Source organism: Tenrec ecaudatus, chromosome 2, assembly GCF_050624435.1.
Source record: "Tenrec ecaudatus isolate mTenEca1 chromosome 2, mTenEca1.hap1, whole genome shotgun sequence".
Taxonomy (NCBI): domain Eukaryota; kingdom Metazoa; phylum Chordata; class Mammalia; order Afrosoricida; family Tenrecidae; genus Tenrec; species Tenrec ecaudatus.
In genome coordinates this window covers 116,343,819-116,632,176 of record NC_134531.1, presented here as the reverse complement: position 1 = coordinate 116,632,176, position 288,358 = coordinate 116,343,819, and the positions used below count along the sequence as shown (strand labels likewise).

Sequence of the window (288,358 nt, the reverse complement as noted above, 5' to 3'; positions counted from 1 at the left end):
TGTTGTGTGTCTCCCAGGGATTATTGTGATTGGTTCCCCATTTCTCCCCCACCTTCCTCTTCCCCTCCTGGTATCACTACTCTCATGATTGGTCCTGAGGGAATTATTTGTCCTGGATTCCCTGTGTTTCCAGCTATTATCTGTATCAGTGTACAACCTCTTGTCTAGCCAGATTTGTAAGATAAAATTTAGAGATCATGACAGTGGGGTGGGGGAGTGCGGGGTAGGAAGCTTTAGAGGACTAAAGGAAAATTGAATATTTCATCGGTGCCATACTGCACCATGACTGGTTTGTCATCTCCTCATGACCCTTCTGTAAGCGGATGTCCAGTTGCCTACAGATGGGCTTTGTGTCTCCACCCCACACTGCCCCTCATTCACAATGATATGAATTTTTGTTTTTCGATGCTGATACCTGATCCCTTTGGCACCTCATGATCACACAGGCTGGTGTGCCTCTTCCATGTGGCCTTTGTTGCTTCTCAGCTAGATGGCTGCTTGTTTCTCTTCAAGCTTTGAAGACCCAAGACACTATATCTTTTGCTAGCCGGGCACCATCAACTTTCTTTACCACATTTGCTTATGCACCTGGTTTGCCTTCAACAATTGTGATGGGAAGGTGAGCATCATGCAATACCAGTTTAATAGAACAAAATGTTCTTTCATTGAGGGCATACTTGAGTGGAGGCCCAATGTCCATCTGCTACTTTAATACTAGACCTATAAATATATTCACATAGATCTATCATCATCATATATAAATATATTTACATATGTGCACGCGTGTATGTAGACCTCTATAAATGTCCTTTGCCTCCTAGTACTTTCCTCTATTTCCTTTTACTTTCCTCTTGTCCACTATCTTGTTCAGTCTTCATTTGCGTTTCAGTGATTCCTCTCAGTTCCATTGCCCTTGATCAAGCCCTACCAGGCCTCTGACACCTTCCTCACCACTGATTTTAAATCAGTTGTTGTTCCCTTGTCCCTGGGTTTATTAACACCCACTCCCTTTCCCCCGCCTCCCCTCTCTCACATTCCCCCAAAATCATCAGTTTTCTCATTTGGATGGTTTATCCCACCTACAATTTCTAGATAGACATGCACAAAAACAAGTCAGAGCAAAACAAAATGACCAAAAAATAAGAAAAGTCTGTAAATAGTTCAAGGTTTGTTTGTTGATCTTTAGGAGTGTTTCCAGGTCGAGTCTGATGGGATGCCACACCCTGGCCCCAAAGTCTATTTTTGGTATTCCCTGGGGACTTCATTGCTTTGTTCCCCTTCTGTTCTGTTGCACGCTCTTAATGTTTTGTCTCATTGTGATGGAGTCTGATCGGGCACAATTCCTGCATTGTGTCTCCAGTGTTGTCCCCTGTAATGCTATGGGTCAGTGAGGGACATTGTGTCTCATAGTGGGGTCAACCCTATAGACCTCTCTGTGCTTTGGCTGCACTGAGCAGGAATATCATTCTCAGGGCTTGGTGGGCCATGATGTTTGCCATTCTCTTTCTCTCCATTCATTTGCTCCTGTGTGCTCTGATCAGACATGTTCCTCTCCCTGAGGTGTAGTGTAGCTTCAGTGCTGTCCTCTGAAAAAATGAGGTCATTTTACAGCTGATTTGTCTCCTCTTGTTAATTAAATGGCACCCTGTTGTTACCCAGTTTCTCAGATTAAACAAAATATTCAGACATTATACTTGTTTTCTCTATTCCTCTTATAGGAAGTTCATTAATAAGGTCTAACATTTCCATCTTCACAAGAAGTTTCAAATCATTTCCTTCTCACTTCCTTCACTGCTGCTACATGTACCAAGCCACCATCCACTTTCACAGAGTTCTATAGTAATGTTCCAAACAGCACTGCTAGCTCTGGATCCTCTTGGCATTTGCTACATATTAGCTAGAGTGATCTTAGAAAAATGTGGATCAGGTCATGCCACTCCTCTGCTTAAAACTCTTCAACGACTTTTCCAACACTCGTAATGTCAAATACCAAATCTTTACTCTTGCATGAGAAGCTGCCCATTTCTCTAACTTTTCTTATTTCTGTTTCAGTCACACAGACCCAAATCCTTACAGCTGGACCAATGGGTAAACATCATGACAAATGGAAAGGAGGTAGAAGTTGTTAAGGATTTTGTCTTGCTTGGATCCAACCTTTGGAAGCAAAGGTTAGGAGGTCAAATGGTATGTTACATTGGGTAAATTTGCTATACAAGAACTCTTTAAATATTAAAAAGCAAGGATGTTACTCTGAGGACTAAGGTGTGCCTAACCCAAACCAGGATATTTTTATTCAGAAGAATTGACAAATTTGAATTATGGTGCTGGTGAATAATATTGAAAGTAACATGGACTGCTAAAAAAACCCTAACACGTCTGTTTTGAAGGAAGTACAGTTCACTAGAACAAGGAAGTACAGTCCACTGGACTTCATCTCATGTACTTTGCTCATGTTTTCAGGAGAGACCAGTCCCTGGAAAAGGACATCGTGTTTAGTAAAGTAGTGGGGCACTGGAAAAGAGAATTCTAGCAAGAGAGATTGACATATTGGCTCCAGCAATGAGCTCAAACATAACAACAGTTGTGAGGATGGCACAGGACTGGTTTAAATTCTGTTCTGTTGTAAGAGGGTCATTGGGAGTCAGAAGTGATGTCGCAGCATCTCACAACAACAGCATCATAGAGTGAATGAACTATTTAGTGTTGTCCGTCAATACCACAGCCCGCATTCTCTCGGGTCTTTCTGTAGGCTTTCATGACGATGTGTCTAAAACACTTGAAAGAGATTTACCAGATTTCATGTTATTAAATACTAGCAACAAAACCAGGAGATCTCTCAGAATATACACTTTTATGATACTGAGAAATATCCTATGAGAAAATCTAGAAGACTACTGCATATGTGGGGGGCAAATGAGTATTTGGTTGTTGTTGTGTGCTGCCAAGTCAATTCACAGCAAATCTGTAGGACAGAGTAGAGCAGCCTCATGGGGATTCCCAAACAATAACCTGTGTGGAAGCAGATCATCAGATGGTTTCTCCCAGGGAGCAGCTGGAGGTTCCAACTGACAAACTTTCGGTTAACAGCCAAGTGCTTCATCATTGAGCCACAAGCACTCCTTAAAAAACCACCAACAACAAATCAAATCCAAAAACTTCTAGTTTTTCCAAGACTTTAAATCTTTCTGGGAGCAAACAGGTTCATCTTCCTTCCACTAAGCTGCTGGTGAACTACTGTTGTAGTTATATAATCTGTGGTCAATTTGAGAAATACGAGTGAAGGGATGGGGTTTAGCCTGTCAATCAGGTCACAACTTGATGGCCTCATTTGGAGGCACTAAAGAGATAAATAGCTCATTGGAGGGGAGACACATGCTGACTCCTTGGGAGACATCCCAACTGAGAAGACACATGGAGCTATGGTAGAGCCTGGGAGTTAAAGGAGCCACGTGGAGACCCCAGCCAGCATTGAGTTGTTTCCACTACCACTGGATCCACAAGACTTTCACCCACAGACCTATGATCTTCCTGCATTTGGCGTCATTGCATGTGTTTTGTGAGTCTGAGAGGACTTCATAGATTGGTATCAGACATATAGGCTAATATCGGACTTATGGACTTGATCTGGACTGAGCTGGGATTTTTTTCCCCAATATTTAGCTATTCTTGTGTATATATATATATATATATATATATATATATATACACACACACAAGAATAGCTAAATATATATATATCCCTGGATTTGTATGTCTAGTTTACCTAGACTAACACAACTACCAACCTTCACCTTAACAGCCAAGTGCTTACCCCGAATGTGTCTAGGTCTCCTAGGGAAAGTTTACTCAAGCTATGGATTTATGGTAATTCTGTGACATTGATATACTACAGAATGTCAGGATGGATGACATAGAAATGTGAAGATCGGGTTAAGTGTGGTTCGCTCTCTGATCACATCACATGCAGAAAAAGTCGATGTTGCATACCAAATATGCTATTGTGATATAATTGAGATTTTAAATTGTGAGCAGCACAATATTTCATAACTTTGTCTTTAGTCAACTGGTCCACTTTTTGTTTCTTTGAGATTAGTAAATTCCATTTTAGTAATTGTGTGGTTAATTAGCAAAGCATTCTTCTCACATAATGGAAAGATATTCTCAGTGCCATGTGAAATCATAATCGTGCCTGTGAAGTGTGCACAGCACTGCAGTCTATTCATTCGTTTACCCATGCAGCTTCCCTCAGAGTACAGTGTTCCACAGCAAATCTGCAAGGAAGCCTAGTCGGTGGCCACCACACAGAGTATTCGGGATTCTATTGCGGTGCTCACTTTCTGGGTAAAAGTCGCTCTGGTTAATGTATTTCTCCTATATAGAGTACAGCACTTTCTGATCTATTAAAGCGAGCGCCCCTCTGAAAACTCAATGTGAAGCTTTCTCCCAGTTTCCTTGTTCTCAATCTTTACACACATTAGAACCACACGTGAACACTTCTGACTCATGAGTGTGCAGCAAAACGCAGGCATTTACCATCTGAACAAGCCTCCAAATGATACTAATTGATAAGGAGAAATAGAGCTGACCCCTGAACAAGGGGACATTCAGGTCACCAACCTGCAGAGGCGAAACCCCAAGTATCATTGACAGTTGACCTTTGAACTGTGTGAGCCTACTTCAAACAAAAGAACTTCGCTGCCATCAAGTTCATAGCATTTCAGAGCCTCTCTACAGGACAGAGAGAACTGCCCCTGTGAGTCCCGAGACTCACTCTCTACAGGCAGAGGAGCCCCTGGCTTTCCCTGTGGGGCAGCGGACGATTTCAAACGGCAGCCCCTGCAGGTAGCAGTTCCACGCGTGTCCTCTCTGCCTCCAGAACCTCCTCTGGGACCATTACAGAGGGGTTGATTTGACCTCTTTTCCCCGATGCTACTGCAATGTGTGCAAGTGTCGTGAGTATCTATTTTCATAATCTCTCCTGGGATTCTCTTAACTTTGGGTTGTAAAAGGGCGACCGACACTGAAAAGGACAGTGGCTATTGGCGGATCTTGGAGAACAGAACTAGCTGTGAAAGTGTGAAATTCCACAAAGAGCCTCTCATATTCAGCTCCGGCTACAATGAGCCTCGATTTAAGACAGTCCTGGAAACAGCTATTCAGAAGGGGTTTTATGAATAAGCTTCATCAAGAGAAGGAGAGAGGTCTTGTTGCCTGAACGTTGTTCTTCCATCTACCTAAAGTTCTGTGTTATCCATGCCTCATCTCCGTCAATATGACAAATGATTTCCTGTGCAACTTCACTTAGTGAACATGGGATGGATCTTTCCGAAATGCTCTGAGAGCCTCAGAGAGAATCACTGTACCAGCCTGAGGCTGACGGCAAGATGGAATAGTAACAACTGCTCACTTGGAGCACTCTCGCCATATGGTAAAAGGTGCATGAAGTGCGCCTTCTCCAGACTGGAGACCCAGCGAGCACCTCCCCATGGAGACAGCAGCGTGCTCACCTTCCTTCCTCTGCTCCGTGTAAGCATGTCAGGATTCTGCCAGTAGGCCCACTGAGACAACCTAAAAAGAACCGTAAGAAAATGTTTGTATGGCTGTGATAATGGTTACATTGGAAGCAAACTATAGAACTTCACGGAGAGGAGGGGAGGTCTAGGGATAAAGCAACCTGAGTTCTAATTCCTTGATTCAGACTCATCACGCCTCCTCACTTGTTGCAAACTTCCATACTTGCGAAGACAATAGTTCGACTGCAGCAAAGACAGAAATGGTGGTCCACAGAAGCTTTACATTTGGATTTCCCCTCCTCTTTCTTTTACTTGTCTTTCCTCTTTCTTAATTTTGTCTCCCTCTCCCTCGCTCGAATTTGAAGTCCCTACATTGTGCAAAAGGCTAATATATTTAGCTGTTAGTCAAATAGTTGGCACGTTGAGCCCACACAGCAGTGCTTAGAAGAGAGACATGGTCATCAATGTCCAAAATTTGGCCATTAAAAATCTTAGGGAGCACAGTTCTCGTCTGTCACATATAGGTTTACCATGAGTCAGAGTTGACTTAATGGCAAGTGGTCTCTAAAATTTAAACCAAAATCTAAATATTAGGAGAGTTCACATGTTTTTGAGATTCTCTTACGAAGTGGGGATGCCTGGATTGTTCTCTCAATGGCAACTGGGTCATTTTAAACTATGCACAAGTTCCCCAGTTCTGTCTAGTTAAACACACCATGCTGGCTCCCAGCATCAACCCTGAGGATCAGATTCACATACTTCTACACTGGACTGTTGCTCTTTGGCTACAGAAATGACTATTCTTTCCCTGTCTCTATAGGTATGGGAAAAAGATGAAAAGTTACATTGTAAGGACTGCCTTTAAACAAAATAAGAGTGATGAGAGAAGAGATCTTTGAGTTTGTTACTGTTGGACTAGGAATCATGCAAGATTTTCTCTTCCCCCAAACTCAAATACATCTGTAAGATTTATCTCAAAAGAAAAATAAAGTATAAGTATGTCAAGTTAGCTATTTTTTCATTTAGATATCTGAAGGGTCCTTTTAGTCAATTAAAGAAATTTCTTTGCTCAATGTAAGAATTTGATGTAATGGTTTCTGCCAATTGCCATGTAACTGGCTGTTCCTTGTTCATAGGGACCGCTCCACTTTTGGTTAAGCAAACATTCTTAGCACTCTGCTTTTGTTCCCTCAGAAATTCACAGAATAGTTCTACCCTGTCTTAAAGTGTCACCATGACAGAGTCAACTTAGGTTTAGCTTTGTTTACTTTAGTTTATTTAGGCAATCAGTTAGGTGTGTTTGGCATTCTTTCATTGAGTCTGCAAACACATGTGGGCTGAGTTCTTTAATATTTGGTTGAAACAAAATCTAAATTTCTGTGTTATATAAACTCAGTCATTCAATTAACAATACATACTTAATACCTATTATATCTCAGCACTCTGAATTAACAATTACCTAGGCAGGGGAGGTTAGGGGAAAATAGAGAACTTACAGCAATGAGTATAAGAAAGGAAATGTTTTCACATTGATTGCGATGATTATTTGACAATTTTTCTTAATATGACTGAACTATTAAATTTAATGATGAATTATATGCCAATAAAACTATTTTTCAAAAAGAATAAAATAGAACCAATGGTATTAAAGTAAGAAGTCTAAGCTACACTCATGACACTAGCAAAAAGGCTCTAAGAACTGAGAAATACCAATAGAAATGTTTAATAAACCTGATGCAGGACTGGAAACACTCACACATTTATGCTCAGAAATTTGGAAGACAGATACCTGGTCAAACAATTGGAAGAGATCCACATTTGTGCCTATTCCAAACAAAGGTGACTCGACAAAGTGCAGAAATTACCAAACAATATCATAATTAACACATATAAGCAAATTTTGGGTGAATATAATTTAACAATGGTTTTCACTTCTAATGAGCATTCTGGCTATGCTTCTTCTGCTTTAGCTACTTTTCTGCCTCAATCTGTGAGCTACACTACCTGTGGGCCAAGCCAACTTATGGGTTGTGTTGCTGGAGCTTGAGGCTGCTTGGAGACCTGCTTTGCAGTGCTGCTTGTGCGTACATCGCTTGCGTTTGAGGCTGATCGTTCTTCTCGCCTTGCAAAGCTTTAGTTTGATATCCCATCTGGGCCTGCATTACTAAGTTCCTGAGTTACTGACTCTTGCTGACTCGCCCTGCTATTTGCTGCATGTGGGCAGACTCTACCTGTCTTGCCTGAGGAAGTACTCTCTTGTCTGCTTCCTTAGGACCTGGCAGTCCATGTGAGTAGGACTGCCAGTACATTAACTGTTCCACGGAAGTGAGTTGAATTAGCCCTCTGTGCTGCTGTGTGGACTGATTAGCTATCATATTCCTTCTTGATATATATATATATATAAATATATATATATATCATAACTATCCTAGTTTTGTTTTTCTAGAAAACCCTGTTTAACACATCTTCCAAGACAAATTTATTTGTTCTCTGGCAACCCATGGTATTCTCAGTATTATTTCCCAAGATCATCAGTTCTTCAATGGTATTCCTTATTCATTGTCAAAATTTAACAAGCATATGAGGCAGTAGAAAATACCATGACTTTAGTCAGACATACCTAGGTCTTCAAAGTGGCATCCTTCCTATTCAATATTTTAAAGAGTTTTTGTGCAGCAGATTTTCCCAATTCAATACATTATTTGATTTCTTGACTTCTGCTTCCATGAGCTTTGATTGTGGATGAAAAAGTTAAATTCTTGATAATTTCAATCTTTTCTCCATTTATCACGATGTTGCTTATTGGTCTGGTTGTAATGATTTTGGTTTTGATAGAGTAGCAATGCACTTTGATATTATACTTAATTTTCTAAGATCTCTTTTTAGATAAATTGCAAATGTAAGAAAAATGTAGTTTTATAATAGTAGCACATCAATTTAGCAAATTTCTTTGAAATAGTATGCAACGATGATAACTGAAGATCTTCCAGTGTAACAATTTCATTTCCTTTCCAATGACCATTTCCTCACAATTCCCTTTCAAATAGTATTCTATTTTCATAGAGCGTCTTTGGTTCAGGGGAATTTAGTTATATTAATATCCTCAGGACCTGTTCACAAATTCATAATTGAACAAAGCTAATCCTGATTGTTGCTTTTCACTGTACATGGGGCGCTTGTAATCACAAGCATAGGCAAACTTCTGAGATGTGGTATTGTGAATGTTTTCTTTTGTTACTGATGATATACTATTAATTAGGTACACAGAAGAGAATGCACTGTCCTTGTTTTGTACGAAAGAGTTCCATACGGATGTGATTCCTGGTGTGCTATGACTATCTGATAACACAACAAGAACTTATTTTAGAAAAATGATCAATTACTGGAGGTAGCAGAGTAGAAAATATGTGAATAACCTGTCTTTGATAAAAGCTTCCAGTTGCTCTACTTCTGAAATTCTGACAGTGGGCACCATCTACCACCTTTACAATCTCTCTATTATTTAATCCAATTGTACTGAGGGGTTATATTTCTTTATACCAAGGTCAGTCTAACTGATATTCCAAGATATTTTGTAATGGTGGTATTTGTTTGATGACTGAAAATCTTCTCTCTCATCAGAGCAGTCTGGTGTCAGTAACTCCTTTTCTCCCATAATTCATTTAAAACAAAAGATAAAAAATTATAGAGAACATAAGCTTAGAAGTGAATTTAGAAGTTTACATTTAACGACCTCCATTCCTAAGCAAGAGGTGGTAAGCTATAAAACCAGAGCCAAAATCAATACCATCAAGTCAGTTCTGGACATAGGACGTAGGACAGTGTGGAACAGCCCATATGCACTTCTGAGACTGTAATTGATTATGGGAGTAGACAGCCTCCTCTTTCGCCTGGAGCTGGTAGATTTGAATTGCTCAGCTTATGGTTAGCAGCCCAACTTGCAACCATGACACCACCAGGGCTTCTCTTGGTGAGCTATAGAACATAACTGAATTACAACTAGCAGTCTAGCTTCTTTAATTTTGCACATTAAGAAGAGCTAAGTGGCTGTTGAAGCGCTCATCATTGTAGAACACTTAATTTCACATTCCAAATATCTTCTTCATAATCTTTGTTTCACTCATGGTTTTGCATATTGAAATACCATGTGATCAACTCTGGTTTCAATAAGGGAAAATACGACCTTTTACTCAACCCAGTTTTGCTCATGCTTATGTACCTGCACATGATTAGTCTCCAGGACAATAAGAATGCATATATGTAAATATCCTTGAGCCCATCTCACACAATACCTTTTGAGTTTTTGAAAAGTGATAGCTTAATCAAACTGAATGGAAGTCAGACATTGACACATCAGATCAAGAAGATTGCTGAACTTAATTTCAATTAGTCTATACTAGGAAGGAACTCTGGTGACGTAGTGGTTACAAACTGGACTGCTAACTGCAAGGTCGGCAGTTTGAAACCATCAGCCTCTCTTCAGGAGAAAGACAGAGCTTTCCACAGTCTCAGACACTCACAGGGGCAGTTCTACCCTGTCCTATAGGGCCACTATGAGTTGGCATCTACTGGATGGCTGGCCGTTTGGTTTAGTTTTATACAGGATGGCTGGCAGTTTGGTTTAGTTTTACACAGGATGGCTGGCCGTTTGGTTTAGTTTTACACAGGATGGCTGGCCGTTTGGTTTAGTTTTATACAGGATGGCTGGCCGTTTGGTTTAGTTTTACACAGGACAGCTGGCCGTTTGGTTTAGTTTTATACAGGATGGCTGGCCGTTTGGTTTAGTTTTACACAGGATGGCTGGCCGTTTGGTTTAGTTTTATATAGGATGGCTGGCCGTTTGGCTTAATTTTATACAGGATGGCTGGCCGTTTGGCTTAGTTTTATACAGGATGGCTGGCCGTTTGGCTTAGTTTTATACAGGTAGTAGAGTCACAAAATGAAACAATTATTCAAATCCATTAAGACAAGAAAATGGCCATGACTTTCATGTTCTGAATGTTACAGACCTGAGCTTTTGTTTCTTTGTGCCTCCAGTATGATATGTTTATATGGTCCTGGATCTATTGATGTGCATGAGTCTGCCTGATGATTTCTTGTTGAGGGCCTCCTAAAATAGATAGAACAAAAATAGTTCATTACACAAAACCAGGGTGGACACAGTGTATCACAAAGAAGACTGGGTTCAATAATATGATACATGAGCTCCAGGCACAACCCGTGGGTCTGAATGATTCTGTTTCAGTCTGATGTTCCACTGGTTCAAATTTCAGGGAGGTCTCAGGAGTCCTTATAAAACAGCTGCTATGCTCAGTAGCAAAGAGATCTCGTTTTTGACCTATGATCTTTCTCTCTGATCTGCTGAGTTAAAGCTCCATCTGAAAACACACATAACATTCCATCTATTACCTCATTTGCTGAGGGCTCAGGGGGTGAGAAGACAGCGGAGAGAAAAAAAGGTTATGGGGCAATGCTGTGTAAGTTAATTGAATTGTACACACATTTAACATTAAATTCCCATAGTAACTTAATTTAAGCTTTCATTTGTTCAAATGGATAAGTGTTCATTAAGTTAAAAGAGGTGCTTTGAATTTCACTGGAGGTTCCGTTTCCTTGTCACGAGTTGTGTGTTTTGGATCCTGTCTTACCAACCGCGGGGACAGCTTGATGACCAAAGCCAATGTGCAAGTGGACAGAAAGGGGGTGTGGGCGCCAGTCGTGGAAGTTCTGTCCTGTTGAGGTGTCACTGCTTTGGGAGTGTTGATAGTCTAGAATAGCAGTTTTTCTCCCTCCAAATAATCATTCCATCATTTGGTATTTGACCAAAACAGACCTTAATAATTTGAACTTATTTTGGTTATAAGGTAAAAAGGGCTTATTGACTTTTATTGTTGGTAGTTTGCCCCCTTTCTAAGTCATTTGGCAAAGCCATTTGTAGGAATCAGGAGACAAGAGGGTATCAGATAATTGGTATTTCTTTCTATCCTCTAATATGAAAGCTTCTATTACTTTGTTTCTATATGAAAGGCGATGAGTGAATTGTTTTTAAGAATAAAATACTAAATTTTAATTCTTGCTTGCTTTTCTAATAGGACACTCAATTTCTGTTGTATTCAGTTATGCTATCAAATGTTCAGTGAGAGATAAAACACAAATTTGAGATTTCTTGTTTATGTTTAACTTAGACTTTTCTTTTGCATGTTCTGATATTGAGGGGTATTGTGGTATTGTTATGGGTGTGTGTTCAGTTTTTGTCATGTCCAAATAACGTTCTATTCTAGTAAACTTCTTTCTAAAGAAGAGTGATGGAAAATGACTATGAATGGGGAAGAAAGAATAAAATATTTAGCTATAATATTCCTTAATGAGGTCTGTGTATGTGTTCGGGGGGAGCGAGGGAAATGAGGCAGGCAATAGATGAGGACAAAATTCTGCTAAGCACAAAATATAAGAACTCCTATGCCTCGTAACACACCAGGCAACATTACACAGGCTCAGAGGCCAGGATTTCAATTATCCTCTGCTCCTTCAAAGATCACAACCTAAGAAATCCTATGGGTCAGTTCTTCTCTGGCGTAGAGTGTTCTGAGTTGGAATATATTAACAACACTGAGCATCTTAATTGGCCACACCTCCTACTGAGTATGGTTCTCACTGTACACAATGTTACTATACTTTGGGGTCATTCATTCAGGACCCAGATGACATCGGATACATGTGTATCCATCTCTCCTTCCCTTCTCTCACTCATTTTATCTTCATCTTCCACCTCTCATTTCTTTCTTCTCCCATTTTATCCAAAGTCTAGGTGTTGTTGGTTTTGCCAGGTTTTCTCATTAGAGTTTATTTCATTAATCATGGTTAAGCCCAGAAAATAGGTGTGAGCTCTCTTGCATATGTACTCCCAATTTCTCTTTGTCTCCTTTACACACACACACACACACACACACACACACACACACACACACTTCTTTTATTTGATGTTCAAAGAGCAGAGTTGCTACATCACACATTAGATCTATAGAGCAGATATTTGCTAAAGTAATAGCAAATTCATATTCACCAATGCACATTGAATTAGAAAGCATGTTGTAGTTTAATGATACCACTGTGAAAAATACACAAACAACAAAGAATGGCGATGAAACAAACAGGGCTTAGATTTTCTTGGGTGGTTTTTTTTGGGAGGGGGCTGTTAGTGAGAATATGATTTGTTGGAATGCCCAGAGCAACTGGGTCTATTTAATGAGGATTTGGCTTGGGAAAACAGTTAACATTTAGCTCACTACATTTAGTTTAATAAAATGGAATATTTTTTCTAAAATAAAAATATCAACTCAATATTGAATGCGCTCATGGCAATGCTAGTTGGCACTGTTGTTATTTTAGCAACTATGAAGAAAATATATGGCATGAGTAAGAACCAGTGGTGCTGAAGGAAGACATCCAAATGGCACTGAAAGCATGAACCCAAACCCAGGTTCTAGCCATCCATGGGATACCACCTGGAATGTTGAACAAGTTGGTGAAATACTGGAAGCACTCATTTGATGAAAACAGGAAATTTGGAAGAGAGCTACTTGGCCAACTGACTGGAAGAGATCCATATTTTCACCAATTCCAAAGAAAGGTGACCCACCAGAATGCTTCAGTTATAGAATTCACTCCCTCACTCACTCACTCATTCCTTGCCATCAATGCTGACTCATCATGACTGAATAGGATAGAGTAATTTAAACTTCTCATTTAAGTTTCTGAGACTGTAACTCCTTACTGGAGTAGAAAGCCCTGTTTTTTTTCCCCGAGGAACAGCTGGTGGTTTTGAACTGCTGACCTTGAGGATTGTAGCCCAACTCATAACCACTATGTGACCAGGCTTCTAATGATAGAGCAATATCCCTGATATTACATGCAAGTAAAATTTAACTGAAGATCATCCAAAGATGGTTGCTGCAATACCTGGACAGGGAGCCACCAGAAGTTTAAGGCATGTCATTGATATTTCAAGTGACAGCAAGGTCATCGAAAGTAAACAGGTGTCAGTGAAGCTTCCACAATAAGAAGAGACAACGAAGAAGGAATTGTTTCCCACTTTGGAAGAAGTAACTGCTGAAAACCTTAAACATATGAAAAACAAGAAAGAAAGAATGAAACCTCTGGCTTTGGAAAACCTTAAGTGAGATACAGTGTTGTTCTGTGCCTCACAAGTATTTAAGAAATACTTTATTTTCAATATAACCCTAGAGCCCTGATGGTGGAGTCATTAGAAGTTGGGCTGCCAACTGCAAGGTTAGCAATTCAAAACCACCAGCCCCTCAAAAGATAAAGACAGGAATTTCTGCTCCAGGAAAGAGTTACAGTATAAGAAACGTAGGGGTAGTTCTACCCTATCCTATAAAGTTGCTGTAAGTCTGCATCAGCCAGTGGCAGTGAGTTTGGCTATTTTGCTTATTGTTTTCCATTTTAATGGGGTGTGATTTATATTTTAGTTGCTCTTTTGGCATTTATGAATTATACTCACCTTCCAGGCTTCAAACACATTGTTCATTCCAATCAATTCTCAGGAGTTCTCAGGATCCCCAAGTCTAACCCCCTTTTAATGGTTGTGGAATGTGGTGACAACTATAGACTAACTTATTCTACATTATTGTACTGTTTTTCCTCACCTATTATTAGCCTAGCACCTTAGCTGTCTCTAGCTAATCTACTAAGCTCATCTTCATTCAGTAAATTTATTGCTATTCTAACAAAATTTCTGATGTACCTCTAACTGGAAAAACTGTCATATCTAGCTTACCAATGCTGCTTCTTCATTCATTTGTAAGATTCTTGAGAGCATACTTTATCTCGTATAGCTGTTAATTCCCTTTTATAGATCTTTTCATCTCTTTGCTCCAGAGTACAAAGTATCTGCTACAAATATAAAATAGATGCTGCATGTAGTTATTTATCTTCATAGCTGTTTTTCACTAGAGCTGTTCTATAGTTTTACATATTTGCTGCTGGTAAAATGTGTAGGAACAAGCTTTGCTATTTCAGAGGTTTCGTTTGTGTTGGAGATGTGGATGAGAGTGAATTATTTGCAAAGCACTTGGTAGACATAATAGCAGATAATAAGAGCCATGTTTTACAAGAAAAAAATCTCTACTACAAAATGCCTGACATAATATGGCCCGACTTAACTCCAATTTTCAGAGAAGTACAAGTAATTCCAATGTCAAATATAATTTTCATATTAATTAGTGACCCTATTTCAAACCAGATGAGTCAAACATGCTTTCTCTTGTAGTGTATTAGAGATCACCAGTGTTTAACTACAGTTTAAAAACAGTAGGGATCCCTTCTTGGCTAGTGGGCTAGACAGTGGGCTGCTAACCAGAGGTCAACAGTTTGAAAACACCAACTGCCCCGTGGGAGAAAGGATTTGAAGATTTGATCCTCCCTAAATTATTTAATCTATAAACCTACAGAAGAAATTTTACTCTGTTATGAGGTTATTATTATATTATGAGTTAGAACTGACTCAATCGCAGTGAGTTTGGATTTTTGTTTGGGGTGTGTGTTAGGTTGGATTCTCTAAAGAAAAACCAATGGTGTTTGTATTGTACATAGAAACAGATTTATATCAAGAAATGGCTTATACAGTCGTAGAAATAGGGAAGTCAAATAGGGTTCAAGTCAGGCTTCTCCTGTCACAAGGAATCTGCTAAACAGGAATCGGCAGGAGATCGAGGCACCAGACCAAGATAATGCAGCAAAGACAGTAGGGGTCATAGACTAGTGGATGCAAAGGTGTTAAATTGATTGAATAAATCCACTGAAAGAATCAGTAGTCTCCTGATGGCAAAATCAAGAAACCAGATGCAAGGTCCAGTTCTTGCAGAGGGCCAAAGAAGGTTTGACTCTCCTTGGTCTTTCCTTCTTATACATAAGACTCATGACATTAAGGAGGTGTCATCAGGCTGCAACTTGATTGCCTCCACCCCCTAGCCAGCAGGGCCAAGTTGGCATACTTCCTAACCATCACAGAGGGTAAGTCAAGAAATTCTGATAATAGAGATCCAATTCATGGATGCATGGGTTTATTCTAAGCAAACAGTGCGTCAATGTCTCTATCAGTGGACGACTAAAGACAAGTTCTCTCAGTAAAACACTTCCATTTTTATTAGTGTGCCTTCAAGAATGGGCTGTTTGAAAACAGTGACTTTATAGGGAGATCTGCTGAGCCATTTAAACTCCAGACAGGCCAATTCAGAATGTTTTTATTTTTGGGGGGGTAGTTGTTCAAAGAGGTCATATTAATGCATTTTCTTAATGAACACAAGAACATTAGAGGGGTTTATTGTGAAAAAGTTTTAAGAAAATGTCGAACTTTGTTGGTGAGAAAAAGACCAGAAAAGTTATATATAGATTTTTTTCCTATAACAACAGTGCAGCTATTTGTTCTTCATGGATAACAAGAGCTGGCCTATGACAGCATCAATGGGAACCTTCCTCCATTCACCTCAAAGCCCTGATAGTGGCGCCCCAAATGTATTTTTTGCTCCCCTAACTCAAAGAACATTAAAGGAACTCAATTTGTGTTCTTAAAGGACGTTCAATCTGCTGCTTTGATGTGGTGTGAATCAAAAAGCATACAATTATTCCAGGAAGGTTAATTGTAATGTAAAGGTTTAGTGTGACAGAACCTTCAGAAATGTGTGAACCCAGATGGAGGATATGTCAAGAAACATAGCTTCACTTTTTTTTCTTCCACATTTTTATTTTAAACATTTTATTAGGAACTTTTAAATATATAAATACAATCCATAGTTCCATTCAATCAAGCATAGTTGTACAATTGCTACCACCATAATTTTCAATACATTTTCTTTCTTGAACTCCTTGATATCAGCTCCCCTGTATCCTCTCCCTCCCCACCCTACAACCCCTCTGAACCTGCAATATATTATTATTATTGTTTTTTACCATCCAATGTATCCATTTACCTAAAATTCTGTTGTTCATTCCCCTCAAGTGGGGTTATAGAGTTATCCTAATATTAATTCTCACCTCCCTCTCCCCCCTTCCCAAACCCTCATGGAACATTACTCCCTTACTATTTCTAAGGGGTTGATATATCTTGGATTTTGTGTATCTAAAAACCTTAATTGTACCAAGGGACATACACAGATCTAGCAAGATTAGTGGGGTAAAACTAAGGCCATAATAGTGGGAGGAGAAAAATTTTAAAAACCAGAGGATAGTTCTGAGTTTCAGCAGTGCTCTACTGCACCCTGGACATATTGTCCATTCCATGTGGCCCTTCTGTGATGGACTGTCTGATTAGTTTTACAAGTGGGCTCTGAGTCTCCACTTTGCCTATGCTCCTTCACATCAATTTGATTGCTTGTTGAATGAACATGAATTTAATGATACCAATTCCCATCAACATCTAATGATCACAATAGCTGTCGTGCTTCTACCCTGTGGACTTTGTTGCTTCTGTGCTAGATGGCTGCCTGTTTAACTAAAGGGCTTTAAGACTCCAGATACAATGTATTTTAAAAGCCAAGCACCATCACTTTCTTCACCACATTTGCTTAAGCACCCATTTTGTCTTCAGCAATCTTGTTGGGAAGATGAGTATCATACATTGTCACATTATTAGAACAAACTGTTCTTGTACTGAATTAGGATTTAAATAGAGGTCCAAAGTCCATCTGCTTCCTTATTGTATTTACATGTATCTATACATACATAGATAAATATAAAAATATATAAATATAAATAGTTCCGGGTGTAAGTACTGACCTTTGTGAATACCCACCAATGAGTTTGGATGAGGTGCTAAACACTGACTCCCGAGTCAGAAGTCTACATTCAGGATTCCTCCAGGACTTCATGGCTTTGTTCCCATTGCTGATCTGTTGTACTCCCCTCTTGGTTTGTCCCTATGTGGGAGGGCAGACCAGCCACACTCCTGGCACTGTATCCTCGGTGCCGTCCTCTATAGTGTCTTGATCTGGGGAAGAGATATCATGTCTCAGATGGAGGCCAGCTCTGCCATCCTCTCTGTGAACTAGCTGTTCAGAACAGAAGCATCACCCTCAGGGCTTGGTACTTCAGAATATGGTCACTCTCTTTCCCTCCTAGTTTGTTCCCATGTAAACGGGACAGACTGGCAGCTCTCCCCAGACTGTATCTTGATTACTGTTCTCTGTTTCATTGTCATCTAGGATGGGGATGTCACAACTGAAGTTTGTGCCAAGCTTGCAGTCCTGTTAGTGGGCTGTTCGATGCAAGTAGGTCACCCTTAAGGATTGATGCACTAGAATGAAGTCTGCTCTCTCTCTCCCTTTCCTGTGATATAAACAATATCCTCCCCAATGTGTGGATTAATGCCCTGCTCCCCCAATGCCAACTTTTTTCTTCCCTCCTCCCTCTGTGAGCCTTAAAGGCATGAGGGAGGAGGAGATGTCTTTCAGCCCTGGTGCTATCTGCACCTTTTGTTTTTTCTTCTTCTTTTTACTTTTGATGTCATATGAATCCTTGGGTTCGGTCTGTCCCCTGCCAGAATACCTGTTCCTTATCCCAGAGACTACGCAATATGCTCATTTTTCTCTGCTCGTTGTGCTGTTTGAACTTACCTCAGTGGACTCATGTTGTACTTGTCCTTTTGTGCTTGGCTAACTTCCCTCAGCATAATTTCCTCCAGCTCTTTCTAAAGATGATATGTATCATGTTTTCATCGCTGCTTTTTAAGGATGTATAATACTGCACTCTGTGTATATACCAGAGTTTTTTTTAAATACATTTGTCTAATGGTAGAAATTTAGGTTGTTTTCAATCCTTTGCAATTGCCAGTATGAACAGAGGAGTGCAGATGTCTGGTGGTGGTATATTTTTACCCCTTTGGGGTATATGCCTAGTAAGGGGATTGCTGGATCATAAGGTAACTAGATTTCCATTTGTTTTAGGTATCGCCAAATCACTTTTCACAATGGCAGTACGTAGCCACAAGACCACCAGCTGTGGGTAAGTGGCCCCATCTCAATGCACCCTTTCCAACATTTGTTGCTTTCTGCTTTTTTGAATTGAGTTATCTTTGTGGGTGTTAGGTGGTATATCACAGGTATTTTAATTTGGATTTCCTGGATGACTAATGATTGAGAACATTTTATCATGTTTATTGGCCACTCGATTTCCTCATTTGTGAATCTCCACTCAGGTCTTTTCCCCACCTCCTCAGTGGACAATTCATTTTTGTTTTCTTCACCCTATTATAACCTTGCAGAATTTTGTGTTTTTTTAGTAATAATCCCTTTGTCTGATATGTCATTGCTAAATATCTTTTCCCAGTCTGTGGCCTCTATTATTACTGTCTTGATGAAGTATTTCAATGAAAACAGGTGTGTTATCTTTAGTATGTCCCACTTGTCTATTTTAGCTTCCTCTGTGTGTGTATCCTTCCCTATTTCTAGTAGCCTATGAATTCCCTGCACCAAGGTCCTTAGGTTTGTCCCAATATTCTCAATGATTGTCCTAAGAGTTTAGGATTTTATCTTTTTTTTTTTTTAGGATTTTATCTTAAGGACTGTGATTCATCTTGAATTTGTTCTTATATATGGAGTGAGGTGGGGGACTTGCTTCCTTTATCTGCAGGTAGCTATCCAGGTCTTGAAGCACTATTTGCTAAAGAGGGTATCCACTTCCCATTTGATGCTTTTGGGGACTGTATTGATGATCAGTTTCCTATATGCTGGTAATTTTATTTCTGGGTTTTCTGTTCCTTTCCATTAGTCTGAGTACCTGTCATACCAGTACCATGCTGTTTTGAAGACGGTGGCTCTATAAGAGGTTTTAAAGTCAGGGAATGCAAACCCTCTGAATTTGTTCTTTGTGAGGAGTTCTTTGCTAATGCTGGCTTCTTCCCTTTCCATATAAGGTTGGTAGTCGGTGTTCCATTTCTTTTTAAGAAGCTGCTGATGGGGTGTGAGGGACGATGCTGGGAGAGTGGAGGGTGAGTGGGCTGGAAAGGGGGAACGGATTACAAGGATCCACATGTGACCTCCTCCCTGGGAGATGGACGGCAGAGAAGGGGGGAAAGGGAGACTCCGGATAGGGCAAGATATGACAAAATAACAATCTATAAATCATCAAGGGCTCATGAGGGAGGGGGAGCGGGGAAGGAGGGGAAAAAAAGAGGACCTGATGCAAAGGGCTTAAGTGGAGAGCAAATGCTTTGAAAATGATTAGGGCAAAGAATGTACGGATGTGCTTTATACAATTGATGTATGTATAGGTATGGATTGTGATAAGAGTTGTATGAGCCCCTAATAAAATGTAAAAAAACAAAGCTGCTGATATGTGCATTGGGATGGCATTGAACTTATATAATGCCTTGGGTAGGATTGACATCTTTATAATACTGATTCTTCCAATGCAGAAGCATGGGATAGTCTTTTATTTGTGAAGGTCACTTTTGGTTTCCTGTAATTATGTTATCTAGTTTTCCTTATATAGATTTTTTATGTTTTTGGCTAGGTATATCACTATATAATTCAATCTTTGCTTGGCTATTGTAAAGGGTACTACCTCTTTGATCTCCATTTCTGTGACCTTATCCGGTGTATATAGCAATCAAATTGACTTCTGTTTGATGATCTTGTATTCTGCCACTCCACCAAATTCCTCTACTGATTCCAGCACTCCCAGTGTGGCGATTTTGGGGTTTTCAATATATAGAATCATGCCAACTGCATATAACAATAATTTCACTTCTTTGCCCCAGCCAAATGCCTTTGATATCCTTCTACTTCCTTATGTTTTTAGCCAGGACCTCCAGAATGATATTGAATAGAAGTGAGGACAGCGGTTATCCTTGTCTGGTGCCATTTTTTCAGTGGGACTATTTTAGTCTTTTCTCCATTGACTGTAACTTTGGCTGTTGGTTTTTCATAGATAGCTTTTATTATATTGAGGTAATTTCCTTCTGATCCTATCTTCTTCAGTGTTTTAATTAGGAATGTGTGTTAAATTTTGTCAAATACATTTTCTGCATCTATTGATATTATTATGTGGTTCTGTCCTTTTTCATGTCAATGTGATGAATAATATTAATGTACTTTTTTATGTTGAACCATCCCTGTATCCCTGAAATGAATCCCACTTGGTCTGATGAAATATCCATTTTATATATGTTTTTATTCTAGTGGCCAAAATTTTGTTAAGGATTTTTGCATCAATGTTCATTAGAGATATCAGTCTGTAGTTTTCTATTCTTGTGGAATCCTTGCCCACTTTTAGTGTCATAATTATAATAGCTTCACTGAAAGATTTTGGGAGTTTGCTATCCTTTTCTACACTCTGGAAGAGTTTGTGAAGAATCGGTGTCTGCTCTTCCCTGAATGCTTAGTAAGAATTCTCCTGTGAAGCTGTCTGGGCTGGAGGTGCTTTTAGTTGGTGTTTCCTTGAAGCTTTATCTATTTCTTTTTTTGTATGGCTCTGGTGAAGTTTTTGATATCTATGTGGGATAATCTGGGTAGGGATTGATTTTACAAGCGTTTGTCCATGTCTTCCAAGTTGTTGTATTCGTTGAAGTATAAACTTTTATAGTACTGTGTAATTAATCTTTTCATTTCATTGGAGCCCATTGTAGTTTCACCTTGTTTCATCCCTAATCTTAGCTATTGATGTCTGCGCCTTCCTTTCTTTGGTTAAGCCAAACAGTCTGTTGAGTCTGCAAATCCTTTTATGGAACCAGTTTTTGTTACTGCATTGACTTTTTTCTTTTTCTTTCTTTTTTTTTTTTTAACAATTAATTGGGGCTGATACAATTCTTTTCACAGTTCATACATATACATACATCAATTGTATAAAGCACATCTGTACAGTCTTTGCCCTAATCATTTTTTTCTCTTTTCTTCTTTTACATTTTATTAGGGACTCCAACAACTCTTACCACAATCCATACATATACATACATCAATTGTATAAAGCACATCCATACATTCCCTGCCCCAATCATTCTCAAGGCATTTGCTCTCCACTTAAGCCCCTTGCATCAGGTCCTCTTTTTCCCCCCCCCCTCCCTTCCCCTTCCCCCCTCCCTCATATGCCCTTGGTAATTTATACCTCGTTATTTTGTCATATCTTGCCCTATTCGGGGTCTCCCTTCCCCCCTTCTCTGCTGTCCCTCTCCCAGGGAAGAGGTCACATGTGGCTCCTTGTAATCAGTTCCCCCTTTCCAACCCACTCACCCTCCACTCTCCCAGCATCGTCCCTCACGCCCTTGGTCCTGAAGGTATCATCCACCCTGGATTCCCTGTACCTCCAACCCTCATATGTACCAGTGTACAGCCTCTGTCCTATCCAGCCCTGCAAGGTAGAATTCGGATCATGGTAGTTGGGGGGAGGAAGCATCCAGGATCTGGGGGAAAGCTGTGTTCTTCATCGATACTACCTCACACCCTAATTAACCCATCTCCTCTCCTAGGCCCCTCTATGAGGGGATCTCCATTGGCCGACACTTGGGCCTTGGGTCTCCACTCTGCACTTCCCCCTTCATTTAATATAATATATATATACACATACATATATACATATACACATATATACACATACATACACACACTTATATCTTTTTTTTTTTTTGCATGATGCCTTATATCTGGTCCCTTGGGCACCTCGTGATCGCACTGGCCGGTGTGCTTCTTCCATGTGGGCTTATTTGTTTCTGAGCGAGATGGCCGCTTGTTCACCTTCAAGCCTTTAAGACCCCAGACACTATCTCTTTTGATAGCCGGGCACCATCAGCTTTCTTCACCACATATGCTTGTGCACCCATTTGTCTTCAGCGATCCTATCATGGAGGTGTGCAGTCACTGATATGATTTTTTGTTCTTTGATGCCTGGTAACTGATCCCTTTGGGACCACTCGATCACACAGGCTGGTGTGTTCTTCCATGTGGACTTTGTTGCTTCTGAGCTAGATGGCCGCTTGTTTATCTTCAAGCCTTTAAGACCCCAGTCACTATCTCTTTTGATAGCCGGGCACCATCAGCTTTCTTCACCACATTTACTTGTTCACCCACTTTGGCTCCAGCCGTTGTGTCGGGAGAGTGAGCATCATAGAGTTCCAATTTAATAAAAGAAGGTATTCATGCATAGAGGGAGTGTTTGAGTAGAGGCCCAAGGTCCTTCCGCCACCTTAATACTTGACCTATAAATATCGACACAAAGATCTATTTCCCCAACCTCCTATATATATTTGCATGTACATGTCTTTGTCTAGACCTCCATGAATGCCCTTTGACTCCTAGCTCTTTCCTCCATCTCCCTTGACCTTCCTCCTGCCCTACTACCATGCTTCATCGCCACCTGGGCTAGAGTATACCTCTTCTCTAAGCAACCTTACCCTCGATCATTTCCCATCAGGCCTGCCACTCCCCCTTCTCTACCCTTTGGGGGTCCCATGTTTTTCCCTTGTCCCTGGGTTTGTTAACACCACTTCCTTACCCCCCCCTACCCCCCACCCCAAGTCCGCCCGGAACTGTCGGTCCCGTTGTTTTTCATCCAGATAGTTCATCCAGCCTGTCCTATTCAGACAGACCTGTGGAGTCACTAACATGCACGAAAACTAGACAGAGGAACACAAAGCAACAGTATACAACCAGACAACAAAACAACCAAAACAAACCACTGAAAAAGAACAGAACAAAACAGTTCACAAGAGAAAAGCTTGTAGTTAGTTCAGGGATCTTTGCTGGCCCTTAGGAGCGTTTTCCAGTCCAGTCTGTTGGGGCACCACGCCCTGGCCCCAAAGTCCACTTTCAGCATTCCCTGGGGACCTTGCCACTCCATTCCCTTGCTGTTCCGCTGCACTCCCCCAGTGATTTGCCTCGGTGTGGTGGGATCAGGTCAGGTGCAATTCCCACACTGTGTCTCCGGTGCTGTCCCCTGTATCGCCCTTAGTCACTGAGGGGCATCATGTCTCATAGTAGGGCCAGCCATGTTGTTCTCTCTGTGGACTGGCTGCTCTACTCAGGAACATCATCATCACGGCCTGGTGGGCCAGGCTGTGCTCCACTCTCTCCTCCTGCCCCTTCATCTGCTCCCGTGTGCTCTGATCAAATATGTCCATCTCCCATAGCTGCAGGGTCAATGTCGTCCTTTGGAACAAGTTCTTTTCGGGGGAGGGGCAGGAATCCACTTAATTTATGGTGCTGGGGCCAGCCTCCCAGACCTCTCCACCGGTTCCGTCCTCCACGCCGGGATATTGCATTCACACCTTGCGACACTGGGTTGAAGTCTGGTCCCACTTTCCCTGTGAAGATATAAACCATACCCTCCCCTTGGGTGGATTAATGCCCCATTTCTGTCATGCTGATTGTACTTACCTCAGGGGACTCATGTTGTACCTGTCCCTTTGGGTCTGGCTTACCTCGCTTAACATAATTCCTTCCAGCTCTTCCCATGAAATAACGTGTTTCATGTGCTCATCGGTGCTTTTTAGTGCTGCATAATACTCCATTGTGTGTATGTGCCAAAGTTTGCTAATCCACTCGTCTATCGATGGAAACTTAGGCTGTTTCCAAGTCTTTGCTATTGTGAATTGTGCCGCAATAAACATTGGAGCGCATATGACTGGTCGTGTTTTATTTGCTGCTTCAACCGGGTATATGCCCAGTAGAGGGATGGCTGGGTCGTAAGGTAGATCAATTTCCATTTTCTTTAGGTATCGCCAGATTGCTTTCCACAGTGTCTGTACAAATCTGCACGACCACCAGCAGTGGAGGAGGGTTCCTATTTCACCACAGCCCCTCCAACACTTGTTGCTCTCTGATTTACTGATCTGAGCTAGCCTGAGGGGTGTTAGGTGGTATCTCATGGTTGTTTTGATTTGCATTTCTCTTATGGCAAGGGACTTCGAGCACTTTCTCATATATTTATTGGCCATATTGATCTCCTCTCTAGTGAAAGTTCTTCTCATTTCTTTTGCCCACTTCCTTAGGGGGTTAACTGTTTTCCTCTTTTTGCAGGTCATGATGGTGTTGTAGATTTTAGTAATGAGCCCTTTGTCTGACGTGTCATTACTAAAAATCTTCTCCCAGTCTGTGGGTTGCCTTGTCACCCTCTTGGCAAAGTCTTTCGAGGTGCACAGGTGTTTTATTCTTATTAGATCCCATTTGTCGATTTCCAGATCACCTGTGTGTGTCCCCTTCCCTGTTGCAGTGAGCCTATGTGCTCCCTGGGCCAGTGCTCTGAGATTAGTCCCGATTCCCTCCTTAATGGTCCTGATGGTTTGGGGTTTGACTTCTAGATCTGTGATCCACCTTGAGTGTATTCTTGTGCATGGGGTGAGGTAGACGTCTTGTTTCAACTTTCTACATGTGGATATCCATTGTTTCCAGCACCACTTATTAAAGAGGGCATCTGCTTCCCACTTGACGTTTTTGGGACCCTTGTCGAAGATCAGTTGTCTATATGCTGATGATTTTACTCCTGGGCTTTCTATTCTTTTCCACTGGTCTGAGTGTCTATCATTGTGCCAGTACCATGCTGTTTTGACCACTGTAGCTGTGTAGTAGGCATTAAAATCAGGTAGGGCGAGTCCTCCAATTGTGTCCTTCTTCTTGAGGAGTTCTCTGCTAATTCTGGGTTTCTTCCCTCTCCATATGAAGTTGATGGTCAGTTTTTCCAATTCTTTGAAGAAGGTTGATGGTAATTGGATTGGTATAGCATTGAACTTGTAGAGTGCTTTAGGAAGAACTGTCATCTTTACTATGTTCAGCCTACCTAACCATGAGCAGGGGAGCTTCATCCATTTGTGAAGGTCACTTTTGGTTTCCTGTAATAGGGTTTTATAATTATGCTTATATAGGTCTTTAGTATTTTTTGTTAAGTATATTCCTAGGTATTTCAGTTTGTTCTTGGCTACTGTGAAGGGTACTTCCCTCTTAATCGCCTCTTCCATGGCCCTGTCCGATGTGTATAGAAACCCTACCGACTTCTGTTTATTGATCTTGTATCCTGCTACTCTTCCGTATTCCTCTATTGCTGTAAGTATTCCAACTGTGGAGTTTTGGGGGTCTTCAATGTATAGGATCATGTCATCTGCAAATAACGATAGTTTCACCTCCTCCTCTCCCAACTGGATCCCTTTGATGTCCTTCCGCTGTCTTATGTTGTTAGCCAGAACCTCCAAAACGATATTGAATAGAAGAGGGGACAGGGGGCATCCTTGTCTTGTACCCTTTTTCAGTGGTATTGTTCTTGTCTTTTCTCCATTGACTATGATGTTGGCTGTTGGTCTTTCATAGATAGCTTGTATGAGCTTGAGGAACTTACCTTCCAATCCTATCTTCATGAGTGTTTTGATTAGGAATGGATGCTGGATGTTGTCAAATGCTTTTTCCGCATCTATGGATATTATCATATGGTTTTTATCCTTTTTCTTCTCGATGTGGTGTATGATATTGATGGATTTTCGGATGTTAAACCATCCCTGCATCGCTGGGATGAATCCTACTTGGTCGTGGTGAATGATATGTTTGATGTTCCTTTGTATTCTATTGGCCAATATTTTGTTAAGGATTTTTGCATCTATGTTCATTAGAGATATTGGTCTATAATTCTCTACACCTGTGGGGTCTTTTCCCTGTTTGGGTATCAAAGTAATGCTGGCTTCGTAAAATGAGTTTGGGAGCTTGCCGTTCTTTTCTATGTTATGGAATACTTTGTGGAGGATCGGTGTCAGCTCTTCCCTGAATGTTTGGTAAAATTCTGCTGTGTAGCCATCTGGCCCTGGGGCCTTTTTCCTTGGTAGGTTTTTGATGACACTCTCTATTTCTTCCTTCGCTATGGGTTTGTTGAGGTTCTTGATCTCTGTCTCAGATAATCTAGGGATAGATTGTTTTTCTAAATATTTATCCATGTCTTCCAGGTTTCTGAATTCATTAGAATACAAACCTTCATAGTACTTTGTGATTATCCTTTTTATCTCATTGGGGTCTGTTGTTATTGCCCCCGATTCATCCCTCATCCTGGCTATTGATGATTGTTCCTTTCTATCTTTGGTAAGCTTTGCCAGGGGAGTGTCAATTTTATTAATTCGTTCATAAAACCAGCTTCTAGTTGCGTTAATCCTTTGCATTGTTCTTTTGTCTTCCCACTGGTTTAACTCTGCCCTGATTTTTATTATTTCTTTTCTCTTGCTATTGGAGGGGTAGTTCTATTGACTCTGTTCTAGTTGTTGGAGGTTTTGTGTTAACATATCTGTCATACGCCTTTCTTCTTTTTTCATGTATGCATTCAGTGATATCAAGCTACCTCTGATAACTCCCTTTGCAGTGTCCCATAAGTTTTGATATGTTGTATGCTCATTCTCATTAGTTTCTAGAAATTTCCTGATATCCTCTTTGATCTGGACCTTAACCCATTCATGTCGCAGGAAATCGTTGTTTATTCTCCAATTGGTGGCCCTTGCTTTTCTGGGTGCCCTCCTATTAATCTCCAGCTTTATGGCATGGTGGTCTGAGAAAGACGTCTGGATAATATCTATGTGTTTGAATTTACTCAGGCTGGCCTTGTGCCCCAGCATGTGATCTATTCTTGAGAAAGATCCGTGTGGATTGGAGAAGAATGTGAAACCTTTTGCTTTTGGATGAAAGGCTCTATAGATGTCTATCAGGCCCTGTTGCCTAATTACATTGTTTAGCTCTCTGGCCTCTTTGCTGAGCTTCTTTCCCTGTGACCTGTCTTTCTCTGATAGTGGAGTGTTGAAGTCCCCCACTATTATTGTTGTTTCCGTGATTTCTTCTGTCATTTTTTTAATAGTTTGTTTGACGAAATTTGCCGCACCATTATTAGGTGCGTAAATATTCAGTATGCTTATTGCTTCCTGGTTTACTGAGCCTTTGAGCATTATGTAATGTCCCTCTTTGTCTCTTTTTATGTTTTGGATCTTGAGATCCATTTTGTTGGAGATTAAGATAGCCACTCCTGCCTTCTTGGAGTTACCATTTGCTTGGTAAACTTTCTGCCAGCCCTTTATTCTCAGCATATGCTTGTCTGCTTGCTTAAGGTGTGTCTCTTGCAGGCAGCAGATTGATGGGTTATGTTTTCTAATCCAATCCTCCAGCCTCTTTCTTTTAACATATGAATTGAGCCCATTTGTATTCAAAGTGATTATTACAATCTCTGGCTTCATGGTTGCCATATTCTGTTTTGTGTTTTGGGTCTTTGCCTATCTTCCTTCATATCAGTGTACTGCGTTTGAGTGGAGGGTTTCTATCCTGTCCTCTTTTCCATCTGAGACCGTGTTGTCCTGGTACGTGTTGCTGGCATGTTGGCTTCTAGATGGAGATGGGCTATATGGTGGTCTCCTGGTGGTTCTAGTTGGAGCTTGATCTTCTGGCCATAGTGAGTCAGCCAGTATGTTCTGCAAGGTCGGGTGACTTGCAGTATATTTTTTGAGTTCTTCCTTGTCCTGGAAGACCCTTATCTTACCCTCTATCTTAATGGATAACTTGGCAGGGTATAGGATTCTGGGGGAGGCATTTTCATCTTTCAGTTTTTGGAAGATGTTGCTCCATTCTCTCCTCCTCTTCATGGTTTCTGCTGATAAGTCTGCGCATAACCTTACCTGCGCTCCTTTGTATGTGACTGTCTTCCTTTCTCTTGATGCTCGTAGAATTTTCTCTTTTTCCTCTAAGTTGGATAATTTTACAATTATATGCCTTGGCGTGTTCTTCTTGGTGTTTAGCTTAGCCGGCGTCCTCTCTGCTTCCTGTATGAGAGTCGGATTCTCCTTTGTTAGGTTGGGGAAATTTTCTTCCAGGAATTCCTTTGCTATCTTGGCGGTCGATTTGTGTGTTATGTTGTGTTCCGGTAGACCGATTATTCGAATATTATTCCTCTTCATAGCATCTGTCATTGATCTCAGGCTGTCTTCTGTTTCTTTAATTTTCCTATCTGATTGTTTTTCTTGCTTGCTTCGTTTGGTTTGAGCGTCCTCCAGTTCACTGATACGGTTCTCAGCCTCCTCAAGCCTAGATATAGCTTCTGTGACCTTTTGTGTGGCCTCTGCTACCTCCTCTGTTAGTTTCTGCAGTTCCTTTTGGTGGATAGTATTCATCCCCTCTATTGTGGACTTCATCCCCTCTATTGTGCATTTCATCCCTTCTATCGTTGCATCCTTATTTTGGTTTGCTTCTCTTAGCTCCTGTATTACTGCAAGCAGAGTTCTGAAGATTTCCTTTTGTGGCTGATCTATATCTGTTTCTTCTATGAGTGACGTTAGGTCTGTTAAAGTGCCTCGTTTTTCTGATTTTTTTGTTGGGAGTGATGTGGTCTGTTGATTTTTCCTTGATCCTTTAATAGGCCCCATGCTTCTGGGAGACAGGAGTAACCTTATTGTGTGGAGGCTCAGGCCACTGTGCCGTCTCCTGGGGTGGCTGGGGCGGGCTGCGGCAGGCTTAGGGCTGGCACTGGGGACCCAACAGGGCCCCAGGTGGTGAGAGCTGGCTGGAGCTCACTGACGGCTCCTCAGGGACTGCAAAGCCGAGACCCAGGCTCCACTGCAGGTGGAGTGTTTGATCTGCCCGGGCTGTGAGCGGGCGCGGGGAGGCCCCTTGGATAGCTGCGCAGGCAGCTGCGGGACACTGCAGGGAACAATGGTGTTCGCTCTCCGCCCTTTTGGCGCGAAACCGCAGGGGGTAATGGCGCCGGCAAAGGAGGCTTGGCGCGAAACCGCAGGGGGCAATGGCGCCCTTCCTCTGCTCAGGCTCAGAGTCGCGGCCGCCGGGGTCCCCGCAGCACCCTGGGGAGGGCACCTACTCTTGTGCCTTGCGCAGGGGGGGGCCCTTGGTGGGCAGACTAAGCAGCCCGGGGCGCGGCGCTCCGCGGAAGCTCAGGGTCCGGGACAGGCGCGGGTTGGGCTATGGCTCCTGTTGGCGGGCTGCATTGACTTTTTTCACATGGCATTCTTGTTTTCCCACTCCTTTATCTCTGCCTTGATTTTTATTCTTTATTTCCTTTTGCGATTTGAGGGATTATTTTGTTGACTCTGTTCTAATTGTTGGAAGTTTTGTGATAGTGTATCTACCGTGTCTCTCTTCCTTCTTCATATGTACATTTATTGTAAATCTTCTGATAACTGCCTTTGCTGTATCTGTAGGTTTGGGTACATTGCATTTTCATTCTCATTAGTTTCTAAAAACTTCCAAATTTCATCACTAATTTGGGCCGGTATTCAGTCATTTTGAAGAAGAAAGTTGTTCATCTTCCAAGTGTTTGCCCTTGTTTGTTTGTTTGTTTATTTTTTTATTGATCTTCCTTTTAGTGATTTTTTTTCTGGTGTAATGGTAGGAGAAGGAACTCTGAGTGACCTCTATATGTTTGAATTTACCCAGGCTTGACTTGTGTCCCAGATTGTGGTCTATTTTAGAATATGTGCCATGTGCCCTTGAAAAGAATGTGTTTTTTTGTATTTGGTTGGAGAGTTCTAAATGTGTCTACCAGGTTGACTTGCCTATTGTCGGGTTTAGTTCTGCAGCCTCCATGTTCAGCTTCTTTCCCATTGATCTAACTTTCTTGGACAGTGGCATACCTGAAGTTAACTACTATGATTTTTGAACCTGTGATCCCTCTTTCCGCTTTTGAATAATTTGATAGATGAATTTTGCAGATCTTTCATTAGGCACGTATATATTTATTATGGTCACTGACTCGATCTACTGATCTCTAGAGCAATATATAGTGCCCATCCCTATTTCTTATGAACTTCATTCACCTTGAGACCTATTTTGTTGGAAATCAGGATTGCAACTCCTGCTTTTTAAAAAAATTGCCATTTGCTTGGTATACTTCTCGCCAGCCTTTGATTATCAACCTATTTTTTGTGGACTTAAGATGTATTTCTTTAAGACAAGAGATTGATGAGTTATGTTTTCTAATCCAGTGTGCTAGCCTTTGCCTTTTAATGGGTACATTCATTTTTATAATATCCATCTGTGAACTCCTTGTTATCCTCTTGTAGCTTTTGTGTTAGATACTTGCCTACCTACCTTCTTATTAGTGTGTTGTGTATACGTTTGTGTGGATTAATTTTGTCTTCTTTTCACTGTTGGGCAACTATTATCTTGGGGGTTCTTTTCAGTGTGTAGGCTTCTGGATGGAGTGGTACTATGTGGTGCTCACCTATTTGTGCTTGGTGATTGTTGGTCTTCTGTCCAAAGTGAGTTGGCAAGAATTTGTTGTAGTGCTGGTTTCTTTTAACATATATTTTGAATTTTTCCTTGTCTGGGATAATCTTGCCTCTCTGTCTATTTTGATGGATAGTTTGGCCGATATCTGGGTTTGCATTATTCTCTTTCAACTTTTGGGAAGTGGTACTCTGCTTTCTCTTCTTTTGCATGGTATCTGCTGATAAATCTGAGCATATTCTTATCTGAGCACTCTTGTAGGTAATTGTCTCTCTTTCACTAATGCTCTTAAGATATTTTGTTTTCCCTCAAAATCTGACTACTCTATGCCTTTGTGAATTCTTCTTGGGATTCAGTCTAATTGGTGTCCTCTCTGCTTCCCAAAAGATTGTTTCATTCTCATTCATTGTGTTGTTTTCTTCCCTCCCTAAGAATTCCCTGGCTATTTTTGCTGTTTAATTCTTTGTTCTTTCTTACTCTGGTATCCCAATTATTCAAATGCTTTTCACCTTCATAACATTGCTCAATTTTCTCAAATTTTCTTCAGCTTCTTTGATTGTCTTGTGTGACTGCCTTTCCCATTTGTTGAAGTCTGCATGGCTGTTTTTCTAGATCACTGATACCGTTTTCCATTTCTTGCAGTTTGTTGGTGAGGTCTGTAATCTTGTTCTGTGATTCTGTTGCCTCTTCCCATAACTCTTGTGCTTCCCTTTTGTATGTGAACACTAACTTCTCTATTATTTCATCCTTTTCTGAATTGATTCCCTTATATCCTGTATGACTCTAAGCAGTATCCTGAAGATTTCTTTCTGTGGCGCATCGATGTCTGCTTAATATTAAGATTGTTAGATTCAGGATTTCCTCCGACATTGCATTTTTCTCTCATTCTTTGTTGTAGTTTGTTGATGTGGGATGGTATATGCATGTGATTTTGGAGGAGCTCAGCATCCTTTTCCCAGGTGTCATGGAGCACTGAGCTTTCTCTCTGGGATGCTAGTGAGATTGCATCTAAGGGCTACCTGCATCTGACTATGCAGGGTGATCAGTCCACATCTTTATCTCACTAGGGTTTACTCTCTCTTTAGACAGCCAGATTACCTATTGGGAGAGCAGGTCAGGTGGCCCTGTCAGAAACCGTGGGCAGGGAAGTTGCAGGGAGTGAGGGTAGTTCTGTGCAGGGCAGTTGCATAGGAATTCACAGCAGCATGGGGGCCAGTGGTGGCAGGGAACCAAAGGAGGTGGGCTGGGGTTGTCAGAGGTAGGCAAGCGGCATAATCAGGAATTGGCAGGACGGCAGGGTAGCCACGGATCTAGTCTAGGCCAGTAGGAGAGTCTCAGGTCCAGACTGACTGGTGTGGAGGCTACAGTTCATGTCCGGGTCAGTAAGGGACTTAGAGGGTTTGTGTTGGCCAGTGTGGGGACCATGGGTCTGGGCTAAGTTGGTAGGGATACCACAAAGCTGGGGCTAACCAGCGGGAAGGGAGGGTTCTGCAGGCCTGGACAGAGTCGGTAGGGGGGCCATGTGGCCAGGGCTGGCTGGCAGGGGCACTGCAGGGCTGAGCTGCACCTGTGAGAGAGCCCTGGGTTCTGGCTGGGGTGGCAGGGAAGAAAAATGGCTGTGGCAGGCCTGTGGGACAGCTCCCTGGCTGGGGTTGGTTGGCAGCTAGAATCTCGAGCTGACAGCAGGCAAGACCTAGCCATGGTGGCAAGAGGTGCAGGTGAACAGAGATTGAGCTCCGGATGCGACGGTAAGCACCAAGGGTAGGTGGACAGTGTGTTCCTTCCTTGGCGGGAAAAAATGGTGGCAGAGGCAAGAGCCCCAGGTGGGTGGCAGGTGGTAGTAAGAACCGTAATTGAACAGTGAAACGGTGTCTGGCTTCAGCAGTGCAAGCCACAGGAAGAGTGGACAGGCTCTGGCCATGGCTGCAGGAGCCACAGGTGGATGTCAATCAGGTTCCAGCCATGGTGGTATAAACTGTGGGTGGACAGCAGTAGGGAGGGTCCGGCTGCAATGGCTAGAGCTGGAGGTGGGCAATGGGTGGTGGGTGGGCTTTTGTTGCAACAGCAAGAGCCACAATCAAATGGTGAAGTGTTGTCCAGCCGTGGAGGGGAAAACCATGGGCAGGTGGTGGGTGGGGGCTGACCACAGCAGAAACTGCAGCCCGGGTGATGCAGGCTCTGGTAGTTCTGGCATCAGGCCACAGATTGCCAGCACTCTGCCATAATTACTGGTGGTGGCAGGGGAAGAATGACCCCCGATCAGCGAAGGGCCTCCGGATGCCTTTAGGCTAGATTATATGACCTGCCTTTCCTGCTCAGCATCCTTGTCTCCAAGTTCAACAATCACCTCAGAGCTCCTAACATGGCCCGTTTACCTGAGCACCATCTTGCCGGAAGGTCCTACATGTTTATTTTAAATTTACTGCTTAATAAAGTTTTCTGTGATTATGTAGTTATACACTTTTACTGACCGAGTACTTGCCTGGTACAACGACAGTGATAAAATATTCTATTGTGGCTATTTGAATAATCTTGAGATTAAAACCTTTTTTGAAAGTCAGAATTTCTTTAAATATATTGATAGACTTTGCCAAAATACAGTTTAACCGAGTTTATCTCTTCCCACAGGGTATGCCACCAAGCAGAGTTCTGTAGTTGGTGAAGATTAAAATTCTCATTAGGCAATACACTTTTATATTCAGAATTACACCACCAATATGAAAATAATTTACATGGAAAATGACGTACCGTTCAAGGGAAGGTTTTGAAAATGGGGATTTCCTTGTTCTTGAACTGTTCTGGGCACCAGGAAGTCATGTGTTTAAACGAGGAGCGGAGCAAAAGGAGAGGCGCTCACAGGGGCAGGCCATTGTCCAGGCATCCTTCCAGATTTCCCAATTTTCAGGGGTCATATCTTCCCATGGTCTTCTAGATCTGATTTGTTTTCCTGGAAGGCTATTTCCTTATCATCATAAACATAAATTTAATTCCATCATTACTTCTTGCTTTCCTTTTGTTCATTGTCTTCTTTCTCAATCTTTCTTCTTCCAAGCTTTCTTCCTTCTTTTAAATTAAGCCAAAGTGTGAGAGATTAAGGTCCTTTCAGGTCTTCTCAAGACGTACACACACCCCTGTACAGCTCTATTTGGCCCTCGAGAGCCTTAAGGATATGCCAGAGATTTTCATAAGCCCCTTAGATCTTTCTTTCAGATATTTGTATTTTCACTTGTCTCAACTTCTATCCTAACCTTAAGACTACCACCTTATGAGGAAATTGTATTTTATGGCCTGTGGGTTTTTTTTCCTCCAAATGCGTTGAGGGCAGGGATTTTTTATTGATAGTGTAAGCTTTGTTAAGTTCCCAAGTTTATCTAGACTGAGAGCAACTTTATACGCAACAGAATGAAACACTGTCTGTTCTTGTGCCAACATTTGAGCCCATGGCTGTGGTCACTGCCTCCGTCCATCTCCCTCCTTCACTGTCTTTCTACTTTACCAAGTATATTGTCCTCTTCCAGGGACTTGTCTCTCCGACAACATGGGCAAAATATGTGAGATGACTTCTCACCATCCTAACTTCTAAGGAGAATTCTAATTGTACTTCTTCCAACACAGATTTGCTTTTCCAATAATCTTCGCCAGCATCACAATTCAAACATGTTATGTCTTCTTGAGTCTTCCTTATTCAATGTCAAGCTTTACATGCCTATGAGCTGACTGAAAAATATCATGACTTGGGTCAGGCTACTTACTGCTCGAAGAGACATCCTTGCTCTTCAACCCTTTAAAGAGATCTTGTTCAGCAGCTTTATTCCAATACAGTATGCCTTTTGATCTCTTTACTGCTGTTTCCATGAGCATTGATGGTGGCTCCAAGCAAGATGAAATCCTTGACGACTTCAACTTTTTATGCATTTATTATGATTTTACCTACTGGGCCAGTTCAAAAATTTGGGTTTTCTTTATAGCAAGTCATAATCCACACCGAGGGCTGTAATCCCGCATCATCAATAGCCAGTGCTTCAAGTCCTGCCTTCTCTCAGCAAGCATCATCAGCCTATTGAAGTTTGTTAATAAACTTTCCTTCAGTTGTGACGTCACATGTTTCTTCATTTAATCTATCTCCTTTGAATATTTGTTCAACATACTGATTTAATAAGTATGGTAAGAGGAACAACCGTGACGCACACCTTTCCTGAGTTTAAACCGTGCAGTTTTCCCTTGTTCTGTTCAAATGACTATGTTTGATGCATTCACAGGTTCTTCATGAGCACAATGAAATGCTAAGGAATTCCCATGCTTCTCAATGTGATCCAAAGTTGGTTGTGATCCACACAGTCGAATGCTTTGCATAGTCAAACATAAAACATCTTCTTGTCTTCTCTGCTTTCAGTCAAGATTCGTCTGATGCTAACAGTCATGCAAACCTCTGGTGCCACATTCTCTTCTGCATCTGTCCTGCATCTCTGGAAGCTCCTGGTTGATGTGCTGCTGTGCTCGTTGTTGAATGATCTTCAACATTTTACTTCATAAGAAATATATTAATGATATTGTTCAATAAAATTCACATTTCATGATAGCAATGTCCTGCAATTGGATTTTCCCCCCGAAATTTACCAACCCATTAAATGAGAACCATGATCCGGTGATGGACTTCTTGAGGAGCTTCACACCCATTTTTCTCCTGTTAGAGTGGCAAAGCTGGTGACCTTTAAAGCTATGAGGAAATAGGGAGAAGGGGAGACTTGTAGGCTATGTTCTTAATGAACATTTCCCAAACCTGTATGTTCTTAATGAGGTCCTGCAGTTTTTCTTGAATAAATACTTTTCTGATTCTCAGCTTGTTGCTTGCCTATGGCTCATTTCCAGAGCTCAAAAAAAAAAGTTGATTGACAGATTTAACAATGTAGCTTTTACTTTTATGGAGGAGGAAATTTATGGAGGTCCTTATGCTACCATTCCGGAAGTCCAGCTGCTGCATACTTACTTATCTTAACTCTAGGTCACACACCCAGATGTTCTCCAAAGGAAATGTCTTTATTTTTATACATGAGTGAAGTCAAATAGCACACACTGGTAAACCACACTCTACCAACAGGTCACGGACTTGTGTCTCTTACTAAGGATTAGAAATAATATAAGCTGGGTGGCTGTTAGCTTCACATTTTTTGACTTATAGAAAATGGTTTAAAATCTTTGCGTTTCTTCAAGGTATCATCCTCTTTTATTACATGGAGGAGCTTTAAAAATACATGGAACTCCATGTCAGAACTTTCACAAGTATTTATTACTTATATAAGGAAAGGTCTAACTAGCTGGATTTTTTTTTTTTCCCGCAAGGCTTGCTTCTGGATAACTTCTTCCCCTCAGGCTATACCTCCTATCTCTTAGCTTGGCCTTGAGGTGCACCTATGGATGAAATTTGTCTATCTTCATTAACAAGGCCATTACATGATATAGATCTGGATTAGGTTAAAAAATAGAAATAAGACCATCTGATTTTAAAGGGTCTTGAGTATGAGTTTTGGTAGCTCCTTGACTTTTCAGCCAAAGCACTTCCTGTCAAAATAATTCCCTGTTGAACTACAACCGAGGGCCATTCCTTTTGCAAAGAAAAACAGAGTTGGCAGGATAGCTCAGCTTTATTGTGCTTTCAAACCAGACCTCATTTAAATAATCTCAAACCAGAGAGAGATGTTTTTCAATAATTGACTCAATCACCCATTCTAAGGGATGATAGGTCTCACCTGTGATAGTTCAGCCCTGATGCCTTGTGACAAACAGTTCATCTTTATTCTAAGCAAACTAGCATTTGATCATCTTCTCTTCTGCCTTTCCCAAGGTAAACAGCCTTGTGGTTTAATCTTTCTTTATTAATTGGGTTGCTTCGTCCTGTGGTCAGGGCTATTGCTCTTCATCAAACTTCTCTAGTGAGACATGGTAAAACAGAAATTGCTTCCATTTCTCTTTCACATCAGAGATTTATTATTTTCTCCCTAAAATGCATACCTTTAATGCTAAAGTAATATGTCTTTGAGTCTCAGGAATAACCCCCAAGAAATTATACTGCAAGAAATTCCAAATGTGCTGGCTGGGTGATTTCAGATGAGATACATGCTTCCTGAAATAACCCCCCAAAATCAACCCCTGCTATCAAATCCACTCTAATTGACAGTGACCCTATAGGACAAAATAGAATGGCTCCTTAGTGTTTTCAAGATTGTAAACCTTTCAGAAGCAGAGGGCCTCATATTTATCCTGTGGAGTGGCTGGTATATTTGAACCACTGGCTTTGCAGTTAATAGCTCACCACTAACTTACAGTCTCTTCTTTTCTTCTAGTCTCTTCTGACAAAGATCAGTTAGATGTTAAGGCCTCTGGATTTTAAATTAGGCAGGAAAAGATAAAAATAAAATGAGTAAAGCAGAGAGCTTTAGGAATAACATTTTCAATTTAATAATAAACAGGATCATTTTAGGTAAGATAAAATTTTTGCTTTCTAAATGAAAGTACTTATTTTTTCTGTGAGACTAGCCAGAAAAGGTTCCTTAGTTTTAGAATTGTAAATTGAATATCTGTAGTGTACATAACCTTGAATAAAACCGTCAAATAATTGTCCCATTCTCTTATATTAGCAACTTTCTAAAAGGTTAAAATCTATTTTATTTATTGACGTATACTTGGACTTATTTCCTATGTGCGTAAGCACAGAACTATACTATTATACAGTTGAAAAATAGGAAAGGCAGTTATCAAGAATACAAGAATGACCAAACAGCTAAAGATCTATATATCCCAAATTAATGAGCTTCCTATAAAAAACTGAAAGAGTGAACACTGTCAAACAATTGGACAGGAAATAAGATAACCGTCTCTGAGTAGATAGGATACTAAGTTCTTCTCCCATGTGGTATTTGAAAAGGTGTATTTTTTCTCCTGTCATCTTTAAATGTGAGTACATTTATCCTTCTCTTTTATTTCTTCACATTTTCTACCCATGTATTTTTTTATAAAGGCACTGATGCCAAGACCAAAAGCATTAATCTATTGGTAGCTCAATGGAGGACCATTCATTAAAGCCTTTATGTTAGATCCATTGTTCAACACCCACAATCTCTGATGGGCTCTTTATTTCCCTGGTATTTCCAAGAACTGGGGTCTAAATTTTTTAAACCAGCTTTTGGTTATAATTTTGTGCTATCACAACAGGGAAAAACAATTCTAGATGAGAACATAATATCCTCCACTGTGAGTGCCTCATTTACTTCTTTAGTACAACTATTGATCAGAAGCCTGCTGGCAAATCTCTTATAACCTACCGAGGCAGTTACATTGTATGAAGACCTTAAGACCATGCTCTGATATCTGAAGTTGGAACGATTCCTGTGTGCTCCCACAAGATAGGTTTGCTCCTCTGTGACAGTAACTTGCTCTGTCACTCTGCTTACTGGCTGTGCTAGAAGCTTGGGGTCTAGGCAGTCAACTATTGGCATATGTAGTCCTACATTACAGAAAAAGATTGGAAACATTGTCGAGTCATGAAGCTCAGACCCCAAGAGGATTTGGATTCCTTAGTATATTCTATTCTCTGGCACAAAGATGGAAAGGCAGGTTTGGGGAACTTCTGACTCCCAGTAGTTCAAAGACATCCCGCCCTTTCATGGGAGAAAGATATGGCTTTCTGCTCTTTTAAAGATTTATAATCTCAAAAATTGAAGGGCAGGGTTCTATCCTATAGGATCTCTTACAGTATGAATATTGTAATATAAATTTTGTTATAATTTGGAGAATGCCAGAATGATGTTTTATTGACTATGAAAAAGCATTTGACTGTGTGAATCATAGTAAACAATGGATAACATTAAAAATAGGATGACATGATTGCTGAAGACAAATGGGGTGCATAAGTAAATGTTGTGAAGAAAGCTGATGGTGCCCTGTTATCAAAAGCTATAGCATCTCGGGTCTTAAAGGCTTGAAGATAAACAAGCGGCCATCTAGCTGAGAAACAACAAAGCCCACATGGAAGAAGGATACCAGCCTGTGAGATCATGAGGTGTCGAAGGGATCAGGTATCAGACATCAAAGAACAAAAAATCATATTATTGTGAATGAGTGGGAGTGTGGAGTGGAGACAACTGGGTATCCCCTTACAGACAACTGTCTATAGACAACTGGACATCCCCTTACAGAGGGTCACAGGGAGGAGATGAGCCAGTCAGGGTGCAGTATAGCACGGATGAAACATACAACTTTCCTCTAGTTCTTTAATGCCTCTTCCCCTACCCACTATCCATGACCCCAATTCTACCTTACAAATCCAACTAGAGCAGAGAATGTACACAGCTACAGATAAGAGCTGGAGACATAGGGAATCCAGGACAGATAAACCCCTCAGGACCAATATTGAGAGTAGAGATACCAGGAGGGGAAGGGGAAGGTGGGGAAAGAAAGAGGGAACCTATCTCAATGATCTTCATGTAATCCCTTCCCAGGGCTCAGACAATAGAAAAGTGGGTGAAGGGAGAAATCGGTCAGTGTAAGCCATGAAAAAATAACAATAACTTATCAATTATCAAGGGTTCATGAGGGAGGGTAGGGAGGTGGGGAGGGTAGAAAATGAGCTGATACCAAGGGCTCAAGTAGAAAGAAAATGTTTTAGAAATGATGATGGCAACAACTGCACAAATGTGCTTGACATAATGGATGGATGGATGGATGGATTGTAATAAGAGTTGTATGAACTGCTGTAAAATGATTAAAAAGAAGAAGAAGAATAGGAATTCTAGAACACTTTAATATGCTCATTTCAAACCTGTGCATGGATCAAGAGGTAGTTGTTTAAATAGAACAAAAGAAGACTGAACTTAAAATCAGAAAAGGCATGACTCAGAGTTGTGTCCTTTAACCATACTTATTCAGTCTGTGTGCTGATCAAATAATCCAAGACACTGGGATCTATGAGGAAGAACACAGTATTGGGATTGTAAGGAGGCTGACTACAACCTTCGAAATGCAGATGACACAAACTTGCTTGCTGAAGGATTGATGCACTTGCTGGTGAAGCTCAGTAAGTACAGCCTTCACTCTGTGTTAGCATAACTCAATGAAAAGAAAAAATATTCTCACGACTGGAAAATAGCTAACATCCTAATAAAAGGAGCAAAGATTGACGTCGTCAAGGATCTTACTTGGGTCCTCAAATAGTCCTCATGGGAACAGCAGCCAGGAAATCAAATGACTCATTACATTGGGTAAACCTGCTGCACTACACCTCTTGTTGAAGAGTTGAAGAGCAAGCATGTTCAGTGCATATAACACAAGGTATGGTATTTTTCAATCATCTTATATGCATGTGAAAGTTGGGCAATGAACCAGGAAACAAGAAAAGATTTGATACATGTGAACTATGGTATCGGTGAAGACTCTTGATAGTACCGTGGCCTGCCAGAAGAACAATAAACTCCACCTGAACGAGGCACAGCCTGAATGCTCCTTGGAAGCGAGGATGGCTGGACATGGTCTCCTATATTTTGGCAATAGTATCAGGAGGAACCAGCCATAGAAAAGGACGCCATGTTTGATAAAGTGGAATGACAGTGTGAAAGAAGAAGGCCTTCAGAGAGGTGGATGACCCAGTAGCTGCAACAATGAGCTGAAACCTAACAGGAATTGTGAGGCTGGTGCGGGACTGGGCGGTGTCTTGGTCTTGCTGAGTTGGAGCTGATTCAGAAGAACCTACAAACAAAACCGAGTAGGGATAGACTTAATGGCAGTGGGATTAGGGCTTCATCGACTATAACCAGATCAGCAAGGGATTACCCTTTTCATGGTAGTTTGACACCAAATCAGTTTTGGATGATTCAAAATAAGATATTTAAGAACACCTTTGTAAACTCTAAACCTTACCTCTGGTTGTGCTCTGTATTAAGAGAGGCCTCTTTGTGCCACCGTCGTTGATGACGCAGAGGGCAGCTTCTCTCCACTGCTCAGTGAAGTAGGACACGCAGCCTGCAGAATCTTTCAAGAACGACTCCTTTTGTGAGAGAGCATTAGTCTACCTTCTGGAATAAGGCAGGATTTCACCATTACTGACATTATCCCCAAAATTGTATCGCAAAAAATATGGCAATTTTGGAGATATGGCTTCCTTAATATACTGAGTGTATTTGTCTAGCTAGGACAGTTTATATGCAGTTCCGAGGATTACTAATGGTATGAATGATTCAAACCTAGGAAGAACGCATGTATAGGACTTTAATACATGGGAGTGTTTATTTAGCTCACAAAAGCCAGAGGTAGCTAAGTATATGGCGTTTTAAAAATTATTTACTTTTTTATACTTAGCCACATTTCAATTTATGAGTTTACTTGCAGCAGAAATTCAATTTTACCATGGTGGTAAAGTGAGTTTCTATGAAGTAGTAGACATCCTACCCTTTATTTTACATAGCTACTACTTCTTTTGTTTTGTTTTAAACGTTTTATTAGGGGCTCATACAACTCTTATCACAGTCCATACATATACATACATCAATTGTATAAAGCACATCTGTACATTCTTTGCCCTAATCATTTTCTTTTCTTTCTTTCTTTTCCCTTTTCTTTTTTTACATTTTATTAGGGACTCATACAACTCTTATCACAATCCATACATATACATACATCAATTGTATAAAGCACATCCATACATTCCCTGGCCCAATCATTCTCAAAGCATTTGCTCTCCACTTAAGCCCTTTGCATCAGGTCCTCTTTTTTTTCCCCCTCCCTCCCCGCTCCCCCCTCCCTCATGTGCCCTTTGTAATTTATACATCGTTATTTTGTCATATCTTGCTCTATCCGGAGTCTCCCTTCCCCCCCTTCTCTGTCGTCCCTGTCCCAGGGAGGAGGTCACATGTGGATCCCTGTAATCAGTTCCCCCTTTCCAACCCACTCACCCTATGCTCTCCCAGCATCGCCCCTCACACCCTTGGTCCTGAAGGTATCATCCACCCTGAATTCCCTGTGCCTCCAGCCCTCATATGTACCAGTGTACAACCGCTGCCCTATCCAGCCCTGCAAGGTAGAATTCGGATCATGGTAGTTGGGGGGAGGAAGCATCCAGGATCTGGGGGAAAGCTGTGCTCTTCGTCGGTACTACCTTGCACCCTGACTGACCCATCTCCTCTCCTAAGCCCCTCTATGAGGGGATCTCCAGTGGCCGACACTTGGGCCTTGGGTCTCCACTCTGCACTTCCCCCTTCATTCAATGTGGTATATATATAAATATACATACACACACACATATATATACATATATATACACATACACACATGCATATTCTTTTTTTTTTTGCATGATGCCTTATACCTGGTCCCTCTGGCACCTCGTGATCGCACTGGCTGGTGTGCTTCTTCCATGTGGGCTTTTTTGCTTCTGAGCTAGATGGCCGCTTGTTTATCTTCAAGCCTTTAAGACCCCAGACACTATCTCTTTTGATAGCCGGGCACCATCAGCTTTCTTCACCACATTTGCTTATGCACCCATTTGTCTTCAGCGATCCTATCATGGAGGTGTGCAGCCAATGATATGATGATTTTTTGTTCTCTGATGCCTGATAACTGATCCCTTTGGGATCACTCACTCACTCAGGCTGGTGTGTTCTTCCATGTGGGCTTTGTTGCTTCTGAGCTAGATGCATAGCTACTACTTCTTGATCATAGATATTTAATTACTTAGAGCAGGCTGTAGGCAGTCCTGAGTGCTAGATCTTCTGAAATGAGTCTTAAAGCTATGTGTAGGGGCAGTGATGATTTATAAATCTTCTTGTCTTCCATGCAGAAATTCGGGGATCAGTATTTGGCCAATGAATCATGCACAGCAACCACATATCCGTCAGTGGAAGCTTGTGTGCTGCTTGATGTTGGTCAGATGTTAGTGAAACTTCTAGATGGACTATGAAGAAAAACCTGGCTATTTATTTTTTAAAAACAGCCAGTGAAAACCCTAGGTAATACAGTAGAACTATTTTCATCCATCATAAATCTTTGGTGGTTTCCAATTAGTTAGGTCTCACATTTTCCTGGTAGCTCATCTTACACAGTATTTAAGATTATTAAAAGTTAAATGATTAATTTTGAATAAAATACAAGAGGGTTTCAAAATGTTCCTTGAAAATTTAAATTAAAAGATAATAGATCAGCTGATAGACCTGGAACTATTTATGGGCTTTAAATGGTTCTCTTATTATTATTTAAATTTTTTACTGAAACTTTTTTAACTGAAAAAAATATGCTTATCTCTATAAAATAATCAGTATAAACAATCCCAAGGAGAAAGCAATGGGACCAAGGGCTCTGGGGGCGCATAGGAGAGGAGGAGACGGAAATGGAGCAAGAGGCCAACCAACTCAGGGACAAAGGAATACCAAAGGATCTAAAATCAACAGTAAGGAGGACGTGGAAGGCCTGGTGGGGTTTGATCAATTTTAATGTAACCGAGAGGAATTATTAAGAGCAGAATGAAGGGTTGACATGATAGTGGGGCAAGAGGAAAGTAAAAGGAAATAGAGGCAAGAACTAGGAGACAAAAGCTATAGATAGAGGTATAAATATAAGCAATTACATATGTGAATATATTAATATGTAAAGATGGGAGTATTGGTCTATGTACATATGTTAAACTACTAAGGTACCAGATGGTTTGGCCTGTCCTTAAGCCTTCCCTCAAGAACACTTTGTTATAATAACCTGGAACTCTGTGCACTTACCTTTCTGACCCGATTGCTGGAGACAAAATGGGTGCATATGCAAATGTTTTGAAGAAAGCTGATGGTGCCCAGCTATTAAAAGATACAGAAAAGGGGGTGAAGGGAGACGTCGGACAGGGCAAACTATGACAAAATAATAATTTATAAATTATCAAGGGTTCATGAGGGAGGGGGGAGTGGGGAAGGAGGGGGAAAAAAAGAGGACCTGATGCCAAGGGCTTAAGTGGAGAGCAAATGCTTTGAAAATGATGAGGGCAATGAATGTACCTATGTACTTTACACAATTGATGTATGTATGGGTTGTGATAAGAGTCCCTAATAAAATGTTTTTTAAAAAAGGTATAGCTCCTGGGGTCTTATAGACTAGAAGTTAAACAAATGGGCATCTAGCAGAGAAGAAACAAAGCATACATGGAAGGACACCAGCCTGTGTGATCATGAGGTATCGATGGAATCAGGTATCAGAAGATGAAAAACAAACAAACCAATTATATTGATGTGAAGGAGAGGGATTGGAGTGGAAACCCAAAGCCTGTCTGTAGACAATTGGACATCCCTTGACAGAAGGGTCACATGGAAGAGACAATTCAGTCTTGGTGCAGTTTAGCACAGACGAAACACACAATATTCCTTGGGTTCTTTAATGCTTCCTCTCTCCCACTCTCATGACCCAAGTTCTACCTCACAAATCTTGCTAGACGAGAGTGTGTACATTGGTACACATAAGAGCTTTCGACACACAGAAGCTAGGACAGATAAACTCCTCAGAAACAGCCATGGGAATAACGACTTCATAAGTGTAGGGGGTGGGGGAGGGAGAATGGGGAACTGACAGCAGTGATGGGTGTATAACCCCCCCACCCCGCCAAGGGGGACGAACCCGAGAAATGTGGGGGAAAGGATACAGTGGCTGGTATGAAGAGTGCACAAGGGGGGGAGGGGGGTAAAGGGAGGGTAAAAAGAGGAGCTGATAGTAAGGGCTCAAGTAGAAAGATAATGTTTTGATAATGATGGTAGCAACATATGTACAAGCTTGCTTGATATAACTGATTTATGGATTGTTATAATGTCTGTAAGAGCCCCTATAAAATGATATAATTTTTAAAAGAAGACAGTGAAAGTAAAAATTAGATTTTTCCTATAATTCCTGACTTATACAATAGTTTAATAAATTCATATATAGCATATAAAAATAAAATAAGATAATAGAGTTTTAAAAATAGACTTTTGGAAGTCTCCTCTTATAATAAATATTAAGTGTCTAGTCAGAGGTGGATGTGTCATCTGTGAATAAACTAGATTATTTTTTAGTTTTTCATTGTTAACATCTGTGGTAGTTAATGATTTTACATCAACTACACTCTCTTGGCTAGGGAAGGAGTCAAGTCAGTCCATCAAGTTGTGGTTTGATGATCCCTCCGGGGGTGTGGCCTTTTGTATAAGAGTGAGGGGCTCTGGGAACTGCCTCTTTCTCTGTCACTTAAACTTCCCAGCTGCTGGAAATCTGCCTACATCTGTGGCCCCAATGTTCCCACTGACTTTGAATCCTGACCCACTGGGCCAGGGATCTTTTGATTTCCTGATTCACTACTCTGCAGGCTGCATGAGTCTGAGGAGGGACTTATGGACTAGCATCGGACTTTTGGACTTACATTGGATGGGCTGGGATGCCTCTTTGTTATATAATTACTTCTTAATATAAAGCTCTTTCTTATGCATAGATGAGTGTCACTGGATTTGTTTCTCCAAATAGCAGCCTAACATAACATCTGAAAAATTGATACAAATATTACTAGCTTTTATTTCACCAAATTATTCTGAATTCTGAATCCAGCACTTTGAGTGCCTTAAAGAGGATGCAGGAATGCCACTTTATTTCCTTACTCCAACTTTGATAATTTTTCCTTGGTTCCTGATAACATTTTTGCCTGGAGTCCAGAGAAGAAACACCGTATGTGTTCTGCTCAGATATAGTTGTCACTGGCCATTGTATCGATATCTGAGCCAACCCAATACAATTGCTGTTGAAGAGAATGCATGAATGAGCTATGTGTAAGATTGCCAGCTACATTTTACAAAGTGTTCTTAAGTGGGAAAATCTAAGGATAATATCACAACATTATTTCAGCCTCTAAGTTATAAACTAAAGAGGCTATACCATGTTTAATTTGGATAATGCTGGGGCAATAGTATATGGTACATACTCTGCTCTGTGAACACAATGAATTTCCTCATTCTTTGTTTTCAAAAAATCGAGATCCATTACCCAATATAGAGGCGTCCCTATTGTGCATTTGTTACACATTGGACTGCTTAACACAATGTGGTAGTTATATAATCATGTGTCAATTTGAGGATTAAGAGTGTAGGGTTGGGGTCTAGCCTGTCAATCAGATCAGAACCAATGAGGCCTCTGTGTGGGCATAGCCTTCTCCTGAGAATTCTGGGAAATCCAGCACTTCCTCCTTGGAGACCGGAGACACTTCTCTCTCTCTCTCACACCGTGGGAGACACAGCAGCCGACAAGACACATAGACCCACCCTGATGCAGAGACCCACACCAGCACTGAGATGTTTCCAATGCCGCTGGATCCAAAGACTTTCCACTCCCTGGACTGTGATCGTCTACATTCGGCATCATTGCATGCGTTTCATGAGTCTGAAGAGGATTATATAGATTGGTATCGGACATATGGGCTAATATCAGAATATGGACTTGATCTAAACTGAGCTGGGATGTTTTCTCAATGTTCAATTGCTCTTGTATATAAATGCCTTTCCTCTAGTCTACCCAGACTCACACACACACACAGTCAGCAATTTGAAACTATCAGCTCCCCTGTGAGAGAAAGATGAGGTTTTCTACTCTAGTAAAGAGTTATTGTCTCTGAAATCCACAGGAGAAAGTCTGTTCTCTTCTGTGGGGCCACTAAGAGTTCCAACTGATAAAGATGGCAGGGAGTTTGGTTTTTGTTTGGAATCATGTTGACCCACCGGTGCTATTTTTCTCTCTGTAGAGGCAAGTGAAATTCCATTCTACATACCTCTAATTTATCCTTTTCTTCTTCTCAGCCATTCAGTCATTAACAAAGGAGTCCATTAATACTTTTGATTTGGGAATCATGGCAGTTAGATTTTATCGGTTAGATTTTATATCGGTAGATTGTACAATGAAAATGTAGGGGTGGAGTCCAAGCCAGTAATCAGGTCACAGCCTAATGGTGCTTTGTGGGTGTGGCCTTTTTGCAAGACAGACCCTGAGAACGTTCTTCTCTTCTGGCGTTCACCCTCCGTGCCTGTCAAAAACTCACTGTCCTGGAGTCAATGCTGGTTCACAACAACCCCCTGTGGGTTTCTGAGATCGTAACTTTTCATGGAAGTAAGCTCCCAGGGAATGCTTGTGGTTTCTGTGCAACCACCGCACCGCCAGGACTGACTCCTCTGCTGCTTTGATTACAGTCAGGAAGCTGGACTGATTCGAAATAAACGAGAGAAGCTTTGGTGAACTGAACAATGCAGTACATTCAGCTGTCTTACTAAATTGTGTTAGGATTTAATGAGCACAAACTGTATTTGTTTTTAAAAATGGTTATTCCTTATTAGAAACGTAATCGTGATCTTTTTAAAAACTTGTAAATAAAGCATGCATGTTAAGTCTTAATTAGGCATGCATAGATTATTTCTAGCAAGGGAATGTTCCTGATTCAGTGAAAACGCAGCTCTGATGATGCACGGGCTATGGGCTTAGCAGCTAACTGAAGGTCAGGGGACTAAACTCACCCATCGATTCACGGGAGAAAGATGTGCTAGCTCACTTCATCAAGCTACACAGCCTTGGACACCCGCGGGGACACTTCTATCCTATTCCATAGGGTCACTGTGAGTTGAATTGACTTAACAGCTGTGGATTTGGTTTTAATTATATAGAACTATCTATTAATTGCAAATTTAAAAAGGTTATCAGGAGAGACCAGTCTCTGGAAAAGGGCATCCTGCTTGGTAAAGTAGAAGGGCAGTGAAACAGAGGAAGGCCCTCGACAAGATGCATGGACACAGTGGCTGCACACACGGGCTCAACCATAGCTGTCGTTGGGAAGATGGCCCAGGCCCAGGCGGTGCGTCATTCTGCTGTGTACAGAGTCACTGTGAGCCAGAACTGACTCCGAGGCACCTAACAACAGCAGCAATATGATATACTTCAACAATAACTGCTGTCATTCTGGCTATCAAAAAGAAATGATTTTTAATAGTTGATAACTGCTTTAACTACAAAAGGAAACCCACTATTGAAACCCACTACCATCGATGTTGACTCATGGAGACCCTATTGGACAAAGAAGAACTGCTCCCCCTGCTTTGGGGTTTTTGAGACTTTAAGTCTTTACAGGAGGAGCCTCATATTTCTCCCACAGAGAACCTTGTGACTTCAAACTGCTGACCTTTCACTTACTAGCTCACTGCATAGTCCACTATGCCACAGGGCTCATCTTTATAGGGACAGACAGCCTCAGTATCCCATGAAGTGGCTGGTATTCAAACCTCTGACTTTTCACTTAGCTTTTCAGCACTTACCTGATACATGGTTATTATTACAAGTAAAATAACATAAAAGTGCTTAGGGGATTAAATAACTTTACCACATTTGACGATCTAGAGGTAACCAATTTTAATAACTTGTTATATAACTTATAACCATTATTCTTATTCACTCAATTTTAAATCCATATATGATTATTTATAAAACTGAGCTCCCAATATGTATTTTTATCACTTGTATTTTTCATTTATGCAATATAATAGAGAGCATTCCAGACAGAAGGTTTCTACAGTTGTATTACATTCTATTGAAGGAATATGTTATAATTTATCCTACCATTTTCTTACCATTATATATGAACATGTTTACCACTGTGAACACTAATTGAATAAATCTATCCTTATATAGGCATCAGTCAAATAATGCTGCAAGATCATAGGAGCCTTTATTAAATAAAAATATCAAAATATGCAGCCGCTATTTCTTAACAAATCTTTTGTTTAGGTGTATAAACTTTCAATGATGATGTATTTTTCTAACACTTCCCCAAGACTTTGTACTCTCTGATTACACCAGGTCAAATTGGTAGTTTGGTATCCTCAAGGGACTCAGTCATGTTCTTCCGAAATGTTTCTTGAGTTTAGGGCATAAAACTTTATCTGAAGGGGAAAAATTAAGGGTGCAGGGTAAATGGGATAATGCTTAACAATGGGAATCTCCTAGGACAGGCCTTGCTATCCTTTAAGATGAGCAAGTGCTTGGTTGTGATAAAAAAAAAAAATCACTGCCATTGAGTCAATGCCAACTCATAGCAACCTTTACTAGAATCGAGTAGAACTGTTCCTGTGGATTTTAAAGACTATAATGATGGAGCAGAAAACTGCCTCTTTCTTCTGCAGAACATTCTTCTCTTATGTCTTCCTCCTGGAGGACTGAAGCAGAGTCATGCATTGGAATTATGTTGCTAACAATTAATATTGAAAGGATCCCGGACTCCCCAAAGAGCAAACCGATCTGGCTTGGAGGAAGATCTGCCAGAATGTTCCTTAGAAGCGAGCATGCTGAGACTTTGTCTCATGCACTTGGGACAGTTATTGTTAGGAGTGACCAGTCCCTGGAAAAGGGGAAGGCTCTTCAATGAGACAGACTGGCCCAAGTGGTTGCAGCGATGGGCTCAAATACAGCAGCGGCTGTCAGGATGACACAGCACCAAGCAGCGCTGTGTTCTATCGTACACAGGCTCGCTGTGCTTTGAAAGCAACTCGGTAACACCTAACAACACCTTAGGACTAATTGATATGCATGCAATATTTATTGAACAAACTAAAGCTTTGTTGAAGTGCTCTATGGTGTTGATCCGTCTTTCAATTGCAATATTCTTACAGTTAACCTGTAAACATTCACTTCTGTTCCTTTACTATTTATGGGGCCCATCATAATGGAGTGGAGTAAGATCTGACAGTTGCTCAATTAATTTCCTGGGACTTAACTCTGTCTCGCTAATTTCCGTCGCTGAATTAGTTTGTTCGCCTTGGAGATTGTTTCACTTATTTTTTTAAATTTCTCCCTTACAAATTGTTGTGGGATTCGAAATCAGGCGCTTCGGATTGGCTCTATTATGAGAACCAGCTCTTCCTCAGTCATATTTTGGGTGCCTTCCTACCTGACAGGCCCACCTCTGGAAGTATGTCAGATAATATGCTGACATGAGGATTTTAGTGACTGACAATGTTTTGATGCTATCCGTAGGGTTTTCCCTGGCTAATTCCACTGCGGTGGAGAACCTATTCCTTCTTCGCAGTCTACTCTTAGTCTGAAAGCTCCATTGACAGTGTGTTTTATAAACTAGTGACACAGTCTTCAGCTTCCCAGCGACACACCAGTCACCGCACCACAACACACTGATGTGTATTAGTCTTTGAATATAAGGATACATAATAAAGTGGTACATTTCCCTTTTAGGTCTATTTCCAAAAACATAATTTATGTCAGTACAATTTAGATTATATTTAGAAAAGGGTAGAAATATTATTTATAAACCTTATGGGGAAGTTCTGCTCTGTCCTACAGGTCTCTCTGAGTTGGAATCAACTTGACGACAGTGGTTTGGCTCTTTAGGGTGAGGGAGGTAGGAATTATTTGGTACAGGGCTTCTTGGGGGGTGACAAAAATGTTCTGCAATTAGTAGTGATAGTTTCACAACTCACTGGAAAGAGTAAAAATTTTTAAAAATGAGTCAAATACTTTAAAAGAGTAAGTTGTATAGTGTGTGAAATATATCTCAATGAAACTATTCAAAGTTGAGGTAGAACATTTAAAACCCAAAAAACTTATTTCCAAGATTTTCCAAATTATTGATGCCCAATTGTGAAAACGTGTTTTTATTATTTATGTATAAGAATCATATGTTCTTTCTTATACTTTTAAGGGTCATAAAATAAACACAACCACAAAATAAAATACAAAAAGAAGAAATAAGTATTCCTTATATATGTTGATAGTTACTTAACTTCTGAATAACAACTTTTGCACAAAATTATAGCCAATACGCAGCATGTGTGTAAGCAGAATGGAAATCAGTGTCCTCAAGATGCTTGTCTTTCTTTACCAGAGTGTATTTCCAGAGAGTGTCCAAAGGACTATCCATTGTGTGACGGTCAATAAGTTCACATATGGTTTTGCAAAGAAAGGAAACTACCAAAAGTTGAGGAAGTCATTAATAACGCTTCTTTCCAAACCGACTGCAAAATTGTTTCAGAGTGAGAAAGGCATGGCCACATTATCCCTTAGAATGTCAGAATCCAATGGACCACCAACACTCAATCATAGCTCATTTGTTACTGACCTTCTTCTGACACTTGGGCATTATTTTTAAGGACAAGACAAAAGATCCCCTTTCCTTCCAATCTGACCAGAAAAGCAGAGCATGGAATCAGTACTGTCTTATGACAAAGGGGAACATATGTCAGGGAAACTGGTTTGTTGAACTGATAAACTCTGACTTTCAAACTTGTGATACTGTCTGCTGGGTGTGATTCTCGAGTAGTCTGGAAACTTGGGAGTAAAGCGCTCACTTAGAAGTCAGTAGGTTGTTTCTTACAACTGTTTTCTCAGCAAGGTTTCTCTTAAATGAGTAAAATTCTCCTTCTAACCCCTGGTGGTGGTAATGCATGTCATTTTTGTTGCATCATTTGGACTCTTTTCGGGATAGAGGTAGTATTTCTAGAAGATGTGGGATGCTGATATTACTATAGCAGCAGGACCATAATGTATAGAATGCTGGTCTGAATCTTATGGACCCAATTGTGAAAGATTCTTTATGGGAGAAGCAGAATAGTAAGCAAAATGTCCTTGCCCTTCTGAATCTATAAAAATAGAAGGTAACAGATCCTAATGAAACGACTATAACAATATAGAATGAGAGTCTCTAGTAAGGTCAAAGGACATATTGCATTAGGTAAATCTGCTGCACAAAACCTCTTTAGAATATTGAAGAACAGGGATGTGACTTTGCGTCCTAAGGTACACCTGACCTAATTCATGGTATTCTCCATTGAATTATATGCATGCGAATGTTGGACATTAGAATAATAGATGCACTCGAATTGTAGTGCTGGAAAGAGTATTACTGAAAGGACCACGGGCTGTTACAAGGACAAACCGATCTGCATTAGAAGACTAAGACCAGAGCGCTCTATAGAGGTGAGATGTACACATATACTCACGTAGCCTAAAGAGTTGAACGCAGCAGCACTTCACCTTATGTACTAGGACATATTGTCAGGAGAGACCAGGCCCTGGAGAAACACATGTATGTTTGGTAAAGTGGAAGAGAGAAAGGCCCTCAGTGAGACAGACTGACACAGTGGCTGCATCCAGGGGCTCAGGCATAGGAATGATTGTGAGGATGGCACAGGGCCACGCAGTGTTCGTTCTGTTATGCGTAGGGCAGCTATGGGTCAGAGTCATCCCACTAGCATCTAACCACAGCAACAATATATTAAGTTACTCTCTGATTGGAGGATGTAGATTTTCAAAACATGTATTATTTTTAATAGTTATTTCTAATATAATATATGCATTAAAATAGATGCCTTTAAAAAAAGTGTATAACAGTGCATAAAGTAAAAAAGCCTATTCTTGAGCATCCTAATCTCATGCCTGAGAGAAAAATCAGTGTTAACAATTAATTCTCTTTCCTTACATTTTTATAACTAATTAAAAATATATGAACGGTCATATATATCAATTCAGACTTTTGTGTGACCATTTTTAATTGTGGAAATTCTATAATCACAAAATATTTGTCAGTTCAGCTTTTGTTCACATGATGCTGATTATATTCACTGTTGTGTGCAATTGTCTCCACAATCTGATTCCAAAATTTTCCTATATTCTTAATAAAATTTCAGGGATGCTTATACAATGACTCTCTTTTCCCCTGCCTCCTATCCCTCAGTAACTACTAATAAATTTTGGGCTTATACATGTGCATAACCTAGATATTTAATACATGTGGGATCCTATAATATTCGTCTTTCTGTGAATGATTAATTTCACTTAGAATAAAACTTTTAAGGTTTATCTTGTTTATAGTATGTATCAAAGCTTCATTTCTGCTCTCATCTGTTGATAGGCATTTGGGTTGCTTCCACCTGTTGACTATTCTGAATATGTTGTTGCATTCAATTCTATTGAGTATATGTATGCATGCAACTATTGAGGACTGTGATAATTTAATGTTTTATTGTCGGTGGGATGTGTAACTATTTTCTATGGCACTGTTCCCATTTTACAAATGCACTAACTATATCCTTGCCAATTTCAATTGTTTTCCTTTTTTCCATTACAGCTATATGGGGGTGGTGGGTTAGTGAAGTGATATATTACAGTACTACTGAGTTTTTCATTCCTCTCACTATGGCTGCTAGAAGAGGAAACAACTCTATTTTGGAAGAAATAAAGCCAGAATGTTTCTTAGAAGTGAGGAGGGCAAGACTCTGCCTCAAGAAGTGTATACACGTCATCTGGAGAGACCAGTCCCTGGCAAAGAACATCGTGCTTGCCTAAAGTTACAGGTAGTGTAAAAGATGTTTAATGAAGTGATTGACACATGACTAGACCACCGGGTTCAAATACAGCAGCAATTGTGAGACTAGTGCAGGATGGGACAGTGGTCTTTTCCTGTTGTACATACGCAGGGTAGCTGACTGGGCACTGACTCAGAGGCATCTGACAGTATAGGCTCACGCTATTGGATATCTCTTCACGTTCAAGTTGGATATTTATATTTTTAAATAAAGGTTTATTCAAGTCCTTTGCCATTGTTTGATTGGGTTGTTTAGTTTTTTTTGTGAGATGTTTTGGGAATTATTTATATGTTCTTGATATTAAACCTTTTATAGATGCATGACCCCCCCCCCCCTTCCCCTATTTTCTTCCAATCCGTTGGTTGTCTCTTCATTTTTAAAAATAAAGCTCTGAACTGGTAAAAGAAGGTTGTTGGTTTTATTAAGTCCCATTCATCTATTTTGGCTTTTGCCACTTGAATTATGGTGTCATATGAGAATCCACTCTATGGCAATGCCTGTATTTTCTTTCTAAGAATTTATGGTTTCAGTATTATTCACCCATTTTAAATTAATTTTTGTATATGGCATGAAGTCTGAATCCACCTTCATTATTTTACCTGTAGCAATACAGTTATTTCTTTCTTTATTTAATTAAATACTTTTATTGGGGACTCATACATCTCTATCACAATCCATACATCTATCAATTGTGTCAAGCACATTTGTACATATGCTGCCATCATCATTTTCAAAGTATTTTCTTTCTGCTTGAGCCCTTGATATCAGCTCCTCATTTTTTGCCCTTTCTTCCACCATCCTCCCTCCCTCATGAACCCTTGATAAGTTATAGATTATTATTTTCATATCATACATTGTCTTCCGTTGCCTTTCACCCACTTTTCTGTTGTTTGTCTCCCTGGGAAGGAGTTATATGTTAATCCTGTGATCGATTCCCCCTTTCTCCCCCAACTTTCCCCTTATCCTCCTGGCGTCTCTATTCTCATTGTTGGTCCTGACCTGAGGGGATTATTTCTCCTGGATTCCCTGAGTTGCAGGCTCTTATCTGTAGCAGTGTGCATGTTCTGGTCTAGTCCAATTTGTAAGGTATAATTGAGGTCATGATAGTGGGAGGGAGGAAACATTAAAGAACTAGAGAAAAGTTATATGTTTGATCGGTGCTATACTGTACCCTGACTGGCTCATCTCCTCCTTGTGACTTTTCTGTAAGGGGATGTCCAATTGTTGACAGACTAGGCTTTGGGTTTCCACTCCATGCTCCTTGCCCATTCACATTGGTATAATTTTGTTCTGGGTCTTAGATGCCTGATATATGTTCCCATTGACACCTCATGATCACCCAGGCTGGTGTGCTTCTTCCATGTGGACTTTGTTGCTTCCTAGCTAGATAGCCGCTTGTTTATCTTCAAGCCTTTCAGACTCTAGATGCTATATATTTTGATAGCTGGGAACCATCAGCTTTTTTCACCCCATTTGCTTATGTACCCATTTTGTCTTCGGTGATTGTGTTGGGAAGATGAGCATCACAGAGTGCCGGATTATTGTAACAAAGTGTTCTTGTGTTGAGGGATGAGATAGTTTATTGTGCCAACCTGGATGATAAACACATGTGGGGTTAATTGAAGGGCCGAGGGATAAATGACTCAGTGATCCTCACCTTTCTAGTATCTTGTACCTCTTGCTTTCTGATGGTTGGACCAGGGTGCAGCTGCCTCAGCCAGTTCCCTGCTTTAGCCGGCAAGGTGTACTTCCTGCAAGACATCCCTGAGGAGAAGCCACATGGAATTACCCTGATGCAGCCCTGGGTACTGGAGCAGCCGTGGGGAGACCCCTGCCAGTGCTGATATGCTTACATATTCACTGACTCAGCATCTGTTTTGTGAGATGGAGGAGGGCTTTGTGGATTGGTGTTGGACATATGGGTTAATGGATTAATGTTGGACTTGTGGGCTTGGGAAGCACTGGGTTTTCTTGATGCGCACTTAACCTTTATATAAAACTCTCTCGTATACATGAGGTTCTGTGGATTTGTTTCTTTAAAGTACCCTACTGACACAAGGGAGTACTTCAGTTGAGGCCCAATGTCCATCTGCTCCCTTAATTTTTAACATTTAGATATAGGTACATAACTCTACTTCCTTATCATTAGATATAAATATAATTTACATGTGTACATGCCTGTATTTAGACCTCTATAAATGTCCTTTGCCTCCTAGTCCTTTCCTCTATTTCCTTTTACTTTCCTTTTGTCCCACTATCATGTTCAGCCTTCACTTGGGTTTCAGTAATTCCTCGCTGTCACATAGCCCTTGATTAAGCTCCACTAGGCATCCTACCCCCTTCTCTCCATTGATTTTAATTTACTTGTTGTTCCCTTGTCCCTGGGTTGGTTGACGGCCCCCTTTTCTCCCACCTTCCCTCTCCTGTGTACCCCAGAACCCTCTATCCTGTTGTTTTTATTTTTGAATTGTTTATCCTGCCTTTCTTATCTAGTCTATGCAGACACATTAATAAGTGGGGAAAAAAAGGCAAAGCCAAACAAAACAACAAAGGTAGACAAAACCAACACAATAGCAAAAACAAAAACCAAATAACAACAAAAAGAAAGCCATTGACAACAAAGGAAATGCCAATAAATTGTTCCGGGTCTGTTTTTGACCTTTACGAGTGTTTTCCAGTCGAATCTGATGGGGTATCACACTCTGTCCCAAAGACTATTTTTGGCATTCCTCAGGGATTTCATTGCTTTGCTCCCTTGCTGCTCTGTTGCATGACCTTAGTGTCTTGCCCCAGCGTGATGGTTTCAGGTTGGGCATAATTCCTGCACTGTGTCTCCAGTGTTGTTCCCTGTAGTGCTATGGTTCAGTGAGGGACATCGTGTCTCGTGGTGGGGTTGCCCAATAGTCATCTCTGTGCATTGTTTGTTCTGAACAGGAGTACTGTCCTTGGGGCTTGGGCCAGGATGTGTTCCCCTCACTCTCCATCCCTCTTTGTTTCTCCTGTGTGCTCTAATCAGTCGTGCCCCTCTCCCCAAGCTATAGCTTCAGTGCTGTCCTCTGAAGTGCACTTTTCTGTGGGTGGTGGTGGTGGGGTGTCCACATAGTTGGGATTGGGGTCCATCTCGCAGACCTCTCTATTGGTTCCCTGGTACATGTTGGTACGTTGTATTCACATCGTGGCGCACTGGGTTGAAGCCTGGCCTCTCTCTCCCTCTCCTGTAGAGATATAAACAATACCTTCCCCTTGGGTGGGTTAGTGCCCTGCTCCCCCCAACCCGTGTTTTTTTCCCCACTCTCTTTCCCCCTCCTATTTAGTTGGCTGCCGTATTTATTCCTGGATTGGGTTCGACTATTCGTTCATATTTTAGGAAGTTAGCATATTGTTGAAAACCAATTGACCATAGTTTTTGGCTTTATAATTGCTTCTCTAAGATTACCTTTTGCTGTATCTCTAAAATTTTGCTGATTTTTTGTGTTAATTCATTTACAATGTGTCTTTTCCCATAATGATTTCTTTGACTCATAATTTAAGTGTTTTGATTAGTTTCTAGTGATCTGGAGATTTTTCTCTAACAAAAAATGTTTTTTTTCTAACTTAGAAAGTTTACTCCACTAACTCTAATCCTTTTTAAAAGGTTGGAGACTTTTTGTGGGCAATAGAAAATAAATTTTTGTAAATGTTTTCTGTGTCCTTGAAAAGAATGAATAATTCTTAGAGATTTACTACACTGTCCCCTGTATGCAGCACATTCATTGTGCAATTCAAATGTTTTATCAACTTGCTGAGTTTTTTTTCTTGTTTACTTCATCTCAGTAACTACGGAAAGAAGTGTTTTAAAATCTTCGTCTATACTTTTGTATTTGCCTTTCTTTTAATATTGTCCACTTTTGTTTTATATGTTTAGATGTCCTATTATTAAGGTCATACCCACTTAGAATTATTCCATCTTCCTGGCTAATCAAATCATCTGTCATTATTTAATTAAAATGTTCCCCTTTAACTTTACTAATGCTTTTTGCCTTGCAGTGTCCTTTGTCTAATTAACACAGCAGCATTAGATTTCCTTTTCAGTTAGTACTCTTTCCTCTTTTGACTTCCAAGTGTTCTATGTCCTCACACTTTAAAGTTGTCCCTTGAAGAAGCAGTTACATTTAATATTTTAAATACTTTAATCATTTGTCTGAAGGTCTTTCTTTTACTTTTAGAACTGGACACATTAAATTTAATGCAATAATTGATATGTATCATTTTAAAGCTACTTTATTACAATTTGCTGGTGTTCATGTTCCTTTTTGAATTGGTTACTTTCATCATCATATATTTTCATTCTTTATTAGCTTGTAATTTGTGCATAGCTTTTCTTCTAATAGTTGCCTGCATAATTTCAATATGTTCTTGTTTCCTTAGTGTTTAGTATAAATTTGCACTTCTCTGAGAATTCATGGAATATAAAATTTAACTGCATTGATTCCCCTTCTAACTTTTAAACTATAGTTTTGGTGTATAGTAAATATATCTTTCTATATTTCATTTAATATATTATACTAATATATACAAAGGGTTCAAGAATTTATGGGAAGTGGATTTGAAAGATAATGGAATTTTTTCATTGCTTTTTATCAGCCCCTTCATATTCTTACAATACATTAATGTTAGTGTATTACACTGTCAACGTTATTTTTAAATTCCTGAATCATTCACCTTGTTATGGTTAGAGTTTATGTCAAGTTGACATACGTGGGTGTAGATAGAGGTAGAGCTAAACCTATCAATCAAGTAATCGATCTGATGACTCCTCCGTGGGGTATGGTCTTCTGTATTAGAGAGAGACCTTGGGCAGAACAAGCTCTTCTTTTGCCCTTTCACCTTATTCTGGATGTGGATCCTGCATCTGACTCTTTGATCTCCTGTTTTATCGCTTAGTGTACCAAGACATATCAGTGGACTGCCCATTTTGGATTTACCTCTGCATCCACCGGACTATGATCGCCTGCTTGTCCACCTTCTTCCTGTTCCTCAGCTCCTGCAGTGACATCAGACCTTTACACTTGAACAAGACTTTCCTTACCTACTCTGTGACTGTGAAAGGCATTTCTTGATATAAATATCTTCACACACACACACACACGACTGTGACTGGTTTTGCTTCTCTAGAGAATCCATCCTAACCCATTCTTTCAGGCTACTTTTCATTTTTTTTATGTTGATGAGCTGCTAAAAGAATTCTTTCTCCCCTAACTAAAGAAATTCTCTAGTATTTCTTTGAAAACAAATATTATTTATTTCCAAAAATTATATCCTTCTATGTTATTTTTGAAAGAAGACATTTCCTGCTTAGTAAGGTTGTTTGCTATTTTAGGTTGGTTGCTATTTTCCTTTGGTACCTTAAAACACTGGTCTTTAGTTTTCTGACTGTCACTGAAAGATTGGTTATGTTCCTGTCGTGAGACAGAACCTTCTTTAGGAAACCTCTGATTTTGATTGGATGAGGTCTACCCACTTTATGGAGGGTAGTCTACTTTTTTCCTTCAAGTCAACTCCTTAGAAATAATGACATGTAAAACCTTTCATAGAAACAGCGAGTGGACTAACAATGAACCAAACAACTGAGCTCTGTGGCCTAGACAAGGTGGCACATAAAATGAGGCAACATACAGGGCATACGACATGAACAGACTACATTACATGAAATCCCGTAGAGATAACGTGAAACATAGAACTGTGTTTCCTGTATTATTATTCTTTTCAGAAATTTTACATTTTCTGATGAGGCAGTTATGAACACAAGAACGAAATGCAATTAGGCTTGTAAATTCTATCAAACTGGACATTAGTTTCTGAGCCGGAGTCTATTTCTAGTTTACCATCAAATGGATCACTATATTGAGTGATCAAAATGCATCACGAACACCTATATGACATGATGCAGGATGCACCAAAAGAAGATAGAAAAATGCATGAAGTCATTTTATAAAAATAAAACAAAGAAGAAAAACAAGAGTTGGCATTTAGCCATTTCAAGAGGTAGCATATGATCAAGAACCAGTGGTACTGAAAGAAGTCTAAGCTACACTACAGAACTTAGCTGAAAACAAGGCTCCAGGACTTAATGGAATACCAATTTAAATGTTTTAACAGCTGGTGAAGCCCTGGAAGCACTCATTTGTCTATGTCAGGACAAATGAGTGGAAGAGAGCTACTTGGCCAACTAATGGAAGAGATCTATATTTGTACCAATTCCAAAGAAAAGTGATCCAACAGAATTATAAAACAATAAATTGTAAATAATACCACATGCAAGTGAAATGTTGCTGAAGATCATCATCAGCTAACAATGGATGCAGTAGGACACTGAGGAGGAACTGCCAGAAATTCAAGCCTCCGATTCAGAAGAGGCTAGGAAACAAGGCAGATTGATCATTACTGATGTCAGATGGAGTTTTACTGAACACAGAGAATACAGGAAAGACGTTGACTTCACTTTGTAAAGGCATTTGACTGTGTGGACCATAACAAACAGTAGTGCTTAGAAGAGTGGGAATCCAGAACACTTTATTGTGCTCAATTTAGAACCAAGCTTAACCTGCTATCATCTTGTAGCAAAATAGCAAAGACGTACACAAAATAAAGGGTATTACCAATAAGATCCATGCTCCGCTTTAAAGAGTCTTCAGTATGAGGCCCAAAGGTCAACAATTACACAAAAGGAAAGAAAAATTAGAGTACTGGAATGAGAACAAGCAGAGCACAATTAAAGATAACATTGACACCTTGTGATAAATGTAACTAATCTTAGCACAAGTGGAGAGTGTCACATGGGAACTTAAATGACCTTTTAAATGATCACCAAAGACTCAATAAATATTTATTTTTTTAAAGAATCTCAGTCCAGTTTTCTTATTTACTGTTACTAGAATCAATCAAATAGTATGTAAAATTTTAATTGAAATATAAAAGAATATCCAAGTATGCCATAGAAGGTCATCATGCTGAGAGAGATGGGCAGCACGTGACCAGCTAACTTTAAATGAGAATGCTCCGTTGAAGTAGAAAATAGAGAGCTAACATTAGTTAAGCTACACGGTGAGTAGAACTTACATGCACAAATAAGAACTGGGCTTTATCATGTTGGACATTGGTGAGATAGAATTTTAGTGTGGCTAAGTTACATGGTTTAGGTGGCATTTCAAAATGATGCATTAAATAGAGCCATACACTGATATTGCAATTTCCTGAGACTTGTTTGGAGGTTCTAGCAGGGGAGCGCAGCTCCTCGTATATGCTTGACTGAAGGACGTCCTCTTTCTATCAGGGAAGTTTGTCCTCTTCAACCCAGCGGGCAGTTTCAGGAGGGACGCATATGGAGGGTGAGGGATGAAGGGGACACTCGCCTAGCAGCCAGATCAGCCGATTCAACCCCGGCGATCAATGGGGTGACAGATGTTGCAAAAAGATCACCCTCACCACCCAGATTACTATTTCTGATGCCAAGAAAAGAACTTAGTTTCACAGAAAGCAGAATTTTATTTATTAAATATAATCATCAATGACTGCCCAAATTATTATTTTCTGTAAGTATGCTTTACTTTGGGAATCAGAACTAATTTTGGTCGCTAGATTAATGACAGTAGGTAATTATATTTAAAGTCAAATAAACAATGAAGAAAGCATCTATTTTCTTTCTTACACACTGGGAGTCATAAAAGTCTAAAATGTGATAGGTGTCTAAGCTACATGTCTGGTTTTTGTTCACCTGTGGGTATTTGAAAATAATTTACTTAAATATATTTTTTAGTCATTCAGCCTTTAAGTATTTCATGCCACCTCTTCCTAACAGGTCGTAAAGTCATCATTTATGTTGCACATAGTCATTCCTTCATCAGGGAAGCACTGATGCTTTATTATGGAGAATTTCAGAGTCACAAGAACATTTAGAAGTCATCGTAATTCAACCTTCTCAAGTGTACAGGTTTAGAACAGAGGCCAGATTGTTTATAAGTCTTGCTCAAAATCACACACCTAATTAGTAGCAGAGGTGGGCATAGAATTTATATATTTCAAGTGGCAACCTTCTAGAACATTTTTTATTCCAACCCAAAATTCAAGAAATTCAACAGATTAAATGCAGCAGTGATTATATAAAATAGAATATTAAATAGCAGATTGTGTGTTTTCAAAGAGAAAAGTACTTGCTGATTTTAAATATCTATTTAGATCAGAGATACATTTCAGGGTACTTCCAAGCCAGTAACATGCAAAATATTTATTATATGTACTTGTCTGTGTTAAAAAAATGTGGTTTCAAACCATTCCAGAAGGGTCCAAGAATCAGAAAAGTTCATTTATGGATGTATCAGGTTATGGATGTATCTGACATTATCCACAGACCTTTTAGTTGATTCCTGCAAAAGACCTAGAGCTGGGATCATCCATCAAGGAATATGTCACATCAATTTATAAATTTTATACCTAATAGAGTGCTAGACATAATAGGTTCCTAATAAATGGTGATGGATTCTGTAAATATATTTTAAAATCATTTATATGTGTGTCTACTTCTCATCAACTTAAATGCAAACTACTTAAATGGAAAAATCAGCTGATTTTTCTTTAGGGATGACTGAAAAAAAATTATTTCTACCAAGATGTCCTGTCGAGGCAAAAAAAAAGCTAATGACTTGAATCTTTAATTACCACAGCAAAATGATCATTCAGCAAAAAACATCATGCTTGGACAATTTTTAACTACATCATTTGCAACATTTCCTTAAATTCACAAGTAGCTGTCAGCTTGTTTGGGTGCCAAATTGCTAGACTAAATTGCTAGTTTTATGAAGATAACAAAAATAACATTAAAATTTAAACATTTCTGAGGATCATCTCATTGTCAAAAAAGACTGCAATGAAAGTAGGGTATTGAGGGTAGTATTCTATTAGGGTTCTAGTCCATGCATGCATGGGTTTATTCCAAACAAAATGTGTTTAAGTGTGCGCAAACTGTCTCAGCAATCAGTGGCTGAATGGAAGCAAGTCCTTTCAATAATACACGTGACTTAATCTCATTAGGGTGTCTCAACACAAAGTTCTGAACAAAACAATGACGTCAGAGGGGACCCACTGAATCACTTAAATCCAAAGCAGAGATGTCAGAAGGTTATCTCTCTCTATTTTTTCAATTCCAAAGGGGTAATCTTGATGCATTTCTCTCGACATAGTACAGTCACAGGCTTATTATAATGAATTTTAAAGAAATTTTCAAACTACCTCAGTAATCAAAAAGGAAGAAACATTGTACCAAGAAATTGCTTTTCCATTAAAGATGCACACCTGCTCATTCTGTGAGGTTAGCAATGGTTGGTCTGTGAGAATGTTGTTTGGAAACTACCTCAGCAGCCCCACAGCCCTAATCTTGTCCCTCCAGTCTACTTTTTGTTCCCCAAACTAAAAATAAATTCTTAAAGGAACACACTGTGTCCCGCAAGGATGTCTAAGTTGGTTTGATATGGTGTAACTCAGAGAGCAGAATTTTGGGGGGAAATTTAGAAAGATAGAAACACTGCCTTCAGAAGGGAATAGACCTAGAGAGGAAAGGTGTGCCAGGACAAAATAACTTCAAGTTTTGATATTTTTCTTTAAAAATATTTCTATGACTTTGTATTAATACGTTTGGGTTTTTTACCCTCATATAGCAAATGTGGGTTTAATAACCAGGCTCTATGAAATTAGAGAGCATTTTATCTGTTAAAAGTACACCTACCTATTATTTTAAAAGATAGAAAATACATACAATGTAAATTATCCACTGATGATTTTTTAAAAAATCATTTTATTAGGGGCTCATACAACTCTTATCACAATCCATACATACATCAATTGTGCAAAGCACATCTGTACATTGATTGCCCTCATCATTCTCAAAACCTTTGCTCTCCACTTAAGCCCTTGGGATCAGGTCCTCATTTTTTCCCCTTCCTCCCCGCTCCCCCCTTCCTCCTGAGCCCTTGATAATTTATAAATTATTATTTTGTCATATCTTTCCCTGTCTGATGTCTCCCTTCACCCACTTTTCTGTTGTCCGTCCCCAGGGAGGAGGTTACATGTAGACCCTTGTAATCAATTCCCTCTTTTCAACCCATTCTCCCTCTACCCTCCCAGTATCGCCACTTACACCACTGGTCCTGGAGGGATCATCTGCCCTGCATTCCCTGTGCCTCCAGCTCCTATCTACACCAGTGTACATCCTCTGCTCTATCCAGATTTGCAAGGAAGAATTCGGATCATGATAGTTGCGGGGGGAGGAAGCATTTAAGGACTAGAAGAAAGTTGTATTTTTCATTGGTGCTACATCGCACCTTGACTGGCTCATCTCCTCCCCTAGATCCCTCTGCAAGGGGATCTCCTCCACTGATGATTTTACAGAAAGCATTTTCTCTAAGAGTAATAATAGAATTCATGATACAGTCAACTGATATGAATAGATTTGACTATTCTAGAGACCCAGGAGAGGGTATAGAAAGAACATCTAGTTTAGGCTATCAAAACCTCATAGTCTTTTGGTAAAGTAAAGCCCAGTGCTCTATTTCCTTGATGGTGTCTAACAGTCAAGAAGTAGCAGCTATTCTGATCTACCTTAATTTTTAAAAATCATTTTATTAGGGGCTCATACAACTCTTATCACAATCCATACATACATCAATTGTGTAAAGCACATTTGTACATTCGTTACCCTCATAATTCTCAAAACATTTGCTCTCCACTTAAAACCCTGGCATCATGTCCTCATTTTTCCTCCTCCCTGAATTCAGCATAAATCTGATTCATGTAGCAAACATCAGCTGTGAATTTAATAATGAATAAGACCAAGGTCACATGCTTTTAAAACTGAAAGTCTAGTAGAAATAGTATTTTCTCAGCTACACCAGTCTACCAAGCAACACTATTGTGTTAACCTGAGTACTTTAGAGAAACAAATCCACAGAAACTCACATATAAAAGAGAGTTTTATATAAAGGGTAAGTGCACATCAAGAAAACATCCTAACCCCGTGCTGCCCAAGCTCACAAGTCCAACATTTACCCATTAACCCATATGCCCAATACCAATCCACAAAGTCCTTCTCCATCTCACAAAACAGACGCAATGATGCCGACTGCAGGAGGAAAGCTGAGTCAGTGAATGTTTAAACATCTCAGCACTGGCAGGGGTCTCCACACGGCTGCTCCGGCACCCAGGGCTGCATCGGGGTAGGTCCATGTGGCTTCTCCTCAGGGACATCTTACAGGAAGTACACCTTGCCAGCTGAAGCAGGGAACTGGCTAAGGCAGCTGCACCCTGCTCTGACCGTCAGAAAGCAAGAGACCCAAGAACTAGAAAGGCCAGGCTCACAGAGTCATTTATCCCACCACCCTTCAATTAATCCCACCTGAGTTTGTCAGCCAGGTTGGCACAATAAACTAACTCAACTGTGATCATTTCTCAAAAGCTAGGTTTGGTCATTATAATTTATATATGATAATTATAATTTATATATGATGATTATAATTTATATATGATAATTATAATTTATATATGACGAATGTACCATTTTAAATGTGTGTTTCTACACAGGAAGCATCAAAAGAATAATGCTCCAGGAAGCATTCAAAAAAGATGGAAAGAATACAGAGTCCTGGGGATTAAAAAGCATGAGTCCACATATATAACCGTTTTAAGAGGAAGCATATGAACAAGAACCAATGGCACCTGAGAAAGTAGTTGAGTCTGCACTGAAAGCATTTCCCCAAAACAAGGCTCCAGGAATTGATGCAATGCCCGGTGAAATGTTTCAACAAGCTGATGAGGCAATGGAAGCACTCACTTATCTTGGAAGACAGCTACTTAGCCAACTGACTGGAAGTGGTCCATATTTTACCCTTTCCAAAGAAAGGTTACCCAACAGAACGCTGCAATTATCAAATAATATCATTGATATTACATGCAAGTAAAATTTTTCTGAAGATCATTCAACAACTGTTGCTGCAGCACATTGATTGGGAGCTTCCAGAGGTTCCGAATGGATTCAGAGAGGACCTGGAACAAGGAACATCATCGGTGATGTCAGATGAATTTTGGCTGAAAGCAGAGAATACCAGAAAGGTGTTTACTTGTGTTTTATTTACTAGACCAAGACATCAAACTGGGTGGACCGTAACCAACTATCAATAGCCGTGAGAAGACTGGGAATCCCAGAACACCATCTTGTGGTCATAAGGAAACTGTGCAGATCAGGTGGCAGGTGTGTGAACAGAACACGGACATTCTGAATGATTTAACATCAGGAAAGGTGTGTGTCAGGGCTATGTCCTTTCACCACACTTATTCAGGCTGTGTGCTGAGTAAATCATCAGAAGAGCTGGATTGTCGGAAGAAGAATGCGGCATCGGGATTGGAAGAAGGCTTATTAACAACCTGCGGCGTGCAAATGGAACAACCTTGCTTGTTGGAAGTAAGGAGGACTTGAAGCACTTGCTGATAGAGATAAAGGGTTATAGCCTTCAATAGGGATTACAACTCACTGTGAAGAAAAAAATTATTCCAACAGGACCAATGAGTAAATTCATAATAAATAGGGAAAAGATTGAAGTTGTCAATAATTTTCTCTTGCTTAGATCCAAATCAAGCTCATGGAAGCAACAATCAAGAGATTAAACAAAATATTGCCCTAGGTAAGTAAGCTACACAAAAGGTCTTTCAAGTGTTGAAAAGCAAGGATGTTACTTTGAAGAATAAGTACTTTTGACCTAACCCATGGTATTTTCCATACCTCATATATATGTGAAAGTTGAACATTGAATTAGGAAGACTGAAGACGAATAGATGCACTTGATTTATGGTGCTGGTTAAGAATACTGAAAATACTATGGATTATCAGAAGAACAAACATCTGTCTTGAAAGAAGGACAGCCAGAATGTTCCTCAGGAGCTAGGATGGCGAGACATAGTCTCATGTATTTTGGATAGGTTGTCAGGAGAGATCAGTCCCTGGAGAAAGATATCATGGTAAAATAGGTTAAATAGCAAGGCAGTAGAAAAAGGAAGACCTTTGAAAAGATGGACAGATGACAAAGTGGCTGCATCAATGGGCTCCAAGGAAACAATTTTGATGATGGCCCAAGATCAGGCAGTGTTTCATTCTCTTGTACATAGGGTTTCTATAGGTCTCATAGGCACCTGGAAACAAGCCTGCACTTGAATGTATATATACTCAAGTGACCAGAGCCCTTTGTGGTCAATTCCCTTCCTTCCTCCCTAAAATAACCACTGATCTAATTTTTAACACTAGAGAGTGATTTTGACCCACATATATAAAGCCTTCATATGAAGGGGCTTCAAAAAGTTACCCATCTTTCAATTCCATTGTTCACAGTTTTTACAGCCCTCTCTTTTGAATCTGACTTCTGGCTCTCAACCTAATATTTTTGGATTACTTCATGTCATTTTTTGGAGTTGTGGAGTGGTGGTAAACTTCAATTTTAGTATATAAATGTTCATTTAGTCCCCATATATGGCTAGATCTTTATTTCTGAGCTATGCCCAGCGTCTCCCAGTTCAAAGAACATTTGTTTAACTCTGTAGCGAGTATAAAACTCCAGTCCTCTGTTCTATTGTGAGGAACCGAGAGTAGGTGTTTCTTAAATAGATTTTCAACCTACCCAACTACTATTATTTTCATTTCTAACCCTATTATCATATCGTGTTGATATTTGATATTTTTAGCTGCTATATCTCCATGATATAAAGACCAAGATACATACAGTGAAAATGATTCATTAGAATGAAAGGTTGGCAGGCTTTTTTGCTTTGGGAGCTCTGGTAGATGAGAGGGAAAAAGCCGAGTTTGGGTGGAGATTATTGCAAGGCATGGGCGTTTAAATAAGCTTAGCTCTCTTGAACCCAGGTTTTGTCATTTGTAAAATTTGTGGTTTTGCATGTGTGATCATGAAGGGCCGAGGGGACCAGGTTTCAAGCACCAAAGGCGGGGGGGAAATCATATCATCGTGAATGAGGAGAGCGCATGATAGGGGCCCAATTCCCATCTGTAGACAACTGGACATCCCTTGCAGAGGGGTAGTGGGGAGGAGATGAGACACTCGGGGTTCAGCAATAATGAAACTCACAACCCTCCTCTAGTTCTTAAATGCTTCCTCCCTTCAACTATCATGATCCCAATCCTACCTTGCAAACCTAGTTAGACCAGAGGATGGATGCACAGCGGTACAGATGGGAACTGGAAACACTGGGAATCTAGGACAGATGAACCCCTCAGGACCAGTGGTGAGAGTGGTGATACTTGGAGGGAGGGGGGGCATAGAAAGGGGGAACCGATCATAAGGATCTACATATAACCTCTTCTCTGGGGGATGGGCAACAGAAAAGTGGCTGAAGGGAGATGCCTAGCAGTTTAAGATAAGATAAAATAATAATTTATAAATTATTAAGGGTTCATGAGGGAGGGGGGACCAGGGAGGGAGAGGGAGGGAAAAAAGGAAAATGAGGAGCTGATTCCAGGAACCCAAGTGGAAAGCGAATTTTGAGAATGATGAGGGTAATGAATGTACAAGTGTGCTTTACTCAATTGATGTATGTATGGATTGTGATAAGAGTTGTATGTGCCCCAATAAGTGATTTTCAAAAGTTGTGATTTTGTTGTTAGTTGTCATCAAGTCAGCTCCCTCTCGGAGAGGTCCTATGTATAGCAACACAACGTTGCCTGAACCTGCATCATCCTCACAAGAGTAAGCATGTTGAGCTCATTGCTGCAACCACTATGTCAGTCCATTTCATCGAGGCTCTTCCGTAACTCTCAACACTGCTAAGCATGATGGCCTCAAGGACTGGCCCCTCCTGATAATATTTGGTTAAATTTTTCAACAAACTTTTATCCAGGAGCCCTGGTAGCATAGTGGTTTCTCCCCCAGCTATTTTGGGGGAGAAAGATGGGGCTTTGTGCTCATGTAAACAATTACCATTTCAGAAACCCACAAGGGCAGTTCCACCCAGTCCAGTACAGTCGCTATGAGCTGGCCTCTACTGTCCGGTAGTGAGCGAATGAGTGATGGCATTCCGCTACATACTATCTTTACTGAAAATGTTACGCTTGATATATTTGGAAGACCTGGCAATGTGGTTGGGTGGAAAGATATAAATATGATTATGATAGTGTCATCAGCTGTCTCATAGAGGAATGAGCAGTATGTGCTGGACAGACCGACAAATGGGAATGTGTGCCATTCTGGGGTATTCCAAGATACAATTGAAGTTGTAGTTAAGTTACAGATCATGGAAGGCAAATATTTGATTCCTGGAAATGTTTTTTTTTTCTGTTCCTGTTCAAGAGTTATAAATTCAAATACCTTCAGAAGTCCAGGCAAGTGATGTAAACATGCAAAATGGAGGAAGGTAAGCGGACCACTGAAGGAGGCAGTGGCCAGGTGGAGAATGCAGGCCAGTTTAAAGGTATTCAAGTGTCCACCAATGTCCTCAAGATTCTTCTAATCAAACCAAAGTTTGATGCTTAAGCTTTTACTTTCTGCCTGCGATCATGGGAAATCGAGGCAGGTGTGTTAGAAGAAAAGGTAGATCGAAAGTAAATGTCTAGATTATACTGATGGCAACATACGTACAAATATGTTGATACAACTGATGTATGGATTGGTATAAGAGTCGTAAGAGCCCCCAATGAAATGATCTTTTAATAAGAAAAAAGCAACGGGAAAGAGCATGAAAGAAGATAAAGAATTCCAAAAATAAATAAATATAAGATGATATTAAAAAAAAGAAAAGGTAGAAATCAAGGACATAAAGCTCTGCTCGGAGGTAAAGGTAACTAGCAGCTTGTCTAAGTCTGAGGCTCAAAGGGAAATTTTAAACTAGACAGGAAAGGTCTTTGTTAGTCTAAGGGGTTTGGAATTCCACAGTTGGGAGACAATCACATTCTTCAAATAGGTGTAAAGGCAGCATTCCTTTGAATTCCTAGAATCATCCCCCCCCCCCTTGGGAAAATGAGGAAGGTAGATTGGATGCAGATAGCTCAGGGGGGAACCTTGGCACAAATTCAGGTGAGAGAGTAGCAGTGAGGATGGGAAGGGAGCGAGTAAGAGGGACACCTCTGATATACGGAAATGCCTGTATCTAAGACGTCTTTTTAAGGGATAATGTGTTAGAGCGGTTTATAGTCAAGCTGATGTTCGACCCTGGTGGTGTAACTGAAAAGCTGGCAGTGCACCTGGCAGCTCTGTGGGAGAACGAAATGGTGCTAGCCTTCCAGCGAGATTATTGCCCAGAGACCACTGAAGCCAATTCTACTCCTTCACATGGCCAAGCACAGATAGCACCGACCAACAGAAACTTAGGGTGAACCAGCCTCCGCTTGGGTCTGGGAGTCAGCACTTCCTGATGCCCCCACAAATGGCTGCTTCGGTGAGCATTTACTTTTCTTCTCTAAGAGAAACAAGTAAAAAGAGCAGAATCTCATATCTGCAGAAATGTTACTCTCTATAAAAAAGTAATAACATTAGTGCATCCTACAACTTCTAGCCAGGATCTGTTAGGCTGCACTACAGCAACCCCACAGAAAGTATTCAACAAGCCCCCACCCGGGTTTCCTTCCAAAACTGGATACCTGACAGTCATCCTCCTGGCGAGGCTGTCTCTCTTACATTACACCCACTAAGTGAAGATCCAAAGCAAAGAGACAGAAAATAACATCTTCTAACAATCTGCTTGTCATTTAGAAAAAGCTCGCTGTATAAATGTCATGGAAACAAGCTGTTCTTGCAGAATGAAGAGAAGAAAGCTCTGCTTCCCTGGCTTCCCTTTCAATTTTAATCTTCTTAATAAAAGGGTGAAACAAAGCAAATGTTAAGTGTTTGAAAGCAAATATCCCTAGAGCTTGGCTGCAGTGGGATTTGGCTGTGCTCAGCCTGCTGGGAAGCTCCCAACAGCCGGAGTTCCAGAGCAAGCTCTGTAACTGAAGATCAACGGACTCCTCAAGACGCCACGTGGAGAACACTGAGAACTCACAGCAGCGGCTGATATAAGACACTGAGGGTGTTTCCCCCCTTTCTTTTAATAAGAACGTAACAGCCCTGCGAGGACACTGCTTCAAGGCTCACAGACTGTGACTTAGTTAAGAGCCATATCAGGTGCAATCCGCTATGCTTTGAATTGACAAGGGATGCTCAGATAAGCATAACCCTGTTCCCTGGGCGTGGATGAGAGATCTTGCATGTTCTCAGGATATTGCAGAAATTGTGCCAAAGGCGAGAGAAAGGAGCCTTGATTTCAGGCTGGAATTAGTGGAGAAAGTGAAAGGAGAAATACCATTTGAATTGAACTTCAGAGAAAAATTCTGATTAGGGGACGATCGCTAGTCAGTTTGTCATTTTGTGGTTTGTGTGCTGTTCTTACTCTGGCAGCTCTGCCTCTGAGGTTCCACAAACCAGCGGGCTCAACCCTTCTAGACATTGTTCAGCAGCACCTCCAGCCTATGACAGGGTAGGAAATTGATGTACCTGTCAATTTGCTTCTAAAACACACGCACACCAGGGCCAGTGAAAGCCTTAGGAATGACAGCAGGATGTCATCTGACATGAGGCCTGAAGAAGAGCTCCTCCCATTGGAAGGCCCTCAAAGCAGAACAAAGGAAGAGCTGCCTCCTCAAAAATAGAGCTGACCTTAATGATGCGGGTGGAATAGTGTTCAAGACCTTCAATGACGATGTGGCGCACTCTCACCCCACCACACCGAGGCGAAACACTAGTGGGTGTGCAACAGAACAGCAAGGAGAGCAGAGCAATGAAGTCCCCAGGGAGAACCAAAAATAGACTTTGGGGTCAGGGCATGGTACCCCATCCAACTGCGACTACAAAACACTCCTAAAGGTCAACAAACAGACTTTGACCTATTTATAGGCTTTTCTTGTATCATTGGATTTTTGTTTTGGCTGTTGTTTTGTTTTCTTTTGTTGCTTTGCTTTGCTCTTTTTTGTGTGTGCATATTATTAACTGTCGGTCTATTGAGATAAGATAGGTGGGAGAAACAATCTGGAGGAGAAAACAATGGAACCAATGGTTCTAGGGGGACATGGGAGAGGGGGAGGCAGGGGGAATGAAGTGGGTGTTAACAAATCCAGGGACAAGGGAACAATAAGTGATCTAAAGTAGATAACAAGGAGGGTGTAGGAGGCCTGGTCAGGATTGATGAAGGGCAATGTAACTGATAGGATTTACTGAAACGCAAATAAAGGCTGAACGTGATAGTGGGACAAGAGGAAAGTAAAAGGAAATAGAGGAAGGAACTAGGAGGCAAAGGGCATTTATAGAGGTCTAAATACAGGCATGTACACATGTAAATATATTTATATTTAACGATGGGGAAATAGATCTATGTACATATATTGATAGATTTAGTATTAAGGCAGCAGATGGACATTGGGCCTCTACTTAAGTACTCCCTCAGTGCAAGAATACTTTGTTCTATTAAACTGACATTCCATGATGCTCATCTTCCCGACACAATCGCTGAAGACAAAGGGGTACATAAGCAAATGTGGTGAAGAAAGCTGATGGAGCCTGCCTATCAAAAGATATAGCATCTGGGGTCTTAAAGGCTTGAAGATAAACAAGCAGCCATCTAGTTGAGAAGCAACAAGCTCACATGGAAGAAGCACACCAGCCTGTGTGATCACAAGGTGTCGATAGGATCAGGTATCAGGCATCAAAGTACAAAAAAATCATATTGTGAATGAGGGGGAGTGCAGAGTGAAGTCCCAAAGTCCATCTGTAGGCAACTGGACATCCCCTTACAGAAGGGTCACAAGGAGGAGAAGAGTCAGTCAGGGTGCTGTATAGCACCGATGAAACATACAACTTTCCTCTAGTTCTTGAATGCTTCCCCCCCTCCCCCCTCACTATCATGATCCCAATTCTACCTTACAAATATGGTTAGACCAGAGTAGGTACACTGGTACAGATAGGAACTGGAAATACAGGGAATCCAGGACAGATAAACCTCTCAGGACATATAATGAGAGTAGTGATACCCAGAGGGTAAGAGGGAACTGATCACAATGATCTATATATAATCCCCTGCTTGGGGGATGGACAACAGAAAAGTGGGTGAAGGGAGACATCAATCAGTGCAAGACATGAAAAATAATAATTTATAAATTATCAATGGTTTATGAGAGAGGGGGGAAATGAGAAGCTGATACCAAGGCCTCAAGTAGAAAGAATGTTTTGAGAATGATGTACGAATGTGCTTGACACAATGGATCAATGTATGGATTATTATAAGGGTTGTATGAGCCCCCAGTAAAATGATTTGAAGAAGAAGAAGAAACAGCTGCAAACATCCATTATTCAGACTGTAAAATGTATTAAGTATCACTTTAGGAAAATTTGCGGGTATAAAATATAAAATGAAAACAATAAAGATTGATCTGAAACATTAATGCACTTAGATGGGCTGGTATTGGCTAATTGGCACCAGAAAATCATATGGTTTCCTCTGCTGGGAGTGATGAGTTGAAGAGGAATGGCCTCTCATTCATCATCAAAAAGAACACTTCAGGGTCTATCCTGACATACAACACCGCAGTAAGATAATATCCATATGCCTCAAAAGACCCATTAATATGACTTCTATTGCCATGTACACATCAACCACAAATGCCAATCAATGAAGTAATTAAATATTTTTTACCAACTTCAGTCTGAAATTAATCAAACATGCCATCAAGATACATTGATAATGACTAATGCTTAGGATGAGAATTCTTAGGACAATGACTAATTCTTAGGCTGACTAGTTCTTTGGAAACAAAGAAAAATTAGTAGTGGGAAAATTATCACCTCGATGACACAAACAACCTTGGAGATCAATGTTAGGATTTTGCAAGATCAATGACTTACTCGTGCATACCTTTTTTAAAATCAAGTAAATGCTGACTGTACACAGAGTCAGGAAAAAGAGGAGATGCTCTGCTTCTGTAAAGATTTACAGCCTCAGAAACCCCAAGGGAGTCCTACTCTGTCCTGTAAGGCTTCTCTGACTCAGAATTGACCGAATGGCTAAGAGTTTACATATACATGGGTCTCCCTGAGAGACTAAACAGGAATAACGTGAATTATAACTGGGAAAGAGAAGCCAGAGAAGCTCAATGTCATGAGTCAGAACAAAGCCAGGGGGCGATTAGAGAATAGATCATCAGATATTCATATGCCAGTTAGGTTGAAGCTGAAGAAAATTAATTCAAGTCCTTGAGATTCCACATACAATTTGAGTATATTACCCTGGAATTTAGAGACTATCTCAAGAAAACGCTTAATGCGTTCAATATTAATGCCAGAAGACCAGATGAGTTGAGGGACGACACTAGGGGCATCATACATGAAAACAGCAAAAGGTCGTCAGAAAGACAGGAAAGAAAGAAGAAACACCAAGGTGGTATCAGAAGATACTTTGAAACCTGCCCTTTGTGCTGGTAACATTTTTGGCAACTTGGCTGGAGCAGGGTGCTTAGTACTTGGTCAGTAAGGCTTCCCCCCTACTTGGCAGTTCTCTAGCTGAAAGAACTGGAAAAAAATTCTAAGCTTTAACTTTCAATGGCAAAAAATATTCAATGACACAGGAAACATCAGCAGTATGACTGAGTGCACTCTAGCAAAAATAATTGGTATGTTCAACCATTTCAAGGTGAAACATAGGAGCAAGAACCAATGGTTTTGAAAGAATGTGAAGAACCCAGCTGTATTGAAGGCACTGGCAAACAGACAAAAACAAAAAACAAGGCTCTGGGAATTGAAATATTTCCGCAAACAGATGCAGTGCTCTACATAGCGTACGATGGGGACCTATGGTAATTGTGATGGTTGACGTGGGAATATAGCACACTGGAAGCAGAAAGCCAAGTGAGAACCAGAAAGAGGCTTGAGCACCTGAGAGTCTCTGCCTTGCTTAGGACGCTGGGGAAGGACCCGAGAGAAAAGAGCTTGAGACTAGAAGTCCTCCAGTGGCGAAATGTCTGGAAATAGATCTAAACTTGGGGATACAAACTGATAAAGTATAAGGAACATTTTTGAGCATGCAAACTATTTGGTATTGGTTCTATAGGCAGGTCAGGGTCACTAGAGGCACAATGGTTAAAACAATCTTCTGTTCACTGGGAGAACAATGTGACCATAGGCTCCTTTAAAACTCTATAGCTTTGGAAATGCTCTGGGCCAGTTCACCTTTGTCCTATAGGGTCACTGTGAGTCATAGTTGACTCAACAGCAGTGTTTTCAGTTTGATATTAGTAGGTGTTCAATGTTATTCTGCAGAGCACTTGTGTTGAGAAGACAGGGCTTGAGAAGGTCATTTTGAGATAAGACAGTATTGGGATGTGTAGATGTAGAACACTGAGGAGACCTTTGCAGTCGTCCTAGAAGATGTAAGGATCTGAACTAGCCGGGCTGGCAGAGTGGGGAAGGAAAGATAAGGCCAACATGATAATCCCACTGAAGGAGTATCAAAGAGAAATAAAGGCTGGGAGCTGGTTCAGTTGGCTGATTGGACATCGTTGAGAGACGCAAGTATAGTAAAAACTTCACTACATTTCAAATGTGAAATATGCTTGTTGATGATGCTGCTCTAAAAGTGCATAACATAGCATAGTTATTAAGTGAAAGAGAGTTGGAAGCACACAGTTGGATTTCATCCTGGCTGGACCACTTACTAGTGAGAGAACTTGGACACTGCAGCCTTCCTAGATGTGTTTTATAATCTATAAGAGGGAGAAATTAATGCATATTTTTAATTAAATTATGTATTTTGCATTAGATATATTTTTTAATTTGCCTTAAGAGGAACCCATTTGCAAAGAAAACTGAGAAGTTGTTGCAAACACTTAAAAGAAAATGTCTTTTGATGTTGCATTAGTTAAATTTCTTTTATTCTCAAGTCAATATATTTAAGAATAAGCTTTGTGCTTTGGTAATTGTCAAGTACAGTATTTCTCAAATTTGAGAAATGACTGGATTTTAAAAAGTCTTTCACATGTAATGAGTTACTTTTAGAATATTCTCTAAACCTCCATAATATAAACCCAAAATATATTCTTACAATTATCTGAGAAATACAAAGCTAAACCAAATTTTCAAATTAAGTATAATTAGCAGTATAAATCTAGGAAAGTTCAAATGAAAAACATTACATAAATATGACAGCTCATTATAACATTGCATCTCTGATATTAGATTTAATAGTAAACAGTTATATATTTGAGTCTATGTTTATTCTGCTTCTCTATTGTTACTATAAATGTAACTTAGAAACTTCATATATGTATTTATATTTTAATAAAATTGTTAGATAAAAATTTTAGGGCTAGATTTAATTTAGGAAAATCAAACCTCACATTATTAGAACAAATTCTGCCAATGAACAAATCTTAAATACCAGCTTTAATAAAATGTTACAAATAGCTCAGAAAAAGTGTTTTGTTCATTTTAAGGTTAATATTGTAGTGAAAACAAAAACTGGTATTTATATCTAATCTAATAATAGCTAAGAGGAAAAGGAACAAAATTCTTCACTGCATATTTACTATTTTAATTACTACCCATTAAATGACACTCAGGAAAGATAGAATATGTGTAAACAAACTGCATGCAATAAAAATCTTTTATTTTAATTAGTTGAAGTGAATAGAAAGAATAGAAATATGCAGCTTAATGAAAATGGAATTAATATCCGTGTATAAATAAGGCAGGAGGCCATATGCTTTGCTTTGGGTTTTTCCTAAGTGTCATTTTGATCCATTGAGTTAGGAAAGAACTTTTTCTTCCTCTTTAGCCAATAAATTTGATGGTGATGAATGCTTACTTTTATTAAATGATTTGTATGAAACTATTAAATTGTTCACAAACGCTTTCTCGCTTATTCTCTTAATGTGGTTTTGATCCACTTGCAAGTATCAAACGAACCTTGAATTCTTGAGGAGAACCTGCTTAATGGTGGTGGTGGTGGTAGAGGTGCCATCGGGTCTGTTGTGACTCGTGGTTGGTTACCCTCTGTACTATGGAACAAAACACCAACAGCTCCTGTGCCATTCTCACAATGGTTCTTATGCCCGAGCCCACTGATGCAACCACTGTGTCAGTCCATCCTGCTGAAAGCCCTCCTCTTTTGCACCATGCTTCCATTTTATGACATGTGATGCTCTTCTCTACTGTGCCAATCCATCTCGTCATGGATTGCTTTCTTGCTTTCTCTCTCTGCCTCTCCACTTTACTAAGCATCATGTACTTCTCCAGGGGCTGGTCTCTCCTGACAGTATGTCCAAGGTATGGAAGACAAAGTCCCGCCATTCTTGCCGCTAAGGAGCACTCTGGCCTTACTTCTTCCAACACAGATAGGTTTGTCCTTTTAGAAGTTAATAGTCCATTCAATATTCTTCTCTAGCACCACAATTCAAATGCATCTATTCTTCTAAAGTTTTCCTTATTCAATGTCCAACTTTTACATGCATGTGATGTAATACAGAGTACAAAGAAGACCAAGGCCAATATCACATCAAAATGTGAGAGGCCCTAGAATAAGAAAATCAAAAGCAGATATGATACTTAACAAACTCAAAATTCAAGCCTGGAGTTGTGATATTGAATGATTCACTAGGTAAAATATTGAGCGATGCAGGAAGTATCAGGAGATGATGGAAGAAATGCACAAGGTCACTGTACCCCAAAGAGCTACCTGACATTCCACCATTCCAGGAGGTAGCATCTGAGCAAGAACAACGGTGCCGAAGGAAGAGTTCAAGCGGCACGGAAAGCATTGGCCAGAAACAAGGCTCCAGGAATTGATGGAACACCCACGGCCAGGTTTCAGAAAGCTGAAGCAGCAGAGGAAGCACTTACTCATCTATGGCAGGAACTGTGGGAGAGAGCTACTTGGCTGACTGACAGGAAGAGATTCATATTTGTGTCCATTCCAACGAAAGATGATCCAACAGAATGTTCAAATATAGGATGAAATCCTGGATCTCACACGTGAGTAGAATTTTGATTAGGATCCTCTAACAATGGCTGCAGCATTACATTGAAGGGAGCTACCAGCCAGGCTGCAGAAGTCCAGAAGATGTGGACCATGGGATATCATTGGTGACGTCCGATGGATTGTGGCTCATAATGTTGAGAAGAATGGCAATCCCAGAACGCTCCATTGTGCTCATTTGGGACTTGCATGGATCAAGAGACAGTTGTGCTAACAGAACCGGGAAATACACACCTTTCCAAATTCTGAGCCATGCAACGTTCCCTTGTTCTGTTCTCATCATTGTCTCTTGATCCAGTTATGGGTTCCACATAAGCACAATGAGGTGTGCTGGAATTAATATTTTGGTCAAGGCTATCCATAGTTCATTATTATCCACACAAATACCTTTGTGTGCTCAATGAAATGCAAGTCAACATCTTACTGGTATTCTCTGCTCTCAGCCAAAACCTCTACGATGTCAGCAATGATAGATCCCTTACTCCGCATCTTCTGAGTCTGGCCAGAACCTCTGGTGGCTCCCTGTTAGCATACTGTTGCAACTGTTATTGGAGGATCTAGAGCAAAATCTTACTGCATGTGAAATGATATTGTTTCATAATTTGAGTATTCTGTTGGGTCACCTTTCTTTGAAATGGGTACAAATATGGATCCCTTCCAGTCAGTTAACAAAGTCGCTGCCTTCCAAATTTCTGGGTACAGATATGTGAATGCTTCCAGTGTTTCATCCGCTCGTTGAAGCATTTCAGTTGGTGTTCCATTAATTCCTGGAGCCTTGTTTTGGGCTAATGCTTTCAGTGCCGCTTGTGAAACCAAGCAAGTTAAAATCCTTGACAACTTCAATCTCCTCTCCTTTTATCAGATGGTAACTTTTGGCCCATTTCTGAGGGTTTTAGAGTAACTATCAAAAATAACTAGTAGACATTCAACAATTTCCAGATTGAGGTTGTCAAAGATTTTAACTTGCTTGGCTCCACAATCAGTGCAAATGGAAGCAGCCTCATGAGATCACCAAGGCATTCCTTTAAGTAAATGTGCTGCCCACACCTCTTTAAAGTGTTGAACTGCAAGCAGCTTACTTTGAGGACTGGGTTGTGCCTGACTTTGTGGTGGTATTTGCAATCACCTCATATGCACTCGAAAGTTGGACATTGACTTTGGTACACTTTTACCCTCGTTTTCCTTACCTTTCTAATTATATTCCAAGGACACTTTCCATCAAAGGTCTGCTATAAGCAAATAATTATGTTCCACAGTAGGGTATTGGGCAAACAATCTTTAGTTAGATTAATATGAAATTTGAGATCTGGATGAACATTTTACAGGCCTGTTAGTTTTGTAGTTAGCTGAGTCTGCAGAAGAAAATGGTCTAGGGGAAGTACTGTATCTACTCATGTATATGCCGATTTTGTCAGCACACTTGTTATGCAGTTTTAGTGGTAAAATTAGGTGCCCCGGCTGAGACTCGGGTTGGCTTCTACTGGAGTGTATACGATATGTGTCTACACGTTAAGCCTGGGTGGAACGTGGGGCGGGCACTGAGTATCTGTGTACACTCAAACACCTGGAATACTCGAAACCTCTCTCTCCTCAGCTGTAAAACGAGCAGTAAGAAATAACAACCAAACCATCATCGGTAGGACTCTACCAAGTTTGATATCTATCTCTGCAAAGGATTCTGGTTATTTTTATTATTGTTTTCAGTATAAAGCAGCAAGTATTTAACACCTCACTACCTGCTTAGCTTATTGTAGTTCTCAGTCCCAGGCAGCGTGCATTGTAAACGTTCCCTCGCTCCTGTCCAGTTCACTCTTGAAGGAAGTTTCACACTCTAGATTCCGATGAGAGACCAAGACTATCAAAAAGCAGACAGGCTTTGGGATTTTGGTTTCATCCCTTCCTTCCAACCCACACGATCTTTGAACCTTCTTCGCCAGCACCGTAATTCAAATGCATCAATTCTTCTCCAGTTTTCCTTACTCCAAATTTATTGTATCTATTGCCTTTTAAGCATTTGTTCATCTGAATTTCTTAGAGGGCACGAGGATGCATAGAGGTGGAATTCTATGATTAAGGGATCGTTTCAGATTACTTGCAGCCGCCCTCTGTCTTGTACAGGAGCCCGCTGGGGGAGTGGGCGGCTAGCCACAACGACACCGGCTGCTCCTCAGGAGAAAGATGAGGCTTTCTACTCCCTTAAGAGTTGCAGTCTACCCTGTCGCCGTGTCAATATGAGTTGGAATTGATTCAAAAGCAGTGAGTTCAGCTTGTTTGGTGTTCTATGCTCTTGTGCAGGCTGACTAAGAAGAGCTTGGTCAGGTTTGGGCTGTGATAAGCAGGGGTGATAAAGAGAACGTCATTATTAGAAACTCTTCAAAAGTGTGTATGAGAGCATTGTCTGCAGCATCGCAAAGGAGCAGCCCTTGCAGGAGCCAGTGGGATCGGAGTCATGTGCTAAGTGACTGGAGAATAAAGTGGGTGGAGCGTGGCTTATCTAGAAGTGGATGACAGGGACAGCCACGCAACGGGTGACCTCTTCCTCTTCCACTATGCTCATTTGGTCTTATGCAAGAATTCCAGACAAAACAAGTGTACATAGAGGGGCAAGAAATCGTGGATCCTCTCTGAAGGACAAAGGAAGAGTTCTCCTAGAGAAGCTTCAGTTAATCAGGAAAAAGGGACTAAATATACGTTAAGAAAATCTAAGTGAAAACCCCTTATTTCTTCTTCGTTTCTTCAACAGGAGCAAGGCATCATCCTTTCCCTAATGTAGCGTGCTGAGCTGGTGGTCCTGACTGATCGGTAAGATGTTAGTTAACTTGGTCATCTTTACCTTTTAATCACAATAAAGGTAAACTATGTGAGGGTGAATGGTGTCAGTTGCAAGAACAAGTCCAGAATTTCTCTTTTTCACACAAAATTGTTTACATGAACTACTGTGTGTGTGTGTGTGTGTAGTAGCCTTACACACTTTGGACATGTTGCCAGGAGAGAGAGCAGTCCCGGGAGAAGGACATAGTGCTTGATTATGTAGAAAAAGAGGAAGACACTCAAGGAGGTGGATTGACACCGTGGCCGCAACCATGGGCTCAAGCATAAGAACACTGGGGGGGGGGGGGGGGAAGGGGTACAGCACCAGGCAATGCACGTTCTCATGTGCACAGGGTTTCTCTGAGTCAAAACAAACTCGCGGGCGCCTTCCAACAACAACCCAAATCCTTAAAAGGAAACGTTCATTCCATCCATGAAGTGGAGATCCTGAGGAAGCAGGCGGGCAAGGTCAACATTTAGCAATATATTCTTCTAATCAAAATTTTTTTGTTTCATAGGAGATTTTATAGCGCATCTCCTTATATGTACAGACATATATGTATATGTGAGATGCATAATGGGTTTCAGTTTCAACCATGTGCGGGGCTGGGGAGTAAATGCTAAACTGTTCTCCAGCAATCTAATGCAAGCACACATTTACACCCTCTGTCTTAAAAGGCAGCCTGTGACTTTTCTATCATGTATAGTACATACGTTTATTTTATTCATAGGAGCATATCATATATAATTAAAGGTATATCATATATATCACTTTAGTGATAAAGAAGAATATCTGGTTTTTTTTTAAAATAAAGGTGCAGAAGGCATAGGTTTCTTAAACAGACCTGGGGAAATGAAGGAGCAATCTTTAGGGGTAGGCTAGTTTAGGCAAGTTGACTGAAGGGATATATAAAGAGAACACTATTCTTATGATGTAAACTGTATAATAATAAAATAAATGTAAAATGGTCCCAAAGATCCTATTGATTCAGTAACAGCAGCATGAGAAGGGATTCCACGTTTCGGTCACTGTTATTTCTTCTAAAAAAAAGTCCGTGGATTTTTCAAAGAAAATTGGCGACGCCTTTCCAGCATGAAGTGCTCAGTGGTCCTTTTCTAACCCCGTGACTTTAGCTGTCTGTGAAACAAGTAGGGTAAATGTGTGATGTTTACAGGATGCCGCTTATTTCCCTGCACTGAATATCTAAGCCTAGACTAAGAGGGGTCCATCAACTAGCTGACACATGTCATGTTATTGAGTTATGCTCTTAAGAGCTATGAAATCAAATGCATACAGAATATATATGTGTATATTCTAAATATGTAAATGCATCCAGGGTCCCTCACAATAAATGAATGAAGATAATAAGTAATTTAGACCTGGAGTTCAGCAATAGTAGAATGTTATAACACTTTTGCTATGCAGGTTTGCTGTTAAACTGGGGCAAAAATAATGCTTGAAGGCAGGTGTTACCCCTTGTCTATAGTTGTTCTTATATACCAGCCTCATTTTCTAAATCATTTGAAAAGACAGTGAGTTTAAATATAAGGCACTTTAACATGAAACTAAATAGTAAGGATAAAATTTTTTGTAACGTTGACATTTCATCACGAGGGAAAATCGAAACAGGGTGTGGAGTAATTGAATGGCTTTTTCCCCCCACAGCCCAACCTTTGGGAAATCAAAATGATCAGCATGCATCAGATGATAACCCGTCATTTTACCTGTAAAGGAATGTAAAGGTGAAGTTCTATAAATAGCGAGTGCCAAACGAATATGTGCAGAAATTAACTTTTTTATTATATATCATATAATGTAGTAGTAAAGTTTTTTAAGTGCATGAATAAAAAGTTAGTGAAATTACAGGAGGAATAATCTATATAGCTATAATAGGTGCATTCCCTGTGCATCAGAAAGAAAAAAAAAAGAGTTTTCACTCAATTTGGCCTAAAACTTAGTGTTCAGGTTCCCAGGATTCTGACATCAGAACCCGGATAACTCTGATTAGAACCATAGGGGCTTTACAATAAAAGCTAAAATATTGACCATATGATGGCAAAAAGTCTTATTTTGTGGTTAACGTATTCTCTCCTAGCTACTCTCTGATGAAGTTGGTGGGGCTGTGGAGGAGGACCGCCTCCGCCGGGGCGAGGACCTGGGCCGCTCGGTGCTGTAGGCATCTGGCTTGTCGTAGTTCTCCAGTTGAGTCTCCATGAGATCTCTTTGCTGCTGTCTGATGGTCTGGCTGATGAGCCCAGGCAGGGCATGGATGCTACCAATCAAAGTCTCTAGTTTTGTCTCCAGGGTAACAATCCTCTTCTCAAAGTCTTCACTCCTTTCATTTAAGTCGGAAATCATATCATACATGATGTTCTGGGTCTGTAAAACAGGATACAGGTACAGGAAGAGAGAACGAAGAGACTCAATGGCTCTTTCCTGGAAGATGCTTCCCAATGTAACACAGGAACTCAGCTACCTAAATGGTTGACCTTTCAAGTGAACTTGGACGGGTCTGTCTAAGGCCATGATCTAGAAAAGTAAGGTTTTGGACTTTAATTTGATTCAGAGGCAGAAAGGGTGAAGCTTCTTTTCATAGTAAATCTAATGATTTTAGATTGTGTAAAGATAAACCAGCAGGCTTCAAAATAATATTTATGTAGTTGGGCAGTCATTATAAAAAATCAGCTTATGAAACTGAGTTTCCAATATAGAATATTAACGAGGGCAAGGCTACTTTTTAAAAGCAGATTTAAAGCACAATAAATAATAGGACAGATGATCTTGGGATGTAGCAGACATTTTGAGGATGGAATATGAATGAAGTTTGAAACAAACTGGTTTAATGGAGTACTTTAGTAACTTAAAGAAGTAAAAAAAATTCAGAGTATTTTTTATCGTCCTATGTTCCAAATGATATGTCTTCCTCCATTTAGTCAAATGCCATTTGGCAGATTACTACCGAGAGAGTACACAGTTAGAGGAGACGTTGGACATGGAAGCATGCTCTCCCCTTTAAAACAGAAAAAAACCTTTTCATTGTGAATTGGAAGAAGGTTTACAGAGGAAATGGGTTTTCCCTTAAACAATTCACATACAGTTATGTCATGGCATTGATTGCAAACCCCGCAATGTGATATCCTCTATCCCACTTCCTCCCCATATTTCCCAGCTTTATTCTGCCTCCTTTCTTCACCGTCTATGCATTCTGAATTCTGTCTTTGGACCAGTGCTACTGTTTTGACCTCAGGTGGCTTATTATTCCAAGGACTGCCTATCTCCCTAGTGTTCTTGTTCACCTTAAAGACCTATTTAGAATTCGGTTTCAGGATGGAATGCTGAATGGGGACCTGAGTCTTGTGGTTTTTACCAATCTCCAAGATTGATACAATTCCAATACCCTCTTTAGCAATGTCTTTATTGTTGATAAATATAGTTTTATTTTGAGAGTGAATTTTATTTGCCAGAAAAACTAATAAATTTTATCACCGTGGTAAAATAATTTGGGGATTATTAATATAGTTCTAAAGAAGAGGCATGATTTTTAAGTAAAGATATTGAGAACTAGCCATACATTACATTCTAGAAAGTGAGTGTCTTTTTGAAAGACAATTTTAAGAATCTTCTTTTTCTAATGTTTCCATTTTACATTCTTCTGAATGTGCCTATCTTAAGTAACCAATCTTAATACTTAATCCTATATTGCCTGACCAGTAGAAATACTGTGGATGTACTTGTTCTCTGATAGATTTGCAACTGAACTACAAGTAAAAAATCACAAAGTTATCTCAGAATCCACTTGTGTTTCCTATTGTACGTCTAAATCACTCTACATAGGAAAGCCTTTAGTGTGTACATTGAACAACTGATATCAGGAGAGTGCACCCTCGTGTCAGAGCTTTAGAAAAAGTATTCTTTTAAGTTAGACTACCACTTTATATGTGATTTGTTACAGTTTGATTCATCCGTTAACTAAATTTGGGGTGGGCTCCTTCTGAAGCTGCTCTAACAGATACGACCCGGGAGTCTGACCACATAGACACGTACCTTTGCCAGGTCCACCAAGGTGTTTGCTTGGTCATTTAGTTTCCTCTGTTCCATTTTCACACTTCTCAATCTAAAAGACAGAAGTTGAAGTCAGACAGGTCCCTTTTTTCTCCTGGGTACCTTACGGCTTCCAAAGAGCATGCACAAAATTGACAAGAGCAAATGACTGCGTGGATACTGCCTGGAATCTTTGGGGTAAACTCCAAAGTGGTTATGTGTCTAGTACAATGAGAAGCATGCTTCCCCAACACCACAAAAAGGAAAGGAGAAAGAGCAAGGAATGAGATGTCCTCAAGGACAACTATTTACCAGGAAGTTAAAGTCCAATTCAGAAAGGCTCATAAGGGTTTAACCAGATGAGAAAAAAGCCAACACATTCCTTAAAGCCCAGTATCGTGGCAAATAGACATAGGAAGAAAGAGGCAAAGCATCTGGAAGTTTCTCGATGTAGGAGCAATGAGCACCTTCCTATGCCGACATGGCTAGATACAGGCATTAGCCCTGTTTAGTCTGAAATGGAGTGGGTTAGGGATTTAAACCTGATGAAACACAGTGATAAGTGAGATTCTTACGAACAAAAACAAAGCTTTTATTCAACCAGCAGCAAGGTAACTCAAAAACACGTAATTCTCTTATTCTTCAAGGTATTTCATTTGTAAACTGCCATTGAATTTGAAGGAGGGCCAGACCATGCCCTTGGGAGAATTTCCTTTAATTTTTAGTAGGGACTAAAATAAAGGGGACAATTAAATGTACCTGACAGGTTACTTTTAGTGAATTTTCAAAACCCTTTTGTGTAGCTAATTGACAGTCAAATGGCTGCCACTGGAAAAAATATTCAGAATGAGGACTTCTGTTTATTAATTTATTTAGTAATCTGGCTAGTGCTTATTCAAATTATATTACCAGAAATTCAGATTTCCCAATGAAAGAAAAGCGGTTCTTTAAACCTTGTTTCAACAACAACAACAACAAAGTAGCAGCTTACTCTGAGCTACTTGGTGAAGAAAAAGAAACAAAGAAAATCCATGCTAACTTTATATCGATGATGAGTCATTTTACAAACTATACTTTTAATGCTGAATAGATGGCTCTTGGTTATTTTTCAATTTCAATTAAAAGGTAATTACATAAAAAGAAAGAAATTCATAGGGCAAGATTTTACTGCCAGGAAATTTCTCTAACAAATGTGCATGTGGTTTTAATTCATGTGGTTTTAGCAATTTATTTCCATTTTAAGTATGGGAGATGTTCCAGTGTACAGAACCTTAAAAATATATGTGTAGATCCAATATAAAGCTGAGAAAGTTTTGTTTTTTTAAAGTACTTACAATAGTGTCTTTCAGCTATACTTCTTGGTCTTTGCCTTCTAAAAACAAGCTACACAATAAAGATCCCTCAGCCATCAGGTCAATGCAGAGAGGCGCACTGGAGCAGCAATGCGGGCACGGACCGCTGTGCACTGGCCTCGTGTGACATCCCGTTTCCTTGTATGGGAAATGGCTGCTGAGGAATTGCTGGCTTTATACCACCGGAGGGTCTCCTGGCGGTACTCTAGACCTTAAACAATTCCCGAACTGACAGACAGGCAGACAGATAGAGATGTACTCCCTGTAGTTCCCTTCTAATTCTTGATTGTTGCCAGAAGTGTTTCTGGCTGGTCTTAGCCTGTCTCATCTCCTAACCCCTTCCATCCCCTTCAGGAAAGAGAGACACAGTGCAGGATCGGGGTCCAAAGCATTCTGCACTGTCTCAAAAGCAATACCGGTGTTTTAATTGTCAACTACAGGGGGTTAGTTTTTCCATGTATCAAAGAGGCTGATATCCAGCTTCCTTTTCGCAGTGAAGTCAGTGATCGTGTGGTCGCTCACGAATGCCTGCCATTTAGGATCACTGGGTCAGGGATCTGGGACAGCCCGGTGCACAGAGGCAATCTGACCTCCGCAAGGCAGGTGGTAGGGCTGCAGCTGGTCCCTTGGTGAGGTGAGCATGTCATCTTACTCACAACGAAACCTAACTTACTGCTTTAAGCTTGCTGTAATATGTGCTTGACAGTAGAATTTTGCCCATTTTATTTTCTTCTACTCGGGAAACCTAATATAGAATATATCCCCATTTGATTGGAACTCCCAATCTTCTCTGAACTAAAGGCATCGTGCTGATCTTTAGACTGCCAGTGCTAGAGGGGGACTGGTGCACAAGCTACTGAGCTACAGCTGCCAGAATAAAAGGTAACATGCAGATAGAGACTACACTTTCCCCACAAAAGAAGAAGAAACATATGTTGATTTCTTCCTTGTGAACTTCACTTATCACAGGAAAATATCATGATTTTGGATCACATTTCCATAGCAGCAATCAGACTACTAAAATTCACAAATAAAAGATCCGCTGGGTGCATGCAGCCAGTAGGAAATTCTGCAAATGTTCAAAGGAGTGGCTCACGCAACTTACTTCCGAGCTCTATTTTCATTTTGTTGAAATAAAAAGACAAAACAAAAGAAAAGAAACTGTAAAATATCCTGGAATAAAATCACACAGAGTGGAGTTCAGTTGTGCACAGGGGGCTCGATTCATTGGCTGGAAGATCCTGAAGTGATTCGGTAGGATTTGGCATGTAGATCAAAGAGGACACACTGTCCATTTGCCATCCTTCTTCTGGTGAAAGAACTTAAATATGATGTCATCTTGGCCTCTTTGAAAGAGGAAGTTAAGCAATAGGAAGTATTCTTGCCATATTTTTGCCAATGTGATAAGGTTAAAAGGAAGGGCAATATTCAAAATAATGTTGCCTGATAGGCTTTTTTGGGGGAGGGAGGTGGTACCATCTTGTCTCGTCACAAGCTTGGCTTCCTGGAGGCTAGATCATCCAACACTCTGTGCCATACGGATTATGTATATTGAATTTTTTGGTTTGAGGCAAGTTCATGTGGCTTGGTGGGTCCACAGTTGGGATATAAGAATGGGACACACTAATAGTTAACACTGCCACCAGAAAATGGCTTAAGAGATAGAGAAGCAAGAAGTCTCCCAACACCAAGTGCCAATCCAAAAAGGTAGGCACGTGACTGACAAGGAGCCTGGAGAGTGCAGGGTCCACCTGCGATCCGAGAGGCCTCATCTTGGGGAGAGAGGCTGTGAGGTGTGGGAGGGAGAAAGACAGTCGAGATTGAGAGGGGTCAGTAGAAGGTGGGAGAGAGCTACCGAAAAGCGCTCCAGGAAAATCACAGAAGAGGAGAGACCAGGAGAGCACTCTTAAATGAATTTGTAAAATTGCCCTCATCCACCAAGGACTGATTTAACCTGGTCCTGACAGACCAGAGTAAGGCCCGCTGAGACTGAGCACCGGGCGATGGCCTGCCCTTCAGAATCGAGCCCGGTGTGCTTGCCTTCATGATATCACGCCTCAACTTCCAGCACGAAGTCAGCATGAAAGCTCGCTGTGCCTGATTAGGATAATCTAGTCAAACCAGCCCACACCGGCTTACTTAGTTACCTAGTTTCTCACATATAAATACCCCCTGCCCTGCCCAAAGGAGATCCAGACTAGTTTACAAAACAATTCAGAACATTTTTTTTTTTAGAGTTGCTTTGGAAATGCACCTGGCTGGAGAAGAAACAGAATGAGAGCTATCAGATAGAAGCAGAAGAACCCCAAGTGGCTTCTTGTACCAGTCTATGCCCAAGTCGCTAGGGGAAGGGCCGGCTGACCCTTTGCCACAGTGCCCTGAAGATCAGCTCAGCATGCTACAGGATGCCCCTGCCAACAGCTTACAGTTTTAAATTTAGTTTCCCTGATTTTTCTAACCTTTTATTATGAAAAATTTCAAACCTGCAGAAAGGTTGAAAGAATTTTCCAGTGAACACCCTATACCCACCACCTACATTTTCTGCCAAGTTTTTGAGTGGGAATGCATGCAGATGTAAGTCTGCAGTGAGTCAGAGTCGACACCATGGCAGTGAGGTTTTTAAATTGGCGGTGGTATCTGGAGAATCAGCCATGACCACAGGACTAGATTACAAAGATTGTCGAATCTATGTTTAGAATGTGCTGCTATATGAAAAAACATTCCCAAGGAATCAAAGCAGGTGGGTTAGTTTTAAAATTTAATAGGTTACACTGGAAACATGGACACAAGTAAGATCCCAGGAGCGGATGTGTGTTCGCTCTAGTCTATACATAGGCTGGTCACACGCAGCCACTCCGTGCCGTCTCACGCCCACCAAGGAAGTTTCCTGTTCTGTATATGTGAACAACAGGGGTTATCATTGCGAGTACAAAGAAATTATTTCCCCACTTTATGGCAGGTGCACCTCTTGAGTGCACGTGGGCGTTGCTGTGTTGTCTGGTTTGTGGGAGGAACACCCGCTCCTACAGGAGAGCTGTGCCAGGTTAGTCACTGGAAGAAGGGCCCAGTCCTCCAGCGGGAGGACAGGTCTGAGGATGTAGAGGCAAAGGTGCAGCCTCTCTGAGGGGTCTCGGGTCTGAAGTTCGAGGAACCGTGATGCTCTTAGGCGATAGTGCATGGTTACTGAGGTCATCGTGACATCTAGAAATCGGACTTCCTCTGATCCAGATCTAATGTAGTGGTCCTCTCTGTGATTTCCCCTTTTAATTTGTCCTCGATTGTGAAAACTTACTTTAAAATGATAGTCTTTTTCCTACATTGAAGAAAAAGCATAATTATGCATCCAATCAAGTCACAAAACGACAAGGAAATGTGGCCTTCTTAGGAACGCATGTTCCTGGTGGCAAGGCAAAGAGCAGGTGTGAGGAGCAGCGAGGGCCAGCTCCGCGACCACACGTGCAGAGCCTCCCTGGGGCATGTGTGCTCTCCTTTCACTACGGAAGGTAGAAACTGTCCTCGAGTGCTCAGACGTGCACAATGATGGACGTATTCCATGTTCCTAGGGAGCCCTAGTTAAGCCGGTCAACGGGAGGGGCGGGGGAAAGGACAGGAGAATGTACGGTGATTTCCATGAGGAGCTAAGCACTAGACAGGCACAGCTCAGCGACACTGTGGGCCTTGTTCCAAACAGCCACACTAAAGTGAAGATCACATTAAGTCGCATTGCTTTTCTGTTTCCCAGTGCATATAACAGGTATGATTACAGCATTCATTAAGAGCTGTGGTGGTGCTGTAGGTTAGGAATTGGTACTTCCTGCAAGGTCAGCAGTTCAAACCCACCAGCCACTGCTGGAGAGAAAGATGAAGTGATCTGGTCTGTAAAGACTTACTGCAGTGGAAACCCCACGTATGGTCTCCATGCATTGGAATCTACTCGATGGTGAGGGTTTCTTTTAGTTTATTAAGTATGCAATAGTCTTAGGAAAAAGTTTGAAGCATTAAGATTACCAAAACGTGGCACAGAGACAGGAAGTGAGCATATGCCGTTGGGAAAATAGCACCAAGTGACTTGCTCAATGCAGGGTTGCCAAAAACCTTCCATTTAAAAACAACAACAACAATATCTGTGAAGTGCAATAAAGTGAAGCGTAATGAAATGAAGTATGCCTGGATTATAAATACATCACCACATATACTCGTGTATAAGCTGAGTTTTTCAGCACAGTTTTAGTGGTGAAATTAGTTGCTTCCGAGATGTTCAAGGGATCAGGTATCAAGCATCAAGGAACAAAAGAGAATATCATTGTAAATGTGGGACAGTACAGAGTGGGGACCCAAAGCACATATGTACATAACTGGACATCCCCTTATAGAAGGGTCGCGGGGAGATGAGCCAGTCAGGGTGCAATGTAGCAACGATGAAACACCCAACTTTCCTCTAGTTCCTAAATGCTTTCTCACCCCACTATCATGATCCCAATTCTACCTTACAAACCTGGCTAGACCAGAGGATGTACACCGGTACAGATAGGAACTGGAAACACAGGGAATCAGGACAGATGGTCCCTTCAGGACCAGTGGTGAGAGTGGCAATTCTGGGAGGGTATAGGGAAGATGAGGTAGAAAGGGGAACTGATTACAAGGATCTACATATAACCTTCTCTGTAGGGGATGGACAACAGAAAAATGGGTGAAGGATGACGTTGGATATGGCAAGATATGACAAAATAATAATTTATAAATTATCAAGGGTACATGAGGGAGGGGGAAATAGAGAGGGAAGAGATAAAAATGAGGAGCTGATACTAAGGGCTCAAGTAGAAAGAAAATGCTTTGAGAATGATGATGGCAACAAATGTACATATGTGCTTGTCACATGGCTGTATGTATGGATTATGATAAGTGTTGTATGAGCCCCCAATAAAATGATTAAAAATCACGTGCCTCGGCTGTTATTCAGGTCGGCTTATACTCGAGTATATATGGCACCTAAATATGTACAATGCAAATTTCTGTTTCAGTGCTCTCTTGTCCCCTGAGGGCGAGTTCAGAATGGAGAAGATGCATTTTGGCATAGATCGACAGACCTTTTCTTACCAAGGTGGGAGTCACAAATGTTAAAAGCAAGCCTGCATAGCATCATAGTTTACACCTGAATGACTAATACTTACAGTAAAGTGGTGTGAGCCTAGGAAAGAAAGACCCTGTGCCTTAAAATTATCATTAAAATTGACTGCCTACCAGTGTCTACTTTGGAAGTCTATGTCAGTCATGTGATACAATGACACTTACATGGCCTGAAGAACTTAAGCACAATTAACAGTGATTTCATGGATAACTCAGAATGAAACTCAATAAATACAGGGTCTAGAGTAACTATAACAGCGTATAACACACAGATGATCTCAACATTTTGACGAAAGATAAAACACTATATGCCACTATCTTTAAATGAAGTTGTCTAACAATATCTTCAAAAACTTGATAGTTCTTACAATGCAAATTTTTCATTCCGGATTTCGCAATAGATACACACTAAATATAGAAATATATAGAAAAATAAGTTGAAATAAATAAAACTTTAACCGACATGATTCTTTCTAAAGATAGAAAACGAGAAGAGATTTTAATTAAAATGTTAAACAAGGATCCAATGCATAATAAATAATTTTTAATCATGTAAGAAATTGGCAGTTTTTCCTCAGGATTTCATTTATATAGTTATTAAATTCCCAAATCGTGTCATCTGGGAACAAACACGCAAATGTTATCTTCTTTCCTAGCTCATTCAAGAATGATAATCAAGAACAGGAAGCCAACGCCAGGGCGATAAAAGCAGGATGACAATGGAAAACAGTACTTACTGATGAATAGCTTGCAAGAATTTTCTCTGATGTTTTCTTACTTTTGCATGATCTATCTTTTTTACTAGTTTTGTATTTTTGTAAATTAGCCATGTTTCCCTGAGTACATTGGCAGCTGCGTTTTTCACCTGTGAAGAAAACAAAGCAATGGATAAATCCCACTCAACATTGCTTGGGACCATGGTTTTCCTCCTAATAGTCAGAGTGGGTTTTAACTCTTTTATAATAACTATCACTCAATAACCACTTTCCTTTTTCTTAAATCTATGCCTTTCCAGAAGTGATTATTTCTTTGTTTCTCCCTTGGAACATTTACACTAAAATATTCTGATAGTACTGAGTTTTTGTTGCTGTTGCTACACTCTACCTCCCTTCATCAGGAACCTTTTTTTCTTTAAATCAAAGTGGCGATTCTTCCACCTGGAGATCTGCAGTTCTCCAGTTCCCTGGGGAAAAGGCAAAATGCCAGCAGGACTAGGTCGATCTTGTCCTCTGCACGTTGGCTGCGTGCTTCTGGCTGTGTGCAATAGAAAGGGCATGCGTTCCTTGCTTAATGTAGGTGGATGCCGAGCCTATAGGCTCCCCATGTAATTTAGCAATTTATATGCTTAGTGCAGTTTCATTAACTGATTGAGAGTTTGTGTTTTATTGGAAATTTAAAGAAATTCCATTTCCAATGGATGGGGAAATTTAAAGGATGCAAGCATGATAGGAACACTGGTAAGGCTTATTTCAGCTATTGGGAATTACACAGTCTTTACTAAAAGTATTTAATCACTTGCCATTTTGAGTAAGTCTTCAAAAATTCTAACAATATCCATTGACCTCTTCTTTCTTGTATTACATGTATGGTGGCCCCAGAAATATGGTTTAGGCTTGTAGTTTATGAATTTGTTCCATTTAAACTTTAGAGTGATGTTTAACAGTACAAAGGTAAGTAAAAAAAGTATTGCTAGTAGAGGTTTAATTCATCCACACAGAGGTTTATTCAAAAGAAAATATGTTTAAATATGTCTTGGTGAGGAGTGGATGATGGCAGACAAGTTCTCTCAGTAACACACTTGTCTTCATCTTACTACGGTCCGTGCCTTCAAACAAGGTCAAATCCAAACAGTAACTCCAGAGCCAACCTGCTTGGCCAGTTCAATTCAAAGCAGATAGGTCAGTTCGGAAGGTGATGGTGTTTTCTTGGGATTCCAAAGAGGTAATCTTGATAGGTTCCCTATCAAGAAGGCCATAGGGTTATTGAGGCTTTATGATGAAGTGTTAAGAGAGTTGAAAACTGTACTGGTGAAAAGACGGCTAGGAAAGTTACACCATCTCCCCCCCCCCACCCCACTTCAACACGTCAAGGTATCTGCTCATTCTTCATGGGTAGCAAGGGCTGTCTCATGAGGATTTTGCTGGAAAACTACTCCAGCAACCCTATGGACTCTTTTGTTCCCCTCTACATCAAAGAACATCAAACAGGAACACGACTTGAGTCCTCGGGGGAGCTCCCAACTGCCATTTTGATGCGATGCAAAGCAGACGGCACCGAATGCTTTGGGAATGGATGCAGGAGATGGAAACTGTTTGTAGAAATGCACAGACTAGATGGAGGATGTGTTTGGAAACAAGGGCTTAATGCTTTTAATAGTTTGGTTTAATAGAGGTTTCTATGATTTTTTTAGCAATTGTTTTTTACTTGTCTTCATATTTCACAAACAGAGACACAGGCTGGTACACAGTGCTGGATGAGAGATCACAACCTTCCAAGATAGTGTTCTGTGGGGGACAGGACAATGAGCTGGTATTGAAGACTGGTTCTACATTCTTGACTTCATCATTAATTGTGTCAGGCTGAGAAAACTAACCCATTTCATAGGGATTCAATTTTTTGAAACATGATGATGTTTAAAAAAAAAGTCCAAACTCACTGCCATTGAGTTGGTTCCAACTCATAAAAACTCTACAGGGCAGGGTAGCACTGCCCAAGGGTTTCCAAGACTAAATCTTTTTAAAAAAATCATTTTATTGGGGGCTCATACAATTCCTATCACAATCCATACATACATTCATTGTATCAAGAACATATGTACATTTGTTTCCATCATCATTCTCAAAACATTTGCTTTCTACTTGAGCCCTTAATATCTGCTGCTCATTTCCCCTCCTTCCCCACTCCCCCTACCTCGTGAACACTTCATCATTCATAAATTGTTATTATTGTCATATGTTACACTGCCCGATGTCTTCCCCTGCCCTCTTCTCTGCTGTCCATCCCCCAGGGAGGAGGCTATACGTAGATTCTTGTAATCAGTTCCCCCTTTCTACCCACATTCCCTCCACTCTCCAGGCATCACCACTCTCACCACTGGTCCTGAAGGAGTCATCTGTACTGGATTGCCTGTGTTTCCAGTTGTTATCAGTACCTATATACATCCTCTGGTCTAGCCAGATTTGTAAGGTAGAATTGGGATCATGATAGTGGTGGGGAGGAGGAAGCATTTAAGAACTAGAGGAAAGTTATATGTTTCATCGCTATACCCTGCATCCTGACTGGCTCATCTCCTCCCCACAGCCCTCCAGTAAGGGGGTGTCTGGTTGGCTACCAATGGGCTTTGAGTCTCCACTCTGCACTCACCCACATTTACAATGATATTATTTTTTTGTTCCTTGATGCTTGATACCTGATCCCTTTGACAGCTCATGGTCACACAGGCTGGTGTGTTTCTTCCATGTGGGCTTTGTTGCTTCTGAACTAGATGGCCACTTGTGTATCTTCGACCCTTTAAGACCCCAGATGCTATATCTTTTGATAGCCGGGCACCATCAGCTTTCTTCAAATTTGCTTATGCACACGTTTGTCGTCAGTGATCATATCAGGAACGTGGGCACCCACTGATATGATTTTTAGTTCTTTGATGTCTGATAACTGGTGCTTCTACACCTCGTGGTAAGACAGGTTAGTGTGCTTCTTCCATGTGGGTTTTGATGCTTATCAGCTATATGGTCGCTTGTTTATCTTCAAGCTTTTAATACCCCAGATGCTATATCTTTTAATATCTGGGCACCATCAGCTTTCTTCACCATATTTGCTTATGCACACATTTTTCTTCAGCAATTGTGTCGGGAAGGTGCGCATCCTGGAATGCCAATTTAACAGAACAACGTGTTCTTGCATTGAGTAAGTACTTGAGTGGAGGCCCAATGTCCATCTGCTGCCTTAATACTAACCCTATAAATATATGCACACAGATCTGTTTCCCCACACTCTTATATAAATATATTTACATATGTACATTCCAGTCTTTAGACCTCTATAAATACCCTTTGTCACCTAGTTCTTTCCTCTATTTCCTTTTACTTTCCTCTTCTCCCACTATCATGCTCAGCCTTCATTTGGGTTTCAGTAATTTCTCTCGGTTACCTTGCCCTTGCTGAATCCCTACCAGACCTCTCACACGCTGACTGTAAATCTTTACATGTGAAGAAAGCTTCATCGTTCTGCTGAGCAGTGGGTGGTTTTGAACTGCTGATTGTGCAGTTAGCAGCCTATTATACCACAGCCTATTATACCACTAGAGCTCCTATGAGGTGGTTAGAGAATTATTATTATTAAAGTTCTTTTCAGTGTTTAGACTTATAAGGAAGTCTAAGAATTGCACTAAAGCTATAGCCCCAAGTATTTCTTTTTCACAAGAACCAAGACAATATCTGGTTTGTTGGGTGATGGTAAATCTTTGTAATGTTGCTGAAGTTTTCCTTTTGAGTGAAGCTGTTTTTCTAGGGATCATTTTGAAGAAAATTATTGGTTTCCTTCAAATCAGATTACTTTCAGGATAGACTGATTCCTAATGCACCTCCTCTGAGTATTTATTAGACTATGTGCATGTGAGCACAGGAAAATGACGGAAAATGTGCGTATTAAGTAACAATATCTCCATGCACAAAGAAGATATATAGCATCGAGGCAATTCTTTGCTTCTTCTTTAGGTTTTTGGAAATACTGTATTCTTTTTCGAATAGTTGTAGGCATCACAGGTCAGACCTCTTTCCCAGTTGAAAATCCTGTTCTGTTCAAAGGTGAAGGGATGGCTGGGGGGTGAGAACTTTGCTTTCCAAAGAGAGAGCAATGGGAAGTGACTGGCCAGCACTGCCTGCGTTGAGATAGGCCCTGTCCCACTAGACGAGAGTTGAGCCCCAGGTTAATGGTGGTCTCTGTCTTCTTTGATGCCAGCGAGGTGCATGAGGGATCTGCACAGATTGAATGCTCACCAGCCTAAGGCACAGAGGAGGATGAGGAGCATAAAGCCCACACTCTGAAGAGCCTGGGAACTAGGCCAAACACTGAGCAAAATTGATGGGCTAGGAACACAGAGAGAGTAGCAATATGGGACACTACATGGATTTGGGTGTGGGTTCACCATCCACAAACTGAAAACACCAAATGATTTTTTTAAGTCTCTAAGTTTTTATAAAAGCTACTCACTATCTTGATGTATTTTAAATGATTCCTTCTATTTGGGACAGGGAGAAGTTGGCTGAAAGGGTGCAGAGAGCCTCAATTTCAAAGTTCAGTGGGGCAGGTGATGTCCTTGAGACCTTATGTTCCAGGGGTTGTCAGTGGTGAACATTCAGCTTAGCTGACAGCCTGAATCCATCATCTAAACATGAAAACCTGGCAGCTGCATGGAGGAACTTTGAGATGTGTACATTTATCTTAAAACATCTTCTCTGAACACTCTAATAGCTTTTCAAATACAAGCATAAACGTTTTTTCCCCAAGAATAAACTTTTAAAGCATATTTAATTGCTGCTTTTTAAAATGGCATCCATCAAACAATACATCTAAGCAGAATAACAAAACCCTCCATTTGCCTATGACGCAAATGTGTTTTATTTATTTATTTAAAATAATTTATTAGGGGCTCATACAACTCTTATCACAATCCATACAAACATCAATTGTGCAAAGCACATTTGTACATTCATTGCCCTCATCCTCAAAACATTTGCTTTCCACGTAAGCCCCTGGCATCATCTCCTCATTTTCTCCCCTTCCTTCCCACTCCTCCCTCCCTCATGAACCCTTGATAATTTATAAATTATTATTTTGTCATATCTTTCACAGTCTGACATCTCCCTTCACCCACTTTTCTGTAGTCCATCCCCCAGAGGATGAAGTTATATGTAGATCCTTGTAATCTGTTCCCCCTTTCCACACCACCCTCCCTCTACCTCCCAGTATCACCACTAGTCCTGAAGGGATCATCTTCCCTGGATTCCCTGTTTCCAGTTCCTATCTGTATTAGTGTACACCCTCTGGTCTAGCCAGATTTGTAAGGTAGAATTGGGATCATGATAGAGCACGGTGGGGTGGGGGGAGGAAGCATTTAGTAACTAGAGGAAAGTTGTGTGTTTAGGAACTAGAAGAAAGTTGTGTGTTCCACTGTTGTTACATTGTACCCTGACTGGCTTGTCTCCTCCCCGTGACCTTTCCGTAAGGGGATGTACAATTGCCTACAGATTGGCTTTGGGTCTTCACTCCACACTTCCCCTCATTCATAATGATATGATTTTTTGTTCTTTGATGCCTGATACCTGATCCCTTCAGCACCTCGTGATCATGCAGGCTGGTGTGCTTCTTCCATATTGACTTTGTTGCTTCTCAGCTAGATGGTCGCTTTTTTACCTTCAAGCCTTTAAGACCCAAAGGGGCTGACAGTTTCGGGGGAATATGGGAGAGGGGAAGGTGGGGGGAAAGGAAGTGGTGCTAACAAACCCAGGGACAAGAGAACAATAAGTGATCCAAATCAGTGGTGAGGAGGGTGTAGGAGGTCTGGTAGGGTATGATCAAGGGTAATGTAACCAAGAGGAATTACTGAAACCTAAATGAAGACTGAGCATGATAGTGGTATAAGAGGAAAGTCAAAGGAAATAGAAGAAAGAGCTAGAAGGAAAAGGACATTTATAGAAAAGCATGTACATAATGTACATATATTTATATATGAGAATGGGAAAATAGATCTATGTGCATATATTTATAGGTTTAGCAGATGGACATTGGACCTCCACTCTAGTACTCCCTCAATGCAAGAATACTTTGTTACATTGAACTGGCATTCTATGATGCTCACCTTCCCCACACAATCGCTGAAGACAAAGTGGGTGATTAGGCAAATGTGGAAAAGAAAGCTGATGTTGCGTGGCTATCACACATGTTTTTAATAGGACGATTTTCCTTCTCTGTTACTTTTGAGAGGGAACAGACAGAGAATGATCCCAAAGCACCTCTGTGTTTTATGGGCATGAAATCAAGTGGTCCTGAAGGGATCAGTTATCAGGCATCAAAGAACAAAAAAATCATATCATTGACTGCACACCTCCATGATAGGATCGCTGAAGACAAATGGGTGCATAAGCAAATGTGGTGAAGAAAGCTGATGGTGCCCGGCTATCAAAAGAGATAGTGTCTGGGGTCTTAAAGGCTTGAAGGTGAACAAGCGGCCATCTAGCTCAGAAGCAAAAAAGCCCACATGGAAGAAGCAAACCGGCCTGTGCGATCACGAGGTGCCAAAGGGACCAGGTATAAAGGCATCATGCAAAAAAAAAAGATATATGTGTGTATATGTATATATATATGTGTGTGTCTATATATGTATGTGTATATATATGTATATGTGTGTGTATATATATGTATGTATATATATATATATATATATATACCATATTGAATGAAAGGGGAAGTGCAGAGTGGAGACCCAAGGCCCAAGTGTTGGTCAATGGAGATCCCCTCACAGAGGGGTCCAGGAGAGGAGATGGGTCAATGAGGGTGCGAGGTAGTGCCGATGAAGAACACAGCTTTCCCCAGATCCTGGATGCTTCCTCCCCACAACTAGCATGATCCGAATTCTACCTTGCAGGGCTGGATAGGGCAGAGGTTGTACACTGGTACATATGAGGACTGGAGGCACAGGGAATCCAGGATGGATGATACCTTCAGGACCAAGGGTGTGAGGGGCGATGCTGGGAGAGTGGAGGGCGAGTGGGTTGGAAAGGGGGAGCTGATTACAAGGATCCACATGTGACCTCCTTCCTGGGAGAGGGACGGCAGAGAAGAGGGGGGGAGGGAGACTCCGGATAGGGCAAGATATGACAAAATAACGATGTATAAATTACCAAGGGCATATGAGGGAGGGGCGAGCGGGGAGGGAGGGGGAAAAAAAAGAGGACCTGATGCAAAGGGCTTAAGTGGAGAGCAAATGCTTTGAGAATGATTGGGCCAGGGAATGTATGGATGTGCTTTATACAATTGATGTATGTATATGTATGGATTGTGATAAGAGTTGTATGAGTCCCTAATAAAATGTAAAAAAAGAAAAGAGGAGAAAAAAAATGAAAATGATTAGGGCAAAGAATGTACAGATGTGCTTTATACAATTGATGTATGTATATGTATGGACAGTGATAAGAGCTGTATGAGCCCCTAATAAATTGTTTAAAAAAAAACAAACAATAAAAAGAAAATGCTGTGGTGGGAAAATAGGAGCATAGATGTCGTTCTGTGCTTTAATTGTCACATAAAACACAGGGAGGTTGATTTGCACGAAGGGTTGTTTTTTTGTTTAGTTTTCCCCCAAATGAAGAACTCTGTCTTTTAGCAATCATCTGATAATATATATTACAAGCTTCATATTCCCCTTTTGAGAGTTTTAAAACCTCTTAATGGGCAAGAATCATGTCACTAACCTTTGTGTGCCTCTAGCTCAGTACTTTGGGCACATTCAAACCTCAGTGCCACAAACAAAGCCGGACTAACTCATAGTGACCCTGTAGGCAGAGTAGAACTGCCCCTTTGGGTTTCCAAAGTTGTAGATCCTTACAGGAACAAAGAGCATCATCATTTTCTCAAAGAGGAACTGGTGGATTTGAACTGCTGACCTTGTGCTTAGAAGTTCAATATGGAACACACTGGACCAGTAGGGGACATTATTAAACACCCATTTTTGTTTTTCAATCAGGCATGATAGTACATGTGATCTGTCATACACTTCTTGGTAGGAAGAGACATGGGTTCAAAAGTGATTAATCCATTCCCATATATGAATTCAACAAATAGATGGAAGCTGAACCACATACTAGATTCTACTAGGTGGTATTAGGTAGATTCACCTAGATACCTCAGAAATTTAGTATCTGTCATATTTCTGTCACTGATTAACAGACTAAAGTCATTTTGAAATGCAATTTAGCTCCTGTTCCTAAAAATATAAGGGAAGATGCTTTGTTAATAAGATTGCCTCTACCTTATACACACAAAACAGACTGGAAAAATTGAAATATTATTCTGTCACAAAAATGTGAACTATTGTTAAAATATTTTATCTAAAAAAATAAATGGAATTTGTTTTGTGCATGTTATTATCTCCACAGGTCTGTCTAAATAAGGTAGGCTGGATGAACAATCTGGAGGAGAAAACAACGGGACTGACAGTCCTGGGGGGACATGAAATGGGGGTGGTGGGGGGAAAGGAAGTGGTGTTAAACCCAGGGGCAAGGGAACAACAAGTGATCCAAATTGGTGGTGAGGTGGGTGTGGGAGGCCTGGTAGGGCATGATCAAGGGTAATGTAACCAAGAGGAATTGCTGAAACCCAGGTGGGGACTGTGCATGATAGTGGGACAGGAGGAAAGTCAAGGGAAATAGAGGAAAGAGCTGGAAGGCAAAAGGCATTTATAGAGGTCTAGATAAAGACATGCACATATGCAAATATATTTATATATGAGGATGGGGAAATATATCTATGTGCCTATATTTATAGATTTAGTATTAAGGTAGCAGAAGGACATTGGGCCTCCACTCAAGTACTCCCTCAATGCAAGAATACTTTCTTCTATTACATTGGCATGCTATGATGCTCACCTTCTCGACACAACCACTGAAGACAAAGTGGGTGAATAAGTAAATGTGATGAAGAAAGCTGATGGTGCCCGGCTATCAAAAGATATAGCGTTTGGGGTCTTAAAAGCTTGAGGGTAAACAAGCGGCCATCTACTCAGAAGCAACACAGCCCACATGGAAGAACACACCAGCCTGTGTGATCATGAGGTGCCGAAGAGATCAGTTATCAGGCATCAAAGAACAAAAAATCATATCATTGGGTGCACACCTCCATGGCTCAATCGCTGAGGACAAATGGGTGCATAAACAAATGTGGCAAAGAAAGCTGATGGTGCCCTGCTATCAAAATGTATAGCGTCTGGGGTCCTAAAGGCTTGAAGATAAACAAGCGGCCATCTAGCTCAGAAGCAACAAAGCCCACATGGAAGAAGCATACCAGCCTGTACGATCATTAGGTGTCGAAGGGATCAGGTATAAGGCATCATCAGAACAAAAAAATCTTACCATAGTGAATGAGGGGGTGGTGGTGGTGCAGAGTGGAGACCCAAAGCCCATTTGTAGGCCACTGGAGATCCACTTGCAGAGGGGTCTCGGGAGGAGATGAGCCAGTCAAGGTATTATGTAGCACCGATGAAAAACACAAATTTCCTCTAGTTCCTAAATGCTTCCTCCCCCACCCCCATGCCTTATCTTGATCCCAATTCTACCTTGCAAGTCTGGCTAGACCAGAGGATGTACACTGGTACAGATAGAAAGTGGAAACATAGGGAATCCAGGGTGGATGATCCCTTTAGGGCCATTGGTGTGAGTGGCGATACTGGGAGGGTAGAGGGAGAGTGGGTTGGAAAGAGGGAACCAATTACAAGGATCTACATGTGACCTCCTACCTGGGGGACAGACAACAGAAAAGTGGGTGAAGGGAGATGTCGGACAGGACAAGATATGACAAAATAATGATTTATAAATTATCAATTGTTCATGAGGGAGGGGGTTAGCAGGGAGGGAGGGCAAAATGAGGACCTGATGCCAGGGGCTTAAGTGGAGAGCAAATGATTTGAGAATGATGAGGGCAATGAATGTACAGATGTGCATTACACAATTGATGTATGTATGGATTGTGATAAGAGTTGTATGAGCCCCTCATAAAACGATTTAAAAATAAAAACAAACAAAAATGTAATACTTCTATTAAAATAATACTTACCCAGATGACCGAAAACCACTTTCATGGTGTAAATGTCATGAAATGTTACATGTCAGTCTGGTAAAACACATTACGCGTGACATTACTGTATGGAGCACTCCAGTTATTATAACTTGCCTCTACGTGCAACATTGCTTTGTTAAAACCTGTATCATAAAGGTAATTAAAGAATTATCTAAAGGGATGCTTGCTTTAGATTTTTCTACAACCTCTCCTTTCAGAAAAATGTCTCCTTTCAGAAAATGTCTTTCCCAATGCAAGGGGGAGGAACAAAATCTTTGGCAAATTCATTGGCTAATTCAGGGCAATATCTTGTTTCCAGTTCTGATAACTACAGTATACTGTTGCCACCGATGCTGTAGGAAGCCTGTGACATCTGGACGTGGACAATGGTACTAAGCCTGTGCAGGAGTGCTATGATTGTGGAATGGTGGTCCTTTCGTGCTGTGTTTTAACCAATGGGCAGTGTAGGCAAGGGTAATGGTAAAGCTACATAGAGTAAAACTCCTTCAACTTCTCTCACTTTTTAAGCTACACACAGGAAACCAAATTACATAACTGTATTAAAATGTTCTTATTATGGATCTTATTGAAAATTCTTAACAGCATTGGAAACACCCACAGTGGACATTAATATGTATAATTATCCTTCACGGTACATCTAGTTACTTTAAAATTTATGCCAGATTTCTCAGAATTGCTTATTCTAAAGTTTCCTTCCAAAATGAGGGCTAACTCCAAGTTTTCTTCTTGGTTGAGACCCGAATGAAAAGTATTAATACTATATTTCCAAAAGATGTAGCATGACAAATACATTCTCTCTATGAGGTGACAAAAACTGCAAATTTATGACACAGCTGTTCCTATCTTACTAAGCCAGGTGACAAGTTATTTGTATTAGGTGTTCATTTTTGACATTTGGTTATTCTGGGTACATACACCCATTGGCCATTTTTAAACTGTACATTATCATGTAAACTTTTATAATTATATAGAACACCCTCCCTTTAATGCTGTGTCACATGAATGTCCTATTTTCAAATGCAACATTTTCAGTGAACGTAATCATGTAGAAATTATTTTTCATAAACTCAATATCTGAAAAGTTTTACATGGTAAATAATTTGTAAAGGAATTTGTCCAGTAAAGACACCATGGAGATTTGGAATGTTACCTTTGTTTCTGGAAGAATAACCTGTCTTTTAACATCCACAGTGCTTTTTCTTTATCCTCAGCACTGATTTTGGAATGCCCATGATTAATACTCATGTTTCCCATAAAAATGATTTCTTATATGTACTTTTCATAAATGGGCAGTGTTTTTTCATAATAATCTGCACAGAATGTTGGATTTTTCTTTTTTAGTAGTTTACCCAACATAACTTTTGGTTCATGTTTCTTTACCTTCCTTTTTTAAAAAAATCATTTTATTGGGGGTTCTTACATCTCCTATAATAATCCATACATCCATTGTGTTAAGCACATTTGTACATGATGCCAACATCCTTTCCAAAATATTTTCTTTTTACTTGAGCCCTTGGTATCAGTTCATTTATTTTCTCCCTCCCCCACCCACCTTCCCTTCCTCATGAACACTTGATAATTTATAAATTGTTTTTATTTTCATATCTTATACTGACTGCTGTGCCCTTCATCCACATTTCTATTATTCGTCTCTCTTGCAGGAGTGTAGGGGGGGGGGTTATATGTAGATCATTGTGATAGATTCTCCCCCCATCTTCCCTATACACTCATGGTACTGCTACTCCCATTCTTGTTCCTGAAGGGGTTATCTGTCTTGAATTCCCTGTGTGGAGGGTTTTTATCTGTACCCATGTACATGCTCTGGTCTACTCGGATTTGTAAGGTAGAATTGGGCTCATGATAGTGGGGAAGAAGAAGCATTAAAGAATTAGAGGAAAGTTGTATGTTTAATTGGTGCTATATTGTACCCTGACTGGCTCATTTCTTCCTTGTGACCCTTCTGTAAGGGGATGTCCAATTGTCTACAGATGGGCTTTGGGTCTCCACTCCCCCTCATTCATATTGATATGAGTTTTGTTCTGGGTCTTTGATGCCTGATACCGGATCCCATTGACACCTCATGATCACAAAGGCTGATGTACTTCTTCCATGTGGACTTTGTTGTTTCTCAGCTAGATGGCCACTTGTTTGTCTGCAAGCCTTTAAGACCCCAGATACTATATCTTTTTGATAGCCGGGCCCTTTTAACTTTCTTCACCACATTTGCTATGCACCTATTTTGTCTTCAGTGATCATGTCGGGAAGGTGAGCATCATAGAATGCCAAGTTATTAGAACAAAGTGTTTGTACATTGAGAGAGAGGCCCAATGTCCATCTGCTAACTTGATATTTAACATATGAATATATGTACATGGATCTATTTCCCTATCATTATATATAAACGTATTACATATGTACATGCCTGTATATAGACCTCCATAAATATCCTTTGCCTCCTAGTTCTTTCCTCTATTTCCTTCTACTTTCCTCCTGTCCCACCATCACATTCGACTCCCAGTAATTTCTCTCGGCTACATTGCACTAGATCAAGCCCTACCAGACATCTTATGCCCTCCTTGCCATTGATTTTAGATCACTAGTTGTTCCCTTGTCCCTGGGTTTGTTGCCTCCTCCCTTCTTTCCCTCCACCTCTTTCTCTCCCATGCCCCCCTGGAACCATTGGTCATATTGTTTTCTTCTGGGGATTCTTTATCCTGCTTATCTTATCTAGATAGACATGAAAAAACAATAACAAAAAAAGAGAAGCCGACGAATAGTTCTGGGTCTGTCTATTGACTTTTATGTGTGTTTTCCAGTTGAGTCTGATGAGGTGCCATGGCCTGCCCCCGAAGTCTATTTTGGGGATTCCTCGGGGACTTCATTGCTTTGCTTCCCTTGCTGCTCTGTTGCACGCCCTTAGGTCCATATTTCTTTTCTCTTGGTTATTGCTCATAAATAATTTATAAATCATCATTAATATTTTAGAATTTTTATTAAAAATGTTAAAATTATAAGTGTCATTTTTAGGGGGCATCAAATCAGTTCTGAATCACATGTACAACAGAACAAAAACTGCCCGGTCCTGTGCCATCTTCACAAATTTGCTATGCTTGAGCCTATTGTTTGCAGTTACTGTGTCAGTCCATCTCATTGAGAGCATTCCACCTTTCACTGCTCCTCTATTTACCACGTATAATATCCTTCTCTAGGGACTGCTTTTCCCTGATAACATGTCCAAAGTATGTAAGATGCAGTTTCACCATCCTTGCCTCTAAACAGCACTCTGGCCTTACTTTTCCCAAGACAGACTGGCTTGTCCTTTCAGCAGTCCTTGGTGCTTTGGAGAGTCTTTGCCAGCACCACAACTCAAACACATCAATGAGTTTTTGGGTCTTCCTCATCAATGACCAACTCTCATGTGTATATGAGGCAGTTGAAAGGATCATGGCTTAAAGTGACATCTTTGCTCTTGAATACTCTAACGAGGTCTTGTGCAGCAGATTCACCTAATGTGTCTTTTGATCTGCAGACTTCTGCTTCCGTGAGCACTGAACGTAGATCCAAGCAAATCAAAGTCCTCGACAATTTCAATCTTTTCTTCTTTTATCATGATGCTACATACTGTCCAGTTGTGAAGATGTACTTAATTCAATAAGTGCATCCATTTGAACATTTCATAAACAGCCACATAAATCAAGTTCCAAGCAAAAGGACACTCATTAAGTTGACAACTTAAGGTAAATATAAGGTGAGTATTTTCACATGTTGAACTGGTCATTATAAGGGAGTAGGAATTAGAATCAGAAATTTATGTTTTGTTCTTAGCATTGCACCTCTGCCTGGTGATGTTTTGCTTATAAAAATGTATGTGTGAGAAAGCTTCCTGGAGTTTCCTTCTTGGACCGCTAAATGACGCTGGTCCCCAAAATACTTAGAACTACTAATGCACCACTAGAAAATCATAGTAAATAGAAGTTCATACAGCATGGTAAACATAATGGAGAATTTTAATTGTGAAACAGAGAAAGATGAGGCTTCTATTTCAGTACACACAGTCTCAGAACTGCACAGGGGGAGTTCTACTCTGTCCTGTAGGTTACTAAGAGCGGTCATCGACTCGATGAGAGTGAGTTGGGTTTTTTGAGTATAATTTTGCATTGTTCGGAAGATTTACATGCAGACACAGGCTATAGAGTGTTTTATGTTATACTTTGGCCTAATAGGCTATTGCTGTGAAAATGTATGAGCTTACTGATGAAGTTGCTGTGGTTGTTAGGTGCTGTTGAGTTGTATTTAACAACCTTATGTACAACAGAAAGAAACACTTTCTGGTCTCGTGCCATCCTCACACTTGTTCGTATGTTTGACGATATCAATCTATCTTGTTCAGGGCTCTCCGCTTTTTCAGTGTTCCTCTACCTTACCAAGCACGAGCTCCTTCTGTAGAGACTGGCATCTCTTTTTGTGTCCAAAGTTCCCGAGACGAAGGTCTAGCCATCCTGGCCTTTAAGAAGTATCCGGGCTGCACTCTGTACTTTTCTAGGACAGGTTTGTTCTTTTGGCCGTCGATGGTACTGATGAGATCGCGTTTTATTATACAAGGGAGTTTATGGGGGTGTTCTTATAATGTGGTAAAACCAGTGACTCAAATAATGGGTGTGAAATATAGAACTCTGAAGGACCCAACGAGCACGCGATGAAAGAGGACAGCTTCTCGAACAGCTTCTGAATTCGATGCACTGCGTTTCCTTTCATTTTCTAAAACATTTTGAAACCAAAGGAAATCCAACCCTTCACGAACTTTTCCCAAACCCCTCTCCTTCCATTTTCTCATTTATGAATGTTTAAAAGTTTTGAGAAGAAATTCCATAGTTGGAAAGAAATGAGAGGAAAGGCAGAGAGTCAGGAGAATTCCAAACTAGAAAGGCCTGGCCTTCAGGCGGCATCTTTGGTGGAGCGGGTTTGGCGATGTGAGATAAAGGTAGACTAAGCGAAACGAACAGAACTGTTCAGAGTTAAAGCTTAGAAAGCACTGACAAGGGATTCAAATGAATGTGTCCATTTCATAAATATAACCCCCAAAAGTCTATATTAAGATGACGGAAATATTCAGAGGTACTTTTATTTACCCACGTAGACAGGATTACTTCTAAACGAACAACCCAAATCAAGAGTGAGAGAAACCCTTACAGATCAGAACGTTGCTTGAAGTCTTTGATGCTTTATGGAGGTAGTTGCCCAACGACAATGTGAGTTGTTATTTCAATGATAGCCTGGCTGGATTCTACTCTGGCAAGGGACCAGGTAGCAACATGCTGCGACTATAAAATGATTTTGTTTCTGACCTTGGAATTTCGGTACCTCCAGTGACTATCAAGAGAGGTTAAAAACAGTCTAATAAAACAAACAAACAAACAAAAAAAACAGTCTAATAAAAACCTTTTCCCTCTCATATAGCTTTCTACGTTGAAATGAGTTGAGGAAGCATCCTACTTTTTTTGGTTTTCACATTTGAAAAAATGGGCATAATAACAGGACTTCATTCATGAAGGGAGGCCTGGTACCAAGTGAATGCTTCATAAAAATTGTAATTACTTTTTTCTTTTGTTCTATCCTTAATAATTAGACAGTGACATCTAAGCCAGATGATACACCATTTGATGTCTTCTGACAGACCCTGTCCGTAATTCAAAGGCTGTCATTAACTTTGACCCCTACAAGTGTGTTTTTTTTTAACATTTTACTGCAGTTTGGTGGATGTTTACAAATCAAATAAGTGTATCATTTAACAACTTATATATATTTTGTTTTGAAATAAGAGTTGCAAATCATTATAGGTTTCACCAACTTGTGGGCCGCCCTTGCATAGGGATCATGCTAATCGGAATCACTCCGATGTAGTACATGTGCTGGTGCAGTGAGCACAACTGAGAGCTTGTATCTTACTGAGCATCACCAGTGACTGGCTCACTGAAGCTCAGTCAGGAATTTGCTGAATCCCCTTCTCCTTACATGCCCACATAACACTGACATAGTGCTCTTCCATCCAACCCAATATTAGCCTCTTGTATACTGTGAACGCCCATACTATACAGCCTCTTCATTTATATTCATGTGGCATATTTTTATCCTTCAGTAAATACCACAGTTGTCCTATTATTTCCTCCCTTGAACTACAGTTAGAAACAGGCTATTCTCAAAATGTGACAAATGGAACTGTGCCTAAGCATGCTTCAATCTTCACCATGTCATTTCCGCTTCAGATGGCAAAGTCAAACTCTATTACCCAATATTAAAAAATACATATTTCTTTTGAAAGTCCATGGGTGGTCACTTACTCTTTTAGTCAGCTGAGTATCCATCATGAAATTGTGCACGTGCTTTTCGGCTTTGGTAAGTTCTAGCTTTCTCGCCACCACGGCCACCACCAGGGCTGTGCAGCCGGCGCCCTGGGAACAAGGAGAAGAGAGCATCACTACGGCTCAGCTCTGTCTCAGAAAATGCAACGGTATGTTTGGTGCCAAGAGAATGCATTTTTCAAGATAAAAACTCTGCAGTGTTCAAGGTCTTCAATAAATATTGCAGAAACGCCTGGTCAATGAGCTTTTAGACTGGAGCTTTAAAAATTCGACACCATCAACAAAAAGCAGTATGCATTTTAAATTCTAAAACATACCTGAATAAAACTCATGTCTGTCATGAGAAATGAATGGCTAAAAGGTAATTTTTTGAGTGTTCAGAAACTTCAAAAATAGATAAAAATCCTGTTGTATACTGCAAGTATAAAGGGAACAAATTAAATATGTATTTAGCATAACTGAATGGCCTAGAGCATTTTTTCAGGAAAAAATAAGATTCCATACTGTCCTCTCAAGATGAGGGCATGAGGCCCCTTGAGTGCACAGTGCTGGAAATGAGAGGGACGGATGACCTCCGCGGACGGCCCCGGAGCACAGGATCTGAACTTGGAGAGTGCCAAAGGGAAGGGACCGGCTAGCCTAATATTGCAGAAGTGTGTCATGCTTGGGCCCTTTATGTTGAAGGTACCAACAGCAGTCCTTTGGGCAGTAAGCCACGGTGCTGACAGCTCGGGAAGGGTGGTGGCACTGTGGAGTGTCCAAGGTTACAGTCCCCTCCGACCACGGTTGAGGTGTCCTCATCACAAGTTGTGAGGTACAAGAGTTGTATGCTGTGAGACTAAGTGATTACGTACAGTTAGGAGGCGAGGTAGGAGAGACCAAGCAAGGTCATTCTGCTACCTCACCAGTCCCGGGAAGCTGGGGAGAAAAGTGCCGCCGAGGAGTTCCACATAGACCCTCAACCCTGTGAGGACAAGAGGCCTGCACAGAGAGCATCCGTAATCTCAGGGAACAGATAACCAGAGCCACGGGCAGGGCACAATTCCAAGCCCTCGGAACAGGAACACAGTAGGATGTTAAGTTATTTGTGGATTTTTCAACAGACATTTCTTATAGACATGAACTCTGTTGACGTGCCCTGTTTTCTGTTGACATAGAGAGGAAGAGTGATCGTAGGATATCCATCCAAAGAGGCTCAGATTCCCAGGCACCTGGTCTTCTTCACTATTAGCAGAACCAAAAGTGAACCCACTTCTGTTGAGTGGACGCTGGCTGCAAGCAATCATATATAGGGTTCCCACGGCTGAAATCTTTACAGAAGCAGACAGCCTCATCTTTCTCCCACAGAGCAGCTGATGGACTTGAACTGCCGACCTGGTAGTTAGCAGTCTGGAGTTTAAGGCATTGCCTTTAGGACCCCTCTGTCATTATGAGTAAGGCTAACAAAAGGCCTCCTTCCATTTTCATCTAAAAATTACTAGTTAAAATAGCAATTATGACCTTAAAATGAGATAGTTGACATTTTGGATGGCATATAAATTATACTATACACATACGATAGTGGTAGTCAAATTTTTTACTTATAAAGATTCAACATAATATTTCAATATGAAGCTAGAAAAGAATACACAAAATATGTTCCAAATTACATATATACTTAAGATCATCTTGGAGAAAAAGAACTGGAAATAAATAACCCAAGATGTGAATAGAGGTCATCTCTAAGTGTTGGAATACTGGTGATTTATTTTTTCAGTATTTTTCTGTACAATCCAAATTTTCTGTACAATGCACATATTCTAAAAACACAAAATTGCACACTTAAAAGTGACAATCTGTGGCTTACGATAGCATTTCACCTAGGAAAAATGATATTTTTAAGTGAGTAATAGTTTAATGAGTCAATCTCACAGTATTCTTTGGTCCACAATTGAATGCCGGGTTGGGTGGAATGAATGATTTCTGCAACAGATTGGACAGGGGAGATGAGTTCACGAAGAAAGAATATGAGCTGTCTTCCAGAGGCTGCTAATGATCATCACAGAGAGGCACTGATGTTAATGAGGGGCTACTATTGCTTAACCATGCTGTTTTCAGGGGAACTGAATCTCCTCCCCCACAACCAGCAGCCTTAGAAGTGGAGCGACAGCAATCAGAAAAGACTACAGGGGAAGCCGCTGTTGATGGTGGGTGCCCTGCAGGACAACAGAAGGGAACACAGCGTGGGCCTCACTGTGGAAGACACTAGAAGGTACAATCTGGCTTAACCCTAGGGGTTGAGAGATGAGACAAATGGAGGACAGTGAAGTGATTGCTCAATGATAAGTCTTAAATAACAGCTATTTTTCCTTTCTTTACCAAATCTCTTAAGAACATCTTTTCATTAAGGTGATTCCAAGTGACAGCAATCCTATCAGACAGATCAGAACTGCGCCCAGGGGTTTCCATGGCGGAAACCTTTATAGAAGTCAATGTCACATCTTTCCTGTAGCCAGCAGCCTCTGTCCTGCCAGTTCCCAGCCCAGTGCTTTAACCACTGCATCACCAGGGCTCCTCATCTCCGAATGCTACGTTACTTGCCATACCAGTTATCTACATGTAGGGTCACACACACATTCATCTGAGGGGGCTTCAAAGGCTTCTGGAAAACTAGAATGAAAAGGTAATGTGAATTTCTCATTAACTTTAAAAATATTTCTGTATTTGTAGTCATTTACATGTTCTTTACATAATATGAATCATTGCATTTCAAGTAAAATGAAAAATTTAGATTTTATATGTCTTAAAACATGAATGTTTCAAAATTGAGCTACATTGTTAATGACCAAAATAAATCATTCCTGCTCCTATTTTATAACTGGTGCAACTTTTATATCCATGGTCTCAACTATGCCTATGACTTAAAGCACTTGGAGAGTTTATCAAAATTCCAAAGCTGAGACTATGGATGCATCTAGCCAATTAAATCAGAAATGTCCAGGATTAAACCTAGGCACCAGAGTTTTGTTTCTTTCTTTTTTTTTTTTCAAAGATTTGTCTCTGCCTATGGACAGAATGCAGAATGTAGAAAAGCTCATTCTAAATGGTTTTAAATAAGACAGCTAAAGGGTTTTAATCAGTTATTTGGCTTTTATGTCTTAAACACCTTCATAAGGAAAACAAGAAAAATAAAGGCAGATGATCGAGAATTAGAGAGGACATTCAAACGTTTGTGGGACAATGGGACTAAAAGGCTACGGAATTTTCCCACAAACTTTCTGAAGCCCCTTTTCCAGGTAAGGCATGTTTGGGCTGTGCTAACAGTAAGCTTGGTGATTTACATGGGTGCAAGCAGCAGGGCAAGGGGTTTCCAAACCTCAAAGCCACAGGGAAACAATGGCCCTTGGAAGTGTTTATACCATTTTCTTGACTTTCAAGAGCATTTGTTCTCCCCTGGCAGGTGGTCACTGCTGAGATCCCTTTGGGAAAAATAAAAATCCTATTAGGAGTGGAAAATCCCTGTTATCAAGAGCCTTTGGAAGTGGATTGCTATTTGTGTTTATACCTTATTCTTTCTTGCTGCTGGCCCCTTTCTGGTGAAGGGTTCTCACCGGGTTGTCTTAATTTACATTCTCTAATTGTTCTCTAGATTCTAATCTCCCCTGTAATGGTTACATAGAATTCACGGTCAAAATTCATGGTTGAATGATTTATTAAGGGAGTTAGGTTGTAATGATAGTGAGAGATGCTCAGGGTTGACTTATTTATCAAAACATGTAACAAGGTTCTTTAAGGTCTGCTAATAGATGCCAAAGTGGCACACCACTCTACTGTAAACTTCAACTGCAAGGCACTCAGCACCCAGCTCCATGGGTCAGCAAACCCAGCCCCCTAAATTAAGTGCTCAGAGCCACCTCACTCTAGGAAGCCTCAGCCCAAAGACACCCAGCTCCAACTTTCCTGTGTCAGCAAACCCAACTTCCCAGATACAGTGCCTAAGGGCGCCCCACTCCACAAGCCAGCCTCCTGTACCAGAGAACTCAGCTTTACTTGCTCCATGGTTTGCTCTGTTCCCATCACTCTGTTCCATGTGCTGGCTCCTGCTTCTGCTGCTGTACTTTGATGGTAAGGTGGTCTTCTCCATCCAGGAACCTCACTGCACAGGGATCTCAGGTTCAGAGCCTGTGCTCCACCACCGACTCTTGTTGGCAATGAGATCTTTCTCTTGCTGCTCAGAGAGCTCAATTTATACACAGCAGGCTGGCCCTCCAGAGACACCTGCTCATAATTACTCACAGGTGAAAACTATCAGTATCTTTCCCCACCTTCTTACCAGACCCTGGCAAGAAGCTAGAGACTTCGGGTAGAAGATCCCATTAAATGATGCACTGCCCCAGCACTCTGGCTCGCCAAATCTTGTGCATCAAAATGAGTACCTCTGCTGCAAATTGTAGCAGTAAATCTGAAAACTTCAGTATTCATTAAAACTACTGCTTGACTCCTTCAGCGGGCTATCCCAACTGTGTGCTCCTTTCGATTTAAGCCACTTTAGAACTGCTTTTTATTTCTCCTCAGCCTTTCAATCCCTAGATTCAAGTGTTATTTTAAAGAAGGCATAAATTCATTCCTCTCTAGGTTCTTAATAAATCTTAAGGGGATTTGAAATGCAGTAAAACCTGTGTGAGCCATTGCTCAAGAATCTCACAAGCTTTCCACCTTCCAAAGCCTTTAGTTTATATGGAAGGGTTTTACAGTGATATATATTTTTTAAATTTTAGAGCCATACATGTGAAGCTGGCCCACTTTTGAAAGTTTTCAGGGTTCACAGTAAATTCCTGCCTAGACATTAATGCCGATAAGTAATGGGACAATATTGTTGTCCACCCAGTTGTCTGTTTGCAGGACAATTCTGTTTCATACAGTAAGAATGAGAGAGAGAAAGCACTGTATAAACCAGTCGGCACTAACATATGTAACTCTGTGAACTTAATATACTTGTATGCTTTTATTCTCACTACTTTTCTCCCACGTCACTTCTGCTTGGGGGCAAAGCTAAGGCAAATTATAAATTTACCCCATCAACATGCAGGCACCTAAGATGAAATGAAGAAAACTCGGCGTGTTTATTAAGTCAACATCTTATAGCAGCAAGGGCTGTTTCTGAACAGAGCACAGACTTGCCTCGCCTTCGAAAAGACCAGTAACAACAAGCACTGTCAATGCTCACTGCCCACACTCGGTCCAAACTGAACACACGGTGATAACCAGCGTGCAAAAGCAGTTGTTCAACCCCCGGACCCAGAGAGTCGCAATGCAGCCAGATTAAAGCCCAGTGTTTCCCCTGCCCCCACTCTATCCGTCTCCATGATAGCTCAGAGACTACAAGCCGCACTGATCCCCAAAATGTAAGATAGGTGCAGGTATGCCACGTTTGCACACATCATTTATCACGTATTATTTGAAAGCTATTTAAGAGAGACGTAATTTTACTCTGGGTCAGCTGGTGATGCTGAACCTGAAAACGGTTACTACGCTGAAAAAACATGTTAGGATTAACTTTTACTATGGAAAAGTCTATGGAAAATGAAACTGCTTCAATAACACACTGAAAAAAAGAGTTTTAAGTAGTTCTTTACAGAAAATGGGTTTTTGCATAAGATAAATTATAAACCAAATTTACATTGAAAAAATCTAAAATACTCATCACTACAGAGAACGTTAATGTTTCTAATGTTCTTGTACCTTCTAGTTTTATAATAGCTTTCAAATGTACAAACTTAAGCCTCATAGCCAAGTATTAGGCTATCTGTAGTTAACATTTTATCGAAATACAGCTAACTTATTTAAATTGTCTTTTGCACTTAAGTGGCCCCTAAATTAGTAAACCTACCTTTAAGACAAATTTTAACATATCAGTTTATCCTCCACGAAGATGGTAAGATGAGTTGTCAAAAGCACCGGCCAGTATTGCGTAACAATACATGCTTCTTACTGGGCTTCCCAGACAGGGATAGGTTTTCATTCATAAAAATCTATAAAACAACCAGTTCTGACCAATAGAACTGTATTAAGCACAGTGTCCACTATATCCCTGGGGAGTGTTACAAGGTGACCTGGGGTCATGAAAATAAACATTTATTATTAAGGGAGTTTTAAAGATAAATGTCTTCTATCCAAAAGGTCCAACACGTATGACACCTATGTTTCTTTACATCCAAATGAATGTTTGCTGTTGTGGGGGGAAGGGCAATTTCATCAGTCCTCATCCGCGGGAAGAGACGAGCTGGCTGTGCTGCTGAGAGTTCAAGGACAAAACCCTGGCTGGGCAAACACGCCTCCTTGTCAGTGACTTGCTTTTGCAGCCCATCCTTCCCCTTCCGTTGCTGGAGAGAAGAATGTTCTGCACAAAACCGGCCTCAGCAATGAATCATCCCTGGGTGTTTCAAGCCTAAGAACCACGGTGCCAATGTGAGCGCACGCATTTCAGACAGGAGGGCACCTGTGCCAACTGACAGTGCTGATGGTCGAGAAGAGCTAGGCGGATTGTGGAGTCAAGGAGTGGGATGCTAGAAGGTCACGCCAACTTCCAGCTATACTTGCCTGGCCCTGGAAGAAAGCAGCTGTCACATTTCCTAGGACCTTCTCTTGGGATCCACTGAGAGGAGCAGTGAAGGGTCTTTTAGGGCACTGGTAGGGGATTTAGCCTTTGGGCTGAGAAGGCCATCATCCCCTCCATGCTCTGCACAGACTAGAAACTACTGTGAGAGTTTAAAGGCATTCTCTCCTTACTGGGCCTTAATCGGTTGAGATTAAATGAACACACTAGGAAGAACCAAAAAAAAAAAAAAATCAAACAACCCCCACTCCAGAAAAAATACCCCCAAACTTAAAAAACACTTTTCAAACGTATTTTATATTAAACATTTGATGGCAAATGGTATCAGCTAGATAAAATAAAATCAAACCCAGAGGTTTTCTTGCTTGTTTATACCCATACACCACCATGGGAAACACTCCGTGCTCACTGGCATGGGCATGGAGAAGAAACGCCTCCAGTGGAAACACAGGAAGTAGCAAGAAGACAATCAGACCCCAGGTACTGCTTGTGGTCTTGTTGTTTCAGCTCTGCTTAAATTGTTGGCTGTATTTGTGAACGCCCTCTGACTGCGTTAAGACTGCTTTGCCACTACTCTGCACGGTGAAAGTATTTAACTCTGACAATTGACTGAGTCACCTGTGATCTTAAGTCAAGGCTCCTCAACACGGGACACGTGTGATGCTGACAAGATTTACGGTCCAATGTTCCCAAGGAGAAAACTAGGTAGTAGTACAAAAGCTTGGGAATTTATGACATTATGGGATGGGTTTGTTTTAATTTTTCCCCAGTAAAATTTTCAGATTACCAACTGTGATTTTAAAATTATAGTTAAAGAGGCAAACTTTTATGCATTGCTTTTGTTTATAATAGAATTATCATTGGGGTGGAGGAAATCTAAATCATGTGTGGCGTGACTTTTGTCAAAACCTAAAGGTTCATAGATCATTGCAAGAACATCGTTATCAAATATTTAACCCCTGTCCCTAGGACGTGGTTAGATGATACTCTATTTTAAGATAATTATGCCAAAAAGTTTAATCATAAATAAATAGTTTAAGGGTCAAGAAAGTTGTCATAAACAGACAGGCAGAAATTGCTTAATTGATTGACCTCCGTTATAAGAGGAGATAGGCTCTTACCAAGCAGGGATTTAGCCACTCTTGAAAAAATGATATACATTTGTTGTTAAAGGAAAAAGTACATTTCTCCATGTAGGTAGATGTAGAATAACTTTTTTAGATGCCAAGTAAAACAATTATTTTTTCTACGGTGAAGTTAGAGACATTGAGAAACGATCTGGCCTGCGTGAAACCCAAGACACCTGAACTAACAATGCCTACGACCTTCAACCAGAACAAACCCAAACCAAACGCACTGCCAGCGGGTCAGTGCTGACTCATAGTGACCACCTGTGGGTTTCTGAGACTCTGTTTACAGGAGCAGAAAGCCCCGTCTTTCTCCCGTGGAGCTGCTTGTAGTTTGAACCACTAGCCATGCAGATTGCAGCCTGAGGTCTAACCTACAAGAACCAGAACAGCCAAGTTAACTGGAAATCACTCCAGTGCTTCTCAGGACACATGCAGCCCCGAGTCCTCAGACCCTTAATACCTGCTCTTAAAAACAAAACAACACAAATCAGCAACAACAACAACAACAAAAGTTAGAATGAGACCATAAGCAATTATAACCTTGATGGTTTCCTCTTGAAGTGCTTTCAGTGACTTTGTCTATTATGCAGTCTCATGATATTTTAAAATAATGTTTTACTGGGATTTTGGTGGATGGATGCACAGTGAGTTAGGCTCCCATCTGACACATTTCCACACAAATCGTTCCGTGACATCAGGTATTTGTCCTAAGAAACGTGTCAATGTTCTTGTTGACTTTGTAGTTTGCTCCCCTTCAGGAAATCTGGTTTCCTTGACCCCTTATTTCTCAGTTTTGCTTTTAAGTAATTGTTGACCTTTTAATCTTTTTCTTTCTTTTAAGAAGGAGCTACCGAATATGTTTTTGTGGAATCAATATGATATACATATCATTTAATGGATTTTATCTCTAACTTAAAAATATGTATTTAGGACATCATTCATGTATATGAAGAGGCTTTAAAAGGTTCATAGAAAAATTCAATTAAAAGAAAATGGAACTTGTCCATGAACTTCTTTTTAACTTTCTATTCTGAATTTGCTAAATTTCAGATCATCATTTCTTCATTCTTAAACAGTTTATCTAATCTCCCAATAGCTTTCCCTGTCCCCCATCCCCCTAGTTTTTCCTTTTTCCCCTTCTTCCACTTAGAGGACAATCTTCCACTTAACCCAAGGGAACAGGTGTCGTGTACCCTCTAGCCTATTGCTTCCCGTTCCTGCCCTTTCCCTCCCACTCTTGGTAACCATCAAAGTCTGCTTCTTTAGGCATGAAAGAGGGAAAAAAATCAAGTATTAGGGGGCTTTAAGAATCTGTGGAAAATTAAATCAATGGAATTTTCCCATGAGACTTTTGAAGGGCTCTTATAATATCCTCCATTGTGTGTGCCATGTTGCTCCTCTGCTAAAAGGTGATCTGGGCAGAGGCTCTGCTCTAGGGTCAAGAGTGTCTGAATGCCGTTGTTTCAGGAAGTGCTTTGCTCTCCACTGTTAGGTCTGAGCTCTTTAAAGAACATTTGCGCTCTCCCTGTTTCCCTTGCTGTCCTCCATTCTTACTGGGCCCGACTATTGGGACTTTGGGCAGAATGTTCTGTGGTAACAGATGGACACTCTCCAGTTCTGCTTCCAGGGTAGAGGAGGCGCTGGCTTGTGTAGACTTGTTTCTTCCTTACACTTTTGGTAACGTTCTCACTGCTTAGATTGTGGTAGAGATGTGTAGTTGTATCTCAGATTGTATCTTGCCAACGATTAAGGTCTTAGACCCTATTCACTTCTCTACGATGCAAATTATGGTTTTTGGAAACGACGTTATGCAAATCCATTGAGTTGTGCCATGACACCGTCGTCCTCGCCTTCAACCTCAGCAGACCACTGTTGACGGTGCGTGGCAGTGTCTGGGAGTATCTGTATTAGTGCAATGCTCACTCACTTGTATGCACCTGTATCTAAGGAGCCCTCCAGCACTGTCAGGTAAGCATTGGACTGCTCACAGAAGGGTTGGCCATTCAAACCAACTTGCCACTCTGTAGGAGAAAGGCGAGGCAGTCTGTTCCCGCAAAGGTGGACAAGGTGTCAAAAGCTCTGTACAATTGACATAAGGCAGTGGGCTTGATTTGGGGTTTTGTTATGGCTACTACAAAGGGAACCCTGGGGGCACTATTGGGTAAGCATCAGGCTGCTATCTGCAGGGCCAGCAGTTCAAACCCATGAGCCATTCATTTTTTAGAAACAAAGTATTTACAGCTTGAATTTTAGGAAACAAATCATTTTAACTGTGCTGGAGTCATATAAATCATATTGATGCATTTGTGTTTATAGTTGATCCAAATTCTAAGCTCTTTACTCTTAGTTTACAGTGTATACTAACATAGTTTATGTACTAAAATTTGTCAGTTTTAGAAAGTCACAACAATATGATTTTTATCTACATCTCTTCTAGTAATACTTAATAGCTATAAGTAAAATGGATCCATTGATTATATAATAACCTGGCAACAAGTTTCATGTAAACTTTTTTTCTTAAGATTCTTTTTTAAAATCATTTTATTGGGGCTCATACAACTCTTATCACAATCCATACATACATCAATTATGTAAAGCACACTTATATATTCATTGCCCTCATCATTCTCAAAATTCGCCTTCTGCTTGCGTTCCTGGAATCAGCTCATTTTCCTTTTTTCCCTCCCCCTCCCTCTCTGCTCCCTCCTCCCTCATGAACCCTTAATAACTTATAAATTATTATTTTATTTTCTCTTACACTGCCCGGCGTCTCCCTTCACCCACTTTCCTGTTGCCCATGCCCCAGAGAAGAGGTTATATGTAGATCCTTGTGATCGGTTTCCCCCTTTCTACCGCCACTTCCCTCCCGGTATCACCACTCTCACCCTTGGTCCTGAGGGGTTCATCTATCCTAGATTCCCTGTGTTTCCAGATCCCATCTGTACCGCTGTGCATCTTCTGGTCTAACCAGGTTTTCAAGGTAGAATTGGGATCATGATAGTTGGGGGAGGATGCGTTTAAGAACTAGAGGAAGGTTGTGAGTTTCACTGTTGCTACACTGAACCCTGAGTGACTCATCTCCTCCCCACTACCCCTCTGCAAGGGATGTCCAGTTGTCTACAGATGGGCATTGGGTCCCCATCATGCGCTCCCCTCATTCATGATGATATGAGGTTTTTTCCCCGTGAGCCATTCTACAGAACAAACATGAGATGATTTGTTCCATCAAGATTCACTGTCTCTAAAACCCAGAACCGGGTTGCTACGAGTCAGAACCAACTCTGTGACAGGGAAGCAGGCTTGGGTTGTAGGGATACTATGTCTGTATATAAGGAAATCATGCTTGGAAAAGTAGAGAGAGGGTGAAAGAGAGGAAGGCTCTCAAAGAAGTAGATGGACACCTTGAATGCAGCAATGGGCTCACGCTTAACAATGGCTGTTAGACCGGCTGCAGTGGAATGGGCGGTTTAATGTGGCTCTTGTAGCCAGAATCTCTGTAGCGCCCACCAGGAATGTTTTCTTGATGGGTCTGGTTGAGAGAAGGTGGGGAAAGACACAGAGAAGAGTTCTATGATTCATCTGTGTGTGACTGGCATCCTGCTGGGTATAAACTCTAAACCATCTCACAAGCAGGAAGGGTGGTCTGACTCCCAACAAGGGAGAAGAGTGGGAGCGGAGTGTCCTTGGAACCCCCAGTCCCTGCACATTGAATCTCCTTGGTCCAGGAGACAGCTGCGACACCACAGGAGCAGTAACAGAGCAGTAGACAGTGTGGTGGACTTCCCAGCCCACGGAGCAAGTCAAGCTGAGTGTCTTTGGGCTGATGAGGTAGTTACCGTATATGCTCGAGTATAAGCTGATCCAAATATCCACCAAGGCACCTAATTTTACCACTAAAATGACATTTAAAATGTACTCGGCTTACACTTGAGTATGCAGGCAGAGGCCAAAAGGCTGATGCCCGAGAGAGGGGCTTGCCTACAGGCACGGTAGAAACTCACCCTACTGAACAACTGCATCTTGAACATTTCTCACCTGGAATTTTAATTCCTTAATAATCCCTAAAAAGGTTAATATCAGCTGTGAGCTCTGCATTGACATGGCAAAGAACTGTCAATACCCAGCGGAAAGGTCGAGAGAGAGTTTCAGAATTTGGTAGGAAGGGTGGAGTCTGGGATATGTCTGACCTCAGTCGTCCAGAAATTAGCCTTGCCTCCTGAAGCTGATCCTTGTCTTTCCCCCTTTGCAGCTGAAAGAGGTCAGCCTGTCTGCAGATCTTGGGTGTATCAGGTCCTCCAGCTACCTGGGTCTGGAAAAGCTCCAACTTGACAAGAGAGCCATGGATTTGGAACATACCTGCCTCTACTCCTGTGTGAGTCATTTCTGTGAGCTAAATCTCTGTCTTCTAGTTCATTTAGTTTTTTTCTGTTGAACTCTATTGAATATTTCTCTCACTTTTTCTAATTCAGTTTTATTTTTAGGTTCCCGTATTTTTCTTTATTTGTTCTTTTAAATGTCCATGTTGAGTCTTTCATTTTGTTCCTCCATTCATTTCCTGATCTCCATCTGTGCTTTTTTAGTTTTTTTTAAAAGCATATTTTACACTGTTGTTGTTGTTCGGAGCTGTGAGTCGGCTGCAACTCACAGCGACTACTCTTTGTATAATAGGAAAAAACACTAATTGGTCATGAGTCATTCTCACTACAATCTGAACATTATGAAATCCTTGCATTATTCTGCCTTCCACTGGCAATATTTTCTCCCTTTCATGTCTTGCCTAGTCTTTCTTCTTTGTGTTGTTTTATTGTGCTTTGTTATTGTTGAACTCAGACAAATTGACTACATGTACATGTGTGTGTATTCATTTTCCATGTTTATTTTTATAGTATGTATATATTTTGTTATATATTTTCCTTGATTTTTGTATTCTGTGGGGTTTTTTTTGTTTGTTTGTGAAAATCTACTAACTGAAAGTCTAGCCCCAAACCCACCAACTATTTTGGGGACAAAGACATAGCAGAGCAATTTTGGGGACAAAGACATAGCAGAGCACCTCTTGCAAAAACTCACAACCCTGGGAGCGATGGAGGGCAACACCATTCAGCACCAATGGGTCATTCATTAGGAGTCAGAACCCAGAACCAGTGGTCTTGGTATCTTTTTAGAACCACTAGAGGGCACCCTGGTACCCAGGCGCCCCCCACCCACCCCCACCCCAGTACTGATTCAGTTCTGAGGCTTGATCTCTGGAATTCAAAAACATGCATGGGAGAAGAGCATTTAACTTGGCATAAACAATGACGTAAGCAATGGGGTTTGACACTGCTGTAGCATTGGTGGGGTGCTATCTATGTTGTTGCCTCTTGGGTGCTCACCCCAGCCCAAGCTCATCCATGGTGACCCCAGTCTAAAGGATTCACCTCATTCTGCTGTATTTGCTCTTCCTCCTGGTCCTAGTGCTCATCCATCTCAGGCCTCTGTGATTCAATAGCACTTTCTTGTTGGGCCACTGTCTCCCTTTGTCCTCCCAACTGTACGACCCAAGAACGTCAATGACCAGTTTGTGCCATCTTAAAAAAAAAGGTGTGGGGGGTGGGGGACACTACAATTTCTTCAAAACAGCTCTTTCTCTGTGATACTGGTTTATAGAGTGGTACCCATCTTGGGCCCTGAATGGCTGTGATGAGTTATTGCTCTTGATGTTGATGGGCAAGTTCTCCCAGCTGCTGTGCCTTCCCTGGTCCTCCATCCCTGCACTTACGAACGCACCATGATCACCCAGCCCTGGCTGCCAGCTGAATTGCTGCAATCTCAGGCTAAGCTAGCTTGTACTCCTTGCTCATTGGGTTAGTTGCTGGGGGAGTAAATGGGCGCTTCCACTTACTTTGCCATGTTTCTCAGCCTTCTCACCATGCTACTATGTTTACATATGTGTGTATATTACAGAGAAAGATTCTGCTGCTTTTTTTTTTGAAAGATTCTGGTGAGTTTTGGTAAAAGGGAAATTTCTACTTGACTTGTTTGGCCCAACACACTGGAACACTTGTTAAAAACTTGTTAAAAACACTGCAAATAAACCCTAAAGATTACAAGCAACATTTCTGTGCTACTCTTTTGGATTCACAATTTATACTTGAGGCTGAAAAGCCAACAGTTATATTTTAAAAAGGGCTTTTGTTTGTTTGATATAAATATTATAGAAAAGAGTCTTTCCTCATAGTTTAAAAATATATTTCTATTCCAAGGTCTACATAGTCATGAACTTGGTTTCTTAAAATATGATTCATGACACAATCAAAGATTGAGCTTTGTCCTATGTGGACTTTTAATATCCCGGCACAATAAATCCATTACCTTCATAAAGAAAATAAGCAGTACAAGTTTATTTATATGTACATTTTGAAATGAGGCTATTGCTTGGGTGTGAGCGTTCAGTTGAAAACTGGTTTATTTCAGAAAGGAAAATACAATATAAATCATGCATTCTATTCAAATTCCATAAACACAAGAGCATGCCAATATAGAACAGTGTGTCAGGGACGACCCTGCGCTTTCAGTCGGAGAGCAAACTAAACTTCCTTTGCAGGATGTATTAAAGGCCGAAAGAAAGACGCATGGGGAAGCTGAAGCAAGCATTGCGAAAGTCGAAGGAGGAATAGGCGAGTACGCACCTGAAGTAAAATCAAGTCATACCTGGCTTAACCTCCAACTGACGAAATGGTAGTTAAACGTCCCCAAATCAAAAGGAAACACAAACAAGCAACAACTGACAAGACGAGAAATACATTTTTCATCTTAAAGAAACCAATTCTTATATGAAATATGAAAAACTAAGCTTCTTTTGGGAACTTATATTGTCAGCCAAGTACTCCCCAAGTTCATTTCTAGTCAAACTCTTGATCTTCAGGGAGGTTATATGGGAGGTAATCAGTGCCCAGAAGACAGCCCTGCAACCCAACTCACCTAGGATTTCAAAGGGGTGATTCGAAGACTACAAATGAGCTCTGCATGCGCTACATCTCTTTTAGTTGGTTTAGTTGGAGTTGTTAGGTACCATCACATCAGCTCCTCCTCCTCCTGACCCTGGGTGCAACAGACCAAAACACTGCCTAGCCTGGCACCATCCTTCACCTTGCTCTTACTTTTGAGTCCACTGTTGCAGCTACTCCGCCCATCCATCTCCTGGAGGGTCTTCCTCTTTTTCACCGCCCCTCGAGTTTACCAAGCATCATGTCCGTTTACAGGGACTGGGCTCTCCTTCTCACATGTCCAAAGAACATGAGATGAAGTCTTGCCATCCTTGCTTCCAAGAAGCCTTCTGGCTGTACTTCTGAGACTGAGTGATTTGTCCCTTTGGCAGTAAAAAGTAGTATTCGTCGCCAGCACCATAATTCAAGTGCATTGATACTTCCTTGGTCTTCCTTATTCAATGTCAAACTTTCACATACATATGAGGCAATCGAAAAATCTATGACCTGGGTACACCCTAGTCCACAAAGTAATATCCTTGCTTTTTCGCACTTGAGAGAAGTCTCGTGCAATTTTATCCAATGCAATGCATCATTTGATCTCTTGACTACTCTTGTCATGAGCATTGATTGTGGATCCAAGCAAAATGAATGCCTTGACAGCTTCAACCATCTCTCCATTTATTATATTACTTCTAGTTCAGCTGTAAGGATTTTTGTTTTTTTATTAACACTTGAGTTGTGATCTACCCTGGAGGCTGCCGTCCTTGATCTTCCTCATCAAGTGCTTCAGGCCTTCTTTACTTTCAGCACGTATTGTTAAGGCGCCTTCCCAGTCCTGGTGCCACACCCTTGTTCATGTAAGGTAGCTTCTCTGACGATTGAGGAAGTATCGTGAAAGGATACAACCCTGACACATACCTATCCTGACTGTAAACCACGCAATATTCCCTGGTTCTTCTTATACGACTGCCTCTTGTTCTGTGTAAAAGTTCGGAATTAGCACAATGAAGTTTTCTGGAATCCCCAATCTTCTCAAGACTACAGTTTCTTATGGTCCACACAGTCAAATGCCTTTTCACAGTTAATGAAATACAAGTCAACATCTTTCTGGTGTTCTCTGCGTTGAGCCAAGATTCGTCTAGCATCAGCAAGGTTATCCTTTGTTGCATATCCGCTTCTGAATCAGGCCAGAACCTCTGGCAGTTCTCTGCCAATGTACTGCTGCACACTTTACTGGATGATCTTAGGCAACATTTTAATGACATGTGATATCATTCTATAGTTTAAACATTCTGTTGGGCCACCTTTCTTTGGAATGGGTACAAATATGCATCTCTTCCAGCCAAATTTCTTGGCATAGACCAGCGTGTTTGTCCAGTACTTCATCAGCTTGTTCCAACAGTTCAATTGGTATTCCAATGCTGGAGTCTTCTTTTGGGCTATTGCCTTCAGTGCACCTTGGACTTCCTCCTTCAGCATCATAGGTCTTTGCTCAGATGCTGCCTCCTGAAATGGTTAAATGTTGGCTGGTGCTTTTTGGCGCAGTGACTCTGTGTTCTCTCCGTCTTCTTTTGACGCTTCCAGCATCATTCAATATGTTGCCCAGGGAATCTTCAATATTGAATTTTGAGGCTTGAATTTTTTTCCTCAGTTCTTTACGTTTATGACATCTGAATGTGTTTGTCCTTTTTTGGTTTTCAAACTCTAGGTCTTTGCACACTTCATTACAGTGTTTTACTTTGTCTTCTCAAGTGCTGCTCTTTGGTATTTTCTGTTCAACTCTTTGACGTCATCCTTTCCTTCATTGCCCTACCTACTCTGCAATTACAAGCAAATTTCACTGACCCATCAACTATCATCCACTTTGATCTTTCCTCTCTGTTCTGCCTTTTTAATGACCTTTAGCTTTTTTTATGGGTCTTCCCGCAGCTTGTCAGGAAGTCATTTGTGTCTGATGCAGTACTCTGTTCTTGAAGTTTAGGTGGGATTCCTCCAGGTTGTAGGAGGCTTTCATGGACTTGTTTCCTTTCCTTCAGCTTCAACCAGGACGTCCATCTGAGCAACTGACATTCTATTCCCCACTTGGTCCCTGGCCTTGTTTAGTGGCTGACTTAGTGCTTTCCCATCATCTCTTGCCACAGACATAGTTAATCTGATTTCTCTGTATGTATCGGAAGAAATCCAGGTGCTGCATTCTACCTGGATAAACTTTTTGGGTTGTTGAGCAAAGATATTTGAGATGAATGAGTTGTTGGTCTTGCCAAACTCTATCATGTGACCTCCACTTTGGTGTCTATGGCCAAGACCACATGCTCTTTCCGTTTGTCCCTAACTTCGCAGCAGTCCAATTGCCAGTAACTATCAGTGCATCCGACTGCATGTCTGATCAATTCCACATGGAGCTGTTGGGAAAATCCTTCAACTTCTATACCATTGGCTCTAGAGATTGACGCAAAACTTTGAAAAGTCGTTGTACTGACTGAATTTCCTTGTGTGCACACACATGTCCTGTCACATATAGCACTGTACTTGAAGCGTTTTGGTGATGAATGCAACACCATTCCTGTTGAATCTCTTTTCTCCAGTATAGTCTGATCTTCTGATTCAAAATGGCCAATATCAAGACATTTCAGCTCACTAATGTTTAGGATATCAATCTTTATGTATTCCACTTTATTATCAATGACTCCCAATTTTCCTAGATCCTACTTTGTCCAAGTTGGTTTGCGAGGAAATCAATGTTTAAGAAGCATGGGCTTCTGTTGAAGGTGATGGTTATACATGACTGATATGATGGTTGCTATTGAACTGTATACATGAAAGATATTTTTTGAATTGGCAAATGTGACCTGTATTTTTTAAAACAATAAAAAGTATTTTTTATAAAGCATGAAGTGGGAGCCTAAGAATTGTGGGATGGATTGTTTCAGCAGGACTGTAGAGGGCAGAAGCAATGTCACAACAAATTTTATTATCTATTACGTTTTTATTTCCATGCAGATTTAAAAGTGCTTTTAAACTCTATTTATGAAGACAGAGAAAAAGTGTTATGATTTGAATAAAGTCCCTACCAGCTGAGCACACCCCTCTCCTCTGGCAAATATGTTGGAATTGAATCCATAGCTGTGGGGGAGTCTTGTTTTATTTTATAGCTGTAGTTATAATCCCACTTGGGAATGGCATGTCTTTGTTATGTTAATAAAGCAGGATTAGTGTGTGTGTGTGTGTGTGTGTGTGTGTGTGTGTTTGGGCGGGGGTTGGGGGTCAAGCTCTTTCTTCCTCTTTAAACTTTATAAAAGTCAATATTTTTAAGGATTATTTGTCTCACTAGATCCCATCCATGTAGTTTGGGTGACAGTTTAAAAAGCAAATTAATTTCCATGGAAGAATATATATATATATCTCTTCTATTCTGTGACATCATTTGGAATCTCCTCCGTGTAATGGCACACTCCTTACCTGGGCTATGCATTTCTAGTGGTCCTTCCCTGCCCCTCCCAGGTTTCTGAGCATTATTTTGGGGCAAACACTGCTCTTTTGGTTTTATATGGTTCCTGATCTTATTCACTTTATAGCTAATGCCATCGGTTTGATTCCAACCTCGAGCAATCCTTATAGAATTTCCAAGACTGTAAAGCTTTACATGTACAGATAGCCTTTGCCTTCCCCCTTGAAGTGGCTGGTGGGTATGTACCCTGACCTTGAAGTTCGCAGCCCAACACGGAATCCTCATAGACCCGTCTCTTGGGTAGGTGAAAGTTGATCCCTGGAAGTGGATTCAGTTCAAGGCTCTTAAGAATCGCTGAGGGATACAGTCTATCAGTCTCTAGCCTACCTGTAGGACTGGTCTGTTGAACTTGTTTCCCATATTTTTTTCTGCCCCCCTCTGACTGTGACCTCATTGATTCAAAGGCAGTGGGTGGGGTTGGTGGTGGTGGTGTGTGTGTGTTTAATAGCCAGGGCCTTCTGTAGGGGCCCTGGTGCCATAGCGAGTTATGCATTAAGTTGCTAACTTCAAGGTAGCAGTTCATTCATCAGGAGAAAGATGAGACTTTCTGTTGCCATATGATTTACAGCCTCAGAAACAGGCAGGACCAGCTCTAGTCTGTCCAATAGGTTGCTTTGTGTCCATGTTGACTTGACAGACTCTTTTTCATTTGTTTGTTGTTGTTTTTTTGTGTGGAGAAACTTCAGTGGTCGGGATCAAAGTGGTGGGTAAGCTCCTTATAGTTTTTCTGGCTTTAGGCACAGGAGCGTGTGACCCATTAGTCCTCTGGGTGAATAATTTCCTTGACTCTTTTCATTTTCCTTACTCTTCTTTGCTTCTAGTGGGGAGAGGCTGATCATTGACAGCTGCCAGTAAGTTTTTAAGGTCCCCGTCGTTCCTCACCAAAGTAGGACATAGACATTGTCTTTGTGCTCTATTATGTCATTGACCTAGATGCTTTCTTGTAGTAGTGTTTCATAGATTTCTTTGTGAAAGTAATGGTTTATTTTGTGCCATGATCTTAAAAGTCTACATAGGACAAAGCTCAAACTTTGATTGTGTCATGAATCATATTTTAAGAAGCCAAGTTCATGAATATGTAGTGCTCAGGGTAGAAATATAATTTTAAACTATCAGGAAAGACTCTTTTCTATGATATTTCTATGAAACAAACCAAATGTCCTTTTTAAAATATAACTGTTGGCTTCTTTTCAGCCTCAAGTATACATTGTGAATCCAAAACAGTAGCACAACACTTTTCTTGTAATTTTTAGGGTTTGTTTGAAATGTGTTTAACAAGCATTCCAGTGTGTTGGGTCAAACAAGATTCTGACTCATAGAGGCCCCACGGGACAGGGGGCAGCTGCTCCTGTGGGTCTCTAAGGCTGTGACTCTTTACGGGAGTAGAAAGGCTCATCTTTCTCCCGAGGAGAAGCTGCTGTAGTGTCCAGTGGCTGCTCATGTAGTTAGTAGCCCCTTGGGTATCACTACAACCCAGAGCGCTTTCTGTTAGAGCATTTGCACTGAAGCCTCCTAACTTGCATAGCCAATAAAACACAGGTAAACTTCTCTCTGAAGTTCTCTGCTCTCAGGTAAGCTCTATCTAATGGCAGCCAAGATGTCTCTTGTTCTACACCCTCTTCTGAATCTGCCTGGAGCGCCTGGCATTCCTGTAATTCCTTGTCAATGTACTGCTGCAGCCCTGTAACAATGATGTTGAGAAAAATTTTACTTGCATATGATATTAAGTATGTGTTCAGTAATTTTCCTCATCCTGTGGGGTCAACAACTTTCTTTTAAATGGGCATCAATATTATTAATCTCTCCTAGTGGACTTTGCGTCTAGCAGCTTTGGGTTTTGTAAGTCCAAGTCTGTGCATTTTACTCTAAAATTCTGTCTTCTCAAGCAATCTTTAACATGTTCTGTTCAGCTCTTTACTTAATAATTTCCTCCATTTACTTTAGCTAATCTATGTCCAAGAGCAAGTGGCGGAATCTCTTGTGACATCCATTTTGGCCTTTTATTTCTTTTTCAATGGTCTTCTGCTTTCTTCACATATGATTCCCTTCCTGACATCCCACACTTTATTGGCTCATTTGTATTTAATGTGGGATATACTTAATATTGTATTTTTGTTCTTGTGAATTTGTTCTCATTTTTAAAAAATTGAACTTGCATCTGAGTCATTGATGGTCTATTTGCTATTTGACCCCTGGTCCTTTTCTGATGGATGACATTGAAATTCTCCGTGGTCTCTTCCATCAAAATCAATTTGATTCTTTTGTATCCATCTGGTGAGGTGTGTGTGTATAGTCATGACTTTGCTGCTGAAAATGAGTATTTGCAATGAATAAACGTTGGTCTTGCAAACTCTATCATGTGGTCTCTTACAGTATTTATATCAACAACGCCATACTTTCCAACTACTGATCCTTCTTTGTTTCCAGCCTCTGCAATCCAATCACTAGCAATTATCAATGCATCTTGATATGTCTTAATATTACTGTTATGGTACATAGTTGAGTACACGATGTTTCAGAGTTGACAAGTTTATTCAACTTGGTGCAGCTAGGAAATGGCACCACTCACTCTCAAGCAAAGGGCTTCCTGACTCCAAAGCCAATGCTCTTAGATATAATTAGTCAATCTCAGGAACTGGCCCATAAACTTGCAGTGAGGTGTTCCAACCAATGATGTAGCCCATGTGCCTCACAAGAACTATGCACAGAACAGACTTCTGGGGAGCACTGTGGGCGCTCTCCCCAGCACAGAGTGGATTAATTTTTATGGATATCCTGCTGTGGGGAAGATGAGGATCTGGAAATGGACGTGGTTTGAATAGTTTCAGTGCCTTCTCGTGAACAAATAAAGAAGGGAAGCAAAAAGTCACTTACCATAATTCCAGTAAGCAAACACACTCCTTTCCCACAATATGTGTTGGGTACCATGTCACCGTAACCAATGGAGAGAAAAGTTATGGATATCAACCACATTGCTCCGAGGAAGTTGCTAGTAACATCCTGTTGATCATGGTACCTGAAAAACAGCAAACAGAGCCAGGGCTTCTTAATGAATTTGTAGTTCTGGTAGCTAAGGACAGTTTGACTCAAAGTTACTAAGCATTCTGTAAGAACTGCTCTCTTTATGGTTATGATGAATGCAATTGAGAATCTATCTCAGTATGAACGACATTGTGAAGTGTTTTGATTTTGAAAGCAAATCAGAAAGGACAACTTTATAAAAACTGGTTTTTTTTCCCCTAATTTGCCCATTATAGACACACATTTACCTTTGTATACGTCACAGCTCTTGCCTATACCTCATCACTCCTTGATCTGCAACTGTAGAGGTGTTAAATGTATAGAAAAATATGCACTTTTGTGCATTAGGCTAGTAACTGCGAGGTCAGCAGTTTGAAACCACCAGCCACTCTGAGGGAGAAAAAAAAAGGGACTTTTGACTCCAGTAAAGACTTACCATCTCAGAAGCCCCTGGGCAGTCTCACCCTGTCTGACAGGGTTGCCGTGAGTCGTCAATGACTCCTTGGCAGTGAGTTTGGTTGATTTTGACACTTCTCTAGTCTCACGCCGTCCCCCTGAACAAAGTTGTTCCTTCTGCTTGGACTGTCTTGGTCTCTGTCTCTCCCTTAATGTCTGTCATAGTTCCTAGTTTTGCTTCAAAGTGAATTCAGGTGGAAAAAACCTTTCCTGTGTACGCTTCTCCCTGCCCCAGCCCTGGTCTATCGTGGGCCATCTGTGTGTTCCTCGGCGACAGGACTATGTCACACTACATACTTCTTCCTAGCGGTCCCACACCCACCATTCTCTGGGAAGGTGGAAACTGGGTCTTTGATAACACGGTTACATCGATAATTTTTATTTAACATACAAGGAGTTTGTGGGCAAAAGAGGGAAAAGGAGATGGTTTATCCTGATTTTTCTTGGAGGTGTCCAAGTGTCCTGGTGGGGAAAATAAATAGATTTCCTCTAACATTTTTTTCTTGAAATAGTAGTGGTGCTGGCCTTTGTCCTGTATTGCAGGTACACTACCTGTCACCCACACAAATGTGAAACTAGGTTCACCTGCAAGAATTTGCTCAGACGTGTTCTGTGGAGCTGTGACGCAAACGTGCTCTTCTGGGCATTAAAGGCATTCCTTTCTCTACGAACTTCCCTCCTCTCCGGCTCTCACTCTCAGGGGTCCCGTTCTTGCCCCCCTTCTGGTTTCTCCACCACTGAGCAGGCCATAGCTACCTGAGATAGTTCCCCCTGGCCTCCTACTCACTCGGTCCTGCCTTCCCATGGTCTCCTCGCGAGCAGAGCCAGAGATGAGCGCCGAAGCCCTAGCATTAGTCCCACACCACAAATACACCGGACGTCACCCAGTCTTTTTGTTGTTATTCTTTCCTTCACACTCTGCTTCCTTGCTTCTGGAACTAAAACACAGGGCTTCCTCTAAGATTTCAGTGGGTCTCACTTCCGCCTTTTGGTATGTCAAAAAGCGAGGCTTATTACTGTCATTCATGCATTTGTCTCCTCCCAGAGAGAGAAGGAGGCGGAGCCAGGGGAGCAGGCCTGTGGCCGCAGTGAGTGGTGCTGCACAGTGAGCAGCCGGAGTGGTGCATCCCACGGTGGGAGAAGCAGGCGTGAGACCAGGCAGCCCGCTCCTGCGGACGAGCATCTTGCGGTCTGTAGAGGCCGACCATTGTCCTACACCCATGGGACTGTCCTCATGGGCCGGAGAAGAGCCCCTTAGACTGGCCGTGGGTGCCAAAGGAAAAGCCAAGGTGAAGGGCTCGCACTCTAAGGGAATGGGCCAGTGCGTTTCTGCTGCGAAACGCCAATACAGAACATGTACCTAAGGGGACCTTGGTGGGGTCCATGTTCTGGGAGCCTGCTGCCCAGGCGTGGCGGAGGCTCCATGAGAGAACGTGGTTTTAGGTCAAAGCAAGACCCTCAGGAGTCAGCTTGGGACTCTAGCCTAATATGAGGCACAGTAATTGGGCTCAGCAGAGAGCAGGGGTGCTCAGCCTTCCTATGGCCGCGGCCCTTTCATGCAGCTCCTCATGTGGTGCTGCCCCCCCCCAACCACAAAATTATCTGCGTTGCTACTTCATCACTGTCATTTTGCTGCTGCTATGAATCGGGCAACCTCTCTGAAAGGGTCATTCGACCCACCAAGGGGGTCGCGACCCCCAAGTTGAGAACCGCTGCCCTAGAGGCTTCCTCACCAAGAAGTGAGGAGATGGAGAGACTTGCATCTTGATGAAGGGGTGGGTTACATTGGGGGGGGGGGGCGCAGGGGGCAAGAGTGAACGTTCTACCTGTTTTCTTTAGTGCTAAGTTTCTGCTTACCTGAACATGATGCGCAGAGGTTTGATGCAATGAAAACAAATGGCTCAACGGCTCCAATGTACAAATACATTACAAGGCGCTTGCGTTTCCTCATTTGACATAGATTTAGCACCTGCACAATCATGAAAGGCTGAAACAGTGACAGTCTTCACTCCCTCTCTATCAAATTGTCCTCGGTCACACATTAGAAAGCATGACCATTGCCAACGCGCAACCTTCATGTCAGGGTATTGTACGCAGCGAGAGATCAAAGCATTACCATTGGCTGCATTCTGGTTATGAGTTGAGTCGGCTTCAGCCCAAGGTGACTCCGTGCACCGCTGCCCAGTCAAATGCCAGCATCATGTTCTGGGGCACTCTGGGTACTCCACTGCTGCAGCCATTGCGTAATGTCATCTTTCAGTGCTTAACTGGACAATCTTCTGGGACGGTTCAGAGGGGCTTCATGGGCGAATTGTTGGAAGTCGGTTATCAGGGCCTTTGTCCTAGGCTTTCTTAGTCTGAAATCTGGCGATCATGGGTGATGCTGCTCGTATTTAAACACCGCTGACAAAGCTTCCAAGATCAGAACCACATGCCCGTCACCACAGTGAACCATACTCAAACGGAGGGGACTGCCTGCTGGTCCAAGGTTATTCTTTGTGAGAGAAACGACAAAGATGACTCAGATTTCAGATGCCTTGTATCCCCAGGGCAGCCTCCCCAGCGTTGCTATGGTTGCAGTGGGTAGAGGGCAATGCCTCCTGGACTGTTATCTACCTGGAAGTCTCACGTTTGGCGTGAGTGACTGCGGAACTCTCTGCTGCGCTTTCTGGGAGCGCTTCTCATTTGGGTTTCAAAGCGTACAGCTAACTTTCAAAACCCGTGATGAAAAACGCATGCGCTGGAGCAGGTAAGCAAGCAGGCTTCTGTTAGTCGCCCACCTCTAAACAGATACACATTTGATTTGGCCCATTGCCAACCCCTGAAGGTCTCTGCCGTTATCCCACTCAGTCGTCATTTAGTATGTGCAAGCAGCATTACAGCGAGTGAGAGGCATTGATCTTAACGGAGAGGGTCCGTGAGAAGCCCGTATCTTTCGAGGAGTTGGCATTTTAGGGCTTGACTTTCAATGCCAAATTAAGCTATTTTTGCTTATAAAATAATAAACCTGTCTGAAAAATAGCTCACAAGGAAAAAATAGCATTTCACGCACGTTTACATTACTTTCAGGCATACTTAGTTGTGAATAGATAAGATGAGTTAATTAGGGACCAAATTAGATACTATTAGACTAATCACCACATTTCTATCTGGGTAACTCAGAAACAAATTTTCAACTTATCATCAGGATGATACTATTGCTTAGCACACCCCCAGATTTTGAATTTATGCCAGATTCACACCATTGTGAATGATTAAGATGTGCAATTTACATGGCTAAAATTTTTTCAAAACATTTTCCATTGTAGAAGTTCATTCGTGAGACCTAACTCAGACAATTCTGCCTTCCTTCTCCACAAGGAGAACTGTTATGAAAAATCCATGCAGAAATGACTCACATGGCACATTATAAGTTTGGTCCAGTTGAGTGCCAGGAATTCCCGATGATCTTGAGTGTTTAGAATAAGGGATTGGGGAGGAGACTTACTGAACAGCACTGCACGTTGCATAGATTTAAAAAAAATTATGGGAACAACTTCAAGGTTTCAAAGGAAGCAAAATGCTTTCTTTCTTTCTTTCTTTCTTTCTTTCTTTTCCTTCTTTAATCACTGACTACAGCCTTAGGACCGTTTCTCAAATCACAAGTCTAGGAACTTTCCACCACATGTTTGAAAGCTCACAAGGATTATTTTTCCAATGGAGTCCCTGGATTATTTCTCTCAGAATGAAAGAGTCCCTGCCCAGCCACCCTGTTTCTCTCCGTGCCTTTTCCGAAGCAACAAGAGCCAGGGTCAAGGTGAAACCAGAAACCACTCTCAAGGAGCTGTTGGCAACCCGTGGCCATCTGACTGGCAGGCAAAGGGGCCATCCTCTTTCACAGGTTTCCCTCTTTATTGAGCTCTCCCTTTCTTCTGCCTGGAAACCCTTTCCTAGCCCTGGCAATTTGACAATCTGTTCAGGGGTCACCCTCTGCAGATTCTACCTGGTTTGGGGCCAAGCGGTTGTTGAGACTAGACTGCATCCATGTCCTGACTCAGTATCCTGAAGTAGCTTATGAGAAACCCTTGTATAAACCCCACACCCCAAGAGTCAAAGCCTGTGCTGAGTGGAGTTTCACTCACGGTGATGACCTTATGTGTCTCAGAACAGAAATGTAGTTTGTAGAGTTTCTCAGGGCTCCGACCTTTGGGCAGTAGATCACCCAGCCTTTCTTCCAAGACACTCCTGCCAAACCTCTGGTTAGTAGTTGAACACTTAGCCATTTATGCAAAGACTCCATCACCATAAAGGACCCCCAAAGAGCAATCGCTGACAGGCCAAAAAAGATGAAATCATTTTTAAAATCCAAAAGAAGGCAGCGAGAAGGACAACAAAGAGCAGATGTGACAAATAGAAAGCACAATAAAAGGAAACAGATTTGCCAAACTGCATCTGTAACGACGTTTAAAATAAATAACCCACGTACCCAAATTCAAAGCAGAGACTTTCATATTGAGGTGACACGGACAAGCAATAGAGATTGAGGAAAACCTCCTTTAAGACTCACTTGCAGACAGCACGCAGCATGCAGTGGGCGGGCGAGCTCCAAATCGGATAACATAACCGATTAAGCATCCACATCTAGAATGCGGGCTCTCTAGGAGAAAGGTGTGTCTCTGATGAGCAATTGGAGACTTCGGGACCTAGGGCACAGCTAAGAGCTCCAAGGGGAGTCAGTGCTTCCAAATGGAAGAGCAGCTTCTAGTGTATTTTCTTCACTCCCTGTCCAAGAATAGAACCCAATAATGAGAGAGAGAGAGAGAGAGAGAGAGAGAGAGAGAGAGAGAGAGAGAGAGAGAGAGAGAGAGAGAGAAAATATTTCCCTCTGGGAGTCAGAATAGCCTCTGAGAACAGATGTGGCATGGTGTGGGCTCGGGAGTTGCACTGTGCCCCAGGGTCCTCAGTGACTGACCTCTTAGAAGTAGATTGCCAGTCCTTTTGTTCAAGGCACTCATGGGGTGTTGAAAGCCCTGATGGTTCTGTGAGCAGCAGAGCATGTTTAATCAGAGATTCCTGCTCTCCTAAGAGTCATTGCTGATAAGGGTCTGTGGGAGAAAGACTAGCCTTTCTAATCCCCTAGAGAGTTACAGAATCAGAAACCCACAGGGGCAGCTCTCTGCTCGCCTCCAGGGTAGCCAGGAGTCCGCATTGGATCGATGGGGGTGATTTTTTTAAACAATCATTTTATTGGGGCCTCTTACCACGATCCATCCATGCATCCATTGTGTCAAGCACATTTGTACGTTTGTTGCCATCATCATTCTCAGAACATTTGCTTTGTACTTGAGCCCTTGGTATCAGCTCATTTTCCCTCCCTCCAATTATTTTTAATGAATAATGAAAACTCAGCTTTGCACCATGATTTCTACCAGACAGTAAACTTTTCTGCTTCTACAAGGTAAATCAGCCTCCATTTCTCACTCTTGAATTCAAAAGATGTGCACCAAAAAAGTGGGGGAAGGAGAAAGATGGGGGACTATGAAGATTGCAGTGAAACTGAATCCAGGGGCATGGGGGTGACGGGGGGAGGCACGTGACCTGGGCAGGTGCTGTCAGGAAAAACCCAAGGGTGCTATTGTGTCTGTAAAGTAGAACAGGATGTCCCCAAGATGGCACAAGTGAATGTTAAGAAAGGAGAATTAAAATTGCAGAGGGAAATACCATAGTTAGAATGGAATATACAATGGCAAAATTTTCCCAGAAAGATAAAAGGGGAAATAAAACAGAGAGAACAAAAAAGGATAGAATTCTCAGAGAATCAGTTTAGAGGAGCCAACAATTGGCTCCCCAGAAGGAGAGCTGAGCAAATGGAATGACATAAAACTAAAGGCAGGCATTTCTCAAGGGAAGGCTAGGCCGAGTTATCTGCATATTGAATTAGAGGGGGGAAGGGGGACATCTAGCAGATCATTGCAAAATGGAAAATTTCCAGAATAAAGATCTTGAAGGTTTCAAAGGAGCGGGGGGGGGCAGATCATAAACATCACAAGTAGTTGCCTGTAAGACTACGTAATTGTCTTACCGTGTATGTAAGGGAAGAAGTAATCTCTCTTGCCTGATTTGGGGACAGGAAGAACAAGAGCTGGAGTTGAACAAGGGTACTTCAGGTCCCACGCTGCTCTGCTTGCCCACAGAGCAGGCGCATTTGTGCATGGAGCACGCTTGCCAGCATTGGAGGTCGAGAAAATTGGGTGTCTCCTTGGGGTGAGAAGCATGCATCATGACCCCCACTTAATTCACAGGTGAGTCATCCGACCACTAGGCAGCTCCTGTGTGGTTGTACCCCTTTCATCTTCACGTCAGTAGTGAAGCTATTCTATCATTTGCCGTTTCAGCGAGGCGACAGGCCTATGCTTAACTTCCCTCCAACTCCCCTCTCTGTGCGTGCAGTCTTCAAGCAGATTTACAGTAAGTGAACGAGTTTCAAATCATTGAGTCCGTTAATTGAAACTGACGCCATTGAAGAGCCCTGGTGGCAGTGGGCTAGTACTGAGGAGGGTTTCAAACACACCGTTTGCTCCACAGAGAAAGATGGAGGGGTGCCCATAAAGGTTCATAGTCTCTGAAACCCATGTAGCGGCACTGTGAATCTGGACTGACTTGAGGGCAGTGGGGTGGGGTTGTTGGTGTTAGGTGTTGCCCAGCTCACTCAAGCGCATAGCACTGAGTGTCCCACAGAGTTTTCTTGGCTGTCAACTTGACAGAAGCAGATAACCAGGCCATTCTTCCGTGGAATCATTGGATGGGTTTGAACCATCAGTCTTTAGGTTACTGGTCCAGGACTTAGTCATTTGCACCACCTGGGGTTCCTCAATAAACCATTTACGGTTTTTGTTAGATGCCATCGAGTCAGTTTCACCTGATAGCAACTCTTCACAACAGAACATTGTCCCATCCTCTGCCATCCGCACAAGTGTTTGAGCCTATCAGTACAGCCACTAGGTCACTTCAGCTTGTCAAAGTCTTCCTGTGATTTGCTGTCCTTCTAGTCTACCAGGTATGTTGTCTTCTTCAGGGCTGATCTCGCCTGCTCGCATGTCCAAAATGCACGTTATCAAGTCTCGCCATCCTCCTTCTCTGGAGCGTTCTGGCTGTAGTTCTTCCAAGACAGATCTGTTGATTCTTCTGGCAAGTCGTGGTATTCTTCAGCCTCTTCCCCAGCACCATAGATCAAATGCATCACTTCTTCTGGTGTCTTGTTCACTGTTTGTCCAACTCTCACACGCATGTGAGGCCACTGAAAATAACAATGGCGTGGCTTAAGCACACCTCAGTCCTTGGAGTGGTAGGCCTGCTTTGCAACACTGTAAGGAGGCCTGAACACAGCAAGCCATCAACGGACTCAAAAGGACAACGTGCAACGGGGGCTCAGGACTAAGTTCAGAGGGGGAAATGTCCTGCATTAAGTTAACCCGAGGATACACACACACACATACACACACACAACCAATTAAGTCAAGATATCTGAGGTTGGAGCCATGACACGGAGATTTCTTTTTAAACCCAGAATCATCCATTAGTTCTATTTCAAGAGAAACTCTTTCAATAACGTGTCAGAAATCTACATGCATAAAAGAACTTTTGAAGGCAAGGGAAATGTAGTGAATAAAAATAGTACGTGCTTTTGAGAGATTAGAGCCTAGTAAGAAAGAAAATCACATTTCAGGAATAATAATAATGATAGTGGGGGCCATATACAAGCTTATAAGAATATGAATAACAGGAATATTGATATCTCAAGGAAATACAAAACTGATTTTAAATAATGACAAAACTATCTAATAATTTAATGATAACCACTAGAGTTTATAATTAAATTAAAATTTTAAACCCACTAGGTCTAACTCTTTAGTACAAATCAGGGCTTTGGACTGGTTCATGAAAATTGAAACAGATGCAAATTTGTAAAATGTGGGTGTACTGAAATGATAATTGGAACAGGTATAATTATGAGTTGAACCCCTGGAATGGGAGACTCAGCAGAAGCATCTCTCAGGAGTCTGAAGTAGGAGCCTGGACTATCGCCAAGACTAGTTAAGCAGCGCACGTTTGTGGTGGCATTATCAGGCACCATTGTTAGGCCGGGCATCACTGTTTCTGACTCTGCCACCCAAGAAATGTGTTTGCGATGCATGGCAGCATGCATCCTCTCCTCTTTTCTACAATGGGACTTAGGTATCTAGGAGGGCGCCTACCCACACTTTTCCCATGCCAGTGATAATTTCAGCACATCGAGTTTTGCAAATTCAGGTCCCTTTCTAGTTTTGCTTGGTCAGCTATGACTGAACTGGGACCAATCAATTTAAAGCTCAGCTAAATAAATACCGATCGGAGTGAGAGTGTCTAAGTGAAAACACTGAAATGGGCTGTTTGAAACAGCTCTGTAAACACTTTACAGAAAGTCCTTTCAGGTCCGAGAATCTGACGTGTCTACGATGACATCTTCCTCGTCCCCTGCAGGTACGCAAGCGCCGCAAGCTGTAGGGTCCCCAGGACCACAATAGAGTCTTCCTCAAAGCAGTGCTCAACCAAAGGAAGCCGGCAGAGCCAGGCGGGACAACAGTGCCTCTGAATCCAGTTTTAGTTCAGGAACGCGCCAGCTCGCATTTTCATAAATCAACTAATGCTTTGCTAACTTTAAAACACCAAATTTACTATTTTTTAAAAAGCTTTGATTAGTTGGGTCCTTTGCACATTTGGAATTTTTCTTCGTCTTGCATCGAGTGAAAAAGTAAAAAGGTGTGTGTGTGCCTTTTTTTTTGCGGTAATGAATTAGGACCTTATTTCAGCTCTCCTTATCAACAGAGAGGAGCACATTAATAATGCACTATTAAATAAAGAAAATATTTTGGATCCAAGTGACTTGTTTCACAGATTTAAAAAAATCATTTTATTGGGGGCTCATACAACTTTTATCACAATCCGTATATACATCAACTTTGTCATGCACTTTTGTACATTTGTTTCCCTCATGATTCTCAAAACATTTGTTTTCTACTTGAACCCTTGATATCGGCTCCTCATTTTCCCCCTCTCTCCCTCCTCTCCCCTCCCTCATGAATGCTTGATAATTCATAAATTATTATTATTTTGTCATATCTTACACTGTCCGACGTCTCCCTTCACTCACTTCTCCGCTGTCCGTTCCTCACGGAGGAGGGTATATGTAGATCCTTATAATCTGTTTCCCCTTTCTACCCCACCTTCCCTCCACCATCCCAGTATCGCCACTCTCACTACTGGTCCTGAAGGGTTCATCTGTCCTGGGTTCCCTGTGTTTCCACTTCCTATCTGTACCAGTGTACATCCTCTGGTCTAGCCAGATTTGTAAGGTAGAATTGGGATCATGATAGTAGGTGGGGAGGAAGCATTAAAGAACTAGAGGGAAGTTGTACGATTCATCATTGCTACACTGCACCCTGACAGGGGGTGTCCAGTTGTCTACAGATGGGCTTGGAGTCCCCACTCTGTACTCCCCCTCATTTACTATGATACAATTTTTTGTTCCTTGATGCCTGATACCTCATCCCTTCGACACCTCATGATCGCACAGGCTGGTGTGCTTCTTCCATGTGGGCTTTGTTGCTTCTCAGTTAGATGCCGCTAACCAGCCTGTAGGACCCCAGCGTGCATCTTGACTGGCAGACAGATTGCAGCATTGCAGCTCCGAGGCCGAGAAGAACGATGCAGCAGGCAGTCACTAGGTGGCAGCGCTGTACTAGTTTACACTCCAGGCTGCTTGGCTGAGTTTGGCCAGGCCTAGGGTTGTGAAAGGACATTGCTGGAGTACAGTCAAATAAGAGTCTCTCCTGGCCGCCCTGGATGTGGTGGTGTTCCCTGGAGAGGTCCTGCGTGGAGTGAATGAGCCGTCCGTGAGCTCACTTCTACACTGAGCAGTTCTGGATTTTTGCCAGGAATCAGAGGCGCTTCTCTGAGGTCAGTGTGTGGTGGGTTTGGGGGCATGGATTGCTTTCTAAATCCAGTGTGTAGTCCACCTGATGCAGCAGCCTACTCACATTTTATCTGCTTGAGACTCCCTAGAGCAGTGGTTCTCAACCGTCCTCAGGCCGCGACCCTTTCATACAGTTCCTCATGTTGAGGTGACCTGCCCAACCATGTAACTACTGTATATACTCGAATATAAGCCAACACGAGCATAAGTCGAGGTACCTAATTATTACCTGGGAAACCAGAAAAAGTAATTGACTCGAGTATAAGCCTAGGGTGGAAAATGCAGAAGCTATTGGTGAGTTTCCATCATCAAAGCAAATGAAAATAAAATGACTAAAAATTGAGACATCAGTGGGGTAATGTATTTAAATATTTATTTTAAAATAAAAAGCATAAATAAAAGAACAAGTCATTTAACATTAGTAAACCAGCACAGTAAGTGGAAAATAGGTTCAACAAAAACAATGAGGTATCAACAATGACACCTTAAGAGTACTATTCCCTGAGCTCAGTCAGCAACCAAGCTAAAATGTAAAGAGTTAAAAATCCTTCAAAACCGGATTCCTCATCATCATCTGTATCCCAATGCAGAGCTTCAGCTGGTGTAAGGTCATCATAGACGCTGTCCTCACTGAGATCGCCGTCATCACCATCACTGCTGTCATTTTCATATAAAGTGCAGTCTTCACTGCCATCCATAGCATTACTAATACTACATTTCTGGAAGGCACGTCACACCATGCCTTCTGGAATGCCTTCCCATGCATCTCGAACCCACTTTGCTATTAACTCTTCGTCAGGCTTCATGAGATTTCCTCCTTTTGTTAGTCGGGCTTGACCAGATGACATCCACTCATGCCACATCCTTCGCACACGGTCTTTAAAAGGCTTATTCAAAGATACATCCAGAGGCTGCAGTACAGATGTAAACCCACCTAGAATAACGGCTAAAGTAACTTTACTAATTTTGCCAATTTTTTTACATCCTATAGGTGGGCTCTGAACATATCCCAAACAAGTAACTATGGATTTTTCTTTAAGGCTGCTCCTGTCGTCAGTTCCAAATTTCTTCCAGTCATTTTTTTTTGTTCTGTGTTCATCCATCCAGCCTTTAACATGTACAGTAATTCTTGGTGGGAAATTTATCTTTTTATGCAAGGTCTTTCTCTTAAAAATGACAGGACACAGCTTAGTTCCATTAGCCAAACATGATAGAACAACTGTAAAGTGTTTTTTTTTTCATTTCCTGTGGTTTTGAGAAAAATGGTTTTTTCTCCTAAACTTGTCACAGTTCTGTTGCTTGGAAGATCAAAAGTCATGGCAGTTTCATCCACATTCCCAATATCTGCCAGGTCATAATTATAAATCCTTTGTTTTATAATAAATAACTGAATGACATAATTTTTTCTTCAAGGTCTTGTGGCAATTTCTGGGAAATCTTTGTTCTTTGTCTCAAACATAATAGGTCAAACCTATTGATGAAGTGGGTACACTATTCTGCTGATGCAGCAAATTTTTCAATGCCTGGTGCATTACATTTGTCATCCTTAGCCATTTGTAGAGCACGTATGTGGATTCCCATGTGTGTTAGGCAGGAACCATTCTGATGACACTCCATAACCCATTTATGCGTTTCACTCTCTAGAGCCCCATAAAAAGATGTTAAACCAAGAGGAGCTTTTTTAGCTTTTGGAATCTGTCCCAAGTCAGCCTTCATTTTCCACCACTCCCTCACTTGCTTTTTGTCAACAAGAATTCCCTATTTGCAATACTGTTATTGCTCTCTTCTGCTCTTGACACAACCTTCATTTTGAAACCAGCCTCATATGACTGGTGTTTTTGTTTTGGTTCAAGAGTATCCATTTCTAATGAGATAAAAAACCAAGACTTTGAAAAAGAAATTTCATGGTAATGCACACACACACCCCGCCCCGCCCCTCAGGATGTGTTAGCTGGGAGGGGGTGGGGGGAAGTCCCTGCAGGCGGGGGATGCAGGATGTGAATTAACATAGAGACCAGAGGGGAAAGACAGCACAGCCACAGACACATCTTTACCAGTTCAGCAGCCGGCATAGTGAATGACTACGGGTGCTTCTGCGAATTGGAGCCGTCCACATCATAGGATGCCTCTGATTGGTTAGGTGTGAGTAAACAAACATTCAAAGCCCTGCAGTGTTAGTGGGGTTTTGAATGAACAGCGGAGAAGCGGCAATCGCCCAGGACAAGACAAAACAGCGCTCATCCTGTTACCTCCGGGTGGGGGTGGGGGTCAGTGAGATGTTACACCTTGCTGGGGTACCACTGACCCATGTATAATGTTTTGTGCTGAAAAACTCAGCTTATACACGAGTATATACGGTATTTTTGCTGCTACTTCATCACTGTAATTTTGCTACTGTTAAGAATTGGGTGACGCCTGTGAAGGATTGTTCGACCCCAGAGGGGTCACAACCACAGGTTGAGAACTGCTGATCTAGATCGAAGGCCAGCCTCTAGCTCCCAATCTGTAGGCCAAACTTCCCTGTGGATTTATTTCCTGGGCTGGGTTCCATGTGCACCAGCATTGGAAAATATAAAAGTCTGGTGTGCTTAATCAGAGGCTAGAGCCAAAGAATGACTGACAGGCGTCACCTTGCTTTCTCACGCTGTCTGACCCAGGTCCCTGAGCTCTGAGATGTGTTCTTTTGCCTAAGAGGAGGATCACTCCTCTCTTGCCCTGGGTGACAGTGAGCACTGAGATGCAGTGTTATCCAAACGTGACTGGGCCAGTAGATAAGGATTATTTGTATGTTGTTTCAGAGACAAAGCATTTTCTAATGGTCTAAAAGGAGCCACTACAGAAAGTCATGGCTTTTAAAGCTAAACTCTGTTTCGACTATCAGTGGGGTGGCATCAATGTGGTGTTAACAAGTGCAGACAGCTCCAGTTCTTGGCTTGGCCCCCTTTGGTCCTATTCCACACTTGGTTGCTTTGTTAAAGAGCAAAGTGACTTGTAGCCCCAGGAGGGGGATGAAGGGCAGAGAGGAAGGAGGGAAGGACATAGAGAGAGCTGGAGAGGTCAGAAACATCAGGCTCTGTCTGGCAGGGCCAAGCACTAAGGAGCGAGGGCGGATCAACCGTGAAAGAGGAGCTTAGGAAGAAGGAGAGATGTTCAGCAAACAGAAGTCTGCTCACAGTCTTCCTACACTACCCCATTCCCCTCCCACCCCAGCGAGGCCAGCACAGCCATCTTTACACGCCTGGGAAGCGGTGGCAGAGATGGAGGTGACGGCGTACTTCTGTGTCTAGAGAATATACACTCGTGTGTTCCTGAGACGTCTTTGATGGGACGCTGTAGATCAACACAGCTTTACGGTGCCACACCGACAGTTAGCAGTCCTCATGAGTTCATTCTAAATGTTCAGTTCTCAAATTACAGCACACGAACATTTCTTCCTAGCGCATGTGGCACAAAGTGCTTCGGCCCCAGCACTTGGCGGTTGGTCCCAGACCAGGCTTCTAAGGAAGCAAAGCACGCCTGGCACTCACAGCTTGATGCTGGAGAAAAAGAACAGCGGCAGAGAGCAGAGTCTGAGGGAAACGCAGCCAAAGGGGACGCCAGGCAAGCTGAGGCACAGGAGCACAGCTTGTCTGAGGCCATTCTCAAGGTTACAGCTGAAATGTTCCCCGTCTACAATTCTAAAAATTAGTCTTAGCGTACCGACTAATTGCACCTTGTTTGATGCCTCAGGGGCAGCTAAAATATAGACCGCAACGCCAAATGTCATGAACTAAATGAAAACATAGTTCAAGTTCATGAAAGAGGAGCGTGTGCAGTCAACGAAGCATTCTCGACGATCTCCCCCCCACCCGCAACTACCCCCAACACCGCACAGAGCCTTCCAATCCCCCAGTGCCTAACATCCTCAAGGACACCCTTGTCACACCCGTCAACGGACACGATGTGTATCTTTATAAACACACTGGCATCAAGTTGAAGCTGAAGCTGACTCCCAGTCACCCGCTGTGACTGGTGATGGGCGTAGAAAGCCCGTCTTTTCCCCACAGAGCAGCAGGTGGTTTCAAACTGCTGACATTGCAGTTAGCACCCCAACACCGATCCACAACATCACCAGGGATCCTTGACTCTAGCTAGCCTGCTACTTCCCCCCCCCCAGTTTTAAAAGTCACCCTCATTGTGTAGCACACAGACATCTCACATAGCTTTCACTCATGTGTGCTAGTTTCCCTCTGCTCCAGTAGGAAACAATGATAAAGGAGCCCACTCCGAATTCTCTCATTATTCTTCAATTTGTAATATCTTGGGAACATTTATGGTGATCAACACGCCTGGTTGAATGCTTACCACCTGTGGAAGCAAGCTGAAGGCGATACATGACCAGTCAAAGGGACTCAGCAAAACACACTGCTCGGTCGGGTGACTCATCATTACTGGCATCAGAGACGGCAGCTATTGTTCCAAGGAGAATCGCAACATCAGCTTGCCCAGTTGGTGGGATGAATGTTCTGGAATCGTGGAAAAGGAGCAAAGCCAAATGAAGCCTGAATGGAGAAACTGCCTGGGTGCTTTGGCTGTTTTCCAGGCTGCTCAGGGCCACCAAGGACTGGGTGGTGTAGGCAAATCCCAGGAGCTTGTTCATCTCTTTAACACAACCGCATGACAAGAGTCTTCTTAAATTCTACCCTTGGTGAACGATTGGGCAAATGCCTGCCCACCAGCCTCACTCTCTCCCTCACTGCCTTTGAGTCAATCTTAGTCACTGAGACCCTGCAGGGCCCTGTGGATTCCAGGCAATAACTCATTTCTAATGTAGAAAGTCTTTCTCCAGTGCGGGGGCTGAAGGCTTCAAACTGCTGGTCACGTGGTGCAGCTCACTGCACGACCACTAGACCACCAGGGGGGCCTTCTATGAAAATGATAAAATTAGTTTCATAGGAACTTAACTTTTACAGTCCCTGGGTGGCATACATGGCGAAGCTCTGAGTTGCTAACTGAGAGATTGGTGGTTCACGTTCACCAAGAGGTGGCTTTGGAAGAAAAATCTAGTGGTCAACTTCCCATACCTCAGCTACGGATAATTCTGTGGAGCCCCCTGACACACAAGAGGTCACCATAAGTCAGAACTGACTTACTGAAAACTTCTGGTAGCAAAACCCTTCCCCAGTGGAAGAGCTGGATTGGAATGCACACGGAACTCTGGGTGGAGCTATGATAGCTAGAGATCAAGTCAACAGATCTGCACCAGCACCTTGGCAGAAGAAGCTCCATGCTCTTCAGGGAACCTGTTTGTGGGTATTGTGAGCACTGGCCTTCGGTCCTTGGGTTGATGATGGCTCTCTGTATTGCCAATGAGGAGGATTCGGTTTGTGGTGGTGCTCCTCTGACGTCACTCCCTTTCCCTGAGCCTGTTTCCTCATTCATGACATTGGAGTGGTAAGGCCCAAGGCAGCAGAGCATACTGGTCTGTTAAGGACACAGACTTGGCGGCTGCATTCATAACTAACTTGTGAAGCGGTGGGACCTTGGCCAGGTGCTTAACCTTACTGTGCCTCACCTGGCTCCTTCTCAAATAGTTACAAAGTCATCCCCCACCCTACTGATGGCTGTGAGTGTGTGAGGAGTTGAGATCTGTAAAGTATTTGGAAAAGTGGACGTTCTTCTTCCATGGAAAAAGCATTGCGCACATATTATTTTTGGTTATGATTTTCTTACACAGATTTTTAGAAATTAGTTTATGTACGTTGTATTGCACAGAGGAGTTAATCAGGTTACCTAGCAGTGTTTCTACAGGACAGAAAGGGTCGCCGCCAAAAAGTGTTCTTCCAGTCCATACGTGTCCGGGTTTATTCCAGACAGAAGGTGTATACACACTTCTTTCCATAATACAGTTCCATTGAGGTGACTTAAAAATAATACGATATTATTTAAAATAATAATAACTTATAAATTATCACGGATTTGGGGGTGCAGGGAGGGGAAAATGAGGAGCTGATACCAAGAGCTCAAGTAGAAAGAAAATGTTTTGAGAATGATGATGGCAACAAATGTACAAATGTGCTTGACACAATGGATGCATGTATGGATTGTGATAAGAGTTGTACAAGCCCCCAATAAAATGATTATATATGTGTGTGTGTGTGTGTGTGTGTGTGTGTGTAAATGGCTAGCTTAAAAAGCTGATCTTTCCCATCAGTTTTTAAGCAACACTGAAAATAAGGTGATATATATATTTTTATAATTGGCTGGTAGTTTTAAACTGCTGCTCTTAAAGTTAGCAGCCCAACTATCCCACCAGAGCATCTCTGTCCCCTTCCTAACACTGTATAATTCTCAGTAAAATTGTTCATTCAATGGAAAGGCAGAACTCACAGACTCGAGATTAAGGGTGCTATCTGGCTGAAATTCAGAATCAGAAATGTTCAAGACACAGTTCTTTGGTTTCTCCCGAGACATGCCCGCAGCTATGGGACGCCTTGACCTCGGGCCTCACGTGGGCAATGGTACAAAGCTCTACACCAGTAAATGCTCAAAGGGGCGGCCACCGTGCCATGAGCCGTGGCCCAAAGGCCCGCAGCCCTACCTCTGGGGGGCGAGCAAGCCGAGCCCCCTAATGAAGTGCCTGGTGCACCCACTCCGCCCTCCAGCCTCCTGCCTGAAGGCTTTCTCCTGTGCGCCCTCTGACCAGGCCTCTGCCACTCCCGTGGTGTCTCAACTTCCTGTCCCTGGATCCGGGGGTATACAGGGATCTTGGAGCCCAAAGGGCACTTTCCACTCTTGGCTCTCTCTTCGTGAAAATGGAGAGATCGTCTCTTTCTGCTGCTGAGGTGGCTCAAGGCAAAACTGACCTAGACTCATGTTACAGGTCCATGTTTTTATAGTCACAGTCAGGAGCCCTGGTGGTGTAGTGGTTAAGCATTGGGCTGCTAACCACAAGGTCAGTAGTTAGAAACCATGCCCTGCTGCGGCCCTTTGGGCCAAGGCTTGTGGCACAGTCTCCGCCCCTTTGAGCATTTGTTGCCAGTCCTAAACGAGCTTTGTAATGTTGCCCAAGTGAGGCAAGAGGTGAATTACTTATAACCTTCCCCCACTTTCTCTTAAAAGTCCTTTGATGAGAATCATAAAGACTGACAGTGGTTCTCAACCTGTGGGCCGTGACCCCTTTGGGGGGCAAACGACCCTTTCACAGGGGTTACCCAATTCATAACTGTAGCAAAATTATAGTTATGAAGTAGCAACGAAAATAACTTTTTGGTTGGGGGGGGGGGTCACCACAACATGAGGCACTGTATTAAAGGGTGGCGGGTCGCGGCATGAGGACGGTTGAGAACCGCTGGACTATGGCTAAAAGAGCCTTTTCAAATAATTCTCTGTCCCGCGCAGGAAGGGGTCTGTTGGGCGGGTTAAACTAAGAACAGCTCGGCGATTATGGGGAGTGTTTTTGGCCAGGCCAAAGGAATAATACCTTTTCTTGTGCGATCATGGGGGATTATGTATTATGCAGTGTTAAAGAAAGTGAAAATGCAAAGCCATCAGATAAACCTTCCCAGAGAAAATACACTCCTGCAGCTATTTGAGAAAGGAGAAAGATTATATGAAGAAGACAGGACAAGTCAACGTCAAGAAGAGCTGCTTTCTCATGCACTCTGGATTACACACTCGTCTCTAGTAGTTCCAGAGCACATAACACAGCTTTCCTCCAGGCCAGAGGTCGTGGAGGGCATTGATGGGCCCTGCAGAAGAGTCTGCGTGCTCCCGAACCAGACAGTGGTTCGAGACAGTGAGCTGGAAGCAGCACAAGCAGTGTGAAGTGAGGCAGAAGAGCGGCAGGGGCAGAATAGGTAGGGCTCTGTAAAGCCAGGCGGGATTTCAGTAGAACTGTTCACACGCACAGCACAGGCACATCACAGCTCAACAGAGAGAGAATAATGTGGCTTTCAATTTTTTTTTTCATTTAGAAAGGCTTGCTACTCTGAGGCATGGCCAGATCTGAAACTGTTCAAAAGGCCCAAGGAACATGAGAAATCTTGTCAAAAGCGTGAATTTCCAGGCCATAGGTCTGCTGGAGAGAGGGGGCTGGTGATTCTGCAGGAAGGCTGCGAGCCTGCTGCCCAGAACTTGTTCTTGGTCCTAGCAAACCAAGTGCTAAGAATTCGTGTGTGTACAATTTGGTGACCGGAGGTGTGCTCCAGAAGAGAGTAATAAGCATTTGCAAGTCCTCTACCTAGGTTTTGAGGCAGCCTCTAGGAAAAATAATATGAGCTGGAAATATGCAAGTTAGAATAACTTGCATCGACTACACTGCTACACTGTCTAAAAGAACTTCTGCAAAACTAATGAAGCGTTTCAACATCTGCACTGCGCAAGACAGTCACCACGAGAAGCCTGTGTCCATAGATCACATGAAATGTGCCTACTGCGAATGAGGAGGTGATTTTTCAACTTCATCTCATTTGAGTTCAATTAAAAATTAAGTAGCCATCTGTAGGTAATGGCCGCCATGTTGGGCAGCACTGGACCAGAGAGTCATAGGGTGGCCCATGGCCGCAGACCACGCATAATCAGGTCTTAGCAGCCCAGCTCTTTTAATTCGGCCATCGTGTTGACTCTGCAAGCCCCCTCTGCCCTTGTTGAATGACATTAGTAAGTACTTTATCTTCTCTGACTGCCGGGCTCCCAGACTGCAGGCACATCGACACGACATCTTGTGCCTATTTGGTGTCACTCTGTCATTCGGTGGCATATTTTGTTACGGTGCCCCTGGGGCAAAAGAAAGGAATGACCATTTTAAAGAAATAAATTCAATCTTGACTGAGTTGCGTGCAAGAACTCATTCAGACACGCAATGTCTCCCTCCTGCAGGGGACTGCTAAACCGAGAAGCAGGCCGGAGGTAAGAAGAGGGCTTCCAAACGAAGTCCTTCTGCAGTTCTGAAAGCCACGACTCGGAAGTAATCATCCTGCTCTTTGAAAGCAGGAAAAAACCCTCCTGTCCTTACCTGTCCCACATGGGTCAATTCGCACGGCCCTGCCCTGACTTGTAAGACACAACTGGTGCCCAAGGTGAGGTCCGAGCGAGGATCGCTTCAGGGAGCTACTGCTTTTAGGGGACTGCTTTCCCGATCAAATGACCTGGACAGCCAGACAGGTACCTCTCCTTCAGAACACCTTCCCTCAGTGCCTTAGTCCTTAAGTTTTCAAAACGGTAAGTGATGTGTGGACCTCTAAAAAACAGAGATTTTTTTTAATAGAGGGATGGGTCCGCATGCTGATCTTATGATGTGTATCATTTGTTCTGTGTCAGGATTGGTAAACAACATCTGCGCCACGTTGTGAAAATGTTCTTTGTGCAGCTACGTCGCGTACCACAGAACTAATCGGGACGCCTCATCGGCAGGGTAATACAGCACACAACGGCTTTCTTTGGTTCTGTTGGGTTCAGTTGACACGTCTCTTTGTTAACTTGCATATTTCCAATAAAGATCACATTTTAAAAATAAAGTTTCTCACTGATGTAAAAGCAGCTTGAACACTTTATAGACAGACGCATTTGCCTTTATTAAGTATTTAATTTCCAATTCCATTTGTGTGTGCATACCAGGTTATAACGTATGCTGCTATTGCATCTGGAAGAATTGCGATCACACATCATGTAAAACGTGGGAATCGTGTGAATTTGTCTTTTGAGCATAACCACCAAGGGCACCCGGTAACCTTGATACGGTGGCATCAAGATATGGCTGACCACAATGCACAGGTAATGGGATCCACACAGTGTAGTCCTTGCGTTCAGTGCCGTCCATGGATTCCTTCGCTCGGTGTCCTAGACTCGACCTGCTTGGTGAGGCAGAAAGTACGTGCTCACCAAAGTAGCCAGGTGCTTATAAGGGCTGATGGCAAGGTTTCAGGTCAGGTTCCAACACTCAAATGGTGCTCTAACCACGGCCACTTATGCAGAACACAGCTGTCTCCCTTTAAGAATCTCCTCTTGTCAAGGGCATCTTCAAACAACAACCTGCCCAAGTGAGACAAATCGTAGTGACCTTGTACCATGCCTCAACTCTGAATTTGAGAAGCCAGGAGGTCTAGGTCATCCAGCTTCAAATTTTCCCCAATTAGAGCCTTTTCTTATCATTCTGGCCTCTGCTCGCCTCCGCAGGCTGACTCCTCTCTTGCCTGTCACTGGCACTCTAAGCTGCAGTTGAAGTACTTTCAACTCAAAGAATATACATTCTTTTCCCTCCAGACCTCTGAATGCTGCCCTTTCTTCTCATACCTAAATATCCCATTTCTTCTAGTGGTAAGTTATCTGGCTTCACATCCTACCTTTGGGGCATTTTCACTGAATGTACTCAGTCCCCCTCTTGCTAAGACTGGGTTAAGTAGTCTTTCTGTCCTGCAGTTTTCCCCGTCATTGGTCCTTGGGGTGGAGACTGTGTTTTGTTGAAAACGTCATGCCCCGCACTGGCACTGGCACCAGAGCTGTTATATGGCAGATGGCCAGACATGGATTTTTAATGAATGAATACAAAAAGAACCTCAAATGCCACTGGCTTTTTCTGGGGGAGAGGTGACGGGGACATAGTTTATTGCAAAAGACATCTCCTCCAGCCTCCCTGCCTCTGGCCTGTAGCTCTACCATCTCTCTCTGTCACTCTTAGTGCTCCCTCTTTTAGATTGCTACAACATGGCCTCAACTACTAGTTTGCTTCACACTCTTGGGTGGCTCCTCATTGCTTAGAAAGGAAAAGTCCAAGGTCCTGCCTATACACAAAGCATTTCTCAATTTGGTCCCAACTTACTTTTCTTGCCATTTGCCCATGGCTTTTGTTTCCTTGACTCTAATGGTCTTTTCCCTGTTCCTCCATCCAACATCCTCCGACCAGGTCTCCAGCGCCTGTCCCATCTGGGGAGCATTGGCTGCATCCATTGGGCTAAATCGGCATGACCATCGCGACACTTACTTTAAACTGTATGTTTTACTCTGTCACTTGCCTGTATCTTCCGATGGTCGCTGAGCGTTCCACAAAAGAATATCGCCAAAATCTCATTTCCCATCAGGACTTCGATAATGTTTGTCTCATGAGATAAAATGAGAAATCCAAACCCACTGCCATCGAGTTGATTCCAGTTCCTAGCAATACTATGTGGGGAGTTTAAGCCAGTAAATCTTTATGGAAACAGAGTCTCCTATTTCTCCTGTGGAGCAGTTTGCGGCTTTAAACTATCAATCTTGTCATTAGCAACCTAATGCTTATCCCATAGCAGTAGCAGGGCTCCGTATAATGAGGTGAAGCTAAAACAGAAAACAAAAACCTCAAAACAATTTTTTTTAAAAAAACAGGGGTTGGGAGTGAAACCAATAGCAACTAAATTGCCCCCTCTCTGGTCTCAGCTTTGCACGGCCACTGTTTGTTTCTCGACACTAATGAACCGATACATTTGAAATAGATCTTAGAAGCCTTCCAGTTCAAGCTTCTCATTTAAGAGTTAAAGAAACCGTGGCCTAGAAATGTGAACTTATCACACAAGGCCAAAGGGCTCATTATCATCGGACAAAGGTGAGAACCAGCTATCCTTACTTCCAATCACACACACAGGCCTTTTTAGTCAACCCAAGTTCATACGGGCCGTTCATAGATCTCTTTCATGTGCCTTCACAGATTTTTTCTGCTATAAATTTTTCATAAGTTTCTAAAATCAGTATCCCTCATTACACTACTTTCCTGAGAGCCCTTGAGGGCAGAAAAATAATTTTAGTAAAATCCACTTATTCATAGGAAATTAAATATTTTATGCAATGGATAATTTGAGATCCTTGTGTTCTTGTTCTTGTTTAAACTTGGGAAGGAAGACATTCCTCCTCACATAATCCCAGTGAAGCAGGAGCTAATGATTCTGAAGTTCTTTGTACATGAGAACAATGAATATCAAGTGACCAAAGACTGATAATAGCCAACAAGACTTCCATTGAAAGAGCAAACATCTTTGAACCCCATGTTCCTGAACATTTCCATAACTGGTCCCTCAATATCCTTTAAAAATCTTTTGTGCTCGTATTTGTGACTATCAATAATTATGCACCTTTTCAAACAGAATCATAACTTTTAAATTCTTTCGTCAACATTTCCCATATCTCTGCCTCCCTCACAAGGCTCCCTTTACCTTGGAAGGCGGCCACCTTACTTTTCTTCACAAGATTACTTTTCTATTCTTAAAATATCATTCATTTAACACTTTTTGCAAAGTACCATTGTACTTTATGTTCCATCACCACACGTCTGTCAGTCTGTCATATTGCAGTGGCTGGTGTGATGCTGCGCTGTTGGAAGGAATGCAACTGGTCCTTGAAGTACAACAAGGTCAACCATGGTGAACTGGTGTCAGTGGAGTCTCCCTCTAAGACAGCCAAGGAAGGAGGACTTGGACATCTTCTCAAAACGTGAACAGCAGAAGAACGTAGATGCATTGCCAGCAGATGAGCCCCTCAGGCTGAAAGGTACTCAGAATACAACAGGGAGAAGCTGCCCCTGAAAGCACAGGGTCTACCTTAACGGTCTAGATGGCAAAAAGCTTCCAGAACCTGTCCCTACTGAAGTGGCACAACTCAGAATGAGAAGCAGCAGCTCAGACGTCCACTATCATCAACATATGGAGTGTAGGAAGTACAAATCTAGAAAAAGCAGAAGTTGTAAAGATGAAATAAAACACTTGAAGATTAATTTATTAAGCTTGGGTGGGCTGACATGGTCTATTTTGAATAGGAGTAATCAAATGGTTTCCTATGTTGGGAAGGGCAATTTGCAGAGAAATGCCATTATATTCATTGTCAAAAAGTATATGTCAAGATTTTTCCTGAAGCACAACACTGTCAGCGCGAGGATAATTCCCTACACCGGAAGGGAGGCCAGTTAATACAACGAGTATTCACAATTTGTACTAGTGCTGAAGATACAAACATGGCAAACTCTTACCAACTGCTGTAGCCAGAAGAGTGTTCAAATATGCAACCAGGATGCATTGTTAATTTATGATGGTTGTAATGCAAAGTTATAAATAAGGAAGGATATGCCCTTGGTGATAGAAACCATATGGGAGACTACACAGCACTCTGCAAGACCAACAGCTTACCCATTGAAAACGCTTTCAAGTTGGAATCAACTGTGCAGCAATGGGATTTTTCTCATCATGTAACAAATGCCCAACCAATATTCTGACATATTTCACAAAGGCAAGTCAAAAATTATTTTACTGGAGTTCCATTTCACACATGCGCTGATTTCAAACCACTGCGTTTAAGCATGTCTCTGTAATTAGTGGCTGCAGAGAGTTCTCTTGGTAATATAGTGTCACAGTATCCGAGAGTGCCACGACACACACACAAAGCCAATCAAAACCAGGGTTTCTGTGAGGATCTCCTGTGCCAGTTAAATTCCAAGCAGAAAGGTCAGATCAGAAGGTTATGGTCCCTGTTTTGGGTGGGTGGGAGAGGGGGTGCCAAGGGGGTCGGGGAGCCCTGGTGCACAGTGGGTTATGGGTTGGGCTGCTAATTACAGGGTCCGTAGGTTGAAGCCACCAGCAGTCCTATAGAAGAGAGATGAGGCTTTCTGCTTTTGTAAGCTGTACAGACTTGGAAACCCTGTGAGGTTGCTGTGGGTCAGAACTGACTGTAGAGCAGTAGGTTTAAAGGACTAAACATGATAGATTTTCTCAACAGACACAGGGTACCACAGGGGCTAATTCAGAAGTGTTTTAAGGAAAGTGAAAACTGCAATGGTCAGACAAAGGCCCCAAGGTTGTACCGACGACCCCCCACCCCCCAATCACAACAATGCACCTGCTCCGTCTTCAAGGATAGGGTCGTCCTATGAGAATTTCCTTGGGAAAAACCTTACTCATTCACCCTCTAGCCCTGATCTTGTCCATTCAGACTGTTATTTATTCTGAAAACCCAATGCTAAAAGTAATAGTGTCTAGGCTCCTTGAGGATCCTCAAAGTGTTATTTTGGTGTGGTTTCAATTGAAGCGTGCCCCATTCTCCGGGAAAGGTTAGACAGGTGGAAATGCTGCCATTAGAAGAAGTATGCAGACCTATATGGAAAATGTGTCAAGAAACAATACTTCTATGTTTTGGTATTTTTAAAATAAAGGTTTCTATTATTTGGTAGCCAAACCTTTTAATATACCCTCAAATATTTAAACGCCTTGATACTGGGTGCATATGAAATTCTTAAATCTTTGTGATTAATTGACCCTTTGATCATATAATGATGTCTGTCATCATCTCATCTAATACATTTTTTTCTCACCTTCTCTGATATTAAGAGTGCCACTCCAGTTGTCTTTTGGCTACGTATTTTCATTTCCCTCTTTCACTTTCAACCTATTTGTACCCTGGGGTTTAAGATTTCTTTCTTTTAAACAACAAGTGGTTGGATTTTGTTGTTTTACTCCATTCTACCATTCTCTGCATTGACTGGGGCATTTATTTCATTTATATTCACAGTAATTACTGATAAAAGTGAGTATGTACTGTCAACTTGTTGTTTTATATGCCGTAAGCCTTCTTCGTCTTTGCCCCTCACTGCTGTTTTCTTTGTGTTTTGTTGATTTATTGTAGTGAGCTTCTTGGTTCCTTTCTCCAAATGTGAAAAATTTAAAATAAATCTCTTAGTTGACATGAATACTACACTGAGAGTTTATATTGATCACTTTTTAGGGTAAGTGACTCTACAAGGTCACTCACTATGTGTGGGAATCGACTTGACAGTGAACTCTGTGACATAATTGGATCCTTTCCATACATATTGTATATACAATATATGTATGTATTTAAAAACCTTAAAGCCAAAGTATTTAGAATTGTAAAGCACGAATACCTTATTATTAGCCCTTGTACTTGCGCATTTGCTTCACTGTATTAAGGATTGTTCTTTCATCTGTGTAATTTGGAGATCCTTTCAAGTATCGTTTCCCTTCAATCTACAGGACACCCATTAATAGCTTGATAGGCCAGTCTGGATTCTCTCTGCTTTTGTTTGTCTGCGAATGTTTTGATTTCACCCTATTCTTAAAGGATAATTTATTGGCCTTAGTGTTCTTGGTTGACAAGTTTTTTGGCGGGCAGTTTTTCAGCATTTTAAATACATCATTTGATTTGTGGCATCAAATGTTTCTGAGAAAAAATTGATACTTAATCTGATGGGGATCCTTGATATGTTTTTCTCTCACTGCTTTCTGCAGTCTCTCTTTGTGTTTATGCTTAATTTTTGAGGGCCTAATTATACGATACTTTCATATAGATTTCTTTGGATTTATCCTGCTTGGAGTTCTTTGAGATTCTTGGCTTTGTTGATTCATGTTCTTCATTCATAGACGTGTAATTTTCTGTCATTTTTTAAATTCAAATACCTTTATGTCCCTTTCTCTTTTTACTGGCATTCCCGTGAGGCATATATTGGGCCCGACTTTCTTGAGCTCTGTTCTCAGAGTCTGCTCTATTTTACCCTTAATTTACTATATTTTTTTGTTTGTAAGTTCTATTGTGTTTCTTATTTTTATTATTATCCCTTTCAACCGAAGTCTTTTAAAAAATATTCCTTTTGAGCTTACATTTTTTTCCTTATTTCTTTTAGTTCTTTGCTTACATTTTCACTCAATTCTTTGTTTAATGGTTTATTTCTATACTTATTTGGTAATCCCTCGATGAATTTTCATTCATTTGCTCACATTTAAATGGGCAATGTTCCTATGTACTTTGTGTGTGTGTGTGTGTGTGTGTGTGTGTGTGTGTGTGTGTGAGAGAGAGAGAGAGAGAGAGAGAGAGAGAGAGAGAGAGAGAGAGAGAGAGAGCGAGAACTGGAAATTTTTTATTTTGAGAAGTGGAATTTTGAAATTGTTAACTTTCTCATATATCCCAAATGTTAGGTATTGTTGCCTACATTACTTCCCATAAGAAACCCTTTGTTGGGAAAAACCCTTCTGTCTATGATTATTATTCTTTTCCTCTCTCTGAGAGCAACTTCTCGTTCCCTGGTTCAATTTGGATTGCAATGTTACATTTCTTGTATTCCAACTTGCAGTCTCCCGTAAACATACCAAAGAACAAGCTGTGACCAGCCTTCCCACTAGTGGGCACTTCAAGGCAGGAGAGAAATATAACTATCAACCTGTCCACTATGGCGTTCTGGTCGAGCAGCAGGAGCAACCTGTCCACTATGGCGTTCTGGTCGAGCAGCAGGAGGGGGTGGGGGCTCAAGATTGCCATCATTCAGCAGTCTTCAAAACCAACCAGATGGGAGGCAAGCAAAGGTTTCAGAGGACAGAGCTACAGAGGGTGCAGGCGTCAGACAGTGTGCCAACTCTAGGTGCAGGCTCCTCGGACTTGGCGGTGGCAGTGCCTCCATGGGAGATGACTGTTAAGCTCCAGACAGGCCTCTGGGGAGGTCAGCCTGGCTGCTTTTAGATGCTCCCTGCAGTACCTTGTTTGTTGGTGTCGTCCCGTTAGAGATGCCTGCTTCTTCGCACAGAGCTGCCTCGGTCAACCGTCCTCAGCACTGGTTGAAATGGGAAGCAAACGGAGCAGAAGGGACTCCCTAGAAGATCTGTTTTAGAGGCCTGAACTTTGGGGTGAATGGCTTGCAGACTATGACAGCAAACTCCACGGCATGGCCTTTCTGTAGCACTTCACAGTAGACTTACCTGACTGTGCCGGAGTGAAAGGTGCTGGCATACTTCAAATGGGTCGTGGGAAGCAGACATTTTGATTCTAAGGCAGAAGCTTGCGATTCTGTCTGTGTGTAGGCAAGCGCTGTGGTGGGTAGGGAACCACTCTTGTCTCTGGGCAGCTCCCCTACTTCACAGCAGTCAATGGTCCACTTAGTTAAGGGAGAGGCAAGGAGGGGAGAGGGACATTTCCTACCACGTGTAACTTGCTGATTCCTGGCTGCCTGTAGCTCCCAGCTGCTTTTCTCTGCGCCCCAGTTCAGTCCTTTGAAGACAAGCACCATTTCATTGAATTTCTCATTGTATTTGTTGGGGAAGGTAAGAATGATGTGTGTGTTTGTGTGTGTGTGTTTAATGATACCATTTCTCAAGAATTCCTCTAGATTGTAGTTACTTTGCTTCTGTTGTATGTAGTGTTGTTTTGCTTTTGTGGGTTTGTTTGTTTTTTACTGTTTCTTTTATTCCCATATAATGAGGTTGTCACTGGGAACTTTTATCTCTACTCTTGTAACTTCTTTTCATTTCTAATTTATGGTTATCTGAGCCATGGGATTCCAACTCATGTTAAAATAGTAAAATAGTGTTCAATGAAAAGCAAAAAGCTCTCAGTGAGATTGCCAATTATTTTCTCTATGAACCAAGCAGACCAGCTTCAATGACTCTATTCTTGACTATGTCTCCAATTTTGTTTCTTTCTTAGTTGAATTCTGGAAGGTCAGACAGTTAGAGGTTAGATCACGGAGGGCAAACTAAAGTGACACGAGGTCAACGGCTCTTTCACCAAACGCTTGTTATAGACTGAATCGTGTTAGCAATGTGTGTGACCATGTCATATCCTGCTAGATTAACCAAAAGATGTTATAACAAAAATATTCTTTAAAACATTGTTTAAGATATTTATCTTGTCCAGGGTCTCCTTCTTTTTCACCGACCTTCTGCTTCACCAAGCAGTTTGTCCCTTTCCAGGGACTGGTCTCTCCTAACAACGTGTCCAAAATATGTGAGATGTACAAAATATCACAGCTCCTAAGGAGCATTCTTGCTATATTTCTCTCAGGATAGTTTGTTTTTCTGGAAGTCTGTGAAACTCTAAATATTATTTGCCAACACCATCATTCAAATGCATCAATTCCTCTGCAGTCTCCTTATTCATTGCCCAATGTTCATTGCCTAGTTTTCATAAGTATACGAGGCTCTAAAATATGATGATGTTACCTATTAGTGCAGTTATGAGGATTTGGGAGGTTCTTTTATATTAAGATACCATCTATACTGAATATAATACTTGACCTTCATTAGCAATTGAGCCAAGTCCTCCTCCGCTTTAGCAAGCAAGATTATACCATTTGCATATCACATGTTGTCAATATGCAGTCTTCCCATCCTGATGTCCTAATTTCATACAGTCTAGCTTTTCATATTATTTGCTAGCATTCAGATGGCATAACTATGGTGAAAGGATACAGCCCTCATGTACAACTTTCCTGCTTTTAAATTAAGCAGTGCAAGACTAACTGAGGTTGTTTTTAATTTAAATTTAGTTACTTTTAATCCAACCAGTCAGCACAGTTGTTCATGAATGTAGGCTGTATATTGATACAAATTCTAAGAAATTTGAGACATGCTTTGTGGCAACATACATGGTTGATGTGGAAAAAGCCTAGGTATCATGAACAATGGAGAAAGATTGTTAAGAATTTAATTCTGCTTGGACCCACAATCAATGCTCGTGCAAGCAGCGGGAAGAAATGAAATGACACATTGCACTGGTCATGTGATTTGTTGCACAAGGACCTCTTTAACGTTTGGATGTCATTTTAATCACTAAAATGTACCTAACTCAAATCCAAGTAACGACATTTACAACTGTCCCATATGCATATAAAAGGGGTGCAGTGAATAAGGAAAACTGAAGAAAATTGATGCACTTGAATGACGGTTTTGGTTAATATGACTGCATTGTATGACATCGTGAATCATCTCCCAATGAAACTGTTGGGGATGTGTTGATTCCTGTTTGTAAATTGTTCATTGTTTGATTTTATATATTTGTAGCTATGTTCTTTAATATCTATGGATAAGTTTAGATTTATAGCTTTATGGTGAATTGTATATTTACATTATATGAAGATATTTTTCATTCGTAATTATTTTTTTGCTTTAAAGACAATTTTTACCTGATATAAACAACATTTCATGATGTGGGTAAAGACTTTTCATTTGGCCACTTACTGTACACATGTATCTTTTCATCTCTTCCATATTTTCTCTCTCATTCTACAGATAGGAAATATGCAACATTAAAAGGTTATTTCTTCAGGCTTGTTTTCCAGTTTACTAATTTTATGACTTAGTAGTGTCTAAAGAGCTGTGTCACCGTGAGTGAGTCAGAATCCACTGGATGGCAGTGGGTTCGGTTTTGTGGTTTTTCAAAAGTCTACCATTTAGCCTATTCATTGAGATTCCTATGTGATTCCTCAAAAAGTCTTCCTAATCTTTTTGATGGCATCCCTCTGTTTTAGGTTCTCCCTTTATCTTTCTTCAATCAATAAGGCATAATTATTTTCCTGCATTGCATTATTTGCAGTTGATTTTTCTACTTGTAATTTCTGCTGATGCTCATGGTAGTTTGAATCCTTTTGGAATTGAAGCCTTGGATCAGTAGGAGAGCCTTTGTCTTATGTCAGGGAAAATAACAACAACTGCATTCAAGAAATCTGTTGGCCCTACGCTGAGGTCTCTCTGTAAAATATGCCTTTACTGCTTGCAGGAGTTTCCGGGTGCTACCAATTAGAGGATTACATGTTATTTTTTCAAATTCTAGTGGTGCAAATTGAAAAGTGTGAGAGAAAAGTTCTGAGGTTATATATTCTCAGGGGGCACTGTCACCCACCCCAAGTACACAAGCCCAGGCTGAGAGACACAGTTTGTTATTTGCTTTGTGGATGTCTTCTGCTGTGGGAGATTTCATAGTCTACTCTTTCATTAGAAGTATATCCCCTCAGAGCGCTGTATTTCAAACTGCTGTCAGTCCCCATTAGTAGATAGTGAAATCAATTTAGTACTGTGATTCTCAACCTTGACTTACATTAGACTCACCGGGGGAGCTTTCAAAACCCAGACTCTTGGGCCCAAACCCGAAAGCCAATTAAATCAAAAGTCACCAAGGGCAGTACCCAGGCATGTGCATTTTTCTTAGTTCTCAGATGCTCTGAATGATCAGCTATGGCTTAAAATCAACATTTAGGCCCACATTTTAAAACAAAATAGACTAGAGCACAATTAAAATAATGCCTACTGAGGAAGAACTGTGCACATTGCTACGGAATCTGCTGAGTGGCTCCTGGGTTGGAACTGCCTCCCTTTGAGAGAGAAGCCAAGTGCTCAACCACTGTATTGCCAGGGAAGGGGAGCTGCTGCAATTAGAACAGTGTGTGCATATTAATATTTTCTAAACTGACACCACCGAGGGTTATTAATTGTACCTTTCCAACAAACCCACAGTGGCACCAGCGCTGTCATGGATATTGGAAGAAAGAAGTTCTGAAGTTCAAGGCTTTGAAATATTGGCTACCCAGTTCACCAGAGCCACACGAGTTTTCAGACAGCAAAGGAAAAGAGCTGGGACTCAAAAGCAGTAACCAAGAATTTCCTTGTGACAAATGTTAGGTTACGATGTTGCTGGGTCTGTTGACAAAATGCTGGGGACCTGTCTGAAGCACATGACCATGTCCTCAGGGTCCAGGACAGGAGGAGGCATCTCCGAGACTGTGTTTGTCACTGATGCTCTTGTCAGCAGGCTAACTTAGCCCCTGGGAAGAGTTGGGCACCTTTTCAAAGATCTAGATAAATACTGTTTTATGTTTCTAGGTAGTGAGATTAGGTGTCCCAGTTGCTAAGACTTTTGCAAGTCCTGTCCCCAACACATGCAACACAAATGAGTGCCAGTAGCCCCATGTCCCATCTCCGGAATGTCACACTTTCTTCCACTGTAATCTTCTTAAATACCATTGACCTGGTCAAAATTCCATTGAGTCATGTGAAGCAAAGGGAATTCATCCATAGGCCAGGGCCAGTGCTTTCAAACCGGACTGGTACTTTGCATCTTATTATCTAAAATGTTCAACCTCCTTGTATGTTATTCTTGCGGCACTCCAACATTTTAATGGCAAATGTATCGAGTGTGTTCTACTAGAATCAGTATGTTCAGAAATATCACGCCCAGACCCTAACAATCAAACTTGGCAGATTGCTGGCAATCTGTTGCCCCTCTCCATGGAAGCAAGCAGCTGCACAGTTGCTTTTGAGAGACTTATGAAGCAGATGAAGGTGAAATGAAAGATCTTAACAGATTAAGTGAGGTGGGCATTTTATTTTGTTTTGCTTTAACTAGATCAAAACATTTACATGTGCAATTATAACCTTACAACTGTACTGTGATCCTGCGTGATAGAGAAAAAAGCAAGAAAAATATTGCTAGAGAAAGAAAAATATTTATTCAAGGAAAAACAAGAGGGGGAAAAAAAGCTTAGGAAAACAAAAGCTGCACTCAAATCATCCCATACGATAGGGTTTCAAGAAGTCTGTCAGTCAGTGGACTCAGGATAAGGACATTCTTCCATCCATAGCCCCTGCATTCAAAACAGCTTGGTTTGGGTTCAATCACAGACACATGCACCACTAAACTAGAATGGAGAATTTAGAAATAAAGCAAAACACCGACGGACAACTGGATTTCAACTATGGGGGGTTAGAAGCCATCTTTTTAATAAATGGTGCTGAAAAGCTGGGTATCTACTTACAAAAAAAAAGTAACTCAAAATGCATAAAGATTTAAATGTTCAACCTAAAACCAAAAAAGTCCTAGAAGAAAGCACAGGAGAAAATGTAGTATCTAACCTTCTTTAAAATTAGGTAACAAGCATAACAGAAAATTTATGAATAAAAGAAGACAAAATATGACCTCATACAAATTACGAACTTCTGTTCATGAAAAGACTACTCAAAGAGTGCAAAGAGAATCTATGTCCTCGGTGGTGGTGGGGCACGGGGTACAGGGGGACTCTTAGGAAATAATTTATCTGATGAGGATACTCTCTAAGAAGTATAGAAAGTTTCAACAGCTCCTCAATATAAAGAAGATCTGATTATAAAATGAACAAAGGAGATAAATAAAATCTTCACCAACGTGGACATCCAATTAGCCAAATACATAAGGAAAGGTGCTCATGATCCTTAGCAAGTCAAAACTATAATCAGTTTAAAAAGTCACTGATTTTAAAATATCAAAATAGGGAACAAATGTTAGCAAGGATGTGGGCTGCTTGAAACCTTTATTCATTGCTCGTGGGGCTGTGAGATGGTATAACCGCTACGGAAAAGGCCCTTCTTCCAGAAACTAGAAAGAACCTAACTATCCTATCACCCAGCTTTCTCAGCCCTAGGTATATAATCCAGATACCTAAAAAGTAGTGCTACATACAGACAAATACACACCTATATTCATTGCACAAGAGCAAAAATGGGAACACTTTCGTGGCCATAACGGGTGAATGAGCATACAAAATGCAGTACGCACATACAGTGGGATGCTATGCAGTCACAAAGAAGAAGGATGCTGCTGCCAAATATGACACGGATGATACCCAAGGAGCTGAGGTGAGGTAGAATAACACAGCACATGTGGACAGATACTGGCTGTAGGATCCTTCTTTGATCAGAAGAACAGACAATACAAAGAGATTAAACAACGCTCACTGGTGGTTACCATGGACAGGACGGATGGCTATTTTTGGCGATAAGGAAAGTGACACCGAATATGAGTGTACTAAGTGTTGAATGACCAAATGACTTTGCTGAGAATTACTCACGAGACAAGACGCCTGTACTAGAGAATGTGACATACATGTAAGATCAGCACGCCCCCCAAAATTAGTCTGAGATCACATATTGATGAATATATACACAGAGATTTAAGAGAAGAGACAGATATATAGGGCTGTAGGCTCTCACCATACTTAGTCAATGTGTATGTTGAGAAAATAATCTGAGGAGCTAGCTTATACGGAAAAGAATGTGACATCAGGATTGGAGTTTATTAACAACGTATGATACCCAGATGACACCACCTGGCTTGATAAAAGTGAGGAGGACTTGAAGCTCTTGCTGATGAAGATTAAGGATTTCAGCCTGCAGTATCAGTTACAACTTAATATCAAGGAAATAAAAATCCTCACAAGCGGACCAATAGGTAGCATCATGATAAACAGAGAAAAGGGTGAAGTTGTCAGGGATTCCGTCTTGCGTGGATCCACAATGCGTGCTCATGGAAGCAGCCGTCAAGAGATGAAAGGACACACGGCATTAGGTAACTCTGCTGCACAAGACCTCTTTCGAGCATTGAAAAGTAAGGCTGTTACTTTGAGACTAAAGCTGCGCCTGCCCTAAGCCATAGTGTTTTCAATAGCTTCACGGGCCTGTGAAAGTTGGGCACTGACTAAGGAAGTCCGAAGAATTGATGCATTCAAACTGTGGTGCTCGAGGCGAATACTGAAGGTAGCATGGACCCCAGGAGGGCAAACAAATCTGCCTTGGAAAGCGGACAGCCAGAATTCTGCTGGGAGGCAGGAATGGTGAAACTCTCTCACATACTTTGGGCATGTCAGAAGAGACCTGCCCCTCGAGTAGGACATCGTGCTTGGCGAAGTAGAAGGGCAGTGGGGAAAAAAAAGGAAGGCTCTCAGCTCGATGCAGTGACACACAGTGACTGCAATAATGAGCTTAAGCATAGCCACAATGGTGACGACGGCGCCGGAGTGGGCCGTGCTTGTCTTCTGTGCACGGGGTCTCTGAGTGGGCGCCACCTCGCAGCACTCTACAACGATGGCACCTTTCGACCCTAGAAGAACGGACACATCTGCGTTGGAAGAGGTACTGTCGGAACACCACTTGAAGGTGCGGGCAGCGACACTTTGTCTATGTCACGTACTTTGGTCCGAACGTGAAGCGGGATAAGATCCTGCAGAAGCGCATCATGCTGGGTGAAGCAGATGGTCAGTAAAAAAGAAGACCTTCGATCACAAGGATCTGCATGGGACCTCCTCCCTGGGGGACGGACAACAGAAAAGTGGGTGAAGGGAGACGTCGGACAGGGCAAGATATGACAAAATAATAGCTTAGAAATCATCAAGGGTTCGTGAGGGAGGGGGGAGGAAGGGGAAAAAATGAGAAGCCGATGCCAGGGGCTTAAGTGGAGAGCAAATGTTTTGAGAACGATGAGGGCAATGAATGTACAAATGTGCTTTACACAATGGCGGTGTGTATGGACTGTGATAAGAGTTGTATGAGTCCCTAATTTTAAAAAAAGGAGCTCAAAATATGAATGGTGACGATATTGTTGAAAAAAAAAAGTAGAATGACACTAAACTCCACTGTGATGGAGTCAAGTCTGAATCATAGCGACCTGAAAGAGCAGGGTAGAGCTAACCTGTGAGTTTCTGAGACTATAACTCTTTGCAGGGGTAGGAAGCCCAGTCTTTTCCCCATGGAGCGGCCGATAGTTTTGAACTGTGGACCTTGCAGATAGCAGCACAATGGGTACCCACTACACCACCAGGGCTCCATGGCTGCAAACCTGAGCTCAAATGTCGCAATAATTCTAAGGATGGATAAGATTATAGAGTGCTTCATTCTGCTGTACATAGGGTCACTGTGAGCGGAGGTCAAGTTCAAGACAACTAATGAAAGCAACACCATGAATCACAGAAAAGTGGAAGCTGTCAAAAATGAAATCAAAAGCTTAAAGATGTCTAACGTAGGCACTAGTGAGCTGAAAAGGACGTCTACTGGCCATGATATGAGGGGATCATAGGGCCTATTATTCCAGAAATGACCAATTGAAAAGGAGTGAGGTCACATTAATCATAAAAAAGCACATTTCAGGATACATCATAAAACACAATGCTGTCATTAATAGAATAATATCCATATGCCCACAAGAAAGACCAGAGAGACCAATACGCACGACTATTCTTTAAGCAAAGCCCCTAAGGCCAGGGAAGAAAAAAAACAAGATTTTTTCCAACTTACGCAATCTGAAATTGAAAATGCAATCAAGGTGCGTCCAAAACTCCTGGCACTTGAAATGTGAATGTTGGAAACAAGAAAGATGAGTAGCTGCACAACAGGGCCTCAATGACAGAAATGAGCACAGAGATCACATGACCGAATTTTGAAAAGCAAAGGACTTATTCATTGGAATAGTTTTTCAATAACATAAAGGTGATTAAGCACCCTTGCAGGATGGAATACAAAGAAACAAACGGATCGAGCCTGTGGGATGAGCAATAGAGACGTTTAGTGTTGAGAACGAACGGTGGTAGGCAAACCTGAAAGGGGAAGAGACCATCAACTGCTGGAATGGATGCATTGTCACATTAACGCCGGTTTGGTTGCTAATTGCAAAGTCCCCAGTTCAACCCCACCAGCCGCCGTGGAAGAAAGATGCGGCTATCTGCTCCCATAAAGATCGACATCATCAGCAAGCTGATACAGAATAGCAACGAGTCAGAATTGACACAATGGCCTTGGTTTTGTTGTTGTTTTCGGTGGAGGGGGTTGGGGGTGGTGGTGGTGGTCATATGCAAATGACACACTTGGCTGAAAGTAAAGGAGGCTTGGAGCACTTAGTGCTAAAGGCTGCAAGCTTCCAGTAACTGCAGAACGTTCTCCTGGATTATGCTTTTGAAAGCATGGAGTTTTCTGCTTCGGTGCCATTGAGTTGGTTCCAATTCATAGTGACCTAATGACCAACAGACTGAAACACTGCCTCGTGCCATCCTCACACCTGTTTGTATGTTGTAGCCCACTGCTGCAGCCACTGGGACACTCCATCTTGTTAAGCGCCTTCCTCGTTTTCACTGCCATTCTACTTGCCCGGATCCACAATCAGTTCTCACACAAGCAGCCGGCCAGAGGCCAAAGGACACTTCATTATATAGAGTCCATCTGCTGTGCAGTACCTCTTTAAGGTGTTGAAGACAGGAAGTTACTTTGAGGACTAAGGTGGACTTGACCCAAGCCACAGTATTGTCCATGGCATCAAATGCCTGTGAGAGCTGGGCACTGAATAAGGAAGACCAAAGAAGAATCGATGCATTTGAAATGTGGTGCTGGGGAAGAATATTGAAAGTGCCACAAGCTGCTCAAAGGGCAAACCGGTCTGTCTTGGAAGAAGTACAGGCTGAGCGCCCCTTAGAGGCAAGACTTCGTCTTACGTACCTTGGGTATGCTGTCAGGAGAGACCAGTCCCTGGAGAAGAATAGCATGCCTGGTAAAGCAGAGGACTAGCGAAGGTGGGGAAAGCCCTCACTGAGATGGGTTGACTCAGTGGCTCAAGCATAGGGACAATTGTGAGGACGGTACAGGATTGTGCAGCATTTCCTTCTGTTGTGCACAGTCGCTGAGGTGTGACGCTGACTTGATGGAACCTAACAACAACTAATTTACCAAGCATGACGTCCTTCTCCAGAGACAGTTTCTCCTGACATGCCCAAGTTGTAAGATGAAGGCTCACCATCTTGCCTCTAGGCAGTAGCCTGCTGTAATTTTTCCAAGACAGATTTGTTTGTTCTCTTGGCAGTCCACAGTACTTTCGATCTGCTTCTCCAGCTCCATTAATCTAATGCACTGCTTCTTCATCGGTCTTTTTTATTCAGTGTCCCACTTTCTCACAAGCCACTTTCAAATGCCATGGCTTGGGCTAGGCACACCTTAGTCCTAGAAGGAACTGCTTTTCTTTTCAACACTTTAAAGATGTCCTGCACAGCAGATTTATCTAATATAACCTATCCTTTGACATCTTGACTTCTGCTTCCAGGAGCATTGATTTTGGATCCAAGCAAGAAAATAAATCCTTGACCAGTTCAACACGACGCTCCCCGGGGGTTAGGAGTTTGTTCTTTACATTCCGTTGTAATCAGGCCGAAGCCTGCAAACTTTGATCTTCATGAGCAAGTGCTTCGAGTCCTCCTGAATCAAAGTTATGTACTGGCATAACGCAAGTTGTTAATAAGCCTTCTCCCAATTCTGATGGCACATGTTTCTTCATATAACCCAAGAGCTTCGCTGGCTATTTTCTCAGTGTACAGATTGATTAAGTATAGTGAGAGGCTATACAAGGCTGTCACAGACCTTTCTTGAGTTGAAACTATGCAGTATGCCCTGTTTTGTTCTCACAACTGCGCCTTGATCCATGAGCACAATAAGTTGTTCTGAATTCACATTCTTCTGAAGGCTATCTTCACTGATTGTGATCCACACACTGATCCACACACTGAATGCCCTTGCAGTCCATAAAACAGCAGGAAACACCTCAGAGGTATTCTCTGCTTTGAGCCAAGATTCACCTTATATCAGCATTGACGTGGCATGCTTATTCATGTCCTCTTCTGAATCTGGCCTGAACCTCTGGCAGCTCTCTGTCAATGCACTGCTGCAACTGTTTTACGACCTTGAGCCAAGTCACTGCCTGTGATATCAGTGATACTGTTTTGTGATTTGAGCTTCTTTGGGGTCACCTTTCTTTTGCATGGGTACAAATATGGCTCTTTTCCAGTCAGTTGGTCAAGTAGTTGTCTTCTAAATTTCATGGCATAGATGTGTTTTGTATTTCCAGTGCTTTGAAAGCCTATGGAAGCTTTTAAAAGTATATAGAGGCTTTAAACATCTCTGGAAGGCTGAAATATATGACTAATTGACTTTTTTCCCTTTATGCTCAGATGCCTTAATTTAAATGCCAGATTAAAAATATCTAAAAATGTATTTCATGAAATATCATTAGCCACTGTATAAAAGATGGAGGAACAAAGAGTGTTCTCAGTGTAAACAAACACCCAACCATCAGGTAGATATGTATTAGAGTGGCATGTTAAAAGAAACACCAAAGTCAAAGTCATGCATTTCAATGCTGACTTCACAAGGGACATTTTCTAAGGTCTGATCTCCATAATCAAGATTTTCACTCAAAACTCATTGCCATCCAATCAATTCTGACACACAGTGATCTTATAGGACAGCGCGGAACTGCCCCTGTGGTTTTTCAAGACTGTCGATCTTTATGGGAATAGAATGCCTCATCTTTCTACGTTGGCGTGACTGGTGGATTTAAACTGCAGACTGTCTGGTTAGCAGCCCGACAGGTAACCCATTATACCAGCAAGTCCAACCATGATCATTCAATTGCAAGTATTTTCCACCCTTCTAATTTTACAACAGTTTAATTAACACCCATACAGAGAACGTGATGGATAGCCTGAACTACTTACCTTCACATCTAGGCACCACAGTCCAAAGCAGCGCATTATAGTCTACCTCGGGGCTGATGGGAAATCATTCCTAAATCTAGTAAACGATGAAGCACACCTTAAGCGCACTGCCCAAAGGGAGGAAACATGTAAATTATCATAAACACCTTGTTATTTATAACGCAAAGCTGATAAGGCCTTTTCTTATGAGCCATTCCTTATTTTCACAGTAGAGAAGGATGAGCTACAGAGTGTATTTCATAGTTCACACATGACAAACTGACCGTGACTGTTCGGATAGAGTGAGGGATGAGAAATGCAGCACGTGTGAGTAAGCACAAGCAGACACAAGCAAACGACACGGTTAGCCGGGGCCAGTTTTTTACGAGAGAACACACACCCAGAGAAAAGTAGAGACTAGAAGGAGAACTCAGGGCAATCCTAACAAAAAAGCTAAATGACCAGAAATTAAAGTCCAAATATTCATTAACTTATCTATTTCATGAATTGTGCCTTCTGGAAGCAAAAACTGCCTAAAGGCATAGGAACAATTTTGAGGGTGGCCCATGCAGGGGAAGCGCTTCGCTATGTGGTGGGCAGGGTTGCCAGGGAGTGGAACTGGTCAAGAGCACCTTATGGACAATCCACCTTAAGGAAGAGAACTCAAAGCCAGTTTCCTCACACTAGAGATGACTGAACTGTCTAACCATGTTTTAATGTGGTCTAAATGCAACATTGATGGACTTTGAAATGAACACCATTCAATAGTTCACATTTGTTCTTGAAAGGACAGGAAAGAAGATTTAATTCTGGGGAACCTCAAAAACCCATCCTAATAAATAAAATGATAAACACCTAAAATATAACGGATTCTAATAACGGGAGCCAATAATTTTGAGTTAATTGTACTATTTTTAAAATAAAATAGCATCCACATTCCACTTTCTTCAACACGTGCAAACCCCTCAGGGGTTACATGCACATGTGCTTTAGTTCTGTGGGCATGTTATATTGGAAAAATACACACATTAGCAAGGTCAAAGGAATATTTCTTCTTTCTAAGTAAAAGTTGGTCAACTGTAATGCATGCAACCACATGATAGGATGATATGCAGTAATGAAAAATGCTTCCACAAAATCACCATGTTTAATGATCGATATTTATCAAGTAAAAGGAACTATTGAAGCAGAGGAGAAATAGTGGTGAGCCAAATAGATGTCATTCCTTTTTCAAAGAACTAATCAAATCAAACCAAAGCTCAATGCCATAGAGCCAGGACAACACTGGCAATCCCACAGGACATAGTAGAAGTCCTCTGTAGGGTTTCTGGAGCTCCAAACCTGATAGCGGCCAACTGGCTCACCTTTCTCTAGCAGGGGAGCTGGTAGGCTTGAATGATCAACTCCTCAGTTAGCAATCCAATACTTGGCCCACGGCCCCACTAGCGCTCCTAAGTAGCTCAGAGTCCAGTGGAAAGGAGTCACCAAAACAAGTCACCCAAATAAATAGAAAGTTGCATAAAAGTGCTGTCAAGATGTTTTCTACCATCTACCATGGAGCTTGATTGAGATAGGCTGAGAGAGTAAGGTGGTAAAAGGGCCAGGCCTAAGCTTGTGACTTGGTGGAAGAGCCATTAAGTTGGGAATATGTGATGGTCATCACAACATGGTTTGGGTGCTGGGAGAAAAGATAAGATTGGGTATGACACAGCATTAGAATTAATAAAGTAAAAAAATTAAAAAGCAATAGAAATGCATCTCAAAGCAATGATGTGAGGAAAAAGAAACTGGACGAGACTTATTGTATACTATCATTATCAAACTTAAAAGCACACATATCCACTAAAGCACTATATACCTTCTAAGAACAGACATCTTAAAGCATATAAATTGGGTGAGCACTTTGTATGAAAGAGAACCAGGAGAGTAGCCATGGGATTCGAAGGAGGAAAATAATACAATAGGAATACTAAAGACTAAGTGACCACACTGACGAGGATGGTGCGGGACCAGACAGTGCTTCATTCGGTTTTGTGCAGGGTCACAATGAGCTGGAACCAACTTGATGGCACCGAGCCACAATGGGGAATGAAAAAGAGGGGTGAACTGCAGAGCTCAGCTCTGTACTTGAAAAGCCAACAATAAGAAAGATCGTTGGAAAGGGACACGTGTCAGGTAGAGTAGACCTGCTGTTCCAAGTCACCACGACAAGAACATCTTGGCAAATTGAGAGGCTGAAAACAAGCAGGAGATCTGTGTGGTACCCAGGGCTCCAAAAGTTGGGTGTGGAGAGGTGGTGGTAGAAGATGGAGTCTGCAAAGTAAGTAGACACCAGACCAGTGTCACCTCCAAACCTCATCAAGGGCTTTGGATTTTATCCTAGAAACATGCCTGACAAATGAAAAACAAAGAGAATTTTTTTTCAAGAATTCTTGAAAAGACAGAAGTACTAATAAATGATTATATCTGAGTGAAAATTAATGTAGATGATTTAAATTTTTTACCTGTGCTTAAAAAAATACTTTCTTAATATATGAGAGGGTACCTTAAAAAAAAAAACCAAGAGTTGCGTGGGTGGGGCAGAGGTTTCCTAGTCCACCTTTTTCGTGCGAGGCGAGCATCCAGCACCTTGCTCTGAGTTAGTGCACCCAGAGGCGTCCCCTTGGAAGGTTCTCTCTGGTCACAGTGAATTTTTTCATGAAAGCAGTTTCACTTGAACCTCGTTTTTTATGATGGCTGATTTAAGAGAACAGTGTGCAAGTGTGACCTTCTGTTTCCTGCTCGGGAAAAATGCTGCAGAAATTGTTGTGATCCTGAACACTTGTTACAAGGACAGCACTATGGGGAAAACTCAAGTGTACAAGTGGTTTTCTCATTTTAGAAAAGGTGAAATGTCAATTGATGACAAACCTCATTCTGGATGTCCGTCAACTTGCTAACCAGATGGAAATGTCGACTGCTAGTGCATTTCGAGTCAGTTCCACCAGGTCAGACTGTTCATCAAGTATTCTATTAAGAGATTCTGAAAAGACTGCTTAACAGTGTGCGACAAAAAGTCCTGATTTTTGGCAGATGTGGGGCTGGTTTTGCCACCACAACAATGCCCCTGCTCATGCAGCCACCTCAGTGTGCCAATTTTTGGCAAAAAAACAGCATGCCTCTCTTGCCCCATGCCCCTGACTCACCTGATCTTGTTCCATGTGACTTCTTTTTTGTTTCCACCAATGAAGAGGGACACAAAAGGATAGTGATTTGATGACATCGAAGAGGTGATGGGGAAAAAAATGAGGGAGGGAGGTGCTGTCAACCATCCAAACATATGAGTTTGAAAAAATATTCAAGGATGGAATTGTAGATTTGACAAATGTATTAAGTGTAATGGAGAGTACTTTGAAGGTGATAGGTTGTTTTGTTAAAATATTTAAATATATAGCTTTGGGGGAAAATCCATTTTGAGGCGCGGTTACCCCCTCACATGTACTAGGTCTGTAGGTGGGAGCCCTGGTAGTGTAGGGGGTACACCTAGGGTTGCTAACCATGAGGTCGGGGGTGTGAAACCACCAGCTATTCCAAGGGAGAAAGATGACGCTCTCTACTAACATTAGAAAGTTACAGTCTTGGAAACCCACCAGGACGGTTCTGCCCTGTCCTATAGGGTCACTGTGAGCCAGATTTGATTGGATGGCAGTGAGCTTTGTTTACTTATGTAGATAGAAAATTAGGTTACAAAAAATAAGTACGTTTTCCCAAAGTATTCAAAATAAATATTTTAGGTACAAGAAACATCTTGTACTTTCAGAGATATCAATAATTCTTTAAGTATAATAACCTATTGCAAGAATGCCTGAAAGGACCAGAATTCTCCTTTAAAAGATATAACAGATTTACTAAATGTTCTGGTAAGGCATTTACCACGTTTTATATTTGCTATTAAGATGAATCCTTTCATTATTCTAATGAGAAAATCCTCATTAAATTGACAGAGTAAAATGAAAAACCATCGTCAAATAATATTACTTTGTAAAATTGAGACTAAACAGCTTAAAAAGTCATTTTTACCCCAATGAATAAACATGAAAAAGTGCAAGAAGCAGAGAGGAGAGAGCACAGTCACTGGCCAGCCCTTAAACGCAGTGAAACTTGGTACAATGGTTCACTCCCAACTTGTGGCAGAGATGGGCTTGAGTATTACATTAGCTCTTCTGTATCTTCTAATGTATATATTGCTCTTTCAAAATGAACAAGTGTCCACTATGATGTGTTAAGATTTCATAAGAGATAGAAGCACATACAACTTAATTCTGAAATAGACTTTAAATGTATGCTGTTAATATATCTACAGATGTCTATGATGAATGCTCTTTGTTCCACTGCAGCGTTAAAAGGTCACACCAAACCCACTACCATCAATTTGGTTCCAACTCAAAGCAAGCATATCAGACAGAGAACTGCCTCTTTGAACGTTCCAGGTTGTACACCTTTAAGGGAGCAGAAGGCCTCTCCTTTCTTCTTTGGTGTGCCAGTGGGTTCAAATTGACAGTGGTTAGTCGCCCAGCGCTCTACCACCAAGTCGAACAAATACAAACCCACTGGCATCAAACTGATTCCAATTGAAAACCCCGCTTTATATTCCTTAAAAAGCCTAAAGACATAATTTAAAAGAATCAACAAAATATGCCATGTAGTATTCAAAGGCCCATAGATCATTTAGTTCATTTACGCATTTGGTTAATGAGGCTTCCTCCTCTCAGCACAACCAATCAATCTTCAAGAAAGAGATGTCTTTCCTCCGGCAGAGCTCCTTTACGCAAAGGGGAAACGCTCCAGAGGAAACCAGCACTGCCTGGAACTCTCTCCCCAAATGTTTATCTCTAGTTGAAGTGTAAGAGCTTCAGAGTATAGTATTTGAGTCCATAAGTCCTGAGACCAATACAAACACCTCTTAGCTTGTTTAGACTTTGATAGGCAAGAGTGGGGTGGATTTGGTGAGAACTTAGAAGCCAGGAAATACCCAGATTGCCACTTTGGCTTGTCATGGACATCTGTAACCCACCCTCGCCCCACCCCCACCCCCATCAGACTATCCTGACAGGTGCCAACCCTGCTTTTCTGCCACCCAGTCCATTATCGTCTCCCTTCTCTCTCTCCCCTGCAGTCTGTGCACTCCCACCGCACCTGCATGTCCAATGCTGTATTACTAGTTGGAATGCATTTTCAAGAAACTTCAATTTCCTATCATGAAAAAGACAGTCTTTTCTGAGCTAGAAGTCAGGGAATTTGCAGACCAAGTTTTGGTCTAGGAAAGGGTATACGGTGAGAGGTGACCACCTCCGAGAATGCTGGGTGTGCCACTAAATGTCTTCTAGTGCTTCCACCCCTAAGAAGATCCAGACGTGTACATGCTTCCCTCGGAGGATGTATCTAAAAGCTGGGGAGACAACTGCAAAGATGAGATTCAACCTCATTTCTACACACAAAACAGCCTTCTAGACGTGCAACCTGACCACTCTAGATCATTCTGCCTCTATCCTAAATCTTCATGCCACTCGTCACAAATCTTAAATAATGTTCCTGCGGGTGCTCTTCCCCATCCCACTGCACCAGGAAACAATACTACCTCGTTCTATAAGTTTAGTTCAAATCGTCACAGATGGTGCATCAAGTCAAGTTCAGCCTAAATTTAAGAACGAGAAGAGGACTTTAAAAGACACTGAGCAAAAAACCCACACAATTCAACAGACAGAAGCCTACTAAAACCTGCCACTGAAAACTTATGGATCATACAGTGCAATCCACTACTAATCATGGAAAAGGATTTGGCAGCTTATTCCTGCAGGGTACCCAGATGAGTCTCAAGGCTGACTCCGCCATTAATAAAAAGGCCCAGAACATCACAAGATCAAGGAAGAGGGAGTCCAGGGTGATGAGTGGATTGTCCGTGCCGCTATTGTTTTTAAAGCATGTAGAACAATGTCTGGCATGCCAAGTTCAATTTCTAGATCCAACATCACATAAAGTTCATGCTTGATCTAGATAGGGATGTAAGCATTTATCAAATGGGATAGTAATATATCTTTATGATAAGGAAGCATCAGGAACGGTGAGAGCAGTGGCAGGAGTAAAACATTCAATAAATCGCCACTGTACAAAGAGGTGTGGCCATGAAGAAAGTGGAGAATGACAGGGAGAGGGATCTAAGCAGGTGTGGCTAAAGGAGTAAGAAGTGAGAAGCACACATGTAGAAGGAGGACAAAGAACACTGGCAGGGCGGCAAGGTGGCAAAGAAGCAAGGAGTCAGAGAGGCATGGAAGCAGGGACAGAAGGAGGTGGGTGGGTGGGTGAGTAGACGTGAGATGAGCGAGTGGCTGTGAGGGGTGCGGGGAGAGGGGGTGGAGAATGAATGTGTGTGAGGGAGAAGGAGAAAGAGAAGGGGAGGGAGGGAGGGAGGGAGAGAGAGGCCATCACTCAGATAAAGCTTTGGAAAAGCTGTGTCCTCAGAGGAAACCAGTGTACGTTACAGGAAGCAACACTGACGCACCATCTGAGCAACAACTGTAAAATCACTGAAAGCATCAAAGAGTCCAAGTGAGGAAAGTTTTGTTTCCTGGTAGTCTCTTGACAATTGAAACGGACTCTAGAGATATCTGAATTTCCCAATGTGGAATTTTTACAAAGATGCTAAATTCGTTTAGATTAATTTATGTGTACAAGTGATGTGTGCCTATGACATCAAGGACATGGATAAAAGGCCACGGTGTTAAATTATTAAAGATGACATTTAAGTCTTTATTAAAATCATTTTATTGGGGGCTCATACAATTCTTATCACAATCCATACATACATACATTGTGTCAAGCACATTTGTACATTTGTTGCCATCATCATTCTCACAACATTTGCTCTCCACTTAAGCCCTTCATATTATTGGCTCTTCATTTTCCCCCTCCCTCCCCACCCCCTCCCTCACTAACCCTTGATAATTTATAAATTATTATTATGTCATATCTTACACTGTCCACATCTCCCTTCACCCACTTTTCTGTAGTCGGTCCCCCAGGGAGGAGGTTATATGTAGATCCTTTTAATTGGTTCCCCCTTTCCAACCCACCTTCCTTCTTTCTTCTACTCAATATATAAAATTGACTTTGAACAAGAATAACCTTTGAATTAAACCTAGACTCATTGAACGTAAGAAATCTTTTTCAAATCACATATATTTTCAAGGTAGATGCATTTTATTCTAGACAGACAAGAGCCCAATTGTGCACTTAAAGACCCTTGGAGAACACCAGCTTATTGTGCCCCGGATAATGGGTTCCAAAGCTGAATGCCTAGATATTCTTCCTCACACTTCACCTGAAACGCGATTGGTGCAATTGAAGCACATTTTCCTCTTGCCGTGCTCTGAAGGCCCTGAAATACTCAACTCATTCCACTTTGCTCCTTCCTCTTTACCCCCACGTCTTAGACATTTTCCTGTGCCGATGACTCATTACCTTCATTAGACTTTAGTCCAAAATGCACAAACTGTGACTCCCTGCTAATCTTAACTTGGAGGATTAGTAGTCGGGGACAGCAAGAGGTGCAAGGGCCGACTGTCCTTATGCGACCCGAATAGAAAACACTGCTGCAGGGAGGCTCTGAGCACCAGCACGTGTCACCAAGGAGAAGGGCTTTATCAGAGTCCACTCTCAGAGAACACCCCGGAGTGCTGGCTAGATATGTATCTATAGAGTGGACTCCACACCCCAGTGCAGTCCTTACAAGTCACCAGCACCTCCACTATTAAGGAGCAACAGGGACAAGAACATGCGGGGTTCTCACCATAATTCAGTGGCTCCTACCTGTCAGTGCATTAAGTAAGTATCTCCAATGCTGACAACCAATGAATTCGCGTGAGCGAAGCATATGTACTCAACGCTCTGCTCCCATGGGATGTTTCTGTGTGTGTGTGTGTGTGTGTTATGTAAGTACATTTTCTTTATGAAATGTCCATCTTACCTATCAGCTAACAAAGCCAGATAACAAATTAGCGGTCATCTTTGACAGAGCCCTGGCTGGTTTCCCAGTGGTTAGAGTAGTCGATGTTTCCCCCAAAGCTGGGCAGTTTGAAGCCACCAGGCGCTCTGCAGGAGAAAGAGATGACACTGTCCTCTCATCAATACCAGAGCCTTGGGAAGTCACTGAGGCAGTTCTGCTGTGACCTACAGGGATGCGCGAAGCTAGAATTGACGCGCCAGGGGCAGTGGTGTTTTCAGGGTCTTGGAGTCAGCTCCGCCTAGATCCCCGGCACACCTAGACGCCAGCTCCACAGTAACCTGAGCCAGGAAATTGTAACTCTGCCTCAGGTTACAACGTAATGTGTTATAACCTCCAGCTATCACCTTAGGATAATACACATTTCTCAACCCCCCACCTCATTATCACTCCCTTCAGGAAGCTTTGGATGCATCTCTCCCCATAGGCGTACTCCCATGATATTTTAATAACAGACTCTTTTGGCTGGCTCGGTACAATATGTGTGCTATAGCTCATTGCTGTCCAGTTGGCTCCCCACTCACGGTGGCCCTGTGTGTACAATGGGACCAAACAGTTTTGACCCATGACCTTGTTGTTAGGTGCCAGTTCTGACCCACCATGACACTGTACAAGAGAAAGAGACACTGCCCAGCCTGCGCCATCCTCACAATTGTGCCCATGTTGAGCCCGTCGTTGCAGCCCGGGTGTGAGTGCATCTCTTGGAAAGCCTTCTGCTGCTTCTTCTTTTTTTTTTTTTTTTTTTTTGCTGCTCTACTTTACCAAGTATGATGTCCTTCTCCAGGGACAGGTCTCTCCTGACAACTTGTCCAGAGTAGGTGAGATGAAGTCCTGTCATACTTGCTTCCAAGTACTTGGCTATCCTTCTACCAAGACAGATGTTGGTTCTGTTAACGGAGCAGGGGACTTTCAATATTCTTCGCCAGCACCGCAATGTGAGTGCACCAGGTCTTCGTCAGCCTTCCTAATTCAACCTCGAACTTCCACATGCAGGTGAAGCCATTGAAAAGACCCTGGCTTGGGTCAGATGCACCTGAGTCCTCATAGCAACATCCTTGCTCTATAATACTCTTGTGCAGTAGATTTATGATGAGCTGACACTGGTAGGTTTTTAGAGTAGATCACCAGGCCTTTCCTTGTCTGTAACATCTGTTGACACCTGTTCAACATCAGAGCAACACTGCCGGTTGGGCAGTGGCTGTGCACAGGAATCGAACCTTGTTAATCATCTTGGGAGGCAAGAATTGTTCCCTTGGAACCACCGCTGCCCTGTTGTAGCTTATACATACTTTATTTGTATCAAAGGGCAACATCTGTTCTCCAGCAACATTCGCTTTTCACTCCCTTAAGAGTAATATCACTCCATCGGGAAGCATGGGATGGTGAGGTTTATGTTTCCGAGGAGTTCAGTGAAGGGTTGATGTGTATCATGGGGCCCCGTCACTGTTCAAGGCCACTGTGGACGTAACATATGGTCAGGATCTTCCCTTCTACAGCCCTCACATCTTGTCGGATTGCAGAAACCTATGCACATATCCCTGAGTACCAGAAAGTAGTGGTGCTTTGTTTCAGTACATCAAAATACTATACTCCACATGACTAGGTTGGGCAAAAGAATGTCCACTGATCAACACACATGGATCACAGCAGCGTGCATGCTCCCACTCTCTAAGCCACAGACTTACAAAGGCTCGGAATTCTGAGCCAGGAGGGACTGGACAGCTAGTGCAGCTCCTTGAGTTTGCAAATGAGCAAACTATGGTCCATCTCTCAGTACGTACTCCTCCTCCGCCCCAGTTCTCAAGGAGGAGGCCCTCGGGAGAACCACAAGTATACTCAGGGTCGTGCTAGGCGATTGTGGTTGTTAGGAGTCATCAAGTCACTTCTCCCTCCCAGTGACCCTATTTCCAACTGAAGGAGACCCTGCCTGGTCCTGCCCCGGTGGAGACCATAGTTGCAGCCACTGTGCCAATGCATCTTGTCAAGAATCGTCCATCTTCTTGTTTAACCTCTATTTTAAGCATGATATCCTTTCCCAAGGAATGCTCTCTCCTGTGAACATGACAAAAGTACAAGAGATGAAACTTTTGCCACCTTCACCTATAAAAAGCATTCTGGCTGCAGTTCTTCAAAGGCAGATTTGCTTACTTTTTTCTGTCGGTAATATTCTGTATCAACATTTGTAGGACGTCTGCTGCTCAATGTGTTTATTGATGGGTGACTAATTAGTCTCCTGTGCCTCTGTTTACCTTGCAGCTAAAAGCACTGAGAGGTAACTTGGTTATTTATGACCCCTTTTTGACTCTCTGTAACCCGGCATGTCCTTGTGCTTATCTTAGAATATATTGCTGTCATTATTCACGTGTTTAGAAAGTGTACCTAGTTAAGTAACACCTGCATAGATAAGCAGTTCAGAATGTTTTTAAAGCAAATTCTTTGATGTTTATTCTGTAACCATTCCCTTGTGTAAGAAGAGCATAAAAACCACGCTTTGAATATACTCAGGACTTCAGTCCATCAGATTGAAGTCCTCCCAATCCCATATTTTGTACATATCTCTTTCTTTTCCTTTCATCTGCATGCCTCATTTCAGACCCAGCTTGATGCGGGATAGCTGGTCTAATCACCTGCAACATTATCATTCAAAAGCATCAATTCTTCTTCAGTATTCTTTAGTCCATGTCCAACTTCCACATTCACCTGAGGTTAATCAAAATGGCTTTCTCCAGTTATGATGCCATGTTCTTATTCAGGTAGTCCAGGTTCTTGGATTGTAGGATCAGCATACAGATTGAATCAGTATGGTGAAAGAATAAAACTCTGACTTACGAGGGGTTATTAAAATGCATGGGAAAAGCTCTGCTAGATGGAGCTTTCTTAGTGCACACTTCTCCCTCTAGGTGAGTGTGACAGGTGGGTTTATTGTGCCAACCTGGTCAACAGGCACATGTGGGATTAATAAGGTCACAGTTTGACTGGAGGGCAAAGAGATAAATGGCTTGACAAGGCCTGCCCCCCTCTCTCTTGCTCGCTGGTGATCGGACCAGCTTGCGACTGCTTCAGCTAGTGCCCTGCCTCAACTTGTGAGCTACACTATCTGTGGGACAGCCAACCAGTGGATCCTGTCACTAGAGCTTGAGGTTCCTTAGTCACCACGCTGTTGGTGTATACATCGCTTGAACTTGAGACTGGCACATCCTGTCGTCTTGCATGACTTGAGTTCGATGAGCCATCCAGGCCTGCTTTGCTAAGCTCCTGAGCTTCTGACTGGTGGTGACCCGCCCTGCTGGTTGCTGCCTGTGGTTGGACTGCCTACATTGAGAAGACTCAGCTGTCTCCTTCCTTGACCTTGGCCACAGCAGCCTTTGTGAGTTGAAGGACGTCCAGGATAGTAACTGTTCCATGGATGTGAGTTGACCTGAGCCCTCTGTACTGCTATGTGTACTGATTAACTGTTATATTCCTTAGTGCTATATCTCTCTATCCTGGCTTTGTTTCTCTAGGGCTTTGTTCTCTAGCACAGCGAGCATCGAACAACTCACTCTGAGTTAGTGCACCTTGGGTGTCATCTCTCAGGTCACAGTGAATTTTTTTCATAAAAGCAGTTTTGCTCAAACCTCGTTGTGTGTGTGTGTGTGTGTGTGTGTGTGTGTGTGTGTGATGGCTGATTAAGAGAACAGTGCACAGCTGTGAATGTTTGTTCGCTGTTTGGGAAAAATGCCACAGAAACTGTTGTGATGTTGAACCATTTAGAAGGAAAGGGCTGTGGGAAAAACTCAAGTGTACACGTGGTTTTCTCATTTTAAAAAAGGGGAAATGTCGACTGATGACAAACTTCGTTTGGACGTCCAACAACTTCCCAAATGGATGAAAAGTTGATTAGTACTACATTTGGAGTTCATTCCAACAGGTGAGACTCTAATCAAGCTTTCGATTTAGAGGTTCTGAAAAGATTGCTTAATAGTGTGCGATAAAAAGGCCTAATTTGTGGCAGACGGGGGGCTGGTTTTTCCACCACAACAATGTAGCTGCTTCACACAGCTTTCTCAGTGTATTAGTTTTAGGCAAAAAAACAGCATGACTTTCTTGCCCCATGCACCTGACTCGTCTGACCTGCCACATGTGACTTCTTTTTGTTTCTGTGTATGAAGGGGGGCATGAAAGGACAGAGCTTTGATGAAGTGGGAGAGGTGAAGAAAAAAAACAAGGGAAGTGCTGTCAGCCATCCAAAGAGATGAGTTTGAAAAATGTTTCCACCAATGGAATCACAGAGTTGACAAATTATTATGTGTAATGGAGAGTACTTTGAAAGTGATAAGGTTGTTTTGTAAAAATATTTAAGTACATGGTTTTGAAAAAAAATTCAGGTATTCTGGGTCCCCCTCATAGACCTTTCTTGATTTTAAACCACACAGTATTCCCTTGCTCTGTTTACATGCACGTGTCTCCTGGTCTATATACAAGTTCTGCAGAGCACAAGGGAGTGTTCTGGAATTCTTATCTTTGTAATGTTATTCATAGTTTGTTATATTCCTCACAGTTGAATATCTTTACATAGTCAATAAAATACAATTCAGCATCTTCCTGCTCTTCTCTGATTTTAAGCAAGATCCATATGATGTCATCATGTTGTGCCCTCTTCTGAATCAGGCTGGAGCATCTGGCAATTCCCTGTTGGTGTACTGCTACAGTTGTCTTGGAATTATCGTCAGTAAAAATGTATTATCCTATGATATGAATAATATTAAATAATCTCCACATTGTGTCGGGTCAGGAACTCTTTGGTTGGCCAGATCTCTGTCTTCCAAATTTCTGGAAGAGCAAGTGATTCCAGTGCTGCCTCAGTTCAGGTGGTATCATATCAGTCCCTGGGGTCTCGCTTTTAGCTAAGGTCTCCAGTGCAGCTTGGGTGTCTCCCCCCATACCATTAGTTCTTCCTTTGGTGCCACCATGCATTTGCCCACTGGTCATCCTGTGGTGGACTGTGTGTTGCTCTGATGCTGGAAGCAATGTCACCATTATCTTAAATACCAGCAGCGTCGCCCAGGACGAAAAGGTGCAGCAGGACTTCCAGCCTACGTACAGGCTGGGAAGAAGTTTATGATGTCTATTTCTGGGAACTATCCACAGAAAACTTTATGAATAATGGTGGAATATTGGTAGGCAATAGCTATAATAAGTTCCTTATGAAGAATTTCATATACTTATAACTTTGTGAAACTTTAGTCACAGAAAAGCAAGGGACAATTTTCGATTAAAGACAGCTTTCAATTGGTGCTTTACCTTGATAGCATTTAATACAAAATTAGTTCTTACAAACACCTTTGCACGAGTTATTTAATACAAAAGAGACTGTTGTACCTTCCCTTAGAAATGTCTATGAAGCAAGTTTATTTCATTGTCACATTTTCCTTACTTTTGAACTTTTCAATAGCGTTATGAAATTATAGAACTTAAAGAGACTAAAGCTCACACAGAAACATATTTAATCTTTTCACAGGCATAATTGAAGGAATGCATTCTCTCTATTTTTCAGTTCTAAAAGTCAAAGTTCAGAATTAGTTCTTGTGCAAAGAAAATAAGCAAATCTTTGTTCTCCATGTTATAGTAAAAAAAGAGAAAAAGCTTTATATTTTAACTTTACAGGGGTTATAAACAAACCAATTGAAATGAGGACATAGAGACTCACTCTCAAAGTACTCAAAGCCTTTCCTTTCTTGAGTGCAATGCAGCAAAGCTGCAGCAGGCTGAATCTATCCTCCTCAGACAATGGGAACAGAGGCAGTACAGAAACCAGAGCAGAGACCCTGGGTCAAGGCTGAAGCACATGGTATTGTTAGAGAGAAAATACAATCCCGTTCTGGAATGTGTCCCCTTGTGTTGCCAACTGTATGGAAGCAGCAGGGGCAGAGTGGGACTGACAAGGTCTCAAGGATCAAGGACTGTGATAGGTTTCCATGATACTTGTGTCTCCGTTTTGTCCGAGTTCACATGGAGATGCTAAAAGAAATAAAGTTCAACCACTGCACATGTTCACACCTGTCCCTTAAGACATATCGAAAAATAAATGTCTTACTATTAGTTTCATTTCCTTTGAAATATGAACTGGATGCTGGGAGAGCATTCAGGCTTCCTCAATCAAACTCATATTCTCGCCAAGGAGAGAAAAGGCTAAAGTGAAAGGGGTGCCAAGTCTTGGCGAGCATGAAAGAAAAAAAAGACACAGTCAGCACTCGCTCCATTAACCCTGCTCTCTGGCCCACGTGTTCATCTTTACTGCATTCAAAGGGGCCCGGTGTTGGAAGAGTTTTACTACTAACCACAATGTGGATGTTTCAAATCCTTGCAGATGCTCAGGAAGAAACGGCTGGAGACCTACTTTTACAATGTCTCAGCCGTGCGAACCCTACAGAGTGCTGTTCTACTGTGCACGCAGAGTGCGGAAATGAGGCAGAACGGATTCGACAGCCTCTGCTAAGGTAGAAGGTGGTATTGTGCTTGTTTTTAATGCATGTCGACAATCCCAACACGTGAGATTTGAAATAGCACTAAGGATGCAGTGTCTGCCTCAACCTCACATAGCAGCGAAGGAGTTTGTCATTCTCAAACCCACTGTCTAATAGATTTCATTGATTTATCATCTATTTATGGAAGCGTCGCAAAATCTCAATCAGCTCAGCACTAGATTAGGCCCTCAGGGAGAAGTCAACAGAATGTAGGTGCTCTGTGTCTGTTTTCCCCAAGAATTGGAGTCAGAAATCAAGCAGACATTCAGTAGCTAGTGGACAGATAGATAAATAAAGCAAGGAATGACTGATACATTGATTCTGCATGATGAAGCTCAAGGTCTTGTGAATCAAATACAAAAGATCACGGTAACATCATCTCAAGTAGAGACGCCTGAAATGGAGATGAAGCTGCTTGTGAGGGTATGAGAAATCAGAAGGGAGGATCTGAGAGAAACACAATGCACTTTCAAATCTGTACTCAGTCTCTTGTCAATAGTTAATTGAACTATTTTGATCATTATCAAACAAGCAAAACACCGTCTTTGCAACAAGTAAGAGCGGGGCCATTAGCCACGGTGTCTGGGGTGTTGATTAGTACCCTTTAACCCAATGAGTGTCCACTTGGAATATGAAAGCATTCCCTTAGTTGAAAATAGAGCCTTTGCAGACATAACAATTCTTGAGTTATTACGGTCAGTACGGTCAACTTGGTTCCGACGCATTGACTCTATGGACAACAAAACAAAACACTGCCTAGCCCTGCACCATCATCCCAATTATGATATTTCAGCCCATTGTTGAGGCCATTGGATCCGTCTATCTCCAGGAGGGTCTTCCTCTTATCCACTGCCCTTCTACTTTACCAAACATGATGCCCTGCCCCGGTAGCATAGTGGGTCAGAGGTTAAACTGCTAATCGCAAGGTCAGCCATTTGAAACCACCAGCGGCTCCATAAAAAAAGACTAGATTTTTACTCCCATAAAGCGTTCCAGTCTCAGAAACCACACAGGCTCCTCTGCCCTCTTCCACGGGGTCACTGTGAGTTGGAATTTACTCAATGGCAGTGAGTTTGGGGATGGTTTTGAGTCTTTCTGGTAACATATCCAAAATACACCAGAAGAGGTCTTGCCAGACTCACTTTTGAGCAACAATCTGGCTTTACACCTAAACAGATGTGTTTGTTCTTCTGGCAGTCTGGAACGTTCACTATTCCTCACTAACACCGTCTTTCAAATGTAGTGATTCTTCTTTAGTCTTCCTAATTTGTTGTCCAACTTTCACATGCACAGGAGGTAGCTGAAAATGCCATAGGTGACAGGATAAGCAAAAAAAAAAAAAAAAAAGGAAAGAAAATTCCATGGGCTTGTCTCAAGCCCAGCTTTTTCACCGAAGTGACATCCTTGCTCTTCCACATGTTAAAGAGATCCTGTATGTTTGTACAGCAAATGCGCCCTTGGTAATACACTGCTTGGTCGTTTGATTTCTGCTTCCATGAGCACTACTGTGGATCCGGGCAAGATAAAACTCGACAACTTCAATTTTTTTCCTCCATTTATCATGATGTCATCTACTGGTTCAAGATTTTGATTTTTTTTTACACTGAGGTGGAATCATGCTGAAAACTGCAGGACTCGATCTTCATCAGCAGTGCTTTTAAGTCCTCCCTGCTTTCAGCAATCACGATTGTATCGTCTACATATGACATTTGTTAAAGAACCTTCCTCTAATTCTTCTTCATATAGTCAAATGTCTGAAATTACTTGCTCAGCACATAGACTGCAAAAAGGATGGTGAAAGCACACAACCCTGAAGTACATGTTTCCTGGCTTGAGACTCTGCAGTCCTCCCTGTTCTGGTTCATGTGCAAGTTTTGGTGAGCTCAGCAAAGTGCTCTGGAATGCCTATTCTTTGCAATGTTATCCATAGTTTGCGATGATCCCCACCGTCAAGAGCCTTTGCACACTCCATAAAATGCCAGTCAGTGTCTTCCGGCACGCTCAGCTTTCTGCTGAGACCCATCCAGTGTCGGCAATGATCTCTCTTGTGCCACATCCTCTGCTTAATCCAGCTTGAAGTCCTGGCAGTTCTCTGTTGACATCTTCCAGCAATCATTTTTTTAATTATCTTCAACAGATAAAATTAGTGAAATTAAATAAAGCATTATTGGATTATGGTTCATCCTAATTCAATAGCTGGACTTTTTACATCAGAAGAAAACAAGTACAGACAGACATTGGAGAATGCATGTGGCAGTAGAGGAGATTAGATTGATATATTTATAAGCCAGGAAGCATAAAGGATTGCTGGTAACCACCAGAAAGGAGAAGATACAAGGATGGAAGAGCCTTCAGAATATAGAGCCCTGTCAGCCCCCTGTTTTGACTTCTAACCTCCATAACTTCAGGTATACAAATATCCATTGCTTTAGGCTACCCAGATTATACAGACTAACAATACTTAATTTTTATTATGGTCACCCAAAAGCCCCAATTCCAATCAACTAGTAAAATCATAAAATTATTTTTATTGTACATCAAAGGAATTTTGGCATATTGAAAAACAGACGAGCTATTTTTAGGATTTGATGGAGTAATCATTGGAGATTCCAAGCCTAGCTTAAATGTCAGGATTTATGAACTTCATTAATCGTTGGAAGAAACAGCAGCCTTGAAAGTTCTTCCATTTCCCAAATGTCAAAATCTCTGTGAGTGACACAGAGATGTGTTCTTTCAGGATTATCAATGTCGGTCTTCTAGAATCCTAGTAATAACGTGGTGTCTTAAGGCATACCCATGAAGAAAAGAATATTGGTTTCTAGCTTGGTTTCCCTAGTAATTGTCACGGGAATATGAACCTAAAGTATTTTTATATTTATGCAAATTTGGTGATATTTAAATTCATCAACACCAAAGAACTTTATTTACATTGTGGTTTCAAATACATCAGATTGCAATGAGACTGATAATTTCTTTATCATGCTCTCTTCCTGTATATAGCTTTGTCGTCATGTCACAAAGACCCAAGGTTATCTGATATGAATTTCAATCTTATCTCTTTCTTCGGCTTTAACCTTGAAATATTTCCCATTCCTATTACATAATCCTCTGTTTTTATGTATTCCCACCACTTGTTGTAACGTGGTGGCTTATGTACGGCTAACGTCGGGACTCTGTCGCTGTTACTTCAAACACCAGCAGGATCAGATTATGAAGCAGGCAGGCATAGGCTGACCGAGTCTGAGAGATTAGACATTGAAAGCCTAATGAACAGCGGCAGTCACGGGAAGATATACTGCCAGAAGATGAGACACGCAGGTTGGAAAGTCCTCAAAATATGAAGAGAGGCAAACAGGAAATGAATGGGGTGGAGCTTTCAGGATCTTCATTAGATACTGGAGCAGGACTCAAATGAGAAGAAACAGCTCAAACAACCATTAATAATCAGAACATGCAATACACAAAGTATAAATCTCAGAAAATTGGAAATCCTCAAAATTGATAAGGAACACATGAAGATCCAAGTCGTAGGCATCAGTGAGCAGACACAGTGGGTTCTGACCAGTGTCTGTCCGGTAGTCACACGGTGTACAATGCCAGTCACAGCCAACTCAAGAGGGATGCGATCACATGTATCACTAAAGAATATTACCAGAGTTCCCTTGAAGGATAATGCTGTCTTAGGAGAGGATAGGGTAATGACTTTGTGCCTACAAGAAAGTCCAGTTGATCACAATGTTATTCAAAGCAGAGTCCTAGTGGCACAGTGCTTGTGCGCTGGGTTGTAATCTGCAAGGCCAACAGCCCCAACCACGGAGAAAGATGACGCTTCTCCTCATCAATCGAGGGACAGTCTCAGAAACTCCCAGCGCCAGCTCTCCCTTCTACAGGGTCACGACGAGTCAGAACCAACTCGAAGATAGTATTATGCAAAGTTACACCGCAAAGACCAAAAGGTAATTATGAACAAGTGAAGAACTTTATCAAAATCTTCAGTCCAAAATCGATCATCTATGCAATAAAAATACGTGCCTTTTCATTGGTGATTGCTACACAAAAGCTAAACATTAAGAGGGAAAAAAAGAAGTTGGAAAATATGACCTTGATGACAGAAATGAAGCTGGAGATCCCACGATAGAATCTTTCCAAATCAATGACTTCTTCATTGCAAATACCTATTCTCAGTAACGTAACTGGTAACTTTACATGTGGACTTCGCCAGATGGAATACATGATAATCAAATTCACTACATGTGTTGGAAAAGATGAAGGGAAGCTAAATATCATCAGCAAAAACAAGGCCAGGAACAGACTGTGAATGGACCATCAACGGCTTAAATGAAAGTTCAGATTGAAACTGAAAAACATCAACACAAGACTACGAAAGCGAAAATATAACCTTGAGTATATACCACCGAAATTTTGAGAACATCTCCAAATGTGACTCACTGAATGGATTTGACTCTGTGACCCTGACACAAGCCCTGAGCTGTGGGAGCACATCCAGAACCGCACACTCGAAGAAAGCAAAAGGTCATGAAACAGACAGGAAAGAAGGAACAGACCAAGTGGATGTCAAAGAGACTGAAATGTACTCCTTTTTAGAAAGCTTTGTTGGCATATATTCACACAGCATACAATTTAATTATTCAACCATTTTAAGAATAGTTGTTGACTCAGCACCACAATCAATTCCAGGAGAGTGTTTTCTTGCACTCTTCCTTGTTAATTCCCAGTTTCCTCCACCTTCCCTGCCACGACCATCCCCAAAGCCCAACCAGCTCACTGCCCTCATGTCAATGCTGACTCCTAGTGACCGTCACAGGACAGGATAGAATTGACCCTGAAGGTGGTTGCAAACTGTTGACCTTGTGAAGAGTAGCCAAACTCATAACCATAATGCCATCATGCCCCTAGATAATTATTAATCCATTTACTGTGTCTATAGATTTGCCGATCCTGAGTGTTATATAAAGAAAAAAATCATTAAAAAAACCCACAGTGAATTTAAAAAACAGAAACAATTACTAAAAAATAAAGAGCGCAAAACCTTGTTGAAAAGAAAGCAGAAAACATTAAAAACTGAAGCAACTTTGGAATTGGTCAAAAGGGAGATCAAATGGTAAAGTATTACATTTAACCAGAGTCCAGGCTGTGAACAGCCTTGCTATCAGAGAGAACATTGTAAATTCGATTACAGCAGATATAGTTCGGTTGAAATATACTCGAGTGCAGAGGAGCTAAATCAAATGGAAGAAACAGTGAAATCAAAGAGCATAACAGCAGATTTCAAAGGGTAGTTAAAGAAGACAAAGTAAAGTACTAACTAGAATAAAACTTGCCAAGACTTGGAATTAGCAAGTCAAAAAGGAAGGAATGCTCAGCATCTCTCGGGCTGAGAAGATTCAGCCTCAAGTTCTAACCCTGAAGGACCCCATGGACAAAATATTCATCGGTGGCTGAAGCAGCGGGGGAATCCAGAGAGCATACACAGTTAATGTACCAAAGAGAACTGGTCCACACTCAAGACATTTCAAAACTCAGTGGTGAGCGAGGATGAGGTCCAAGCTGCACTGCTTCCTCTCGCCAAGGCCGCCAGGGGCTTCCTTCTAAAACAGGGGTAGCATTTATATGACTTGGGATGCCTAAAACCCTTCGGGCCCTCTGAGCATCTCCAGCGTTGTTGAAAAGTGGAGGACGTAGGCTGTGTCACAGGTCCAGTTTTAAAAGTACTTGATACAAACTTTGGTAGTAGAGAGAGCCAAGATTTTATATTTATATATAGCTCGGGAATTCATTTATTCTCACTCTAATTGTCTGTTGAGAATGTATCAGTTCCGTGTCAGAAGGTTAGGACCACGCCTCGGACATTTGCTAACCTTCTGTAACAGCCTCCGGGCTCTGGTTCAGGCATTGGCTAGGGAAAAATGCCAAATTAGAATTTAGTGACAGTGTGTGCTTTTCTGGGTGTATTTAGAACACTGCATTTATGACAGTGATCGTTGCTTTGCTTTTAAAAGAAAGGTATTCAACACAAAGATCACGGGATTGGTCGTTCTAGGAAATAATTACGCAGGTGACAGAAACATCATACAGGGTATTTGGAAGTAGACCCATAGACAAAACCCTTGACTACCTAGAGTTCATGCCTCGATCTTCAATTTAACCACTACCCTTCCCCACACATCATACATTCAGTCGCCTGCCTGCCTGCCTGCCTTGTTCCTCTCTTCATTGTTGGTGGACACACAGAATCCTCTTTGCTGGCACTTTCCCTTCTCCGTGCCCTTCCTCGTTTACGCTGTTCTTCCTTCAGCCGGTCCTATTCTTCCTCCCTCTTCAGCATTTTGAAGTTCCCTCTATTTTGAAGGTCCAAATAAAATGTCTTCTTCTCCAGGAAGCCTCCCTCCCCTTATGTTTTCAAATCGCGATAAAATGATCGGTGTGTTTGTCCCTCAGTTAAGAGGCTTATTTTGTTTCTTCAAAGTTTCTTAAACTTTTCCACTGGAACATGGGCAAGCGCTGCCAGGGCCGCTGCAGACGCAGGGCACGACTGATTTTGAATTTAGTTTGGGTCATTCCATGCTCAGAAACGTTTATAACGACCAAATTTCCACTGCTCTCACGTTCAGTGCTGTGTCCCCTGGGGCCACACCCATCGTTTCAGAAGCTTTGTCTTATAATTATAGGTTATAGACAGATTCCCTTACTATACTGCAAATTCCTGGGGGTACAAAAACCCTATCACTTTTATATTTATGCTTCCCCAAACTATGGCGTAATGGCTATATTCCATAATGAGGCTTTTAAAAATTCCTGGAGAAGTGGAATTAAAAGAAAATGGAATTTTTCTAGGAACTCTTTGAAACCTTCTCACGCATATATTTCTAAATTGGATTATAACCGACTGCTGCCACTGAGTCGATTCCAACGCATAGCACTCTACAGGGCAGAGAAGAACTGCTCCTTTGGTTTTCCAAGGCTATAAGTAGTGATGCAAACAGACGGGTGCTTAACCTGCTGCACCACCAAGACCCATTCAATTAGATAATAGATGTAAATCGCTCTCATTTCCTTGCCTGTCTCAGGACCTAGTTAAAGGTTTTCTCTGTTCTCGCTCTCTTACTGGGTACCTTTAGAAAGAGGTCTTTCTTATAAACAGGGGTGACCCTGATTTACTGAGTAAAAAACAACATTTGAAATCTTTCCTTAAAGAGATGGATATTGTACTTTCTTCACTACAGTTTTGCCCCTGGAGCTTTCCTGGAGTCTCTTGGAAAGGGCGGCTATATGCTAACTAGGTCTGACAGGTTAACAAAGCATGCACAATGATCCCCTTGTCCAATGGCTATTTACTGGCCAATATTCTTTGCTCTAGGTTCGCTGCTTGCTGCTAAGAACCCAGAAAACAAAAGCCACCATCCTGGCCCTCCAGGAGCCACTCATGGACCCCATTAAAATTTTGGGAAATGTACTTTGCAGCTTTGCTACCAGAATCCCTCAATTAGTTTAGTAAGCATTCGCTCAGGTGCTGGGTCCTGGTGACTTGTGTGTTTGTATTCACCTGGAGTATAATGTACCTTTTACCTTTTGAAACCAATAACAATACGCGCAACACTCCTAAAACCACAGACTCACATTGACAAAAGTGCTTAATCATTTGATTGGATAAAAGCCAACTGATTTTAGCAGAATGTGCTTTCTGATTGATTCCAGTTAGGAAACTATCATGCCGGCCCCCCATGAGTCTCTAGACCACTGTCCGCCCAGTGAGGTCCGTGTGCTCATGGAGAGAACAACCGACAGACATTCTGCAGCAAAACAAACTTCCGCAAAGGGCACCGTCAGGCTCATCACCACAGTGCTCCTGAATGGGGAGATGTCCTAAGCCCAGGGCAAGGTACTTAAAGCATGGCATTTCGATAAGATTCGGGTACTTCAAAAATTATTTTCAACTCTTTCTAGTCATGAAGGGACTTGGAAACTCACAATCTGTTTATTTGTGTTCATAGAAGGGTAGGTGCTATGGCAGGGGCCAGAGCAAATCAAGGGATACATATGGCAGCCAACGGAAAAGGAAGGGGGAAAAGAAAACAAAAAGAAATGGGTAGCGGGGGCACAGGGCACTAAGCCACCGAAGGGGAGAGTTTTGTTAATGTCTCCACAGAAAAGGAGGGACCAGACTTCAACCCAGTGCTCCAAGATGTGAATACAACATGCAGACATGGAGTAGGGAATGACTGCAGAAGTCTGTGGGGCCGGCCCCAATCCCAACTACATGGACTCCCGCCCCTCCCCCAAGAAGAATTTATTTCAGAGGACAGCACTGAAGCTGCAGCTTTGGGAGAGGGACATGTCTGATCAGAGTACAAGGGAGCAGATGAAGGGGAAAGAGGAGAGAGTGGAGCACATCCTGGCCAAGCAGAGCAACCAATCCACAGAGAAGACCATATGGCCGGCCCCACTATGAGACACAACATTCCTTACTGACCTATAGTCATACAGAAGACAACACTGGAGACACAGTATGGGAATTGCACCAGATCTGAGCCCACCACAATGAGGCAAAACACTAAGGGCATGCAACAGAACAGCAAGGGAACAGAGCAACGAAGTCCTCAGGGAACACCAAAAATAGACTTTGAAGCCAGGGCTTGGCACCCTATCAGACTCGCCTGGAAAGCACTTAAAGGCCAACAAACAGTCCTTGGACTAACTACAAACTTTTCTTTTTTGTTGTTGTTGGGTTTTTTGTGATGGCTTTTTGTTGTTGTTGTTTTATTTTGTTTTGTTGCTTTGTTTTGCCCTGTCGCGTTTTTGTGCATGTTATTATCACCACAGGTCTGTCTAAATAACATAGGCTGGATGAACAATCTGGAGGAGAGAACAACAGGACCGAAGGTTTGGGGTGTGAGGGGGGGTAATGGGAGAGGAGGTAGGGTGGGGGAAGAAATGGTGTTAACAAACCCAGGGACAACGGAACAACAAGTGATCCAAATTGGGGGTGAGGAGGGTGGAGGAGTCCTGGTAAGGTGTGATCAAGGGTAATGTAACCCAGAGGAATTACTGAAACCCAAATGAAGGCTGAGCATGATATTGGGACAAGAGGAAAGTCAAAGGAAATCCAGGAAAGAGGTAGGAGGCAAAGGGTATTTATAGAGGTCTAAATGCAGGCATGTGCATATGTAAATATATTTATATATGAGGATGGAGAAATAGATTTATGTGCATATATTTATAGGTTTAGTATTAAGGTAGCAGATGAACATTGGGCCTCCATGCAAGTACTCCCTCAATGCAAGAGCACTTTGTTCTATTAAACTGGCATTCCATGATGCTCACCTTCCCAACCCATTTGCTGAAGACAAAGCAGGTACATAAGCAAAAGTGTTGAAGTAAGCTGATGGTGCCTGGCTATCAAAAGCTATAGCGTCTTGGGTCTTAAAGGCTTGAAGATAAACAAGCAGCCATCTAGCTTAGAAGCAACAAAGACCACATGGAAGAAGCACACCAGCTTGTGTGATCACGAGGTGTCGATAGGATCGGGTATCAGGCATCAAAGAACAAAAACTCAAATCATTGTGAATGAGGGAGAGTGTGGAATGGGGACCCAAAGCCCATCTGTCGGCAACTGGACATTCCCTTACAGAAGGGTCATAAGGAGGAGATGAGCCAGTCAGGGTGCAGTATAGCACCGATGAAACATACAACTTTCCTTTAATTCCTAAATGCTTTGTCCCCCCACTATCATGATCCAATTCTACATTACAAATCTGGCTAGACCTGAGGATGCACACTGGTACAGACAGGAACTGGAAACAGGGATCCAGGACAGATGATCCTTTCAGGACCAGTGGTGAGAGTGGCGATACCGGGAGGGTGGGGGCAGGGTGGGTTAGAAAGGAGAAACTGATTACAAGAATCTGCATATAACCTCCTCCCTGGGGGGTGGACAACAGAAAAGTGGGTAAAGGGAGATGTGAGACAGTTCTAAGATATGACAAAATAATACTGATTTATAAATTATCAAGGGTTCATGAGGGAGGCGGTAAAAGGGAGGGAGGGGGAAAAATGAAGAGCTGATGCTAAGGCCTTAAGTGAAGAGTAAGTGTTTTGCGAATGATGATGGCAACAAATGTACAAATGTGCTTGACACAGTGGATGGATGGGTGGATTGTGATAAGAATTATATAAAATGATTAAATATAAATAAATAAATAAATAAAAATCAAACCAAGATTTTAAAAAAAGAAGAGTAAAACCAATCTAAAAGGATCTTGTTGATTTGGAAAGACACACCCGATCAGTGTTAAATTCTCTTTATAACTGAGCCACATTTTCCTTGTGTGCAGAATGGTTTAGCAGAGTCTCGATGACTAAATAGTGATCATGAAAAACTGAGACGCATCATGGTGAAAGACGTGATGTAACTGAACTGTATGTGGGTGGGGAATACTGGAAATACCATGGGCTGCCAGGAAAACAAAACAGGCCAGATGAAAAGATTTCAATCAGAATGCTCCTTAAATGGCAACGTTTTCGTTTGCATACTTTGGGTATCCACATCAGGAAAGACCAATCACTAGGTGAGGGCATTAAGCTTGGAAAAGTGAGGTGAACGTGGAGGAACCCCTCAATGAGCTGCATTGGTACAGTAGTCACAACAATAGGCTAAGTATATCAAAGATAAAGGAGACAGCCAGGACTGGGCAACATTCTGTTGTGTTATACATAGGTTGCCATGATGCAGAGCCAACTTGACATCAACTAAGAACAAGGTTAACCCACATATTTGACTTACAAAAATTCCCTTAAGTCTGTGGGCTCTTTAATAACAATAAATCAAGATTTATATTACTTTCCCAAAAAACTATAAAAAAACAAAACTTGGCAGTCACTTAAATCAAGACTTTCCGAGACAAAATAGATTAAAGCACAAACAAGGTGATTTAAAGGCATATTAGCAAGGTACAAAACTCTATATACTCTACTAGATTCTACAGCGTTCAAAATACAAACTTGTTTTGAGAAAGTAGGGCTATTGAAATTTTTAGTCACAACCCACCTATATAACTTGAGTGTGGAAAATGTGTCCACCCAAAACCGTGAAGAAGGGGGGTGTTATTTTTATCTCATTTGAAAACTGCTGGCAGGCCTGGGAGCCGAACAGGTCCCTCAGAGACGAGATCTGCAGTCTATCTGAAGGAGTAGATGGAGTGAGCATATTGGAACAGCTTTGATCTGCTAGCAATGTGAAATGACCGTAGCGTAACAATGCCATTACGGTTCTGGCTCTCTTCTGGAACATGCTCTGCGACCCTTACTTAATCTAAAACGTAATCTTATCACACTCATGAAATTGTCCCAGATATCTGATGTCTTAGCCAATTACAGGTGCTTCCTTTAAAATCTGAGGATGACCTTTATGCTCATAGGAAAGGCAGTAATGTTTAGGAGAAATAGCAAGCAGACCTCATGAGAGGCTTTTAGTTGAAATTTCCCAGAAGATAATCCAATAGGAATTATTTTAATAGCCCGCTGGTCAATTGTCCCCATGCTAAGTCAAATAGGTATACTTGACAAAAATTGTCCCACATTGAAAGTAGAGACTGTGAGGCAAGAGCAAATGCAGTATTTTATTACATAGTCTACATTGGAAGATAGCAATAACAATTGTTTTACTTTTATAAAGGCAATAAGATCAGAGAGTATGGAGCTTCTGCTTCAGAGCATACTCAACATGGAGAATGATACTATAAAAGGATGTCAGGGTACTTTCTTGGTCAAAGGAATATCGTTCTATCTACCAATGTTCAAAGGCCTCCAGTCCATCCCAAGAACTGCTCCTCCCCAACTTCTAGATTCTTAATGACTCTTTTCTACTGCGGTTACCCAAGTTCAATGAAGTCAAGGTTCAGGGGCCCAGAAACCTTCTGAGACTACAGGAGACTAGAGTATTTCTCTGATGCCTCACTGCATTATCTTTATGGGACCGTGTAAGATGGCTTTTGCTTAGCAAACATCATGAATGAATTACACATGAAGTACAAGATAGCTTGATGTGCTAAGTGCCATCAAGTCAGCTCTGATTCATAACAATCCTATGCAAAGCAGAATGAAAAATTATGGTCCTCTGCCATCCTTACAATTGTTCTTATGCCCAAACCCATCGATGCAGCCATGGTATCAATCCATCTCCTTGGGGACTGACCTCTTTTTTGCTGCCCTTCTATTTTACTAAACAGGATGGCTCTCCAGTGACTGGTCTCTTCTGACCACATGTCCAAAGCACGTAAGGTAAAATCCTGCCATCCTTGCCTCTAAAGAGCACGCTGGTCTGATTTCCTCCAATACAGAGACGTGTGTCCTTTTAGTAGTCCATGATACCGTCAACATTCTTCTGTAGCATAATTCAAATGCATCAGCTCTTCGATGGTTGTCCTTATTCAATGTCCACCTATCACATGCAATGGAGAATACCATGGTTTCGGGCAGGTACACTTTCGTCCTCAAAGTAACATCCTTGCTCTTCAATACTCTAAAGAGTTCTTGTAAAGTATACTTATCACATAAATGATACATATTTTGATCTCTTGACTGCTGTTTCCATTAACATTGATTGTGACTCCAATTCTCCCTCACTTTCAGCCAGCAAGTTTGTATGCTCTGCATACTGCAGGTTATTAAGAAGCCTTCCTCTGATTTCGATGCCACACTCTTCTTCATATCATCTAGTTTCTCGGATGATTTGCTCAGCATACAGATTGAACAAGTATGGTGAGAGAATGCAACCCTGGCACACACCTTTCCTGGTGGTCAACCATGCAGCATGTCCTTGTTCTGTTCACCAGGCTGCCTCTCGATCCATGAACAAGCTTTGGAGGAGAGTTCTGGAATTCCCATTCAATTCAAGGCTATCCACAGTTTATTATGGTCCACAGAGTTGAATGCTTTTTCATAGTCCATGAAATACAAATAAACATTTTCTTGGTATTCTCTGCTTTAAGCCAAGACCCATCTGCCATCGCCAATGATATTCCTTGTTCAAAGTCCTCTTTGGAATCTGGCCCGAAAGCATAGCAGTTCCCTGTCAATGTACTGCTGCAACTGTGGTTGGATAATTTTAAGGAACATTTTACTTGCATGCAATATCAATGATATCCTTTTATAGTTTGAGCATTCTGTTTGGTTACCTTTCTTTGGGATGGGCACAAATACGGATTTCTTCCAGTCATTTGGCTAAGTAGCTGTCTTCCAAAGTTCTTGCCATAGACGAGTGAGTGCTTCCAACGCATCCTCAGCTTGCTGAACCATCTAACTAGTGCTACTCAATGCAGCTTAGCTTACTGACGAAATCCAGCGTGACACCTGTACCACTGTCCACTGAGCCAAGGCCAGTGGTCATCAAAAATAATGTTCATCCAAATACAAATATTGCATTCATTATTCTTTTAAACTATAATAAATACAGATCCATGGTCTGACTACAAAGTAAAACTATTTGTAATTTATAATATTGTAATCTTGCTGGAAATAAACATGACAAAAAGGTTGAGAGTATTACTTTAGAAGTAAAAATGTTGCTCCATAAAGGAATAGATAATGCACACATTAGGTTTTCGGGCCACAAATGATATTTAACACAGATTCTTCTTGGTTTCCTTTTTCTCCAATGAAATAAAAAATGTAAAATTTCCTCTTAGCCATGCTAAGATAAGTGACAGGCTCAATTTGGCTCTTAAGTGATTCTTGGTGTTGATAGTTCAGCACACGCAAAAGAATATTTTCATTTGTTCAATTCTTGCTGCTAATAAGTACAAAAACAAGCCAAGAACCAAACTTAATAAAATCTCTAATAAAAAATAAAATTGGATAACCCAAAACAAAATCGCTGCCATTAAGTTGAGGCTGACACATAGAGATCCTACAAGACAGGGTAGAACTCCTTTGTGAGTTTCTGGGATTGTAATTCTTTATGGGAGTAGAAAACTCCTTCTTTCTCCCTTTGAGAGGATGGTGGTTTCAAACTGCTGACCTTTTAGTTATCAGCCCAAAGTGTAACCACTATACTACCAGGCCTCCTTAAATTGGATAAATGGTCATGAAAAAATCTTGAGTTATCTTTTAAGCAGTTTACACTAGTGATGTGGTTACTTGAAGGTCCGGTTATTTGAGGAAGTAACAGCTGGTGGTTTAAATTCAAGCCTTAAATTTCAATATTCTTGGAAAATTTTATGGGCAAAATATTGGACAATGTAGAAAGCATCAAAAGTGGAAAGAATACACAATCACTGTACTGAAAAGAAAAACAACAGCAACATGGTACCTCATGTACCGATTCCCCATCCATAAAAAGACTGTGGTCACGACTGTCAGAAGTTCTGCAGACTTTGATGAGCAGTACTAGGGTCGCCGATTCCCATTATGTGAATGCGCAAGTAGTGCCAAGAACACACAGCAGAATCGAAGCTGAGTGAGAGAGAGACAGAGTATGATCCCAGCACCCGTGGAGTCTCGTGCGAGAAAAGATAAGGCACTGCTTCGTGAGGCACTGTGGTACTTCTGGAAGCTTCTCTGAACCAGGAGCTCTGCCGTGAATGGGGCCACAGAATGGGGCTCCCTCTGCAAATCCCAGGTAACATGTGTGGCCTCACGGTTGCTGAGAGCCTGTAAGATCCAAGATAAAAGACTGAGAAGCAGAAATATTTCCAGGGTGGACACTGAGCCATGCCGATCACGTTTCTGTGAGGCCTTCTGCCTGCAGGCCTGGCACGGAATGAGCGTTTCAGATTTCTGAGGCCAATGCTAGATGCTAAGTGCCTTAGTCTTCAAAGTTCACCAAGTGCTATGTTTGCCTCTTCTTCTTCACAGACATTTTAAATTAGCTTGGAGCTCCTTATTAACCTTTCTTAATTTACCAAATAGTAAAACTCTAATTATGTGTAAATGAACCAGTTTCTAAGAGAAGATAAAATAAAGATGTAACAACTCTTTTCTGCATTTACTATACAATCCGATTAGTATCACTTTTCAGAATAACCCTTGTTTGATTAGATTTTTATATATTAAACTAATAACCAGCTTTATATTGTTCTGAGGTATATCCTTCTAGGCAGAAATATCTACCCCATAAGTCCTGAAGGAGTGTCCATTGTTGGCGTTGCTCTTGGCTCGGTAGGATTAGAGATGACTTGTAACATTTTATGTGACTTAGGTATTCATGAGCTCAGCAGGAATCCAGACGGGATTGGATATGAGCTTTATCCTTGAGGACCTTGGCTCTGGAAGGCTTTGTACCCTCTGCAAACAGTTAGTAGTCAAAGGATACCTTTCACCTGGGGAGAGAACCCATCTACTAACTCAACTTTGACACTCAGATGAAGCTTCTGAGCATGGTAAGCCAGACTACTGATTATAACCGTCTTCCTGGTTCTTCTTCAAGCAGCCTCAAACCTGCCTATCTTGAGACCTTCATTCCTTCCACCATCCAACCACACACCATTGGGCATCTACCCAAACACCTGCCCCATAACAATCCACGATAACAACTTGCTAGGTCAAAAGGAAAGAACAGAGAGCGACCTAACACAGGCAGAGAGCAGGGAAAACAAAGCCTTCAGTATGATTGCTGAATAATGTGAATCCTTAATATACACACGAAAACACAACCTCACCCCGACACCGCTGCGTTCATTAGTGTTCAATCTTAGAACCCATTTTAAAATATGAAACACAGCAAAACAAAATCTTACTGCACTGTGGAAAGAGCAGTAGTCAGAGTACTCTAGGGGTGGTAATAACACTAGCTACCAGAAACCTTGGTGGTGCAATGGGAGTAAATCTATGAAGAGCTCCGCTTGTAAAATGGTTAAGCACTAGGCTGCCAACTGAAAGGTTGGAGGTTCAAACCCACCAGTTGCTTCATTAAAAAAAGACCTGAAAATCTGTTCCTATAAAGATTATGGCCTAGTAGACCCCATGGGTCGGCTCTAATCTGTCATATAAGAACACTGTCAGTCAAAACCGACTCAATGGCACACAGCAACAACAGTCCATTATATATTCATCCCCACCAAGCCATAGAGCAGTTGAGAAATTCTAAGTATTGGTCAACATCAACCAGATTAAAACAACTGACCCAAACCGAATGCGATTGTCATAAATCTAAAACAGCCTCAAAGTTTGTTCAGAAAGTGAGTACTTAACATTACTAATAGGCCCAGTCACATGCAAATGAGGGATAATTTTGTTAAAGCACCATTTTCAATGGTGCAAAACATACTTTCTGCTGATCTACTTGGATCTGATGCTCATAGTTTATGTCTCATGTACTGGCTTTCATATTTACAACTACATTTCTAATGTGTAGTTTCACAAAAGATCCTAAAATACAAATAATAGATAACCCAAGGTTGTACAAATATATGTTAGCCTGGGAACTTTAGAGAAACAAATCCACAGAAACTCATGTATAAGAGAGAGTTTTATGTAAAAGGTAAGTGCACATCAAGAAAACATCCCAACCCGGTGCTGCCAAAGCCCACAAGTCCAGCATTAACCCATTAACCCATATGTCCAACACCAATCCACAAAATCTTCCCCCATCTTACAAAACAGACTCAATGATGCCGACTGCAGGAGGAAAGCTGAGTCAGTGAACGTGTAAACATCTCAGTGCTGGCAGGAGTTTCCACACAGCTGCTCCAGCACCCAGGGCTGCATCGGGGTAGGTGAATGCGGCTTCATGTTGGGGATGTCTTGCAAGAAGTCAGCCTTGACAGCTGAAGCAGGGAACTGCTAAGGCAGCTGCACCCTGGTCCGACCATCACAAAACAAGAGACCTGAGAACTAGAAAGGAGAGGCTCACTGAGCCATTTATCCCTCCACCCTTCCATTAACCCCACATGTGTTTATTGGACAGGTTGGCACAATAAACTAACTCACCAAGGCTGTACAAATATATTTTAAGACTGAATCTTATTCCATTAGAATATTGAAAGCAATTCAATAAAACTTAAAAGACACTGTCTATAGCACAATCAAGCTTTCAGAATACTACTTGCAAACAAAGATATTAGGTAGCTGTCATTCAGAAATCTTGTGTTCCCTGAGCCTGTGCGATATTATGAATATTGAATGTCACATACCAAATCTGATGGTCTGTCACCATGGTAGAAAGCACACTATGAAGAATAGCCAAATAGTGTCCATCTGATCATATTGCTGACCGAGCATCACTTTTCCCAGGTCAAGAACGGTGAATATCTCAAAATCCACCGAGGTCACATACTGAGTGGGTGGAGGGTTGTGGTTCTTCATAAACTCCCGCCACACCTCTAAAACCAATGAGTACATGTTGGAATATTTTCTCTTCGTCTTCAGAAAGCCATGGGTTGATCGAAACAAATTCTTTCCTCAGCAGGGGCTTTGGGAGCAGGTTTTAGATATCAGGATTAGAGGAAGGTCAGAGGACCGTTGCCATAAGTGAAAGAATGATAGATCTTTTTTTAAAAACAATTTATTAGGGGCTCATACAACTCTTATAACAGTCCATACATACACATACATCAATTGTATAAAGCACATCTGTACATTCTTTTCCCTAATCATTTTCTTTTTTTTTCCTCCTCTTTTCTTTTTTTTACATTTTATTAGGGACTCAAACAACTCTTATCACAATCCATACATATACATACATCGATTGTACAAAGCACATCCATACATTCCCTGCCCCAATCATTCTCAAAGCATTTGCTCTCCGAATGATAGATCTTATCAGGGCTTCAGTTTTTATGCCTAGTGCCACCACCAAAGCGAAACAAAAGCTGAGAAAGATTTTTTAAGTAGGGTTGAAGAATAGTCCCCCCCATTACTTCCTCTCTTGCTACAGGGACAAAACAAAAACAAATAACGTGGCTATCAGAAAATCAGGACTTCGCAGTAGGAACAGGGCAGCAAAACATTAGATGAAGCAGAAAACTCAATGAGAGGCAGGCCTTCTCAAACAGCTCCCGGTCTCCTGAGTGTGTACAGCTGGCTTTCGGAGGTAAGACAAAACTGATTTGCAGAAAGCCAAGCTGACATCACTTCGACAAGTGAAAATGCAACGAAAACCACCAAACCAAGACCAAACTGACTGCCATCGAGTTGATGCTGACTCATAGCGATCCTACAGGATGGGGTAGAACTGCCCCTGTGAGTTTTGGAGACTAACTGTTTATGGAAATAGAATGCCCCACAGTCCTCCAAAAGTGCAGTTGGTGGTTTTGAACCCTGACTTTGCAGTTATGAGAAAATCATACATCTCACTAAGAACCAGGAACAAGAATATATATATATGACTACATTCAATTTAATAAGAGAAATGACTTGGTTTAAAGACAGGCAAATTGAATGAAAATTTTACCAAAGGGATAAACAACGGCTGATGATCACCTGCTCCCCACCAATAGTCATTTGAGAATTGCAAAGCATGACAACAGTAAGGCATCACTTCCCACTCCCTAGAATGGCCGTCCTCAGACTTTATATGCATACACATAAATTAAGAGAGCAAGGACGGGAGAAAGGAATAAACGCCGGCTGTTGGCAAAGATGTGATGAAACTAGAATCTCATGCATTGCTGATGGGGGCATAAAATGTGCAGCCATTCCTAAGAGTCTGTGCAAGACAACATATGTCCACACAGAACTTGTGTGTGGAAGCTCATCGCAGCATTCTGCATTGGATCCCAAACAAGAAATCATCCAATTGGTTGGTCAATGAGTGGAACCATGTGGTATATATTTGAGATAGTTAAAGTTTATTGTGCCAACCTGGCCAAAAAATGGCTCAGTGAGCCTCGCCTTTCTAGTTGTAGTGTCTCTTGCTTTCTGACGGTCGGACCAGGGTGCAGCTGCCTTAGCCAGTTCCCTGCTTCAGATGGCAAGGCTCACTTCCTGTAAGACGTCCCTGAGGAGAAGCCACATGGACCTACCCTGATGCAGCCCTGGGTGCTGGAGTAGCCGTTTGGAGGCCCCTGTCCGTGCTGAGATGCTTATACGTTCACTGACTCAGCTTTCCTCCTGCAGTCAGCGTCATAGTATGTGCTTTGTGAGACAGAGGAGGACTTTGTGGATTGGTGTGGGCATTAATGTTGGACTTGTGGGTTTGGACAGCACTGGGTTGGGATGTTTTCCTGATGCACACTTAACCTTTATATAAAATTCTCTCTTATACATGAGTTTCTGTGGGTTTGTTTCTCTAAAGTACCCAGACTGACACATTACTCACAAAAAATTCCATTCATCATCAATAAAAAAAGAAATGGATCTATCTCACAGCCCTTGCCATCCAGTTGATGCCAACAGAGTAGAACTTCCCCTGAGTTTCCGAGGCTGCAACTCCAAACGGAGTAAAAAGCCTCATCTTTCACCTGAGGAACAGTTGGAAGTTTTGAACTGCTGACCTTGCAATTAACAGCCCCAAATTAGTAATCACTGTGTCACCAGATACTATAACATACATGAACATTAAAAAATTTACACTAAATGAAAGAAGCCATTTGTATGCAATGCACAGAAAAGAGAAATCTCTATAAACATAAATGACCAAAGTGCTGGCCTGGGCCTGGGGGAGGCAGCAGGGGTGACTGCAAATGCGTGCCCAGCTCTTTTTAGGGGGTGCAACTCTCCTGAGACTGGAGTGTGGTGATAGTGGCACAGTTCTGTACATTTACAAAAGCACAATTGAATTGTACACTGACGCGGATAATTTTTTAAGTACACGTACTATGATTTTAAAAGATTAACAATATAGAGTTGTCCAAACTCAGTAACTATTCAAAATTAGTACATTACATTGCATGTAAGGGTACTCAGTTTTTGTTTCTGTAATGAATGTAGTTTATTTTAGTGCTATTTTGCAATAAAGTACCCTAACAAGTGAAAGAAAATATAAATAGAGAATCTCGAATTCCTGTAGTCAAGTAGGGAACAATTTAATGTTATTGAATCACACCCCGTTTATGTCTAAGAATTATATGAAATTTCTTAAAGACAAAATGGTCCAAATGTCAAAGCATGTATGTTGGATTTTTGGCTCCTTTTTTAATCTGCCCCAGAGGTCCTGAGACCAGTTGCGTGGGCTGTTGTAAAGAGTGAGCATACACCCTGCTAGAATACTACGTGAGCACACACCCTGCTAAAATACTAAGTGAGCACACACCCTGCTAGAATACTACGTGAGCACACACCCTGCTAGAATACTACGTGAGCGCACACCCTGTTAGAATACTACGTGAGCACACACCCTGCTAGAATACTACGTGAGCGCACACCCTGCTAGAATACTACGTGAGCACACAACCTGCTAAAATACTACGTGAGCACACACCCTACTAGAATACTACGTGAGCACACACCCTGCTAGAATACTACGTGAGCATACACCCTGCCAAATACTACGTGAGCACACACCCTGCTAGAATACTACGTGAGCACACACCCTGCTAAAATACTAAGTGAGCACACACCCTGCTAGAATACTACGTGAGCACACACCCTGCCAAACACTACTTGAGCATCGGTGGGGTTCCTGATGTCAGAATAAATGCAGGGAGGATCACGGGGCCAGCCCTGCTATGGGACACAATGTCCCTCACTGACCCATGGCGCTGGGGGTGGGGGCCAACACTGGAGACACAGTGTGGGAGTTGTGCCCCATCAACCCCACTATCCTGAGGCTAAACACTAAGGGCATGCATGCAGCAGAACAGCAAGGGGAATAGGGCAATGAGGTCCCCAGAGAATACCAAAAATCAACTTTGGGGTCAGGGTGTGACACCCCATCAGACTTGACAGGAAAATACTCCTAAGGGTCAACAAACAGATCTTGAACTATTTACATGTTTTTCTCTTTTTTTTGTCATAAGTTTTTTTTATTGTTGTTGCTTTATTCTGTTGCTTTGATTTGCTCTTGTTTTTGTGCATATTATTATGGCTGCAGGTCTATCTAGATAAGATAGGCTGGATAAACAATCTGGACGAGAAAACAACAGACCAACAGTTCCGGGGGTACATGGGAGAGGGGGAGGCAGGGGAAAGGAAGTGGGTGTTAACAAACCCAGGGACAAGGGAACAACAAGTGATCCAATAACAAATGATCCAAAATCGGTGGCAAGCAGGGTATAGGAGGCCTGGCAGGGCTTGAAGAGGGGAAATGTAACTGAGAGGAATCACTGAAACCCAAATGAAGCCTGAACATGCTAGTGAGACAAGACGAAAGTAATAAAAGGAAATGAAGGAAAGAACTAGGAGGAAAGGGGCATTTGTAGAGGTCTAAATACAGGCATGTACATATGTAAACATATTTATATATGACGATGGGGAAATAGATCTATGTGCCTATAACTACAGGCTTAGTATTAAGATAGCAGATGGACACTGGGCCTCTACTCAAATACTCCCTCAATTCAAGAACACTTTGTTCTATTAAAGTGGCATTCCATGATGCTCATCTTACCAAACACGATTGATGAACACAAAGCGGGTGCGTAAGCAAATGTGGTGAAAAAAGTTGATGGAGCCTGGCTATTGAAAGATATATGGTCTGGGGTCTTAAAGGCTTGAAGATAAACAAGCAGCCATCTACCTGAGAAGCAACAAAGCCCACATGAAAGAAACACACCAGCCCTGTGTGATCACAAGATGTTGATAGGATCAGGTATCAGGCATCAAAGAACAAAAAATCATATCATTATGAATGAGGGACAGTGCAGAGTTTAGACCCAAAGCCCATTTGTAGGCAGCTGGACATCCCCTTACAGAAGGGTCTCAGGGAAGAGATGAGCCACTCAGGGTGCAGTATAGCACCGATGAAATATACAACTTTTCTCTGCCATCTGAGTGTGGTGTTGCTCCAACTTCACCAGGTCATCTCATAAGACTTTCAGGATCAAGAGATTCCTGGCCAAGAAACAAAAGCAGAATTGGCGCATTCCCCAATGGATTCGAATGAAACCCAGTAATAAGATCAGGTAAAACTCCAAGAGAAGACATTGGAGAAGAACCAGGCTGGGTTTGTAAGGAGCCCCTGAGGGATGGCACGCATGGTCACATTTTTCCAGGCTCAAAGCATGTGTTGCATTAAGACTTTTGTCCCTATCTGATCAATGGAATGTCTACTGGCAGATAATCTGGTTTATTCCTTGGTTTTTACTTCCTCATCAAGTTTAAGAATAAATAATGTAAGGCTGTTGATTTGAAAAATAAAAAAGAAATATACAACTTTCCTCAAATTCTTTAATGCTTCCTCCCCACTATCATGATCCCCATTCTACCTTACAAATCCGACTAGACCAGAGCATGTACACTGGTACAGATCAGAGCTGGAAACACAGGAAATCTAGGACAGATAAACCCCTCAGGACCAATAATGAGAGTAGCGACACCAGGAGGGTAAGAGAAAGGTGGGAAAGCGGGGGGGCGGGGGGGAGGGGAAACTGATCACAATGATTACATAAAACCCCCCTATCTGAGGGGCAGATAACAGAAAAGTGGGTGCAAGGAGACATCGGTCAGTATAAGACATGAAAAAGTAATAATTTATAAATTATCAAGGGTTCATCAGAGAGAGAGGGGATAAAATGAGGAGCTGATGCCAAGGGCTCAAGTAGAAAGAAAATGTTTTGGAAATGAGAATGGCAAAAAATGTACAAATGTACTTGACGCAGTGGATGACTGTATGGATTGTGATAAGAGTTGTACGAGCCCCCAAGAAAATGATTTAAGACATGTACACACACACACACACAATTACCAGTGAGATGCGGTTCCCCTTAGAATGGCGTAGATCTGGCCAATATACAGAGCCATAGATCTTTGTGGGAGCCTTCCATGAAGAAGCAGGTGGGTTGGAACCACTGATAGTTCATTTAGCAGCCAGGATCCAATGCAGGACCCATGCCCATAAGAAGTGCACATGAAGATGGACAGCGGGATAGGAAGGGCTGCAGGGAACTGAGCAGATCAGTAAGGTTGCATTCCTCAGCTGCTCAGCTTGTCTTTTGGCTTGAATCCAATCACCGGTGGTATTTTCAAACTGCATTATTCAGGCCAGGATCTCAAAGCACTTGCCAACAAACATTAATCCTCAATATACTCTGAGGAGCCAGACTGAAAACCAAATTACTATCTATATAGGGATGAAGAGAAAATTGAGCTTGAAGGAGTATTGGCTTTTCTTTCCATAAAACTTTAATGGCTAATTTATTTGCCAAACGTTCTCCTGAGCATTGGTGCTTTGGGAGTCACGGATGCATGATGAGCGTCCTCAAACAGCCGACTGCTGCAACTTGAAAGGACCCATTGCGAGTTGTGACTCATTTGTAAGCCTGAACATGCTATATCTGAATGTATGAATCAGCCTCTGGAAGTATAAGTTTACGCAGTATTACATTACCATCAACCGCAAATCACTAATCCATTGATGAGATGCTTAGAGCTTACTTAGCAACAGCTGAAACTTGACATGGTACAAAATAATCTAATTATGCTGTATACTTTAATAAGTCAAGATGTCAGCAGGATGTTTCCCCAGCATCGTGATGCATATTTTATGGCTACTTTTGCAAATACTGAAGAAACTTGATCACAGGTAACATGTTTCAAATTTCGGTAAATCAACAGGAAATGAGTCCCCCTTAATGAGAAGTGCTTGAAAAGGCATCTCTTAGAAAGTCTAGACATCTAAAATAAAATCCTGGATCCCTGGATGGGAGACCAATAGAGTGAGCTTGGTCTCTAAATGTGGTTTTACAGCACTAATTGTATGTAGTCACTCCTTCCTTATCTACATGCTTATGTTCCAAGGACTAGGCCACTCACTCTCTGCCATCGACTCAATTCTGACTCATGGAGACATAATTATAAGACAGCGAAGAACTGCCTTCGAGGGTCCCAAGACTGGAACTCTTCAATGGAGTAGAAAGCCCTATCTGTCTCCTGAGGGACTAGGCAGTTAGTTATGTGAAAACTGGAATGATGCAAAAATGGAGGATAACCATATCAAATCAAAAAGTGGAAGCTATTATCACTATATAACTGTCAAATTATATAATTACACAAAGACTAACTTATGTTATTGCGATTTATATAACTGTCAAACCAATGAAAGTCGGTGCTCATCCAAATTGACTTGACATGTAACTAACCAGCATTCCTCTCAACACTTACTTCAGTGTCCATTAATGTCAGATGCACACATTCATGTGCAAAATAGATTTTATTTACTACTTTTCATAAATGCAAAGTGTTGGACACCGAGTTAGCAAATGAGGAGCACCAAACCTGACTGCCACTGAGCCGGTTCCGTGGAGGACACAACCTTGTCCTCCAAGCACAGTCTTCTTTGTGCTCATATAGCTATCTACATGAAGATTATAGTATGTGCACTTTTATTATAGGCCTGATTTGACTGTAATATTTTAGAAGATACCATGTAATAAGGTTAAGTTTGAACTATCTTTCATAAATCACAACCCATGCAATAACAAAAAAAATGAAACACAATATAGAAGACTAATAGTGATGGAATTTTTTAAAAAGCCAAAGTCTAACTGGATTGTCCTAATGGAAGAAGTAAAATGGACTTTTCAAACATTGAATATGAAAATGGAAAATCACAAGTGAAACAAAGTGTATTGCGCAAGTTGTTTTTGATCATTTACGTATTACATGCCAAATTTATTTTCATCTGTTAATTTTTAGTGATGAAAAGAAAATCATTTATTCTTAATCATCTTAATGGATTAAGAATCTATGTTAATGCAGTTTAAATTAATAGCTTTTCAAAACAAGTTCCATTGTTTGCTTCTACAATTTTCCGACTTTCATAAAGAATAAACCACTCACAAGGAATTTTCAGAAATTTTCCCTCTTCACTGAGACCTATAACTTAATGCGTATTTAAATAAGAACAGTAAATTCATTTGGCCACTGAGTCTTAATTAAAAGAATGGATTCCAGTGACAAAAATAGTACCTAGCATCAACAATTGGTTAGATAGTATTACAATGTTTATTTTTCAGCTTGGAAACAAGGTCACCAAAATTCCAAGCTCATTAACCTCCCTTTTGTCTCCATCTCATCACCACCCCTTCTATGATGAGATGCATATCAAAAACGGAAGGAATATGTTGAACAAAGAAACACATTCTCAAACAATGAAGGATGCTGAAATCCCTTTCCACCCCTGAGACTTCCAGCTCCCTGAAAACAGGGCCAAATAAATGTGTTCCTTTCCTCTTGGGGGGGTCCCAATGCACACTCTAAGAACCCTTGTAGTAAAAAAAGCAAGCAAACAAAAACCATCTTTATCGTTGTTTAATGCAGCTCTGACTCACAGCTCTGACCCACTCTGAGCCCTCACAAAAGCACCCATTCACTGCCTTCAGGAACAATGTCCAGTGTGACGTAATTTTGGTGGCACACGTGTCTTTGCCATCTTTATAAAACTACAGAGGCAAACAAAAGGTACAAGTCAGGGCTGGATAATTAATGGCCAGTTTTGAGGATCCCAAGTTCTAGGGTGCAACTTTCTTTCAAGATTATATATATATATATTCATATTCATGAACATTTTCCTAATACTGTCTCATTAAATTTGTTGGTCTATGACCCAGTAAACATGCCATCAGGCAACAGAGCCAAGCCACACTCCCAGCCGGATTCACAATAATGTATTCTTGGGCCTGAAGTCCGAACTCAATACAAGGCCAATCTAACACCAGAGAGAAAGTGGGTGACAGTCCCTGGTTTGTCACATGTGGGCCACAGCAACACAGCCACATAGTCTGAACTCATTTTTATTACGCACGATGCCTCCTCGGGTCACTCACCCCGAATGAAAGAAAAACATCAACAAAAAGAATATTAAAGGTGTTCTTCAGATGAAATCGGGTATACATAATAGAGGACTCCACTAGGAAAGGCTCCCCTTTCAGAGAGACTGTTTCCAGGCCCCCTGACAAGATGGGGAAATGCTAGGAGACCCATGGAAGGGGAGGACAGGATGGGTTTGCAATGCAAACTCCCCATAGGCCTATGCTGCTTACAGAAGGTCTTCCTGTTAGGTGTTTTCGAATTTACTACAAGAAGATTTTCTACCTGGGGAAAATATCTTTTCATGTAAAGTGGGTGCTTGGACCAAAGACTGACAGGCAGTGGGGTGGGGGTGGGGTTATTCAAATGCAAATACCAAGTCAGAGAAGTGGGGAAGTTTTGTGTGGTATAGAGTATGACAAACTCTACAGAACAAAGGGTGGGGCAAGGGGTAAGCAGCCAGAAAATAAATATCCAGGTAATTTTCAAAAGCTAGTGATCGCGATGCCATTGAATACATTCTGCTCAACCAACAAAAACAGAAAACAAAACTCACTGCCATGGAGTCCTTGCTGACTCACGGGACCGTCTAGGACAGGAGAGAACCGACCCTGTGAGCTCTGAGATTGTTAACTCTTCAGGGGATTCGGAAGCTCAATGTTTCTCCCTCGGAGCAGCTGGTGGTTTTGAAGTGCCAACCTTGTGGTTAGTAAGTTAGTAGCTCAACTCATAACCGCGACACCATCAGGAATCATAGTGATGGTATGCTCAACATCCTAAAAATTATAAAATTTGTTTTCTTTGTGAAAAACAAAACAAAATGTTTTTTTCACATCTTTGTATCAAATAACCACAATCTGGAGATCTCGTGCAGCCAAATCAGAAGTAGAGTGATAAAACAGTATGGAGATTTTCTACAAGATGGGCTAAAAAGTTTTTTTCAGAAAAATGTTATCTTTTGTAGAGTGGGCTGATCCAGCCATTTCGTTTCCAGATTAAAAACTAAAATAAAATAAGTCAAAAGTAAGTCAAGTCAGGTAGTTTTTGAACTGAGCCCTAAATTTTCAAGTAGGACTAAGTCAGTGGGTCTCACTGATGTGTACGCTGTACGCATCTGCTGGCTACAGACATTCATTTTTGATATGTAATGAACAGTTTTCCTTTTCTTGCCTTTTATGAAAATAGGAACGGCCCATCAGTGAACAGTCTATGCATGCCAAAACCCACACATGATTTGGGCTGCTCAGCTTTGTCCCAGCTTGCCTAGGGCTTTCCGCATTTAATGAAAATAGATTTAAACAGTTAAGATGGACCATTTTTGAAAATTCTGGAATGGGACCAGTTTTGAGACTATTTTAATCGACTCTTAGAAAGCAGAAGCCTGAGTTCACCTATCTAGATGACTGCTTTTATCACCACCGTTACCTTCTTTTACAAGTGGTAAATTTAGGGCAATCTTTATAAACGAAATAATTAGATCTACTGAAGTCTTCCATATTTGTTCTTCAAAGTTTTAGGGACATCTGCTTCAGAAAATATCACAAGCCTCTAAATATCATGATTGCTAGGAAACAAAGCATTACCATAAGGACTATTCCTATCCTTAAAAAGAAATCATTAAACTTAAAATGCCATGATTTTGTAGTGAAATTCTCAAAATAGGGCTTCAAAAATACGATTCTTAAAAAATTAGCCAGCCACCACAGAATGTCCAATTAAAGCTGGAGAAGTCAATTAACCGACTAGCTTCACCATCCCCTCCAGTCTCCCTAACTCAGAAGAATCAGACTCGGTGTCATCTGGGTGATTCTGACTCATTGTAAGTAACCCTACAGGACAGAGCAGAATGCCCTCTGTGGATATCCCAGGCTATCGCTTTTGATGAGAGTAAAAACCTTTATCGTTCTCCCAAGTGGTTTCAAACAGTTGATTTTGTGGTTACCAGCCCAACGTACACCACTATCTCCCCCAGGGCTCTCAGACTACCTAAAATGAGTACAAATGCTTTTAAAAAAACAAACAAAAGCATAAAACGCATAAGGGCAACAAGCATAAGTGACAAATCAGTAACACAAAGAATCCAGAAAGTAGACTAGCAATCGATCATGGACTTGAGGAAACTGAACACTAGAGCAACAGAGAATACTTAAGTGGAAGACCATTTTGAATGGGACCCAACTCCCTCACCAAAGATTCAAGAATTGTTTGCATCTGAGGAGGTGTCAGGGAGCTTTGAGTACCTCCTTGAAAGCAAGGCTAATACCAGAGCTTCCAAATGAGGCAGCAGGTTCAAAGACTGCATAAAAGCTGTTCGAATCCTTGGTTCCATCTTCCACTGGATGGCTGGGTTTAATGCCTTTTCTCAAGCTACCAGTCTGCAAATCTCCTGACCAAGAGGGTAAAACAGAAGGTCTGAGACTGCAGGACACCAAACACAGGTGAACGGCAGGGCTACTTTCCTGAAACTAAGTAACGAGTAAATGGTTAAGTAATAACCATTCAATCGGTTGTCTTGGAGTCCTTTCTAACTCGTGTGTGTCAGAGTAGAATCCCTGTGTTCCGTAGGGATTTCAATGGCTTTTTTCCCCTCCCAGACATGGATCACTAGGTCTTTCTTCCAAGGCATCTCTAGCTGGACCCCAACCTCCAGCCCTTGAGTAAGCAGCCCGCTCGTTAACCCTTTACACCACAAAAGGCGTGCTCAACTAATTGTTGAAACCTTTGCTTCCTTGGTCTTTCAGTTCCCAAAATGAAGTCATTAGAGTCCCTTCATGACAGCTATAAAGCTTCCTTTTCTGTCAAGCAGATGGTCCAAGAAAAATATGAAGTATGTAAAAATACTGACATCAGTGTACTATGTCCTCACAAGCTCCCATTAGTGAAGCCACAGCCAACAAAAGCCAGTTCTGAAGAAATTCTTCACTCAGCTCTTTAGTTCTCCAGTCTCAAATAAGGATAGGAAGGACAGCTAGACATGTAAGAAAAACCTCTACAATAGAGACCAAAACTAAAGCCAATATGCATCTTTTGGAAGAAAAAACTGTAAGAGGAAAAAATAAGGGGGAAACATCAGAAACTCACTAAACGTCACAGAGAGACAATATGGTACACGTGTAACGTGAAAGCATGCTGCTCTTTTCTTAAAAATAAGCATCCACTTTTCAGCAAAGCAATAGAGAATGTTGTAAGAGGGACAGTGATGCTGGTGAAAGACCACACTTTAGAAACTCAATTGTTTATGATCAAAGGGGCAGCATTTTCCTGAGGACAAAGTTCAGAAAAGCTATGGAAGAAAGAAGTGAAAAGAGGAAACACACGGACGAGGTGAGATGCGCTGCTGCAGTGTGGGAACTGCAGTTAATGGCATGAAACAAAGTGTGCACGAGCTGTGGACTAGCTACGACTTTTGCTTTGGTTAACCTTCACCTAACAATAAAAGGGGTTTTTAATGAGCACTCGGAGATTGTAATACTAGAAATTATTACATAATTTCTTAGAAACAAAATCTCAATAGAGCTTTTCGATAACAAAATGACCCAAAAAATACACCAGATCCAGGGATGAAAAATTATATAAAAAGAAGATAAGAAAACTGGAATATTAATACAGAAGCACCAATAGTCAGACAATAAACATCTTACTGGTATTTTATGCTTTCCACCAAGATCGATCTGACATCAGCAATGATGTCTCTTGTTCCATGACTTCTTCTGAATCCAGACTGAACCTCTGGGCAGTTCCCTGTCAATGCAGTGCTGCAACAGATGGATGGTCTTCGGCAAAATTTTACTTGTATGTGATATTAATGACACTGTCCTGTAATCTGAGCATTCTGTTGGGTCATCTTTCTTTGATATGGGTAGAAATGAGGATCTTTTAGGTAGCCACGGAGATGTCTTCCAAATTTCCCTGGTATAGAGGAGTAAGTGCTTCCGGTGCTTCATCAGCTTGCCAAAGCATTTCCTTGAGCATTCCAACGATGCCTGGAGCCTTGTTTTAGGCTAATGCTGTCAGTGCAGCTTGAACGTCTTTCTTCAGTAACATTGCTCATATGGTCCCTCCTAAAATGGTAGAATGGAAGCTAGTTCTTTTTGGTACAGTTAATCTGTATTCTTTCATCTTCTCTTAATACTTTCCTCATCATTCAATATTTTGCCCATAAAATCTTTCAAAATTGCAACTTGAGGCTCGAATTTTTTCCCTTCAGTTCTTTCAGTTTAAGATATGTTGTGTGTATACTTCCATTTTTTGGTTTTCTAACTCGGTTTTTGAACATTCCATTATAATACTTGGTTTAATCTACTTGAGCTGACCTTTGAAATTTTCAATTCAGCTCTTTGACTTCATCAATTCTTCCATTAATTTGCCTATGCTACTCTATGATGAAGAACAAGTTTCAGATCTCTGCTGACATCCATTATGAATGTTTATTCCTTTCCTATCTTTTAAATGACTCTGTATTCTTCATGAATATTGCTGATGTCCTCCCACAGCTCTCTGTCATTTGTATGCCATGCAGTAAATCTGTTCTTGAGATTCTCAGTGGATACACTCATGGTCATGCTTTGGCTCCTGCGTATCGGTTTCATTTTCATTAGCTACAACCTGTACTTATGAATGAGCGGTTGGTGGTGAACTTCTCCCACAGATGCAGTCAATTTGATGACTATTCCATCTGGAGAAATCCATGTGTACAGTTGCCCCTTGTGTTTGAAAAGGGTATTTTCTATGAAGAAACTGCTGGTCTTGAAAAATTCTGTCATGTACTCTCAAGCTTCACTTCGCTCACTAAGATCATATTTTCCAACTACTGTTCCTTCCTCTTTGTTTCCAAATGCTGAATTCAAATATCTAATAAATGCATTTTGTTTGCATAGTTGGTCATCAGACTGAAGATGTTGATAGGAGTTTTCAATTTCTTCATCACTAGCTTTAGTGTTTGGTGCCCAAATTTGAAAGATGGTAGTATTGACGGGAGTGCCTTGAAAGTGGATAGGCATTATTGTATCACAGACAGCACTGTGTGTGCTTCATGATAGATTTGGGAATGTCCTTTTTGACAATAAATGCAGTGCCATTCCTCTTGATTATGTCATTCCCAATATAGTAAATCATATGATTTTCTGATTAAAAATAGTCAACACCAGCCCATTTCAGCATTCCATTTCATTTTTTATGAATTCCAATTTTTTCTAGCTTCACATTTCATACATCCCAAGTTCCAATTATTGGTAGAATTTTGCAGCTGCTTCTTTTTAATTGGAAACATGCTCACCAGCAAATGAGGGTCTCGGAGGCTTTCCTGCAAAGGCATTAGTCCAGCTACGTCATTAGGCTTGATTGCTTTGAGAAGGCAGCTCTTCCTTGGTCACATTTTGGGTGCCTGAAGAGCTCAGCATCTGGCACTCCCTCTGGCCCGGTTCTGCTTCTGTTCAGAAGGCTGTCAGTGGTTAATGCATCCAAAGTGGAGAGCTGATTTCTTTGACATAGCCTGTCCTCAGTGTAGACGCTCCTCTAAACCTGTTCACGTTGGGTGACCCTGCTGTCATTTGAAAGACCTGTGATATTTCTTCAAGCATCAAAAGGTACAAGCCAAAACAGTATGACAAAGTGACAGACACGAGGAGCCCTGGTTGTGCAGTGGCTGCGTATTGGGCTGCTAACTCCAAGGCTAGCAATTCAAAACCACCAGCTGCTCCTCAAGAGAAAGACAGGCTTTCTGTTCCTATAAAGAGTTACAGTTTCAGAAATCCATAGGGGCAATCCAATTCTACCCTGTCCTGTGGGGTCGCTATGAGTCGGCAAGGACTCCATGACAGTGGGCTTGCTTTTGTTCTATTGTGTATGTTTATCACAATGTTGCTCGCCAGCCTACTTGTGCGGGCCTCTGCTTTCTTCCTGAGGAGGCATAAGCACCCTGGAAGGGGTAGTCTCATCTTCACCCATAAGGATTGTCCCTCCTCTTCACTTTTAGGAACCAAGGGTGCATCATCTGTATTTTGCATCGTGTGAGTCTTTCTCCAACCATCATACAGTGTATCATCTCAGATTACTTGCTCAGCATAAAGACTGAATAAATGTGGAGAAAAGATACCATTTTGTTGCATATAATTCCCGATTTGAAATCATACACTGTGCCCTTGTTTTGTTCAAATTACTACTTTTTAGTAGGATTCCTCGTGCGCACAGATTTCTAAGCATACACCATTGCTTTCATGACTGTGGTTTTCATAGTCACTAACTTTTGTCAAGTCTTACATCAATTTAGCCACATTATCACAATAATTAGTATTTGTGACATTATATCATTTTTTAGAATGAAGTAGTATAGCAGTGAGTTTGATTTGAGTTTTGACATAGAGAAAAATAAACAAAAACTAAGTGATTAAGCAAAACTGAGAAAAAGAAAAGATATGTATAAAAGGCAGGGTTAGTATAATCTATTATAATATTTGACTGCATGTGCTATTTACATAGTTATAATAATATACACACTAATATACATCATTGAGATTTCTATAACTTACTGGAATGATGGAGATACAAGTTATTTGAGGGAAGTTGAAAAAGGAATGTAATCACACATATGGAAGTAAATTAGAAATTCAACTTTCACACTGGGAAATCAATAGTTAAGAACTGAACATTTAGATGTAGCAATATAAACACTATTATCTCAAAATATGGAAAGTGATTACCAAAGGAATAGAATAATCTAAAGTGATTTCTTCAGGAAAGCAGGATTGGGAATCGAGGGGCAGGGAGGCTTAAGGGTTTGTTCTTCTGTCTTTACAATATCTCTCATGTATATGTATGTACACCCACACTCAAACACATAGATATATTTACTCTTTGAGGTATGTGTATGTTAAAAAACAAATATAGTAGAAAACAGAAAAATTTAAAAACCTGGTTCCTATAAAGAACATTTAGATAATTAACAATCCCAGAAACTCTGTACCATCCCAATAACTGATGAACACGACAGGTACTATCACTGATGAACAGTATTGATACGATAACTGATGATAACTTTGACTCATTGTGCATCTTCTAACTCTGGAGAATAGATGTCTCGCTCTAGCCTACCTACACTCTCAGGCAATAAAGCATTGGCTTTGCTCACTATATTTTAAGAGTTTAATACAATAAAATTTGTCTATCCTAGCCAATAGTTACGGCAGCACAATTATAAATAAGCAGTAAAATCAACAAAACACTCAGATATATTCCCCAATGTTCAGACACGTTGTATCAACACTTTTCCACTGAATTTCTCTCTCTACCATAACCAGTCTACCACAGAAAATATTCCAGATTACCATTCAGCAAACATCTTCAATGGAAGTCTCCTGCGGTAATTATAGATCTCCAAATTCTGACACAGGAAACAAAGGTACCCTCAACTGAAAAATGGTCGAACGAGAAAGAAGAACACACATTCGGCAAGATATTTCTCTACACAAAAACCAAAAGAGAAGTGTGTCAGGGTGTTTGAAAAGCCCAGCATAGACTCCAAATCCCCAAGAATGAGGCACCATCCGCTTGACATCACCACATGGCAAATGGTGTTCTCAGGAAAAGAAGCAGACTTACCTTTCACAAGCTCGGACAGTCCATGCGGCAATTATCCATAATGAGATACTAAAAACCAAGAGTACCGTTCCCGGGCATATAGTCATCAAAGTCTTCATGACAAAACGCGTGTTGAAGTTTATCTTATTAAGCGCTCCGATGCTCCTAGAGGACGCATCCGTGAACAGTTTGCTGTGTAACAGCATGACTCTGGCAATCAGATAGAGTCTTAAGAACATTGGTATAGATAAAATAATATCCACATCAGCGGTGGTTGTGGATGGGGCATAGGAGAAGGCAAGCCGGGCCGTCCACGTGAACGTGTAATTCCCAGGAATGGGATGAATAGCACACACCAGTATCTCCAAGCAGATGAAGAAAATACGCTCATAAGTCATGGCTATTCTCCAGTCATCTGCTCCATTGTCCACCATGAACAACTGAAAAAATAAAGTAGAAAGTCAACTTCAGTATGGCATGAATGGGCCACAAGGGTTAGTGCAGATGTTAAAATTACACAAGAGGTGACTTTTAATATGCTTCGTAAATGCTAGCCAGGTATACTGTTTTTAGAAAATAAGTGTTGGCACAAAAGCAAAACTACACTTTGTAAAAATTAAAATACCAACGTGCCATAGAGGAGATGAAGTTAATGTGGAGTCTGCACTCCTGGACAGTCCCGTGAATAACGCCATTCTAAAATAAGGAGTTAGGGTCTATCCGGAATGCAATCCCCCCTTCAATGCAGTCCAAGATGTACTTACTCACTCTCCACCTTTAGGGTCTAGATTTAAACCATTGCATTCTTCTAACTATGACTCGGTGGGATCTACTTGAGTTTCTACATAATCACTGGTAACCTAAAAGTAACAATACTAGTATTCTTAGAGGCTATATTATTCTTGGCTTAAGAAAATAAAAATAAAGACACACAGGAGACTACAAATGAATGTGGGAAGACCATGTTGTTTAGTCTCCTCAACATCCCTCTATTTTCTGTCTCCATTCTTTTAGCCCCATTAGCCTTCCCATGGATTATTACTTTATCATCAATATTTCTTTAATGAAGGGTACTTTTTCTTATGAACAACAAAAAGATGATAGGCAAAAACACAGACACACTAAAGAATGCAGCTTGGTCATAACCAAGTGCAGTCCTTGGCAGTCTGTACACACCGGAGGCATCTGGAAGGCTGCCTTGTGGAGGCAACTGGCCTGGAGGGCCAGGAGAGGAGAATGCCAGCCCTCCTGCGCTGTTGGGAGATCCCCCCACAAGGAGGGCCTGGTTACTCAGAATGTCAATAGCGCTTCCCCACTGAGAAACACTGCATATTCTTTCCATTTCTGTAATGAAGGAAAATGAAATGAAGGCACACCCATAAGGCTGCAGTGCATTCTCAAGCAAAGCAAATCACAAAAAATAGAGGGCACAGCAGGGTGACGTGTGCCACATGCTTGGGGACTAGGGGCCCTCCTCTTCAATGTCAAGAGAGTAATTTCCCAGCCTTCAGACTATAGCAAATCCCCGATAGGCTAGTTATTCTGTGGTTTGTAGCGACTCCCCAGGCTATGTTTCAGTGACGTTTCCTCCACCAGTACTACTTTGCAAGTCTAGGTTTTGGTGATAAAACCTGTCACTTCTGTCTCATCCCTCAAGAGGGTGAACAACCAACAGATTGTCTCATCATAACTATGAAAATTTTGACAAATTGAGTTGTTATAATCATATAATCCTTTAAGTGTGCCTTTATTATAAGCTTTGACTTTAGGATCTCTGAGTGACGGATGCTCTAGCAGACGAGAGGAATCCTATTTTCCTAGTAGACAAGGAAAGAAACAGAGGATAAGTAAACTAGGACCAGTTGACTATAGAAATAGCCTCGGTCACCACTGTCAGTGTCTTCTTGGTATAAAGGACTTCAGTTATGTGGACATACAAGCGTTTTCATAGATGTAATGATAGATACTTTCTAAATTTTACCTGGGTGAGTAATTAGGGACTACTGTGTAGCTCTAATGGAACGTGACCTACAGTCTATTACGAAACTTACATCTGAAAGAATGGCCTTCAAACGGGTTACTGGGCGAGAACAGACTCTTTAAAGCAGCTGTCATCCCTTTCTTTGGAAACTGCCCAGGAGCTTATAAGAAAGCCAGTCTAGTACTTTAAGTCCAAATTTCAGTCTCTACCAAAAATGTTACTCCACTGCTTGATCATCTGCTTTTCTTCACCAAACTTGGCTCTAAATTGACTTGGCAGTCTGCAAAAATGCAAAGCCACCCCCAAAAGGGCTAAGTATCGCCAACGCTCCAGATAGTCAAAAGAATCTGTACCACAGATGATAAGCATAATTCCAGGAGAGGCATTTCCCACACCACTTAGGGCAACAGGAGCATAAATGTAGAAAAGGCCATTCCCGGGTACCTGGTACAGAAATGTCACTTTTAATATGTAACTTGGGTATACATGGTCACTTATCTTTTCCATGACTCAGAACACAGCTTCTACTATCAACTCACACAACTCTCCAGGCATTCACCGGTCCCTTCTCAAGCCCCCTGTTGTTGCTCGCTTGCCGTAAGACTGCCCTTTCCTTTTTTAAATCATTTTGCCTTTTTATTTATTTTAAATCATTTTATTGGGGGCTCATGCAACTCTTTTTTTTTTTTGAACAAGATCTGCATTTAATCAGTCTGATTTCATTTTCACCACATGGTATTATACACGGTCATCTGTTGAAACAGTTAACAGATCTTAGTTTAAAAAGTCATAGATAGTGTGAGCTCTGTATAAACTGGTGGATAGTTACTTCCTTGGTTTTGACTTAGAAGCCTCAACTTCACCGCCATGCAACTCTTGTCACAATCCATACATACATCAATTGTATAAAGCATATTTGTACATTTGTTACCCTCACCATTCTCAAAACATTTGCCCTCCACATAAGCCCCTGGCATCAGCTCCTCATTTCCCCCACTCCCTTCCTGTTCCCCCTCCTCATAAACCCTCGATAATTTATAAAGTATTATTTTGTTGTGTCTTACACTGTCCGACCTCTCCCTTCACCCACTTTTCTGTTGTCCGCCCCCTAGGGAGGAAGTTATATGTAGATCCCTGTAATCAGTTTCCCCTTTCTATCCCCATCCTACCTCCACCCTCGCGGTATCACCATTCTCACCACTTGTCCTACTTTGTTCTATTAAACTGGCATTCCATGATGCTTCTCTTCTCGACATGATCACTGAAGACAAAGCAGGCGCATAAGCAAATGTGGTGAAGAAAGCTGATGGAGCCCGGCTATCAAAAGAAATAGCGTCTGGGGTCTTAAAGGCTTGAAGATAAACAAGCGGCCATCTAGCTGAGAATCAACAAACCTCATATGGAAGAAGCACACTAGCCTGTGTGATCACAAGGTGCCAAAGGGATCAGTTATCAGGCCTCAAAGAACAAAAAAATCATATCATTGTGTGCTCACCTTCCCAATATGAGCACTGAAGACAAATGGGTACGTAAGCAAATGTGGCGAAGAAAGCTGATGGTGCCCGGCCATCAAAAGACTGCCTTTTTCTATTGGGTCATTATCTCACCACTGCTTTCCCCAGCTGCCTCACTTGCATTTACCTATCTGGAGCTTGTCCAGAAACTTTGTAGTCTAAGATTTTATTGCTTTGTGGGAACCAGGCCACCACACACTATGTCACCCAGTATTGGTCCCTATGCCTCTTAACATTTTCTCCAAACTATCTTATCTTTCCTGAAGGGCTGTTTGTTCCTTTCTCTCAAAGTTTCCATTTCCTCTCCAATATCTTGTCTCTTTGGGAGGAATGAGTTTGGCTCTGGTAATGTTTCCAAAGGCAATTCTACTGGACAGATAATATAGTTTGCATTCTCGCCTCTCAATTTATAATCATGTTCACACCTTGACTATTTATTAAAACCAAACCAGCGCAGCAAGTGAGAACCTCCATTGCAGCGGTTTTCCACCTGTGGCTCATGACCTCTTTGGGGATCGAACAACCCTTTCCCAGGGGTCATCCAATTCATCACAGTAGCAAAATTACAGCAATGAGGTAGCAACGAAACTTATTTTATGGTTTGGGGGGGGGGGTGGTCACCACAACACAAGGAACTGTGTTAAAGGGTTGAGAACCAAAGCTCTATTGGTTCTAAGCCTTCCTTACATTTTGGTCATTTCATCATTTCTCACTCATCCCTCAACACACTCCACCTGTCTTTTGCCCCTATAACACCACCAACACAACTCTTAAAAGTCACTAAATATATATATATTTAAAACATTTTATTAGGGGCTCATACAACTCTTATCACAATCCATACATATACATACATCAATTGCATAAAGCACATCCGTACATTCTTTTCCCTAATCATTTTCAAAGCATTTGCTCTCCACTTAAGCCCTTTGCATCAGGTCCTCTTTTTTTTCTCCTCCCTCCCACTAAATACATCTTACTTATATGATTCAGTCCTCTGTCAAAGAAATCCCCAAATCTAGGTGTGTGGTATTGGAAAGGCTCTAGCAAGGGTGCAGGCTAATCTCCATTTGGTACTGAATTAACAGAACTGAAAAATAAGCGGAATTCCAGCCACCACACGATTTCTGTGAGTTGATGGGTCAATCTGCACATACTCAGGTGGGATGAGGGAGCGGGGAGGGAGCATAGCAGTTGCTCTCACATAAACGGTCCCATCTCCAGCCTTGAAAGGTAAGAAAAACGATTTTCACAAAAATGTTCTCACAGGCTAGCTCAAGGATAGGACATCGAGAAATTCACTGATGCATGACTTGTAGGTACTAATGTGTGACTTACGGGTAATGTGGCCAGAGTGTTTCCTATATATAAAAGTCCTCCACAATTTCTGTACTTTGGGGCAATTTGTAATTTTGTAGATTGTTGCTTAACTGCAGTTGTAATATCCTACAGTGAATCCCTGCCTAAATTGCTCAGAGACTCATTCTTGCTATTTGACATTTGGGGATCGGAATTCTGAGATTCAAAGGTACATTTCTCTAAAAGCCCCCAAAAGTCAATGACCTGGTGCCTTTAATAGCAGTCTCTCAAGAGTTGCTGGCAGGTCAGTAGCATTTGCATCTCAAGTGTTTTATGTACAAGCTCGTCTAAACTCATGGAAGAATTTACCTCTACTAGTGGAAGGAGGAGAGACTCTGAGTGCAGGGCAACTCATTGTCCAAGAAATTTTATTCTTGTTGTTAGGTGCCATCAAGTCATTTCTGAATCATGGGCACCCTCCAAACACTACCCAGTGCTCCACCGTCCTCACAATTGTGATTATGGTAATTCCCGCGTAAGTATTGCCTGTTATAGTAATTATTGTTTCAGCCCACTGTACTAGCTACTGTGTCAATATAATTCCTGAATGGTTTTTTTTAACCTGGCTCACAGACCACACACACACACACACACACACACACACATATTTGCCTTTTTTTGTTATAAGAGTTTGCCTCTCACATACAATGTTCACTTTAAGTTTCCAGTAGCAATTGAAGGTCAGGACTAGCAATTCCTATGGAACTGTATAAGAATCCCACTTCTTCCTTCTTCCAAGAAAAACTAATTCTTGACCTGGGTTTTTTTAATTACTCAGTGGGGGTGGGGGTGACTTACTATAAATTAGTCTATTAGAAAAATGTACTGAAAAAAAGAAATCAGCAAAGCCTTAACAAAAGCAGAACAACAACAATAACAACAAAAAACACACAACATAAAATGCAAGCCCACCACCACTGAGTCAATTCCCACTCACAGTGATCCTACACAAGTTTTATAAAGCTGAGAATCTTTATGGGAACAGATAATAACTTTATCTTTCTTCAGTGGAGTGACCGCTGACCCTGCACTTAGCGGTCTATTGTTTACCAATCAGCACCAGCAGGGCTCCTATAAGGCCTTTTAAAAAGGCAAATTATAATAAATATCTTCTCTACAAGATCCTACAAAGCATGGAGAAGATGGGGTAAATAAACTTGATTTCTTATTTCCAGATGGTATTAATAGATTATAACACTTCTTAGCCTGACTTACCTTGACTGATTTAATGATAAGCAAGTGCTTACACAAATTAAACAGTCCTCATATTTCCAGGAATTAATGAAAATGAATTCATTCTAATAAACCTTTAATAGTCATATTAACCTTGAGAGCAGAAGGCGTCTTGGAAGAGCAGTGAACTAACTAGGCATTGGGTTGCTAACCACATGGTCACTAACAGATAAAGATGAAGCTATCTGCTCTCAGAGAGCTGGCAGCAGGCATGGTAGAATTTTGGCTTTTGAAAGCAAATTTTTCTAAGTAACTTAAATTGGATATTATAGGAAATATGTGTTATTTAAGAAAAATAAGTAATTTTATGAATAATAAGAAATTAAAAATTCACAGCCCTGAAAAATTTAAATTCCCAAATTCCCACAGCACTAGGAACACCCTAGTACAAAGTAAGAAAAAAAAAATAAAGTAAAAAGTCCTTCAAGACAGACTTAGCATAAGTGGATAAGCAGCTTAAGAGGCCCTCTAGAACGTGCTGATAACTCGGTCTGGCAAGATAGCTGCTTGACAACACAACCGGAGCTGCAGCCGTAAGAAGAACACTAACACAGGAGGCAGTGCCTCCCTGTTCCCGGGCAACCGCGTCAGACCTGTGCTGCGGGCGTGGAAAATAATGGAAACACGGCTTGGACAACATTTTCTAGAACCTCTGACCTTCAAGAATAGGTGAAAAATGAGGACATTAGAGAAACAACTTTGCTGCCTAGGCAGCTAAACAAGAACTTCTGAAATGACTCCTGTGCTTACAAGAATAAAATTCCTACATCAAGAAAACATTACCATCCACAACAGCTTCACAAAAGCTGAAGTATCTATGAATAAGAGTAAATAACACAATATCTGTATAAAGAAAACTACAGAGCATTAATACAAAAACCAAACAAACAAAAGAGATCTTCAGAAAACAGAATGCTAGCCCATGTTCAAGGATAGGAAGCCTCAATATTGTGAAAATGTCAATACTATTGAAAGCAGCCTAAAATCCAACACAATCCCAATCTAAATCCCAACATCATTCTTTAAAGAAATGGGAAAACTAATTACCAACTTCCTGTGAAGAGGGAAGAGGCCCAGGAGAAGCAAAGAACATCTCAAAAGGAGGAGCACAGTAGGTGGCCTTGCGCTACCTGACCTCAAAACCTACGACACGGCCACACTTGTCGAAAAAGCCTCTACTGTTAGAACGATAGAAATATACACCAGTGGCACAGGGCAGGAAACCCAGAAGCAAAAGCATCTGCCTAAAGACAGCTGATTTTCTACATAGACTCAATAAATAGTAAACGGGAAGGGGACGCCCTCTTCAAACTGGATAGTCATCTGCAGAAGAATGAAATGGGACCCAAACCTCACCCCACGCACAAAAACAAACCTGAATGCAAAACCCAAAGTTATCAGAATCGTCAATAAGAAAATTGGGACAAACCTTAGTGCAGGAAGTACATGGGTTATCAGACATAACAAAGACAGCACACACAATGGAAAACATAGTAGACGATTAGAGCCTATTAAGAATGAAACACTTGTGTACATCAAAAGATTTCATCAAAATAGTAAAGTGAGAGCCCATGGATTGAGAAAAGACACTTAGCAGTGACATAATGAACAAAGGATGAATTACTAGACTCTATAGAATTCTGAAACACCATAGCAAGGAAAAAAATAAATAACCCTCTTAAAAAGTGGACAAAGGGCCAGAATAGACAATTCACAAAAGATGACACCCAAATAGCTAACAAGCACATGGAGAAATGCTCTTATTCACTAGCCATCCTGGAAATGCAAATTAAAATGATGAGATACCAACTTACATCCACAATCATAGCTCAATTTAAAAAACAAACAAACAGAGAACAGCAAATGCTGGAGAGGGTGTGGAGAGACTGGACATCTCATAAAATGCTAGTGGATTTGTAAATGTTTTCAACCGCTGTGGAAAGTGATATGGCCATTCCTAAGACAACTGGAAATAGAAATGCCATATGACCCAGCAATATCATTGCTGGGAGCATACCCCAAAGAAAAAAGAGACGGATCACTAACAGACATATCCTCTCCCATGTTCATTACAACACAGTTCATAATAGCAAGAAGTTGGAAACAGCCCAAATGCCCATCAGTAGAAGAATGATAAAAAAAACAAAAACCTTTGGTATATACACACAATAGAATACTAAGCATCGCTAAAAAACAGTGATGTAACCACGAAACACGTCATGACATGGAGGGATGTGGAAACCATTATGCTGCGTGAAGTGAGTCAATCACAAAAGTTCAAATCCCGTGAGTCCACCGCTAGAAGGATACGCACCAAGGTGAAGGCAAGCTCTTGCTCTCAGGTCATGCATTCTGCTAACCAAGCCTGCCAAGTTGTGAGTAGGTAGTCACACTGGTGCCCATAAATCACACACCATCTTCTCTATATGTTTATCTTCAAAACTGTTTTAAAAGAGGCGTCCTCACTACAGCTGGGATTAGATTTCCAAGAGCGGAGGAAAAGAAGATGACCAGTTGGTAGCTGAAATTAAAAAATATGATGGGGTCCCCCAAGCCAGCAGCCATTCCTATCAGAGTGATGAGTATTACTGATGGGAAAATCAGGTCAGGAGGGAGTAAGGTAAGTATACACGTCTTCGAGAAGACACGGGCATTTCTGTTGATAGAAAAATGGGGAACATCAACCTCCTAATGGAGAAATAATGAATAACAATACTTTTAAGGATCCCAAGGGGAGAGTATGCCTGGTACTAGGCTTCTAAGAAGGCACTTTGATCCAAATTTCTGTACACCCCCATAGGGAACACGAATACTGGGACATTGAACCCTGGATTTTCGAGATGCACAACATACTTCAAAGGCCATGCCAGAGGGAATTGATATGGAAACCCCATTAGGTGAACTGGAATCCACCTCAAACACACCTGTACTCAAAGGACAAATTAAAGTCAAAATTATAAGGAGTGTGAAGCAGCAGAGGACAGTTATACTAAGAGCATAGACTTCTCAAGCTACCATTTACTTACTATTTCAGTGCCCCCCCTGATTTATTAAGATATGTATTATTCTGCAGATAAGTATCTGACATTGTGGATATTATTATTTGCTTAACCACCAATTCTCATTGATGTGCAAATCGTTTCCATTCCTGTAAGGATTTGATCTTGCAAGTCAATAATCCACGTACCATGATTTGTAGTTAGCCTACACTTGCTTAATGTCCCGTTCTCATTTCAAATACATTGCCATGGTCTAAATCAATGACACTACAAACAGAAGGGCCTTGTGCTCAAGGAAGATGACAGATAAGATTTTCTACCACAAATAACAAATATATCCCTAAAGTGAACAGAGGCAGCTAGAAAAGAGATTTAGGAATGGATTTGGGGCTTGCCCTTAATCCTAGCTCCCATCTAAGAGCAATCAGTTATTACAGACATGGCCCTGATTGATACTTGCCTGAAGGAAACGTAGAAGATATGGGCGCTGAAGCAAAGTGTGGTGAGGAAATTGAATGGTGCTTAGCTATCAGAAAGACTAGGCGCTGGGGCCTTGACAGCCTGTTTTCCAACAAGCAGCTGTCTAAGTGAGATGTCAACTAAGCGCACATGGAAGAAGCATACCATCATCTGTGATCCAGAGTGAAAAATATATCACCCAAATCTGAAGAAGACAGGGTATCAAAGCTTAAATTGTGAAATTCTGGTTTCAGAAGGCTATGGATGAACGTGGGAGCGCAAAATGCATTCACATGATTCATACAGAAAATAAGCCTCCGGGGATTCCCCTGTGACCATCCCCGATCGATGGGAATAGCCTGGTTCTTAGACAGAGAGCATGGAAGAGATGATGACAGGAGATTAGCTAAAATCTTGGCATTTGACCTCCCTTTGGCTACGCTTAGAGCTTAATCTGGTGTTACTTATTTTGTTTTTATTTCTTTTTTTCTACAGTGGGGATTGTCTGCGCTGTATTTCGCTATTGTCGGTAGTCTTCTTGACTCTCTGTTATGCATCTTTCTGTTTTTATTAAACCGAGGTCAGGTGACTCTATAGAGATTAGGATGAGGGTTCGTGGGGGTACGGCAAGGAGAGAAGAGGGAATGGAGAGCTGATATCAAAGAGCAGAAGAGAAGAAAATTCCTTGAAAATTAATATGGAAGCAATTGTGCAGCATGGCTTGATATGACTAATCTACTGAATGATATGTTGTCTATGTTATGTCCTAATAAAATGATTTGGGGAAAAAAAGAATAAAATTCCTCAAATTTCTTTATTTATAACTCTAATTTTCATGAACTTACTTAAAAAAATTTCAAAGCTTCAAAACTGAGCTCAACAGAAGAGATTGGAACATTGGAAAAGACAAAACTACTTATCAAATGTAAGTTTGAAGGAAAGTAGTTTCTGCTTTTTAAAATACAGTATTCAACTTAAACATATATAAATGAGTTAAGATTAACTGATTCTTTTCTTATCATACTCCAGACAAAAGATATCCTGATACTTAGGATTCATCGTACTTATATTAATTTTTAATATTAAAATATTGTTTTAAGAAATTTGCAATTAAATTTTTTAAGGTTTATATTAAAAAATGTGTTTGATTTAGTCAAAAATTTACTTGCTGCAAGAAAGTATCCAGTAGGTGAATTTATAAGAAGTTTTGAAAATATTCATGTCAAAAAACAATTGAAATTATTGATAGTCGGATAACAAAATTTTCATTTAATTACTAGCTTGAAAAGTTAATTTCATTTTTTATGAATCTACTTACAAGTCAAGAGTTCAACAGAATAAACTACAGAACCTGAAAAGTTATGAAATATGTTAAAATATTAACAAAACATACTCATCAGTCCTATTTCTTTAGTTTACTGTTATTGTTATCAGTCTAGAAGGCAAAAATTCAGTTGTTTATGCTAACTTTTATTACATCGCAAGTATGCTATATTTGAACCTCTTTGAATATAAATTTATTTATTTTAATCATTTTATTGGGGGCTCGTATAACTCTTATCACATCCATCGTCTCAAGCACATTTGTACATTTGTTGCCATCATCAATCTCAAAACATTTTCTTTCTACTTGAGCCCTTGGTATCAGCTCATTTTTCACCTCCCTCCCCACCCCCCTCCATCACAAAGTCTTGATAATTTATAAATTATTATTATTTTTGTCATGTCTTACACTGTCCAACATCTCCCTTCACCCACTCTTCTGTTGGCCATCACCCAGGAAGGCGGTTGGTTATATATAGATCATTGTGATCCGTTTCCCATGTCTACTCCACTTTCCCTTCACCCACCTGGTATCACCATTCTCACCACTGGTCTGGAAGGGGTCATCTGTCCTGAATTTCCTATGTTGCCAGTTCCTATCTGTACCAGTGTACATCCTCTGGCCTAGACAGGTTTGTAAGGTAGAATTGGTATCATGATAGTGGGGTGGAGGAAGCATTAAAGAACTAGAGGGAAGTTGTATGTTTCATCATTGCTACACTGCACCCTGCCTGATTCATCTCCTCCTGGTGACCTTTCTGTAAGGGGGTGTCCCGTTGCCTATAGATGGGCTTTGGATCCCCACTCCACACTCCCCCTCCGTCATAATGATATGATATTTTGTTCTTTGATACCTGATCCCACGGACACCTCGTGATCACACAGGCTGGTGTGCTTTTTCCATGTGGGCTTTGTTGCTTCTCAGCTAGATGGCCACTTGTTTATCTTCAAGTCTTTAAGACCCCAGACACTATATCCCAGATACTACCATCAGCTTTCTTCATCACATTTGCTCATGCATCTGCTTTGTCTTCAGCAATCATGTCGGGAAGGTGAGCATCATAGAATGTCAGGTTAATATAACAAAGTATTCTTGCATTGAGGGAGTACTTGAGTGGAGACCCAGTGTCCATCTGCTACCTTAATACTAAATCTTTAAATATATGCACATAGATCTATTTCCCCCTCATCATATATAAATATATTTACATATTTACATGCCATAAATGCCCTTTGCCTCCTAGTTCTTTCCTGTATTTCCTTTTACTTTCCTCTTGTCCCACTTTCATATTCAGCCTTCATTTGATTTCAGTAATTCCCCTCGGTTATATTACCCTTGGTCAAGCCCTACCAGACCTCCTCCACCCTCCTCACCATGGATATTGGTTCACTTGTTGTTCCCTTGTCCCTGGGTTTGTTAACACCCACTTCCTTTCCCCTTGAATACAGTTTTCTTTTAGTTGCCTTTATTTAGGTTTGCTAATTCCCATCAAGTCCTTCACTTTAAGGAACTGTTCTTATCAGAAGTAAACCATCGACCTTTCTAAAGTGTCACTGTAGCTGCGTTCCACTTTCTGGTCCATTGATAATGATGGAGCACCTTAAGGAACTAAATGAAAAGTTTTAGCATGGTTTTAAAAGCAAGAAAGAAGGTATTGTATATACTCGAGTACAAACTGACCTGAATATCAGCCAAGGCACCCAATTTTATCAGAAACTGCATAAAAATGTGCTGGAAAAACTCAGCTTATACACGAGTATATAATGTGATCAGAAATATTTTTTGTTCCTTTAAAAGAGAAAAGGAAAGTAGTTTGTCTTTAAACACAATGCCCGAATATACTAAGATCGAAAAGGTGATGCACGCTAAATTTGAGGGTATAGAGTAAGTTCTAGAAGTCTTCTGTGGAAGCAAACTTGATGTGACTCTGCTTCTTTTTTTTAAAACATTTTATTAAGGGCTCATACAACTCTCATCACAATCCACACATATACATACATCAATTGTATAAAGCACATTCATACATTCTTTGCCCTAATCACTCTCAAAGCATTTGCTTTCCACTTAAGCCGCTGCATCAGGTCCTCTTTTTTTTCCCTCCCTCCCCGCTCCCGCTCTATAACAATTTATAGATTGTTATTTTGTCATATCTTGCCCTATCCGGAGTCTCCCTTCCCCCTCTTCTCTGCCGTCCATCTCCCAGGGAGGAGGTCACATGTGGATCCTTGTAATCAGTTCCCCCTTTCCAACCCACTCACCCTCCACTCTCCCAGCATCGCCCCTCACACCCTTGGTCCTGAAGGTATCATCCACCCTGGATTCCCTGTGCCTCCAGCTCCCACATGCACCAGTGTGCAACCTCTTCCCTATCCAGTCCTGCAAGGTAGAATTCGGATCATGGTAGTTGGGGGGAGGTAGCATCCAGGATCTGGGGGAAAGCTGTGTTCTTCATCGGTACTACATCGTACCCTGACTGACCCATCTCCGCTTCTATTGCCTGAAAATGATACATATGGGAAGAAGCAACGACGTGTTAAAGAGAATAGATGGGAAAAAAGAGAAGGGCAAAAGCAAGGCTTAAGATAAAAGAGAGAACTACGAAAGTATCTAAATGACCAAAAAGCTAGAAAGTCTGTAAAATTGATGAAAACAAAGTATATGCAAATGAGGAAAAGAAAGATTATAGAAACAAAGAAATGAATGTTTGTGGAAGCAACGAAAAGAAGTGTTGTATAAGTGAAGGTAAGGTAAAACAAACATGAAAGAAGAGTTAAAGAATTTAGAATAGAGCCATGAAAGTAAAATCATAAACAGAAGAATGTATAGCTGACTGCAAACATAAGTCTAAATTTAAAATTATTATTATATAAATTTGCCTCAGAAAAAAGAGGTCTAAGTTATGAAATTAAAACTATAGAGTTAACTTTGCTAGAGCCCCTGTAGATTTTTAACAGTAAACTCAAAATTACCATTAGCAATGTGATTACTACAGAGAAAACAACAATCATAAAAATAAAATATAACTAAAACATTTTAAAGGATGGTCTCATTCTACTATGCCAAAAAACAGACAAACATTAACAAAGCTTTATTGATGTTACTTACAGCTTTTAGAGAAAACAATGCTCTACCTACTAGAATCTGAGTAATGAATTTTTACCTCTATCTCTAATGATTCACTTGGTAATGATACCATCAGCCATCAGTGCCACCAAATGTACCTGAATTTTAGATCTGTTATCACTATCCATCGCTAGAAAAGAGAACACAGCTCTTTTAGCAATTCCTGTTTGAAACTACAGCCTCATCCCTAAAACTCCTAACACTGTTGGCTTGGGAATGTGCTCTATTTTACAGAATATGCTGCTTCTTTTCATCAGTATAACACTTGTCATGGAAGGAAATGAATGTTTTATGAAATGCATGACCAAGCTTATAGTCACCATCAACACCACTCGTCATGTAAAAATTCACGTACTTAAAAAACAAACAAACACAAACATTATTCTTTAGAAATAGTTTAGGTCTGCACCATGTGCCGCAGCCCTCTTGACCAACTACGCAGATTCATTCAGCCCTTTTCTTTCATAACGTTCCTGAGACATCACTGAACTAGAGGCTGACGTCATGGCGCGATGAAGACAAAAAGATGATGCGAGCTGCCTTTCATGGATGGAATCTGGGCCTTTTAAGACTTATCTTCAAAATACACATTCATCCAAAAATATATGAAAAGTAAAACTATGCAAAAGGTGCTCACATAATGAGTGAATGTAATAAGAAATTCTGGTCAAAAGAGGATTGCAGAAGAACCCCCCAAATCTAAGAGCTTGGCCACAGAAGAGGATTTTGCCCACAATGCAGACCTAACCGTTTTGTATTGTACTAACAAACCCGAAAAATAAGAGGTGTTCGAGCCAATTTCACAGTAATGGGTTAATTTACCCTGATTTGGGAGGATGGGATAAAGAGCAGGCAGAACTTCAGCCACCTTCAGAAAAAATGTTTCTGCACACTCTATCTTTGAAATGGAAGTTATTTTTACAAAATACTAATACAAGCTAGCTCTACAATAGGATATATGTAGATTAACTGAGATATGTAACTTGTAGTTACTACCATGACTTATGATTATTGTTTCCCTCGCTTTTACTATATAAAAGCCTTCTCATTTTCCTTATTTGAGCAATTTGTAATTTTATAAATTGTTATCCATGTGCAGTTCAAATATCCTTTAAATAAATCTCTTTTCCTAAATAATTCTGAAACAGTCTTAAACAGATCCTCTCTAAAAGATATTAAATGTTATCTTACTTAACTTTCCTGGCATTGGTTATTTTTTTCCTTCCATAAAAATAAATCTCTTTCCATGGCTTCTGTGGCACATTTTGTCATCTCCTGCTTCCCTAAACCACATCGGTTTACTTTGGAAAGAGCATCCTCCTCCTCCTCGGACACCTACACGTAATGTTCTTTTGGGGACCACCGCTGATTCCTCTCACTAACATACCTTCCCTTGGCGAGCTCATTCTTACCTTCTGAGGTAGATCACTGAACCAGGCTCGACACATCCTGCTGAAATCGGGGGGCTTTTCTTTATAATTGTGGTTATTCTTATGTTATTAATTGTCAGTTTTCTCCTCTTCAAAGTTATGAGTGCTGTTATGTTAAAGTTCATGGTTGCAACCACTGTGCCAAACCATCTCTCTGAGGGTCTTCCTCCGTTTTGCTTTGTTTTCTAAAGATCACTTTATTGGGGGCCCTTCCAGCTCTTATCACAAGCCGTACATCAATTGCATCAAGCATATTTGTGCATATGATGTCATCGTTATGTTCTAAACATTTACTTTCTATTTCAGCCCTTAGTATCAGCTCCTCTTTTTTTTTAACCTCGCTTTCCTCCCTGCCACCTTCTGACCCCTTGATAAATTATGTTATTATTATTTGCATGATCTTACACCGATCGCTGTCTCCCTTCACCCACAAACAAAAGAAACGTGGGCCTTCCTCTCTTTTTGCTGACCCTCTCCTATGCCAACCCGATGTTTTTCCAGGGATTTGTCTTGCCTGATAACACATCTAAAGAGCATGAGACAAAGTCTCATCATCCTTGCTTCTAAGGAGCATTCTGGCTGTACATCTAAGACAGATTTGTTTGTTCTTCTGGTATTCCATAGTGCTTTCAATATGCATTGTCATTACCAGAATGCAAAGCTATCAGTTAGTCTCAGGTCTTCCTGATTGTCTAGCTTTCACGTGTATATGAGGCAAGTGAAAATACCATGGCTTTGGTCAAGTACACCTTCGGCCTCAAAATGACATGTTTTGTTCCTTAACAAGCAGATTTCCCTAACACGATTGGTCCTTTGGTTTCTTGGCTGATATGTCCATGACTGTTAACTGTAGACCCAAGTAAACTGAAATCCTTAACAAGGTCAGTCTTTTCTTTGCTTATCATGATGTTGTCTAATGATTTCGTCGTGAGGGCTCTGGCTTTCTTTACACTGAGTTGTAATCCATACTGAAGACCGTTTCAGTAAATGCTTCTAGTCCTCTGGCCTTCCAGCAAGCAAGGTTGTGTCAAGTCTAGCTTCGTGAATTATTTGCTACTCCTACAGATGGAACAAGTACGGGGAAGGAGACCAGCCTGAGCCACACCTTTCCTGACTTTAAAGCATGCAGTATCTATTTGTTCTACTACTCAAAACACTGCCTCAGGGTCTGTGTCCAGGGCTCACAAGCACAAGAATTCCTATTCTTTTCCATATTACCCATCGTTTGTTATGATCCCGAGTTGAATGCCTTTATATGGTAAACACAAACAAACAAGTGAACATATTTCTGATAAACTAACTGGCTGAAAATAATAAGTGCTTACTAAATGAACTACTCTGCTATTTGCCATTATTAAATATCACCATAATCATTAGATATAATCAAATTTTAATGTAATAGTCTCATTGAATAAGTGAAAATTAAAACAATCAATAAAATGTATGATATTTTCAAATTTATAAAGAACACATTCTATTAAATGCTAAATCACTTAAACACCATAATTTGCACTTCAAAAGGACACTCTAATAACAATACTTTTTGAATGACTCCCCCTGGGGAAAAATTGTTCTTTTTTAACAATTAGGGGTTTTAATTGACAATTAAAATGATATTTTTGTGTATTTTTCAAAGAACTTATGCCTACTCTAAGGTTGAAGAAGAAATACTTCCTTCTTCTGTTGGCACAAATCATCCTCAATTGCTTATCTCCATTCATGCTTTATTTAATAAATATCTAGTCTACTAAATCCTCACTATTTGCCATGCACTGTGCTAGAGATGGGGAGCCGTGCTGGCATAGTGGTTACACACGTTGGCTGCGATCTGCAAGGTCTGAAGTTCAAAACCACCAGCCACCCCAAGGGAGAAAGGTGGGGTTTTCTACTCCAGTAACCAGTTACAGTCTGAAACTCACAGGGGCAGACACCCTGTCCTCAAGGATCGCTAGGAGTCAGCATAGACTAGATGGCAGTGAGTCTGGTTTTCTTTTTGAGTGCTAGCTAATAGCCATGTAATGAGATTTAGAAGAGAAACAGGGCCTGCCCCATGGAACAAAAGTCAAGGAGACATTTAACAAAGTAATTAAGTCTTTGGTGATGCTATGAAGAAAACAAAGAAGGAATGATATAGAGAATAAGAAATCAGATCTGACAGCAGATATGGTGATCAGGGAAGACCTCTAGAGAAGTGATATTTAAGTCAAGACCTGGGTAAGGGAAGAGCTAGTCATGTAAACAGCTAGGAGAATGACATGTTAGGCAAAGGAAATTGCAGGTTCCTCTAAAAACTTACTGCTTATCCAGTTGACACAAATTCATAGAGGCCCTATGAGACAGGGTAGAATTGCCTCTAGGTACAGATTCCCTAGGGGCACAATGAAGTGTTCTGGAATTCCCATTGTTCTCAGTGTTAACCATATTTTGTTGCGATCCATCAATAAACCAAGTGAAATCTTTCTGACATTCTCCGCTTTTAGCCAAGATCTATTTGATGTCAATATTAATAGCCCTCATGCTGTGTGTTCTTCTGAATCTGACTTGAATTTTTGACAGATTCTTACTGATGTACTGCTGAATCCATTTTAGAATAATCTTGAGCAAAAAGTTAGTTGCATGTATATTAATTATCTTGGTCACCTTCCTTTAGAAAGCACACAAGTATCGATCTCTCCCAGCCAGTTGGCTAGGTAGCTCTCTTACAGATTTCTTACATAGATGAGTTAATACTCCCAGTGTTTCATCAGCTTGTTGAAATATTTTAACATGGAGCTCATGGAGTCTCTTTTTTCACAAATGCTTCAGTGCAGCTTGAACTTCTGCATTTAATAGCAAGGGCTCATGGTCTTATGCTACCCCTTCCACTGGTGGAATGCTGACTTTCCGGTAGAGTGAACCTATGTATGCCTTCTATCTCAAGACTTGAATATTTTCTTCAGTTCTTTAAGCTTGAGATATGTTGAACATTTTCGTCATTTTTGGCTAATTCCAGGTCTCTGCACATTTCATTATAATACTGGACTTTGTCTTCTTAAGCTGCCCTTTGAAATTTTCTGTTCAGCTTTTTAAATTAATCATTTATTACATGTGCTTTACTTCCTCTACAATTGAGAGCAAGTTTCAGAGTCTCTTCTGCTGTCCATTTTGGTCATTTCGCTTTTCCTGCCTTTTGATTGGCCTTTAGCTTTCTTAGTGTAAGTTACTGATGTAATCCCAGAGCTTGTTACGTCTTCTGTGTTTAGTCTCCAGTGCATCAAATCTGTTCTTGAGATGTTTGCTAAAATAGATAGGATATGCTTGAGGTTGTATTTGGGCTCTCATGGGCTTTTAAATTTTTTTTCTTTAACTTCAACTTGTATATGAGCAATTAATGGTCTGTTCCACCATCATCCCTAGTCACATTTTGGCAGCTGACGTTGGACTTCAACATTAACTCTTCACACAGATGTACTCAATTTGGTTCCGGTGTATTCTGTCTGGGGAGGGCCATGTGTTGTTGGAGGGCCATGTGTTATTGAAGAAGTCATTGTAGTTACAAAATTCTATCATGTATACTCCAATTTTATTTGTATCACCAAGGCCCTCTTTTCCAAAAACTGTTTCTTTGTTTCCCCTTTGTTTCCAATCACCAATAAATATCAATGCATCATAATTGAATGTGTGATAAATTGGGACCACTTGATAGACTGCTTCCAATTTCTTCATAATTCTTTAGGGGTTGACATATACATTTAAAGTATAGACCAGTATCAACCAGTCTTCACGTAGGATGCCATTATACTTCACAGCAGGTCATGAACCATTCTTTTTGATGGTGGATGCAATGCCCTTCCTCTTGGATTTGTCATCCCAGCACAGGACACCATATGGCTGATTCCAAATGGCCAGTACCTGTTGTTATCAGCTAAGTAATGCCTAGGATACTGATCTTTACTAATCCTATTTCATTTTTTACAACTTCCCATGTTCCTAGATTCATACTTTGTATGTTTTATGTTTTGATTATTAATGAGTAATTACAGCTCTTCTTTCTCATTTTGATTCATGCTCCATCAGCAAATGGAAGTCTCTAAAGCTTTTCTCCATCCACATCACTAAGGTTCACTCTATTTTGAGAAGCTAGCTCTTCCCTGGCTGTATTATGAGTGTTTTCCAACAAAGGGGCTCTTCTTGAGGCATTATAGCCGACAATGTTCCACTGCTGTTCACAAGCTTTGCAGTGGCGAATCCCTCAGAAGTGGACTGCCTAGTCTACCTTGCTCTGAGAGCTCTGCTGAAATTTGCCCACGATGGGTAACACACATTTGGGATTTGGAGTAGAAGTGACATAGCTTCCAGCATCATAACAAAACAAGTCAACAAACTGACAGCGTCTGAAGGTTATCAGATTTAGAGATATGCTAATACACTCAACCATGCTAAGCATCACAAGAGTATTCCGCAACTTGCACAAAATCAGGTATTAAGAAACAACTATGAAAATATCCCTTTATCATCTACATCAGTGGTTCTCAAATTGTGGGTCATGACCCTCTTGGGGGTTGAACGACCCTTTCACTGGAGCTGCCCGATTCATAACAGTAGCAAAATTACAGTTATGCAGTAGCAAGGAAAATAAATTTATGGGTGTGGGTTCACCACAACATGAGGAATTGTATTGAAGGGTAGCGGCATTAGGAAGGTTGAGAACCACTGGTGTATATGATTTATAGTCCATTAATATGGCCCTTCCAGCCACAATCCCTTATGTGATACATCACAATTCTGGATTTCATCCACTGTGACTGTGGCCCCATTTGGAGGGCACTCCTGCCGACAAACAGGAATAGAACGCGACTGTGACCTCAGTGGAGGGTTTGCACTGGACCACACTCAAGGTGTAATGGTTATCTTAGTCACTGTTACTTGCAGTGGATGCAGGGAATCAGATTACAGCAGAGATGGTAAGAAACTGCTTCTAGAGCAGCCTGGGAAGACACCTGCCTGAAGGTCCGGTCTTTCTCACACAGAGCCACCAGTGGTTTTGAACTGCCAACTTTGAAGATCGCAGGCCAAGCACGGCATCACTGTTATTACTACATCCCCGTATTTATTTTTTACATTTTTGCTGATGACTAGGGTGAAAAAGGATGACCGTTTCATCTGCTTTCATTCTAGAGCTGGAGTAAAATCATCTTTGCTAGGGTTCTAAAGCATGAGGGCATAACGTGCGACTTTCACCCACGGGCCAGACAACCACCTGAGTGAGCGGTTGTGAGTCAGAGAGAAATGTGGCTGCTGCCTTGGGAAAGCGTGCTGTGGACTGGACTGCATCCTCAGTATTTCACTCTCCTGCCTTGCGGTGACCTGCAACTTCTCTAATACCCTCCCTAATCTCGAGTCTGGTCTGTGAAGTCCATCTCGTGGCCATGTGCAGAGATTAATGAAGTCAGTAGAGACACAGTGTGGCTGACACCGATTTTGTCAGAATAGAAGGATGGGGGCTAAAAGCATGTCCGACCTCTGTCTAGTGGCAACCAGCCTTGGGCTGGTACCGAGTTGGATTTTCTTCCTGCTTTGTGTAACGGGGTGGCCCCCCTCCACTCCCATGCTATCTCCTCACTCAGATAACCTAAGTTCAATAGATGCCAAGCTTAGTCCAAGAAAAAATTGACAGCACAATTCAAAAAGTATGGCATTTAGAGGAGGAGCCTGCTACCTGACGGCAATAAGCAGCGTGGAAGACGGCGAGATATTTCTGACCTTGGCTTCCCTATTGCCCTGAGGCAGGGTCAGACATGCCTCACCCTCTGTCCTGCTTTATTCTGACATCAACCTTCCCTCCCATGGAACTCGACTTCTGTGCTGGGTTCGATAATCCAGTACAATTTCCACACAGAACTCACCATTAGGAGGATTGGTAGGGAAGTTGGGAGCCCTGGTGATGCAGTGGTTACACAGTTGCCTGCTCTACCCATGGTTCATAGTTCAAAACCACCCGTCTTTCTGAGGAAGAGGGGGCATTCGACTCCGGTAAATAGGCTCAGAAACCCACAGGAGCAGCTCAACCTTGTCCTGTAGGGTTGCCATGAGTTGGAACGGACTCAATGGCAGTGAGCCTCAGCTCATTAGGAAAGTTAATAGGGACCACAAGTCAAGGTGAGCAGACAGTAAAGATATAGATTTTATTGGTCCACAGCAACATGCCTCTTCAGCCAACAGCCAAGTCTCTTTGGTCCAGTCCTCAGCCTCTTAGCCACATGGTCCCTTGGCCTTTGCCTCCAAGGACCAGGGCATCAGCCCACCTGCTGCTTGATCTCAGTCCGAGTATTGCAGCAGGATGAGGAGAAAGTGCTCCTCTGTCACAGGGTTGCTCCCCTGTGTCCCCGCCCCACAGTCTCCGGTGCCTCTGCTCTTAGCAGCATCTGCTACATCAGACAGAGCTATGGGACATGCGCTTCCACATGGCTCGCAGAGGCCTCTTACACACCAAGGAATGGTTTCGATGGTGGTATGGTTCTTTTAGCTGACTGTGCCCTCAAGGAAAACAAATGGTGGTGTCTCGAGTCTCACGTCTCACCTTCTAGTAAAACATTCTTAAGACACCCTCATGGAACCCTGGTGGTGTAGTGGTTATGGGTTGGGCTGCAATCCGCATGTTCAGCTGTTTGAAACCAGCAGCAGCTCCTCAAGCGAAAGACTGGGCTTTCTACTCCCCTAAACTGTTACAGTCTCAGAGAGCTACAGGGGGGTTGCTATGTGTCAGCACCGAGTTCAGCAGTGAGTTAAGGCGCCCCCAAGGAAACAAAGGAGGGGACCTGGTTCATACCCTCTGTTAAAATCAGATCTGAATTCACCCTAACATGGTCCTTTGATATAGAAAACGTCCTCCAAAATGGGATTAGAACCATAGGCATGAAATCAATAATTATATCACATGAGGAGTGATGACTAGAAGGGCCATCTTAATTCATTGCAGCTCAATGGCCTTTGCTCATTCAGTACATGAATACAAGGATCTCAACTGCACGTGTCCTATCCTACATTCAGTGTGGAGCCCTGGCAGCATGGTGGTTACTCACTGCAAGATCGGCGATTCGAAGCCACCAGCCACTCCTCGGGAGAAAGACAGGGATTTCTACTCCCATAATCAATGACCATCTCAGAAACCCACGTGGGCAATTCTACCGTGACCTACACTCAGCATCGGCTAAATGGCAGTGAGTTTGCGTTGGTTTGAGCATGTTCTGAGTGTGTAGTCATAATTCATATTCTACACTTCATCTCTGGGTTCTAATATCCACTGCAACGGCTGCACAGAACTCACAGACAAAATTCATAATTAAATGGCTTACAAAGTAAGTTAACAAGCTGTAATACCAGTGAGAATATTCAGGATACAGTTATGTCTCAGGAAATGTTATAAAGTTATTTCAGGTCTACTACTAAATGCCCAAAGAGTCCTACTACTCGGCTGTAAGCCTCAACATAAAGGCATTCAGCTCAAGCTCCAACTTCTGTGTTCAGTGTCCAGAGTCACCCCAATGCAGTAAGCCTCTGCCTAAAGGCACTGACCTACAGCTTCCCCAATCAAATGCCCAGAGGCACCCCACTCTGCAAGCCAGCCTCTGGAAGGTGCAAGAGCACTCAGCTTTACTTGCTCCATAGACCACTCTGTTCCATGCTCTGGTGTCTGGTTCTGCTGCCACTTTTCTGGTGGTTTAGTTGTCTTCTGGATGCAAGATGTTCACTGCACAGGGATCTTGATTCCAGAGGATGAAGGCCACTCTTGGCTGTGCTGGTAATGAGAACCCTGCTCCTACTTGTCAGAGGGCCCATTTTATACACAGAAGGATGACATTCCAGAGAGTCCTGTTCACAATTACAGGTGAATCCTATCAGTAGCTCCCCTCACTTTCTTACCAGACCCATGTAGGTATAGGGCACCTGGGTGAGTTAGCGACTTTAGCTGGAAGAGCCACGTTAACTAACTCACTTCCCCTGCATGTCTCGTGTTTGTTTTTGAGGTCAGACCCAGGGTTTTCCACATCCTGGTTTCCTTCCAGAAAAGAATCCAAATCAATGCTCAAAACAAAACTGGTACTCAAAATGCACACACCGAATAAAATAACTTCAGATATGTACTTGGTATGAAAGTCTAAATAAGTAGAGTAGGCAGAGAATTCTGAAAAGAAAGAATACTCAGGAATATATAGCCACGATAAATCTTAAAATAATTTAATACTTAAAGCCAATATGGTACTAGCACATTAATAACTAAGAAGCCAATGGAATGGAACAAAAAAGTTGAAAATAGACCCAAATTTGCCAGGGCTTCATAATATTGTAAAGACAGACTCTCAAGTTAGTAGGGAAAATTCAGTCTATTGAAAAATGATGTGCCTACACCTAAAAGCCACCTGGAAATCAATAAAGTTGACACTTAGCTTTCCTAGTAAACCAAAGACAATTCTAAATGCATCAAAGATTTAGATGTCAAAATAAAACTATTAACATCTTCGAATAAACCACGTCCAATTTCCTTTTAGGCAAAGGAAGATCTTTCAACTCACACACAAATCTCAAAGCCTTAAAAGAAAACCGATAATATACAAAGAAAAAAGAAAGAAAACCGCACCAGACGGTAGGGGAAATGCTCACAACTTACATCGGAAAGGACTAATTTCCCTTTATGTAAAAATCACTGTAAAGATAAAACATATACAAATTCTCAAGAAAGACAAACAACCCGATAGAAAAATGAGTCAAGTCTATTTGGAAATTATTTTGTTAAATCTATTTTACAATGCCAATATCACTCACAAAAGGAAAATGTGATACTTAACTGTCACATTGAAAAAGACCTACAAATGTGAAGACATGCTATACATTGAGATGCACCCTGGCGGTGCTGTCAGGAAAGTATCATAGTGCTTGCTATCCGCCAGGTGTGCTCCAAACCTCACCGCCTTGGAAACGCCGCATACGAATGCTGTGAGTTGGAATCAGTTCGATCGCAGTGGAAGGTACTAATGAGAGTGTGGGGAAATAGACATGGCCATATCTTGCTAAAGCATGTCTAAGTCAGTGAACTCTCCGAGGAGAACCAGTTATCAATTTATACATGCACAAAACTCATTGCCTATGTAATTCCATTTCTTTAGAAATTCAATTTGTCATATGTGCATATCCAGATATGACAGGAAATAAAACAATTGTTACTTGTTGCACCACCATGTATACATTAGCAAAATACTGGAAATAACTCAAATATCTAGTAATAGAAAAATGAGCTCAACAAATGATGAACAGCCATATCACGGAATACCGCACCAGGTCAAAAACGAGGAAGCTTAAGAACTTGCTATATTTCATAATAGAAGGATCACTGATCAATACACAATAATAAATTAGAACTGTGTGTATGCTATACATGATGGAGCTTTTAAAGGGGAGCTATGTGTCCATAGGTATGTGTTGATAAATATCTCTGGGATGATACCTGGGGATTTAATGAAAATCCTTGCTGGTTGCTGGTAGGGGTCCAGTCGGTTCTAACGCATAGTGACTGTGTGGGCAACAGAATGAAACAGAGCCTGGTCTTAGGTGCTCGCTCCGCTGTTAGAGTTCAGCCCACTGTCGCAGCCATGGTGGCCATCCGCCTCCTCGAGGGTCTTCCTCAACTTTGTTCCTCCTCCGCTTTACCAAGCATGACGTCTTCTCTGGACTTTACTCTCTCGAGAAGACTACACGGGGCAGTCTTGAGTTCTTCGCTTACAGGAAGCGCTCTGGCTACACGTCTTCCAAGAGACATTTATTTGTGTTCCTGCCAGGGTAATTTCAATAGTCTTTGCCAGCACAATAATTGAAATACTTCAATTCTCCTTCAGCCTCCCGTAGTCAATCACGTAGTGAATTTTGCATTGGGCTGTAAACCACAAAGTCAGCAGTTTGAACCTTCCAGGAGTTCTGAGGGAGAAAGATGAGGCATTCTGCCTCTGTAAAGATTAAAAAACAAAACAACTCCCTGCTATTGAGTTGACGTTGACTGAAGGTGACCCTGTAGGACAAGGTAGGACTGCCCTGTGAGTTTCCAAAACTGTAACTCTTTATGGAAGTAGAAAGCCCTATCTGTATCCTGAGGAGAAGGGGCTGGTGGTTTTGAACTGCTGACCTTTCAGATAACAGATCAGTGAATAACCACTATGCTACCAGGGCTCCAGCTTAGAAAGCCACAAGGGCAGTTCTACTCTGTCTTATAAAGTAGCTCTAAGTGGAAACTAACTCTATGGCAGTGAGACTGAGGTTGTTCAAAGACTTGCGTAGGGGAGGAGAATTGAGTGGTTGGCACCAGAGACATATGGGGAAATAAAATTAATAGTATTTCATATGTTTCATGTTGAAAACATGTAAATAAAATCAATTCATAATAAATATCAAATAAACTAACTTTTAAAGGAGAATAAGGTAGAGGAGTTTAATGAGGACATGAGACATTCAATATAACCCCTAAATACTACACTCTTTGTGCTTAAAACTGCAAAATTGGAAAACAGTAACTGATGTTTGGAATGGCAATCCACAGAACTGACCAGATTGAGTCCAATTTATATCTAATGTTTTCTGCTTAAGAAGGCAAAAATCTGAACCATTACATTACATAAGTGTTTTCAATCGCATGAACAAAAATTAAATACTTCTTGGTCAACCTTTAACCCAATGATTCACTGAAACCAAGGCCTGTTTTTTCTCCATCCAGTTCCTGAATGCTTCTTTTTGTAAGTTCTGTGGTCACCATGGCTTAAAAGCCTCTCCATGTCTGATGGAGAAGCTGCTTATCCATGGAGAATGACAGCACCTTGCAGTAAGGCCATGGCGAGGGGCAAAGAAGATGCTCAGGAAATGCAGAGGAGGTACCCACTTTCCCTTCTGCCGTGGCTTCCCGGAATCAATATGCAACACACTCCTGAACTGCCATGCTCAGTGGTACAACAGTGGTCTATTAGAGATAATAGACCAAGACAAACATATACAGAAATGTTTTCATCCCCCAAAAGGAGGCCCTGTCTTTAAAACTAACTTTTGGATGAATCAGGCAGGCACATCACTACAAAAGCAAGACAAATGATGAGGTCTTGCTCTACTATGGCGTTGCCATAGCTCATTCCGCAGCGGAGACTACAGTGCTAGGCACAGATGGGTCAAAAACAAATAGAACATTAGACCTTTCACTGGCAATAAGATATTTCCTCTTCGACCCTCAGTACAGACCTGCAGAAGGAGAATTGCAGGAAATCTGCATTCATAGTTCACGGATCTTGAGTAAAGCGGAGAAGAAACCAATACAGCTAGTGTTTCTCTTTCCCTGCCTGACCAACCTGTGGCTTCCCTTCCTATTTTAAAACCTCGTACACATTTGAGCGACCCCGTGCATTCGCGTTGCACTTGGATTGTCCTGCTCCTGAGGAGGAGGATTTGCAAACTCAGGCAGGAGGAACCAGTGACTGCGTTCCGCCTCCTTGAGACAAGAGTGTGGGAACTGATTCACCAGCAATGTAGGAAGCCAAGGCTCAGATCTTCGATGCACTATGAACTTAGGTGACCAGGAGCTCTGGTGGTGAAGTGGTTAAGAGCGTGATTGCTAAGTAGAAGGCCAAAGATCTAACCCCCTCCCCCCGCTCTGTGGGAGAAAGATGTAGCGATCTGCAGCTATAAACATACACCAGCTCCGCGAGGAGTCAGGATCGATTTGGCTGCTGTCAAATGGGCTTGGGGTTTTTAGACGTCACTGGAATCCGGGCCAAAAGCCCATCATCTGAAATTGGGTGGGCGCACCAATACTATCCCCATGCCTCGTCTCTCTTGCCCATTTCCATTACAGAGACTTGAAAAATAAAATACTCATTTTTTTCCGGACCCCTTTGCACCTACGACGTAGCCAGGTGATGTCGTTCTGGACTGAAGTCACAAACAAAAGGTCACCAGATGTCTTGGATTGGCTTTGCTTTTTTGGAGGAAAAAAAATTGCCACGTGAGGCTGGCATAGCCCTCTCCCTTCCTCTCTCCTCGCCTTAAATAGAAGCGCTGACCGGACCTGCAGAAACCATCGTGTGACCATGACGGCCCAGAGTCCCAGCCATTCCCATTCTGCTATCTCAAGTCATGGGCAGCAGTAACGTGGCCTACCTGTGTAAGTCACTGTGGTTTGGGTTGTGCATTATATAGTCTAGAAGTATGGCTATCCTATACACTTTAAAGAACCTTGTAAAGATCTACACAATAGGAAGAATAATGGTGAACGTGAATACTCTGAGGGGAGAGCAGACCACAACTAGGATGGAAAGCATCTCAAATATTAGAATTTAAAGCCCAATCACCATTGGGTAGTAGAGTTGTTTCTGGGTAGGTGGTTTTATTTGTTCGTGGCTTTTAAATACCAACCAACTGCTCAGAATATCTGGTGTTATGACTCATGGGAAACACGCACACATTTGGGGTCTGAGAAGCTTGGGTTTAATTTCTTGACCACTTAAAAGTGCAGTACTTTCAGCAAGATCCTAAAACACGGTTAACTGATCTACCAACAAAATAATAATAATGAAAATATTGTCAGCACTGCATGATGGTTAAGAAGCAATTCCCAGCTCTGCCGATGTGGTAACAGTGACCCGTGAATAAATAAGAGCACACCATGTGCTCAACAAGAAAGGTAAACACAAGTTACATGCTCACTGGATTTGGAGACGACGAGCTTCACCATGTGACAGAAAGAAGGGGAAGCGGTCAGTGTGGAGGAGAGTTCTAGAAACGTCACTCGTGCCTGTTTGTTGCTGTGACAGTTGTTTGAGATGAACTTGCTTGTCTTTGAAGACTCCGAGTCCATTTCTAGCCTGTTTTTGAAAGATTTCCTCTGTCTGCGTTAGTCGTTTCTGAGAGTCTCGTCTGGTGTAAATGGTCTTTTCTCCAACTCAACTCAGTCACTCGGGTCCAGCGATGTAGGTCAGGTTATCATGAATCCCCTGTTCGCTACTCTTACCACCATGACTGCTCACACCTGGGCCCACACCTTCTGTGTTCACGTTCACATAAAGTTGGGTGTGCATTTCCCTCGAATTACAGAATAATTGCTCTTCTCTCTGGGACTCTCAATGGCTTGGCCTCACTAGAGCATAAGGCGTAGGTACCTCGGCTCAACAATTAAAAAGTCAAGCAGATTTAGGCAGAGTCACGCTGCACCCTGGACTACCTCTCTGACCTCAGACAAATCATTTACCTCCTCCACACTGACCGCTTTCCCTTTTTTCTGTCACATGGTGAAGCTCGTCGTCTCCAAATCCAGTGAACATGTAGCTTGTGTTTACCTTTCTTGTTGTGCTCTTATTTATTCACGGGTCACTGTTATCATATCAGCAGAGTTGGGAATTGCTTCATAACCATCATGCAGTGCTGACAATATTTTCATTATTATTATTTTGTTGGTAGATCAGTTAACCGTGTTTTAGGGTCTTGCTGAAAGTACTGCACATTTAAGTGGTCAAGAAATTAAACCCAAGCTTCTCAGACCCCAAATGTGTGCGTGTTTCCCATGAGTCGTAACACCCAGTTGTTCCTACGTTTGAGCCCACTGGTGCAGCTGCACAATTTGTGTGTATTCTTGGAGGCCATGCTTTTATGTGCTCGCTACACACAACAGTACTCAAACAGGATAGTATTTGTATTTTTAAATTTCACGTAGATGCCTTACTGTACATATGATTTTGTATGTTGCATTCATATTATTTTATAGCTTAGTTTTTCACTTAACGTCTCCTTTTGGGTATATAGTTTAGTGTCTATTCATCTTTTTGAGAATCTTTCTCTTTTTTGCGGACGCTTTACTGTACCAAGCAGATGTCTTTCATGGGGGACTGGTCTCCCCTAAAGACGTGTCCCTAGAATGTGAGCCCGTGTCAGCAGGCTTGCTTCTAAGAAGTACTCTGGCTGACTCCTACGACGAACCGGCTAGTTCTCTGGCAGGCCAGGGCATGGGTATTCAGTATTCTTCATCAATCCCATACTCCAAAGGCGTCAGTTCGCCCGTTTTTCTTACCCATTTTCCAGATTTCACCTACATATGAGGTGCTTATGTGAGGCATACCTAAATCCTCAAAATGACACCTTTGCTTTTTAACATTTTAAAAGTCTTTTATAACAGATTTACCCAATGTGGTGAACATCCTCAAATCATTCTGGAAGTAGATGGGACATAAATCATAAGTACAATGAAATAAAGCTAATAAATTCTGTATTCATCAAAGAATTAAATATGAGCTAAGTCAATTATAAAAACTCATTCTCAAATGAGAAAAACTATCATTTGAGGCATTATGCAATGTTTGCTATACTACAAAATATATGAGCATTACCTTAATTAATTTAAACACTCAAAAAGTTAGCCACAAGTCAGATGGCAGTGGGGGATTAGGGAGTTCTTTCCCCTCACTCCCGCGTGAGATTTTACTTGTTATAGGACAAAAAAGTACTAAAAGGAAATTGAAATACCCTTTGCTTTTCACTCAGTTCTCATTTTCCCCTGTCCATGGAGGTGACTACCATTCAGAAATGTGTTTGCATCCTTCCAGTCCGTGGTTTTACATGCTTACTAAATGTAAATGTAGTTAAACAATACAGGGTGTTGTTGTTAGGTGTCATTACATCCGTTCTAATCTGTTGCGACCTTACAAGCTAAAGAATGAAACACTGCCTGGTCCTCCCAATTGTTACCATGATTGACCCCACTGACCCAGCTGCTGTGTCAATCCATCCCTTTGAGAACTTTTATCTTTTTCCCTGCCTCTCTATTTTGCCAAGCAGGATGCCCCTCGATTCTCTTTCAATGACCAACCTTCATCTACATGAGGCTATTGAAAAAACCATGGCTTGGGTCAGAGGTACCTTAGTCCTCAAATCAATATCATTACTTTTCAATACTCTGAATAGGTTCAGCAGATTTACTTACTGCAACGCATCTTTTGATCTCTTGGCTGCTGCTTCCATGAGCATTGATTATGGATACAAGCAAAATGCAATCCTTGACAACTTCAACCCTTTCTCCATTTATCAGGATGTTACCTACTGGTCCACTTGTGAGGATTTGGGACTTCCTCACATTGAGTTATCATCCACACTGAAGGCTACAATCCTTGAGCTTCATCAGCAAGTGCTTCAATTCCTCCCAGCAAGCAAGGTTGTGTCATCTGCATACCAGATTGTTAATAAGCCTTCCTCCAATCCCAGTGGCACATTCTTCTTCTTATAGCTAGCCTCTCTGATGATTTGCTCAGCAAACAGATCGAACAAGTATATTTCAACTCTGATACACACACCTTTCCTGATTTTAAATCATAACTTCTATGACCTACAAATTTTATACATATAAATAGGTCCTAGCAGTTACAAACACACACACACACACACACACACACACACACATACTTGCATACATATGTACAATGACAAGAAAATCTCAGGGGGAAAAAAGCTGGATGCTGATGATGTTTTACTTTCTGGATCAAACAGTATTAAAATCTGCTCTAAATATGATTATTTCCAGTTTTGTGTATCAAGAAATACTCCTTCAAAGAGTTTGAGTTGAAAACGTATGGCAAAAGGATACAACCCATCCTGACACACCTTTCCTGATTTAAATCTATGCAGTATTCCCTTGTTCTGTTTATACAGCTGCCTTTTAATCCATGCACAAGTTCTGCATGAGTACAATGAAGTGTTCTGGAATTCCCATTCTTCTCAAATTCATCCACTTGACTTCTCAGCTCAAGTGCTTTGGTATGGTCAATAAAACACAAATAATATACAGTATTTCTATTTTAAAATGTTCATATAGGTGCTATACTGTACATATTATTTTACAACTTGATTTTTTTTACTTAACATTACATTTGGGGTATATAGTCTAGTTTATTTGCATTGACTGTGGCAGCTGTAAAGATGCTCTGGTGGCACAGCAGTTAACTGAAAGGTTGGCACTTCAAGCCCATCCTGAACCTCCATAGGAAAGTGGCCTATAGATCTGTTCCTATAAATATTATAACCCATGTGTCCTCTGTCACCCAGGGTCATGAAGAGTTGAAATCATTTAATCAGCACCCAACAACAATTACAAGACAAATTATTTTTGTACTTATTTCTGATATTAAAATATATTATTGCAGTTATTTTCATGATTTCTGTTTTTCTCCTTTGTCTTATTTGGGCTATATCAAATTATTTAAGATTTCCTTGACTGCTGTAGATATTGCCCACTTTGTTTACCTGATTTTAATGACTACACTTAAAATTTTAGCAATATTTATATTTAATAGTGCCTACAGGTAATCAAAGGGGGACTGGTGGTATTGCCCGATAACCACGAACCACGTCTGCTATTTAAACCCACCAGCCACTCCCCAGGAGGAAGATGAGGCTGCCTGCTCCCATAAGGACTTAGTCTCTAAAACCCTATACAGGGTCCTAGGAGTTGGAATCAACCTGATGGCAGTGGATAAAGGTGATCCGAATCTCCATTACTCTCCCATTAATAGATAACTCTGGAAGATTTGAATTTTTACCCCCATGCCCCTCTGCCTCCTATATTACTGATATCTTGTATTTCATTTCAGGGGCCCTGGTGGCCCAGTGGCTTACTCATTGTCAGTTGACTTCATGTTCAAAGCCACCAGCACCCCTCAGAAGAAGGATGAGACTTTCTCTGCCTATGAGAGTCCCGACGGCCACAGGGGCTGTTCGACTCTGTCCTCAAGGCCACTCTGAGTCGGGATCAATTTGATCCTAAGGGGTCTGTTCTTTTGATTTTGGCTTTTTCCTAATATCTTGGCTTTTCTCTCATTGTGTTGATGATTATGATTATTAAAGTCAATTTTTATTTAAGCTGACTAGTATTTTAACTTGCTTCTTTCCTTTGCCAGCTTCTTATTCCTGGGTTCTTTTGTCTTTTTACTGTAGCACGTCTTTTAGCTGTTGCTTCTGCTCTTAGTCTTGTGTCTTCTGTTCAATCTTTATCAGAAGATATCTTTCTCCTTTTTAACTCTGAAAGTTAGTTTGCCTGTAAATAGCCAAATAGCCTTCTAGGCTAATCATTATCGCCATTGAAGACCTTGACGGAGATGAAAATCAATTATTTTACAACGATTTTCATTTTAACATTCTGGATAACAACATTTCTAAACTTTAGAAATAGATGCAAGGATACAACACATATCCACCTTCAACCAGAGACTGTTAAATCTCTGTTGAGGTGTGCCCCCTTATTTGGAACATGAGATTTTGCATTGTGCCCTGCCATTTGGTGGGTGAGGTACATTAGATCACTGGGCTGTTGAATGATATTGGGTCTTTCATTCAGTGAGTTCAAACTAGTGGGCCTTTAAGGGGTGGGTGTCTTCACTAGTTTGGGTCTTCTTCTTCTGTGAATTCTGGCTTCCTGCTAGAACTGGTTTACCTAATGGTAATACTCTCTTCCACCAATCAGCTCTTTCAGTCCATCTTCATTTTATATTTTGTGTTTCTACTTTAGCACGTGTGAGGACCCTAGATAAGCAAACTTGCCAAGAGTATATGGATTTCCGCCAGGTGGCGCGTTGGGCTGCTTACTTTTAGGTCTGCGGTTCAAACTTACCAGCTGCGCTGCAGACAGAGATGAGGTGGCCGCTTCCAAAAAGGTTTGCAGAAACTCAAAGGAGTAATTCTACTTGACCTTTCTGAGTCAGCATGAACTCAATGGCCATGGGCTTGGTATTTTGTGGGAGGAGGAAGGTTTGTTTGATGATGTCCTTGGTATTGTCTCTGTGTTCTTCCAAGATAATTTTATTACTGACTAAACGTGTAATGAACCATAGTATTATATACTTATTAAGGTAGCCTGAAATCTGGTAGACTGGATTCATATTCCAGCTTTATATTTATTGTCTCCCCTGGACAGTTTCTTAACCCTCTTGGCCTCAGTTTCCTCATTTCTGTAATGGGGATCATATTAACATCTGTCATCCCACGTGGTGTATTCCAAATGAATTAGTAAACCAAAAATGCTTACAGCAATACCTGGCCTCATCATTATGTGGTGAGCTAAGCATACTTTGTAAGCAGCATTCACGTTTCATCAGTGCGGAACCCGAGGTTAAAATGTATTTGTGTTGTAGGGGCTATTGATTGGTTCTGACTCACAGCGACCCTGTACAGAGCAGAACGACACTACCGCGTTCTGGGCTGTCTTCAAAAGCGTTGCTACCTTTGAGCGCCGTGTTGCAGCCACTGCGTCAATCCATGTCCTCTAGGGTCTTCCTGATTCACGGACCCTTTACCAAGCAGGAGGTCCTTCTCTCGGGACGAGTCTCTTCTCAATTATGTCCAAAGGAGTTCAGATGAAGTCTCATCACCCTCACAGCTAAAGAACATTCTAGCTGGTAACTTTTTTCCAACACGGATTGGTTCTTTCTTCTGGACATCTCTAGTGTATTCAGAACACTTCATCAATACCATAATCCAAACAAACCCATTTACACCAACATAGCTTAGGTGAAGAAATTCTAACTTGGACAAGTCCTAATCTATATGAGTTAATTTATTGTGCCAACCTGGCCGATAAACACATGTGGGATTAATTGAAGGGCGGAGGGATAAATGGCAAGGTGAGCCTTGCCTTTCGAGTTCTCGGGTCTCTTGCTTTGTGATGGCAGGGCCAGGGTTCAGCTGCCTTAGCAGTTCCCTGCTTCAGCTGGCAAGACTGACTTCCTGCAAGACATCCCCAAGAAGAAGCCACATGGACCTACCCTGATGCAGCCCTGGGTGCTGGAGCAGCCACGTGGAGACCCTGCCAGCGCTGAGATGCTTATACACTCACTGGTTCGGCTTTCCTCTTGCAGTCGGCGTCATTGCGTCTGTTTTGTGAGATGGAGGAGGACTTTGTGGACTGGTGTTGGACATATGGGTTAATAGGTTAATGTTGGATCTTTGGGCTTGGGCAACACTGGGTTGGGATGTTTTCTTGATACACACTTCATCTTTACATAACACTCTCTCTTATACATGAGTTGCTGTGGATTTGTTTCTCTAATGTACCCAAACTATGACACCTCACTGCTAAAGAACATTCTAACTGTTAACTTTTTCCAACACAGTTTTATTCTTTCCTCTGGACATCTCTAGTGTATTCAGAACACTTCATCAGCACCATAATCCAAACAAACCCATTTACAATAACATGTTTTAGGTGAAGAAATTCTCACTTGGACAAAGCCTAATCTACTCTATTTCTGTTGCCACAGAGATGTTGAGTGCCGTGTGCAAGTTCATTTCAATGTTTGCTTTTACGGGAGAAGCACCACTGTCATCAAAGATCATCCGGGAGTAAAAGTGTGACATTTTAGAAATCATAATGTAAACGGGTGCGTAAGTATTTATTTGCTTTATAAATATTTGATGTGCATTCAACTTTTCAGGACTGCCTAAGGCCCCCATCATCAAATGATGGATGGAAGGACCTGAACTTTAGCTTCTGGTTGTTCAGTGAGGCGGCCGTGAACAAATTAGCTCAACCACGTGTGCTTTGATTGAACTCTTACAGGGCAAATTAGATAATAAATGGGAACAGGCTTTTAGCCAGCTGTTTTAAATGCTGAGAATAATGAAGGTGGTAATATAATCCAGGCTGGCCACATCGCAAAAACTGCTAAATACTAAAAATGAAACTAGTTGCTACCATTGAAGGTTAAATTTTTATACTTTTAAGGGAATTGGATCATATTTATTGATCCAACGGATTCAGAGCTGACCAGCTCTATTACATTTCTGATTGCATCCACTTTCCAGGGGGATTTAAGCGTGCTTCTTACCACGCACGGGCAACTGAAGAGGACATGTCAGTAAAACACAAGTAGCACACAGAGGATGGAAGAACTTTGCTTTAGCTTCTCAAATCCCCGACTTGTCATTTTCATCCTTTCTAGTAGCTTCGATTGGTGATATCAGGTTCTGTGTTCATCTCCAATAATATTTACTGGAGACCAACTCTTGACACAACAGTAAAAGTGATCGTGTATAAACTTGCTCACATTCAGTGAGCACTATCTTTCTGTCTTTTTTCAGCCCTATGTGAGAGCTACTCTGGTTTGATCTTCGTAACGGAGGAGGGAGGGAAAGAGGTGGGAGGAGGGAGGAAACAGGGGTGGCTCAGTGATGGAATGCTTGTCTCCACAACAAAATCAAGGGCTGCGTTAGGGGAACACCTCTTTTGCTAACAAAGTACTGGGGGCTCTGGGAAAAAGCACTTCTGAAATGTCAGGTGGCTCCCCTGAGCATCAGCCTTCCTTTCTCTTGCGCGAGGAAAGGCTTGTGGAGATTAAACCAGTGGAGACGCTTTGAAAGAAGAAAGGCACCTTCAAGATGAACCGCTCTGAGTCTCGGCAACTGGAAAGGTGTTTCAGAAGCTGGTGACACCAGATCCCAGTCTAAGAACGAATGGCAAAAAGAATTTCCCTTTCATTTATGGTTTGAGTTTTCCCTCTAGGCTAGGGGTTCCCATGCTTAATTGGCCTGCTGCCCACCTTTCCAAAAAAAATTACACAGTGGGCCCCGAGCAATTGGAAACAGTTGCTGTAGAGCCATGACCCAGGAGAAAGGGTAGGCATCTCAGCCCCTGGGGTCCCTCGAATCCCGCCCAGGGTGCAGTATCACGCACTTTGCGATACACTAAGCACTCAAAGCTAAGCACTGGGTGCTGGGTAGAATGGCGCACTACGAAACACGGGAAACCTAGACTGGCCAAGTCAAGATTATGCAAGAATACCCTCAACTGGAGTTCACTGATTAATTTCCTAGAACTTGCTGATTTTAAAACCAACACCACAAAGTAGGCATCAACCAGTATACCTGTCGGAGTTAACTAGGCTTATAAAAGTTAACCAAGCCTATAATTTAAGATGAACTCATTGGTCCTTCAATGCTGATTTTGGAATTTTTAATAAAGATATTAACTTGTAATCTTTAGATTCAAAATCAGTATTTTACCCCCTCAGTGTGTCACTGAAGGAGGACTGTGTCACTGAAGGAGGACTGATCCGAGTGGCCAGTGTGGCTGACGGCTCCGTGGTTGCTGCCCTAGAGCTATGAAGAATGGCACAGTCAGCTATTTGTGATCCAAACAGAGTAATGGCACACATTCCAGGGAAAGATGGTAAAAAGTGAAAACTCAGCACACATACTTAAGAAGTGTTCTCTTTCAAGATGATGAATTACCAACCCTGCTGATAAAACCAGGTGTGAGTAATGCCGACAGGAAACTCTCCAATGGGAACTTAATGGTGAGAAACGCAAATAACATATTTGCTGATATTTTAGTCAACAGCCCTTATAGCTTATTTTCACCACCACACAGCACCTCTTTACATTCCATAAGGGTTTATATATGAGACCTATAGGTTCAGCATGAGAGAAGTCTAGCTTAATCTTTCAGACGGTGGGGATTTAAAAGTTCTCTATTTCTTTTGATTATGTTACATTCAAAATTAAAATATCAAATAGCAAGGCTACTACCAAGTGTGGAATTTGAGGACACATGTTTTCTAATTTGGCAAAGAACACACGGAAATCTAAATTTATATGTAATATAATCAAAGGAAACTAGTTTGCTGCATATCTCAGAGTTTAGAGATAAGGTATAATATTAGGCAAGTCTTCATATGAAGGGACTTTAAAATGTTCAATGAAAAATAGAATGAAAGGATAATGGATTTTATATGTACATTTCAAAGCACCCTCGCAAATATAACTTCACTAAAATTTACTTGAACAAACTATTTGAGCCCAGACCATATGTTAGGTCCTAGTGGAGACAGAAAAATCAAACAATCCTGACAACCAAGAATGAAAGAAATATACTGTAGAAAAAATTGCAAGATACATAGAAGTACAGAAAGTCAAAATGATGTCACAGTTGCGGGCGGGTGGGGGGGAGCAGGTAGGGATGAGGGGGAGCTAGAAGCATGGAGAAGTAGGGAGAAAGGATCACTAAGAACTTTAGGTGCCATGATAAAGGAAACCTAGTTGCGCGGTCAGATAAGCATTGGGCTGCTCACGATGAAGTTCTTCCAGCCCCACCAGCTGCTCGCCAGGAAAACGGTCAGACTGTCTGGTCCCATAAAGCCTGACAATCCCAATAGAAGGCCGTTATGGCCAGCCAGGACTCCAATGTGTGGGGTGGATGGTAGAGCAGTGGGTGTGGGAGATGGTAGAGCAGTGGGTGTGGGAGATGGTAGGACAGTGGGTGGGGGGATGGTAGGGCAGTGAGTGGGGGGATGGTAGGACAGTGGGGGGGGGGCTGGTGGCCAAGACATGGAATCTGACTTTTCTTCCACAGCATTTGTTGTGCGCATTAAAGATGAGCCTTAAGACTGCTCATATACATGATTGCTGAAGAAAAATGTGTGCATAAGCAAATATGGTGAAGAAAGCTGACAGTGCCCGGCTACCAAAAGATATAGCATCTGGAGTCTTAAAGGCTTGAAGATAAACAAGAGACCATCTAGCTGAGAAGCATCAAAGCCCACATGGAAGAAGCGCACCAGCTTGTCTGACCACGAGGTGTAGAAGAGACCAGTTGTCAGACATCAAAGAGCTAAGAACCATATCAGTGGTGCTCACCTTCCTGACACAACCACTGAAGAAAAACGTGTGCATAAACAAATGAGGTGAAGAAAGTTAAGGGTGCCCAGCTATCAAAAGACATAGCATCTAGGGTTTTAAAAGCTTGAAGATAAACAAGTGGCCATCTAGCTGAGAAGCATCAAAGCCCACATGGAAGAAGCAAACAAGCCTGTCTGACCACAAGGTGCAGAAGGGATCAGTTATCTGACAGCAAAGAGCTAAAAACCATATCAGTGGGTGCCCACTTTCCTGATACAATCAATGAAGCCAAACGTGTGCATAAGCAAATATGGTGAAGAAAGCAGATGGTACCCAGTTATCAAAAGATATAGCATCTGGGGTCTTAAAGGCTCGAAGGTAAACAAGTGCCCATATAGCTCAAAAACAACAAAGCCTTCTGTGGAAGAAACACACCAGCCTGTGTGACCACGAACCATCGAAGGGATCAGGTATTAAGCATCAAGGAACATAAAATCATATCAGTAAAAAGGTGGGTGAGTGCAGAGTGGAGACTCAAAGCCCAATGGTAGCCAACCGGACACCTCTTGCTGAGGGGTTGTGAGGAGGAGATGAACCAGGCAGGGTGCAGGGTAGCAACGATGAAACATATAACTTTCCTCTAGTTCTTAAATACTTCCTCCTCCCCCCACTCTATCATGATCCCAATACTACCTTGCAAATCTGGCTAGACCAGAGGATGTACATTGGTACAGAGAGCAACTAGAAACACAGGCAATCCAGGACAGACGACTCCTCCAGAACCAGTAATGAGAGCAGCGATGCCTGGAGGGTGGAGAAAATGTGAGGTAGAACGGGGGAACTGATTACAAGAATCTACATATAGCCTCCTCCCTGGGGGAGGGACAGCAGAGAAGAGGGCAGGGGGAGACATCGGACAGTGTAACATATGACAAAATAATAATAATTTATGAGTGATGCAGGGTTCACGAGGTGGGAGAATGGGGAGGGAGGGGGAAAATGAGCAGCAGATATTAAGGGCTCAAGTAGAAAGCAAATGTTTTGAGAATGATGATGGCAACAAATGTACATATGTTCTTGACACAATAGATGTATGTATGGATTGTGATAAGAATTGTACAAGCCCCCAATAAAATGATTTTTTTAAAAGACTGATCATACAAGCCAAAATGAACACTTAAGACTTTCAAATATTTAACAGTACAACCAAAATATCCCAGAAGTTGTTTTGTAGGTGCGACCAGGGGGCGTTGGCAAAGGAAGGAAGAGAAAATGGAGAGGAGAAAGAAGCACAGAAAAGAGGGCGGACGGCCTGGCTCCTCACCTTCTTCAGTGTCATTGATCTTAGCAACAATGAGAGAAATACCTGTGTGCACACCCCAATGTGATGGGACGGCGAAGCCCTTTCTCATTTGTTAAAATAAACCTTAAAGTTGTGGCAGATAATATGACTGTAAAAATATATAATTAAGATAGGTCCTTTAATGAGTAACTTGGAATTTGAATAACTTATCTTCTAAAAGAAGCAGCCCTGGTGGCTTAGTCGATTACACATCGGGCAGTAATTTGAAATAGGTCAGCAGATTGAAACCGACAGTTCAAAACCTTGGAAGAAAGTTGAGTCTTTCCGCTCCAGTAGAGACTACCGTCTTGGACATCAGTGTCCCTCTGTCCGGGGGCCGGTGCTCTTCTGTCCGACAGGGCCGGTGTCCCTCTGTCCGACAGGGCCGGTGCTCCTCTGTCCGACAGGGCCGGTGTCCCTCTGTCCAACAGGGCCGGCGTCCCTCTGTCTGACAGGGCCAGTGTCCCTCTGTCCGACAGGGCCGGTGTCCCTCTGTCTGACAGGGCCGATATCCCTCTGTCCGGCAGGCCCGGTGTCCCTCTGTTCGACAGGCCCGGAGCTCCTCTGTCTGACAGGGCCTGTGTCCCTCTGTCCGACAGGGCACTAGAGTCCAACGTGACTTGATGGCAGGGAGTTTGGCTTCGGCCATGGTTACTTAATAAAGCAGTAAGGGTTTATTTGCACAGTGAATGGGCATAAAATAGATATTCAAGATCACAGAAAGGGGATGCCACGCATGTATCGCACCAGTCCCTCCTACACTGAAGGCAGATATGATGAATCAGTCACGGGCCTTTTCTACCACTGTGTACCATGGTCATTCCATAGTCTGAAAAATTCATTTCAATACTATGTTCTAGGCAGTTGCCCTTGATTTATAAAACTGATATGTGACAGAAAAGCCATAAGTGACTAGAAAAATAAATATGTCTCCTTTCGAAGAAGTCTGACTCTGGATTTCCACGCTATTCAGCTGGGTTGGGTAAGTGGCTACACTCCAGAAATGTGCTACAGGGGAAGTTGTCAGACCTGAACTGGGGATGAAGATGCAAATCCCAGAGTGGAGTCCAGCACAGCACTGCCTCAGAGGCCACATCCGCGAGGCACTGGAGTGACCAGGGCTTGTTCCTGTCCTCTACTTCACTTTCAAGGATGATCGAGTATTGGCTTCTCTCCCCTAACCGTGCCTCCTTTTGAACAACCCCCAGAGACAGATGAAACAGACTAAAGAAGACATATTTTATGGGACGATTAATTATGGATAAAGATTGTTCTACCGCACTCTCCTTGAATCAACTGTGGTGAAATGAAAGTACCATAATGTAAAATTCAGAGGAAAATAGCTCCCTCATCTATATTAAAGTAAACCAAATGTTTGAACATTGTAAGTTTTCAAGATGTGGTTACTTTATTTTATGGCTATAATTGTCTAAAAAAATGGTACAACTTTTCTCTCTTATGCCAGATAAAATCATACTTAATTCGTGCAGTAAGACTATGCTACAAAAATATTTTAAAGGAACTTTAGATTCAGAAATATGGATGTGAATCTTGCCTTGCCTACTTACTAGCTGAAAAAGAATGATAACATATGAGATCGTTAAGGTTCACTGTGCCCACCTGGCTGATAAACACATGTGGGATTCATTGAAGGGTGAAGAGATAAATGGCTTGATGAGCCTCTACTTTCTACTTCTCAGGTCTCTTGCTTTCTGATGATCGGACCTGGATGCAGTTGCCTTAGCCAGTTCCCTGCTTCAGCTGGCAAGGCTCACTTCTTGCAAGAATCCCTGAGGAGAAGCCATACGGACCTACCCCATGCAGCCCTGGGTGCTGGAGCAGCCTTATGGAGACCCCTGCCAGTGCTGAGATGCTTAAATGCTCACTGATTCAGCTTTCCTCCTGCAGTCGGCATCATTGTGTGTGCTTTGTGATAGTGAGGAGGACTTTGTAGATTGGTGTCGGACATAAGGGTTAATGTTGGACTTATGGACTTGGGCAGCACTGTGTTGGGATGCTTTCTTAATGTACACTTACCCTTTATATAAAACTCTCTCTTATACACATACATATGCGTTCCTGCGGATTTGTATCCCTAGTTTACCCAGACTAACACAATATATATTAAATGAGCTAGTGTATATATATTTGCTTACCACAGCACCTACTCACAGATTAGAAAAAAACAAATTCATTTTCATCAAGTCCATTCCAACGTGGAGCAACCGTGCGTGACAGAGTAGACCCAGCCCCGGGGGGGGGGGGAGGGGGGTCTGAAACAGGACATCTTTACAGGAGTAGAAAGACTTGTCTTTCTCCCGTAGAACAGCTGGTGGCTTTGAACAGCTGACCTTGAAATTTGTATAACCCACTATGTCTCCAGCACTCCTTCTGATAGTGGATACATGAAACATATTATTTATTGTGGTCCATATTAGTTATTTTGTCATTGCAAAGAGCAGTCATAAAGAAGGAAACTAACAAGACTAATTTTCACTTATATTGTTCACTACTTTTCCTACGGATAAGACCATTCCTGAGAACTATGTTGTCCTCTCTGCTCAACGCCATTTTCAAGCAAAGACATGAGGCTTGTTAAATCTTCTAGTCTCTCCCCTTAACTTCTCTTCCCTTCTAAGTTCATATTTACCTCAGTCAACCTATTAGTCTTTGTTTTTTTAGGGAAGCACTTTGTTATTTTCAACTAATCATACTCTTTATCGATTCATCTCATCTTTTGAGAAAAATCACCAAATATTATATAAACAGGAAAGCAATAAGAAACCATGAGGTTTATGGAAACCAAGGTCACTGTGGGTAGTAAGCCCACGTTTAGAAACAGGAGATTTAAGAAAACCAAATCCATCCAATAGGTGCACAAGCTGCATCAAAAGAGTGCTCCACTAAAGGTCACTGATTTGTGATTACAGTTTAACACCTGGATAAACTGGAAAACACTTTTCTAAGACACTCATTTGTTGTTATTAACCTCATGTGCTACACTCAGTAAGCTTCATGAATTCACACAAAGTTCACTCAATTTATCAACCAGCAGCATAACATTAAATACAAAGAGAAGGTAGCGGCATCAATAGGTCCAATCACAGGTATTTAACCAAAAACACAAAAAAACTCACTGCTCCCAAGTCAATACTGACTCATAGCAACCCTATAGGATGGGAGAATGGCTCCTGTGGGTCTCTGAGACGGCAACTATTTACAGGAGTAGAAAGTCCTGTCTTTCTCCCACAGAGCAGCTGGTGGTTTCAAACTGATGACCGTGTAGATCACAGCCCCAAACAGTGGTTCTCCACCTTCCTACTGCTGCGATCCTTTAATACAGTTCTTCATGTTGTGCTATTCCCCCGAACCATAACATTATTTTCTTTGCTACTTCATAAGTGTAATTTTGCTACTGCTACGAACTGGGCAACCCCTGTGAAAGGGTCATTCGACCCCTCAAAGTGGTCGCGACCCACAGGTTGAGAACCGGTGGCCCAAAGTATAAGCATTCTGCTGGCTGTAAATCCTGGGTGTGGCCAGTTCCCAAGACGGCCAGACAGCCAGTGTTGTGGGAATGCCATTCTTTCTTCTGATTGAGGGCAGGAAACTGCACGAAGGGGTAAGCAGACTGCTAGCTGGTCAGAGAAAAGGAAACGATGGACCCTAGAAAAAGAATTTCTATCGCAGTGACTTTTCTCCCTTAATTTTCACTCTCTGAAATCCAGAAACAGACACATCTCAGGACTCTCAAAGCAGTTACCTGAGCATCGCATACAATCATTTCAACACCAAAATTAAACTCACTTCCATCGAGTCGGTTCCCACTCATGGCAAGCCTACCGGGCAGAGTAGAACTGCCTCTGTGGGTTTCTGGACGGGACTCTTTGTAGGAGTGGGAAGGCTCTTATTTCTCCAGAGGAGTTGCTGGTGGTTTCAAACTGCTGACCTTGTGATAGTGGCCCAACATGTTCCCCACTATGTCACCAGCGAACATAAATAGCAATGAATAAATAAAAATAAGACTAAAGATTTTCTATTTTCCTCCAAGGTACCAATAATCTCATGAAGCTACGCCTGCACTGAACACCCTGACTGAGGTTCAAGCTGGGGAACATTCACGACACGAAACCGGTGACTTGATTTGGCAAACGTCCCGCGGACTGTGACAGAAAGGATCGGCAGAGACAAGAGACTTGGGAGTTAGATATCGCGGACGCCAGGATGGTTACCTTTTATACAGGGGCTGTCTTAACAGACACCGAGAGCAAGGGGTGCTCTGCAGATGGATAATAAAGGGAAACATATGCAAATTTTTGTTGTTAACAACTGTAGTCTCTTTGAAAGCTTACTTCTGAAGCCTGATTAAAATATAGGAGAAATCATGTGCAGGAGAGAGCATTCACCTTACTAGGGTCACCATCAGCCATCCTCTGGCAAGTATCATCTCCAGATTCATAAGCCTTATCATTACTCCTTGGAAGGAATCTGATCAAAAAATAGGTGCCAGCCTGGTCTGCAGTTTGGTGAATGGGGTGGGGAAATGGTCAAGGCAGAAGGGGCACAAAGCAAGCAAAGAGAAGGCGGTGGAGCAAACGTTGATAGACTGACTCCTACAGCACCGTGAGTAGTCGCTCCGTAAAACAGCTTCAACTACAGCATGCCGCTTGTCTCAGACTAGCGGAGGTTGCTCACAATGGCCCAGGGGGTTGAGGCTGTCAAGGATCTCGTTTTGCTTGGATCTGTACCAATGTTCATGGAAGCAGCAGTCAAGAGAACAAACAAGTATTGTATTGGGCGCATCTCCTGCACAAGACCATTTTAAAGCATTGAAAAGCAAGGATGTTACTTTGAGGACTGAGGTGCACCTGACCCCACACCAACTGTCCCAACTCACAGTGACCCCCAAGGACAGAGAAGAACTGCTCCCTATGGTTTAAGATTAGAAGCAGACAGCCTCCTCCTTGTCCCCTGGCAATTGGCAGGTTCAAACCACCACTCTTTCAGTTAGTCTCCCATGCTTAGCCCACTAAGCACTCAGGCTACTTGGTTACCTATCAGAGTCCCTTAATCTGCATACCATCCCACACTTAGGTTAATGTTTAATAAACACAGAGTCATTGCAATTGGGTAGATTTAGTTTGCATCCTCAGCCAATTCGTACATGCTACTGCACAATCTTTCTCTTTGGGAAAGCTATAAAGAATAGAAACCAATGTCCCGCTCTAATTTCCCACTGACATCTGACTATAACTTTACTCGCTTTAATATCTAGTTGAAGGAATTCATAGTCAGCCTTAAAAAACTGTGGGAGCTAAATTTCTTTTCTGAGACAGAATATCATGGTAGAAAAATGTACTAGAATAGAAAGGCTTTCTGCTGAGAAAAGGCACATTAATTAAACTCTCATTAGTATAGTAGTTTGACATTCCACCTATCTGAGAAAGATGATCTTCTATACATTTTCAGTTATCCTTCAGTAAGCTGAGAAGTAGGAGTGGATATAGCTGTCCTCAATTGACAGATAAAGAAACAGGAACTGTTTGTTATCATAGAAATCCCAACAAGCCGTGTGAAGCCTGGATGCCCTTATGACAGTCTGTCCACTGGGCTGCTCGATCCTAGGAACATACAGCAGAGCCAAGTGAAACCCTGCCCTTGGAAAATGGCAATGAAGGACCGATCCAGTCTGGAAAAGCCTGCTGCAATAATGGCCTTCATTCCCAGAGCCCCAGGAGTGCTCGCCAACGATCCCAGCTCCCAGCAACCCCATGGACACAGTAGAACTGCCCCCTAGGGTTTACACAATGGTACATCTTTACAGAAGTGCACGTCACTCTCTGCCACTCTCACGACCTTCCCAAACTGCTCATGAAAGCGAACAAAAATCCCACGATCCTCATCTCCAATAAGGCATCATTACAAAGCTTATTGATGGCGAATAAGACAAAATCAAGCTAATGCTACAATGTGATGGATTCTGCTGTCTGTCAGGCATTGTGTTAAAACATAAGCTCAATGTAACTCTTACAGAAAGCACTTGAGAACCCAAACCCAAGGCTGTCAGAGGCTATTGGTAAAATGTTTGGGAAACTTGGATTTGAATCGAATTTCATTTCACTTCAGAGCTTTTTTGTTTCACTGTCTTAAAAAAGGTAGGCTGAAACAAAACAAAACAAACAAACAAAAAGGAGGGCAGTACATTGAGTGGTTTTCAAGAAAAGCAAAACCAGTGCAGCTTGAAGGTGTAAGTACATAAACCAAGATTTATATTAAGGAGTGGTGCATGCAGTTGTAGAAGTGGGTAAATCCAGCCCAGGGCAAGTTCATGGATCAGATGTAAGCTGAAGGCTTTTCCTGACTCTTACAGTTGTAAGGGCGAGGGACAGGAAACAGGAAGCTAGAGCAGGAAGACCTGAGACTAGTGGATGCCCCGCTCAATGCATCTGAGATTGGTCCAGTGAATCAAGGTGAGCGGTGACTCCTGGGAGCAGCAGGCAATAAGCGGAAGGGTGAGGAACCAGTTGCAGGATCCACATCCAGCAACAGAAGTCAGCCAACTTCCAACCAATTTACACTGAGGAGGCCACCCTCCCTCCCCGGTAGCAAACCTGAGGCCAGATGAACTACTTGGCTGTTCCACAGAAGATCCCATCTGGAGTTGACCACCCTAGGTTAGCTTTTATCATAGAGAATCCTGGTCCACACAAGGTGACATCAAACCTAACTATCATTGGCAGCTAGGTTAAACTGGGTGGTGGCATTGCTCGTGGAAGGTTGTGTGGGCGAAATGGTTCTTAAGATAAATTTTAATGTACCAGCAGGACAGGGGCAAGCAAGGGGGGAAAGGCATTCCAGGCACAGAGAGGCCCCGTAAGGTGAGGGTCCCAGTACTGGTCATTCAGTACTGCTGGAGCAGAGCTATGTCCCGTGGGAAAGAATGCGGATGAGATGCAGGATCGGGGGTAGGGGGTCACATATAGGGATCTTGTGAGGTACTTAAGTTGAGAAGTATCATACACACACACATACAACACCAGAGTGAGTCAATTATTTTAAAATAGTGGTGTCAGGATTAGATTTGGGTTTGGAACATTCTTGCAGTAAGATGGAGGGTGGGCCGGTAGAAAGATGCGGGGGGATAGGGGCCAGAAGATGACATTACAGACATTACAAATGGCAAGGGTACCAATTCAGACAGAAACCCTCATGTTCCACAGAGATGACTGTAGGGGGGACGTTGGTGACTTACAGTTTTACATCAGTGCATCAGAACACGCATCCAATTGCCCATCACTTTATGGCTATTGTTACTTATGAAAAGACTAAAGGCAAAGAACTGGTTTAAAGAACCATAGTTTAAAAAAGGACATAAATAGAGGAAAATGTAATTAATATATGTACCACATTTACTGTGCTTTAATTTAATACATTTTATAAATTATATATTATCTGAGGAGTCTTCAAAAAGTTCATAAAAATTGTCCATTATCTTTTAATTCCCTTTTTCCAGGACCTTTGGTAAACTCCCTCATATTTTATGGATTATATTGCTGTGATGTATAATATATATTTTATTATATTACAAATGCGCCCTGCTGACACAAGAGGGGCCCTGGTGAAGTAGTGGATTACATGTTGAGCTGCTAACTTCCTGGTCAGGGTGCAAACCCGCCAGGTGCTCTGTGGGAGAGAGATGAGGCTTTCTCTCCCACGCAGACTTGCACCCTCAGAAATCCACAAGAACCGTGTCCCTCTTTCCTGGGAGCTCACTTTGAATCGGAATCGGCAGGACTACATCAAGGGTTCAGTGGCTAGCTGAGAGGCTGGCGGCAGAAACACACCCAGGGGCTCCGCGGGGAAAGATCTGGAGCCTGGTTTCCTAAAGATTACAGCCAAGAGAACCCTTTGAGGTGCTTCGAGTCTGTCACATGGTGTCACTACCTCACAACAATAATATGACACCGAATGTATGTCATAGACTGTATTAGCATATAAATTATCAATACAAAATGCTAAATAAATGTAAATGTCATCCAGATTCTTCAAAGGACACTAAGGAAATAGGGTGACTGTTACTGAACTTAAGGGGCTGGCAGGGGAGAGGGGTAAGATAACACTATTATTCGTCCAGGTGGACAGTAATGCCCTACGCTAAGAGAGCAAATAGCGGAAGACAGGAAGGAGGTGAGGGTGCGGATATGTCCAGCTTCCAAGGGGACTTACGCATAGGCAGCTGGAAAGGGAGGTCATGGTACCCACAATGAACTACTACTTTGACCACTCAATCCCCAACCAAACCCACTGCCATCGAGTCAGTGCTGACTCATAGCAGCCCGCCGTGGGTTTCTTAGACAGTCATTGTGCATGGGAGTAGAAAGCCCGGTCTTTCTTCCGAGGAGCTCCTGGTGGTTTTGAACTGCCAACCATGTGGCTCGCAGTCCAACGCATAAAATCTACATCCTTGGGGCTCGCTACTTTAACCACTTGGGAACAGTGGGTACACCAATTAATAAATTGTACATATAGCCAGAATTCTAGAAAGCACTCGTTGCTGTGTGCCAGCTCAATTTGCAACTTTTTGCGGGATAAAACAAGGACTTAGAGAACCAGTCGGTGATAAAACATTTCCTTCAAAATATAAAAGAACAAGTCCTCCATACGTCCTCACTGAAGCCCTGTCATGAAACACTGTAAACAGCCATCCTACCCAACTCTCCTGAGACTCTGGGGGTTGAGGGTCAAGCAAGACCATTTCTCCTTACTCGGCTCTGCAGAGACTCAGAACTCTCAGGCTCCAATCCATGCTCTCCCCAAAGATATTTCTATCACAGCCAGTCGACTCACAGGTAAATCTAATTGAAATATGCAATTTCACCTTGAGCCCAGAAATCCAAGATCCTACAAGGGTGGCTTAGTCCTGGGGCCACAGCCACAGCTGGCTTTGTAGTCACACAAACCCTGCCTTCCCAGCTGCAAGGAGGTCTACCGGAGCCTCTGCCAACCACACACCTTAAGGTGCTAAAAAAAAATTAGAGCAAAGAGTAAAATAACTAATGGGGCGCTGATAACAGGGACTCAAGTGGGAAGAGAATGCTTTGAAAATGATGATGGTGGCACATGTGCAAATAAGCCTGACACACTGGAGGAATGTATGGCTTGTGATGAGATGTTAGAGCCCCCAATAAAAGTCTTTAAAATAATAATAATAAAAAGAAAGTAAAAACTGAACAGGAGCAAAGACTGGCACTAAACTTACAAATTAATAAAGTAACATCTGATCCAAAAGTAGAAATATTGTCGTGTATGATTCTCCATGCATTTGTTGACCATCCAGGTCTGGTCTCTAACTCAGGTGCCAGTAAACAAGGTGTACACAGGGCCACAGAGTAAATTATCATGTGTATTTTGTAAGGCATGCATTCCCTGTCACCACTGTTCAACTCTTCCATTTCAACAGGAAAGTAGCAGTGTACAATTTGCAGAAAACGAATGGACTGGTGCTCCAATAAAGATTTGTTTGTGAAAACCTGCAGGCTGTGTTTGACCTGTGGACTTTAGTTTACCAATCCTGCTCCAGTTAGCCAAGTATTTGCCTGCTCTAACTGCTGCATTCCAGAACTTGAGTCAGCTTACCATCTGCCATTGACTTGGTTCTGAGTCGTGGTGGCCCCACGCATGCAGAATGGAACTGCTCTGTAAAGTTTTCAACTTTGGGGAAAGAATCACCAGCCCTTTCTTCTGAGGCGCCAATGCATGGGTTTGGACTGCTCGTTAGCAGGCAAGCGCATAATTGTTGTGCTGTCCAAGGACTCCATGAACTTGGTTTCTTGAGATGCAATACATCATAACCCCTTTTCCCTTCCTTGAGATTGTCCTACGTGCTGCTTCCCTCCTGTGATTGCAGTATGCACTTCATAGTATAAATTAAGGAAGAATAATAGGACTTCATATTTATTGAGAACCTAAGATTCTTCCTAAACACCATTTTACTGAATCTGCAAAATAATCTCATGAATCAGGAAAAATATCATCTCCATTTTGTAGATCAAGGACACGAGGCTGCTAGAGGTAAAAGCTTCTCACAGTCATAGACGTGAAGCCAGTTCTGACCCCAGTCTGTCTGCATGCAGACAAAGCTGGAGTTCTTAGCTTCCTCCAGGGTGGCTTCCTATTCGCACGCGAGGCTCTCTACATGGAAGGTCTGTATCACGATCTCTCCTCCCACATGATCCTCAGGGAGTCTACACTTTCCAGTTGCACCCACACCCTGCTGGACCGAGCCTGGGCAGCCAGTCACCACCAATCGCCTCTGAGGGAGGGTTTCTCTGACTTCAGTGGCTGACCGTTCGACAGGGACAAGAATGTAACTGCCAGATACTACCTACCCGGACCAGAAAATGTGATGTTTATGCCTATTTGTCCTTCCCCCAGGACTGTGATGAGCCCAAGGGTATTAGAGATCATTACATATCCTCCACATGTCCCTCCGGCTCAGAGGCAGATCGGGAATCCTGACGTGGTTAGCAGTCTCAAAACACAGTGTGTTTCCCCAGAACATTCCCAAGTGAAAATAAGGCTGGGGAGGCTGAAAGACAGACAGTTACGTAAACACAGCCAGTGGGGGCCTCAGGAACTCTGGGATGGCTGCTTCAGAGGAGGAGCCACAGGCGAATTTAAAACAAAGTCAATGAGCTCATTCTTCAAAGCCCGCTGAGGTTGATCGCAAAGAGAGCAAGATTTGTAGCACTGCGTTAGAATTTCCCCACCCTGTGTCTTGTAAAAAGCGGTAAACAGCCTCACCTGCTTGGACTCCACTGTGAATGTACACTGGTGTATCTACTGGTCATCAGCCACACCAGGAGAGGAGAAATGTGAGCAAATTAAAATCATTCAGAGTCCTCCACCTGTGGGTCGCGACCCCTTTGGGAGTCAAATGACCCTTTCACAGAGGTCGCCCGATTCATAACAGTAGCAAAATGACAGTGATGAAGTAGCAACGATAATGTTACGGTTGGGGGTCACCACACCATGAGGAACTGCATTAAAGGGTCACAGTATTAGGAAGGTTGAGAACCACTGAGCTAAACCCATCTCTTCCACCCAACCAATCACCGTATCTTTCTCGTTTTCCTTTGGCTCTATCGATCAACAGAAACCACTCTGTGGAGCGACCCTGACTCATGGTAACCCCATGGGCATCAAAATAGAACTGTGCACCACAGGATTTCGGGGATGCTTGTTTGTTTGTTTTGCCAGTAAATTGCCAGGCCTTTTTTTCTGATGTATCTCTGGCTAGACTTGAACCATCAACTCTCCAGCCACTAGCCAAACTTGTTAACTGTTTGCACCACCCAGAGACTCCTCTCAGGGAGCAACGCATCTCCTTTCAGGTCTTAAAAATGGGTTCTTCCTCCCCGCCTTCATTCCACGAACCTCATGGCTCTGCCCCACTGCTCCTGTACAACGGTGCAGATATGCTTCTTGTGCCAGGTAAAATTCTGTATTTGGGTGCAATTTTTTCTCTGCAATTGCTCTGTATGAGATCCGCATAGAACCTGATGTGGGCTTGAAGGACCGAGTCCCAGACACATGTCCCCCTTCCCTCTGTGGCTAGTGCTATGAAACGGCAATGAGACGCACTTGATGGATGGATTATTTCTAAATCGCTGTCACTTCAGCAATCTGTGTACACAGATCAAAGTGCCACAGTGAACATGCCAGCGAGTGGGCTGAATCCTCATCTCCAACAGGAGGAGCACCCAACGGACACTTCCTGCAGCCCAAACCGAACAACTGCACCGTAGGTAGAGCTGTCCAAAGGAACACTGTGAAAAATAGATATGCTTTGCACTGTGGGGAGAGCGACAGGGGGAGGGGAGATTGGAGACCATGCAAAAGGGTGAGCCTTCTAAAGAATTATATAAAACTGTATGAGCCAGTGGTTTCCAAATCATCAGAGAAAATAATAGCTTTAATCTCTGCATGCAAAGTTGGTTTCCCCTTCAAAAGAAAACAAATACATTAGATACTTATCTCTGTGTCACTATTTTTTTTAAGTTTTCCCAAATGTATTTCTAGTACATGTTCTGCTTGACATTGACAGATGAGAAAAATATTCAGCTTCTTGACAAAAATACTAATGGGGCAAAAAGTGAATTTTTATTCAATAACAATTTCAACAACAGAATTAAAATTTGCAGCATTACCCACAAGTTCAATCAGTAAGGTAAAGCTCTAAACAAATAAAGTCTTTAGCCTAAGAAACATATCTGAAGCTACAATCACTTTAAAAGGAAGAGAGGAAGGCATGCTCTTCAATGTCAGAACGCTTTCCACCAGTGTGGGAGGACATGCCCAAACCCCAACTGGCCAACGGCAGATCTAAATGCCAAGGCTTTTAGTTTCAGCTACTCCATCACCACATGCAAGGAGCCCTGGTGGCACAGTGTCTTATGCATTGAGCTGCTACCATCAAGGTCAGCAGTTCAAACCCACCAGCCACTCTTCAGGAGAAAGAGGGTCTGCTCCCATAAAGATATGTAATCTCTTGGAAAACCCAAGGGGAAATCCTATTCTCTCCTATAAGGTCACTGCAGGGGCCGTGAATTCTTTAAGTCTCTAATTCACACCATACCCAGGAACTACCTTAGAGGCTTCCAGAGCCTACTGCCACATGGGCACTGCCCTACGAACAACTTTGTGCTGACCAGCAGAGGGTTGTTAGGTACAGAGTTGGCAGTCCCAGGGCACGTGAACGATAGCCGATGTGGAAAGCTTGTGCATGGAGACCAGCAGATGGAAATGCATCAAATGGAGCAGATAATAACAGGCCAGCTCAATGGGCTGAGCTGCAGGCTGTTTTCCTAGCGTGATGGCAGAATTGGACAATGGTGAAAGCCCATGGGTTTGGACTTTTACTGGCCTGGCTGTATGGTCAAGCAGATGGGCATGGAAAACTGGACTATTAAAGAAGACTGTTAGGTGAGGCAAGGGCCTGTGGACATCACTAGGGGACTCTATAGGGCAGATCAGAATGGTGGCTTTCCCACCCCATGGAGAAAGAAAGGCTAAGCCGTGTGTGCGGGAGGCTGGCTTGTGGAGTGAGGTGCCTCTGGACGCTTAATTCGGCAAGTTGAGCTTGCTGACCCAGGGAACTCGCATAAGTAACCTTGGGTTGAGGCTTACAGAGGAGGGCTAAGCCCTTAAGGCACTTCTTAGAAGACCTGACAGAACTTTGTCACATGTTCTGATAAGCCACTCTTCTGTGAGCATTTATCACTGGAATTACAACTTGTACTTCCTTAATAAACCCTTTCATCATGAATCTTCTCTATGAGTTCAGTGTACCACTGCAATGGATATGAGAACACAGAGATACAATAAACTCGGGGCGGGAGGGCAGGGATCACTGCCATCGACTTAAACCCAACTCAAGGCAACCCTGTAGGACAAGGCAGAGATGCCTCTGTGAAATTCCAAGGTAAGAACCCTTTACCGACATAGCAAACCTCACCTTTCTCCCTCGGAGGAGCTGGTGGTAGTGACCTGCCTATCTTGTGGTCTTTCGGATTTCAGCACAAAGCTTAACCACTACAGCACCAGAGGTAAAACCGAGAACATTAATTAAGACGACATAGTCACTATGGGTCAGAATCAACCCAGTGGCAGTGAAAAATAGCTAAGTATACAAACACTAAAATTTTCGATCAATAGCTTTTTTTGAGTATATGTGTAGAAGTAGTTTAATATATTATGCTTTTTCAAATATGCACATACTTATGTCTATATGTGTATATGGCTGTCCCCTATGGCGGCACTACATACGTACCTATGTATGTATATTTGAAAAAGCATAAGGTAACGTTTAGAAACCCGAGTCACCATTTTGTGTCATAGAAGATGCCTGCCACTTTGATACTGAGCTTACTCATTATTTTTCAATATTTTAAATAACATGTGCCCAAGAAAATGAGTCTAATGCTCGGAGAGAATTTCCCCTTAGTCATTGAGTATAAAAATCAAAGTTTAAAGATTAGTCCTCGAGTTTTTTAATCACCATAGACTGATTCTAAAAAAAAAAGTAAAACAAAAAAATCTAATGGCAAGCGTATGAAAAGAATATCATGCTACTTACCGCCTTCTCTCAAATACTCAGTACATTTTTATCACAAGGAATCTATACACACGACACAGAAATTTTTAGAGCGATGAAGGTTATAATGAAGCTAGCTAATGCAAGACAAGCTCTGTGACCAAACAATCAAGCCTCCATACCTTATCTCATCAGTCAAATACCCATAAGCAACACCATCTCTTAATACCTACTGATAACCCTTACAAATAAGGACATAATGAGGGGAAATTAATTTAAAATATTGAAATAATCAATGGACACATTATTGATTCAGAGTATTATTTACATAATTCCAATTTTACAATGTCTGAATCCCAACATGTCTTGTACATTTGAAAGAAAAAGTCTAAAGTCCTCCAACAATAACATGCTGTCCAAAGCCATACTGACATCATGTAGATTTAATTAATAACTACTTGAGATGAAACAGATGATGCAAAGCTTTCTGGGAAAAAGTGAGTCCAATCACTACACACCAAGCGTACTTTAAAATGTCACTTGTCACATTTACAGGCCAAAATGCTACTGGAGTTCTCTCGGCAAGGCCAAGCCGGTGGTGGTGTAATGAATAAGACTCTCACAGAGGTGAACTCATTCCAGAGAAAAAAGTAGCACCCAAAAAAGCAAAAAAAAAAAAAGACTTAAAAATACGGTGTAGACTAACAATGAACAGGGACCCACATGCTCCAAATTAAAGCCCTTTATATGTGTGCCTCTGCTTCCTACATTTTACCTGGCCGGCAAGGGGTTCATACCAGAATTTTCCATTATCCAAATGATTCCTTTGTTTACTTTTCAGAGTGCCTCGCTTAACTCTTTTGGTCACCAGGGCCCTAATTAGCGACAATGATGCCACCAGCTGTGATGGGGATGCCTGAAGGAGTTAAGGATGCTCAGAACTGATCTTGCTTACAGCACGCAGCCAGGTCTAAGGTAGGCTTACCACAGGTGGGGATGGCCATATTGATAATAAATCATATCCATAACATTACAGTTCGTGAGGCCTAACTTCCTGCCCTGAGATCTAGGCCTAAACCCTCACTTAGTGTTTCAGATAGCCAACTTGCCCACAGGAAGAAGCCAAACAAGTTGGGTTAAAAGTGGAAATTGATTGTCCCCTGGGGGTCGCTATGAGTCAGAATAGACGCTAACCATGGGGATTTCAGTTCTTACTAGAGGGAGATAGTTTCATTTTGAAGAGTGCACACAGGCACACTCACATTTCCTAGATAAGTGTAATCTATAAACTAATGAACTTGATTGGAATGCCCACCCCACCCCCTTTTTATGTCCTTTCCCTTTTCATAAGACTGGTGTTTTGTTTTTTTAAGAAAGGGAGGGAAAAAATTCGCTGCTTCCCCAAGCCTAGAGAAGATGGGTTCCATTCGCCAACCCCCACCCCGCCACCACCCAGCACACACCAAAATAGCTAAGAATAAGAATGAGTCGCTGTCAAGTAGAGTCCTCGCCACATGCTAGGCGGTGTTTCATGTGCTTGATATATATGTTAGTTCACTTCATCCTGTCAATAACCAGAAGAGAGGGGTACTCACTGGTCCCCATTTAACAGAAAGGAAGCTGAAGTGCAGAGGTTGAGGAACTAGTCCAAGATCACACAGCTAATTAGCGGCAGGGCTGGGTGTGAGCCCAGACCGCCTGGCTCCAGGGGCAGTGCACAAAACCTGAGGCCACACCGCAAAGACAATAAACAACCCAAGGAGAGTCTGCCTGCTGTGCTCAGCCAGATACTAAGAGAAAAAATTCAGAAAGTGTGTTTCTCACAGTTTCCCATATCAAAAAGGGACATTTGGGAATCCAATGATCCTCCACTCCTGCCTTCACATTTGGCTCTCCTGGGTAAGCGTGGACACGACTAACCTCAAGTTCAGCCATTCACAGAAGACAGGTGAAGGTGTCTGCTTCCAAAAAGATTTACATCCTCAAAATCCTAGAGTCGCTATGGCTTGGCATCAACTTGCCGGCAGTGAGTCTGGTCTGGTAATGACTAAAGCCAAAACTGGGATATCTTTTCACAAACCTGGTTTCACCCATATTCAAAACTAGTATCATGAAGATGTCAAAGAACGTAGGAGACTACAGATGAGGCTAGAGATGAGTACATTTCCAGACTTACAAATAAAAACAGACTAAGAGCACTGACCGGTAAATTAGACCTACACACTCCCGAAAATAAGCACAGCAGTCACTGAACAAAGTAGTTAGGAAGCGCCTCAAGGTGAAAAGAGTCATACAAACTTTTAGAAGAACGTTTTGGAAAAACTCTCAGTTGTCTTGAATAACATCAAGCTAATTTCCCTCTGGGCAAGTTAGCCTTAGGAAATCATTCGAGGCGCTCACAAACATTCATCTGCAAGTTTACTCATTATAAATTTTAGATTGGCTATTTTTAATTTTTATTAAGTGTACAAAGGAAGGAAAATAACTGAATTGATTGCATTTATATAATGTAAGAATTGAAGCTAAATGGCATGGGAAATCATGTTGCATGAAAAGTAACATAAAAAAAACCCACAGAATCTCTTTATATTGATGTATGGCAAATGCCACACCCCCCTCTTTCTATATCTATGAATACATGATCACCCAAGTAATAATTCTCTATGGGAAGCAGGATCCAGTGTGTCCCAAAGTGAGTGGCATGCCCCTGAAGGGTGCTGGAATGATCCAGATACCAACACTTTCTCCTGAATTATGAGTTATAGTACAAACGTTTTTTAATGCCAGGGGCATACTGGAATTTTTTTTCCCCCAAAGGGGGTAATGGGCAAATAAATTTGGGAACCTATGCAGTAGACTACTGTTAGTCTTACTAATTTCCCGTGTTCACAGGTTGTTTTTTTTTTAAACATCATGGCTTTTTAACGTGAATTGTTACTAGTTTTATAATCTGAAGGGGAAAAAAATCTTAAGGAAAAAAGACATCAGACCATGGAGCTTAATTCACAATACTTAAAATTAGAAACAAATCAGTTTTGTTTTCTTCCTGGACACGATGAACAGATTGGTAGAGCAGGAGATTGCAGGTTACACAAGACTGGCGGGTTTCAGCAAGCAGCCTGACAATTGCTCGTGACAGTCTCATAGACACACTGCATAGAGACGTGTGCTCTCTGGTAGGTCAGCATTTGTAGACTTGTTCTTACTCGAAAGGATGCGCCAAAGACAGCAGGTGCACAGATGACTCGCAACACGATAGTACCCCCTTCGGAGCTCTGCCCCTGGCTCCTTCACCTTTGGAGTGGAGCGCAAGCAATCTCTGGGCATCGGCTCCAGACACTCACTTTTCAAACTTACAGCTAGCACAAAGAAGAGTTTGCCGTGTCCACGATGGGGATGATAACCTGGATCCGAACCGCTAAGGTTGACTTGTGACTTGTGTGTTTCAGGTAGAGTTTAGCACTGATCTGAAGCTCTGGGTCTTGCCAACCTAATGGACAGTCTATAGACAGGACTTCCCAAATCTAAACAACTGTTTAGCAAACAAATGGCCGGATTGTGATCCAAGCCATTCTGACAAGGTGAAATGAAACCAAGATGTAGCTAATAAAAGTTAATAAATGGAAGTCATCGATTCTGTTCAATGACAAGTTTGCAAGTTAAAAAATGGAGAAGTATAACTTGCCAACAGTTTTTGTGACACACTGACCATTTGACTAATAAAAGTCAGTGTGATGACATTGGTTTTTTTTCATTGTTTTTTTTTTAATGTAAGGAGGTCTGGGGTACATTGCTGACCTTACTTGAAGGGCATGGAAGGGCGTTCAAGCAAACAAAGTCCAAAAGAAAATGATTAAGGAGGTATAAAATCTGATCAGAGATATTCGAATGAACCAGTACAATTTACCCAACTGGTCACTGAAATTGATCTAACCAAGCCAAAACCTTTACTCTCAAGTCAATGCTGACTCACAGTTCAGAACAGAACTGCGCAACATAGAACTGACCCACAGGGTCTCCAAGGCTGTCAATCTGTACAGAAGCAGGTTGGTGCACGTTTCTCGCACGGAGCCCCTGGTGAATTCAACTCACTGGCCTTGTGGTTGGCAGCAGAAGGCTAAACCACTTCACTAACAGGGCTCCCTCAAGGATCTACCCACTGTTCAAATGTTTCCGCTGTGACGGAGTCAACGGGGGACACAGTTTGTCCTTCAACTGTTTGCCTTCTGTAGGTGTGAAAGGGGAGGCCATGTGTTTGGGGGCACTTGACGTTATAGTGTATCTATCATCTGTCTCCCATTCCACTTATTCATCAAGGTTACCAATGACCTTCAACTTGCCAAATCCAAAAGGCACCTTTCCATTTCAGATTGACAGACACCGACTGCCTCGACACTTTGTCCTGTGCCCTCCTTAAAACACTTTTCTCTCTCAGCCTCCTCAAGCTTGTCTTTATCTCCTGGTTTGTTCAGCCTCTGGGTATCAGAAAGCTGCTCAACTTTGCCTTAGCTCTTCTATTTCTCCCCTCTCTCAACGACTGTATGCTTTTCTGTGGGTTGAAAGAACTTCTAGGTTGGTGAATTTCAAATCGAAATTTCCAGTACAGACCTTTCCTCATACAGTCACAAGTATCTCACAGGTGTGATGCCCCAAGTGGGAGGCCCTGGCTGGTGCGAAGATTTAATGCTCATGGGAGTTAACCAAAAGTTTCGAGGATCCAGACTATGCAGAGGCACTTCCAAAGAAAGCTCTGGTAACCTGCTGCCAAAAACTCCATCACTGAAAGCCCTACACATGACAGGTTCCACTCTGACACACACGGGGTCCCTGCGGGCAGAATTGATCCGACAACCCGGGTTTATGGTTTATGGCAAAATAGAGCTCGCATCGTACCCTTCAACTTGAGTCTGCACCCACTCAGCATGATGTACACAAGGACTCCAGGGGTGACCCTTGCATCATCTTTTGCCCTCACCTGTTGCTTCCAAGTCACCTGTAAGTTCGTTCTACCTCCAACATCCGTGTGCAGTCAGAGCGTTCTCCTCATTGCCACTGCTGCCACCCGCGTCACACCACCGTCGCCTCTCATTCTCCTCAGACCACAACTCTCCGCCACTTCAAACCCTGCAATGACTTCCTCACTGCACGTGGCAAAATACAAAGGTTCTTACAATATGCTCACTGCCATTGAGCCAATGCTGACTCCTAGCGACTCCCTGAGGATGACCAAGACTGTGATTCTTTACAGGAGTAGAAAGTTCAGTCTTTCTCCTGAAGAGCTGCTGGTGGTTTTGAACTGCTGACCATGCGGTTCAAAGCCCAATGCATCACCACTACACCACCTACAACATACATGGGGCTGCAAAACATTGGTGGGGAAATAAAGGTAATGGAATTTCCTCACAAACTTCCTGAAGCCCCAAGTGTGTCAAGACCCGTCAACACCTGCACTCCCTCCAACCTCTTCCAGCATCACTCTCGCCTTTCATGGGCCAAGCTGGCTTGATCTCATTTGATTAAACAATGAGCCCAACGTCTTTCTAAAAACTTCCACAAAACCACTTTACCTCCTGACCACGGGCGACGCTCCTGAAATGAAATCAGTGTAGGCTCCCGCGGGCCGACCTGCCACGCTGGTGGTGGTGAGCACCGCCAGTCATGGCCTTCTCTCCAAGCCGCACAAAACGTGGCCCAGAAACAGGTTGGAAGCTCAAGCCAACCCATTTGTGGTAAACCTAAAGTTCCACTCGTCATTCATCTGTGAGGCTGCTCTGTAAACACACCGGGATCACTTTATTGAGCGTCACAGCAATGAATAATGCAGAGATCTTTACAGAGGCAGGCGGAGAAAAAGTGTCCCGAGTGATTTTGTTACTACAGTGTCTACGCGAAGAATCTCATTACAACCGATGTAGAGGTTGAGCTTCACACCACACAACGGGGAGATCCAGGCAACAATTTTTCCACCTCACTGTGTTTTGGAAGAGTGACTGTCAAGTTGTACCCCTAACTTATCTACCATATAGCAGAGACCTAAACCCCAATCGAAAAGCATTCCATCTATTCGGGTAACCACCTTCATCTCCACTAATCTCCTTTTAATTTTTGTAAAAAGAAAATTTGGCAAATAACTGCTCCTGTTCATATAGTTGCAATGATATTTTATTTTGCCAGCAGATTTAGATGATGTTTGGCTAGATATTATAAAACAGATACATCTAAGCCTATGTAGTCATAAACTTTGACCCTGGGTCCCTTTCATCCAAAAAGAAAATTTCAGGAATAGGGTTAACTTTTTAGCCTTTCAAAAAGCCCAAGAAAATTAAACTCCATTTCACAGGACTCAGGGTTGACAATGTCATGCCCTGTGGCCTTACAAAGGACGAACAGAAATGCAGACTCTGACAACCTACTGGGAAATACCTTCTGGTGTATGTTGCAGATGGCATGTGATTCAGCAGGCTGGGTCACATGGGGTGCTGGAAATGTACCACATGTACATATTCAATACATGTTGTCCTTGTTGTTGTGGTCTTTGAGTCGTAATTGACTCATAGGATCCCTATGGGCAGAAGAACGGAACCACAGGGTTTCCCGGACTGTAATCTTTACCGAAGCAGATTGCCAGTTCCTTCGCCCACGGAGCAGCTGGTGGGTTCGAACTGCCAATCTTCTGGTTAAGCAGGAACATACTTTGACTACTGCACTACCAGGGCTCCTTCAGTATACTCAATTAGTAGATTAAAACAAATAGAGAAGGTTGTTCTTTAAAGATTGTTTAAAATAGCAAAAAGCAAATGGACAATGAAAATTGCCTGTCGGCTATTAGCACTGGGCAACTCTCAGCAGCCACCTGAGGCTGAACGTGTAAACTACAATATATCCGTCAAAGGGAAAAGTAATGCAGCCATTGAAGAAGATTGAGATCACTCTCTACGTGCGAATGAAGAGAAAATTCCCAGATAGATTAAAAAATACAACACGGGGTATGTGTGAATCCTGTCGTAGGGTGCCTTTGAGTAGATACCCACTGACAGAGACCTTCATAGAGTAGAACTGCCCAGTGGGTCTTCCTGGCTGCACCCTTTGGGTAAGTAGAAGTAGACTGCCACACAGCTTCCTTATGAAGCCAACCTGGTGGTGAGCTCACACCGCTGATGTCTTGGTTAGTAGCTGAGCACTGTAATCACTGAGCACAGGGCTCCAATGCCTTAATTAGACAGCAGAAAGGTGAGGTTTTCGCCTTCCTTAAAGACCTCCAGTCTCAGAAACTCACAGGAACAGTACTACTCTCTCCTGGAGGGTCGCCATAGCAGGAACCAATGCCATGGCACGGAGCTTGAGCTTTATATCATTAGAATAACCGGTCCACATGGTGTTTTCTGCAAAGTCTGGAAGCTGCCACTTGTTTCCCTTGGTTGTGGAAAGTGAGTGTCCCTTCCCCGTCTTCACCCGGCAAGCCACAGATCCAACTAAGTGGGTGTGCAATGTCCCAGAAATTTTCTGGGACACTAAGGCCCTGCCCACAGACCATCCACCTCATCTGGGTGATCTTGATGCACAAGGGAAGAGAAGTTTTATTTTGTGTCTTTCTGTTTTAGATCTGGATAGTCCACCTCTGAAATGCTACCTTGAAGGAGAAGCAGCAACAATTGGAGTCATTAAAAAGGATCTTAAAGAAAAATTAGAGTGTTTCCTCCAGTGCTATTTATTACATAATTATTCTATTACAAAAACAGAAACAAACAAAATTTTTTCACCAATGCCCAAGGATCATATTTGTCGTCCTTCCTTGTTACATAAGAACAGAAAGATCAACAAAAAGCCCAAGGGGCTTTCTTTCCCAACACCGGATCCCAGGTTGGCTTAGTTCGAAGTAATAAATAGCTCCTTTAAATAAAATAGGGTCCACAACAAACTATTTGGAACAGATAATATGGAATCTATGTTCACATTTTCTATTGCTGCAGATTGTAGAGCATCTCAACTCTGTCTTGTGATTATTGCAGCCCTGTGGTTTGAGCAGGGAGGGGAGGTAAAATGGAAAGAAAACTCACAGGAAATCATGCATCTCTGTTTTCCTATAATTTCACTCGGAGATTTTAAGCGAGGAGCTTTTCACTAAGTATCAAGTGACCTTTCCAGTTATATAAAAACAGTCCCCACGGTATTTCTGGAGTTCTCAGGTGGTGCAAACAACTAACAGATTTGGCTGATAACAGACAAAGCTGGAAGTTCATGTCTACTTTGAAGTTCTTTGAAAGAAAGTGCTGAAGATTTCCTTCTGTGAAAATGCACTACTTAAAACTCTATGGAGCACAGTATATTTTCTGTGATGTCATGCATGTGGGTCAATAGGAGCTGAAATGGCCTGGACAGCACTGCTTTACAGTGTTGTTCCTTAGTTAAAAGGTCATAACTCAGGTGTACTTTCTAAAGTGTGTCTGTTTTGTCACTCATTCACTTATGTATTGGGGGGTTTGCTAAACGATAATAGAAACAAAGTCAAAAACCTATTTGAAAAAGTCTAACATCTCTGTAGACAACTAACTGTCACTGAGCCGATTCCGACTCATGGTGGCCCTGCTAGCGTGTTCTTAACAGATCATTTCCTCCACTAGAACGGATTTCAAATAGATACTTTAACAACAAGCGGGGCAAAACGGTGACTTCACTTGGGGCTGGGTAGACAAAAATAATTAGTGAAATGAACCAAGACACTGAGCTGTCTGTGGTACTGAAAAATGACACCCAACCCTAAAACAATGTACTGAGATGGGATTTTTAAAAGCTTCCCATCACACCATTTTAATTCAAGCACTTCCGTCCATGACTCCCCTGAACTATCTTATTTTTCCCAAGTTCAGACAAACATTTTGCAAAAGGTCACAATGACTTACTTTCCAAGGTTCTCACGGAAAGGTCGGGGCCCCCTCTGGCTCCGTTAAGCAATTGCAGTGGCCAGAAAGCCAGAGCACTGGCTGTAACCTTTATGTTTCCTGAATGCAGTGGGATTCCAGGCCCTTTTGGGTTTGGGCTTTTTTGTTTGTTTTGTTTTGCTTTTGATACACAGACTAGCTAGCTCTATCAAATCAGCTCAACAGGCTAAAAATGGAGAGAAAAACTACATGCTCAATCCAAGGACATGTTCTGAACGGCATCGGGGTATTTGCATTTAGTTCTTCCTTTCAATGCTTACAAATACATTCAGAATTCCGTACGGTAAACTGATAAACACTTATTAGCTTAAAATATATCATGAAAGAAATACAGCTGCAGCAGGGACATCAATAAGTAAAAAAAGAGACCTTTCATCATTTGTCACGCATAGATCCAGAGCCTGTGCACTTGGCTTCTCCAAGCTTCCCTTGGATTATTTGGATTATTATTAATTTATCCTTGGATAAATTGGGCCACCCCTTAATTTTTTTTTTAATCCTGGATTCTAACTCAGTGTTTCCACTTGTATTTGGTCCTTCTCCATTTTATGTAACAAAAGTATCTCAGATGAGATGTTAGAGCATTGACTTGAGGAAGAAATCCTCCTAGATAAAACTGTCCAAAGAAACTATTTTACTCAATCATCTATTTTGAAATTATCTGAACGGTGGTAAGGGTAACAGAAAGTAGGCCTTTTTTAATGAAGCAAATAACATTTTGTGGTATTGCTGAGTAACACAGTATCACAGTACTTGTTTGTCTTTGAGAGTCAATTTGTGTCCATAATTTCTCCCCCCATACTATGCACGCTCTAATCAACATATCAATACACTTGTGTAACAGAAAATTTTCCTCAAAATCAGTCAATCAGTGGAATTCTCCCAAGTATGGAGTTGCCTATAAAAATGTGATTCAAGATATTTTTTAGCTTCTATGAGTTTAAAGATTTCAAAAATGATATAAAAATTTATGGGACATAATCAACATTGGATGGCACCTCTTAGATCAGCAGTTTTCAACCTGTGGATCGCAACCCCTTGGGGGGTCCAACGACCCTTTCACAGGGGTCACCTAATTCATAACAATAGCAAAATTACAGTTATGACTAGCAATGAAAATAATTTTATGGTAGGGCGGGTTACCACAAAATGAGGAACTGTATTAAAGGGTCATGGCATTAGGAAGGTTGAGAACTACTGTCTTAGATTAATATGTATAATTTCAAAATTTCCCAATAATTATATTTTAAGCTGGTATTATGAGTTAGGTAAACTCAACAAATGATCTGCATTTTATTTACACTTCTCCATTGCATTCCTCCCAATGCACTATCATGATTTCTATTCCAATTTCTCCCCTTTTCCATTCCTCTTTCTTTCCTACCCCTCTAAACTTTGTCGGTGGGTAACTGCTGTCCTTCAGATCTTACATGGTTGATTTTTTTTACCACGAGGGTAGGTTCCATTCAACGCGTGAAGGGGGACTAAGGAGTCCTATCTGTCTCTTTCTGACCAGCAAACCTGATCTCTCTTATTTCACACAACCTCCCAATACTATTTTTTAAATTGGTGTTTTCAAAAAGACACTTTTAGCCTTAATATTAAGCACTGACTTTCCCTGTGAACAATTTTTATAGTTGTGTGCTTTTCAGAAGAAACAGAGAAGAAATAAGAAAGCTGATATTTATTTTAAAACAAACAGGAACAGCAAGTTCTCACATCCCATAGTGGATGCAGTAAAAATCACTGTTATTTTTAAGTTAATTAATAATTTAGAGATATATATTTGAAGAATCCAGAAAAATCTTTTAAGTATACCTTGCTCCATATTGTAAACTTTTCAATCTAGAGAGGGACAGAGAATTGCCTGTAGTTGGTGTATTTGGGCAATCAGTAGCAGAGTGCAGCGGAGAGTATTCTGAGTGGATGAGGTCTGGTCGCAGCTCTACCACTGTCTAACGTGTGATTGTAGCAAGCTGCTCACTGCTGCAATGTTAGCTTCTGCTTCTGTAAACTGAGTCAAGGGACAAGAAGACCGGTTTTGGTTTTTTGGGCTCTAACTGTGCACCACTCACGTCAAAATGAGAGGGTACACTCACAATGTTGGCAACATTCCATGGCCACTGCAAAAGCTTTCAAACAATCGCTAAAGCCCCAGATCACTAATAATAGATTAAAGATGAACCTATGTAGATTATTTTTTAAGTAAAAATGTGCTTTCCATTTTTAAGTGCCGTTTTATTACTTATTTTTGAATATTTCCACCTTTACTAAATCTCACGCCTAACTCCACTTCTCCAAAAACATGCTTTTCAAAGTTTGGGGTTTTTTTGAAAATTGGAGATACAGTAATCCTTTCTTCCTTGTTTGTGTATATTTTGCTTGAGAAATAACTAAAATGGACTTTCTTCCATATTTAGTATGTGTTGGTTAATTAATTTAATTTTAAATTAATTTAATATATAATCAGTACTAAATTATTTAAATGGCAAGTCTATACTAAATTATTTAAATGACTAGTCTTAAATTCAAAGGCAACTCTTAAAGGAAAGAGCGCTAAGTTTGAGGGATTAATTACCCCATTATATGTCTAGCAACCGCTCAAAAAGAATCAGAAAATCCATATGTGGGTAAGTCCTAAGCTAGAAAATCACTATCTCTGTAGTTTAATAAAACGCCAGTGGTTTCTAATTCACAAACCATAGTCTTCCTTTGACAAAAGGCTACATAGCACAGGAAAAGTGACCAGATGACCAGGTATTGTATACAGAAAACTCTGGTATTTTTGACAATAGCCAAATCTAATAGCACCCAGCTATACTTAAGGGAAACATGTGTTTTCATAACAAGGTAGCACATAAGGACAGTGGCCTTTTCTATTAAATGGCAATAAAAATCAAATTAATTATGGTAGCCACGTATCTTTTAAATCATGGTAGATGCTAAATTTACAATACTTTTTTTAGATTACTAGGGAAGGGTTAGACTTTCACATGCTTTATGTATAAAAAGTAGTAACACTACGAACTTATTTTCTTCTCTATGCTCCATTATGGAAGATTACATAGATGGGCACAATTTGCCTTACAGAATAAGGTTACTGTTGTCTGGTTTAAGGAAATCCAACGTTGTTCAGAGAATGGGCCAGCGGGGTCCAGTGCGTCTTACATGTGTGAGAATTTGAACCCTGAATATAATACTGGGCTGTATACAGATGAAAAGGTTTAACAAAAACATCCCAGAAACGACTGCACGTTTACATTCTACATTGTTGCTTTTCAACATCTTGAAGAGCCTGTAAATTTGCTCCCCAAAATAAAACATTTGTCTTCTATAACCTCAAGTAAGCGCATGAAAGCTTGAAAAAACGCGGCAGCTGCCCAGCGCTTCTCCAGGCTGCCTGCAGGACTTGGTCATTCATAAACAGCAGAAGCTTAGTTACCTGTATTTCCCTGGCGTGGTACACGATGATCAGACCGAGCAGGATGATCGTGGAGAGACTGATAAGGCATTTCAGAGCTAAGGAATACAGCGACGCCTGCAACACAGTCAGACAAGCAATTTTCAGGAAGACACCAAGTGTTTCTCAGCCACCTTCCAGGGGTCAGGCGGGCTCCCTGAGACCCAGGATGGGGTCTGGGGAGCCTGGGACTTAGCAGAGGGCCCCATCATATCACCTCGCCCCAGGGAGAAGCCAGAGGAGACGAGGTAGGGCTGGAAGGCACATTGCCTGCCGGCCAGGACCGCCCCAGCAGACAGAAGCGCCGCGCTGCCTGGGTCGCGGAACCGAAGAGGAAAAGTTACTGTACAGTTCTAAACGCTGTTAGTGGACAGCGTCCTCCCAGTAAATCCAAACTACCATGGAGGAATGGAGGTTGCTTCTCCCACCCGTCCCTGGACCACTTATTTAATGTGCCAGAACACGGTGGCCACCCTTATCTGCCTGCATCACTTGGGCTGCCAGGCGAAAATAAATACATAAAAAAGAAATTTGAAAGGTTCCCGTCTGGAGTTGCCTTGCAGACTCCGGGTGCGCCACGAAGCTGCTCCCGCGAACTCCTTGGGCACCCCTGACTGTCCAGGGGTGGCCCCCGGGAGGGTAAGTTCCCGCCACGTTCCGCTCAAACGACCCGTGCAGGGCTCTGTGGACCTGGAAGGGTGGGCACAGGCTGAAGCTCCTACCTTGTCGTAGGCGCCCCACGACAGCTCGGTCTCGATGACCATGACCACGATGCCGAACATGCCGAAGATGAGCGCGTAGTCGCTGAGCCGCTTGCGCTTCTCGAAGAGGGCGCGCCGGTGGCCCAGTTTGTAGCCGATGTTCTGGTTCTTCTTTTTGCTGGACTTGGTGCCACTGCTGCTGCCATGCCCGCTGCCGCCACCGCCGCCGCCGCCGCCACCTCCGCCGGTGCTGCCGCCGCCGCCGGCGGCTCCGTAGAGCGCCAGGTTGTTGGAGTTGTTGTGCTCAGGCTTGGACACCACAATCTCTGGGGCTGCGGACGAGGCGGCGGCGGCGGCTGCAGACGGGGAGGACGCGCCGCCGCCTCCCCCGACGGACGCAGGCGGTTGCAGGGGCTGCGCCTCCGAGTCCATCTCGTGGAGGTTCCGGCGGGACGAGCTTAAGTTGCTGAGCGGGCGCATGACGCCCCCGTTGTACCTGCAGCTGCTCATGGCTATTTCGGTGAAGGGGTTGCTCTCGCGGCGCGCCTGGGGCTGGTGGTGCTGGTGGTGCGCCGGGTGCGGGTGGTGGTGGTGGTGGTGGTGGTGGTGCGGGAGCGGCGGCCCGGAGCCCAGGCTGCCCAGGCTGCCCGTAGGACTGGCGGCCGGCTGCAGGCTGTGGCACTGGCGGTACTGGGCGGCGGACGCGGGCTGCTGCGCGGGCTGCTGCCGGAGCGCACTGGCATGGCTGGACGGCGTCAGCTCGCTCACATTGAGCTGGCTGCCCCGGCGCGACGAGCAGCAGCAGCAGCACGACGACCCCGACAGCGGAGAGGAGGTGCGAGTCCGGAAGGCGCCGCCGGGCGAGGAGGTGCGGAGCAGCAAGGACAGGTTATCCCCCGCCCCCGCCGCCAGGGCACCGGAGGAGGCGCAGCTGTTGCACCGGAGGCACGGGCTGCTCCCGCCGCTGCCGAGCTGCTGGTGCGCGAGGTGCGGGTGGTGGGGCTGGGGCGGGAGCGGCGCGAAGGGCGGGCACGGCTTGTCTTGGCTCGGCGGCGGCTGCTGCTGGCAATGCAGGTGTGCGGCGCGCGGCGGCGGCGGCTGCTCGGGAAAGAAGCCGCGCTGGAACTGCAATGGGGTTTCCATGTCCGGGCTGTTAAAGCTGCAGGGCGACCAGGCGGTGGTGCACCCTGCGCAATGCGTTATGGTCGGGAGCGGGGACGCGTGCTGCTGGTGCGAGGAAGGGCCCATGCCGGCTCCGGTAGAATCCAGGCGGCGAGTCCGATTGGTCGGGCGCACCAAAACAATGGGCATGACATCACCTGCGGGGACCGAGACTGAGTTTGCGGCGCGCGGCTTCGGGGAGCGTGTGCGGGAGAGCGCTGGGGAGGGGGGCATCTGCAAAAGGAAACCCCTGGGGGCGCAGGCCCCGCTGGTGGAGGGCAAGGGTGTGGGCTCCGCCTGCTGCCCTGGGGCACCACTGAGCATTACCCGGGGAGGGGAGTCCCCAGGCAATACAGCCGAGGTGGGCACCCTTCGCTCCCAAGGTGCCCCCTCCACCTCCTACTAGTGCCGGTCGGCCGCGCATCCCCGATCACCTGCCCTGGACACTGCAGCACGTCGGGCCACTCAGGCCGTGGGTCTGGCGCGAGCACAGTGCCGACTCCTGTCTCCGCACCCACGAAGCCAGGGCTGCAAAACAGCCACTCTCGCGCCCCACGCCCACCTCGCCCCCGTTGCCCGGCTGAGAGAGGGCTGCAGGCTGCTTGCCAAGCATCTGCAGCGGGGTGGGAGGGGTGGCTTTGGGGATTAAAAGTTTGACAAATGGCTTCACTGGGGTAGTAGGGCCAGGGGACCTCCCCAAAGTCTGCACCCCAGCTTGGTTGCTGTGGGAAGACGGGATGAACAGCTCCTTGATCAGCGCCCACCACCGCCAGGCTCCCAAACCCCCAATCCAGGCTGCTGCGCGACGCTGGCGCGAGCGCTGGTGCGCTGCGCTGTGGCGCGGAGAGGGTTAACCGCCTCTGCACCAGGGCTGTGGGAGGGTGGGGGCGGGGACGGAGGAGGGGATCCCCACCGCCCGCGGGAGGAGCTGCGGCGGGCTTCCCCAGTTCCCTCGGCGGGGGCGGAGGGCTTTCCCCACCGCCTCCCGCTCACATTGGCGCTTTCTGCGGAACATGAGGGGCTGGCGCCCCCGGCTGCCCGGTCCGGAGCCGCTGCTTGCAGGTCCTCCGGCCTTCCGAGTGGCTGCGTCCGCGTGCTGCTGCTGTCGCTGCAAAGCCGAGCTTCGGAGGGTCTAGGGGCGCCTGGGCGGCAGCGGGCCGCCAGCTCCTCTTCGGTCGCTCTTCCTCCTCCGCACCTGCAACCCGGACACAAAGCGCAGGCGGATCACAAATGCGCGAACACTGGCCGCGTTCTTCGCTAGCCCTGGCTGCGGTGGCGGGTGGGAGAGGGGCCTGGGAGAGTGGGGTCACACGGGTAGTCACAGGCTCGCTGGGAAATTATTAATGATGAAAATGGGCTGAGTAATCTTGCAAGGGGACAATGCAGGACTGTTGCGAGAGTCAGGGTAGTAATGATTATGTATCGATTTACTCACTAATAAACCAATGAAAATTAAATGTTATGTCCTACACATTGCCGATGACAAGTTTTTCTATTAGGTGATATACCACTACAAATCGATAGGGGACCCGTTCCTGGGTTCTTTGTTGCTGCACCATCTTGTCTTTATCCTGTGTATTTCTTTGTGAATGGAACCCCCCCCCCCCATTCCACCCACCCAAATAAAGATGGATTGGTCCACTGAATGCTTATTTCCATTTCTAATTGTGATTTTGAAGCAGGATTTTTCTATAATAGAGATTATTGTAATGGCTTACTTAAAGAAATTAAAGTGAAAACAGATCACCTTCATTAGGTAACTGGAATTCTCGACTGGATCCAATTTCTTGATATTCTACTCGGCCACTGCCCTGGAGTTGCTTACCTGGTACCTGCTTGTAAGTGTGTGGGCCTGCGCCTGCGGATCTGTATTTGTTTTCAATGCCAGGAAGTGAATAATTCATTTTAGGATATCTGTGGGACATGTGTTAAGCACTTTTATTTATGTTTGTGCATGCAAATAAAACCAAAGGAAAAAACAGGGAAGGGTTGTTTTTAACCCCGTAGAGCTCAAGTTTGAAATAAATGTTGTCAGAATTTGCTTTTCTCAATGGTCTGGTTGAGCATAAAATTTCAGTGGCTAAAAATCTGCGATAGCAGTTTTTTTTACGTTTGATTAATAGTAATATGCTCCCAGGTTGCTTAAATGTTACATTGTATTATGTAAAATGGAAATTCTTTCAAAATCAAATTTTTGCTGACAAAAATAAAATAGCTCGATTAAAGTTTGTGAGGTAATAGGTCAGCATCTAAATGGATGACTCCACCATTTTCATCTTCACAACGGGCTATGATTTTTGTCTTGCAGCTCCAAATTGCCAGCTTACCAGAGCTTGTTCAGAATCACTCACTGGCTGACCAAATCTCTAGGCCCGTGGAGCAGAGTTCGGACAAGCTGTGCAGTGATCGTGGCTACTGCACAATTCTCCTGGGTATTTGATTTTAAAATAAAGTTTCCAATTAAGAACGGTTATTCACCTTGGTATCTGAAATGAAATCCAACTCAAGCATGAAATTCGCCAAGCATTGTTTTTCCTTTCCAGTAAAGTTCACAACCTTCTTCCAGTTTCTCTGTGTTGGAGTTAAAATATCTGATTTGTCCATACAGATATAAATATGTCAGAGAAATGTGTCCATAGCAGAGTAGTACTCTCATTCGGTTTTCATAAATTTAAGTGAAAGACTACATAGACTCTCTCCTAAATATCGTAATAGCTGTTAGCATCATTAAGTTAAATACAAGGTTCTAGAGTTACTAACATGTCCAGATGTAAGAGCTGGCGTCTTTATCAAACACACTGTTGCAAACTGCTAACCCAGGGCTTGAAAGAGGCTCCAGAAACAAAAGGAAATTAAGTGTCGTGTTATTTTGCCATCTAAAACTGTGCCTTAATATTGGCTCGATGGCATGATTGGTGCCTTTAATGTGCTTAGTCCAAGAATCCTCCAGAAATGGCGTTCACTGTGATTTCCGGGAGAAGTGCATGATGCTTCCTCTGCTCTCCAAGGAGGGCCCCCAGAAGGAGGAGATGCACAAGATCTAGAAGCAAATAAAAATCTGATCCACATCACAAACATGAGACCAGAACACCAAAACTTACCACGGCCAATATTGTGAAAGGGTAGCAGGACAATTTAATAATTAGAAAATGATTATTGGAGAGCGAGGACATCAAGCCAATGGCACATTTATTACCCGTCTTTTAGGAAATCAACTGATCACACGCACCCAGAAAGCAGCTTGTTAAGAACTATCTGAATCTTGGGGGGCAGGGGGGGGGACAGTGCCAACACTGAGTATTTTAAAATGAAAAACCTCAAGATACCCCAGCAATGTTGGGTTTCATTTCTACTCTGAGTCGTCATAACTTCATTGTTCAGATCAGCTTACGCTATTGGATCATGACAGAGACCCACTGAAAAAGCTGTTTTCATAATTCCTCTTTTCTCAATACATGTACGATTAGGAAGTGAATGTTTACCTTATAGATAGCTTTTTAAACTATGTGCACAATAATTTCACTTTTTTCCTTTCTAAGAGGGAAAGAGTCATGAAAATACGAGGTTACACAGAGTCACTGTTCTCCCGAGGGGAAATGCTCTGTACAGTCATTGCCGTATGTGAGAGTAAAGAGAGAAAGAGTGAGGGTTGGCATGACAAACAAGTTGAAAGAAAGGACACAAAACAAGGGCAAGGGATCACCAGAAATTAACTTTCAGAAAATTGCATTTCCTTCTTTTTCTTCCATTAAGAAAAGTAAGTGCTGGAATTTCCCTAGTTTAACACCAGAGGTCATACTCATCCACAAAATGCATTTCAAATCTAATCAATTTAATCCTTTATTTCCAGTACCATTTTAAAGCATCCGTATCACCAGGGTTTTCCTTATGGCCCAGAGTAATTGCTCTCCTGTATTTCATTTATTTCAAGTTTGCAAACACGCACAGCCGCACAACACTTCCACAAACTCACTTAATAAGTCTTAAGAATGGCTTTCCAGAGACTTGAGGCAAGTGCTTCAAGTTGTTGGTACCCTTGAATAAAAGTCTTTATGTTACTCATAGTTAAGCTTGCCATTGTTTATCATTCTTTGTCCTCAAGAATCCCTTGACGTTACTCTCGCTCTCTCTTTGGGCTTGTTTAGAAGCAGACACTTGTGAGTAGTTTGGGAATAGTTGCAAACTCATGGAAAGCAGGTGCCTCAGGCATCCCTAACCTGGCTTCCCTCCTTCAATGGCCTAAAGGACTCTCAAGTGGCCCACAAAATAAATGCTTCTTTGCTAAGATTCACTCTTTCTAATGACCTGGAGGGTTAAATCAGTCGGTGGTACCATGCACAGATGCCAGGGCGAGAGACAGCCTCTCTGACCATTTTCCTCAGCTGTTATAACAAGTGACCACCAGGAGAACAGCAGAGCTGTTTGCCTGCTACACAAGCAAGGCCATGCTTCCTGACCCTTAACAACTACAAGGTCACAATGACACCATTAGTCTCAAGCCACATAGTAACATAACTTCTTAAGGAATGTACTCTATTAGAAGAAAGCATTAGAACCACGATCAGATATTTAAGCGCCAGCACTATAAAGTATCAAGACTTCAGTGAGCTTATTGATGATAGTCTTGTGAATTTTTAGCACCATCTATCTCTATTATTCAGAGACTAATTATCATGTCGGGCCTTATCCGTGAACTTCATTAATTTCAACATTTTTTCTCTGTTCTCATCTTTGTCTCCTATGATTTCTGAACTAATTAGCATATCCTTGAAAATCTCTGAAGTTCCTATGAAAAAGGTGGAACTCATACCAATTTTTCTACTAGAATTCTCCTTGTGTTACATAATTAAATAGGCGAATGGACTTAAAATATTGACGATGAGCTATCTTTTGAAGGTGACATGGACTACATGAACACATCCCTTAGCAGCCAGAGGCACACGTCCCTGTGTAGAAAGTCATTAAAAACAAAAGCAAAACCAAAAAGCATAAATTCTATGTTTTTAAATATAGACCATACATTCTAGTTTAGAAAGGAATGTCACAGTGAAGGTTGAATTATCATCTCCATTTTAATAAAAGAGCAATGTCTGAGGCGCTGGGGGGCAGACTTCAGTCTTCTGTGTCTGCTATGAAAAACTTAGCAGTGAGAAAATTATCTACTGGCTCCTCTGATCACAGCAGTAGAGGGTGGGCCGGAGAGGCGATCAGTGT

At 41.9% G+C, this 288,358-nt stretch overlaps 1 protein-coding gene across 1 annotated transcript; it reads right to left on the bottom strand.

The window, feature by feature from the left end:
- Positions 1-81,919: 81,919 nt before the first annotated feature.
- On the bottom strand, positions 81,920-284,159 carry KCNN2 (potassium calcium-activated channel subfamily N member 2). The gene is made up of 9 exons (XM_075543082.1): positions 284,138-284,159; positions 282,005-283,302; positions 281,265-281,360; positions 215,393-215,811; positions 128,775-128,916; positions 107,676-107,786; positions 91,224-91,351; positions 84,011-84,080; positions 81,920-82,345 (listed from the first exon to the last, which is right to left on the bottom strand). Exons 1-9 carry the CDS (start codon positions 284,157-284,159, stop codon positions 82,058-82,060), a joined length of 2,574 nt encoding a protein of 857 aa, XP_075399197.1. The 3' UTR covers positions 81,920-82,057.
- Between the last annotated feature and the right edge of the window lie 4,199 nt (positions 284,160-288,358).

Coding starts and splice junctions, on each gene's coding strand:
- KCNN2 (XM_075543082.1), bottom strand. CDS start 284,159: ATGTTCCGCAGAAAGCGCCAAT. Junction 215,812..281,264: donor ACCACGCCAGGGAAATACAG/GTAACTAAGCTT, acceptor TTATTTTTTCAG/TTGTTCATGGTGGACAATGG. Junction 84,081..91,223: donor TTCTTGCAAGCTATTCATCA/GTAAGTACTGTT, acceptor TCTGTCTTTTAG/ATTGAGAAGTGTGAAAATGG.